The sequence below is a fragment of the Somniosus microcephalus genome, chromosome 16, assembly GCF_052327205.1.
Source record: "Somniosus microcephalus isolate GS21.2 chromosome 16, FLI_Smic_1.0, whole genome shotgun sequence".
Classification (NCBI taxonomy): Eukaryota; Metazoa; Chordata; class Chondrichthyes; order Squaliformes; family Somniosidae; genus Somniosus; species Somniosus microcephalus.
The window spans coordinates 48,115,734-48,369,825 of NC_141002.1; the positions used below are offsets into that span (position 1 = coordinate 48,115,734).

Below are 254,092 nucleotides of genomic sequence, written 5' to 3' on the forward strand. Positions count from 1 at the left end.
CTTATTGTGGGCTCTCTTTTCCTGCAAGGAGGGAATGAAGAGAAGGTTGAGTGAGAGTGGTGGAATGAGTATAAGGAATGGATGGGTTACATCTTTAGAGGGAGACTATGATGGAGTCGGGTGGCAATGCCAAGTGGCTTCCTTGTGTGTTGTTAGTTGGTATGATTGCATTAGGATGAGGGTGAATGTGAGGGGTGGTTAGTCAGATGGGGATGTGATAATGTAGATAGAGAGGGATGGGTGGACGTGCAAGGTATGTTGGTGTGAGTAAGGCTGTGCAGGAGTAGGGTTGGAAAGGCAGAGTGATGGAGATGTGATGAGTGGCACAGCAGGATGGAGTTGAGTGTGTCTTTGCACTCACCTTTCCCGATCTAATGAGATCATTGAAGCGTTTCCGGCACTGCACCCAGGTCCTCCTCACAACATCCCTACTGTTCACTTCCTCTGCTATTTGTAGCCAGGCTCATTTGGTCTGTTGGGGAGGTCTCTTGCGCCCATCAGAAGGGAAGAGGACCTCCCTGCGTGCTTTCACACCCTCCACAAGTATATGGAGGGAGGCATTGGAGAACTGAGGTGCAGCCCTCTGTCTCTGTGCAGTCATGTTTGCCACTCTTTGCAACACCCCAATGGTGCAGTGCAGTCCCTGCACTATCCTAGAGGAACCTTCAAATGCTATGTGGCCAAGGCTCCTTTAAATATCCCGGCTGAAGGCGTGTCATCGATGATGTCATCAGACCCGCACCATTTAATAGGGCCGGGTAACACGCAGGGCTGCCTTAATACGCGCCATTAACGGAAAGTCGATCTCAGGAGCGGGATGGAATGAAGAATGGGGTTGCGACCCACCATGGCAACCGCCCGCACCCGACCCGCCCCGCCCAGGTACAGAGAATTCCGGCCATGGATGCTGCAACTGGGGAAAAAAGGAGAAATAAAAAAGAGTAGAATACATTCTTAGAGCAGCCCAGTGGTGCAGCACAGTGACACACTGACCCAGAAACAGTAGGATGCACATTATCCCCAACACTGAGGTCAAGAGCTATTTAAAGAAGGAGTTTTATTCATAGTTGTAGCCTAATTCTGGCAAAAGGCTTAATTCTTCTTTCATACTAAAGTTTGACAAATAAAAGAACTTGCAATTATGTAGCACCTTTCACATCCTAAGTGCATCCCAAAGTGGCCATTTATATCACTTGCTGTTTATGGGACCTGACTGTATGCAAGTTGGACCATGGGCAGGAGGAACATCAGAGCTCAGCCCAATCCTACCCTCACCAAACATCCACACATGCAAGTTCCAGCAAGGAACATTGTCATGATCAGGAACAAGAACCATGGCTAATTGTATCCCTCTATAGCACAAGGACACTAAGCCCACTAAGACTAGAGTCCCATCACAACCTGTACACTTGGATCGGCTAAGTCACCACAGGCCAGCGATTGAACCTGGTTTACATGGCCCATTACCGTAACACGGGTTGCCAATGAGCCAGTGGCCTTTGAAAAAATTATTTTCTTGACTAGAAACTCTTTCAGACTGACCTGTCCAATTTTCAGGAGTTTAATTTCAGATTTAAGGTAGAGAAATATTTAGTACAGTGATGATCCCTGTAGATATCTATAGCAAACTTTGTAAATGGGATCTAAAATGGAGGATACACGGAGAGAGGAGAGGGGGTAACTTATGTCTCAGAGGAGATGACCTGTGAGTACCACAAGTGAGAGACATCTTGTACACATTGGGCACCTAACTGCATTTTTATTGATTTCCGATGGTAATTGTATGGCTTGCAGGCTGATGCCAGTAATGTCAAAGTGGAACTTAAAAAAAAGTTCTATGAACAGTCATTTGTGGCATTAGCTGGGATTTCCTACCGGAGTTACAGCTCCCTGGTGTAACTTGGCTGGGGAGCCCTTCCACCAGCTGTCCAGGAGCCCCTGTGACTACTGATATTTTCTGCCAGAATTGGCGCTAGTCATAGACTACATCCACTTTAATATATGTCAGTGTATTGAAAACATATGCAAATAACGGGAATGCATAATACAGTGTATATCTATCATTTGCATCACAGTGAAAGCAATGCCAGTGCATTTCTGGTGTCCAGGTTGCTGTGGAAGTGAAAGGGGGATTTAGATTTCTTTTCTCCCAGTCACAGGCCTAGAAATTCAGTTGGCTGCACCAGGCGCTAACGCCAAAAAAGGGCTATATTTCCGTCGATAAAGCCTTAGCGCCGGAATGCAGACCGATCTGCGCCGACGCCCAAATTCATTTGAGATTTAGCGCCGGTGCAAAGTGTTAGCGCCCGCTCGGGTGCGCGCGCAGCTTATGATGTCATATCCTCGCGCAACGCTGTTTTAGCGCCCCAAACCGGAAATTGAGTGGCGTCCGCCCAATGTGGGCGTGGCGCTATTAGGAATTGTAAAATGGAACGTTGCAGAGGCCCTGTGGGCCTCGGGCAGCGCAAATTAAAGGGCACCTCCACTGACCTATAAAGCCCAGCCATTTTGCTGCAATGACTTCACTGCTTTGGATTTCTACACAGAGACCAAGGGACAGAGATTCCAGATTTGGGACAAGATAGGAGAGGTCTTTTTGGCTTCTGGCCAGTGCTTTGACATTTGACTCTTGCTGATTTCACTGTTGCGACCTTGATTATGGGGGCTGCATGGGGGGCCAACATTGAGTTGCAGCATTATGTGCGGAGGGCTCGCAGACGCTGTGAGAGACGGGCAGCCATGCGTAGACACAGAAGGGCCATCAGGCGTCGCCAACGTAGGCCTTACGCACCCAGGCAATACCGGCAGCAGGTGTCCTATGTCACCATGTCTGCGGCACTTTGTGTAAAGAGGCTGCGCTTCAGAAGGGAGGTGGTTGGAGAGATCTGCCAGCTGCTTCACGCAGATTTGCAGCCACAGCTCATGTCCAGGACATCTCTCTCGGTGGAAGTGAAGGTCACGGTGGCTCTCAGCTTTTATGCAAGCGGCTCGTTCCAAGCCGCTGCTGGGGACATCGCGAATATCTCCCAGTTCGCCGCACATCGCTGCATCCGGCAGGTCACCGATGCACTGTTCGCGAGGAGACACCAGTTCATCTCCTTCCCCATGACCCAACAGAGGCAGCAGCAGCATGCAGTGGGATTTGGCAGGATCGCGGGCTTCCCCATGGTGCAGGGCGCCATTGACTGCACGCATGTGGCTATGCGGGCACCTATAGACAATCCCGAGGTTTACCGCAACCGCAAGGGCTACCATTCCCTCAATGTGCAGCTGGTGTGTGACCACAGGCAGCGCATCCTAGCTGTAAATGCCCGCTTCCCAGGAAGCAGCCACGATGCTTTTATCCTGCGCCAGACTACTGTGGCTGACATGTTCCAGGCACAGCCTCCACCAAGGGGATGGCTTATCGGGGACAAGGGCTACCCTTTGTGCACATGGCTCATGACCCCGCTCCGCGCGCCCAGGACCCCAGCAGAGGACTCATACAATGAAAGCCATCAAGCAACAAGGAACGTCATAGAGCAAACCATAGGTGTCCTCAAGCAACGCTTCCGCTGCCTGGATCGCTCCGGCGGCTCTCTACAGTATTCACCGGATAGAGTGTCCCAGTTCGTCGTCGTGTGCTGCATGCTGCACAACCTGGCTATCCGCCGGACGCAGGCACTGCCACCTGACATTGCACCACCACCTGAGGAGGACGAGCAGGAGGACCATCAGGAGGAGGAGGGGGAGGAGGAGGAGGAGCAGGCCAGGAGGGGGCCAGAAGGCCCATACGCTGGGGGCTTATTGCTCGACACTTCTAGGCCCGCTGTGAGGGAATGGCCTGTGGGAATGAGCGCACCTGAAGGCAGCCGCTCCGGAAGCCGTCAGCCGGTTAACGCAGCAAACACTTGAAACATGACACCTGGACAAGCTGAATAAATAAAAACCTTTATTTAACAAACTGAGGCCCCTTCCCACATGAAACTCAAAAACACAGAACACACCCAAAAAACAGTCACAAACATATGTCACTCCCCCAACCTGGGGAGGACTAACAAAAGTTGGCCATCCACATGGCCTTCAACATTGGCCGTAACAAAAAAAGGGCCCCCCTCGCCAACAGAAAGACCCCCATAAAAACAAAAAATGCCTTCAATTTCGGCCATCCACAAAAATCAGCCCCCAAAACACAATCCCCCCCATATATACAATGCCGCAGAGACCACACTCTAGCAGCTGTGCCGAGAGGGCGAGTCCTTAGAGAGCCTTCCCCGGCCCCTGCCCGGCCTGCTGCTCCGCCTCAACGTGGGCCCTGTGGCGGCCTCAAGGCTGGGGGAAGGCTCATGAGGGCCCCCATGCGTCGCGACAGATGCCCTTGGGGGTCGGCCAACGCGACGCACATCCCGGGAGGGGCCGGCTGCTGACTGGTTCGGCTGTGGCTGGCCAGCATCAGTGGCAGCAGCAGCTCCTCGCACCCTGGCTGGGGGAGTGGCAGTGTCGGATGCTCCAAGGGGGGCAAGCTGGCTGCTGCCAGGCGCGCGAGGCTCAGCAGACACAGTGGCAGTCGTCCGGCCTGGCAGTTCAGCTGGCGCAGCTATGTGCTGGAGGCCAGCCCGCTGTGTTGCAGCAGGGCGGCGGGTGCGGGTGCGACGCCTCTGCGTCAAAGCGAGTGTGGCAGAAGTCAGTGACCGCACTGCCCGGGTATGTGCCTCCAGCTGCTGTGACAGTGTGTCGAAGGAACCACCTCTCTGGCGACTCTCCTCCTGCAGTGCCGCGAGTAGTTCGACCCCCCTGGCGTGCGCTGCGGCCAGTTGCTCCACCCCCCTGGCCTGTGATTGCCCGAATGCTGCCACACTCTGAGCCAGGGACTCGATGGCGTGCGGCATCTGCTGCACAACCCCCATGAACTCATGGTGGCGCCGGTCATACGCCACCGAGATCTCTTGCAGGAGGCGCACCTCCTGGCCGAGGCCACTCTCCGGACTGGAGAGAGGACTCTGCAGCTGGGGAGAAGCCGGCCGAGCTGGCCGACCCCTGCCGCCTGCCTGGACCCCACTGCAAGCAGGATCTGCCCTCCCCTGCAACACCTCCCCCTGGCTCTCCTGCATGCCAGACGTCCCCCCTTCATTGCCATCCCCTGGCACGGCTGAGGGCTCGCCCGATGGGCCAGCTTCCTCCTCGTCCTGGACGTCCTCCTCCTCCAAGGGCCTGGCACCCGGCGCCTCAGGGACCACCTCCTCCTCAGCAGCTGAAAGCAGGAAGGCACAAGAGTAGCTTTAAAGTGAGGACAGGGCGTCAGCGAGGGACGCCTGAGCGGTGGCATTATGCGCATTTGTCCGTCAGTGGGAAAGGATTTAGATCGGAAGCACTAGGGCAACGAGAGAGCTGCAAGCGGTCATCTCCTTACCAGTGGCTCCCAGCACAGGGTCCGCATCCCCGATGGCTACAGGGCCAGTCACCCGGGGACGCAGGAGTCCAGCGACGCTCTCCTCCAGAGCACTTACAGCCTGGTAGTGGGGCCGTCCACCACCGGTCTCCACCCGGCTGCGCGCATTTCTTGCCAGCTTGGCCTGCAAGAGAAAGGACGGACTCTAAGTACAGTGTGGTGCCCTGTTGCTGTGTGTACTGCCTCCCATGGTGGAATAGCCTGGCCAGTGTGGTCAGTGCAGAAAGTGCTGTTGATGATCATGCCAGTGGCATTGCTGCGTGAGGAGGGCTGCCCATTATGCCTTTGAGGTCCCTTTGCCCATAGTGTGAGGCTCACATGCAAGGATGAGGAGGACAGTGGAAAGGGTACTCACCTTCACCAGCCGACAGAGGTCATTGAACTTTTTGCGGCACTGGTCCGCAGTCCTGGGCACATCTGAGTTTGAGGAGACCCTGCGTGCGATGCTCCTCCAGGCTTTCCTGAACTCTCTCCTGGGAGCCTTTCTGCCATTGTCCGGGCACAAGATGGGTCTTCTCTCCTGGACAGCATCAATCAGCACCCTCAGTGCATGGTCTGAGAAGCGCTGGGCTCTTTCACGGGCCATCTCCATCTGTCCTGGCGCTATTTTGTCCCACCAGCACTGTTGAGGCCTAGCAGCAGGGCTCCAGTGTGCAGGGCGTGGCAGCAGTCAAAGTTGACCCTTCCCCCTTTAAGAGCAGGCCGGCGTCAGGGTGTCTGCTGTCAAGCAACACATGACCGCACCTGCGCTGCGCCCGGCATCGGCGTTATCAGGCCGCAGCGCCGGTTTAGCGCCGGAACCGAGCATTGCAACGCCGGTTTCAGCGCTCGCCAAAACTCTTGGCCAAATCCACTGAATTTCGGCGCGGTTGCTTGCAGTTTCCGGCGGGCGCTAAATTTACTGAACGCCCGACTTTAGCGCCCCAAAACTGTGCAAACTGAATTTCTAGGCCACAGATACTGCCAGCCACACGGCCGGAAAATCGGTTGAAGACAGGGCACAGCCATGAAGTGACTTCAAAATCTGTCCTGCCAAGATTATACCAGGACTCACCCGGAGTGGAAAATCCCAGTCAACCTGTGCCATGAAAGCATTTAATGGGAACATCACCACCAGCATATGTGGTATGGGACTAAGATAAGACACTGACATCTAGTGGTAAAATTCAATATTGCGCCTATATTGCGCCTATGTCGATTCGGGGGAGAAATTCAGTATTGCCCCGTTTGGGGCGCTAACTTTTGAAAGCTGGGAAACTTAGCGCCAGGCGCTAATGATTCCTAGCTTTTGCAAAATTTGTTGTTTGTGCTAAATCAAGCTTTCCACTTCCTTCCTGGAGCGCTAAAGGATGAAGGTGGGGCAGTAGGGATGTAGCACTACACAATGTCCCGTGCAGCGCTGTCCTGATCCGAGGCTCCTTCCCTCCCTTAAAGGGAAGGGCCATCGCTGCAGGCTCTGCATTGGGACGTTAGCTGGTCCTCGACGGCAGCCGCGATCCAGCCCGATCGGCCCCATGCACTTCGGGAGAGTGCCGGGCGAATTGAAAAAAAAAGCAGTTTAGAAATGTTCCTACTTACCTCGACAACCTCCCCTTTAACTTCCGCCTCCGAAGCGCCCAGCCTCCCAAACAACGCCTCCTACAGCTGTCAGTGTTGTCACCCGGCGATGCTGCAGGGGCCCAACCGAAGTTCATCTGGGACGCTACCGGGGCGAGGCGCAGGACAATGACGTCACAATCTCCGGGTGCAGGAGATCCTGGCACAAAGTGTTACCGCCGCCGCAAACCTCCCGGCCAAGTTAGCGGGAGTCGTTCATCTCGCTGCGCCCGGCCGGTAAATCGTTAGCGCCGCGTATCGACCCCAGGGGCGCTAATGGGAGGCACTAACCCACTGAATTTCTCCCTGATTTGGGCTCCTTTGATTTGTACAGTGCTGTCTGATTTGAATCTGAACACAGGAAACAAGGATTCGTTACTGTTTTGACCTACCGGCCTTCCTCACAATCAGGGTCTTCTGTTTCAGTAGCTTGAGGTGCTCAACGTATTGTTCATTAAGACGCAATTCATCCAAATGTCCAATTCATAAGTGAAATACACAGCTCAAAAAATTATTTTTCTAATCATAAAACATAACTGCCCAGAAACTTAATCTCTGGTCTGGGCTGTTTGGTAATTGTTTTGTAGAAAATATTAATTTGAGCAACAAAGGATCAGACCTGGGCTAGAGTGTGCGTTATACGTACTGATACATCTACAGTGATTAAAAGCGTATTAATGCTTCATCTCTACAAGGGACCATCGGATAGGCTCAATTCCTGGATAGCCTGACGTACCATGCTCCAAACTCGGCTGCAACATCACAAGTTGACCATCATTAACAGCCGTGGGGAAACTGTTAAATCAAATAACACAGGGCTACTTTGGAAAGTTTTCAAACAGCTATCTGTACACTTGTGGTTCTAAAGATATGAAGGGGGAAATCCCGTAGGGGATCACTGAACAAATCTTAGGAGCAGGAACCAGGCTGAATTCTGCCCTTCCTGGGCCAGTGACCCTTGCTAAGAAAGGACACGGACATTGGGAAATGATGGGGCTGAGCTGTAATGCCTTCCCACGGGCAAATGCTCTACTAACTCTCATTGTCTGGGCTCACACACGAAGTATAGCCACGTGGACAAGGTACCATAAGGCAGGAGGTGCCCAAAGAACTGAAGCGAGGTAGCTTAATATGAGTGAGTAATACCTGGGCAGGTGCCACAGGAGGGCTTGTGCCCTTTTTACTGCTTCTGTCCTCGCTCTACGTGTCTCAAACCACACACCAAGAACAGCAAGCTCACACTTCTAGTTCCCATCTGCCCCAGTAGTTATATCAGTGGTGACAGATTGTTACTGTACCTCGGATATATATCAGTGTTGCTGTCCTTAAAATCACCTACCTTTTAAAATGTGCTAACATTTATCGTCCAGTTCCTTCAGTCACCAGTCTGACATTGTTGAACCGGTGTGAAGGGACTGTGCCAAGTTAAGGACTCTGCTCCCCACCCCCACCCCTACTTTTCTACTCACCGGCCTCTGACTAACAGGATGGTGCGTTATTTTCGAACATTCGAACCTTAAAGATAGATGAACTGAATTGGCCTTGTAAACTTTGAAAGTTAAAAAGTTGGTTGTGCGGTAATAGCATTTATACAGTTATATCCAGCAGGTGATTCCCAACCACGTTTAAAATGACAAACCGAGAGCAGCTTGGCTGCCTTTGTACTGAGCGGGCATCACTGCAAGGTGGAAACCGCTTTAGAGTGACAGGACTTGTCCAGTGCAACCGCACTATTACTGAGCTGAAGAGTTTCACTCTCAAAATGCTACAGGGTTATGAAATGTTATTTAAAGGGCATAAAACAAAAGAAAGTGCGAACAGTAATCTAGACCAACACTACCCATGATGGTCTGTGAACAGCCGCATTCTGAGGGACCTTTCGGAGAGGCAATACGCCCAACCCATGAATGGAAAATATGAACACGAAATTATTGCTACATCACAAAAGGAGCGAGATGGGCATGTCAAATGGGATTATGTCAAATAGGATTATGTTTAAAACATGTTGCAAAAACAATTATCTCATGATACACTCCTATGCTGAGCCCGTTAGGAATGCACGCATGCTGAGGACAGTCTGTGTGGATGTGGAAGATCCCAGGTAACACTCAGGTTGGCCTGTCAGAGGATGATTGACATGGGGAGGAGCGGGCCCTTCGCCTATATCAGGGACAGCTCCTGAACCATCGCTGCACACCTAGGCTGCAAGGGGTGCAAAAAGAAATCCTCATTTCAATTTGATTTCCCAGAAGTTTTCTTGAGATAAGAATTCTGATTCTGTTTGAAGATGAACAGCATCAAGTTGCACCCTTGCATCCTGGCGCTCATTCTGCTGCCGATCGCACTGACGCTGAGCTCGCATCTCAACCCGCCGGCTGCAGGTGACCATGAGCCGGCTCCATCGCCCCCGCCTGCCGCCCAGGAGCGGCTCGGGGTGAGCAGTGACCCGGCCAGGGGCAGACGGAACTCGACCAGGAACAGTGAGGAGTCTCATCCGGGCAGGGAGACCAGGAACCCCGAGCATCAGTCAGGACACCAGCAGAGAGTTCTCACTTACCTGAAGGGTCATGGCAGGTTCAACTCGGACACGGTAATAACCACATCCACAAGATATTCTTCCTGTTAACTTCTAAGTTTGATTGTTAATTTAACAAAGATATTTAGATTATTAGAACAGTAAAATTAATTGATATTTTCCTGCTAAAAGTGTCCTTGTACAAACTAAATTAACTTCCACTGAGATTTGTTTTTCCGTTTGAAGTGTTCTTTCTCCTCCCGACCCAGCGAAGAAGAGATGAGACTGTAGGGTTCATCTCTGACAGAGATGCCTTGTATCATTTATTGGGCTCTGGAGGTTCTGGTTTGCACCAGTTTTCGGGACCATAGAGATCTGAACTTGAGGTCCAGGAGGCGAAAAATAACAAGCTGTAATTGTCTAAAAAATATTTTTCTTCATTTTCGAGTTAATAGTTTCACTTGTTCCTGCAAGCTGGATTGTCTCTGGGTACAGATCGTCTTAGCTGTTGTAGTACAATTATACTACACATCTTGAGTAAGAATATCGGTATAACTACATCCGAACTGGTGTTAGTTCAGCATTTTGCATTTAATGCAAGGTCACCTTCAGGTGATGTAACTGCAACAGGTATGAAGCCAAGCGTGCACATCTTAACCTCCTGTCATGGCGTTTACTTTTTTTCTTTCTGTCACGGTCATATGGGTTTAAAATCAGGCTCATTGACAGAAAATGGCCTAACTTCATACACAAAGCCCAGAATACACAAATGAATAGAGAGAAAGTCATGGGCTGGGAACGCAGCTTGGGTCAGGTATCTGAAGAAGGTGTAAAGCTATTGCATTCAAATACAAGCATCTAGCTTATTTTTTGCAAGGTGAGAAACTGGATGGGATAGAGGAGCAAAGAGATTTGGGAATACAAATATATAAGTTGCTATAAGTAGCAATGCAAGTTGACACGGCCATAAAGGGTACAAACTAAGTACTGAGATTCATTTCTAGAGGAATAGAAGACAAAAACAAGGAGGTAGTGTTAAATTTATATAGAACCTTGGTTAGGCCACACTTGGCCCTATGCTTCTGTCAAACCCTATACTCCAATTCTGAAGGAAGATCCTTATGGATATCAAAACTGTTTCAGAAAATTAAGGATTCTTTTCCTTTTTTAACAAGTTATTTCTGTCATAGAATTATTCTGGTCTCCACACTGCAAAGACAATATTGAAGCACGGGAGAAAGCGCAGAAAAGATTTACAAGATTGGTACCAGAATTGCGAGGAGGTAACTATCAGGAAGGATTGAGTAGGCTGGGATTCTTTTCTCTGGAAAAGAGAAGACTAAGGAGATCTGATGGAGGTCATTAAATTATGAATGGGTTCGATAGGGTGGACATGGAGAAACTGTTTCCACATATGGTGAGTCCAAAACCAGAGAGCATAAATATAATATATCCGCCAACAGATCAAGTAAAGATTCACATGGCGTGGTTAAAGCATTGTTGCATTTAAGGAGGCTTGATGCCTACATGAGGGAGAATGGAACAGAGGGATAGGGGGCAGGGTAATTAGACTGGGAAGAGGCTGGTGTGGAGTATAAATAATTGCATTGACCAGTTGGGCCAAATGATCTCTAGGTTCTGTGTAATTGTATTTAGCTCTTTTTGATATATTTAAATTTTCTTTGTCTCAGTCAAATTTTGAAAAGTATTTCTCAGCCTGTCTTGTTCAAATTAGAGTCTGTCTGAAACCATCACAGAGACAATAAACCAGATAGACTCTGAACAATCAGCAGCAAACTGCCATGCAAAGATTATATTCGGGGACCTTGTGTTCAGTCTAGTTTACATTGCAAGTTAACACAGCAGATGTGACTGTTACTTTCTATCATCTGAGTTAACGACTGAAAATCTATATCATCGCTTCTGTCAATTTACTGTTTAATAAATCTGATTAGTGGTTCATAGCCTAAATCACAGTCTAGTAAAGTGTCTATTCTGAAGTCAGGGGCAATCACTTGCTGCGTGTGATATAACCAGTAAGCCAAAACACAGGGAAGTGGATTTTTAGTTTGAACCCTGGGCTCGCTGTAAATCAGGCGGGTCTGAGATGCTGAGCCCAAGAAAAATATCCAGACTAAGAATTCAAAACCCTAACATCCAGATAGTCCCGCTGACCACCTTTAACATTCTATAAGAAGAGAACTGATGGGGCAGCTTGTGTTTTGAAACTTTAGAAACTCCACAAGCAGTGAGAGGTTGCTGGGTGGTGCTCTGCGTGTAGTAAGTGTACAGGCATTCTCTGCTTTTTCAGAATGAGAGACAGTGGGAGCGGGTAATATAACTGAGTGCTGTGTGCTCACACCACTCCAAAAGAAGGTGCTGGTGTCAATGCTACCTGGCGTGTAACTGGAGTGTAACACTCGGATTGGCTCCTCGCAAGGACGCAGGATTCTCACGGAATAAAGGGGGGCTTCGATAATACAGCGCTATGGACCCATTCACCGGGACACTCAACCTCCCGATTTCCCAATGGCCAGTCCGCCCCTGTGTAAAAGGAATTTTGTTTATTACACAATCTAAAATATTCTTATATTCCTCAAAACTACCTATAATATTAATATCGAGATGTACAAATACTTGATTCTTTGTGTCTATCGATGTTTCTCTCTCGGGCTCTATCTGTCCCTCTCTCGGCATCCCTAGCTCTCCGGGTATTTCTTTCCCTCTCACCTGTGCGTTCTCTCTCTCTGTCATACTCTTAGCCTGACTTAGCCTTTCTGAGTATGATTCATTTCATTGATCACAGGATTAATAGTTTACACTTGCACGTCTACAATGACAGGTGTGGAAAGTCACCTAAAGGCATTAGAAGGTTCCGCTGGGAACTGTACACACAATAGGATATCTCACTAGCAATACGTGCATCAATTTGTTCTTTCACTCAAGTGAAAGACCACCATAATTCATGGGTTTGGCAAGAGTTGTAATTTAGTGCTTTGTCATACATTATAACAAACTGTCTGTGCATCTCTATAAATATCTAATCTATCTAATTCTCAATTTCTTTATCCAGCTGTCTAAACTCTAAACCTCTTTCTCCATTCCCCCTCTCCAGCTATGCTATGATCTGATCGTTCTATTTGCTCTATTGTTCCTTCTCCATCTTCCTCATGCTCTCTATATCTAATACCTAAGTTTATGGTTCGACCTTCTTCCCAGTTTGATATTTACATTTTGTCTCTATAACTTGGCTCTCTGCTTACTTAGTCTCATACTCATCCTGCTGTTCCTGCTGTATCTCATTCTCCTTTTTCCTATCTCATTGTTCTTCCTCTCTCTCTGTCCATTAATCCTCCAGCTCTGTAAATATGAAATACTTTGACTATTATCTGTTCACTAAAATAGAATATAAAACATAGTTTATTTGAACTTTCAGAAAACTTTGACAAACTTTCACATGAAAGATTTATATTAAACTAAAAAGCACAGGAACCCAGGGTAGAACATAGAACTGGATAAGAACCTGATGAAAGACTAAGAAAACAGTCTATAACCTGAATAAAACAATAACGTTGGAAGTATATTGGATTTAGTACTGTGCCTGGTATATGTCAGTAATTGCCAGAATTCGTTATTTCCATGAAAAGTTGCAATGCACGAACTAAAAACACCCAAATCATGGTCTCAGTCTCAACTAGAAAAATGTTAACCTTGTGCAGTTGCTTTAGTTGCTATTTTTATATGAAAAATAATTACATCAAAGCAGCTGAGAGAAGACTGCACCTTTAACATTTCTATTACTTTCACTCTCCCTTCTTTCCACTGACTATTTTACTTTCACTAGTTTCTGTTCTGTTTTAGTGCTCCTCAATATGAGGGATGTCAGTGTTGGAACACAACATTTTACACATTGCTTTAGCCTTTAGTTTCAGCTTCAAGCCCTGCCAGTTTAGGTACAGCATGGCTTAGAGGAAGAATGAAGCTTCCTCTACATCTTCCAATCAATGTGTCTTAACCTCGAATGTAAGAAGATCAAACATTGCTGCACCAGTGTAAATGTTCCCAATTCTCACAACAGTCATTCTCATGATGAGTGAAACTGCCAATTTATGCCTGCTTTCTGTATCTCCACTACCTCAGCCTGTAGCTCACACAACCAAGCAGTAGTTTTGAATAATCTTGAGTTAAATATGTTTTAGATCAGTCTATGGGGTCACTTTCATTGCATTCCTAGAGGTTGGCTAGCTGCTGGGTCTCCTGCGCTTTCTCCACCCACCATCTGTTCTTTAGGTCGTGAGTTTTTTGTTGGACCTTGGCCTTCAGGCTTCTGTAGAGCTGCTTTCTTGCTCTTGAGTTCTGTTGCTGTTTCCAGATCAGGAATGCCTTGCGCTTGCGGCTTATTAGCTCCTGGATCTCCTGGTCATTCTCATCGAACCAGTCTTGGTGTTTCCTGGTCGAGTGACCGAACGTCTCTTCACAGGTGCTGATTATGGAGGCCTTGAGTGCAGACCAGATGCTGTGGGCACTCTGTGTCTCTGCATCACTGGGAGTCGTCAGGTTGTTTGTGAGGTGCAGGCTGAATAGGGCTTTCTTAGCGGGGTCTTTGAGTGCTCCAGCGTTAATTTTCCTGCGGCATTGTTTCTGTTGCCGCCACTGTTTTGGGGCTACATTGATGGAGATGACAGAGCAGTGGTCTGTCCAGCATTCATGAGCTCCTGTCATGGTGTGGGTGATGCGGATGTCCTTGCGGTCCCTCGCTCAGACGATGACGTAGTCCAGCAGATGCCAGTGCTTGGAACAAGGGTGCTGCCATGAAGCCTTGTACTTGTCTCTCTAACGGAACAAGGTGTTGGTTATGACGAGGCCATGTTCTAAGCATTTCGACAGGAGGAGGGTACCGTTGGAGTTGGCTTTCCCTACCCCCTCTCTGCCGATCACACCTCCCCAGAGGTCTGTGTTCTTTCCAACACTGGCGTTAAAGTTTCCAACACTTTGGTCTCGTCTGTGGCTTCCAGTGTTGGGGCGTATGCACTGATGACCATAGCGCACAGGTTCCGGGCTAGGGTGAGTTAAAGAGTCATGAGGTGCTCATTTATACCGCTAGGGGAGTCTCTGAGATGCCCAACCAGTTCATTTTTTATGGCGAAGCCTACCCCATGGAGGTGGCATTCTTCAGGTTTGCCTTTCCAGAAGAAGGTGTAACCACCACCTTGCTCCTTGAGCTGGCCTTCCCCTGCCCGCCGGGTCTCACTTAGACATGTCAATGTCGAAGCGTCTGAGCTCCCGGGCAACGATAGCAGTACGGCGTTCCGGTCTGTCACTGTTGGGGTTGTCCATGAGGGTCCTGACATTCCAGGTCCTGAACTTCATTTTAAAGGGTGGAAGATGCCTGTGCGTGACTTCTTTTAACGTGGGGTGGCCGTTGCACACCAGCTACCACACGGGCTTGACAGAGCAAGGTCTTGGTCCAATGGCAAGGGGATCCAAGGCGATTGGAAACCAGGCTCTGCTACAACAGCCTAGCACACATACACAAACATACTGCTACTGTCCTCCTCCCTCCTTCCCGCAGGTCTCCTCTGCTTGAGTTTCATAGGATGCATTGTGGTCCTCCCGACCTCGCTGTTGGCCCATGCCGCACCTTCCCTGGGCCCCGATCCCGCTGCTGGTCAACGCTGCGCCACTCCTGGGCCTTGACCTCGCTGCTGGGCTCGTCCTCATTCCTGGGTCCCGGCCTCAGACATGAATGATGTTGTCTCTCACAGGATAAAATTAGCACTGACATTCTCGTGATCCCTGGCCCCGAGCTCCACTAATCTATTGGAATTTTTTGACGATGTAACTGGTAAAATAGATAAGGGAGAACCAGTGGATGTGGTGTATTTGGACTTTCAGAAGGCTTTCGATAAGGTCCCACATAAGAGATTAGCGTGCAAAATTAAGGCACATGGGATTGGGGGCAAGGTATTAACTTGGATAGAGAACTGGTTGGCGGACAGAAAGCAAAGAGTTGGAATAAACGGGTCGTTTTCCGAGTGGCAGGCAGTGACTAGTGGGGTACCGCAAGGATCGGTCCTAGGACCCCAGCTGTTCACAATATATATTAATGATCTGGACGAGGGAATTGGATGTAATATCTCCAAATTTGCAGACGACACAAAGCTGGGTGGGAGGGTAAGCTGTGAGGAGGATGTCGTGAAACTCCAGTACGATTTGGACAGGTTGGGTGATTGGGCAGAAACATGGCAAATGCACTATAATGTGGACAAATGTGAGGTTATCCACTTTGGTGGCAAAAACAGGAAGGCAGATTATTATTTGAATGGCAATAGATTGAGAGAAGGGGAAGTGCAAAGAGACCTGGGTGTTATTGTGCACCAGTCGCTGAAGGTAAGCATGCGGGTGCAGCAGGCGGTTAAGAAGGCAAATGGTATGTTGGCCTTCGTAGCAAGAGGGTTCGAGTACAGGAACAAGGATGTCTTGCTACAGTTGTACAGGGCCTTGGTGAGACCGCACCTTGAGTATTGTGTGCAGTTTTGGCCACCTTACCTGAGGAAGGACATTCTTGCCATGGAGGGAGTGCAGCGAAGATTCACCAGGCTGATACCTGGGATGGCAGGAACGACGTATGAGGAGAGATTGTGTCGATTGGGCTTATAATCACTGGAGTTTAGAAGATTGAGAGGGGATCTCATCGAAACCTATAAAATTCTGTCAGGTCTGGACAGACTAGATGCAGGAAGGATGTTTCTGATGGCCGGGGAGTCCAGAACCAGGGGTCATAGTCTAAGGATAAGGGATAAGCCATTTAGGACTGAAATGAGGAGGAATTTCTTCACCCAGAGAGTGGTGAACCTGTGGAATTCTCTGCCACAGAGGGCGGTGGAGGTCAGTTCATTAAATATATTCAAGAAAGAGTTGGATATATTTCTTGAGGCTAAAGGGATCAAGGGATATGGGGAGAAGGCAGAGACAGGGTACTGAAATTGGATGATCAGCCATGATCTCATTGAATGGTGGAGCAGGCTCGAAGGGCCGAATGGCCTACTCCTGCTCCTATCTTCTATGAATCTATGAATCCACTTGTCACTAGCTCACTAGTCTAGTGGAGAAGCTTAGTCTTGACGGCAGAGAGGTCTGGGAGTTTGGGATTCTTTAGCGCAGTCAAGACCATCTACGGCCCAAGCACCCAAGGCCCTTCCCCACTGTGGGCCAAGAACGGAAAGGTACTTACCAAGGACAGGGAGGCAGTCAGTGCCCGCTGGAAGGAGCACTTCGAAGATCTCCTTAACCACAACTCTGTCTTCGACACGAGTGTCCTCAATTCCATCCCACAGCATGCTACCCGCCACCATCTCAGCACAACCCCAGCCCGGCATTAGGTTGAAAAGGCCATCTGACAGCTGAAGAACAACAAGGCCTCAGGAGCAGATGGAATCCCCGCCGAGGCACTAAAGCATGGCAGAGAAGCACTACTGGCGCGAATTCATGAACTCATTTCTCTTATCTGGAAGGAGGAGAGCATGCCAGGGGATCTCAGAGACGCCGTAATTGTGACCATCTTCAAGAAATGTGACAAGTCCAATTGTGGTAATTACAGAGGAGTTTCCCTGCTGTCTGCCACAGGGAAAGTCATCGCAAGAATCCTCCTCAATCGCCTTATCCAAGTGCCCGAAGAGCTCTTCCCAGAGTCGCAATGCGGATTCCGCCCACTAAGGGGCACAATGGACATGATCTTCACTGCACGTCAATTACAAGAGAAATGCAGGGAACAGCACCAACCGCTGTACATGGCCTTCTTTGATCTCACAAAGGCCTTCGACACTGTCAACCATGAGGGATTATGGAGTGTCCTCCTCAAATTCGGCTGCCCTCAAAAGTTTGTCACTATCCTCCGCCTGCTTCACGACGACATGCAAGCCGTGATCCTGACCAATGGTTCCACCACAGACCCAATTCACGTATGAACCAGGGTCAAGCAAGGCTGTGTCATTGCACCAACGCTCTTCTCGATCTTCCTTGCTGCAATGCTCCATCTCACCCTCAGTAAGCTCCCCACTGGAGTGGAGCTAATTTACAGAACAAACGGGAAACTGTTCAACCTCCGTCGCCTCCAGTCCAGATCCAAGGTCGTCCCATCCTCTATCGTCGAATTACAGTATGCAGACGACGCTTGCGTCTGTGCTCACTCGGAGGTCGAACTCCAAACCATTGTCAACACCTTCACCGAAGCGTACGAGAGCATGGGCCTTACTCTAAACATCCGTAAGACAAAGGTCCTCTACCAACCTGCCCCCGTCACACAGTACTGCCCCCCGATTATCAAAATCCACGACAAGGCCTTGGACAACGTGGACCACTTTCCATACCTCGGGAGCCTACTGTCAACAAGGGTAGATGTCGACGACGAAGTCCAACGCCGCCTTCAGTGTGCCAGTGCAGCCTTCGGTCGCCTGAGGAAGAGAGTGTTTGAAGACCAGGACCTCAAACCCGGCACTAAGCTCATGGTCTGCAGAGCAGCAGTGATACCCGCCCTGCTGTATGCCTCAGAGACATGGACCATGTACAGCAAGCATCTCAAAGCACTGGAGAGGTACCACCAACGCTGCCTCCACAAGATCCTGCAAATCCATTGGCAGGATAGGCGCACCAACGTCAGTGTTCTTGCTCAGGCCAACATCCCCATGCTCGATCAGCTCCGATGGACGGGTCACATTGTCCGCATGCCCAATACGAGACTCCCAAAACAAGCGCTCTACTCGGAGCTCCGGCGTGGCAAGAGAGCCCCAGGTGGGCAGAGGAAACGCTTCAAGGACACCCTCAAAGCCTCCTTGAAAAAGTGTAACATCCCCACCGACACCTGAGAATCCCTGGCCCAAGACCGCACAAAGTGGAAGAGAAGCATCCGGGAAGGCGCCGACCACCTTGAGTCTCTTCGCCAGGAGCAAGCGGAAGCCAAGCACAGGCAGTGCAAGGAGCGCATGTCAACCCAAGCACCCCACCCACCCATCCCTTCAACCACTGTTTGCCCCACCTGTGACAGAGACTGTAGGTCCCACATTGGACTAATCAGTCACCTGCAAACTCATTTTTAATGTGGAAGCAAGTCATCCTCGGTTCCGAGGGACTGCCTAAGAAGAAGAAGAAGATTCCTAGAGGAAACTTACTGTGGACTCATAACCAGCTGAATCACCTATAGACCAATAATATCATTGATCTATTGGTGGGGGGAAAGTAAACCACACTCAAGGGAGTATTCTGTTTTACATTAATAAAAACTGCTTTTCTATTTGCAAGTATTTAATGCTACACAGATTTTAAAAAGCAATATCCGGTTATGAAAGGGATTAAAGATTTTCGGGTCAATATAGACAGTGATGGTCAACTGCTCTCTGGAACAATATGGTTCCAGTCTGGCCGAGACTGTGAGAGGTGACATGTAACCAGTCAGGGTTGATAATTTTGACTGTAATAGCAGCTATAGATAAGCTGAAGTTTTCACTCCATTGGATTTATAGAGGTTTTGTCTTCTTGAATGTTTTATTTCTTATTAACCTTCCTCAAGAGATTAAATGAATTGGTAGGGGGAGGGGTGGGGATGAAGTCCATGGCTGTCTGTTGTTCTTGGGCTGTTGGGAGGAGTGGGCCAGATGGGCTGAAATGCTTTTTCTTGTTCTCTACCTTTTTTGTTCTATATTTGTTGTGGTTGAAATTATGAGAAATGGCAGCACTCTTGCTGTATTTAACAGTTTTAAGAAAACAATGCATATACGTATTTTACTTGATACTTTCTTTACTAGTTCAGTGATAAGGCTTCCTGTGCTCCGTTACTGTGGTGGAAGTCTCCAAATGGCTCAGTGGTTAAATGTCACCACGTAGTGTATCACATAGACTAGGAGGGTCTCAGATTCAATCTATGATCCGTGCTGATTTAGTCAATCTAATCTGAGCCACGGAGGGAATGCTATAATTGCCATCAGTATCCTGGGCCAAGGAGGGGAGCAATGAGCAGAATGGCTGTTTCTAATCACTATCCAGAATCAACCTCAGCACTGATAGCCCTTCATTTTAATAGCCTTCTGGCATTCACTATTGAGGCTCACATATGAATTACGGTCATTTGGGCAGAGAACCAGAAGGTCACTGCTGCCCATGGAACTGCATTCATGCATGAATCAGAGCCCTCAGAACCGGAGGGCGAAGAGAGAAAAATCTGAAAAAAAGTCAAAATAGAAACAAAAATAAGCAAGATTCACGTGGTACTGTGAGAGATCAGTTGTACTAGAAACAGTAGAAACTGGGGTGCTGAAAAGCATCTCGTCATTCCAGTTAATAAAACTCCTAACCCACTGTGTGTGGTTTTGTCATGTTCCAACAGAGCATCTGTGCAAACATTGAATCCAGATCCTGCACCAGAGTCTCAGAGTGTCGAGGTTGCCTTGGACTCTACACCTGCAACATCCCATTGGCAAGGTGCGAACTCAAAGGAGTTTCAAAGAAGACAGGTAGGGTACCTTTCTAAGCAGGCTCCAGGAATTCTCCTTCCTCACAAGAGAGTCCGTTAAACAAGAGTCTTAGCTGGACATGAAGAATATAGAAAGTGTAGTGAGGAGATGAAAAAGGAGCAGAGAAGGGCTAAAAGGGAACATGAAAAAAGCTAGCAGATAATATAGTTTGTCCTTCCACCCTGTTAAGAATCTTAGAAATAAATAAAAAGCTTTCACAAATTATAAATGTCAACAGAACTCAGAGATTAGGGACTCCCAAATTGCTCAATGCGTTTATCCAATGAGAAGGTTTGATCTCCAAACAGTGCTCAGTTAGCTGATCTGAGCTGATACAGGAGTGAAGACTACAACTGGCCTCAGAGTCTCCAAATTTGAGAGTGGGAAAGAAAAAAATCAGCAAGGTATCCACTCCTAATCATGATCCCTGCTTGAAGTGCGTAAGTGTGGATGTCCGGTGAAGGTAAAATTGGGTTCGGCTGTGATGCATCCCACTGCCAAAGAGTCTGCTGACACTCACCGTCAAGGTTCACTTATAATGGCCATGTGATCAAGGTACCACACATTGCACTGCACTGTTTAATTAGACCTTTCTTCCTCTCTCCACCAGACGGATTTATTCAGAATGTCCTGGAACACTGGATGGTCGAATTGTCCGAATGAGCTTCAACAATTCACTTTTTAACTGTATTTGTTCTAGGGAAAGAGATTGAGTGGGTTGCTTGTAAAACATTTCTTAAACATTTGCACGGACAGCTTTTGGTGTAAGTTTGTAACTTTTAACACTGAGACCCCTATAATGGGAATGAATGCCAAAAACAACATTAAACTCATGTTATGGAGCTTACGTGTACTGAGTTATGTCCGAGTGAATGCTCCTGCAAAAGGACAGCTGTGTACTGTAAAATAAATTCAGCTGCTTATTTTAAAAATAGAGGGACTTAAAACTTAGTATTAAACATTTGTTTTGATTGTTTAAAATACAGTTACTCATTTAATAAAAAACGGTAAACATTTTTCTGTATCAGATTGTGGAATGCCTGCAAAAGTGATTGTACTTCAGCACAGAGAATAATGTAGAGCAGGAAGAGAACAGCAGAGAATAATGTAGGAAAGCATGGAATGAGAAAAGGCCATTGAGCCCACCAACCCTGCTCCTTCCAGAGTATGTGCAATCTGCCCCATTATGGACTCCTGCCTACTTAATTAAATAGCAAAGCCGAATTCTGCAAACTTTCTCACTGACCCTTTCTTCATAACTATAACCTCTCATTCTGGCACGGGCTCAACGGGCCGAATGGCCACCTCCTGTGCGGTAACCATTCTATGATTCTATGACCCTCAAAGATATCTGAGCAAAATACTTTTAATATCTATCTACATTTACACCTCCATTGTTCAGCCCCGACATCTTATTTCCATAGATAACATTTTCTTGATATCAGCAGCAATCCATGAAGCATTTGATCATCTCAACTCATACATATCCACGGAGCATTTAATTCCATTCTGCATTTACAGCAATAAAGAGGCCTTTCAGTCCAAGGAGACACCTCCTTTAACACAATTTCGCTTATTTTTTCTTATATATTTACATATTTTTCCCTTTTCAATACTTATCCTAATCCATTGTAAATGCTATTAGTCTTTGCCTCAATAGCCACTTGTCGTAAAGCATTCTAATAATCCTCTGTGTGAATTTTTTTTCAACCTCCCCCTTTATTCTTCCAGTGATAATTCTGTGTCTATGCTCCCGCTATTGATTTTACGACCAGTAGAAATAATCTCTCACTATTATACCCTTTCAAAACCTTTCGTGTTTTAAAGACTTCTTTTAGATACACTTTTAACCTCAATTGCAGTGAAAAAGCTCAAGTTTTTCCAGCCTTTCTTCATAACTATAACATCTCATTCCTGGTATCATTCTAGTAAGCTTTTGCTGTACCTTTTCCATGACTCTAAAATCATTTCCAATAATGGGGTGCCCAGAGCTACATTTAGTTCCTGGCCAATGTCTTGTACAAATTTAACACTGCCTCCTTGCTTTTGTATTCAAGGTCCATATGTACAAAATGTTGAAAACTTTTGCATTTTTATGCCTTTTCTATATGCATTCCCACCTTAAAAAAAATATGTATCTGCATCTTATTTATTAGTAGTAAAATCTGACTTTCCTTACCTTAGCTATTGAACTGATCCAGATCTCTGAATGTGTTTACCTCCCTGATACTTTGCACCCAGTCATACAGCTTGCCACCAGCAGCAAATGTTATAATATTACAAGGATTCTTCTCCAAAACATTTCTGAGTTTGTAAAGCAGAGATCCCAGATTGGCCCTGTGACACTCCACTACCACTGCCCCAAAGCGTACTGAATTTCCATTGATCATCTTCTGCTTCCTATTGCCAAGCTAGTTTTCAATCCAGTTACCTAAGTTGCCATTAATCACATGAGCTTTACAAGATTTGCATGTGCAACTTTATCTGATGCTTTCTGAAAATCAAGTAAACTGGAGGGTACCTTTTCATCTTTGGCACTCCTAGTATAGAGCTTTGCAAACCGCAAGTGCGTGTAATGTTGTGGCCCCAGGATTTCCATCCATTCATTTTAATCACAAGGACCATGAATCAGATACGAACGTGAATTCCCAATATGCTCCCCGATGCAGGGGGCTCCCAATATCATGGAAGTACCATGGCAAGGAAAGTAACTGGTTGAGGATGAATAATGTAGGATGTGAGACTTGATTGATATTTGGGATTTCTTGTTGCAAATTTTTCTTTAGAACACAGAACAAAATCAGAAATACATCATAAAACATCAAATGCAGAGTTACAAAGTATTACAAAGTATTTACAGCACAGAAACAGGCCATTCGGCCCAACAGGTCCATGCTGGTGTTTATGTTCCACACGAGCCTCCTCCCACCCTGCTTCATCTAACCCCATCAATATATCCTTCTATTCCTTTCTCGCTTATATGCTTATCTAGCTTCCCCTTAACTGCATCTGTACTATTCGCCTCAATTATTCCCTGTGGTAGCGAGTTCCACATTCTCACCACCCTCTGGGTAAAGAAATTTCTCCTGAATTTCCTATTGAATTTATTAGTGATTATCTTATATTTATGGCCCCTAGTTCTGGTCTCACCTGCAAATGGAAACATCTTCTCCAAATCTACCCTATCAAACCCTTTCATAATCTTAGACCTCTATCAGGTCACCCATCTTCTCATTTCTAGAGAAACGAGACCTAGCCTGTTCAACCAATAAGTTGAACAAATTTATATTCTGGGTTTTGCTCAATTTACTTTCTGGAGAGCAGAGAAAAACTTTGCAGATTCTTTCCTCAGGCTTTGAAATGGGTAACATTAAGGCCATGAAATGGCCTTTTCTCATTTTTTATTCCTTATATTCTCTTGACTATAGTAATTGATCAAAGGGACAGTAATAGAATAACAGAGACAAGAAATGTGCATGCTTACAGAGTAATAAGGGAAATGATCCTAATAGGAGGGATTTACATCAACTCAGCTTTCCAAATGTTATGTGAATGGTTTGTGCAAACTCCTTTCACTTTTAAGCAACAATACCTAATTCTAACAAGCTGTACTGTGCATGAACAGGCGTTAACACTGAGACATACAAACATGCAGTATCGGATGGGACTGAATTATTCCTTTCACCTGGTTTGACTGGTCACATACAAAAGTTGACACTGAGACACAAACAATCCATACAGTAGTAGATGTGAACAATTTGGCAGCTTTGTTAAAACCCATTGTATGCTGAACATATAGGTCATGCAGTGTGACATTTTAAAGTGGTCCTGTTGTCAAGGAATGTGCCATGTACTTGTTCGCAAACAGATTATTCACTTGGCACTATCTAAGATGGTGTAGCTTCCTGAAAATCTTTTGACCAGTGCAATTTGTGAAAGGTTCGAAGAGTATAACCGCCACATCTATTGTCATGTTCTGATTGGTGCATTGGATAGTTGCTGTTGCCAGTGGTAGCAACAGTAAACCTGGCAGGTGCTACTCCCCTCTCCATCCTCCCCAGCAACCCATAGGGGTAAAACTTGGGTAGCGCCAAGTCCCTCTTGGGGCGCTGCGAGCCAATATCACGGCGCTACATGCCACGGTACTGCAGGCCTTCCTCCCCTTATTAAAGGGGAGGGGCCTGGGGCAGCACGTCCCAGCAGGGCCACCAGGGATCGGGAGTACCGGCAAACGAGCCCAGCACTCAAGAGGAGCACTGGGCTCATGGAGAGCAGCCGGCACCCCGCGGTGGGGCTTCACGGGGGCCAGTGACAGCAACAGGGGTAGGTGCTGGCAGGCAGCCAGCAACAAAAATGGCCGCCCGCCACCTCCCCTTTAACTAGCGCTGCCCCGGCCGCAGGTAGGCCCCCCTGACCCCGGCGGACATAGCGTCCGGCAGTAAGTTTGGGGTGGGTGCCACCCAATATTACAGCCTGGGCGCGAGCGGGGTGCAGTGCATCGCCGGCGGCGCTAACGGTTAGCGCCGCCGCTAACCTCCTGCTGAATTTTGCGGGAGGCATTAGCGGCGCCGCACCCAGGCACTAGTTGATTTGCGCCCCGTTAGCGCCCTCTATGGCAAGTATATCCTTCCTTAGGTAAGGAGACCAAAACTGTACACAATACTCCAGGTGTGGTCTCACCAGGGCCCTATATAATTGCAGTAAGACGTCTTTACTCTTATACTCAAATCCTCTTGCAATACAGGCAAAAGACCCTTTTCAACAAAATTTACAAAAAGTGTAGAAAAAGTATTGCAAGACTAGAATTTATACCGGACTTAAACAGGGCAGTTTGAGCTTTGACTGGAATCTTGTACTTTATTTAAGTTGTTCATGTATAATAGAAACAGAGTGCTAACATTTCTCCAGTCTGATATGCAGCATTTAATGAAATGTCAAATTAGACATTTGCCTCAAACTCAACATCACTTTCAACAATATATGAAAAATCTCATCTAGTACCTGTAGGTCAAGCATGCACGCTGTCCTTAAACTCAATGTCTACATAGTTGCTTATCTGTGGTACTTTGTACTGTTGTATACATTTTGGCTTCTTTTAGGGTAATTGTGGCTGTCTATATCATAGGATTTCTTCTATGCATCCACCAATGCAAGGCATGTATCTTCCAAAACAGAGTTATGTGTTACAAACTTTAAAAAGGAAATATGTACATTATATCTGGATCTCTCAGGAATGCTAAACTTGTGCAAAAATCTGGGGATTACTCCCACTTTCTACAGGGTTTTAAGCTTTGTTAATCACAACAACATCTTGTATTTATATAGCGCCATTAACCTAATAAAATGTCCCAAGGCGCTTCACAGGAGCATTATAACACAGAATTGGACACCGAGCCACATAAGGTGATATTAGGGCAGGTGACCAAAGAGGTAGGTTTTCAGAAGCGTCTTAAAGGAGGAGAGAGGTTTAGGGAGGGAATTCCAGAGCTTAGGGCCTCAGCAGCTGATGGCACGGCCACCAATGGTGGAGTGATTAAAATTGAGGATGAGCAAGAGTCCAGAATTGGAGGAGCGTAGAGATCTTGGAGGGTTGTAGGGCTGGAGAAGGTTACAGAGCTAAGGAGGGGCGAGGCTATGGAGGGATTTGAAAATAAGGATGAAAATTTAAAAATTGAGGTGTTGCCAGACTGGGAACCATTGTAGGTCAGCAAGCACAAAGGTGATGGGTGAACGTGACTTGGTGTAAGTTAGGATACAGGCAGAAAAGTATCAGTGGAGGGGTCTAGAGAGGTGGTGGTGAGGTAGAGCTGGGTGTCGTCAGCGTACATGTGGACCCTGATGTGTTTTGGGCTATGTTGCCGAGGGGCTGAATGTAGATGAGAAATAGGAGGGGGCCAAGGATAGATCCTTGGGGGACACCAGAGGTAATGGTGCAGGAGCGGGAAGGGGAGCCATTGCAGGTGATTTTCTGGCTATGACTGGATAGATAAGAATGGAACCAGGTGAGTGCAGTTCCACCCAGCTGGGCAACGGAGGAGAGGCATTGGAGGAGGATGGTGTGGTTAACCATGTCAAAAGTTGCAGATAGATCGAGAAGGACAAGGAGGGATAGGTTACCATGGTCAGTCACATAGGATGTCATTTGTGTCTTTGATAAGGGCTGTTTCAGTGGTATGGCAGTGGTGGAAACCTGGAGGGATTCAAACATGGAGTTGAGAGAAAGATGGGCACAGATTTGGGAGGCGACAGAACGTTCAAGGACTTGAAAGGAAAGGAAGGTTGGAGATGGGGCGGTAGTTTGCAAAGAGAGAGGGGTCAAGGATGGGTTTTTCGAGGAGAGGGGTGATGACCAATGTTCCCACTAAGCTACACGGCTGCGCATCCTGCCGCGGTCTGGAGGTCCCGCGTAGGCCGCTCATGGGCTTTTCAATGTAAATAACCGTGCATGCACAAAAAATTGAATGGGTCGCGCAGCCAGTTAAAGGACCCGCACACCAAAAGAATTACAGGGAACACTGGTGACGATGACACATTTGAAAGGGAGGGGGACAGTACCTGAGGAGAGTGAACCATTAAAATATCAGCTAACATGGGGACTAGGAAGGGAAGTTGGGTGGTCAGCAGTTTAGTGGGAATAGGGTCAAGCCAGCAGGGTCTCATGGACAAGATGAGCTCACAGAGGTTATGAGGGGAGATAAGCAGGAAACTAGAGAAAGGAAGCGGCAGAGGCAGCTGATCGGATGGTCTCAATCGTAGCGACAAAGAAGTCCATGAGCTCCTCGCACTTCGCACAAATAATCAATATAATTATTTGTGGGTCCAATAGTAGAACAGAGACATTAGAAATTACCTTTCTTTTCCAAAGCAACTTGCCTTTTGTGTTGTATTTCCCAAAAAGCAACTTTACGGACCAGATCTACTGGATTATAAAAATGCAGGCACAATCATTTCCAGCAGGGTAATACATCAGTGATCACACATGGGGCACATTGTATACACTATACTGATTCTTATGCAAATACAATTATTGTTACAGCTGTATAACAATTAATCACATCAAAAGGTTTGAGATGAACAGCCTGCTAATTTATTTTGGTCGTATTGGTCAGTGGAGACACATTGGCCAGGATCTGCAAGATCTTCATGCACTTTCTTCAAATAATGCTCCCGGATCTTCAACATCCACCAGAACAGATAGACAGAACATTAGTCTTACATCTCATCCAAAAGATGGCACCTCCAACAATGCAGTACTTCCTCAGTACTGCACTAGGCAGTCAGCCTAGATTATGTGGTCAAACCCTGAAAGGGGACATAAACCTTTTGGTCCAGAGAGCTGAGTGCAACCAATTGAGTCAAGCTAATGCACCTCTGCTGTGTTGGTGCTCCTCCCACTTAAAAAAGGAAGTCTCCCTTTAAAATAATGATAAATGTCAATCATTTATCACAAACTCAATCCTTTGGCTATTGTTTTAGAAAGATCCCATGCTGAATTTGTACACTATTACTTTCTCTTTATTCAGCAGTGTATGCTGGCTAGCGTTCCACAGTGATGCAATGACTTCTCACAGTCTGCAATCCACAACTTTCAATAGTTTTGTTCAAGAAAGAGAACATTTATTTCAGTATTCAAAGAATCATGAATAAATTAAATAAATGGATGTAATTAGTACAGTGATTGCATATTGAATTTTGGCATGTGACATACCCTCCCTGTAAGGGTGGCAGTTGATGTGCCCTGGTGGGATTGGGTTCCATCCAATGCAACACCAATTATCCCTAAATCAAAATAGTACCCCTTTATTGTAGAAACTAATACACTCCTTTAAATATATTTTTATATTGCAATCTTACATGCAAATGTATAATTATTTTTAATGAGAAAAAGGTCATTGAATTACAGATGGTAGTAGCCTATCTAGTAAATTAATGCTCCTAGATCAATATTACTTGCGTTGAGGAGCAAGCACAGCTACTATTTAGGGCCTGGGTTCAACCCTGCCCCCACTCTCCCCCCACCCCCGGCAACAGCACATACAAGTGCGTGTGTTAGTTAAGACATAATAGTGTGACACATGTGAGAGGCATGCAGTATGTCTGAGGTGCCATACAATCCTTTAAGTGGCAATGAATCAAAAGAACATCACATTCCGTTTGTGTGATGTAACTGCTTCTGTTGTCAGGAGACGGAAGGAAACAAAGATGAGATGAACGTAAGAGCTGATCCGGCTGAGTGACAGAAGTCAAGCAGTACAAAATGTATCTTATACAACACACAATTCTGTTAGAAGATTGAAGTTTAGAAATCACTTCACCAGCACTGCAGGCCAGAATTTTAATTTGGAGGTGGGCAGGGAGCGGGGGGGGGAGGAGGGGGCTGGAAAGCGGTCGGGAAACCTGGGAGAACGGGTTTCCCACAGGATCTGCCAAATTTAATGGCAGGGGCCTGATTAGCATTTCAAAGCACTGATTCCCGCCCGCAGCCAGCCAGATAGAGAGGCTGGCTGGCTGTCGGGCAGGTATGTCTGCGGCACCAGGCTGCTAAGAGTGGGGGGGTGGGGGAATTGGGGGCAGAGGATGATTGGGGGCCAGAGGGGGGAGGTCGGAAGGGGAACGTGGGCTGGAAGGTGATTGGGGGCCGGAGGGGAGGTCAGAAGGCTGGAGGAGGATTGGGGGGATCGGGGGCTGGGGATCAGAGGCTGGCGGTGAGGGGATCAGAGATCTGAGGCCTCGTGGGGGGAGGGTGTTTTGGGAGGAGGGTACTTCAGGGGGGGGGGGGGCGGGGAAGATCGGAATGGTTGCGGGGGGGATCCGATCTCAGGGGGTTGGCGAGGCAAGGACTGGATCCAGCAGGGAAAGGCACTTACCTCCTGGATCCAGCAGTCCTCTCCTTCCTTTAGCTGGTGGGTTCCCCGAGGCTTGGGAAACCCAACCAGCCAGAGTTAAATTTAAAATGGTGGCTCACCATGAGGCACGGAGCCTCATTATAATATTTAAAGTGCCAACACGCCTCCTGGGAGCGGGTTGGAGCGGGGTTGGGGTTGGGATTCAGATTTTTAACTCTTTAACCTCCCACTCGATCCCAACCCACCCATTTTTTGAGGTTAAAATTCCCCCTGCAATCTCTGAGCTCAAGCTGCGATCAGGTGGGCTCTCCTGTGATTCCACTGAAGAATAAGAGAAAGTACATAGGAACTGTTATAAATCTCATCATCAAGAAACTACTTATGAAATAACGCTGGACGGCCAGCTGGTGGCGCCGTCCAAGGAGTATAAATACGTGGGTGTCGGCCCCAGCTTGCCAGGGAAATTTTGTAAGACAAGGAGCTAGTGAAATACAACTAGACCTCCATGTTCTGAAACAAGTTGATTAAAGCCTTGCTTTATGCTCAAACCAAGTGCGTAGTGAGTTTTATTACGTTAGGAACCCAATACACAGAGGTTAACAGATAGCCAGGATCACAATACAGAAAAGATAATAGTGGTATTAATTGTATTATGAATGATGTGTTAATTAAATGTTAGTTAATGTATATCTGCATCTAACTTTGTTTTCGATGATTTTGGCAAGAGAAAGGTTGATAATTTACTTGGTGGTGTGCCACGTACCCACTCTGATTGGTCTGGTTTGTGTCACTGTTAATATGCTTTGAACTGTTTAATGTAAGACAGTTCAAGCAAGCTGAATTTTAGACTTGTAAGGTAAATCTGCAACCTATTATCTGATGTAGAATTGAAGGGATGGGGTTAAAGGTTCCTCTGATACCCCTTGGCCTTTAAATGATTCATGGATTTGCTGCCAAGGGGTACTTACAAGTGTGTTAAGTAGGGAATAGTGGATAGACATAAGTGGGTTACACAGTGGATAGCAGATATATAGAAGCATGTTATGTAGAAAATAATAGATCGCCGTGATAAAGCTGTAGCTAAAATCAATAAAACAAGTTACATTAGTCTGGCTATGGTGCAATTTTCATACAAAATGGACAGCTAATGGCATATTCCTCAAGATCACAAACTTTAATGTAAAGAAACTGCACAAATTGAAAAAGAGATGTTAGCTATATTGTGTGCCAATAAGATTTAGCAGTATGTGTTTGGAAGATAATTCATTATGTTTATGGAAGTTATATCACAACTGAGACTGAACAATGACCTGTTATATTTTGTTATTTTATTTTGGACATTAGAAATTTCAGTTACTGAGAAGAAATGACCCATCAAAAAAGTGTTTTGTGGGGAAATGATAATATAGTGCTATCTGGTGGCCAGATTGCGCAAATACAAGGTGACAAGTTTACTTAGGTAGTTCATTATAAATGTGGATATAGGAATTTATAATGGAAAAGCAAACACAAAAGTTGAAACAAAAGTGTAAACTGGAAGTAAGCTTTTGTAGACAGAACGTGCATGCATATGTAAGGTTTTTATTAAGATATAAATAGGTATGGGTAGATAGACACGGATAAAATGCTATTACACTTTGAATACTGAGCTATTTAACAGAAAATATCTAGGGAATTTAATACATTTGGCAAAACATCACACTTACTGATCTGTGGTCATCTGAACCAAGTTCAATGATCACCACCTCAGCTTGTTTTTTGCTGAAATAATAAGCATAGGCAGGCCTGTCGTACAGGATGTCACCAAGGTTGAAAAGAGTAAGACAGAAGAGATGAGAGAAATCAGGAAGTTGTGGTGAGGTTTTAAAAGCCTGTAGATTGTAAGAGGAAGGGAAGTGTAATGGGTGGCGCACAGCTCGCATCCCCAACTTCTTCCCTCTCTGGATACAGCTGACCTCCTTGCTCATTTACTCTGGTTGAATGAAACACCAGACACAATATGGGAGGGAGGCGGTGGGGGGGGGTGTGTAAGAAAAGACATTTAATACAACAAAGTAATACGTAACACATCACAACAGGATGACTACTCTGCTTACAGAAACAGAGTAGGGCTCACCCAGAACATCAATTAAACAATTGCAATTCTACCACATTCCAGGCAAACTCCTTTTCCAAAAATACATTCCTCCAGTAATGAACAGTTATGTTCATATTAGTGCTGTTTCGTTTTGTTGCCTGTGAATCCCTTGGTGGTTTTGTTTTGACCCATAGTAGACTTTAGTAGTTAGGCTTTTATCTTCTGGAATGTCCATTATACTACCTAGGCATACCTTTTAAAACAGTTCAAATTTGCAGTGAAGGACTATGTTAAATTAAACTGGCTCCCTGTTTTTAAGCCTTTCTTGCATTTCCCCAAAGTGAAATCACACTGTGTGATATTAGTATGCGAAACATTTAACAGCCCTGATTTTAACTCGGGGTGTGAGTGCGAGGGTTGGGGCAAGCGGTAAGCCTGCATCGTGGGGGGCACGGAGAGATTTTAACCCCAGAGCCTCAGTTTCATATTCGAAGTTGGACTCCAGCCCAAACCTGGGAGGAATGGTTAGGTGGACAGCAGGCAGGAGCGGGATTTAAGGCGGCAGCAGGCCGCAGCAGGGACCCAAGTAAGCGGTTCCCAGCACAAAGTGGTGGTTGGGAGAAAGCCCGGGGCAGAAAAGGCCCAATGTTTCCTTGGGGGACTCCCACTCCTTACAATTAATCCAAACAGGTTAATACCCCCATCAAAATCATGGACAAAGCATTGTACACCAATACCATACAGCACAATTTCACTCATTGAAAGTTCTGTCTGGAAATGCGCCGCCATCTTTTTAAACTTCCTATATAATTTTAGTTTTTCTCATGGTATCTAGTCCAATATAACGGTGTAACCAGGATCATCACTGTAATCTTGTACATAACAGGAGAAACTACAACAAACACCCACTTAAGTAATCAAAGTAGACAGTTACCAGTAACAGTCATACATTCAATTTCATTATATTATATTTTTAAAGCTTAGAAAATGTAAGTGTGGCCCAGCACTTTTCCCAAAAATTTAAATATCCAAAGCAAAAATATTTGGAAAACATTATTTCTATTATTCAAATTTGACAATTTAAAAAAATCTCCACCACCCGGGTGAAGTAATCCAGCAGACATGCTGCTTGGCCTAAGACCAGCTTTGACGATCCAGCACAGCACTTGGGACTATTCACTGTTTGTAAATCTTGTGGGCAATCGCCATGCCCAGCATGACAGCCACTAAGATCCCAAACAGCCACTTCAGGTTGGCATTCTCGATGGAAAGGGCAGTGCTCTGTAAAACAAAGAGAAAAAAATCTCCAGTCACCAAACCATCTGTTATAAGCTGCAGCCTCTCCAATTCTGGGTTTCTTATGCGGCAGAGTGTAACATTTGCATATTGATTTATCATTGGCCCGCAGGCATCTGTAAGGAATACCTATTATATTCACATGTGATCACATGCTGAGTTGTCATTGGCCTGCAGGCATCTGTAAGGACTGCTATTGTTTAGAAGACCCAGTAGGGGTCTCCAAAACTCCATTTAGTCCACACGGTGCTGTATTGATTGAGAAAGCTTACAGACCTGATGCTTCATTAAAAGAGTTTAAACTGTAATACTCCGTTGTCCTGCAATTTATTATTTTTGTACAAAGTGTGTAAAACAAGACATGGTGTCAGAACAGGGATTTGAAATGGACATCGTTGGAGCTCCCTTACCTCGAATGAATTGGGAATCTTTGAACTTAGCTAGAGAATGGAGCAAGTTCAAGCAACACGTGGAGTTAATGTTCTCGGGTCCGTTGAAAAGAAAAGGGGAGGAAGAAAGATGCAGCTACCTACTCCTGTGGATCGAAGAAAAAGGGAGAGACATTTTTAACACATGGTCTCTCACTGCGGATGAAGCAAAGGTACTGAAAAGTTATTTTGACTGTTTTGAAGCATATGTGATGCCCAAGACAAATACGATATTCGCTAGGTACAAGTTTCAGAAGAAAGCACAAGGAGCTAGTGAGTCGTTTGAACAGTTCGTGACTGAGTTAAAACTGCTGGTAAAAGTCTGTGAATATGCAGATAAAGATGAGATGGTCAGAGACCGCATCGTGTTTGGAATACATTCAGCTAAAGTGAGAGAGAAACTTTTGAATGTTAGGTCCGGGCTAAAGCTGGACAAAGCTATAGACATAGTTAGATCGCACGAGATAGCCCAAGCACAGTTGAAAACTATAACCGGCGCCACGAGCAGCTCGAGTGAACAGACAGTGCATGCAGTTAATAGATACACACCAAAGAACACCACCCAGAGAGCGTGTTTCAGAACAGAAAGAACAGCGAGAGTTCTAAAAATGGGCGACACAGACATAAAACGCTTCAAAAACTGTGGATATTGCGGAAACAACTGGCATGGAGAAAAGGAGTACTGCCCTGCCAAAGGAAGGCAATGTACTAAATGTGGTAAACGGAACCACTTTGCTAAAGTTTGCAAGACTGTTTTCGGAAAAACAGTACACACAGTGAGTGACAGCCAAATGCCAGATAGAGAGCCAAATGCAGAGGAACTGTTTATTGATTCTGTGTCACAGAAAAAACAGATTTCAGAGACTGAGCAAGCTTTTGCCGATATTGAGATAGGAAAACAGGGCAAAGGGCTTAAGTTTAAACTAGACACTGGATCTCAGGTTAATGTAATTCCTCTGAGTGAGTATCACAGCTTGAAGGATGAGTGTGAGCTACAGCCCACCTCACGCAGACTGACCGGCTATGGAGGTGAGCAGCTCATTGTAAAAGGCACATGCGTGATGAAATGCAAGTACAAAGAAAGCGACATGATGTTGGACTTTTACATTATTGACACTCGAGCACCTCCAGTGCTAGGTCTAAAGGCATGTTTAGACATGGACCTCATCAAGCTAGTACTATCATTGACAGCACCAGTTGAGAAGCAGACAGTCATGGAGGAGTTTGCTGACGTTTTCAAAGGAATCGGACTATTCCCAGGTGAATGCACTATTCACCTTGACCCAGCAGCAACCCCTGTGGTTTGCCCACCGAGAAGGATACCCCTTGCTCTATGTAGTCGCCTGAAGGAGGAGCTGCAGAGCATGGAGAATACAGAAATCATCGTCCGGGAAACAGAACCGACAGAGTGGGTCAACGCGTTAGTAGTGGTTGAGAAACCACGTACAGGCAAGCTCAGAGTCTGTCTCGACCCCAGAGATTTGAACAAGGCTATCAAACGCCCTCACTACCCTCTACCAATGCTAGATGACATCACACCCAAGCTAGTGGGAGCACGTTACTTCAGTGTAATGGACGCACGATCAGGATACTGGACTATCAAGCTCACGGAAGAGTCATCTAAGCTAACAACGTTCAACACGTCATTTGGACGTTACCGATTTCTGTGTTTACCATTTGGTCTTATCTCAGCTCAGGATGAATTCCAGCGGAAGATCGACGAAAACTATGAAGGCCTCGACGGAGTAGTCGCAATCGTAGACGACATCCTCATCTATGGCAGGAATAGAGAGGAACATGACAGGAACCTCCATGCGATGCTACAAAGATCACGGGAGAAATGTATCCAGCTCAACCCCGAGAAAAGTATAATCAGATCCACCGAGATCAGTTATTTCGGGCATCGCCTCTCAACTGATGGCATTAAGCCGGATCCAGAGAAAATTGCCGCCATCAAGAAGATGGAGCCGCCGAAGAACCGCGCAGAGCTAGAGACAGTACTAGGCATGGTTAACTACTTAGCCAAGTTTGCCCCGAGTCTCTCCGAAATCAACGCACTCATGCGTCAGTTGCTCAAACAATCCAATGAGTTCCTGTGGGACAAACAACATGACACAGCATTTCAGAAAATGAAAGACCTAATCACCAGAGAACCAGGACCAGTTCTTGCCTACTTCGACCCCAACAAAGTGCTCAGACTACAAGTGGACGCGCCAAAGTACGGACTAGGCGCAGTATTACTGCAAGAAGGAAAGCCCATCGGCTACGCTTCCAGATCTCTCTCAGACAGTGAAATCAACTATGCTCAAATCGAGAAAGAGCTACATGCAATTCTGTTTGGATGTAAGCGTTTCCACCAGTACGTCTATGGCCGACAAGTCATTGTGGAATCCGACCACAGGCCCCTCAAGTCAATCATGAGGAAACCACTAGCCGCAGCCCCACCAAGGCTACAGAAAATGATCCTTCAGCTACAGAAGTATGACTTCACAATCATTCACCGTCCAAGGCAAAGACATTCCTGTCGCAGACACGTGCTCCAGAAAGTCTCTTAGCTACCAGGACAGCAGCCTCAGTGAAGGCATGGATGTGCAGGTGCACATGGTGTACAACAGCTTACCTGTGAGTGACTCAAAACTGAAGGAGATCCGAGCAGAAACCGAGAAAGATGCACAACTCACACTGCTGAGCAAAGTCATGCATGAAAGATGGCCTGAGGAAAGGAGGAAATGCCCTCAGAGCATATCTGAATTCTGGAACCACAGAGACGAACTGTCACAAATCAACAGAATCAGCTTCAAAGGGGAGAAAATCATCATTCCTACCAGTCTCAGAGAAGAGATGTTGACAAAAATTCATGCTGGACATATGGGCATGGAAAAATGCAAACAAAGAGCACGTGACATTATGTTTTGGCCCGGAATGTGCAAACACATTGAGGACATTGTCGGAAAATGTTCCATTTGTCTAGAACGCCGCCCATCAAATGTCAAAGAGCCCATGATACCTCACCGTATCCCAGACAGGCCCTGGCAGGTCGTCAGCTGCAAGCAAGTGCATGCAAAACGTGTACAGAAACAGCAACACCAAAAGAGATACTATGACAGGTCAGCTAGACTACTGCCACCGCTGCACAATGGAGAATCCGTCAGAATCCAGGAGCATGGCTACTGGAAGCCTGCAGTCGTCAGCCAGCCAGCTGACACTGAGCGATCGTATCACATCCGCACCCCAGAAGGACAGGTGTACCGCTGCAATCACAGGCACCTCCTGAACACCAAGGAACAACACTGTCATTCCGACGAGAGGTCAAGCCTAGAGTTATCCTTGACTTGTGAACTGCCAAAGGGTGTAGGCGGATCGCTGCCCTAAAAAAACTGTACATCGTTATTGAAATGTTGAGATGTTTTCAGTGCTAGTTAAATGTTGAGTTTACTTATATGTTGATGCTACTGAGAACATTATGTAGAAGAAAGGTTCAAAAGTAATGCATAACATTTTTCTTTTAAAAGAAAGGGGATGTAACATTTGCATATTGATTTATCATTGGCCTGCAGGCATCTGTAAGGAATACCTATTATATTCACATGTGATCACATGCTGAGTTGTCATTGGCCTGCAGGCATCTATAAGGACTGCTATTGTTTAGAAGACCCAGTAGGGGTCCTAACTCCATTTTGTCCACACGGTGCTGTATTGATTGAGAAAGCTTACAGACCTGATGCTTCATTAAAAGAGTTTAAACTGTAATACTCCGTTGTCCTGCAATTTATTATTTTTGTACAAAGTGTGCAAAACAAGACACAGAGATTTAATAAAACAATGGGGTGCAGTTCCTCTACTTGAATTTCAGTATGTTTTTAGTCCAACAAGGAAGGAGGCAGTGCTTGATCTAGTTCTTGTAAATGAAGCGGGGCAAGTAGGTAATGTGAGTGTTGCGGGAACATTTAGCAAAGAGTGACCACAACATAAGTTATGAACACTCAGATTCAATATAAACATTGAAAAGTAGAGGGAATAATCAAACATAAAGGAATTTGACTGGAAAAGAAAGCTGATCTCAACCAGATAAAAAGGGAACTAGCTCAGGAAAATTGCAAAGTAAAAATAGCTTTGTTAGGACATGGAATGCCCTGTATTTACTGTAAAGGTTGCAGGAATTGACTATGAAGAGAGCAGTAATTTACTGTAAAGGCAGAAGTCTTTTCTGTAAAGGCATCACTAAGAAAAGAGAGTATCTGGTCATTTATATAACTGCTGTTTGTGGGCCCTTATTGTGTACAAATAGCCTGCTGCATGTCTCTACATTACAATGGTGACTAAACTTCAAAAGTACTTCGATAGCAAAATACTGCAGATGCTGGAAATCCAAAATAACAACAGAAAATGTTGGAAAAACTCAGCAGGCCAGGCAACATCCGTGGAGAGAAAATAGAGTCAACGTTTCGGGTAAACCCTTTGTCAAGACTGAAGAAGCACAGGAAATGAAATAGATTAAAAGGCCAGTATGGGGGCTGGGAGAGAACAAAAGAGACGTGAACAGACATTAAGAGGTATTCAGAATGAGACGAGATGGTGATAGGACTAGTGGAGACAAAAGACGGCTCAGATTAGGTGTGAAATGCGCTGGCAGAATGGGAGAGAGCTGCCATGTGGGAGAGAGAAAAAAAGAGGGGGGGGGGAAAAGGGCCAAAACAAAGGTGTGGATAAAAAATATAAGTAGTGTAATGTATATACCTTTAAGGGGGGGGAACTATGTTTTACAGCTCATGTATACTGCAGTACCGGCAGTGACCACACCTGTATATAACACTGAGTAGTAATCTGTACAGATCAGTTGCAGTGTGAGCCACGTTGAGTAAACACCTGTTGTACCGTTCTCCGCAGTCTGTGTCTTATTATACACGGACGCAACATTGGCGACGAGGCAGGTTCGAACCTACCTGCAACTCTGCATCACCTCCCGGGGATTCGTTCCTGGAGATCACTGGATTGGAGGTCAAGGCCAGAGACTCGGGCGTCGACCACGCGCAACCGCCCAGTCATCCAGCAGAGGCTCGAGGATTGCGGGGGAGGCTGTCGAGAGCCAGGCTTGGCTTTCCAGTCGAGGTGGTCCAGTGAAACGGGCTGGCAACAGGTAGTGCGCAGACCCTTCCCGGACAGCGGCGGGCTAGAGCCCGACCGAGCGGCACAGCAAAGGGCCGAGCAGCGTCGACGGGGGAGAGAGAGGGCAGAGCGCACATGGCGCAGCCGGTGTTCAGGGGCCGAGCAGCGTCGGAGAGAGGGAGAGAGAGACGCGCAGAAACTCGCGAGGCACCGCCATTGCCACGAGGACCGCCGAGAGCGGCGTTGGCAGCAGCGCAGGAGAAGCGCGCGAAACCTACAGGGCACCGCCATTGCCACAAGAACCGCCGGGAGCGGCGTCGGCAGCAGCGGGGGAGGAAGGAAAGCGCGGGAGATGCCATTTTAAGCCATTGGGAGGTGCCATTTTAAACCACACCCAAAATGCCGAAGAGTGGCAGTATCACCGCATTTGACAATGAAGTCGAAGATTGGACTACATATGTCGAACGAATAGAGGTATACTGCAAGGCAAATGGGGTGTCAGATGACAAGAAAGCGTCGGTATTGTTAAATTTAATGCGTGCAAAGACGTATGGTTTATTACGAAATCTAGTAACCCCAACGAAGCCAATGGAAAAGAGTTTTGAAGACATAGTAACGATACTAAAGGAACATTTAAACCCCACACCGCTGCTGATAGCAGAAAGATTCAAGTTTCACAAACAGAACCAGCATAAAGATGAAAGCAATGCTGAATATTTAACAGAACTGCGCAAACTATCGAAACACTGCCAGTTTGGAGCGGGACTGGCAGATACCTTAAGGGACAAGTTTGTGTGTGGGCTTCAAAGTGAAGGAACCCAGAAACGGCTTTTATCTGAAAAGGACCTTACGCTGGAAAAGGCTTTCAGCATTGCGGTATCATATGAAGCAACAGCACGGGGTGCTGCAGAGATACAACAGAGACCGCAAGAATATGGCACAAACGAAATGTCATATGGAACAGAGAAGTGCTATCGCTATGGCAGAACAACACACGACCAGAATGATTGCTGGTTCAAAGACAAAGTGTGCAGACAGTGTGGAAAAGTAGGACACATAGCATGAGTCTGCAGGTCGGGAAAGAAAACCAGCAATAAGAAACCTACCAAAGGAAAGTACAAGAAGGTACATAAGATAACGGAGAATAGTTCAGACGAACAAAAGAGTGATAACGACTCCGAAAGCAGGGAACTGAGTTGTCTGAAACTACATAATGTGATCACAATGGAGGATCACTGAACCATTTGGGTCACTCTCAAGATAGCAGGAGTCCAGGTAAAGATGGAATTGGACACAGGATCAGCCCTAACAGTCATAAACCGACGGGACTACGAGCGGCTATTCTCACACATACCCTTGAGAGACACAAAAATTATTTTGAAGATGTACACGGGGCAAAAAGTCTACCCCAAAGGAAAAATAAGGGTGACCGTTATACATAACGGTAAGGAAACACCAAAACTAGACTTGTATGTATTGCAAGATGGAGGACCACCATTACTGGGATGTGAATGGATCCGGAAAATACAACTGAATTGGCATTCCATACAGGCACTGACTGTGGCTGACAAAAAGGATGACGACGTCACACCTGGGCGACTGTCAAAGATCCTAACTGACACGAAAGAAGTGTTCCAGCAAGGACTCGGAACACTAAAAGGCATGACAGCGACGATTAAAATTGAAGAAAACGCAAGCCCAAAATTTTTTACGGCCAGACCGGTACCTTATGTAATCCGCCCAGCCGTCGAAGCAGAGCTGGAGAGTCTGGAACGTTCAGGTGTACTGTCCAAGGTAGACTGGAGCGAGTGGGCTATACCCATCATCCCTGTGATGAAAAAGTCGTTGAGCAGCACGCCTGGGGAACCAAGGAAGGTTCGCATCTGTGGGGACTTTAAGGTAACAGTGAACCCGGTCCTTCACACCGTACAATATCCACTTCCGCGGATTGAAGATATTTTCGCCTCGCTATCTGGAGGAAAACACTTCACTAAGATTGATCTGGCCCAGGCGTATCTGCAAATGGAGGTAGAAGAAGCATAAAAAAAAACCTCACAATCAACACCCATAAAGGTCTCTACCAATACAACCGGCTGGTATTCGGGGTAGCATCAGCTCCGGCTATTTGGCAGAGGGCAATGGAACACAAGTCCTGCAAGGGATCCCAGGGACCCAGTGTTATTTGGACGACATCCTGGTCACGGGCGAAAATGACAATGATCACCTTGCCAACCTGGAGCAGGTGCTCACTAGATTGCAGGAATATGGGCTCCGAGCTAACCACCCCAAATGCGAGTTTTTTAGAAAACAGATCTCGTATTGTGGTCACGTTATCGATAAAGAGGGGTTACATGAGTCCCCAGAGAAGATTGAGGCAGTAGTCAAGGCTCCAGCACCGGAAAATGTGTCACAACTGAGGTCGTTCCTCGGGCTGGTAAACTACTACCATAAGTTCTTGCCAAATTTGTCTACAATACTACACCCACTGAACACCCTACTGCAAACTGCGGTGCCATGGAAGTGAAGTGACGAATGTAGACGAGCTTTCCAGAAGAGCAAAACACTAATCACATCGAAAGAGGTATTGGCCCATTACAACCCAGCATTACCAATTCGGTTGGCATGTGATGCGTCACCCTACGGCATTGGAGTGGTGCTGTCGCACAAATTCTCGGACGGCTCAGAGAGGCCAATAGCCTTCGCGTCACGATCACTAACCTCAGCCGAGCGTAACTACGCCCAGATTGACAGGGAGGCCCTCCGCCTAGTGTGGGGAGTGAAAAAGTTCAATCACTATCTGCACGGGCAGAAATTCACCTTGCTGACTGATCACCAGCCTCTTGTCTCCATTTTTAATCCGAAGAAGGGCGTTCCGGTGATGACTGCGCAACGACTACAAAGATGGTCACTTTTTCTAGGGGCGCACCACTATGAGATTGAATATAAGGGCACGAAACAGCATGGAAATGCTGATGGGCTATCACGCCTGCCACTGCCTACTGCGGAGGAAGCACCAGCAGTGGATCCTGTCGAAATATTCCATTCGACTATAGTTGAATACCTACCGGTAACTAACGCTTGTATCGAAAAGGAAACCCGAAATGACCCGACACTGTCTCGGGTATATAATTTGACGGTGAAGGGATGGCCAGCACATGGCGACTCACTGTTGCCAGCATTCTCGACAAGGAGAGAACAGCTGTCAGTGTGCCGGGGGACCTTGATGGGTGGATCCCGAGTGGTAATTCCACCCAAGTTAAGGGATAGAGTGCTCAATGAGCTTCATGAGGGTCATCTGGGAGGGGTAAAAATGAAAAGCCTAGCCAGGGCTTATGTGTGGTGGCCGGGAATCGATAAACAAATCGAGGACCTGACCAAGAGCTGCTCAGGATGCCAGAAAGTCCAAAATGCACCACCACAGGCCCCTCTACACCCATGGGAGTGGCCCTCATCTCCATGGCAACGGGTGCATATTGATTTTGCTGGTCCATTCATGGACTCAATGTTTTTAATAGCCGTGGATGCACACTCGAAATGGTCTGAGGTCATCAAAATGTCCTCCACCACCACGGAGAAAACTATTGCAGTCCTACAGACCATTTTTGCCAGGAATGGCTTGCCAGAACAGATTTGCTCCGACAACCGACCACAGTTCGTGTCCGAAGAGTTCCGGAGGTTCTTGAAAAAGAATGGGGTAAGGCATTACATATCCGCCCCGTATCATCCAGCCACAAATGGATTGGCTGAGAGGTTCGTACAAACCTTTAAGAAGGCAATAAAGGCTATGTACAATGACAACATTCCGCTGCAGCACAAGGTGGACAATTTCCTGTTCGCCTACCGGAATGCGACACATGCAGTCACCAACCAGGCCCCAGCCATGATGTTCTTTAACCGAAGGTTAAGATCTCGCCTGGATTTGCTCAGACCAAACATACGAAGAGATGTTGAGAGTAAGCAATTCCAGCACATCCATGAGAAGCCAACAAGGAGCTTCAATGTAAGGCAACCAGTCTTGGCCCGCGACTACCGAACAGAAAATTGGCAGCCAGGAACGATATGCAGATGGCAGGGGCCACTAATGTACACAGTGGACATTGGGGAGAGCATCGTGAGACGCCATGCTGACCAGATCCTAGAGTCACAGGAACAAGTCAACCCCATGCCTCGCCCATACGTCCCTGGTGATGAACCCGACGTACAGGTCGCATCTACCCCAGAAACAGTAGCATCGGAAGCTGATGAACCAACCGACGACAGGGGGCCAGAATCACCTCCGCACCAAGAGCAAGACACTCGGGAAAGGCGCTATCCAGAAAGGATCAGGAAGCCTCCCCAAAGACTGAATATATAAATAGACTATTTTCAGCTAATGTTGCATGTTAAAAGTGTTAATTGTAATTAGTTTGATATTTAATTGTTAAATGAGTGTTATGGTACTGTTAATCTAAAAGAGGAGGAATTGTAATGTATATACCTTTAAGGGGGGGGAACTATATTTTACAGCTCATGTATACTGCAGTACCGGCAGTGACCACACCTGTATATAACACTGAGTAGTAATCTGTACAGATCAGTTGCAGTGTGAGCCACGTTGAGTAAACACCTGTTGTACCGTTCTCCGCAGTCTGTGTCTTATTATACACGGACGCAACAAGTAGGGGCCGAGGTTATGATCTGAAATTGTTGAACTTGATATTGAATCCGGAAGGTTGTAAAATGCCTAATCGGAAGATGAGGTGCTGTTCCTCGAGTTTACGGTGAGCTTCTGTGGAACAATGCAAGAGGCAGAGGACGGTGAGGTCAGAGTGGGAATGGGGCGGTGAACTAAAATGACAGACGACCGGAAGCTCGGGGTCATCTTTACGGACTGAACGGAGGTGTTCCGCAAAGCGGTCACCCAATCTGCGTTTGGTCTCCCCAATGTAGAGGAGACCACATCGTGAGCAGCGAATACAGTATACTAGATTGCAAGAAGTACAAGTAAATCGCTGTTTCACCTGGAAGGGGTGTTTGGGGCCCTGGATAGTGGGAAGGGGGGAGTTATAAGGGCAGGTGTTACATCTCCTGCGCTTGCACGGGAAGGTGCCGGGCGAAGGGGAAGGAGTGCTGGGGGTGATAGAGGAGTGGACTAGGGTGTCTCGGAGGGAGCGATCCCTACGGAATGCTGAAAGTGGGGGGGAGGGGAAGATGCGTTTGGTGGTGGGATCACTTTGGAGGTGGCGGAAATGGCGGAGGATGATCCGTTGAATGTGGAGGCTGGTGGGGCCCTCGACCGTGTCCGTTCTATCTCCCGCACTTCTGCTCTCACCCCTGCCCCTCCCTCCCGGAACCACGATAGGGTTCCCCTTGTCCTCACCTTTCACCCCACTAGCCTCCACATTCAACGGATCATCCGCCGCCATTTCCGCCACCTCCAAAGTGATCCCACCACCAAACGCATCTTCCCCTCCCCTTTCAGCATTCCATAGGGACCGCTCCCTCCAAGACACCCTAGTCCAGTTCTCTATCACCCCCAGCACCCCTTCCCCTTCACCTGGCACCTTCCTGTGCAAGCGCAAGAGATGTAACACCTGCCCTTATACCTCCCCCCTTCCCACTATCAAGGGCCCCAAACACCCCTTCCAGGTGAAACAACGATTTACTTGTACTTCTTGCAATCTAGTATACTGTATTCGCTGCTCACGATGTGGTCTCCTCTACATTGGGGAGACCAAATGCAGATTGGGTGACCGCTTTGCAGAACACCTCCGTTCAGTCCGTAAGGGTGATCCCGAGCTTCCGGTCGCCTGTCACTTTAATTCACCGCTCCATTGCCACTCGGACCTCACCGTCCTCGGCCTCTTGCATTGTTCCACGGAAGCTCAGCGTAAACTCGAGGAACAGCACCTCATCTTCCGATTAGGCACTTTACAGCCTTCCGGGCTCAATATCGAGTTCAACAATTTCAGATCATAACCTCGGCCCCTATTATATTTTTTATCCACACCTTTGTTTTGGCCCTTTCCCCCCCCCCTTTTTTCTCTCTCTCCCACATGGCAGCTGTCTCCCATTCTGCGCATTTCACACCTACTCTAGAGCCGTCTTTTGTCTCCACTAGTCCTATCACCATCTCGTCTCGTTTTGAATACCTCTTAATGTCTCTTCACCTTTCTTTTGTTCTCTCCCAGCCCCCATACTGGCCTTTTAATCTATTTCATTTCCTGTGCTTCTTCAGTCTTGACAAAGGGTTTACCCGAAACGTTGACTCTATTTTCTCTCCACGGATGTTGCCTGGCCTGCTGAGTTTTTCCAGCATTTTCTGTTGTTATTTCAAAAGTACTTCATTGGCTGTGACGCGCTTTGGAATGTCCTAAGGATATGAAAGGCGTGATATAAAAGCAAGTTCTTTTTTCTTTCTTTCTGTGGTAATGGAGTGGGATATAGGTATGTGACTGGTACTTTAGTACTTTAGTAACACTGGTTTTTATTGTACGACAAGTATTCCAATTTCTTGCCTCTGTTGATTATATTGATATGGTTAAACTATAGTTAGCATCGTGGTTATTATAACTCTGTATTCAATCATCATGATGTATTTTTAGAACTACTTTAGTCACAAAGTCTGACTATATTGGATGTAGCGTGTATGGCCAAGCTGTTTACCTGGCAGGACATTTAGTGTAATTGCAGTGATTAAAGTTTAAGTAAATATAACATCATAAACACACCCATAAAATAGAAACACCAATGGAAACAAATTCAGCCTTCAGCAGCTGCCGTCCATAATTACCTCAGAGTAGCTCGGTGCTAACTATGGGAAAGCAACGGTAAAATTAATCATCGAACACGCCCACTGAATTTCAAGTATCAGTACCCGCAATATGTACAGCTAATATTACACTTATATGCAAAAATTGTTAAACAGCAGAGGCTCCTCTTTTCATGTGCTATGATTTACATGGCTCCATGTTGATTAAACAATTTCCAAAAATGTGGTATAAATTATAATTTTGTTATGAGAAAATTCGATTATTTCATATTCTCCTATGGGGCAGAATTTATTCTTCTTGCTTTTGGGTGTAAAGGATCACCTGGATACAGCACATAGAGAAAGATCAGGTGGGGAGCATCGAGCAAAATGCTGCTCACCCAACGTTCCATGCATTTAAATGACACTATGTGCCAGGTGGAAGATGCAGTTTAATGTGGAGTAGAGTGAGATAATACACACTGGAAAGAAAAGCAAGGAATGAACAATGCTGGAGTGTGTGGATAAGTAGAGAGACCATTACTCTTCTGGAGATTAACGAAGCCTTTCCAATTCTGCCGCTTCCCTTTCCAAAGCAGCTGCTCCTCTCCCCAATTACAAATATGGATACAAATATTCTGATAAGATTTGAGGCCATTACACACCCAGTAATGGTGATTAAACACTTTTGTTTGTCAGGATTTCTTCCAACCCAAACCTAATTAAACGAATATTTCCTGCACAAGTTTGCAACGCACTGGATGGACTCTGTCTCGGTTTCCTTTCTGAATTTCTCGATTTAAAAAAAAGCTGAGAAAGGCAATGAGTTGAAATATTCTGGAAGAAAACCTTTACAACATGAGGCAGAAACCCAACTCGTAATAATACATTCCCACACCACAACGTATACTTACCCAGCCTCCCTGCTCAACAATCCATTGAGCAATCTGGTTCTTTGCAATAAACTTTGCAACAGATTTTGTAACTTTGCCAAAACATTCCATAATTCCTCTCTGATAGACGTAAGTCACCATTTTGTAGCCAAAGCACAGCAGAGCAATAGTTCGGCCCCAGTTTATTCCATTGTCAAATAATCTGTGTAGTAGAAAATTGATACACTTTAACGCAACAAAACTGTTCTATTTAATCAGTTAGTATTGTATATTTAAATCAATAGTCAATACAGAAATATTAGTTAATAGTTGTATTATTTTCTAAAACAAGACCACATAATCTGCTTACAAGACTGTCACATTTACTCTGTGCAAACCGACAAAATATTCCATCTCCTTTTGTAATTTTTAAAAGTTTCCTTTTAGAAAGACTAAAGCCGGAATTTTCTGGAGTCTGTGCAGGCGCGATCGGAGCGGGTCGGGTGGGAAATTTGCAATATCTTGGAGCGGGTGGGAAACCCACCATCATCCCGCCCCCCACGTGCCTTTTCCTTGGGTGTTTTTGCCGGCGCAGCAGCGCCCCGAACAGCAGAGGCAGGCGAGCTAATTTGAATCTTTATCAGATAGTTGTCAGACTCTTAAGAGTCTTTTTAAACCTACCTTTCAAATTGCCCTGGCTGACCACAGGAATCGCACAGCTTGGGAACCATGTCTCTCAACCTGAGGCGGAAGTTGAGTGGCCATTGATCCAGCTGATTAGTGCACAGCATGGAAAGTACAATAAAAACTCCCACCTCACAGCTGATCACTTTCCTCAGGCAGAAGCTGTTGCTGACTGCATTGCCAGCACAGATTTAGCTTTCTACAGGCTGCAGGTATTTCCAGCAAAGTCACCATCCAGTCTCATCTCATTGTTGGAACATATCACATCATTGACAGATTGCTTCTGTCATCTCAACTTCACCTGCCATCTATTCCATCAGGATGGGTGCCATTTATACTGTCTCACCTTGGTCCTCAGAATCGGAGAACAATGAGCCCCAACACCAGCAGCACCAGGCATACCAGCAGCACCAACAACACCACCAACCTTCCCCTCAACCGCCTGATGCTGCACAGGACAGAGGGCATCAGTGCAGGGCTGCACTGAGCCGGAAGCGGTACCCCCAACACAGGGTATACAGGCAGAGGATGAGCTTCCTCAACATGACTGAGCAGCAGTGCCAAAGGAGGCTCAGGCTATCGTGCCAGGTTGTCACAGACATTTGCACATTGCAGAGACCTGCAGCCCTGAGGAGCGGGTGGACACGCCTTATCAGTGGCTGTCAAAGTCACCAGCACCCTCAACCTCTTCGCCTCAGGCTCTTTCCAGGGACCTGCAGCAGCCATTTGCAGCATCTCACAGTCGGCCGCCCACAGATGCATCACACAGGTCACCGATGCCCTCTTTGACAAGTCAGCCAATTATATCAACTTTGCCACTGATGAAGTCAGTGTTACTGAGCGGGCGCTGGCCGTTGCCACTCTGGCTGGCTTCCCACAGGTGCAGGACATCATCGACTGCACACATGTGGCCATCAGGGCACCCCATCATCACCCAGGATTCTTTGTCAACCGCAAAGGCTTCCACTCATCTGCAACCATAGAAATATCATCATGCATGTGTGCACCAAATTCCATGGCAGCTGCCATGACTCTTTCGTCCTGCGTCAGTCCACCCTCCCTCAGCTCTTCGCTCCTCCAAACACACGTACCGGCTGGCCGCTTGGAGACAAGGGCTATCCACTGAAGACGTGGCTCATGACACCCTTGAGGAGGCCAAGTACTGAGGCTGAGGAGAGATATAATGAAAGCCACATTTCCACCAGATATGTCATAGAGCAGACAATAGGCATGATGAAAATGCGCTTCAGATGCCTTGACAGATCTGGAGTGCCTTTCAGTAAGCACTAGCCAGGGCCCCCAGAATCGTTGTGGTCTACTGCACCCTGCACAACATAGCGCAGCAGCAAGGATTAGCACTGCATCAGGAGCAAGGCTCTAAGCGCACAGCCTCTTCGGAGGAGGAGGAGGAGCATCAGCTGGAAGACGAGGAGGAGCAGGAGCTGGAGGAACCTGCGGTCCAGATCCCACCAGCACCCGAGCACATTGCTGCCCGGGAGGCCAGGGATGGGCTCACCATGGCCAGATTTACTTAACTTTACGCAGTACACCCATATGGCTGCACATGCTGTGCCAGGATGGTACCACCCCACAGCAACACCACAAAGCATCCTTACAATGACCAAGCCATTCCTTTCACACTGACCACCATTGCTGGAGGTAATGTTATGTCTCACCATTCACTGCAACTCACTAAGTCACTTCCAAAGGTGCACACAAATGTGTCCAAGATGGGAAAGTGGTGAAAATAAAGATGTTTATGTGTAACATCACTCTAATGGAAACTTTACAGAAACATTGAATAAAACATTCAAGTGGCTACCCTTGTGAATCTATTTGTGCGTCATCTTTTTCTTACGTGTGCTTCTACGAGGTGCTACCCCTGCGGCTTCAGCAGAGGTAGAGGCAGCCTGCTCACTTCCCTGCTGCGACTGTTTAGACACTCTTGGCGGATGTCCTCTGGGTTTTGGAGCCTCTGATGGCCCTGCCAAAGTTTGCTCCTCTTGCGACTGTGCAGAGGCAGACTTGGCCATCGCTGTCCGAGGAGGCATCTGGGGTCTGACTGAGGTGGTGACAACAGGGGAGAAGGGTGAGCGCTTTGAGAGGAGCCTCCACTTCCATGTGCCCCCTCACCATCATCCCTCTCATGGGTCACCCGCACTTTCCTACTAGCAAAGAGCTGGACAGCACCTTGCTGCATATCGGTGGTGCCATGAGGACCCACGTCCACATAGACCTCCTCTCTAGGAGGGATGTCAATGAGCGTCTATCCTCTATAGATAGCCATTCTCCATAGAGACCATGTGCTCCTGTGAGTGGCTCATTAGCTGCTCCTTGTAGGTGGCCATCCTTTCCATGGAAGAGCCTAGTCGCCATCGCCTGCGACATGGTGGTGCTCATTTCGGAGATGGACTCCTCCATTCTCTGCACATTTGCAGACATCGCGCTCACAAACCCTGTCAAAGCCTCCTGCACTTCTTGCTGCACCTTCAGGAATGTCCTCTTTTTGGATGGCCCCCGGGGCTCAGCGCCTGCATGCAGCTGAGCGAAGCTGGGAGCAGAGCTGGGAGCATCCTGCGCTCTCTGGCGAGGAGTCTCCACTGCTGTCCCTGTCTCCACCATCTGCTCTTGCTCACTTGTGAGTTGTGAGACACCAGGTGACAAAACTACTCTGTCTCACGTGGGACCCACCTAGGTGTGCGTATCTGCGCTGGTGCTGGGTGCGCTTTTGTCTGGTGACGGTGCGCCCTCAGAGGCTGGAGGCTCCTCTGAGGAGTCGTCTTTCTCTTCCTCATGGACATTGGGGGTGGGGTGGGGGGCGCTCTCTGATGGACCTGTGGGAGAGTAAAGAGATGAGTTAGATATGTCATATCAAGAATAGGTACAGATACCATTATGCACATGATGACCATTCACTGGCTGCTGACATCAGTCCCCATATGAGTGACTGATGTATGCCATGTAGTTGTATGATATGTAATTATGTCATCAGGTTGCTGAAATGACCCCTCTCTCCGTCTCCCACCTCCAGCTGTTCAGCGACTCCCGAAACTTCTAAGGTAGCCTCCTCTGCTGTTGATAGGGTCACCAATGATGGCGTTCCACCTCCGGTTCTCTCCCTCTCCCTCTTATTGTGGGCTCTCTATTCCTGCAAGGAGGGAAAGAAAAGAAGGTTGAGTTAGAGTGGTGGAATGAGTGTAAGGAATGGGTGGGTGCATCTTTAGAGAGAGACAATGATGGAGTGGGATGCCAAAGCCAAGTGGCCTCCTTGTGTGTTGTTAGTTGCTATGATATTAGGATGAGGGTGAGTGTGAGAGGTGGCTAGTCAGATAAGCATGTGAGTATGTAGATAAGCGAGAGAGGGATGGGTGGAGGTGCAAGGTATGTTGTGTCAGTAAAGATGTGCAGCAGCAGGGTTGGGAAGGCAGAATGATAGGAATGTGATGAGAGGCACAGCAGGATGAAGTTGATTGTGGCTTTGTACTCACCTTTCCTAATCTAATGAGATAATTGAAACGTTTGCGGCACTGCATCCAGGTCCTCCTCACAACATCTCAACTATTTGGAGCCAGGCTCGTTTTGTCTCCTGGGGAGGTCTCTTCCGCCCATTAGAAGGGAAGAGGACCTCCCTGCATGCTCTGACTCCCTCCACAAGCATATGGAGGGAGTCATCTGACAACCTGGGTGCAGCTCTCTGTCGCTCTGCAGTCATCTCTGGAAATGTTTGCAACACTCCAATGGTGCAGTGTGCTGCCTGCACACTTCTAGATGAACCTTCAAATGCATTGTGGCCATGGCGCCTTTAAAAATCCGAGCTGAAAACGCGTCATCGTTGATGTCATCAGACCTGCACTATTTAATAGGGCCAGGTAACATAGCCCCTGTGATAATAATAATAACTTCCGGGAAGTTATGTGCACATCACTTCCTGTGAACTGTGAACTCTGTGCATACATCACTTCCTGTGCATACGTCACTTCCTGTGTTTGGACTAGTATAAATACTGAACTGCTCAGTATTGTAAAAGGGCTTCACCTAGAGGCATGGTGAAGACCGCTCTTGTATATAGTTTAATTATAAGTTGCTTAAAGCTTACTTTAAAGTTCCTTGATGTGTGAGTCTTTTTATTACATCAATTTAAGCAACTTAGTATTTACACTCTCAAATACTAGACCTTCGGACAAACTCGGAGTTAAGGATCCAGGGAACCACCCATCATGGAAAACATCCTTAAACCTACTCGTCTGGACTTGGACCCAAACGCACCAGCAGCTGGCAGGGTATGGAAGCATTGGTACCGTACTTTTGAGAATTTTCTTGATGAATGTAAAGCGGATGCTCCTACTAAACTGAGGATACTTATCAACTATGTGACCCCAACAGTGTTTGAATATGTTGATGAATGGGATAATTACGATGAGGTGATCCGGGCACTTAAAAAACTATATGCCAAGACCGCAAATGAGGTCTATGCTAAACATCTACTGGCCACAGCCCGACAAGGGCCAGGGGAATCGATTAACGAATTCCTCCAGGAACTTCGCAGGCTCAGCGTAGATTGTAACTTTCAGGCAGCCTCGGCTGAGCTGTACCACGAAGAAATGATTCGTGATGCTTTCATCTGCGGGATTGCCTCTCCATTTATACGCCAGCGTCTGCTAGAAAGTAAAACACTTGAGCTACAAAAGGTTTTTGACCTGGCTTGTTCTCTGGATTTGGCAAAGAAAAATGCAGACCTCTATCAGCTGCCCAGACCTCGATCTGCTGCTGTAACTGCAACCAGACGATTCAAGTGGCCTCAGGTGAACTCTATCATGGAGGAATCTAATCCTGATGATAATTCTGATGAAGAAGAGGAGTATGACCCCACTTTAGCAGCCTCTTGGCAATCTAGGAAGGAATGCTTCTTTTGTGGAGATTCTTTTCACCCTAGGAAATTCTGCCCTGCTCGCAATGCGATCTGCAGTCATTGCGATAAAAAGGGACACTTTGCAAAAGTTTGCCAATCAAGAGCCTCTACGAGGGCCTATCCAGCTAAGGCCTACCGAACTGCCCCAATTAGGGCCTATCAAGATGCTCCGGCTAGGACCTATCAAGCTTCCTCTCGAGCTCTCTCCTGAAGCACACCTAGAGTTTCAGCCACTCTCTGTGCAACCACATCAATTACAGCTGCTTGCCCACAGAACCTGTTTCACGCAGCTACAAAAGTTTCAATTAATGGGCATACCTTAGATGCCTTAATTGACTCAGGAAGTACTGATAGTTTCATTAGAGAACAGATTGTTGCGAAATTGAAACTACATATCTTCCCATCGGACCAGGCAATTGCGATGGCTCAGTCATCACTTAATACCAGAATCTCCAGCTTTTGTATTATTGATATGACACTTAATGGTCGCATGTATCCCTCCACCCAACTTTCGGTGCTCAAGGACTTATGTAGTGATCTCATCTTAGGGCTGGATTTTCAAAAACAGCATAAGAAACTCACCATTGAGTTCGGCGGATCCAAACCTGGACTTACTATTTCTAATATACTGTCTAAATTACCGTTTTGTGCATTATCAGCAGCTTCACTTGATGAACCCTCATTATTTGCCAGTATTCCTCCTCGATGCAAACCAATAATAATGAAATCACGGTGCTTTAGTCAGGAAGACCAATCTTTTATTGAGGCTGAAATCTCTCGACTTTTAGCAGAGGATATCATCGAACCATGTTCGTCGCCCTGGCGGGCTCAAATCGTCATCGTCAAGAACCCTCTAAAACCTCACAAACAACGACTATGCATTGATTATTCGCAAACCATCAATCAATATACTGACTTGGACGCCTACCCATTGCCACGCATTGATGATATGGTTAATAAACTGGCCGAATACAAAGTGTTCTCAACTTACGATTTGAAAAGTGCCTATCATCAGGTACCCTTGAAGGTCTCAGATAAGCAGTACACGGCCTTTGAGGCTAATGGACGGCTGTACCAATTTCGTCGCCTTCCATTCGGGGTTACTAATGGAGTGGCTGTCTTCCAACGGGCAATGGATGGCCTGGTTAAGCAGGAAAACTTAAGGGACACTTTTCCCTATCTTGATAACATTACTATTGCAGGTCACGATCAACAGGAACACGACGCCAACCTCCAAAAATTTCGGGATGCTCTCCATCACCGTAACTTAACTTTGAATGAATCTAAATCTGTTGAGTCGCAACCGACCATCAACATCCTTGGCTACTGCGCAGGCAATGGTATCATTAAGCCAGACCCAGAAAGACTTCGCCCGCTCCAAGAGCTCCCGTCACCTAAGAATCCGGCTTCTTTACGTCGGGCTCTCGGTCTGTTTGCATACTACGCTAAATGGATTCCTCATTTTTCAGACAAAATCCAACCCTTGCTGCATGCTAGATCATTTCCATTGGAAACAGCGGCTGTTGCAGCCTTTAACCTTCTCAAAAAACAGTTGGAGAAAGCGGCTCTTCACTCCATCGATGAGACTCTCCCTTTCATAGTCGAATGTGATGTCTCGGAGGTGGCGATCTCGGCTACTCTAAATCAGGAAGGTCGTCCTGTAGCATTTATGTCCAGGACCTTACAAGGTGCCGAGCTACATTATCCTCCGGTTGAGAAGGAAGCCACAGCCATCATAGAGGCGGTACGGAAGTGGAACCATTTCCTAGCTCGCCAGCACTTTACATTAATCACGGACCAGCGATCAGTCGCCTTCATGCTCGATAATCGAAAACGAACCAAAATTAAGAATAATAAAATACAGCTTTGGAGGATGGAACTGGCCTCTTTTGGTTACACCATTCACTATCGACCTGGCAAGGAGAATGTGGCCCCGGATACCCTCACACGAGCATTCTGCTCCACTATGTCGTCCTCTACTCTCATAGATGTCCATAATGGATTGTGTCATCCTGGCATTACGCACATGCTACATTTCGTACGATCACGGAATCTCCCTTTTTCTACTGGAGATGTAAAGAAAATGTGCTCAGAATGCCGGCTTTGTGCAGAATTAAAACCTCAGTTCTTCCGCCCCTCAGATGGTATGCTCATACACGCAACCCAACCGATGCAACGACTTAGCATCGATTTTAAGGGCCCAGTACCCTCTTCAACTCGGAACACATATTTGCTCACCATGATTGATGAATATTCACGTTTTCCGTTTGCCTTCCCCTGCTCCAATATGCTGGCGTCCACAGTAATCTGCTGCCTTGAGCAGGTATTTTCTCTCTGTGGCATGCCGGCTTACATTCACTCGGATCGGGGTCCATCCTTTATGTCAAGGGAACTCAAGGACTACCTCTCAGAACGGGGAATTGCTACAAGCAAAACAACGCCATATCATCCCATCGGAAATGGGCAGGTAGAGAGGTATAACGGTATCATCTGGAATTCCGTACATCTTGCTTTAAGATCTCGGGGCCTACCAAACCAGCAATGGGAAACAGTGCTTCCGGATGCATTGCACTCTATACGGTCCCTTCTTTCTACAGCCACAAATACTACACCTCATGAGCGGTTCTTTGGATTCCAGCGTCGCTCATCTTATGGGACATCCCTCCCGTCATGGCTAACTACTCCTGGACCTGTACTACTCCGAAGATACGTTCGGACATCTAAAAATTACCCTCTCGTAGACGAGGTCGAACTAACCGATGCCAACCCCACCTATGCATACATACGATATCCCGACGGCCGAGAATCTACCGTATCATTACGGGATCTTGCTCCCTGCCCACCAGGACCTAGTGGGGCATCGAGTGATGGTATTTTACCAGGAGCCTCTTGGAACCTACCAGGTACCCCTCTCCAGGATCCTGATCTGACACCAACTAGCGTGGTACCGGTAGAACCCCGTACTCAAAGTTGCGACCCTCCCAGTACCGCGCACCAAAGTACTGATCTGCCACAGGCCAGCTCTGCACCTCCCTCTGAACAGAGACAGACCGACTCTGCACCTATTGGGACTCGTACACGAAGCCATGATCTCCCCGACCCTTCACAGGGTAATCCAGGCCACACAGACTCTGACCAATGGCCAACAGCGTGTAAGCGGACCAGCGACCCTCTACGACGGGAACCCAAACGGGTGCGACTCTTCCTCGTTCGGCGGCTGCGGAACAAAAGGAAGACCACAGCCTTCTAATCTCGCAGGAGGGAAGAATGTGATAATAATAATAACTTCCGGGAAGTTATGTGCACATCACTTCCTGTGAACTGTGAACTCTGTGCATACATCACTTCCTGTGCATACGTCACTTCCTGTGTTTGGACTAGTGTGAATACTGAACTGCTCAGTATTGTAAAAGGGCTTCACCTAGAGGCATGGTGAAGACCGCTCTTGTATATAGTTTAATTATAAGTTGCTTAAAGCTTACTTTAAAGTTCCTTGATGTGTGAGTCTTTTTATTACATCAGCCCCCATTAACGCAAAGTCGATTTCAAGAGCGGGATGGAATCAACAATGGGGTCGCGACCTGCCACACAACTGCCTGCACCCGCCCCGCCCAGGTAAACAAAGTTCCAGCCTAAAAGTATATAGGACTAAATAAGCACTACTTGGCTGGCTGCATGCAGTACTTGTTGAGGTTGGTGTTGGGACTGCACTGCTGCTGACCTGGATCATACCAGACCTTATAATAATTAAACTCCACATAAACCATTGCTACTTGTTAAGATTTTTATGGCAATTATTGACTACATAATTGGAAACCTACCTTTCAGCAACTCTGCAGAAAGACTTATATCCATGTTCAGATGCGAGAGGAAGGAATGCCCGCATGCCTTGAAATTCCCTGTTCTTTTGATGATTGAGCTCATCTCCAATGATTGCCAGCTGACGTCCTAGTTCCACAGTGGAACTGTGAGGGCAACATCAAAACTCACTGTTAAAAAGTCCACGGTTTTATTTTATATACAATGTCAACTAAAATAAGAATCGTTGCATCCTAATGACCACCAAGCAAAATTTGTTGACAAATCTCTCCATTTAGTTTCCTCCATTTCTCCTCTTCCATTCATAGCTGCTAATTACTGTCCTTCTCCATCCAGGCCTCCACGACAGGTATACTTTAAGTAACTCAGAGTGTAGGCCTCTGCTGGGACTTCACCCCTGAATACCGTGGGAATAATTAATACCAGAACTAAAATACTTCTGGTACACTATGTCACCTTATAAAGCTGGATCACATGACACACATCTCAAGTTTCACATATATTCATGGGCAAAAAGTGTTCTCAGCTTCAAACATCAATCATTAGCTTTTTATCTTAGTGTTCTATAATTCCATCTCCGACACACTCAAGCTTGTGTCAGATTCAAAGCTACCAATACCTTTCAGTGGTATGTGGAATCAGGGTTGAAGTTTATGATCATTAAATATTAAACATGTTAAACCATTCACAATTATGGTGATACTTTGTCACTGGTTTTCCCTAGGATATGCTCAGATTGACATTTTATTGTCTGTAGTCTGACAATTGAATTATACAGCAGAACTTACTGTTAAGTGCAATATTTTAACTGTAAGTTCAACATTTTAAATTTTATGCTTCACAAAAGGTTACCAGAAATGGGTTTATGCAGCATTGAGAACTGGTTCTTGATAGGCTCAGGTCAGCCCATCAAGTTGGAGGTCACCATAAGATCCAGAGGCGGTGAAGAAATGGACTTCGGCCCAGAAAAATAAAATTCTGGCCAGGAACCAAACCATAACTAAAGCTGAAAAACCAGTCGGACCAGTACGACAGTCACAGGCTCAGCCCAACAGCAGCGCTGGGGGATGGGCTGTAGGCTAGACAAAGTTACTTTAAAATTTAAGCAACTGAGCAGCAGATCAGAGATACAACAGCTGAGTCTGACGGTGTAGTCCTGCGTAGAAGCGTAGTCTTGATGTCGAGAGACGTCCAGATATTTGGAAGCGAAATCTGAGCAAAGATCCAGTGCTCACTGACGAAAACAAAGAGAATGGTCGGAGGATGGGCAGTGGGCCCAGGTAACTTTAAACTAGCAGTTAACTTGTAGTTAGGGCTAAAGTGCACCCACTATTAGAGCCAGGGGAACTTAAACAGTGAACAAGAACAACAACTTGTATTTATATAGCGCCTTTAACTTAGTAAAACATTCCAAGGCGCTTCACAGGACGTTATAAAACAAAATTTGAACCGAGCCACACAAGGAAAAATCAGGGCAGAAAAGAGGTAGATTTTAAGGAGCGTCTTAAAGGAGGAAAGAGGTGGGAGAGGTTTAGGAGGGAATTCCAGAACTTAGGGCCTAGACAGCTGAAGGCGCGGCCACCAATGGTTGAGCGATTAAAATCAGGGATGCTCAAGACTGATACCTGGGATGGCAGGAATGACGTATGAGGAGAGATTGGGTCGATTGGGCTTATACTCTCTGGAGTTTAGAAGAATGAGAGGGGATCTCATTGAAACTTATAAAATTCTAACCGGACTAGACAGACTAGATGCAGGAAGGATGTTCCTGATGGTTGGGGAGTCCAGAACCAGGGGTCACAGTCTAAGGATAAGGGGTAAGCCATTTAGGACAGAGATGAGGAGGAATTTCTTCACCCAGAGTGGTGAACCTGTGGAATTCTCTACCACAGAAGGCAGTTGAGGACAATTCATTAAATATATTCAAGAAGGAGTTAGATATATTTCTTAAGGCTAAAGGGATCAAGGGTTATGGGGAGAAGGCAGGGACAGGGTACTGAGTTTGGATGATCAGCCATGATCTCATTGAGTGGCGGAGTAGACTCGAGGGACCGAATGGCCTACTCCTGCTCCTGTCTTCTATGTTTCTATGTAAGAGGCCAGAATTAGAAGAGTGCAGATATCTCAGAGGGTTTTGGGGCTGGAGGAGATTACAGAGATAAGCAGGGGCGAGGCCATGGAGGGATTTGAAAACAAGGATGAGAGTTTTAAAATTGAGACGCTGCTTAACTGGGAGCCAATGTAGGTCAGCGAGCACAGGTGTGATTGGTGAATGGGACTTGGTGCAACTTAGGACACGGGCAGCAGAGTTTTGGATGACCTCAAGTTTACATAGAGTAGAATGTGGGAGGCCAGCCAGGAGTGCGTTGGAATAGTCAAGTCTAGAGGTAACAAAGACATGGATGAGGGTTTCAGCAGCAGATGAGCTGAGGCAGGGGCGGAGACGGGCAATGTTACGCAGGTGGAAATAGGTGGTCGTAGTGATGGTGCGGATATGTGGTCGAAAGCTCATTTCAGGGTCAAATCTGACACCAAGGTTGCGAACAGTCTGGTTCAGCCTCAGAAATATTATAGGGAGAGGGATGGAGTTGGTGGCAGGGACCGAAGACACAAACGCTTCGGTCTTCCAAATATTTAGTTGGAGGAAATTTCTGCTCATCCAGTACTGAATGTCGGACAAGCAGTCTGACAATTTAGAGATGCAGAGTGGTCGAGAAAGATGGTGGTGAGGTGGAGCTGGGTGTTGTCGGCGTACAAGGGGAAACTGACGCTGTGTTTTCGGATGATGTCGCCGAGAGGCAGCATGCAGATGAGAAATAGAAGGGGGCCAAGGATAGATCCTTGGGGGACACCAGAGGCAACGATGCGGGAGCAGGAAGAGAAGCCATTGCAGGTGATTCTCTGGCTACGATTAGATAGGTAAGAATGGAACCTGGCGAGTTCAGTTGGACGACGGTGGAGAGGCGTCGGAGGAGGATGGAGTGGTCAACCATGTCAAAAGCTGTAGATAGGTCGAGAAGAATGAGGAGAGATAGTTTACCTTTGTCACAGTCACATAGGATGTCATTTGTGACTTTGATAAGAGCCGCTTCGGCAGGGGTGGAAACCTGATTGGAGGGATTCAAACATGGAGTTGTGGCAAAGATGGGCATGGATTTGGGAGGCAACGACATGTTCAAGGACTTTGGAGAGGAAAGGGAGGTTGGAGATGGGCTGGTAGTTTGCAAGGACGGCGAGGTCAAGGGTTGTTTTACTGAGGATAGCGTGATGACGGCAGATTTGAAGGAGAGGGGGACAGTACCCGAGGAGAGTGAACCATTAACATTTTTAGCTAACATGGGAGCCAGAAAAGGAAGTTGGGTGGTCAGCAGTTTGGTTGGAATAGGATCGAGCCAGCAAGAAGTGGATCTCATGGACAAGATGAGCTCGGAAAGGGCATGAGGGGAGATCGGAGACAAACTGGAGAAAGATGTGAGTTCAGGGCTAGGGCAGGGATGAACTTTAGAGGCAGTTTGGCCTGGTGGGCTAGGGAAAGGAAGGGAAGTGGCAGAGGCAGCGGCAGCTGATTGGATGGTCTCAATCTTAGAGACAAAGAAGTCTATGAGCTCCTCGCACTTGGAAGGGCAAAAGATGGCAGTGGATGGCCAAGGATAAAGGTGCACAGCAAGGAGCTACCTGTCCAGAAGCCATCTTGAATGTTATGTCTCTAAATTGTAAGACTGCTTGTCCGACATCCAATACTGGATGAGCAGAAATTACCCCCAACTAAATATTGGGAAGACCAAAGCCATTGTCTTCAGTCCATGCCACCAAATCCATCCGTCTTCCTGGCAACTGTCTGAGGCTGAATCAGACTATTCACAACCTTGGTGTTGTACTTGACCCCGAGATGAGCTTCCGACCACATATCCGCGCCATCACTAAGACTGCCTACTTCCATTTCCGTAATATCACCCGACTCTGCCCCACCTCAGCTCATCTGCTGCTGAAATCCTCATCCATGCCTTTGTTACCTCTAAACTCGACTATTCCAACGCTCTACTGGCCGGCCTCCCATCTTCCACCCTCCATAAACTTAAGCTCATCCAAAACTCTGCTGCACGTATCCTAACACACACCAAGTCCCGTTCACCAACCACCCCTGTGCTCGCTGACCCACATTGGCTCCCAGTTAAGCAACACCTCGATTTTAAAATTCTTATCCTTATTTTCAAATCCTTCCATGGCATCGCGCCTCCCTATCTCTGTAACGTCCTCCAGCCCTACAACCCTCTGAGGTAGCTGCACTCCTCCAATTCTGGCCTCTTGTGCATCTCCAATTTTAATCTCTCCACCACTGGGGGCCATGCCATCAGCTGCCGAGGCCCTAAGCTCTGGAATTCCCTCCCTAAACCTTTCCACCCTCCTTTAAGACGCTCCTTAAAACCTACCTCTTTGACCAAGCTTTTGGTCATTTGTCCTAATATCTTTTTACATGGCTCGGTGTCAAATTTTGTTTTATAACGCTCCTGTGAAGCGCTTTGGGATGTTTTACTATGTTAAAGGTGCTATATAAATACAAGTTGTTGTTGATGATGGTAAACTAGGGTAAAGTTACTGCCAGTTTGCAGATCTCTCCTCTCAACTGTACCTGTGCTGACCAGGCAGGAACTCTTCACCTGCCAATTCATTTTCCAGTTAGAGGCTACTTTTATGTTCCCTCTTTTTTATTGACCAGTTGGAGCTCTAGCCTCAGGAAAGCAGGTCTACAGCTGTGTATTCAAAAAAAAAGTGCATACAGTTGAAACACAGCCCCCGCTATCTCTTCTGATGGATTTTCATGCCTGTTCTACAAGATTGGTGAGCACAAAGAAGAAATGTCACTACAATACCTGACGATGGACATTTAAAATGTAAATATAGTGATTGTTACCAGAACACAAAAATGACTAATAATTACACAAACAAATTGGTATGCGATAGTCTACTGCATGTCAAAAGTCCAGAGATATTTCCAGGTACCATAAAAGTGCCTGAAGTAAATATAATTTTTAATATTAGAACATAAGAAATAAGAGGAGTAGGCCATACGGCGCCTCGAACCTGCTCCGCCATTCAATAAGATTATAGCTGATCATCGACCTCAACTCCACTTTCCCGCCCGATCTCCATATCCCTTGATTCCCCGAGAGTCCAAAAATCTATCTATCTCAGCCTTGAATATATTCAAAAACTCAGCATTCAAAACCCTCTGGGGCAGAGAATTCCAAAGATTCACAACCCTCTGAGTGAAGAAATTCCTCCTCATCTCAGTTTTAAATGGCCTACCCCTTATCCTGAGACTATGCCCCCTAGTTCTAGACACTCCAGCCAGGGGAAACAACCTCTCAGCATCTACCCTGTCAATCCCCTTCAGAATCTTGTATGTTTCAATGAGATCACCTCTCATTCTTCTAAACTCCAGAGAGTATAGACCCATTCTACACAATCTCTCATCATAGGACAGCCCTCTCATCCCAGGAATCAATCTAGTGAACCTTCATTGCACCGCCTCCAAGGCAAGTATATCCTTCCTTAGATAAGGAGACCAAAACTGTGCACAGTACTCCAGGTGTGGTCTCACCAAGGCCCTGTACAATTGTAGCAAGACTTCCTTACTCTTATACTCCAACCCCCTTGCAATAAAGGCCAACATGCCATTTGCCTTCCTTATTGCTTGCCGTACCTGCATGCTAGCTTTCTGTGTTTCTTGCACGAAGACACCCAAATCTCTCTGAACACCAACATTTGAAAGTTTCTCACCATTTAAAAAATATTCTGTTTTTCTATTCTTCCTACCAAAGTGAATAACCTCACATTTCCCTACATTATACTCCATCTGCCACCTTACTGCCCACTCACTTAGTCTATCTCTATCCCTTTGCAGACTCTTTGTGTTCTCCTCACAGCTTACTGTCCCACCTAGCTTTGTATCATCAGCAAACTTGGATACATTACACTCAGTCCCTTCATCTAGGTCATTAGTATAGATTGTAAATAGCTGAGGCTCCAACACTGACCCTTACGGCACCCCACTAGTTACAGACTGCCAACCTGAAAAAGATCCGTTTATCCTTACTCTCTGTATTATGTCCGTTAACCAACCCTCTATCCATATTAACCCCAACCCCATGAGCCTTAATCTTGTATAATATCCTTTTATGTGGCACCTTATCGAATGCCTTTTGGAAATCCAAATATACTACATCCACTGGTTCCCCTTTATCTACCCTGCTAGTTACATCCTCAAAAAACTCTAATAAATTTGTCAAACACGATTTCCCTTTCATAAAACCTTGTTGACTCTGCCTAATCATGTTATGATTTTCTAATTGCCCTGATACCACTTCCTTAACAATGGATTCCAGCATTTTCCCAATGACTGATGTCAGGCTAACTGGCCTGTAGTTCCCTGTTTATTCTCTCCCTCCTTTCTTGAATAGCGGTGTTATATTTGCGACCTTCCAATCCGCTGGGACCATTCTAGAATCTATGGAATTTTGGAAGATCAAAACCAATGCATCCACTACCTCTTCAGCCACCTCTTTTAGAACCCTAAGATGTAGGCCGTCAGGTCCAGGGGATTTGTCGGCTTTTAGTCCCATTAGTTTCTCTAGTACTTTTTCTCTACTTATATTAATTATGTTAAGTTCCCTACCATTTTTGGTACGCTTTTTATGCCTTCTACTGTGAAGACAGATATAAGATAATTGTTTAACGTTTCTGCCACTTCCTTATTCCCCATAATAATTTCTCCTGTCTCAGCCTCTAAGGGACCAACGTTTACTTTTGCTACTCTCTTCCTTTTTACATACTTGTAGAAGCTCTTACAATCTGCTTTTATATTTCTTGCTAGTTTTCTCTCATATCTATTTTTTCCCTTTTTTATCAATTTTTTGGTCAACCTTTGCTGGTTTCTGAAACTCTCCCAATCCTCAGGCTTACTATTACTTTTTGCAAGATTATACGCTTCTTCTTTCAATCTAATGCTATCCTTAACTTCTTTAGTTAGCCACAGTTGGATCACTTTTCCCGTTGAGATTTTGTTTCTCAATGGAATGTATTTTTGTTGAGAATTATGAAATATTTCTTTAAATGCTAGCCGCTGCTTATCTACCGCCATACCATTTAATCTATTTTTCCAATATACATTATAAAATAAAATAAATTTGTTGTAGTATGGTGCGAAGAATCATTTGTAATAATGGGAAAATACATCTTCATTAATGCTAGCTCTCATGTAACACCAAGATAAAAGTCTGTTTGTAGTACCCATTTTGGGTGCATTATAAGTTCTTAAATAGAAAGAAAGAAAGGCTTGAATTTATATAGCGCCATTCACAACCTCAGGTCATCCCAAAGTGCTTTACAACCAATTAAATACTTTTGAAGTGTAGTCACTGTTGTAATGTAGGAAACGTGGCAGTCAATTTACGCACAGCAAGCTCCAACAAACAGCAATGTGATAATGACCAGATAATGTGTTTTTGTGATGTTGATTGAGGGATAAATATTGGCCAGGACAATGGGAATAACTCCCTGCTCTTCTTCAAAATAGTGCCATGGGATCTTTTACGTCCACCTGAGAGGGCAGACGGGGCCTTGGTTTAATGTCTTGAAGTGGGGCTTTCGAGCTCTATATAATTAAAGGATTAAGAATGGGAATCGAATGAGCTAATAGGCCTTTGCAGTAGTAAGCTTTTTCTAAGTTGCTGAACTGGCAGTTGAGATAACCTAAGAATGTCATGTTGATTTTGCAGTAGTGTTAGAATGATTGATGACTGCAAGCTATGCAACTTGGAGACAATTGCAAATAGTCGAACTGGTGAGCCAGAAGTAAAGAGGCCTAGAGGGGCAGGAAAGCAGAATAATGAGCCAAAAGTAAAAAGACCTAGAGGGGCAGGAAAGCAGAACAATGAGTAGGAAGTACAATGTCGGTGAAACCCCATCTGGCATGACAAAGGTCATAGGTGCAACAACAGCTTGCGGTGATGACATATACTTTTCCCGTAATAAAGGCAGTACCTTAATGTAACGCGGCACAGGTAACCAATCAGTGAAAGTGCCCACGGGGCGAAACCCAATCAAATTGTTAAGATGGATCGTGCACGAGGTTAATTATGTACCTATATTTTGTATAAAAGACTGCTTAAAACTTTGTATCATCGGAGAGAAGCCTGGCTAGACCGATAGCAGGTTGTCCCCCCACCGCTTGAATCTTCGAATGCAGACCTGGTGTCGAGTGTTTATTTCAAATACTCCACTTCAGTCTCATCTGAAAGATGGCACCTCTGACATTGCAGCACTCCCTCTGCATTGCACTGGAGTGTCAGCCTAGATTTTTGTGCTCAAGTCTCTGGAGTGGGTCTTGAACCCACAACCTTCCGACTCAGATGCGAAAATGCTACCAACTGAGCTACGGCTGACCAACTAGGAAATCAAAATGATTGTACATTCCATTCCATTTGTAAAAACACAGATTTCACATACCAATAGTAACAGTATTTCTCAAGTACTTGATCCATAGTGTTCTCTGTACCTGATATATGAAAACATTACTGAAATATTTTGTATTTAGCAATGGAATCACATTCTATATACCTGGGATATATCTGCAACTGGTCTGCAATTGCTGGTATGGCAGGCACTATCGCTCCATTCTCTGCATTCTCTTCCACCTCATTCTGATATCGATGGTAGACACAGTTCTGAAAGATGTCCTCTGCTTCTTCCGCCTTTTCCTGCTCTGTGTGTGGAAAAAAACAAGTGCAAAGTGATCAGTTCAGGTAGGAACAATAAACAAATAAAGGCAAAGTATTTTAGTGCACATCTACTACTTTACAACAGTTATATATGCAACCTCGCCTTGAAGAATGTATTAGGGTATATTTTCTAGTCCTGGCACAGAAAGCAGAGCACTGTAAATTTTGTACTTGCATGTTTCTGAAGCGACCAAATCCACGCAATCATCTGGTGTTAGCTCATTAGTTATTCTTGGTGAACTCACTGCCTGGATTGGGCCTGATGATGGGTGCTCAGTTAATGCAGGGAATGGGACATTGAAACAACTGCAGATCTTAAAGAACTGTCATTGTATCTAAAGATAAGATTTTTTTTTTTTTGTTGGGCAGGCAGAAACTCTTGGGTCCAAAAACCTGGCTTATTATATAACCTAATGGATGTTGCCAAACACCGCCACTCGAGGTGCAACTGCACCTACAGAAAGTAGGTTAAAAGGAGGATTGCCAGGTTACCAGGACACCCACCCAATAGGAGAGTCATGGAGCAGGAGATGACATAAAGGATGAATGCAGTCTCCAACATCCAGAGGAAGTTTGCCAGCCTTAGGCAATCTGCCAAGAAGAAAGCTGGCCAACAATTCCCTACACCAAGTAGATTGGCAAAGTGCACAAAACACAAAAAGTATCCTCTCTACTGGTTGCATATTGACTGAGGCTGTATGCAAAGTACTTACTCAACATTATGCAGCTCTTTCATAGCTTCACTTGCCCATGCTGCAGCACAGCACATTTTCTAACTGTCATTTAAAACTCAAATTATTGTCACAGAAGTAACTGTAAAGATGAGCCCATTGAGCAAGCTTACTACAAAATCTAACAACATGACGCATGTCCATTAATTCACACACACATTGTGATGCAGGGTGAGCACTTGGATGCCAGTGTATAGGCTCTGCAAACGTCCAACATCTCAACACTGGTTCTCTGCTTCTGGGACAGAGAATCACACAGCATAGCGAAACAAACACGCCTGGGAGAGAGGACCTGCAATTTTAAGCTGTTAAGTGCTTTTGAAGAGACAAATGCAAATCCTGTGACTGCAGAGCAGGGTGAATCTGGAGGTCTAACTCAAGTTCAGGGCGGCAGCAAACATTTTCTTATTCTTCTTCTTCTCCTTGCTCACTTACTCACTCACACACATTCACTCCCCACCACTATGACACACCATATATAGCTATGTGAACATTATTTTGAACCGCCTGACCCTCACTATCCATTTTATACAGGCAATCTGAGTGCAATATCTATGAGAAAAAATAGGGAATCACATGAGTGTTTATTATCACTATATTAGATTCCATTATATTGAATTAATTTTGTGCAAGGATGCTTTATGCTGGCTTAAAAGGGCAGCTCTGCATGAAAGAAGGTGGTGAACTCACAAGGGATTCCCATTACACTGAAACTTGACATTCTGTAGAAAAGAACCCTGCCTTTACCAGGATATATGTCAACCTAACCAAATGGAACAACCTGCCCATATCACCCTTGGATAGGGTGAATACAATAAAGATGAATATTCTCTCCCGGCTTCTCCACCTATTTCAAATGTTGCCTGTCAAGATACCAGCTTGACTGTTCCGTGACCTGGACAGTTTCATCTCCAAGTTCCTTTGGTGCTCCAGTTGCCAAAAGAAGAGGGAGGACTTAGTCTCCCAAATTTCAGACAATGTTATTGTACAGCTCAGACTCAAGTGATTGTGGTCTACAGCTGCCTAACAAAATTTGTGGCTAGGAATGGATGCCTGAACTCCTTCCGAACCCTCTACATAGCCTACCATTCATACAACTCCAGTGGAGACAAATAGACCCAGATTGCACCTCACTGTCAATACAACTCTCAGTCTGCAGTCAGGTCCATGTCTCCCTAAAGATCCCACTGGGCTGACCTGCTCTCTCCCCAGTATGGCACAATGAGGAGCTACCAGGAGGACTTAAGTCAGTTGGATACAGAGCCTGGCACGTAAAAGGAATTCTCAGATTAGGCCAGCTCCTCCAAGAGGAGCTGAAAAATTTCACCTCGCCCAACATGATCAACGCCACTATCTCCAGATAAGGAACTACCTTCAGAACCCTACAGTGCTTTGCAATATTCAACATTGTAGGAGCATTTCCTCCACTCCCCAACCCTGTGAGCTATTCTTACCTCCCCATGAAGAATAGCCTGAAGGAAGTCTGGGAACATGACCGAGGCAGTACGTTAAGAGAGGAGGAATGGCAAAGGAGATGGGGTCAGATCCTAAACACTACCACCTGCAGCTAAATGCAAGCAGGCCAATTGAAAAATCATACATCGCACATACTGCACCCCAAACATTCTCCACAAATTTCATCTCTCCTTACCAGACAACCAGAAGCACACCCTCCTACACATATTCTGGTCATGTCCTCATATCCAAACATTCTGCCAACAGTCCAGGAGATCACCAGGAACATGCTCAGTCACATGACCCCAGAGGACCCAGTTCAGTGTTTGCTGGGTCTGCCCATTGGAGCAACAAATAAGCTAGCACGACTCTTGTTGCTAGCTGCAAGATACTTCCCCGTCTAGAATCCAGCCCACCCCCAACAAACATGTGACTGAAACATGTGGGATATCTGCAAATTGGAACACGTGATGTTTAGTCTCCACCTGAATTGGGGGAAATATCTGGAAGTCTGGGGCCCATTCTTGTAGTCCCACTCAACACAAACTACCCACTCAGCACAGCAATCCCCATACCTCCCAATAGACACCATGCAGTCAGCATCTGCAGTAAATGTATAAAATATATATGAATGAACACCCATATGCTTAATAATTCCATTAAATGCATATTCTTAATCTAGGGCTTCTCAATGCCACATCTCAAATTTCATACAGCTTTCATAATTGCCAAGTAGATTGTGATTAATACAAGTTGATTGTTTGAGGCCTCTATGGTCTTCACTGAGGAGTGCTACATCTCTTGTCTGAAATGGAACTCACATCTTTAAAGCTAAAGAGCGGTGAAGTCAGATATTTGTAGGTGGCGGTAAAAGTGTTACAGGAAGTAAGTGCAACATTTACAGGAAGCGTGCACAATATTCAAGACTTTAAATACCATAAATATCTTAGTGTCAGAGAAGTAATTTGCTGGATTACTATGTTTTTGTGGGAGGGGTTCAGAAAAATATCCCTTTATTTGCTTGCATAAAGATTATTGAAGAAATTCACTGTTTTGAATCACACCACTTGCAAAAAGAAATATTTCATAATCCATTATTTAGACAGCCTATTTTAATACTCCATATCATTTTTGTGTTTTCAAAGGCAGAATATGGCCAATTTGTTAATTTTCTCTGACATAGAACAGGGAAGGTGGCTTATGCAAAACAGATGATTGAGTGACTCCAACTGCATCTGCACTCACTCGGAGGTCAAACTCCAGACCATCGTCAACACCTTCACCGAAGTGTACGAGAGCATGGGCCTTACATTAAACATCCGTAAGACAAAGGTCCTCACCAACTTGCCCCCGCTACACAATGCTGCCCCCCCGATTACCAAAATCCACGACAAGGCCTTGGACAACGTGGACCACTTTCCATACCTCAGGAGCCTACTGTCAACAAGGGCAGACGTCGATGACGAAGTCCAACACCGCCTTCAGTGTGCCAGTGCAGCCTTCGGTCGCCTAAGGAAGAGAGTGTTTGAAGACCAGGAACTCAAACCCGGCACTAAGCTCATGGTCTACAGAGCAGCTGTGATACCTGCCCTGCTGTATGCCTCAGAGACATGGACCATGTACAGCAGGCACCTCAAAGCACTGGAGAGGTACCACCAACACTGCCTCCGAAAGATCCTGCAAATCCATTGGCAGGATAGGCGCACCAATGTCAGTGTTCTCGCTCAGGCCAATATCCCCAGCATCGAAGCTTTGACCACGCTCGATCAACTGCGATGGACGGACCACATCGTCCGCATGCCCGATACGAGACTCCCAAAACAAGCGCTCTACTCGGAGCTCCTACACGGCAAGAGAGCCCCGGGTGGGCAGAGGAAACGCTTCAAGGACACCCTCAAAGCTTCCTTGAAAAAGTGCAACATCCCCACTGACATCTGGGAATCCCTAGCCCAAGACCGCACAAAGTGGAGGAGAAGCATCCAGGAAGGCGCCGAACACCGAGTCTCTTCGCTGGGAGCAAGCGGAAGCCAAGCGCAAGCAGCGCACGTCAACCCAAGCACCCCACCCACCCGCCCCTTCAACCACCGTCTGCTCCGCGTGTGACAGAGACTGTAGGTCCCGCATTGGACTTATCAGTCACCTGAGAACTCATTTTTAGTGTGGAAGCAAGTCATCCTCGGTTCCGAGGGACTGCTTAAGAAGAGGAGTATTCATTGACCCAGATTTTGCGGCAGAAAAAACGGTGAGGCTATCAGCGCTCACCATTATTCAGGAGTAAATCGGACAGCAACTTCAAGCATCCGCATATGCGCAGTTAAAAAGTGGAAATCAGGAAGTTTCTGTCCGAGATGCCCTGCTCCTACAGAAGCTTCGCTACAACGGTACCTCACTGATGGACTCGGCATTGAAACACATGGTAGGGCGTGACGTTGTGATACTTATCCACTAGATACCCACTAAACATGCCAGAAAAAGTTAGGGCTTGTCCATTCAAGTGTAAGTGTGATAGTGTGATGAGTCTTAATTACTGGCAAACAACCTCTCTGGCATTGAAAATTAACTTTCAAAAGTGTGCTGTCTCATTCCTTCAGATTTTAATTATTGTTGGAGATTTAAAAACATTTTTTAAAATGTTATTTGACTTTTTCTTTCTGTCTCTTAGTCCCATCCTTCTTTTCCACTCTTTATTTCACTTTCTGTACATGATTTGGCATTGAACTAAATATTCTAACTTACACTTCTGGTTTAGGCTGCATGGCTCAGTAAGGGTTCTTCAATCTGATTGGTTAAGGCGACACATCATTGCTTGCCCTGTTCACACAGGTCCCAGATCCCCTGTAGAGGGCTCTCCAATTGCCACAAGTTGCAGTGCAAAAGCCAACAGAAAGTCTGTGGGCAAGTGTAAGTTAGTGCCGTTCATTCGCCGCTGATCACAAAATCCGGGCCGTTATATTGCTGTTAGAATTCCTAATAATATAGCCTCAAATGATAAAGCGAAAACAACAAGATTTACTGTGCTTGAAAATAACTTTAAACTTAGCAACTCAACTTCTGCTAACAACCTCCAGACTTGCAGACTGACTCATTTCAGTCTGGATCTAACCAGTTACCCAAGTGCATTATTGATATACTGTTGCACTTAATTGGTGTTAAAGTAATGTCTTCCAGTTTGGATGCTCATTATACATACTCCAAGAGTGTCATCCTGAACAGATTGTTGTGCATAGATCACTTATTTCACATCTTCCATTTATTTAATACATAAAGGCTGAAATTTATACCATGCATAAACATTTTAACTTAAACTTTAAAAGCTGCAGTGTGATGCATATTGTGATCTCTTGTGGCATGGTCAGGTGAATTCCTAGACATGCTGTATTGTCATTTTGAGATTGGAGCTTGAAAGGAGAAGTAATGTTGAAAGTTTCAATAAACACGGCCTTTGTTGCTTGGTGGAAGCTTGTATATTTAAATGAGTATAAAACTAATGATGATTACAGATTGTTCATCAGACAATCAACTATCACTATTTTTATGTAACAATTTTTTTTAAAACTCCCCTCTATGGAGACCTAAGCCACTGCTACAAACTCCACACAGAGACCTGGATTTTCAATTCTGCATGTGCTAAATCTCAAACTTGCAATCTGTCACGTTCCGACTTGACAGATGATCCGCACCGACATGGAAATCCTAATTACTGGCACAAAGTTGGGCTAATTGCCCACCAACTATGTATGAAAAATTTACAACTGGAGCAAACAGGCGCAGGGCCTGTTTGCACAGCGCAAAGGGTGTTCTGAAACATAGCCCCAAGTGGAACAGCAATACTGAATACTATTGCCATCTGAAATACTCTGATATCTATAGTCATGCTCTTTTCCGATTAATTTGCTGTAATAGGTTGCTTTTTTTTCCAAATTAGATAACATCTAGGAATGTATAAAGTTGTAGAACCTGAGTGTCTCATTTGGGACAGCACCCGGTGAAAATGTGGAATATTAGCGCAAATATTAATTGACAGGCATACACAGAGAATTATCTAATAACTTATAGTGAATGTTGTTATTTTGTCTCCAATTTCTGTTTCTTTAAAAGAAATGGGAATGTAGCAGATGATAATTTAACTGAATTTCACCCTGATTTTCCTGAGTGCCATTAAACTACTGCAAAGAATTGTCGTTCTGATAAAATTGGAGCACTGACCCACGTGATCCCAGGTACGCTTACGCACACGGTGCTCCCCTGGGATCCGTGGGCCACTATGCTGTGCTCAACTCTGCAGCGTCTGACAGCAACTTTTTGTTCGGGGCCTCGTAACTGAAAAGTGTGCATTCGGTTCAAATGCCGGCAGCCTAGTCCTTAATTACGCCGCCGATCACAAAATCCGAGCCTTTGTCTTTAACATCATGATGAGACACCCCCTAACCACTAGCAGCCATGTAACCATCTAAGCCCTTCTATCCATTCCTCCAGTATGACCCAAGTACATGCTAACTGTATTGACAGCATTAGCCCGTGACAGTTACTAGGCTCTAGCCCACTTATTATTAATTCAAAAAAGGTTAGTATATGAGCGGTCAATCGCAGATAAGGCCATTTCTGACCACTTCCTCGTATCGCTCTCCGCCTACATCCCCCTTCCACCCACAAACCTACTTCCTTCTGTATCCGCCCCTGCCACTTATCAGGGGTCGAGAGAAGTGGTGGTGAGGTAGAGCTGGGTGTCGTCAGCGTACATGTGGAAAAACAGACTGCTTGTCCGACATCCAGTTTTGGATGAGCAGAAATTTTCTCCAATTAAATATTGGGAAGATCAAAGCCATTGTTTTCGGTCCCCGCCACAAACTCCGTTCCCTAGCCACTGACTCCATCCCTCTCCCTAACGTCTGTCTGAGGCTGAACCACACTGTTCGCAACCTTGGGGTCATATTTGACCCTGAAATGAGCTTCTGACCACATATCCGCAGCATAACAAAGACCGCCTACTTCCACCTCCGTAACATCACCCGTCTCCACCCTTGCCTCAGCTCATCTGCTGCTGAAACCCTCATCCATGCCTTTGTTACCTCTAGACTTGACTATTCCAACGCACTCCTGGCTGGCCTCCCACATTCTACCCTACATAAAATTGAGGCGATCCAAAACTCGGCTGCCCGTGTCCTAACTCGCACCAAGTCCCGTTCACCCATCTTCTTCTTCTTCTTCTGTGCTTGCCTATGCTTGCTGACCTACACTGGCTCCCGGTTAAGCAACGCCTCAATTTCAAAATTCTCATCCTTGTTTACAAATCCCTCCAATGCCTCGCCCCTCCCTATCTCTAATCTCCTCCAACCCCACAACCTCCCCCCCCACCCCGAGATATCTGCGCTCGTCTAATTCTGCCCTCTTGAGCATCCCTGATTATAATCACTCAAACATTGGACATATGTTGTTGAGGCCCTAACCCCTGGAATTCCCTTCCTAAACCTCTCCACCTCTCTTTTCTCTTTTAAGACGCTCCTTAAAACCTACCTCTTTGACCAAGCTTTTGGTCACCTGCCCTAATTTCTCCTTATATGGCCCGGTGTCAAATTTTTTGTCTTATAATACTCCTGTGAAGCACCTTGGGACATTTTACTATGTTAGAGGCACTATATAAATACAAGTCGCTGTTGTTGTTGTTGTGGGGAATGACAGTGACTCCTGAGAGACTAGTGGACATTTTCTTCTACATTGTGCATACCTGGCAGTTGCTCTGATCTATAATTTTCTTGTGTTTTAGCCAAAATACATTATATAAAGTTTCCTTTCTTTTGCTGTAACCTCGCTTGGTCATACACCAGAAATGCACTGTGGAATATAAACAGAACAAGGTCTACTGAAGTTTACACAATGTACTTTTCCCCTCCAGGCACAAGCAAACAGCAACAGATGTGAACTCAACCGAATGCATATTTTAAGTTTCCACAAGAACGAGTACCGCCCCTATTGTTAGGCTAACTGCCATTTTTCTAATCAGTTCTTTATGATCTTTCATTTGCATTTGTAGAGCTACTTGACCTACTGAGTGTTTCCAGCATTTTCTATTTTTATTTCACATTTCCAGCATCTGCAGTATTTTGTTTTTTTTGTTTTATTATTTTAAAAAACTATCAGGTGGTGGATTGGCAGATAAAATCCTCAACCATTCAGTCTCCCGGATATTTTAAAAAAAATTCAGTCTCCCAGTTGACAGTCAATTTCAAATCCTAGTACAGTTTAAATGATGGCTTATGATCTGAGAAACTCGTACTTTAAATGATTGGTAGTTATTGGAAATGTTCTTGTTTAGTTTGTTTTAATAATAAGTGATAGTGTCACCTCCTGAAGCATCCTCAACTTTCTCAGGACATTTGGAACATTTCAGTGGTATGAATGAGGGAAAATCAAAGTCTCCCAGCAAATAGAATTCTACCTGGGATAGGGTTGAAGCCAGGACGGTGTTGTACAGGTGACAGAGTTGTAGCTGGAGCTCTACCTGGGGTATAGTTGTACCCAGGATGGAACTGCAGCTGCAGTTATACCCAGGACATTGCTGTGCCCTTGGCAGAGTTGTACCCAGGCTAGAATTGTACCTGGGATGGAACTGTACTCAGGAACTGTACAATGGGAATCGGGGGGAAAACTCTCCACTGGCTGGAGTCATACTTAGCACAAAGGAAGATGATTGTGGTGGTTGAAGGTCGATCATCAGAGCCCCAGAACATTGCTGCAGGAGTTACTCAGGGCAGTGTCCTAGGCCCAACCATCTTCAGCTGCTTCATCAATGACCTTCCCTCCACCATAAGGTCAGAAATGGGGATGTTCGCTGATGACTGCACAGTGTTCAGCGCCATTCACAACTCCTCAGATAATGAAGCAGTCCATGCCCGCATGCAACATGACCTGGACGATGTTCAGGCTTGGGCTGATAAGTGGCAGGTAACATTCGCGCCACAGAAGTGCCAGGCAATGACTATCTCCAACAAGCGAGAGTCTAACCACCTCCCCTTGACATTCAACAGTATTACCATCGCTGAATCCCCCACCATCAACATCCTGGGGGTCACCATTGACCAGAAACTTAACGGGACCAGCCACATAAATACTGTGGCAACAAGAGCAGGTCAGAGGCTGTGTATTCTGCAGCGAGTGTCTCACCTCCTGACTCCCCAAAGCCTTTCCACCATCTACAAGGCACAAGTAAGGAGTGAGATGGAATACTCTCCACTTGCCTGGATGAGTGCAGCTCCAACAACACTCAAGAAGCTCAACACCATCCAGGACAAAGCAGCCCGCTTGATTGGCACCCCATCCACCACCTTAAACATTCACTCCCTCCACCACCGGCATACCATGGCTGCAGTGTGTACCATCTACAAGATGCACTGCAGCAACTCGCCAAGGCTTCTTCAACAGCACCTCCCAAACTCGTGGCCTCTTCCACATAGAAGGACAAGGGCAGCAGGCACATGGAAACATCACCACCTCCAAGTTCCCCTCCAAGTCACACACCATCCTGACTTAGAAGTATATCGCGTGCCTTCATCGTCGCTGGGTCAAAATCCTGGAACTCCTTCCCTAACAGCACTGTGGGATTACCTTCACCACATGGACAGCAGCGGTTCAAGAAGGCGGCTCAACACCACCTTCTCAAGGGCAATTAGGGATGGGCAATAAATGCTAGCCTTGCCAGCGATGCCCACATCCCATAAATGAATTTTTTTTAAAGGATGCAACTTTTGGAAGAATTTTAAAAATGCAACCTGATGATTTAAAGAAAAGGTTAACCTAGTAAGTATTAAAACAGATCCAGTGAAGAACTGATTTTAGTTAACCGCATTAACCAGGAAGTCCATTTTCTCTGGTGTCCTAGGGAGGCTCACCACGTACATCCTAACAGCACTGTGGGAGTACCTTCACCACACGGACTGCAGCGGTTCAAGAAGGAGGCTCACCACCATCTTCTCAGGGTCAATTAGGGATGGGCAATAAATGCTGGCCATGCCAGTGACGCCCAGATCCCATGAACGAATAAACAAAAAATCCACAGCATTTACAGCTCCCTCCCCTCTCCGAAAGTGAGGGCCATGTGCACTTTTTAGCACGAGTCAATGGATACGATCAGGATCTATACTGTTCAGTTCTACTCCGAGCTGTATATTTACCAAATGAATCATCGGGAGAGTTCTAAATTTTATTTTTAAAAACTAGGATGTCAGAAAAATCAACTTAGTATAGCCTTCCTTCACATGCAAAAAAAAATGACCATTGCAAGCCCAAGCAAGATTAATGCCATTATCAAAGCTGGGAGAAGCAACTTCATCCTTATGAAGACTTCAAAAATAACGGATCCTTCTGCAAATTTCCTCACTTCCTATTTCAACCCGAGAAAGAGTTGATGTTTGCAAGTTAAGAGTTTCCATTACTTCCTGTATCATGTTTCACATGCACTCACATAATTGGTGGGAGATGTAAGGTAAACAAACTGCACAATACAAAATCAACTGCACTGTATAATGATGGGCCCGAACACTTGTTGAGTTAATCCTGCTCCGCCCCGCACCCCCCCCCCCCACCAACACCACAGACAAAAGAACAGTAGCCCTCAGTGAAAATCCTTAATAAGACTTAAATATGCAAACAAATACCAGTCACTAATGAGCAGCTGACATCGTACCAACGCAAAATGAAATCGCCACATCGAATGGCAGGCTAGTGAACCGTTTACTTTTGCCAATGATTTTCAAGAATGAAGCGCTCCCCCTGCTCTGGTACTTAATCCTGTTGCTGTAGACTTTCACTGGAAGCAGCAGAGCTCCAGTACCTTGCCCAAGTGGCTATTCTTCGTGCATCAGCCAAGATAGTGGGTGTCAGCCCATTAATCACAGCCTGGTGAACCACGGCCTGTCTTTCCCGACGTATACATCTGCACTTTCAAACATAGCTTACTAGGCAGCAGTCAGTAACAGGAACACTGCCAAATGTTTTTTGTCTCCTCCCGTAGTCTGGGCCAGAGGCCAACTGTAGTGCCCACTCCAGCGCAGATCAGAGGTCAAATCTAGCCACTTTCTGATCTGTATGGTTCTGTTACTCACTGAACAATCATAGGAAGATTTCAATAACTTTAAAAGTACGAAGCCACAGTCTCAAATGGAAGAGGCTGCATACGCAAGAGTGGCTTGACTTGCATTTCACAATCCTATTTGTACCAATTAATACATTAATACGTAAAGTAGGCTTGTATTCCCTAGAACATAGAAGGCTTAGGAGAGATTTGATTGAGGTTTTTAGGATTTTGAAAGGAATTGATAAGGTAGATAGAGAGAAACTTTTTCCGCTGGTAGGGGAGTCCTTGGATAGAAAACTGGTTGGCAGACAGAAAGCAAAGAGTTGGAATAAACATGTCTTTTTCCGAGTGGCAGGCAATGACTAGTGGGGTACCTTGGGCCCCAGCTATTCACAATATATATTAATGATCTAGACAAGGGAACTAGATGTAATATCTCCAAGTTTGCAGACGATGCAAAGCTGGGTGGCCGTGTGTGCTGTGAGGAGGATGCCGAGAAACTCCAGGATGATTTGGACAGGTTGGGTGATTGGGCAGAAGCATGGCAGATGCAATATAACGTGGATAAATGCGAGGTTATCCACTTTGGTGTCAAAATCAGGAAGGCAGCTTATTATCTGAATGGCAATAGATTGGGAAGTGCAACGAGAATTGGGTGTCCTTGTGCACCAGTCGCTGAAGGTAAGCATGCAGGTGCAGCAGGCGGTTAAGAAGGCAAATGGTATGTTGGCCTTTGTAGCGAGAGGATTTGAGTACAGGAACAAGGATGTCTTGCTGCAGTTGCACAGGGCCTTGGTGAGACTACACCTTGAGTATTGTGTGCAGTTTTGGTCGCCTTATCTGAGGAAGGATGTTCTTGCCATGGAGGGAGTACAGCGAAGATTCACCAGGCTGACACCTGGGATGGCAGGAATGACATATGAGGAGAGATTGGGTCAATTGGGCTTATACTCGCTAGAGTTTAGAAGAATGAGAGGGGATCTCATTGAAACTTATAAAATTCTGATAGGACTGGACAGACTAGATGCAGGAAGGATGTTCCCGATGGTCGGGGAGTCCAGAACCAGGGGTCACAGTCTAAGGATAAGGGGTAAGCCATTTAGGACAGAAATGAGGAGGAATTTCTTCACCCAGAGAGTGGTGAACCTGTGGAATTCTCTACCACAGAAGGCAGTAGAGGCCAATTCATTAAATATATTCAAGAAGGAGTTAGATATATTTCTTGAGGCTAAAGGGATCAAGGGATATGGGGAGAAAGCAGGGACAGGGTACTGAATTTGGATGATCAGCCATGATCGCATTGAATGGCGGAGCAGGCTCGAGGGGCCGAATGGCCTACTCCTGCTCCTATCTTCTATGTTTCTATGATTGTTCAGTGAGTAACAGAACCATACAGATCAGAAAGTGGCTAGATTTGACCTCTGATCTGTGCTGGAGTGGGCACTACAGTTGACTCCCCTACCAGCCTGTGTCCAGCGGTGTACCGCAGGGATCGGTGCTGGGTCCTTTGCTGTTTGTAGTGTACATTAATGATTTAGATACGAATGTAGGAGGTATGATCAGTAAGTTCGCAGATGACACAAAAATTGGTGGCGTGGTAAATAACGAGGAGGGAAGCCTCAGGCTACAGGACAATATAGGCGAGTTGGTCAGATGGGCAGAACAGTGGCAAATGGAATTTAACCCTGAAAAGTGTGAGGTGATGCATTTTGGGAGGACTAACAAGGCAAGGGAATACACAATGAATGGTAGGACCTTAGGAACGACAGAGGATCAGAGGGACCTTGCTGTGCATGTACATAGATCCCTGAAGGATGCAGGACAGGTAGGTAAGGTGGTTAAAAAGGCATATGGGATACTTGCCTTCATTAGCCAAGGCATAGAATATAAGAGCAGGGAGGTTATGATGGAGCTGTACAAAACGCTAGTTAGGCCACAGCTGGAATACTGTGTGCAGTTCTGGTCACCACACTATAGGAAGGATGTGATTGCATTGGAGAGGGTGCAGAGGAGATTCACCAGGATGTTACCTGGGCTGCAGTGCTTCAGCTATGAAGAGAGACTGGACAGGCTGGGGTTGTTTTCCTTAGAGCAGAGAAGGCTGAGTGGGGACCTGATTGAGGTGTACAAAATTATGAGGGACATAGATAGTGTAGATAGAAAGGAACTTTTCTCCTTAGTGGAGGGGTCAATAACCAGGGGGCATAGTTTCAAGGTAATGGGCAGGAGATTTAGAGGGGATTTGAGGAAAAACTTTTTCACCCAGAGGGTGGTTGGAATCTGGAACTCACTGCCTGAAAGGGTGGCAGAGGCAGGAACCCTCACAACATTCAAGAAGCATTTAGATGAGCACTTGAAACACCATAGCATACAAGACTACGGACCAAGTGCTGGAAAATGGGATTAGAATAGACAGGGCTTGATGGCCGGCGCAGACACGATGGGCCGAAGGGCCTCTTTCTGTGCTGTATAACTCTGTGACTCTATGACTCCAGGACAAAGGGTCATAACCTTAAAATCAGAGCCAGGCAATTCAGGAGAGAAGTTAGGAAACACTTCTTCACGCAAAGGGTGATAGAAGTGTGGAACTCTCTCCCACAAAAAGCAGAAGATGCGAGCTCAATTAATAATTTTAAATCTGAGGTCGATAGATTTTTGCTAGCCATGGGTATTAAGGGATATGGAGCCAAGGCGGGTAAATGGAGTTAGGTCACAGATCAGCTATGATCTCATTGAATGGCAGAACAGGCTCGAGGGGCTGAATGGCCTACCCATGTTCCTATGTTCCTAATATCACGGGGGACATGTAGTCTGGCTGATCCCTATTAAATAAAACAGACCTGAAACCCTTTGGTCTCACCAGGTTTAGTGTGGAATCTTGTTCTTGCCTTGGGTGCACTGTTATGTAAAATCTATGAACTTGTAAGAACAGAAAATGATTAAGAAAAAAACCTTTTGTAACTTTTCATTTGTTTCTATTATATCTATTGGACTTGAAAGGTTAAGTAACCATTGAAGGGAAGGATTTTCTATCTGGCAATGTAATGCTATGTCCTTCTACAGTAAATTTTTACAACGAATCCTCTCCATTATACAATAGTATCTGCAGGTCACCTTGAAATAGTTCAGATGCTGCCGGCCAGAAGGTCTGGCCAGAAGGTCTATACTGGGGTAATAATTATTGGTTCAAAACTTTTTTTATGCTCTGGTACTGGCTTCTGCTTATATAAATAAATGTTGTATATCATCTAAGAGTATAGTCCTCCATTGCCATTTATGCCGTAGATATAATAAAACCAAAAATATAACAATGAATAGTCAGCATGGATTTCAAAAGGGAAAGTCTTGCTTGACTAACCTCATTGAATTCTTTGAAGAGGTAACAGGGAGAGTAGACAAGGGTAATGTAGTAGACGTAGATTTCCAAAAGGCCTTTGGTAAGGTGCCAAATAGACCAATGAATAAGGTCAGAGCATATGGAGTCAGGAGACAAGTAGCAGAATGGATAACTGGCTGGATGCAAGACAGGAAGCAGAGAGTAGGGGTAAAGGGTAGCTATTCAGAGTGGCAGAAGGTGGGTAGTGGTGTTCCACAAGGATCAGTGCTGGGACCACTGTTGTTCACAATTTATATTAACGATCTAGACTTTGGAATCAAAAACACAATTTCTAAATTTGCGGATGACACCAAATTGGGGGGATATTCAATACTGAGGACTGCAAAAAATTACAAGACATTAATAAACTTACAGGAAGGACATATAATTGGCAAATGAATTTCAACACAAATAAGTGTGAGGTATTACAATTTGGTAAGAAAAACAGGGAGGTCACATATTAGTTGTTAAACAAGAATCTAAATGGGGTAGAGGAGCAAAGGGATCTCGGAGTACAAATACACAAATCACTAAAAGTAGCGATGCAGGTTAATAAGGCTATAAAAAAGCAAACCAAGAACTAGGGTTTATTTCTAGGGGGATAGAATTGAAAAGTACAGAAGTTATGCTAAACTTGTATCGAACCTTGGTTAGACCACACTTGGGATTACAGTGTACAGTTCTGGTCGCCGTATTATAAAAAGGATATAGAGGCAATGGAGAAGGCGCAAAAAAGATTTACAAGGATGATACCAGAAATGCGAGGTTATACCTATCAGGAAAGGGTGAACAGGCTGGGTCTCTGAAAAGAGGAGACTGAGGGGTGACCTAATAGAGGTCTTTAAAATTATGAAAAGTTTTGATATATTAGACACAGAGGTGTTTCCACTTGTGGGGAACAACAAAACTGGAGGCCACCAATATAAGATAGTCACCAAGAAATCAAATAGAGAATTCAGAAGACACTTCTTTACCCAGAGAGTGGTGAGAATGTAGAACTCGCTACCACAGGGAGTGGCTGAGGTGAATAGTATAGGTGCATTTAAGGGGAGGCTGGACAAACATATGAGGGAGAAGGGAATAGAGGGTTATGCTGATAGTTAGATGAGGAAGAATGGGAGGGGACTCGAGTGGAGCCTAAATGCCAGCATGGACTGGTTGGGCCGAATGGCCTGTTTCTGTGCTGTATATTCTATGTAATTCTATGATTTATGAGAACAAAATATTTTCAGTCAGTGAAGTGTTTTCACATCATGAGTAAACTATCATCACAGCATCTCATGTTTCAGTAGAGCTTAAAACGGCTTTTTCTGTATCATGCTCCTATAATGATATTTTTCGAGTGGGAGAGCCAGTGGACCTGACTTTTGGCTTCCAGGGGTAGCTTCAGAGGCTCTAAAATATGGATATTCGTGAAGCTATAGATAGATTCAAGAAAAAAAGACAATGAAAAAAATGAACATTCAACATTGGAATCTGATTCCCTTCTCCCCTCAATAGTAGATCACTGAGTAAATACACAGTCTGTGTTGTACTGACACATAGCAGGTTCGGTAACTGGTCTGTGTTGAGTTTGCTGATCTTAGCCAGGGCACTGATACGGATGCTACAACTAGCTTCAGCCCCCCTGGGCTAAGGAGAAGAATCACTACCCAATGATGCAGACAGAAAGTAAATGTGTTGCATCATCACATGGGGATAGGATCAGGCATGGCTGTGATGCTCCCGATGATAGACTAGCTGGTCAGTATTCATTCCCTTTGTTCACACATGAAGAATGGCCACTTAAATGAGGTATTGGAGGGCTGTCGGTGTCTGTGGAAGTGTACACAAGCAGGAGTCAGCAAATTTAGCAGAAAAGGGGAACACATCTCAGCTTACTATCAGCAATTCAGGGGGTGGGGGGGTAATTCGGGAGGTTAGCGTCTCCCGTTACCACCTCCAGGGGGAGCTGACAGGTTGCTAGGAACTTAGCGCCCGAGCGCGGCGATTTTAACACTGCTCGCGAAATTGACACGTCGTTTTGTGGCACTAAACACTACCACCACGATCTCCTGCACATAGAAACATAGAAGATAGGAGCAGGAGTAGGCCATTCGGCCCCTCGAGCCTGCTCTGCCATTCAATGAGATCATGGCTGATCATCCAAATTCAGTACCCTGTCCCTGCTTTCTCCCCATATCCCTTGATCCCTTTAGCCTTAAGAAATATATCCAACTCCTTCTTGAATATATTTAATGAACTGGCCTCCACCGCCCTCTGTGGCAGAGAATTCCACAGGTTCACCACTCTCTGGGTGAAGAAATTCCTCCTCATCTCAGTCCTAAATAGCTTACCCCTTATCCTTAGACTATGACCCCTGGTTCTGGACTCCCCGGCCATCGGGAACATCCTTCCTGCATCTAGTCTGTCCAGGCCTGACAGAATTTTATAGGTTTCGATGAGATCCCCTCTCAATGTTCTAAACTCCAGTGAGTATAAGCCCAATCGACACAATCTCTCCTCATACGTCATTCCTGCCATCCCAGGTTTCAGCCTGGTGAATCTTCGCTGCACTCCTTCCATGGCAAGAACATCCTTCCTCAGATAAGGCGACCAAAACTGCACACAATACTCAAGGTGCGGTCTCACCAAGGCCCTGTACAACTGCAGCAAGACAACCTTGTTCCTGTACTCGAACCGTCTTGCTACGAAGGCCAACATACCATTTGCCTTATTAACCGCCTGCTGCACCTGCATGCTTACCTTCAGCGACTGGTGCACAAGAACACCCAGGTCTCTTTGCACTTCCCCTTCTCCCAATCTATTGCCATTCAGATAATAATCTGCCTTCCTGTTTTTGCCACCAAAGTGGATAACCTCACATTTATCCACATTATAGTGCATTTGCCATGTTTCTGCCCAATCACCCAACCTGTCCAAATCATACTGGAGTTTCACGACATCCTCCTCACAGCATATCCTCCCACCCAGCTTTGTGTCATTTGCAAATGTGGAGATATTACATCCAATTCCCTCGTCCAGATCATTAATATATATTGTGAACAGCTGGGGTCCTAGCACCGATCCTTGCGGTACCCCACTAGTCACTGCCTGCCACTCGGAAAACGTCCCGTTTATTCCAACTCTTCGCTTTCTATCTGCCAACCAGTTCTCTATCCAAGTCAATACCTTGCCCCCAATCCCATGTGCTTTAATTTTGCACGCTACTCTCTTATGCGGGACCTTATCGAAAGCCTTCTGAAAGTCCAAATACACCACATCCACTGGTTCTCCCTTATCTATTTTACCAGTTACATCCTCAAAAAATTCCAGTAGATTAGTCAAGCACGATTTACCTTTTGTAAATCCATGTTGACTTTGTCCGATCCTGTCACTGCTTTCCAAGTGCTCTGCTATTACATCTTTTATAATGGACTCTAGCATTTTCCCCACTACCGATGTCAGGCTTACCGGTCTATAATTCCCCGCTTTTTCTCGACCACCTTTTTTGAATAGTGGGGTAACATTAGCCACCCTCCAATCCATGGGTACTGTTCCAGAGTCTATCGAGTTCTGGAAGATGACCAGCAATGCATCTACTATCTCCAGGGCCACTTCCTTAAGTACCCTAGGATGTAGATTATCAGGCCCTGGGGATTTATTGGCCTTCAATCCCGTCAACTTCCCCAACACCATTTCCCTACAAATACTGATTTCTTTCAGTTCCTCCCTCTCATTAGTCCCTATGTTCCCCGACATCTCTGGGAGGTTATTTGTGTCCTCCTTTGTGAAGACAGAACCAAAATATGTATTTAATTGGTCTGCCATTTCTTTGTTCCCCATTATAAATTCCCCTGATTCTGACTGCAAGGGACCTACGCTTGACTTCACCAATCTTTTTCTCTTTACATATCTATAAAAGCTTTTACAGTCAGTTTTTATGTTCCCTGCAAGCTTACTCTCATATTCTATTTTCCCCCTCTTAATTAATCCCTTTGTCCTCCTTTGCTAAATCCTAAACTGTTCCCAATCCTCAGGTTTGCTGCTTTTTTTGGCCAATTTATATGTCCTCTCTTTGGATTTTATGTTATCCCTAATTTCCCTTGTTAGCCACGGTTGAGTCACCTTTTTTGATTTATTTTTATGCCAAACTGGGATAAACAAATTCTGTAGTTCATCCATGCGGTCTTTGAATGTTTGCCATTGCCTATCCACCGTCAACCCTTTGAGTGACATTACCCAATCAATCCTACCCAACTCGCGTCTCATACCATCATAGTTCCCTTTATTTAAATTCAGGACCTTAGTCTCTGAGTCAACTACTTCATTCTCCATCTTAATGAAGAATTCTATCATATTATGATCGCTCCGACCCAAGGGCCTCGCACAACAAGATTGCTAATTAATCCTTTCTCATTGCATAATACCCAGTCTAAGATGGCCTGATCCCTAGTTGGTTCCTCGACATATTGGTCCAGGAAACCATTCCGTATACACTCCAGGAATTCCTCCTCCACAGTATTGTTACTAATTTGGTTGGCCCAATCTATATGTAGATTAAAGTCACCCATGATGACTGCTGTGCCCTTATTGCACGCTTCTCTAATTTCCCTTTTAATGCCATCCCCAACCTCTGCATTACTGTTTGGGGGTCTATACACCACTCCGACTAACGTTTTCTGCCCTTTGGTATTTCTCAGTTCTACCCATACAGATTCCACATCATCAGAGCTAATATCTTTCCTTACAATTGTGTTAATCCCCTCTTTAACCAGCAATGCTACCCCACCTCCTTTTCCTTTTTGCCTATCTTTCCTGAATATTGAATACCCCTGGATGTTGAGTTCCCAGCCTTGGTCCCCCGGAGCCATGTTTCAGTAATCCCAATCATATCATATTCATTAACCTCTATTTGCGCTGCTAATTCATCCACCTTATTACGAATGCTCCTTGCATTAAGACACAAAGCCTTCAGGCTTGTTTTTTTAACGCTCGTAGACCTTTTAGAATTATTATTTACTGTGGCCATGTTTGTTTTAAACCCTTGATTTCTCTGATTGCCACCTTTGTTTTTCTCCTTCCTGTCTTTTGCTTCTATCCTTGTTTCCCTTTCCTTTGTCTCCCTGCTCAGGTTCCCAACCCCCTGCCATTTTAGTTTACACCCTCCCCCACAGCACTAGCAAACACTCCCCCAAGGACATCGGTCCCGGTCCTGCAGATCGTGACGTCAATCAAGCGTGCAACGCCCCGGTAGCGCCCCAGACCGGATATTGAGTCGCGCCCCCTGCCTTAGCACCTGCCGCTAGGAACGACAGGTAGAGGGGAACGTTTTCAAGTCGGGAAGGGGCTGGGGGAGCGCTATTTAAAGGCGGGCGCTTCCTGCCTTTTCTTGTCGGCGGAATTTTTGGTTTTAACACTGTCCTAAGGAGTTTTGGCCCTCAGCACCACTTCTGAGGTTCCTAAGCGCCAAGCTCTTTCCCTGGGCCTATCCATTAGTGCTTCCAACAGAATTGCTTTTGAGGTCTCCCCAGGCCGAGATTCAAGGCTGCAATGAGCAGGGTGTGGCTGACCAGCAAGATGGCCCCTCCCCTTTAAGAACTGGACGGCGCCAGACTGTCTGGCTTCCATGGTAATTGGTATCGCCTCCCTGACGTTTGCGCCTTAAGAGAGGTGTGTAGCGCTTGATTTAGCGCTCAAATCACCTCCAGGGACGATAGAGGCGAATTCTGCAGTCGGAGGCGATAATTAGCGCCGGGCGCTAAACATTGTGCCCGGTCGATATTAGCGCCCCAAAACGGGCGATACCAAATTTTTTCCCCCAGGTCTCTCAAGGAGTAAACAGCTCTATTATCTTTGGATTGCTGTACCTGTAAAAATTAGGCTGCATTTTTAAAACACAAGAATTGCAGATTACCAATCATTTTCTTTGGTGATGACCTCCAGCAGGGTCGATGAGACTACATCAGAGATTTCTGGGTCAGAGCAGTCAGAGCCTTAAGTCAATAAATAGAGGCTGCAGGTAAATGTCTGTTTGGTTTGATCACAACATGTTGCTTTGGGAGGAGAATGATGTAATGTTTACCATTCACATTGAATGACTTATGTAATTTGACTACACAACATGTAACGCAGTGTACCAACACCCTCCGAACACAGTCCATTGCTTGCACCAGCAACTCTGTATTGCTTTATACCTTTTATGCCTGTTTATACCTAACAGCAGTTCTTACTTCCATCTGGCAGAAATAATTCCTCCTAAATGTACACAGGTACTGTCAAAGCCTTAAGTAATTTTCAAAACTGTGTCTTGTACCTTTTCCCATAAGCCTTCCTCCAAACCTTTAAATATTTGTAAAGAAAACTATGTTTATTTTGGCCTCATGAAATGTAGCGACCTCACAGTGACAGAATGGTCATTTTTATACTTTGAAGGTAGTTACAGCGATCAGCATGGGTAACTCAACAATGTAGGATGACCTAATTTGATGTGATAATGTAACAGCTCATTAAGATTCCATTAGAAGTGCTCTTCCCAATAAAAGATTTAGGCCTAGAAATTCAGTTGGGCGTGCCAGCCGTTAGCGCCTTAGGAGGAGTAGATCTCGAGCGCTAGGCGCTTAGCGCCCGGGCGCAGCGCGATCTGTGCCTCGCCCCAACTTCAGTACACATTTAGCGCCGGCGCAAAGTCTTAGCGCGCGCCCTGCTGCGCGCGCAGATCATGACGTCATTTCATCGTGCAACGCCCTTTGTGCGCCCCGAACCGGAACTTCACTCGCGCTGGCCCATTGTGCGCCGGGCGGCCCTAACGACTGTGAAGTGGAACGGTACACAGCCGATGCGGGCCGCGGGGAGCGCAAATTAAAGGGCCCTCCTGTACTAGAAATGGTATGGCTGGGGTGGAGGAAGAGGAAGGGGAAGAGGAAGAGGAGGAGGAGGAGGAGGAGGAGGAAGAGGAAGACGACGACGAGGAGGAGGAGGACGACGAGGACGAGGAGGACGAGGACGAGGACGAGGGCGAGGGCGAGGACGAGGACGAGGACGAGGGCGAGGACGAGGACGAGGAGGAGGACGAGGAGGACGAGGAGGACGACGACGAGGACGACGAGGGCGAGGAGGACAAGGAGGAGGAGGAGGACGACGAGGACGAGGACGAGGAGGAGGACGACGACGTAACAAACTGATGGAGAGAAACCCTCCCCAAAACCACAAATACACCAGTGTCGGCCTTTCAAAAAAACAATTCCACCCTCCCCCTTTAAGAGCTCACCGGAGCCAGAGTGTCTGCCGTCAATCAGCAGCTCGCCGCACCTGCCCTGTGCCCAGCTTCCGGTTTAGCGCCCCGGCCCGCCGGCTTAGCGCCTAAAGAGAGGCGTGCAGCGCCAGTTTTAGCGCTCGAGCAAACTCTTAGGGCGAAGCTAATGAATATCGGAGAAGTGGCCTCGATTTGGCAGCGGGCGCAAACTTTAGCGGCCGCCCGACTTTACCGCCCCAAAAGTGGCTACAATGAATTTCTAGGCCTTAATACCTGGAAATAATATAACAATGCACAAAGATTGCTTTCTTTATCATGTCATTTGTTTTCAGCTAAGGTAAACAATTCCAGTGTTACACACAGTACCTTAGCATTCAAACATGACCTCTGAACATAACATGATCCGGATGTCAATTTAATTTTCTTGTTCCTTTTGTGAATTTTGGAGCTTGTGAAGATGGGAAATATTACTATGATGATGGAAACAAACAATTTTCTAATTTGGCTCTAATTCAAAAGCAAAACACTGCAGATGCTGGAAATCTGAAATAAAAACAGAAAATGCTGGAAATACTCAGCAGGTCAGGCAGCATCTATGGAGCGAGAAACAGTGTTAAAGTTTCAGGTCGATGACCTTTTGTCAGAACTGACCTGAGTATTTCCAGCATTTTCTGTTTTTATTTCTAATTTGGCTATCAAGTGTTGAGTACTCAGGTTACACCCATCAGGAGAAGAGACTTTCATTCCATAAGTCTGACTGGATTTGAACTCAAATTGAAAAGAGAGTGTGCTAAACCACCACATTACACAGTTCCCTGGTGATTTTTGTCTACCAAACAATTTGCTTTATTGAAATTACTTATTTGTAATCTTGCTACAAAACCACTAGTGAGGTTTTTTTTGGACCCCACCAATTAAATACCAGTTCAACAAAAGCCATTCTAACAACAACATGGTAATTGAAGGTCATTCAAACTGTGTGCAGTGAGGCTTTGCCAATGGCTTTCCTGAAGAAGCTAGGGTGCAGATGAGTCATGAGCCCAGTGTCCCTGCATTAAAGTTGACTGGGATTCTTGCTCCTGGTTGCGATCCAGTGACACCTGCTATGAGTCTACATGTTGGTATCAGGTGGGAACCAGATTAGGCTTAATTGTGATTCCCCTGCTGGTCAAACACTGTCTAGGCTATGAATTAAGGACAAGGTACTGGAGAATGCCCCGAGCCCGTGTTCACCAGCAAGGAGAGAAGCTGGCAAAAGGAGAATAAATAAACAGCAACTCTTACATAAAGCATCTTTATATAATCATGTAATCGCAAGGATAATAATGATCCTTAAAAATTAAAGTTCTTTCTATTCAGTTATCTTGATCTTGAAATACTTAAATCTGATTAGGCTTTCACCTCTAAAAATAGTGAGAGGCCTTTTTTCTTTGTTACTGTCTGCATTGTAATTTTCTAAATTCTCCATGCAACTCCATGACCTTCCAGGACTACAACTAGAAAGCAAAGCAAAGCAAAGACCCACCTCATTTCAAGATGCTCAAATTAATCAACATCATGTCGGAGTGCTTGAACTCCTAACGAAAGTACTGAGACTGAAACTAGCAGTTAACCAAACGTGGTTTAATGCACTAGTAAAAGTTACAAACAAAAACGCAGGAGAAACTCTATACAGGTCTGTACACCAACTGGTTCCACGAGGACTGAGGGGGAACACCTCTCCCCTCTGACGTCATCATGTTTCCTGCCGTTGGGAACGTCATGTGACCTGCATGATGACGTCATCGCGCTGGATCGCCCTTTTACCGAACCCACGCTGTTTATACAGAGCAAACACTTAAAGGTAACAAGCCCCTGTTAAAGGCAATTATATACATTACTGCAAGAGTCTCTTGGTGGCTTTGCCACATACGCCCCCCCAGAATTGTCTTTAATAAGGAAAGTCAATCGCAGAGGAGGTTGGACAAGCCTGTTTGAACGACTCCTAAATTCCCGGAATCGCCGATCGCCATCGTGGCCGCGGGGCACGCCCCAGAGTCGCAGTTGCTTGTTCGGTGTTTTGGGCACGAAATTGCAAGGCGAATGGCAGCTTCTGGCCTTCATGCCAAACCGAGCGTGGTAGTAACAGAAACCAGTTGTTGGAGGCATCGAGGCAGGGCCCTTTGGGGCGGGGCGTCTCGCGACGGCGCAGTTTTGTTGTCGGACCGCGTATATTTTATCCGCCTCTTCGGCGAGCGCTATGCAATCCCCGGCGTCCAATCTGGCGAGGGCCGCCTGCACCTGTTCGGGCAGTTGACTGAGGAACAGTTCGCAGAACAGGAAACATTGCGGTTCAGACCCCAGGAGTGTGAGCATCTGGCTCATCAACTCCGAAGGTTTGGAGTCTCCTAACCCGGGCAGCGTGAGTAGGCGGCGTGCGCGCTCTGCCTTCGTAAGGCCGAATACCTGCATTAGCCGTGCCTTAATGGCGACATACTTGTCGGTGGCCGGGGGGTTCTCCAGTAGGCTGATGATCCTCGACGCTGTCGAGCTGTCGAGTGCGGAGACCACGTAAAGATAACGGGTCTGATCCTGCAAGACGTTACGGAGCTCGAATTGCGCCTCCGCTTGTATGAACCAGGAGGCCGCCTGTTGTTCCCAAAATTGGGGGAGCTTCAAAGCTACTGCGTTGGCTTCCATCATGACCCTGCGTTCCGTTTCCGCCGCGAAGAACGTCCGCGAGGATTCGGGGTCACCAATGTAGGAGTGCTTGAACTCCTAACGAAAGTACTGAGACTGAAACTAGCAGTTAACCAAACGTGGTTTAATGCACTAGTAAAAGTTACAAACAAAAACGCAGGAGAAACTCTATACAAGTCTGTACACCAACTGGTTCCATGAGGACTGAGGGGGAACGCCTCTCCTCTCTGACGTCATGACGTCATCACGTTTCCTGCCGTTGGGAACGTCACGTGACCTGCGTGATGACGTCATCGCGCTGGATCGCCCTTTTACCGAACCCGCACTGTTTATACAGAGCAAACACTTAAAGGTAACAAGCCCCTGTTAAAGGCAATTATATACATTACTGCAAGAGTCTCTTGGTGGCTTTGCCACAACCACCCATTTTTAAAATAAGTTTTTTTAATGGTAAGTAATTTTTAGTCTCTCTAATGAACATGTTGGATAGGCTGTCTGCAGGAATCGTTGTTGTTTTAAGTGCTCATCCAATGAGAAATAACTTTAGCCATTTAAAAAATTGTTTTAGCTTAACTTAAACCTTTATTTTTCAAAAAGTGAGCTTTTGACGTTGGAAATTCTACTGTTGCTTTTATTTGTTTTATTGTTCTTCTAAAGTAATGTCAATTCTGCTGGTGGCCATACTATGGTCAACTTCAAGAGAAGCAAAGACTTTAAGAGCAGTATTAAAAACTAAAACATTTAAAAAAAAAGACTAAATCAAAGTTTGCACATTGAGGGAGTTAATTCTTGCTGGATGAGCACTTGTTAAAGCAACAATGATTCCTTAAGACCATTTATCCAATATAACCATGAGAGAAATCAAAATGCATTTACTTTAAAATATAGCCTATGAAGAAAATTAAAAATACACTGGGCTGGTGTAATTTTTTTAACACAATCTGAAGGAAAACACACTGCAATGCAAGTGTTACCATTTTCAATTCCAGCGGGCTGGTGGCAATGGATAAGCTATAAATATTGCAATGAATGAACACTGTTCATACCTGCATTGCAGGCATGTTATCCTATTCTGAGGGTATGTGACATTTTATTATGCAAGTGATGAAAAGGTATTTGCAATATTGAGATAAGATGCAGTGATCTATATGACACTAAGGGGGAAAAATTCAGTTGGTTGCGCCACCGTTAGCGCCTTAAGAGGGCGCTAAGTGGGGCACAAACCAACTAGTGCCCGGACGCGGCACTGCCCGCGCCTCCTGCCAAATTCAACGGGAGGTTAGTGGTGGCGCTAACTGGTAGCACTGCACCGCTGGCGACAACGTCATCGGTGTGCGCAGCGCCCCGCTCACGTCCCGGCCGCAATCTTCGGGAACGCTCCCTGATTTACCGCCGGACGCTATGTCTGACAGGGTCAGGGTGGCATACCTGCGGCCGGGGAGGCGCAAATTAAAGGCGAGGTGCGGGGCGGCCATTTTTGTTGTTGGCCGCCTGCCAGCACCTGCCTGCGCTCCTGTCCCCGGCCTCCGGAACCCCCCCCCCCACGGAGCGCTGGCTGTGCTCCAAGAGCCCGGCACTTCTCTTGGGTGCCGGGCTCTTTTGCCTGCATTCCCTATCCCCAGGGGCCCAGCTGGGCCCCAGATTGCGCTGCACAAGGCCCCTCCCCTTTAAGAAGGGGAGGAAGGCCTGCAATACCACAGCGCGACGTGCTGCAGCGTGTGGCGCTGCGGCACGTAGTGCCACGATATTCACTCGCAGCGCCCCAAGAGGGAGGCGGGGCGCCTCCAGTAGCGACCCGCTTCCCTTTGGGGCGCAACCGACCAATTTCCGGCGCGGGGGTGCTAATTTTTACTTTTAGCGCCCTGGCGAAGTTAGCGCCCCAAACGGGGCTATACTGAATTTCGCCCCCTAAACATTTAGCACACGAGTGGTCAGTATCATGGAGGAGAGATGGACACAGCATCAAGTCACTCTTAGCTCATTCTCTGGTCTGAGCATCATCAAGGAGTGAAGCACTGAGTTGCCAAACAGTGAGGCTCTGAGCAGGGGGCTGCAGAATCTCTCCACTGGGAAAGGGAGAATTTAAAGAGACAGCCATGCCTGGCTGGCCACATCACCTCAAGGTGGTTCACTATTAGGACCATTGGCTATAGCCTAGGAATACAGCATGTCCCCACCTCCTAGCTGCAGAGGCATCAGGGCAGGGAACCAAAGAAAAGAGATTATATGAAAAATAAGGGAAATATACTTAAAAAATACCCCGTGAAATAAAAAGTAGTAAAATAAAAGTTTCAAGGTTCTACGTCAAAATTATGAGTAATACCCCGTAGGCTACAAATCCATGGTTCATAAGTGGACTAGACAGTGTAAACATATGTGTAACAAAGGCTAGAGGTTCAAATTCTGAGTTTGTTTGAATAGCAATGCAAATGTAGGCAGGTGCACACAGTGCCTAGGGAGGTCCAACTGACACAGGCTTATTGATCAGCAGGTCCTAGCGCCAAGGGTTTGTTTGCTCCCAGAACAGCAGTCGGCTTTCTGCAGTGCTTCCTAGAGGCTGATAGAATAATTTAAGTTCTTAAAATGCAAAACCTGTTAATATAATCCAGAATTTAGAATGCGTTTAGCAGTTATGAATGCATTCATCTATTTTTATTTTAAATCAAAGGAGTAGAATGGGTAGTTCAAGAGGAACTAAATTTGTCTCAGTACAACTGTACCTCAACATTACAGCTAGGCCTCATTACAACAGACTTAAATGTTACAAACTAAAGAGGAGTATCAAATAGGACACTGAATGACAGGCTAGTTATATTGCAAGTGTTGGTCTCAGACTTGTACCTATATAGAACAACACACAGTCCATGTAGAGTTAGATTGCTGGTTCCTCAATCACTCGCAGCCCAATGCTTGCACACATGCATCGAGCTCCAATTACTGGTTACCTAATTACCTAATACAGTTTAAATGTTACTGTTAGGAGAGAGCCATTGTGACTGCTCAATCTCTGCTAACGTCAAACACATTAGGCATTACATTTAGAGCTCCCAGGTGGTCCAATGAATCTTCTACGGTCTGAAATCTCTTGAAGGTAGTTAGAATCATACAGCACAGGAGGCCATTCAGCCCATCGTGTCTGTGCCAGTTCTTTGAAAGAGCGATCCAATTAGTCCCACTCTCCTGCTCTTTCCCCATAGCCCTGCAAATCTTTCCTTTTCAAATATATATCCAATTTCCTTTTGAAAATTCCTATTGAATCTGCTTCCATCGCCCTTTCAGTTGTCTAAATAACAGTTAAGGTATGACCACCTCAAAAGGAGAAGCAAAAGAGGAATTTGTTCAATAGTCATATTTATTGGATTACATATTGCAGGTTAAGAATGAGTTGGAAGATTATGTTGACGACAGGATGTAGATTATCTTCAGGCATGGCTCTAATTAAGAAAGGGTACATGTAATGTCTGCTGGGTTTGTGTGTGTTCTTTTATGAACAATGTGTAACCTTTACTGTTATTTCCCTGAGAACTGCAAGCACACCACTTGTATGAGCTAGACTGTTGCCCCAATGTAGTCTGCATTCTGATCACAGACCTGACTTTTGGCTTTCCATTAATGTGCATATAAAACTACTTTGCACCGACACAAACCCAGGAGAATAAATCCGCATATAAATTGAACAGAGTTCAAAGAAACCTAAATATGGTTCAAATCAAAGTGTTTTGTGTTTGGTGCCACCAATCCCTTTAAAATAAAATGATCCTGTGCACATAAACTAATCGCATCAGTTGGCATCTGATAATCAGTACCTGCTCTCACTACTGTAATGTCCTTCTATGAATTCTGTTTCAGTTTGAAACAGTTACTGGGGTAGACCTTGTGGATCAGAATGTTTAGTGATAATTCACTACAGTCAATTACCATTTATTTTTGTCTCACCGCAGTGAACTATCACAGAGCCAGGCAACAGCATCATTGACACACATTGATTAGAAATCGTAATCTCATGTGGGTACAAAACTCACAATGTGCTGAAAACTGGCTCACACCTGCAGGGGACACATTCACATTGGCTTGTGTTTGATGTATTCTGCAGACCATCTGGTGACAGACATTTTTGTAACCATTCTGTATGTTTCATTTTTAACAAAGTTTCCCGTTCCATTCCCCACTCTAGAAGATGGCCAGTCTATGTCGATGCCTTTAGAAGGTGGCCAGTCTATGTCGATGCCTTTAGAAGGTGGCCAGTCTATGTCGATGCCTTTAGAAGGTGGCCAGTCTATGTCGATGCCTTTAGAAGGTGGCCAGTCTATGTCGATGCCTTTAGAAGGTGGCCAGTCTATGTCGATGCCTTTAGAAGGTGGCCAGTCTATGTCGATGCCTTTAGAAGGTGGCCAGTCTATGTCGATGCCTTTAGAAGGTGGCCAGTCTATGTCTATGCCTTTAGAAGGTGGCCAGTCTATGTCTATGCCTTTAGAAGGTGGCCAGTCTATGTCGATGCCTTTAGAAGGTGGCCAGTCTATGTCGATGCCTTTAGAAGGTGGCCAGTCTATGTCGATGCCTTTAGAAGGTGGCCAGTCTATGTCGATGCCTTTAGAAGGTGGCCAGTCTATGTCGATGCCTTTAGAAGGTGGCCAGTCTATGTCGATGCCTTTAGAAGGTGGCCAGTCTATGTCGCTGCCTTTAGAAGGTGGCCAGCCTTTGTCGATGCCTTTAGAAGGTGGCCAGTCTATGTCGATGCCTTTAGAAGGTGGCCAGTCTATGTCGATGCCTTTAGAAGGTGGCCAGTCTATGTCGATGCCTTTAGAAGATGGCCAGCCTTTGTCGATGCCTTTATTTTGGCTGACTGTTGAAATGTACAGGAGAACATCACGAGTTGACTCACCCACTCCAACAGCCTGGCCTTATGAAACCATTAATGAAACAAAATGAACCAGGACTATATCACAGAATGTAAACAGAGTCTGTCCCAAAGAATTCATTAGCTATAAGGCTTATCAAGTTGGCATATTTTTGTTATTCATTCATGGGATGTGGGCGTCGCTGGCAAGGCCAGCATTTATTGCCCATCCCTCATTGCCCTTGAGAAGGTGATGGTGCGTCGCCTTCTTGAACCACTGCAGTCCGTGTAGTGAAGGTACTCCCACAATGTTGTTCGGTAGGGAATTCCAGGATTTTGACCCAGCGATAATGAAGGACCAGCGATATACTTCCAGGTCAGGATGGTGTGTGACTTGCAGGGGAACTTGGAGGTGGTGGTGTTCCCATGCGCCTGCTGCCCTTGTCCTTCTAGGTGGTCGAGGTCGCAGGTTTGGGAGGTGTTGCCAGAGAAGCCCTGGCGAGTTGCTGCAGTGCATCTTGTAGATGGTACACACTGCAGCCATGGTACGCCAGTGGTGGAGGGAGTGAATGTTTAAGGTGGTGGATGGGGTGCCAATCAAGCAGGCTGCTTTGTCCTGGATGGTGTTGAGCTTCTTGAGTGTTGTTGGAGCTGCACTCATCCAGGCAAGTGGAGAGTATTCCATCACACTCCTCACTTGTGCCTTGTAGATTATGGAAAGGCTTTGCGGAGTCAGGAGGTGAGACACTCGCCGCAGAATACCTAGCCTCTGACCTGCTCTTGTTGCCACAGTGTTTATATGGCTGGTCCAGTTATGTTTCTGGTCAATGGTGACCCCCAGGATGTTGATGGTGGGGGATTCGGTGATGATAATGCCATTAAATGTCATGGGGTGGTGGTTAGATTCTCGCTTGTTGGAGATAGTCATTGCCTGGCACTTGTGTGGCGCAAAAGTTACCTGCCACTTATCACAACCCCTATTTTTCTCACTGGAATCCCCAGGTTACACACCAGCTGCCATCAAGAGGGTGGGTAAATGAATTGATTCCAAACCTCTGCCAATGTCAATCCAAAATGTCTTCAAGGATCTGTTAGACATTAGCGTAGGGATGACTTTCTCCAATTTATTCCTGCATCCTTTTGGAAAAGCGACTGGCCTACACTTTTGACTTCCACAATGTCAAGGCTGAGATCAAGAATTTGGCAAAATGTGAATTTCCTTCCTTCCAATCCCAGGAGCAGCACTCCAATGGACTACACCACAACATCAACCAAAAGATAACTCGGACACTGAGCTACTGAGCTACCTACTGAAACTACAAAATTGCATAGGACTTAAAAATGTAACTCTTTATGCTATAAACTATCTGCTTGATTGCAGATAAGTACTTATAGTTTGTAAAACAGAAATTCCTGCTGACACTGTCACTAAAGATAGAAATGTGTCTGCACAAGCAACTGTGCAGCCGTGTTATTTGCATGTGTAACAATAGCTGTCTGGGTCCTGTTCACATCCCATTGATCTCCTGGGAGTTGAGGAGATTTCCTCATTGTGCTATGTGTAACAAAATTATAGAGGCTTTCAATATAATCTTCACCGCACATCAATTACAAGAGAAATGCAGAGAACAGCACCAACCACTGTACATGGCCTTCTTTGATCTCACAAAGGCCTTCGACACTGTCAACCATGAGGGATTATGGAGTGTCCTCCTCAAATTCGGCTGCCCTCAAAAGTTTGTCACTATCCTCCGCCTGCTTCATGACGACATGCAAGCCGTGATCCTGACCAACGGTTCCACCACAGACCCAATTCACGTACGAACCGGGGTCAAGCAAGGCTGTGTCATCGCACCAACGCTCTTCTCAATCTTCCTTGCTGCAATGCTCCATCTCAACCTCAGTAAGCTCCCCACTGGAGTGGAGCTAATTTACAGAACAAATGGGAAACTAGTCAACCTCCGTCGCCTCCAGTCCAGATCCAAGGTCATCCCATCCTCTGTCGTCGAATTACAGTATGCAGACAAGGCTTGCGTCTGCGCTCACTCGGAGGTCAAACTCCAAACCATCGTCAACACCTTCACTGAAGCGTACGAGAGCATAGGCCTGACACTAAACATCCGTAAGACAAAGGTCCTCTACCAACCTGCCCCCCGATTATCAAAATCCACGTCAAGGCCTTGGACAACGTGGACCACTTTCCATACCTCAGGAGCCTACTGTCAACAAGAGCAGAAGTCGACGACGAAGTCCAACACCACCTTCAGTGTGCCAGTGCAGCCTTCGGTCGCCTGAGGAAGAGAGTGTTTGAAGACCAGGACCTCAAACCCGGCACTAAGCTCATGGGCTACAGGGCAGCAGTGATACCCGCCCTTCTGTATGCCTCAGAGATAAGCAGGTTTACAATTGTGTTACACAGAGAAAATCTTCCCCCTGATGTTTTTGATGGCCTTTGAAGTGACAAAGCTATTGCTCAGATCTATCTCTGTAAATGACCGTGAAGGAAAACTACAAAGTATAATATCTGATCTTGCTTCTCACCCAAAAAGTAGTGGACTAGTCAATGCAAATAAAAAACAAATGTTAAACAAATCCTGGCACCAGCACTGGGTTTTTGCAAGTCCAAGGATCACGTGTGCTGGTTCCCTATCTAATGAAGATTACATCATCGCATAGTACACTAAACACTGCTCTTAATAAGACCTGATACCTGTAATGCTTAGTTTCCCACCAGATGACTGAATGCCTTTTGTAAATGATTTGTGTTCACATTCTGTTGGGTTGAAGAGTTGGCTAAAATTGATTTGCTTCTGGAGAAAAGTCACCTTTCCCAATGCAGATAAAAGGGCAAAACTATATGATCCTAAAAGTAAGACTGACAAAATATGATCTTTGGTTTCACACCAAGTTAATTTGTTAGAAATAATGAGATCTGCAAAATGATGCAACACTATATTACCTTCCAATCAGAGTGACAAGTTTGAGTTACAGTAATATATCTTACTGCCTACTTTACACAGGTAGGTTTCATCTGTTCTTAGCCAAGGTGTGCTAAGCAGAATTGAGATGGTCCACCTCATGCTGGGTGGAAGAGGCACTGGCTGATTCTGCCTGAATTGTGCCTCTTGGCAATAGACCATGGCCTAGACTGCCCTACACTCCTACCTAGAGCAGGATGCTTGATGGGGAGAACCATGCAAAAGAAGAAGTGGAGAAAATAGAAAGATTTATTTTCCTAAGCTCCAAAAAATGTTTGCAGTTTATGTTTTTTAATTTACAAAAAAAAGTGTAATTGCATACAGTAAAAAAGAGATACCTCGGCAGTGTATTACTACATTAGGCCTTACTATTTTCTATGTAAACAATAGCTGTAAAAAAATACCACAAGGACTGCAGTGGTTCAAGAAGGTTTCCCATTACCAGTGTCTCAGGACAACTAGAGATGGGCCATAAGTGTAACTTTGCCAGTATTGCTTGCAACCCTGAAAAATATTTTTTAAATGTGCCAAAAAAATTGTTGTCAAATCATGTGCATTGTAAGAATGAACTTAATTACTCTGCTTTATGTCAGCAAAGTGTTAGGATTTCAACAATGCAAAAACTAACCATTTTTATTATCACAAAGATCAAACCTCTTCTCAGAGTGAAAAACAATTGCTAATTTGGTTTGGAAATTTAGTAGCCTAATACTTAGGTAGTGTTGAACTACCAGGATACTGAGACTTTTAACCCCATCCAGGGGAAAGCCATGTGGTGAGACTGGGAACAAACTGAAAACATGTCTCATTCCTCACCAAGTATCCCGTAACGCAATGAACACAAATACAACTTTACATTTTAAAGTGAATATTTTACAGTACAGACCAAGGGCAGGATTTTCATTGGGCCATGGAGGCGGGATTGGAGGCGTGTGGGGGGTTAAAATCCCAAAATCGGGGGGCATGAACCCATCCCACCCCCAACCCGCTTCCATGCCAGTTTCAAAGGAGGCGGTTACCCGACCCGCGCTGGGACCCGCCTCTCCGAGGCGGGAAGGGGATTAGTGCCAATTAACTGCCTGTTAACAGATAGTTAACAGGCAGTTTTTAGCCTAATCCCTATTTTCATAGCTGAATTGTGGGATTCCCGATGGCTCCAAACCACGCCAAGTTAGCGAGGCGAGCCATCGGGCTGATGGGCTTGGAGGGGTCGAGATATCCGGTGTTCAGGTGAGTGATGGGTGCATGAGTGCAGAGGTAAGTGTGTTTGGTGTGTTTAAAGTATTTAAAGAAGTTTTACTTACCTTTACAGCCTTCCTTCCTTCAGGTCTCGGGAGTCCCTCATCTCACCGGCACAGAAAGCGATCTGTCAAAAATTGCAGCATTCAGCTTTCTGTTCCGGGGAGATCTCTAAATCATCCTGAGAGGAAGGAATTAATGTAGAGTACAGATTGTCAGTGTTTGACAGCTTCAAACAGCTGTGAAACACTGATATTTCATCTGTCAAAAGGTCTTGACAGATGAAATGTCAATCTGTGACGTCACCTGTTGCCGGATGACCCTTAATTGGCCTGCTGAGCCCGCTGGGCGGGCTCAACAAGGTCAATCAAGTCAAAATCGCGTGGATTGGCTAGAACTCGATGGAGGTGGGACTACAACCCCGAAAGTTGTAGACCCGCCTCCTACCCGCCTCCTCAATGAAAATCCAGCCCCAAGAGTTTTGAACTCTTTAGTTACAATTCCTTTTTGCTTAGTCCTCCCCAATAATTTATTTTGAGCTTAAATCTTGTACGAGGCCAAAGCCTCAATAAAGGAATTGATTATTATGCATAAACGTAAAGATTATCTGTACAACAATAACTTAGCTAACAATAGCCAGCTTGGATTCAGAGGGGGAGATGCTGCCTGACCAAACTCCTCAAATTCCATGAGGAAGTGACAACCCAAGTGGGAAGCCCTGTGTACCTCGACATCCAAAAGGCTTTTGATAAAGTTTAACATGAAAAGCGATTAATTAAACTCAAATCTGGGAATTCAGGGTAAACCCTGGGAATTAATAAGAAACTGGTTGATGGATAGGAAACAATGAGTAGTCATTAGAGGATATATGTCAGAGTGAGGAAGGAAGTAGTGAATGGGGTACCTCAGGGCTCAGTGCTCGGACCATTCCGGTTTCTAATTTACATAAATGAAGTGGATTCAGAAACTTAATGCAAAGTGATCAAATTAGTAAAAGATACCAAACTAGTAGTGGCAGTGGAATCAGAGGAGACAGCTCAGAAATTACAGAATGAGTTTGATAAAATACGTAAGTAGGCAGGATAATGGCGGATCAAATTTAATGTGGGTCACGGGTTCAAGCCCCACTCTAGAGACTTGAGCACGTAAATAATCTGACACTTCAGTGCAGTACTGAGGGAGTGCTTCACAGTCAGAGGTGCCCTCTTTTGGATGAGACATTAAACCCTCTCAGATGGGTGTAAAAGATCCCATGGCACTATTCGAAGAAGAGCAGGGAAGTTCTCCTGGTGTCCTGACCAATATTTATCCCTTACCAACATCACTAAAAAAACAGATTATCTAGTTGTTTATCTCATTGCTATTTGTGGGACCTTGCTGTGTGCAAATTGGCTGCCACATTTCCCTACATTTCAACAGTGATTACATTTCAAATAGAACTTCACTGGTTGTAAAGTGCTTTGGGACATCCTAAATTTTGAAAGGTACTATATAAATGCAAGTTCTTTCTTGCTTTAATGCAGACAAATGTAAAGTGCTAAACATAGGATGGGAAAATAGACGCAAACTTCATGAATGATGTTAAAATAGCTGAGGATGAAAGGGACTTAGTAGATTCAATGCTAATCATGTCCAACCAATGCAGAGCAGCAATGAATAAAGCCAATAGGATGTTGAACTACATAGACAAAAGAATATAATATAAATCAGAGGAGGTAATGATCAAACATTATAATGCTCCAGTCAGACCACACCGGGAAAATTGTGTCCAGTTTTGGTCACCAAGAAACAAGAGAGACATTCAAGAGCTGGAGGCAGTTCAGAGAAGAGCCACGAGGCACACCCCTAGTGTCAGGGGTTTGAGAAAAGACAGGAGAAACTTGCGCTTTTCAGTCTAGAAAGGAGGCATCTGAGAGTTGATTTTATCAAAGTGTTTAAGATTGCTAAGGATATGGAAAAGGGTATATTATTTTAAACTGTGGGAGTAAAACTAGGGGACCCGTGTTCAAACTAGTAAAAGGTACTTTTAGGACTCATATCAGAAAATTCTTCTTTACACATAGAATAATCAACATGTGGAATAAACTCTAGATATGGTGGAGGCAAAAATCCTGGAATCATTTAAGAAACATTTGAATGCTACAATGGGGGACTATTAGGATCTCTCTGGATGGATGAATTAATATTGACTTTCCTCGTCTGTCATTATCTTGTATTGTTGATGTACACTTCAAATGACTGGACTTCTAAATGCCTGCCAGCTATTCTGTTTACATTAAATGGAGACAAACCTGTATCAACCTCACTGGCCTTCTTTTCGTGTGATGAACATGACCTGCATGGATCACCACTGTTTCCAGTTGCCATGATGTTGCAGTTCTGTTAAAAAGGGGAAACAGATTGTCTCAAATAAGATGTTTAATTGGAAAACAGTGCAACTACACCTTTAAAGTAGCTCTTCATAGACACCAGGTTGCCACAGCGTTATCTGTGTGGAATTGACTCCAATTCCCATTAAAATGGTTATAAAATGCATCGTCTGCTGGCTAAACTTCCCAGAGAAGACATTCCCCGCCCTAAATCGCCACATCTCCAGCATAGTCTCGCTGGAAGAAAACACTTAGGGGCTGAAAATCCACAGGTCACAATCCCAGTGGCCTCCAGTACTGACCCTGCCAGTGGAAGGGCAGCCAATTACCATGGAGCAAGTAGAACACTGGATGTATTTCTGGTGCCTGCCTAACAATGATTGCTGGAAATTCCATGTTGCTTGTGGGGCAGGATTTGTCCAGGCCCTCCCCACCCCTAACCATGGTCCTCTTCGCCCCCTGAGCTAGGAAGCTGATCTGGAAAAACATTTTTAACTGCCTCTCTTCAAGGGTCCAGGAAATCTGCCTGGCCTGAACACACATGCACCGTCATGGAGGCCAATATGTCTCCACTCACTCAATGTAGCGGCCTCCACTTATACGTCAGATCCCTGTCCAGCTGAAGGAGTGGGAATTCACAGTGTAGGGAGTCCCCATCCCAGCTCCACCCCCTAGCCATTATTTACCTTGGATGCAGGTTCCACTCTTTAAAAGATAACCAGGAAACTGCTGGAAACGACAGAGCCCCAGTTACATTAGGAGACCAGTAGAAGACCTCTTCCTGAGGAATTTCAGGGTCTTAATGTTCAAGGTTGTAGATTTAAGCTCCATTCTGAACTTGAACACAATGGCTGGGAATTTGCGGTCGGGATGACAGTGAACTGGCAGCGTTCACCGTCATTCCGCCTTTGAAACTGACAACTTTGGGATTTGGAGCATGCGCAGGCTTCTCTGCTGACCGCAAATTCTGGGCCATAATCTAGGTTAATGCGTTGGTGCAATACTGCATGAACCCTCATTATCAGGGGTGCTGTTTTTGGCCCCATCTGCTTGTTTCAGTGGTTCAAAGAATGTAAGAGATTCCACTGTAATATGCAAAGGAGAGCAGGGAATTCTTCCAGTGTCTTGACCAACATTCCTCCTTTAATCAACAGTGCCAAAAATGATTAATTGGTAATTCTTCTCATTTCCGGTTTATGAAACTTTGATGTACACAAATTTACCCACATAGCAAAAGTAACTGCACTTCAAAAGCAATTTATTGAATGTGAATAATGTTGTAATATCCTGAGAATGCAATAAGGCAAATGCAATAAATGCAAGTACTTTTGTTCACATGATGCCCTTGTTTTACCAGGATTTTCATGCACATGTACACTGAGCCACAATATCAATAGCAACTCTTAAAACATCAACTCCACTGAACTCACTCAATGGTCTGGTTTAGTAGTGAAATATAAATGTATGTTGGCTCCAGCCGAACAATACAACATCCAGTAACCAATGACATGATGTGACGATGACACAGTGAGTCTGTACCAGCAGAGAGTGGTGTTCCAAGTTTTGGTATGGTGCCCAAATAAAGCTGGCTAGCATAACAGGAGTTAAATATTTAATTCAGTATAAGGGCTGCAGCAGCAGTGAGTTATAATTAGCCTCCTTGTCCTCAGTAAGGAAACATCATTCCTGATTACAATCCAGGGACTTCACCTCCAAAATGTGGGTGTGTCAACGTTGGAGGAGGACAGGATCAGGCTTTGCTGAGGTGCCCTCCACAGTCAAATAGTCAGCTGATACTGTCTAGGTTCACACATAAAGAATGGCCACTTGGGTGGGGTTCTGGTGATGGCTAACATACTTTGAGACCTCAGTAATAGCCAATGCCTTCAGGACATGAGGGCAGATATTACTGAGGACAGTTTACTATGTTAAAGATGCTATATAAATGCAAGTAATTGTTGTCGAAGTAGCTGCTTATCACCAAAAGACAGAACTGCCTCGCCTTCCCCATCCACTCTGACTAATTTTGGAAAGTATCCGAGCGTTTATATTTAAAAGTTTAAAACGAAAGAAAGGAGTTGTGTGGCACTGGGTACAGCAACTCCTACATCTGCCACAGTGACAGGATGGAGGTCTATAAACATATGGTTAAGTCTGTAAGTCTGGATCTCAACTGACACCAGGGACAAACTCAGCACTTCTCCCCAAGAAGGGAAGGAGACACTGGAGAAAGGGTTACACTCAAAACAGCTCCACCTGGCTGGCCGCCCAGTGACACAGGTTCCCAGTGTATCCTCTCAGGTGGGTAGATTATGTGGAAACGAGAGGGAAAATAAATTAACCAAAGAAGAAATTTAAAAAAAAATTCATACTGTAATTTTAGAAGACAACAAAGAGAAAACGAAAACTAACCACCCACACCAAGGCATTATATTTTTTCAACGAAGTTCTTTGCTCCGGGGTGCGCACGAATTCCCTCCCCCCAACTTGTTGATTTGAACCTTTGTATTGCCGTTGGTATAAAACCGCGCGAAATCATCAGTGCAATCGGGAGGAAATTTCAAAGTTAAGTATTTTTCCTTTTGTTTCGGAAGTGCAGCTGTGGGTGTAAAATAAAGGGGTGATAACGCAATGTTTGTAAAAGAACATTCATTGATCTCCAGTGTCATCAAAGCACCGGGCGACGAGAGGCTGCCTGAAGACTCCTGGGGTTCTCCCACCCCCGGAGTGAGTGAGTGGGGGAGAGAAGCACTCGATCCCCGCCTGGGGCGGGAGGGCTCCGACTACAGAGCAGAGAGGAGGCGCCCGTGTGGCCTCAAGCTGAGGGGCGAATGTAAAAAGCCCATGGCCAGCCGGCGCCTCACTCCATCTTTGGGAACATCGCCCTTTCCTTCACCCGCCATCAATCCCACCTCACCGCCTGAAAGCATCGACCCAACTTGGTGTAACTTTCCTTTGTCCGCGCACTGTTCCCAGTGCGGAAACAACAGGGCACCGGAGCGCGACGCGAACCTTTCCCCAATCAGCAGCTCATACTGTAAAACGTGTTGGCTCTTACCCTTTCAAAATCGGGATAGCGACAGCCGCCCTATAGGAACAATAAAAAAGTAGCAAATTAGATTGTAATCGGTGATTATCGAGCGATTTGTTATTTTCCGTGTAGAAAGCTGGCGGTACTCACAGCAGCGTCACTCTCACCCAGCCGGTTTGATGTTCTCACTGTCTCACCTGTACCTGCTGCACCTGAGCAAACAGTGATGTCACCTCCCATCCCCTCCACACAGCCTTTCAGCAAGGTTAACTGCAGCAGCCAGTGCTGACTGATACCGTGTCTCTCCTGCTTGCCACAATACTCCATTCGGTCAAGAGCTTTCCTCAACTCTTTCAGGCAGGTCCCACCAAAACATTCTCATACCCTCTGGTGGCTCACTACCCGTGAATATCTATTTTATAAAGTCTGCCGAGCTTTATACGGGTAGGGGGTGGGAAAGTGGAGTTGATCAGCCATGATCTTATTGAATGGCGGAGCAGGCTCGAGGGGCCGTATGGCCTACTCCTGCTTCTATTTCTTATGTTCTTAAACTGTCACCATTCTCGCTTCTGTTTCTCTCTTTCTTTGTCTCCTGTTTTTCTCTCTGCTTCACTTCTGACAGCCTGGTTGGAATAAAGGCGGCACTGAGGACTGGCGCAGGATGAACGAATCATGACTGCTTCCAGGAAACCGAGCACAAACCTGCATGATGCGCTGCCTGTGGTCGCAGACTAACTGGACATTGAGGGAGTGGAATCTCTTAGAATCATAGAATGGTTACAACACTCTCAGCTAGTCCCACTCCCCTGCCCTTTCCCCGTAGCCCTGCAACATTTTTCCCTTCAGATACTTATCCAACTCCCTTTTGAAAGATAAGATTGAGTCTGCCTCCATCACCCTTTCAGGCAGTGCATTAGAGATCTTAACCACTCGCTGCATAAAAAAGTTTTTTCTTACATCGCCTTTGGTTCTTTTGCCAATTACCTTAAATCTGTGTCCTTTGGTTCTCGACCCTTCTGCCAATGGGAACAGTTTTTCTCTATCTACTCTGTCCAGACCCCTCATGATTTTGAACACCTCTATCAAATCTCCTCCTAATCTTCTCTGCTCCAAGGAGAACAACCCCAGCCTCTCCAGTCTATCAACGTAACTGAAGTCCCTCATTCCTGGAATCATTCTCATAAATCTTTTTTGCACCTTCTCTAAGGTCTTCACATCCTTCCTAAAGTGTGGTGCCCAGAATTGGACACAGTACTCCAGTTGGGGCCGAACCAGTGTTTTATACAGGTTCATCATAATTTCCACACTTTTGCACTCTATGGGCTGGATTTTGTCAATGGGGAGCTTTTGGAGGCGGGACTCCCACTTGTTGGGTTTTAGTCCCGCCTCCATCGACTTGTGGCCAACCCACGCTATTTTCCCTTGATTGACCTTGTTAAGCCCGCCCAGCGGGCTTAGCAGGCCAATTAAGGGAAAGCCGGTTACAGGTGACGTCAGAGAGTGCCGTTTCATCTGTCAAGAGCTTTTGCCAGATGAAATGTCATCGTTTGACAGCTCTGTGAAGCTGTCAAACACTGACAATCTGTCTTCTAAGTTGTGTCTTTACTCAAGACTCAATTAGAAAGCCTTCCTGACCAGAAAGCAGAAGGCTGCAGCTTTTGACAGTTCAACGGCCATTCTGCTTTCTGTGCCGGTGAGCTGAGGGACTCCCGAGACCCGAAGGGAGGAAGCCTGCAGGAAGAAGTAAAGGTAAGTAAAACTTATTAAAACACTTTACACACACCTCACACACTTACCTCTGCACACATGCATCCATTACTCACCTGCACACCGGACATCTCAGCCCCTCCAACCCCCGCAGACCGACGGCCTGCCTTGCTGACCCTGGCGAGGTTCGGAGCTGTCGGGAAGCCCACACTTCAGGCCTCAAGGAGGCGGGACCCAGCGCGGGTCGGCTACTCACCTCCTGGCAAGATGGCATGGAGGCGGGTTGGGCACCCACCCCCAAATTCTGCCATTTTCCCGGCAGTCCCGCCTCCCCAGGGCTGGCAAAATCCAGCCCATAACCTCTATGAGCCTTTTTAACTGCTTTCTCAACCTGTCCTGCCACCATCAACAATTTGTGCACACATACCCCGAGGTCTCTCTGTTCGTGCACCCCCTTTAGGATTGTACCATTTAGTTTATATGTCCTCTCCTCATTCTTCTACCAAAATGTATCACTTCACACTTTTCTGCGCTAAATTTCATCTGCCACGTGTCTGCCCATTTCACCAGCCTGTCTATGTCTTCCTGAAGTCTATCACTATCCTCCTCACTGTTCACTATACTTCCAAGTTTTGTGTCATCTGCAAATTTTGAAATTATGCCCTGCACACCCACGTCCAAGTCATTAATATATATCAATAAAAGCAGTTGTCCTAGAACCAACCCCTGGGGAACACCACTGTATACCTTCCTCCAGTCCGAAAAACAACTGTTCACCACTACTCTCTGTTTCCTGTCACTTAGCCAATTTCGTATCCATGCTGCCACTGTCTCTTTTATTCCATGGGTTTCAACTTTGCTGGCAAGCCTATTATGTGGCACTTTGTCGAACGCCTTTTGGAAATCCATGTACGCTACGTCAACCGCATTACCCTCATCAACCCTCTCTGCTACCTCATCAAAAACTCGGATCAATTTGGTTAAAAACAATTTGCCTTTAACAAATCCATGCTGGCTTTCCTTAATTAATCCACACCTATCCAAGTGACTTAATTTTGTCCCTGATTACTGTTTCTAAAAGCTTCCCCACTACCGAGGTTAAACTGACTGGTCTGTAGTTGATGGGTTTATCTTTACACCCTTTTTTGAACAATGGTGTAACATTTGCAATTCTCCAGTCCTCTGGCACCACCCCCGTATCTATGGAGGATTGCAATATTATGGCCAGTACCTCCGCGATCTCCGCCCTAAATTCCCTCAGCATCCTAGGATACATCCCATCCACTCCTGGTGATTTATCTACTTTAGGTACAGCCAGCCTTTCTAATACCTCTTCTTCCTATCAAGTGTCTCCACTACCTCCTCCTTCACTATGTCTATGGCAGCATCCTCTTCCTTGGTGAAGACAAATGAAAAGTACTCGTTTAGTACCTCAGCCATACCCTCTGCCTCCGTGCATAGGTTTCCTTTTTGGTCCCTAATCGGCCCCACCCCTCCTCTTACTACCCTTTTACTATTTATTTGCCTATAGAAGACTTTTGGATTACCTTTTATGTTGGCTGCAATTCTATTCTCATACCCTCTCTTTGCCCCTCTTATTTTCTTTTTCACTTCTCCTGTGACCTTTCTATGTATAGCCTGATTCTCAGATGTATTTGCAACCTGACATCTGTCATACACGCTCTTTTTCTGCTTCATCATATTCTCTCTCTCTTTCATCATCCAGGGAGCCCTGACTTTAGTTGCCCTACCTTTCCCCCTAATGGGAATGTACCTCGACTGTACCTGAACTATTTCCTCTTTAAAGGCAGCCCATTGTTCCATTACAGTTTTGCCTGCCAATCTTTGATTCCAGTTTACCCAGGCCAGATCCATTCTCATCCCACTGAAATTGGCTTTCCCCCAGTTAAAATTGTTTACTCGTCGGGCCGGAAACATACTGATCAAGAAAGTTCTCCTGAACACACTTCAGAAATTCTTCCCCTTCTCTGCCCTTTACATTATTGCGATCCCAGTCTATATTAGGATAGTTGAAGTCCCCCATTATTACTAATCTATAGTTCTTGTACCTCTCTGTAATTTCTCTGCAAATTTGCTCCTCCATATCTTTCCCACTATTTGGTGGTCTATAGAATACACCTAATAGTGTAATGGCACCTCTATTATTTCTTAACTCTAGCCATATAGATTCTGTCCTTGACCCCTCCAGGACATCCTCCCTTTCCAGCACTGTAACATTCTCCTTAACCAATACTGCCACACCACCTCCTATCTTTCCTTCCCTATCTTTCCTGAACACCTTATAACCAGGAATATTTAATACCCAATCCTACCCTTTTTTGAGGCAGGTCTCAGTTATTGCCACAACATCATATTCCCATGTGGCTATTTGTGCCTGTGCTCACTTACCTTGTTTACTATGCTTCGTGTGTTCACATACATACACTGTAAACCCATCTTAGACCATCCTGTATTCTCTTAGTTTGACCCCACCTAATACCTTACTATTTCTTACTTTAGTGCTCTCTGCCTCTCCCAATCCTTTGAGCACTTTATTTCCCCTTTCTAATGTTACATCCTGGTGCCCACCCCCCTGCCAAATTAGTTTAAACCCTCCCCAACAGCACTAGTAAAGCTCCCCGTGAGGATATTGGTTCCGGCCCTGTTGAGGTGAACCCGTCCGGCCTGTACAGCTGAGAAAGATGCCAGGCTGATAATGGGCAAGGCAATCTGAGTGCAGTCTGTGGCATCTTTGACCCTGGAGAAGCCTACAATGCGGATGAAGCTTGGTGCTCTTTTGTTCAGCTTTGCTCTCCATTGGGAATGTGATTTAGGTGTTTCTCCTAGTGTAGGGAGCCTTGATGATCGCCCTGATTCAGCGGTGCACAGTAAACTGCGATATGTCGCTTATTTCACCTGCTGCAACCTAGAACAAGCTCATGGCGTAAAGGTTAAGGGCCACGGTGATTTTGACATCCACATGCAGTACTGCCTAAGCCCTGGTTGGGGCTCCAGCAGGTGACAGCTCCGTGACAGCTACCTTGGTGAAGTACAGGGGCCTCACACATTTCTCCTCGGAAAAGTTGAGGTATAAGAAGTGTTCCCTGAAGATCCGCTATGGGTATCGTGTACTGCGCAATGCCCTCCTCCTCCCTCTTCTCCCAGCTGCTGCTGGCTCTCTCCTGTCTTCGTTGTTTATCCTCGTCCTCCAGCCCCAAAGGCAGGCCGACCAGACCAGCCAGTTTTAAATGTTAAAACAATAAAGACTGACAGCTTAACATTACTATTATTTAGTGCATACAATATTTAAAAAAAAGTTAATCTAAGTATTTATAGGCTAGTTAGCTTAACATCTATGGTAAGGAAAGTTTTAGAGTCTTTAAATAAGGATGAACTTAACAGAGTGGTTGGAAGTGGGTAGTGATGTCCCACATATGGGAATAGGTGGATAAATTCAAACTATTTGATCGCATGAAGGATAAATACTGACGTGGACTAGTTGGGCCGAATGGCTTGTTCTATGTTGTAATTTCTATGTACTACTAAATTGTAACTTGTGTGCATTTTCTTCAGGCTGTTCTGGTAGTTTATACATATTTACCTATGTTTCTTATGATTTGTATTTTTGTATACAGTACACTGTTTTTATAGTCCCTGTGAAGGGCAGGATTTTTTTTCCCAAGAGGAGAGGGTTGGCAGAGCTGTCAGTCTTTCTGGTTTCAGTTGAAAGCCTTCATGCTTCCCTTAGCAATGACAGCTTCAGGTTTCTTCCATTCACTTTCGTTCATGAAATACTTCAATTCCTTACCATTCAGGTTGATTTATGAAAGTCCTCTTTCACACTAAAAAGATGCAGAAGTTCTAGTCGCTGATCAATGGCCTAAGTATGATCTCACTGTACTTCAATGCTGAAGGTGAAAGACATAAATCAATATGCTGGCATGTTCCATTATTCATGTTACCACACATATTTCTGGTAAACACTGGGTGTTGGCTGAATTGGAATAAATCCAAGTAAACAATAACACACAGTTTCACCAATACAATTAGTAGAGCGAAACTTTCATGACAGGTGAGTTTTAAACACCTGACCAAATAACTTAAACAGTGCTTATGTAATGCCTTGTGCATGCAACAATAGATCCACTTCACAGTCAAGCATTATGTAAAACAAGGTTTAATCTTGTTGTTTCTAAATTGTATTTCATCTGTAATTATTGCAATAAATGTGTATATTCAGATTTTATAGCTTTGTTTTGTAGTAATTTCTTCATTGTTGAATGTGTTTATCCTTAAATTAAAAAAAACATAAGAAAGCAGGGAACAAGAAACCTTTGGTCCGCCAAGCCCCTTCTTTTCACTAACCATCATGTACCTTCCCAATTTATTTAATCTGCTTCTGCAAATTGACTCCCTCCCTCTCCTTTCAGTAATCTAGCAAAGCTCCAGAAAACCTATCAAAATTACATCCGACATTATACATTCTTGACTGATTGATTTCCATGGTGTGGCTTTTTCACAGTGCCAATAATTCAGGTCACATTGTTCCAGACCGCATTGAGCATCCCTATATGTATTTATTCATCTGCCACTCTTGAGCCATCTAATTGGTCCATTTCCCTTTGAATGCTATCAATCTCCATTACACTAATCACTTGGGCTGTTAGTGCCACAAGACATTTAATAATACTGCAATAAGGTACTCACCTTCCACATTGTTTCTGTCTAGGGTAAATGGCAGGGGGTCCAATACTGCAATAAGGTACTCACCTTCCACATTGTTTCTGTCTCGGGTAAATGGCAGGGGGTCCAATACTGCAATAAGGTACTCACCTTCCACATTGTTTCTGTCTCGGGTAAATGGCAGGGGGTCCAATACTGCAATAAGGTACTCACCTTCCACATTGTTTCTGTCTAGGGTAAATGGCAGGGGGTCCAGAACATACCCTGAGGACATCCACTTGTCCCCAAACTAAGCTTTTCAAATTATCATCACTTTCTGCTTTCTACTGCCAACCTGCTAACTAGCTCATTTACAATTACTTCCATATGCCTAAATCATCTCTGGAACACTATCAAATCCCTTCTGAAAATCAAATTATATTGGACAATCCTCATTTACTAATTTAACTACTTACTCAAAGATTTCATGTAGATTTGTGAGGTTTTTAGATTTAGAGGCTAACTGTTCTTTGTTTACCCTGTGCTCACTTATTTCCCTAAAATGCTCTTGAGCAATTGTCGAACTAGAGCTCAGGTAAGTGATCTATAATTTCCTGGATTTATGTCACATTCCTTTTTTGAAAATCAAGGTAGTATCTGTTGTCATCCAATACCCAGGTACAATTTCTGGATTTAAGTAGCTTCCAAAAATTTTAACCAGTCCCTTGCCAATTCCCAATTTCCTTGCAGATTCTAGTGTGTATCCTTTCTGCTCAAGATACCATATGGAGATTTATTTTCTGATGTTTTTTCATAACACACACACACTTTACCTTCCTATACATGTAACATAGAATTACAAAGAAAACATGGAAACAGCCACTTGGCCAAACCAATCCTTGTTGTTGGTGTTTGTCCTCCACACGAGAAGTTGTCTTAATCCCATGTGCTCGTCCTGTTCCCATATCCCTTTATCCCCCTTTCCTTCAACCACTTAGCTAAAGAAATAAAAACTTACATTCATATAGCGCCTTTCACAACTTTAGGATGCCCCAAAGTGCTTTACAGCCAGTAAAATACTTTTTGAAGTGCAGTAACTATTGTAATGTAGGGAAACCCGGCAGCCAATGTGCTCACATTTAGATCATACAAACAGCAATGAGATAGATGACTGGATAATCTTTTTTTTAGCAATGTTGGTTGAGGGATAAATATTGGCCAGGACACCGGGAGAACTGCACTGCACTTCTTCGAATAGCGCCATGGGATCTTTTACATCACTCAAAAGAACAAAGAGGATCTTTGGTTAACTTCTCATCCAAAAGACAGCACCTTCATCAGTACAGCACTCGCTCAGTACTACATTGAAGTGACAGACTAGATTATGTGCTCAGGTCCTGGAGTAGGGCTTGAACCTATGACCTTCTGACGCAGTGCTACTATTCTTAAATGTTGACATGGTCTCTACTTCAATCACTAACCAATTTCACAGCCTCATGACCCATTGTGGAAAGAAGCTGTAGAGAGGGCTTTAAACTAACTAGTGGGGGGGAGGTTCCTAGAGAGCAAATAATAAAAATGACAACAGAGAAGGTCATAGACTTAGGTAGCAGTGGGGAAATTAAAAACCAGAGCGTGTCAGGAAGGGGCAGAAGGTATGGAGTAAAAGGTAAAGTAATAAAAAGGGCAAAAGCAGGAACTAAGTGTCACAAAACATATTTGAAAGTTCTCTATCTGAATGCACGTAGCATTCGTAACAAAATAGACGAGTTAATGGCACAAATAACTACATATGGATATGATCTTGTGGCCATTACAGAAACATGGCTGCAGGGTGACAATGCCTGGGAATTAAACATACCAGGTTATTTAACGATCAGGAAGGACAGGCAGGAAGGAAGGGGAGGTGGGGTGGCTATGTTAATAAAGGAAGGAATCACTGTAATACAGAGAAATGATATTGGGTCAAAAGATCAGGATAATGAAACAGTTTGGGTGGAGATAAGGAATAATAAGGGGAAAAAAACACTAGTGGGCGTAGTCTATAGGCCTCCGAACAGTTAACATAAGAACATAAGAAATAGGAGCAGGAGGATAAAGGGGAACCAGTGGACGTAGTGTATTTAGACTTCCAAAAGGCATTTGACAAGGTGCCACACAAAAGATTATTGCTTAAGATAAAAAATCACGGGATTGGGGGTAATATTCTGGCATGGATAGAGGATTGGCTATCTAACAGAAGGCAGAGAGTTGGGATAAATGGTTCATTCTCAGAATGGCAATCAGTAACTAGTGGTGTTCCGCAGGGGTCGGTGCTGGGTCCCCAACTCTTTACAATCTATATTAACGATTTGGAGGAGGGGACCGAGTGTAACATATCAAAGTTTGCAGATGATACTAAGATGGGAGGGAAAGTAGTGAGTGAGGAGGACATAAAAAACCTGCAAGGGGACATAGACAGGCTAAGTAAGTGGGCAGAGATTTGGCAGATGGAATACAATACTGGAAAGTGTGAGGTTATGCACTTTGGCAGGAAAAATCGTAGAGCAAGCTATTATCATCTCTATCAAATTACCTTTTATCAAATATAGATTTCTGAGCAACATGACGGGGTCTGGAATTTGTCAATAATCTTAATTTTTGAAGGTTTATCGGAACAATAACATGTCTGCCATCTTGTGATTATTTGCATCACACATATGTAAATCCCACTAAAAGACTTAGCCAACAACTTTTCAGCAGTATGACACTTCAAACTCTTAGTTGTTAGCTTGAGGATGGGTGGCTACGTGGTGCAGTGAATGTGGATTGGGCTGAATAATAGAAAATGACAGACTCTTGAACTGTTCGTGATTAAATGGAACCAGGTTTGGCACACGACAGAAAGCAGGATCAACATGGTCAGAGCCACTGTTTTATGATGGCTAAATCAGATTTTATTGCAGGGGGTTATGGAGTTTTTAAAGCCATGTTTTGGGAATTGTACCCTGCAATGTTGTCCAACTTTTTGTGAAAATTACCGGAGCTGGTCCTGTAGTAAAATAAACAATGAAGCAGCTAGATGGCAATAAGTGGTGCAATTAGAGAGTTTCAGGTTTGGAAAAGTCCCTTATTTCCAGTGACAGCCACAGTTGTTTTGGGAAGAAATGTAACCTCCTTTTGTGTATTTCACTAGAAAAATGTGTATGTGTGTGCGTATATATATATATCCCTCAGGCTATTCTGACGGTCATAATGTTTCTACATATTCAGCCATAACTATAATATGAGCAGCATTCTAGATACAAAAAGAATAAAAAATATTGGAGCAAAATTTTAGATTGTAGGTCCAAAACAATAAAACATTGCAACGAGGTTAAGAATGATGACAATTAATAGACAAAATAACACAAATGCAACAGGTAAATAACCTGCACCTAATCCATCTGAATGGCTTCGCAAATCAAATCTTGGCAATCCTGCAGCTCATGCTCTCAACCTCTCCCCGGCTCAGCGTTACCGGTTGCTAAGGAACAGCCTAACATGCAAAAATACCAGAGCGACTCCGATAAACTGCTGGTTGGAAAGTTTTTAAAGCTGCAGCTTTTCCGGTGCTCTCGCCCAGGTAAGGTTTGGCCCGAGCGGGCACAGTGAAAGCCGGCGCTGGGTGCTGGCGAATTATCAGTGACATACATGTATGCTCAGAACCAGAGGTTGTGCAGAAAGCAACTCTTTCCTTTCAAAAAGTAATACACAGTGGAGTTTTTTTTTACGGGGGAGAAAAGGGAAAGACAAGACAAATCAAAGGACGTGATTACAAAAAAAAACCTGTTTACAGTATATATTGGTGTGACTTTTCTTCGGTATCTGTCGAACTGGTGCAGTAGAATACACAGAACTACGTCTGGAAATGCACTTACTGCCTGAATTAAAACTACTGATGGGTCTGAGCAACAGACTGTGCAATTGTATGAATCATTGATATGGTGCATGGGTCACAGGGCCACGGCAAGGTGGGAATCAATGAAACTGGCAGTGGCAGGTTCAGTTCTGTTGCAGCTACTTGAGAAGCTGGAAAATCCGGGCCAATCTGTTTTATTGATGTTGATTGAGGGATAGATTTTGCCAGGCCACTTGGGAGAACTCTCTTGCTCTTATTTGAAATAGTGCCATGGAATCTTTTACATCCATTTGGCAAACTTGGTTTAACATCTCATCCAAAAGACAACACAGCACTCCCTCCGTACTGCACTGGAGTGTCAGCCTAGATTATGGCCGAGATTTTCCGTGAGGTTAGCGTGCGGGATCGGTGGCAGGCCGGTTGGAAAGTTTTTTTTGACAGCGGGTCAGAAACCCACTGTCAACCCGCTGCAACGCACCTTTCCCACTGCCGGGTCTGTCAACGTTGAGCAGACCCGACTGACAGCGACGGGGGACCCAATTGAAATTATTAGCATCTAGTTGACAGATTGTTAACAGGTTTTGTCAACTTACTTTTTAACTTTAACTGCATGGTCACAGGAACTACGCTGTTCGGGGACCACATCTGTCAACCTGAGGCGGGAGTTCAGTGGCCATTGTTCCAGCTGATTACTTGACAGCATCAAATGTACAGTAAAAGCTCCCACCTGACAGATGATCACTTTCCTCAGCCACAAGGTGTTGCTCAGTCCATTTCCAGCACAGACTCTGCAGGCTGCAGTCTTTCCACTGTCCATCCAGTGTTACTCCATTGGAAAAACTCTCATCGTTGACAGAATGCTTTTGTCATCTCTACTTTACATGCCATCTATTCCATCAATACGGGTGCCCTTTATGCACCTTGCTCCTCAGAATCTGACCATGATCAGCCCCAACACCAGCAGCACCTAGCACTCCAGCAGCACCAACAACAACACTAACCTTCTCTGCAATCACCTGATGCTGCACAGGACAGAGGGCATCAGCACCTGAGCACATTGTTGCCAGGGATGGCCTCACCATGGTCAGATTTATTTCACTTGACGCTGTACACCCTGGCTGCCACATGATGCGCCAGGTTGGCACCACTCCACACCAACACCATAAAGCATCCCTACAATGTCCAAGCCATTCCTTTCACACTCACCACCATTGTGGGGGGTACCGTTATGTCTAACCATTCACTACAACTCACTAAACCACTTCCAAAGGCGCACACAAATCTGTCCAAGAACGCAGAGTGTTGAAAATAAAGGTTTCAATGTTTGACAGCACATTAACAGAAACTTTACATGAACATTGGATAAAGCACCCAAGTGGCTACCCTTGTGTGTTGTTAGTTGGTATGATAGCACTAGGATGAGAGTGAGTGTGAGGGGTGGCTCGTGAGATGGGGATGTGATAATGTAGATAGAGAGGGATGGGTGGAGGTGCAAGGTATGTTGGTGTGATTAAGGATATGCAGGAGCAGGGTAGGGAAGGCAGAGTGATGGGGATGTGATGAGAGGCACAGCAGGATGAAGGTGAGTGTGGCTTTGTACTAACGTTTCCTAATCTAATGAGATAATTTAAACATTTGCGCCACTGCACCCAGGTCCTCCTGACCACATCCCTGCTTGTGACCTCCTCTGCAATGTGCAACCAGGCTGTCTTGGTCTCCTGGGGAGGTCTCTTCCCCCCATGGGAATGGAAGAGGACCTCCCCGAGTGCTGTGACTCCCTCCATAAGCATATGGAGGGAGTCATTGGAGAACCTGGGTGCAGCCCTGCACCTCTGTGCAGTGATAATCAGTGTGCGCAGCACTTCAATGCTGTAGAACACTGACAGCACAAACGTCAAAAGAAATGTGGCTATGGTCCATTTAAGGATACCGGCTCAAGATGCGTCATGAATGATGTCACCAGACCCGCTCCATCTAATTGGGCCGGGAAATGCGCTGGGCGGGCTTAATAGGGCCCATTGAGATAAATTTGTTTTGGGCAGCGGGATGGAGCTAGCAGCGGGGCCGCAACCCGTCACTGACACCGGCCGCACCGGACCTGTCGAGGTCAGTAAAATCTGGGCCTATGTGCTCAAGTTCCTGGAGTGGGACTTCAACACACGACCTTCTGACTCCGAGGTGAGAGTGCTACTACTGAGCTACAGCTGGCACCTGGTTGTCATAAAATGGATGAATGTACGATTACTAAAGTTACATGGGCAGTCCAATTTGCTAGTGACGAGTCAAATTAATTTCTATCACTGGTTGGAATAAATGGGTCGTTTTCCGAGTGGCAGGCAGTGACTAGTGGGGTACCGCAAGGATCAGTCCTAGGACCCCAGCTGTTCACAATATATATTAATGATCTGGACGAGGGAATTGGATGTAATATCTCCAAATTTGCAGACGACACAAAGCTGGGTGGGAGGGTATGCTGTGAGGAGGATGTCATGAAACTCCAGTACGACTTGGACAGGTTGGGTGATTGGGCAGAAACATGGCAAATGCACTATAATGTGGATAAATGTGAGGTTATCCACTTTGGTGGCAAAAACAGGAAGGCAGATTATTATTTGAATGGCAATAGATTGGGAGAAGGGGAAGTGCAAAGAGACCTGGGTGTTCTTGTGCACCAGTCGCTGAAGGTAAGCATACAGGTGCAGCAGGCGGTTAAGAAGGCAAATGGTATGTTGGCCTTCGTAGCAAGAGGGTTCGAGTACAAGAACAAGGATGTCTTGCTGCAGTTGTACAGGGACTTGGTGAGACCGCAGCTTGAGTATTGTGTGCAGTTTTGGTCGCCTTACCTGAGGAAGGACATTCTTGCCATGGAAGGAGTGCAGCGAAGATTCACCAGGCTGATACCTGGGATGGCAGGAATGACGTATGAGGAGAGATTGTGTCGATTGGGCTTATACTCACTGGAGTTTAGAAGATTGAGAGGGGATCTCATTGAAACCTATAAAATTCTGTCAGGCCTGGACAGACTAGATGCTGGAAGGATGTTCCCGATGGTCGGGGAGTCTAGAACCAGGGGTCATAGTCTAAGGATAAGGGGTAGGACATTTAGGACTGAAATGAGGAGGAATTTCTTCACCCAGAGAGTGGTGAACCTGTGGAATTCTCTGCCACAGAGGGCAGTGGAGGCCATTTCATTAAATATATTCAAGAAAGAGTTGGATATATTTCTTAAGGCTAAAGGGATCAAGGGATATGGGGAGAAGGCAGGGACAGGGTACTGAATTTGGATGATCAGCCATGATCTCATTGAATGGCGGAGCGGGCTCGAAGGGCTGAATGGCCTACTCCTGCTCCTATCTTCTATGTTTCTATGTTTCAATGATTAATTCTCAGGATATGGGCGTCACTGGCAAGACTGGCATTTATTGCCTATCCCTAGTTGCCCTTGAGAAGGTGGTGGTGGGTCTTTGCCTTGAGCAGTTTAATATAACTGAGTGGCTTGCTAGGCCACTTCAGAGGGCAGTTAAGAGTCAACCATGTTGGCTTAGGACTGGAGTCATATATAGTCCAGACTGGTTTTATGTCCAGATTTTTAAAACTGAATTCAAATTCACAAACTGCCAGGGTGGGATTTGAACTCATGTTCATATCATTGATTTAAACTGAAAGAAAAATACCAGTACAACAACAAAAAGCGCCGTTAACATAGTAAAACGTCCCAAGGCACTTCACAGGAGTGTTATAAGACAAAAAATTGACATCGAGCTGCATAAGAGATGAAGGCAAATGACCAAAAGCTTGGTCAAAGAGGTAGATTTTAAGGAGCATCTTAAAGGAGGAAAGAGAGGTAGAGAGGCGGAGAAGTTTCGGGAGGGAGTTCCAGAGCTTAGGGCCTAGGCAGCTGAAGGCACGGCCACCGATGGTTGAGCGATTATAATCAGGGATGCTCAAGGGGGCAGAATTTGAGGAGCGCGGATATCTCGGGGGCTTGTGGGGCTGAAGGAGATTACAGAGATAGGGAGGGGCGAGGCCATGGAGGGATTTGAAAACAAGGATGTGAATTTTAAAATCAAGGCGTTGCTTAACTGGGAGCCAATGTAGGTCAGCGAGCACAGGGGTGATGGGTGAACGGGACTTGGTGCGAGTTAAGACACAGGCAGCCGAGCTTTGGATGACCTCAAGTTTACATAGGGTAGAATGTGGCAGGCCAGCCAGGAAGGAGTGCATTGGAATAGTCAAGTCCAGAGGTAACAAGGCATGGTTGAGGGTTTCAGCAGCAGATGAGTTGAGACAGGGGCGGAGACGGGCAATATTACGGAGGTGGAAATAGGCAGTCTTAGTTATGCCACGGGTATGTGGTTGGAAGCTCATTTCAGGATCAAATATGACTCCAAAGTTGCGAACAGCCTGGTTCTGCCTCAGACAGATGCCAAGGAGAGGGTTGGAGTCCATGGCTAGGGAACGGAGTTTGTGGCATGGCCCAAAGACAATTGCTTTGGTCGTCCCAATATTTATTGTGTGCAGTTTTGGTCGCCTTATCTGAGGAAGGATGTTCTTGCCATGGAAGGAGTTCAGCGAAGATTCACCAGGCTGATACCTGGGATGGCAGGAATGACGTATGAGGAGAGATTGGGTCGATTGGGCTTATACTCACTGGAGTTTAGAAGAATGAGAGGGGATCTCATTGAAACTTATAAAATTCTTACAGGACTGGACAGACTAGATGCAGGAAGGATGTTCCCAATGGTCGGGGAGTCCAGAACCAGGGGTCACAGTCTAAGGATAAGGGGTAAGCCATTTAGGACAGAAATGAGGAGAAATTTCTTCACCCAGAGAGTGGTGAACCTTTGGAATTCTTTACCACAGAAGGCAGTAGAGGCCAATTCATTAAATATATTCAAGAAGGAGTTGGATATATTTCTTAAGGCTAAAGGGATCAAGGGGTATGGGGAGAAAGCAGGGACAGGGTACTGAATTTGGATGATCAGCCATGATCGCATTGAATGGCGGAGCAGGCTCGAGGGGCCGAATGGCCTACTCCTGCTCCTATCTTCTATGTTTAATTGGAGAACATTTCTGCTCATCCAGTACTGGATGTCAGACAAACAGTGTGTCAATTTAGAGGCCATGGAGGGGTCGAAAGAAGTGGTGCTGAGGTAGAGCTGGGTGTTGTCAGCATACATGTGGAAACTGATGCTGTTTTTTCGGATGATGTCGCCAAGGGGCAGCATGTAGATTAGAAATAGGAGGGGGCCAAGGATAGATCCTTGGGGGACCCCAGAGGTAACGATGCAGGAGTGAGAAGAGAAGCCATTGCAGCTGATTTTCTGACTACGATTAGATAGATAAGAATGGAACCAGGCGAGTGCAGTCCCACCTCGCTGGACAATGGTGGAGAGGCGTTGGAGGAGGATGGAGTGGTCAACTGTGTCAAAGGCTGCAGACAGGTTGAGAAGGATGAGGAGGGATAGTTTACCTTTGTCACAGTCACAAAGTATGTCATTTGTGACTTTGATGTGTGCCGTTTCGGTACTGTGGCGGGGCGGAAACTGGATTGGCGGGATTTAAATTGGAGTTCCGGGAAAGATGGGCACGGATTTGGGAGGCGACAACACATTCAAGGACTTTGGAGAGGAAAGGGAGGTTGGAGATGGGGCAGTAGTTTGCAAGGACGGAGGGGTCAAGGGTTGCTTTTTTGAGGAGGGGTGATGACGGCAGATTTGAAGGAGGGTAGCTAATGTTACCCCACTATTCAAAAAAGGTGGTAGAGAGAAAACGGGGAATTATAGACCAGTAAGCCTGGCATCGGTAGTGGGGAAAATGCTAGCGTCCATTATAAAAGATGTAATAGCAGAGCACTTGGAAAACAGTGACAGGATCGGACAAAGTCAACATGGATTTACAAAAGGTAAATCATGCTTGACTAATCTACTGGAATTTTTTGAGGATGTAACTGGTAGAATAGATAAGGGAGAACCAGTGGATGTGGTGTATTTCGACTTTCAAAAGGCCTTCGATAAGGTCCCGCATAAGAGATTAGCATGTAAAGTTAAGGCACATGGGCTTGGGGGCAAGGTACTGACTTGGATAGAGAACTGGTTGGCAGACAGGAAGCAAAGAGTTGGAATAAACGAGTCTTTTTCCGAGTGGCAGGTAGTGACTAGTGGGGTACCGCAGGGATCGGTCATGGGACCTCAGCTATTCACAATATATATTAATGATCTAGACGAGGGAACTAGATGTAATGGCCTAGAAATTCAGTGGCCTGCGCCACCAGTTTGCGCCCAAAGAGGGCTTTTGCGCCACTGTCCAAACCTACCGCGATATTTAGCAGGGCGCTAATGGCGGCGTTAGCCTGTAACGCTGCGCCACCACCGATGACATCATCGGTGTGCGCAGCGCCCCGCTATCGCCCCGCTGGCCATATTGGGTCGCTGCCGCCTCCTCCGCGCCGGCCGCAAACAGCGACCGGTACACAGGGGCCTACCTGTGCCGGTAGTGGGGCGAGTTAAGGTGGAGGTGCGGCCGGCCACACTCCCAAACACTCTCAGCCGGCCGGTGAGAGGAAGGCCTGCAGTACCGCAGGCTGCCGTGCCGCAGCGGGTGGCGCTGCGGCACTTTGCACGCCGATATTCAGTTTCAGCGCCCCAAGCGGGGCGCCGAAACCCTTGTTTAGCGGCCGGCTTCCACTTGGGGCGCTGAAACTGAATATCCCGCTGGCGCAAGTGGCTCCGCGCGCAGCGGTAATTCCGGCGCCCAGGCGAGCTGGGTGCCCCAAACTGAATTTCTAGGCCAATATCTCCAAGTTTGCAGATGACACAAAGCTGGGTGGGCGTGTGTGCTGTGAGGAGGATGCCGAGAAACTCCAGTATGATTTGGACAGGTTGGGTGATTGGGCAGAAGCATGGCAGATGCAGTATAATGTGGATAAATGCGAGGTTATCTAATTTGGTGGCAAAAACGGCAATAGATTGGGAAAAGGGGAAGTGCAACGAGACCTGGGTGTCCTTGTGCACCAGTCACTGAAGGTAAGCATGCAGGTGCAGCAGGCGGTTATGAAGGCAAATGGTATGTTGGCCTTCGTAGCGAGAGGGTTCGAGTACAGGAACAAGGATGTCTTGCTGCAGTTGTACAGGGCCTTGGTGAGACCGCATCTTGAGTATTGTGTGCAATTTTGGTCGCCTTATCTGAGGAAGGATGTTCTTGCCATGGAGGGAGTGCAGCGAAGATTCACCAGACTGATACCTGGGATGGCAGGAATGACGTATGAGGAGAGATTGGGTCGATTGGGCTTATACTCGCTGGAGTTTAGAAGAATGAGAGGGGATCTCATTGAAACTTATAAAATTCTAACAGGACTAGACAGACTAGATGCAGGAAGGATGTTCCCGATGGCCAGGGAGTCCAGAACCAGGGGTCACAGTCTAAGGATAAGGGGTAAGCCATTTAAGACAGAGATGAGGAGGAATTTCTTCACCCAGAGAGTGGTGAACCTGTGGAATTCTCTACCACAGAAGGCAGTGGAAGCTAGTTCATTAAATATATTCAAGAAGGAGTTAGATATATTTCTTGAGGCTAAAGGGATCAAGGGATATGGGGAGAAGGCAGGGACAGGGTACTGAATTTGGATGATCAGCCATGCTCTCATTGAATGGCCGAATGGCCTACTGCTGCTCCTATCTTCTATGTTTCTATGTAAGGAGAGGGGGACAGTACCCAAGGAGAGAGAACCGTTAACAATGTCAGCTAACATGGGAGCCAGAAAAGGAAGTTGGGTGGTCAGCAGTTTAGTGGGAATAGGGTCGAGGGAGCAGGAAGTGGGTCTCATGGACAAGATGAGCATGGAGAGGTCAAGAGGGGAGATCAGACAGAAACTGGAGAAAGATGCGAGTTCAGGGCTAGGGTGGGGGGAACCTTAGAGGAAGTTAGGCCTGGTGGGTTAGGGGAAGGAAGGGAAGTGGTAGAGGCAGCTGAACGGATGGTCGCAATCTTAGATAGGTCATGTTAAGGGTTTTCATTCAAGGAATAACAAAAATCCATGAAATTAAGATTGCAATTTCACCAAGAGTATTTAAGGTTTGTACCTCAGATGTACTTTTATTAAAATCATTGGAGAAACATCAATTCCTACAGATCTTTGTTTTGTCCTGTAAGTACAATATTGTGTTTTTCTTTGACAGTGTTAACTGAATCTGCGGCAGTTCACATGCTTCAGAAAGATCATGGCAGGAATAGTGAAATGGGTAACGGACATTGACAAGTCTGTGCTTATAAATAACTTTGAAAAAAGAGGCTGGATCCCGGTATCAGAAAACGAAGACTGGAATTTTTATTGGTGAGTAAATTGCTTAACAGTAAGTGCACAGATGCTGACCTGATTACTGTGGATGGCGTCTTTGGAGTAGTAGTTATTAGAGTCATTAGTACCGGAATTTATTGAAAACAACACTGCAATGCAGTGATGTTATATAGTATCCATCCCTGCAGGGTTTCTCATGCCAGATGGTGAAGCAGTGTAACTAGAGCAAACTGAGCTTTATACTTGGTGACATTCGTCCAGCTTTTCAGGATGTTCCAAAATCTGCCCTAATTAGCCATAAATTGTAAGGCCATATGTTTCCTGGCACTGGGGCTCCACAAAGTTTGGAGATGGGAGGAAATTGTGCACACAAGCAGTCTGTAAAGACAAAACTTATTTCAACTTTCCTAAAGGCTGCAGGTAGTTTAAAAGAGTGCTCAGGCTTCCACAGGCTGCATCAGGAGGAGGAAGAAGAGTCATAGGCCTAGAAATTCGGTGGGCTGCGCCACCAGTTAGCGCCTAAAGAGGGCACTCAGTGGCTTTAGCGCCACTGGCCACGCCTCCTGCGATATTTAGCGGGGCGCTAATGGCGGCGTTAGCCTGTAGCGCTGCGCCGCCACCGATGACGTCATCGGTGTGCGCAACGCCCCGCTACCGCCCCGACCGCAATATTTGGTCGCGCCCGCCTCTGTAACGCCGGTCGCAAATCGCACCCAGTTCACGGGGCCTACCTGTGGCAGTAGTGGCGCAAATTAAGGTGGAGGTGCGGGGCGGCCATTTTTTTCAGTGGCCGCCTGCCAGCACCTCCGTCCCCGGCCTCCTGATCCCCCCGCCCCCCGCCGGGCAGTGCCGGCTGTGTCCCGAGAGCCCGGCACTTCTCCTCGGTGCCGGGCTCTTTTGCCGGCACTCGTAATCGGTCATCGCGCTGGTGCAGGCCCCTCCCCCTTAAGAAGGGGAGGAAGGCCTGCAGTACCGCAGCGCACCGTGCCGCAGCGTGTGGCGCTGCGGCACGTTGCGCTGCGATATTCAGTTTCAGCGCCCCAAGAGGGACGTGGGGTGCCTCGAGCAGCGCCCCGCGTCCCTCTTGGGGCGCTCAAACGGAATTTCCGGCGGGCGCAACAGCTCCGTTCGCAGCGGTAATTCCAGCGCCCAGGCGAGCTTGGCGCCCCGTTTGGGGCTCCACCGAATTTCTAGGCCATAGAGTCATAACAGCACAGAAGGAGGCCATTCGGCCCATCAAGTCCGTGCCGGCTCTCTGTAGAGCAATTCAGTCAGTTCCATTCCCCCGCTCTATCCCCGTAGCCCTGCAAGTTTATTTCTCTCAAGTGCCTATCCAGTCTCCTCTTCAAAACATTGAGTGTCTCCGCTTCCACCATTTCTGTCGGCAGCGAGTTCCAGGTCATCACCACTAACTGCATAAAAAGGTTTTTCCTCACATCCCCCCTGTATCTCTTGCCCAAAACTTTTAATGTGTCCCCTAGTCCATCAACTAGTGGGAACAGCCTTTCCCCGTCCAGCCTATCCAAACCCGTCATAATCTTGTACACCTCTATCAAGTCACCCCGCAACCTCCTTTGCTCTAATGAAAACAAATCCAGCTTCTCCAACCTGTTCTTGTAACTAAGATCCCCCATCCCCAGAACCATTCTGGTAAATCTCCTCTGCACCCTCTCAAGGGCCTTCACATCCAGTTCTGGTTACCACGTGTGGTGACCAGAACTGGACGCAATACTCCAGTTGTGGCCTAACCAGTGCTTTATACAGGTTCAGCATAACTTCTCTACTTTTGTACTTAATACCTCTATTTATGAAGCCCAAGATCCCATATGCTTTGCTAACCACTCTCTCAATATGTCCCGCCACCTTCAGGGACCTATGCACATTAACTCCCAGGTCCCTCTGTCCCTGCACACTCTTTAAAACTGTGCCATTGAGTGTATATTGCCTCTCCCTGTTCCTTCTGCCAAAATGCATCACCTCACACTACTCTGTATTAAATACCATCTGCCACTTGTCTGCCCATTCTGCTATCCTTTCTATGTCCTGTTGCAGTCGATTGGTATCATCATCACTGTTTGCCACACCCTCAAGTTTGGTGTCATTGGCAAATTTAGAAATTCTACTCTGTATTCCAATATCCAGGTCATTTATATATATCAAAAAAAGCAGTGGCCCCAGCACAGACCCTTGGGGAACACCACTGTCTACCATCTTCCAGTCTGAAAAACAGCCATTTACCACACTCGCTGTTTTCTGTCCTTAAGCCAATTCTGTATCCAAGCTGCCACTGACCCACCTATTCCATGAGCCTCAATTTTGTTAACCAGCCTTCTCACAGAATCACACAGAATCACAGAATCTACAGTGCAGATAGAGGCCATTTTGGCCCATCGAGCCTGCACCGACACATATCCCACCCTATCCCCGTAACCCCACGTATTTAATCCCCTAACACTAAGGGTCAATTTATCATAGCCAAATCAACCTAACCCGCACATCTTTGGACTGTGGGAGGAAACCGGAGCACCCGGAGGAAACCCACGCAAACACGGGGAGAATGTGCAAACTCCACACAGACAGTCGCCCGAGGCCGAATTCGAACCCGGGTCCCTGGCGCTGTGAGGCAACAGTGCTAACCACTATGCCACCTTCTATGTGGTACTTTGTTAAATGCCTTCCTAAAATCCATGTAGACAACATCCATTGCATTCCCTTCATCAATCCTCCCTGTTACTTCATCAAAAAATTTAATTAGATTAGTAAAACACGATCTGCCTTTTACAATTCTGTGTTGGCTCTCCTTAATTAGCTTAAACCTCTCCAAGTGCCTGTTTTTTCCCCCGTTGATTATTGTTTCTAAAACTTTACCTACCACTGATGTTAAACTGACCGGCCTGTAGTTACTAGGATTGTCCTTACACCCTTTCTTGAACAATGGTGTCACATTTGCCATTTTCCAATCCTCAGGCACCTCCCCTGCAGCTAAGGAAGATTGGAAAATTATGGCAAGCCCTTCCGCTATCTCCTCCCCCAATTCCTTTAGCAACCTGGGATGCAAGCCATCTGGACCAGGCGACTTATCCACTCTAAGCATACCCAGCCTTTCTAGTACATCCTGTCTATCAATTTTCACCCCTTCCATTGCTTCTACCTTTTCCATTTGTCAGCATCCACCTCCTTAGTAAACACTGATACAAAGTACTCGTTGAGTATTCTAGCCTTGCCCTGCGCCTCTAAGCATATATCACCTTCTTTGTCCCTAATAGGTCCCACCCAGCCTCTTACCACCCACTTACCCTTTACATGTCGTTAGAAGATTTTTGGGATCCCTTTTATGTTAACCGCCATTCTACTCTCATACTCTTTGCCAATCTTATTTTCATCTTCCCTTCCCCTCTCAACTTGTTGTATTTGGTCTGGTTTTCCCTTGAAGAATTCACCTGACATGCATCATACACCCTCGTTTTTTGTTTCATCGTCTTCCCTATCTCCCTTGTCATCCAAGGAGCCCTTGCTTTGGTTCCCTTACCCTTCCCTCTTGTTGGAATGTACCTAGCCTGTACTTAAAGATCATCCATTGTTCCGTTACAGTTGTTCCTGTCAGTCTTTGTTTCCATTTTACCCTGGCTAGATCCTTTCGCATCCTATTGAAGTTAGCCCTATTCCAATTTAGAAGTTCCACTCTAGATTGTTCCTTGCTCCTCTCCATTGCTAATCTAAATCTTATGATATGATGATCACGTGTACCCAAGTGTACTCCCACTTGGTTCACCTGGCCCACCTCATTCCCCAGCACCAGATCCAGCAATGCCTCCTTCCTAGTTGGACCAAGAACATATTGGTCAAGGACATTCTCCGGAACACATTTCAGAAATTTCCCTTTACCCTAGCATTATACCAATTGATATTTGGGTAATTAAAGTCCCCCAATATCACCACTCTATAGCTTTTGCATATCTCTGCGATTTCCCTGAAGATTTGCTCCTCTACCTCCCTCTCACTATTTGGAGGCATGTAGAATACCCCCAATAGCATGATCATACCCTTTTTGCTCCTCATCTTTAACCAAATGGATTCTGTCCTTGTCCCCTCAAGAACATTCTCCCTTTCTAACACTACAATGTCTTCCTTAATCAGCACTGCTATCCCACCTCCCTTTGTTCTTTCCCTATCTTTTCTGAACACCTTGTACCCTTGAATATTAAGTGCCCAGTCCTCACTGTTTTTAAGCCATGTTTCCGCAGCCTAACATCTGTGGTAGGTAAAATTTTGGAGTCCATTATTAAGGAGACAGTAACAGGACATTTGGATAATCATAATTTAATAGGACAAAGTCAGCATGGTTTTATGACGGGGAAGTCATGTTTGACAAATTTGCTGGAGTTCTTTGAGGAAGTAACATATAGGGTGGATAAAGGGGAACCAGTGGACGTAGTGTATTTAGACTTCCAAAAGGCATTTGACAAGGTGCCACACAAAAGGTTATTGTTTAAGGTAAAAAATCACGGGATTGGGGGTAATATTCTGGCATGGATAGAGGATTGGCTATCTAACAGAAGGCAGAGAGTTGGGATAAATGGTTCATTCTCAGACTGACAATCAGTAACTAGTGGTGTTCCGCAGGGGTCAGTGCTGGGTCCCCAACTCTTTACAATCTATATTAACAATTTGGAGGAGGGGACCGAGTGTAACATATCAAAGTTTGCAGATGATACTAAGATGGGAGGGAAAGTAGTGAGTGAGGAGGACATAAAAAATCTGCAAGGTGACATAGCCAGGCTAAGTAAGTGGGCAGAGATTTGGCAGATGGAATACAATACTGGAAAGTGTGAGGTTATGCACTTTGGCAGGAAAAATCGTAGAGCAAGTTATTATCTTAATGGCAAGAAACTGGAAAGTACTGAAGTACAAAGGGATCTGGGGGTCCTGGTGCACGAAACTCAAAAGGCTAGTATGCAGGTGCAGCAAGTGATTAAGAAAGCCAATGGAATGTTGGCTTTCATTGCTAGGGGGATAGAATATAAAAATAGGGAGGTATTGCTTCAGTTGTACAAGGTATTGGTGAGACCGCACCTGGAATACTGCGTACAGTTTTGGTGTCCATACTTAAGAAAAGACATACTTGCTCTCGAGTCAGTACAAAGAAGGTTCACTCGGTTAATCCCGGGGATGAGGGGATGGACATATGAGGAGAGGTTGAGTAGATTGGGACTCTACTCATTGGAGTTCAGAAGAATGAGAGGCGATCTTATTGAAACATATAAGATTGTGAAGGGGTTGGATCGGGTGGATGCGGGGAGGATGTTCCCGATGATGGGTGAAACTAGAACTAGGGGGCATAGTCTTAGAATAAGGGGCTGCTCTTTCAAAACTGAGATGAGGAGGAACTACTTCACTCAGAGGGTGGTAGGTCCATGGAATATGCTGCCCCAAAAAGCTGTAGAAGCTACATCATTACATAAATTTAAAACAGAAATAGACAGTTTCCTAGAAGTAAAGGGAATTAAGGGTTACGGGGAGCGGGCAGGAATTTGGACATGAGTCTAGGTTCGGATCGGACATGGCCCTGTGGGCAGTGGAGCGGGCCCAGGGGCCATGTAGCCTGATCCTGCTCCTATTTCGTGTGTCTAATTCTGTTAGATTCAGGAGATGGTTCTGTGATAGTAGATTGGCGGTTAGGATCAGATCAGCCATGATCTTATTGAATGGCGGAGCAGGCTCGAGGGGCCGATTGGCCTACTCCTGCTCCTATTTCTTATGTTCTTATGTTATTGCCACATCATATTGCCACATGGCTAACTGTGCTTGTAGCTCACCAACCTTATTCACCACACTTTGTGCATTTACATACATGCATTCTAACCCCATTTTCGAATTTTTCGTAATCCTTCTTAGCTTGCTCCTATCTAATATGGTACTACATCCGCCTCTAGTACTACTTTCTTCTCTAGTACTATCCAACACACACTCTTTTATGCACCTTATTCCTCTTTTCTACTCCTATATGCTGGTGCTCATCCCCCTGCCAAGCTAGTTTAAACCCTCCCCAACAGCACTAGCAAACCTCCCCGCGAGAATATTGGTCCCGGCTCTGTTGAGGTGTAACCCATCCGGCTTGTACAGGTCACACCTTCCCCAGAAACGGTCCCAATGTCTCAGGAATCTAAAGCCCTCCCTCCTGCACCATCTCTCCAGCCACGCATTCATCTGTTCTATCCTCCTATTCCTGTACTCACTAGCACGTGGCACCGGGAGTAATCCGGAGATTACTACCTTTGAGGTCCTGCTTATTAATCTCTCCTAGCTCCCTAAACTCTGCCTGAAGGTCCTCATCCCTCTTTCTGCCTATGTCGTTGGTACCGATATGGACCATGACCTCTGGCTGTTCACCCTCTCCCCCCAGAATGCCCTGCAGCTGCTCAGTGACATCCTTGACCCTGGCACTAGGGAGGTAACATACCATCCTGGAGTCACGTCTATAGCCGCAGAAACGCCTGTCTGCTCCCCTATCGAATCCCCTACCACTATTGCTCTTCCATTCTTCTTCCTCCCGCCTTGTACAGCTGAGCCACCCATGGTGCCATGGACTTGGCTCTGGCTGTACTCCCTAGAGGAACCATCGCCCCCATCAGTACTCAGAACAAAATACTGGTTGGCGAGCGTGATGCACTACGGGGACTCCTGCACTACCTGTCTGGTCCTCCTCTTCTGTCTGGCGGTCACCCATTCCCTCTTTGCCTGCACACTCTTAAGCTGCGGGGTGGCCAGCTCTAGAAACGTGCTATCCACGAAGTTCTCAGCCTCACGGATGCACCGCAGTGACTCCAGCTGCCGCTCAAGCTCCGAAACCCAGAGTTTGACAAAAGGAAAAAGTGTGAAGGCAGCAAACCAAGTTTGTGGGTAAGTGATGGTGTGGCACAACCCCAAAGCCTCTGGTGGTTGGTGAAATGAAAATGTTGTTGCTTGAGGTGAATGCATGAAGGAAAGCCTGTCTGGGATTCCAGAGCAACAGCCTCAAAAGAACAGCAGTGCAGCATTTCTGACAGGAGGTGGCAGTAATGCTCAGCATGACTGCCAAGACTACCTTACAATAGATGCCAAAAGTATGTATGGCACAAAGTGTTGCCTTTCAGTCTGTCCCACATTTACTGCTCACACAACCTTACAGCTCTTTCATTGCTTGTCATACATAGACTTACACCAGTACGACACTTATTCAAGCTGCAACTTACAATTGAAAATCTTGGCACATTCATCTTTTCAAAGGTTTTCACAAATAAAATTATTGTAAAATAACTGGCCAATGAACTTCATAGACTTTTCCAGCACGTTGCTATGTAACCTAGCTGCATGACACATGATGAGTTGTAGGTTGGGCATGTATCTTTTACTGTATTTGTGCTCCTTCAACTGACAACAACGGAAGTCTACTGCTCTGCTTTGATGACAAAACAAACAATACAAGGGAGCAGATTTGAACTGGAGGGGGGAGGGGCTAATAACTTACAAGCCTTGTTCTACTCCCTTGGAAGAAGCCACCCTGGACATTCCTTACACATAAGATGAAGGAAGTAGGGGAGGGTGAATCTAGAGATCTTCCCCAAGCTCAGGGTTAGTACCATCCACTTGTTACGTCTTATTCCCTTCTCACTCACAGCCACTTAGGCATACAGGAAACCACACAAATATCATGTAGAGTTAATATTTCTAATGCAAACTTTGAAGATGTGTGTTGGAGGCAGCGTTCTAACATCAATCTACTTTTTGTCATTTTATGTATGGACAATCTGCTTGACAGCACTCTCAGTGACCAAGAGCTAGACACCAATGATAGAAAGAATAACCACAGTGACACACAAAATCACAAGATAATTAAGGATGATGAAGTTATCCGCCCATATTAAATCATCCATCCAGAGAGATCCTAATGTCCTCCCATTGTAGCATCCAACTGTAGCATCTTAAATGATTCTCGGGTTCTTAACTTCACTGGTCCAACCAGAAGTTTATTCCAGACATTGATCATTCTTTGTGTAAAGAAGAATTTCCTGATATCTGTCCTTAAATTACCTTTTACTAGTTTGAACCTGTGTCCCCCCAATTCTATTCCCGAGTTCAATTTAAAGTAATATTGCGAGTTAACTCTAGACACAAAAGGCATCATCTGGACACAAAAGGCATCAAGGGGTATGGGGAGAGAGCAGGAATATGGTATTGAGATAGATCAGCCATGCTCATATTGAATGGCGGAGCAGGCTCGAAGTGCCGAATGGCCTACTCCTGCTCCTGTTTTTCTATATTTCTAACTTTGTCTATACGTTTAACAATCTTCGATACCTCTGTAAGATCATCTCTCAGACACCACTTTTCTGGTCTGGAAATCCCAAGTCTCTTTAGTCTTTTCTTGTAATTCAGACCTTTGACAATAACATCAGCCAGTACACTATTCAGCTTGGTCATATTTCTTCTGACTTATATTCTATTATTTTGACTATGTAGTTCAACATCCTATTAGCTTTGTTGATTGTTGCTCTGCATTGGTTGGACATGTTTAGTGATGAGTCTATTAAGACTCCTAGATTTCTTTCAGCTTCATCTTAGCTATTTCAATACAATTCATTGTGCATTGTAACTGTGTAATTTGTTCTTTAATCTTTTAGGATCATGTTTGCTTAGTCTGATCTTGTTGGTTTTGGTAATTTATCCTGCATGCTCAACATTATACCTTTAACAGTAGCCTCCACTGAAGTGTTGTTGAACTATCTCCAAGATATTTGTTTTAGTTGTTCCATTATTGCATTAAATTTAGTCCTTTTAAAGTTATGTACTTGGCATCTGGTCTTGAGGTATTTCTGACTCCCAGGTCACGATAACTTTATCAGTCTGTAGTCGCTGTTCCCAGAGGTGTGATGATTTCCATTTCTTGTACATTTCCTGGGTCATTAATGAATCCAGATCAAGATAAGCATTTTCTTTCAAGGCTTCCTTGAAGCATGCATCAAGAAGTATTCATGCACTACATCTATTAACTCTGATTCTACACTACTTAGGTTTTTCTAGTTTATATTAGGTTGCTTGAAGTCTCCCATTAAAATAATTTTCTATTCTCACACATCCTTCCTTCATAGAGATAATTGACCTCCTTCTTATTCTGACTTGGTGGTCTATAGAATACCCCGACTGGCTTGAATTTTTTTTTAGCTTTAGAGATGTCTAAACAGAATACAGTAGTTCATTTTGTAGAATTCTACTTCCCTTCTTTTACTTTCGAGGTGTTCCTGACATATAGGACTACACCACCTCCATTTTTTTTTAATCACATCTGTCTTTTCTAAATAATCTATACCCCTGAATGTTCAACTCACCTCCATCTTCTGAGTTTAGCCATGTTTCTGATATTGGCACCAAATTGTAGTTCCCTACTTCCACAACAGCATTCAGTTCCAGCATCTTATTTCTAATGTTTCTTGTGTTCATGGACATACATCTTATTACGAATTTCCTCCACTCATGTGCGCCAGTGTCTGCTTATCTCTGATCTCCAGTTCACAAGTCTCTCTGCATTTCTGTCTGTATCTGCCTGTTGACTACCTCATAACCAACAATTTCCATCTGCAATCCTGTTACATTTGGCATTCTCCCTCTTCCTGACCTAATTTAAATGATTTTTATTGCTGCCTTGATGTTCCTCACAAGTCTTTTTGTTCCTACTTGGTTTCAGTATAGCCTGTGTTTCCTCTACTGGTCAGTTTTATTCTGGAAGGGTTCCCAGTTATTTACGAAGATAACTTTGTTGTGCTCACATCATGCTGCCAGTCACTCGTTTACCTCCTCAATTCTTATTCCCCTCCTTTCACAAATACTGGAAGTATACCAGAGAACATTACTTTGTATCTTTTTGTCTGGGAGAATACAGGTAGTGAGTTTGAGGAGATAGCATTGACTGAGTCACAGTGCACAAGTGAGGAGAAGCAGTGTGGTGACAGAGGAGGAACAGGAACCTACTGTCTGTTTGGCCACATGGCTGCTATCAATGGCATCTCTACTTTGAAAAATGCAGAACTGTCAGATCATCCTGCTGAGATACTCAGTGTGTATGGAGATGAAAATGCTGAACGATGCATCTGTTTGATGACACATTTTCAGATACTACAGTTGATCCCTATGCTAGCCTGGAAAAAGGCAAAGTCAGAAAAGTAGAGCGAGAAGGGGACCTTGACTGCCAATCGCAATGCTGCCCATGATGCAGGTTGGTTGCAGGTATCCATACAGCAGATGTCGCAACTCTGCTAATGCCTGCTGACTCAAGTAGGCCACTCCCCTCAGTAATTGCCAGGCAGATATGCCAGGGTCAATAGATATGGTTTGTGGCATAATGGCAGGTGTGAGCAGTCCAGCTTTGGTGCCTGCTGATCTTCTTGGCATGTTTTCTTTGTGTCAGTATAACCTGTATTTAGGGTGCTTTAAAATCAATTTTAACTTGACTTGCCAACCACCGTGAGACTTTGCGACTTGCTTGTCTTGTTGTTCACGTGTGTTAGCCATGACTCAGTGGTTGCACTCTTGCCTCTGAGTCAGAGAGTTGTGGGTTCCAGTCCCACTTCAGAGCACTGAAAACAAAATTTAGACTGACACTCCAGAGTAGTGCTGACTCTGCGGAGGGAGTGCTGCACTGTCAGAGGTACCATCTATCAGATGAGCTGTTAAACCGAGGTCACATCTGCCAACTCAGGTGGATGTAAAAGATCCCATTGCACTATTTTGAGTTCTCCCCGGTGTCCTGGCCAATATTTATCCCACAACCAATATCACTAGAACAAATTATCTGGGGTCATTATCATATTGCTGTTTGTGGGAGCTTGCTGTGCACACATTGGCTGCTATATTTTTTACATTACAATAGTGACTACAATTCAAAAGTACTTCATTGACTGTAAAGCGCTTTGGGGCATCCCGAGGTTGTGAAAGGCGCTATATAAATGCAAGTCTTTCTTTTCTTCATTCAGTGAGTTCCTATGAAAGTTTGTATTGTAAAAGCTCCTTTTTCATGCCTCATTTTTCAGATCCTTCTGTTCCACCCTTCTTGGAATTGCTTCAATTACAGTTAGGCTTCAGATGAATTAGCAGACAATATTCAGCTATCTTCGATTCCACATAACTATTATGTGCTGCTGTGACAAAAAATAAGATGAAAATATCTTGGCATAAACTGCCCAAAAAATTGGCAAACTCCAGTATTAAAAATTTATTGTAAAACTGGACAATTAAAATAAATGGCGAAAAGACTTCAGCCCCCGAAAAGGTCCATCACACATGGAACTTTCTTTTGGCCCAGCCCAGATGGTGAACAGAGCACAAAGTGCAAGCACATTGTAAACAGATTGCACTGTGCTTAATCTAAATGCACTATATATTTCAATGAAGCCCATGCCTATTTTGGGTGAACGCACTTTAGGCCAGTTTAAAAGCTTGGCCGGAAGATTGTGCTCAATGCAAATGCGGCACAGATACAGCAATATGGATCTGCCGCTGATTATCCAGCCCCCCAATTACTCACTCCATTCCTGTGACACAGGCCATGGCAGCCAGAAAACATACCTTGATGCTTCTTTATTTACCCTCAGCTCTACTGAAAGAGGGGACTTGGCTGGGCGGGGCAGAAGAATCACGTTTCAGCGCATAGTTTCAGAAGCATGTCAGTGAAGTTTCTCTTTTGGTTCTGCATATTTTATCCCCTGAAACTCAATATAAAACACAATGGCCACAAATGTCAAAATGGCAAAGATCAAGATTCAAAATCTGGCGAATAAATGGGAATATATATAAAAGGTGAGGAAGCAAAAAAAAAGGTTGGAAGACACAGACAAGCTGTGAAGGTTACTGAGGTTTGCTGCGTTTGCACTTTGTTTCCCCCAATAGTTTTGTAAATACATTTCATTGTATCAGATGACCTTGGGCGCCGTCGTGCCCATAATGCTTTGTGGAGTTGTTATTGCGCAGGAAAGACATTAGGACAGTGCAGATCCAGCAGGAGCAAAATATACTGAAGTAACCTAGATCCAACCACATGATGCAACATGAAGGTTCCTGTTTCAGTGTAATTTTTAAGCAACTTCCCAGGATTCTATATAGGTAGCAATTTAAAAAACTACAGGGTAATTTACCACCTTAGCTCTTCCCCCACCTCAGTTAAATAGCCTGCTAGTTCTCCAGGCTCAGTCATGAAGAATGTTCACTTGGGCGAACTTTTGCGGAACCATAGCCCAACAAGAATCCCTGTTTTCAAAAAGAGAGACATGGAAAAAAAGAGTATGGGCCTGATAATGCAATGGCTGGTGCCCACTGAGCTGATGCCTATTGTAGATCAACTCCCAGGACAATTAAACACAGATGCCTGAGGCCTACTATGCACCTGGTGCACCCTGATGTGCCAGCATGCAGTGCACTATGTGTGCGAGGCTCATTAAGGCCCCATTTGTTATTGTATTTGGGCCTGCTCTCCATAAAGCAGCTGGAGCATTTGAACAGTGCTTACAAACAGGTGTTGCAAGACAGGGCTTGTAGAAAATCTTTTAAATCTTTTACCTGAGTGTTTTTTGTTGTATTCGTGTGTTCATAGAGACACGGAAGGCAGGAGTTGGTTTCACAGGTGTTTACTGAACAAAGTCTGGAGGTGAACTAACTGATACAACACAATATACAGGCTTATATAGCCCGAGTGGCCATTACCGGCATTACAGTACACAGGGGGCTCTTAAAGGCACATACACTACAATTCCTCCCCTTTTAGCCAACCAGTACATAATATTTTAAGTAAGCATTAATTACATGTTACAAAAACAATAATCTACACATTGCTGCAGTTAATCAATTATAAGTCAGTCTCTCTGGAGGCTTCCTGACTCGGTCCGGATAACGCCTCGGTGGTGTAGTAGTTTCTGGTGGTGTAGTAGGTTCTTTTGGCAAGGCTGATTCGGCTTGAATGCCAGTGTCGGGTTCATCTGGTTCCAATACCACCGGATCGGAGGTAGATACTATGGATATCTCTACTTCATCATTAGGCGTATAGAGTTGTGGTGTAGGTTGTCCCTTTTCGGATGACTCTATGATCTGGTCAGCATGGCGCCTTATTATGCTTTCTCCAATGTCCACGGTATACATCAGCGGTCCTAGTCGTGTGCAAATAGTTCCAGGCTGCCATTTCTCGGTACGGTAGTCCCAGGCCAAAACTTGTTGACCTATCTGGAAGGTTCTAGTTGGCCTTTCATTCATGCCTTGAAATTGCCGGTTCTCCACGTCCCTTCTGATGTTTGGCTTGCTCAAATCCAGCCGGCATCTTAGGCTTCTATTGAAGAACATCATGGCGGGAGTTTGGTTTGTAACCATATGTGTTGCATTCCTGTATGCAAACAAGAAGTTATCTACCTTATGCTGAAGTTTTATGTCTTCATTACCCATGGCCTTTATGGCCTTCTTGAAGGTCTGGACAAACCTTTCAGCCAATCCATTGGTGGCGGGATGGTATGGGGCGGACGTGTAGTGCTTAACCCCATTGTTTTTTAAGAACTTCCTGAATTCTTCGGACACAAATTGCGGTCCATTATCAGAACAGATCTGTTCAGGCAGCCCATTCCTGGCAAATATGGTCCTTAATACTGTGATGGTTTTTTCCGTGGTGGTGGAAGACATCTTTATTACCTCCGGCCACTTGGAGTGTGCATCAACCGCGATTAAGAACATTGAGTCCATAAATGGACCAGCAAAGTCGATGTGTACCCTTTGCCATGGAGATGAGGGCTTGTGGTGGAGCGTTTTGGACCTTCTGGCATCCTAGGCAGCTCTTGGTCATTTCTTCGATGTCTCCATCGATACCTGGCCACCATACAAACGCCCTGGCTAGGTTCTTCATTTTCACTCCACCCAGATGCCCCTCGTGAAGCTCCTTTAGCACTTTATCCTGGAGTTTGGGTGGAATCACCACTCTGGATCCACACATCAAGGTTCCTCGGCACACTGACAGCTGTTCTCTTCTTTGCGAGAATGCTGGCAACAGTGGTTCGCCATGTGCTGGCCATCCCTTCACTGTTAAATCGTAGACTCGTGAGAGAGTCGGGTCATTTCTCGTTTCCTTTTCAATGGCAGAATTTGTTACTGGTAGACATTCCACTATGGTAGAGTGGAACATCTCCACTGGGTCTACTGTAGGTGCCTCTTCTACCATTGGCAACGGTAGGCGCGATAAACCGTCAGCATTCCCATGCTGTTTTGATCCTTTGTATTCTATGTCATATTGGTGTGCCCCTAGAAAAAGGGACCACCTCTGTAGCCTTTGCGCTGTCATAATGGGAACACCCTTTTTAGGGTTGAATATGGAGACGAGGGGTTGATGGTCAGTCAACAAGGTAAATTTTTGTCCGTGTAGGTAATGGTTGAATTTCTTCACTCCCCATACTAGGCTGAGTGCTTCCCTGTCTATCTGGGCATAGTTACGCTCAGCTGAGTTCAATGAGCGTGACGCAAAAGCTATCGGCCGCTCCGAGCCATCAGGGAATCTATGCGATAATACCACTCCTACGCCGTAAGGGGATGCATCGCACGCCAGTCTGATTGGCAGTGATGGGTTGTAATGAGCCAAAACTTCCTTGGACGTGATTAAGTCTTTGCATTTATGGAAGGCACGTTTACAGTCTTCGCTCCATTTCCAAATTACTCCTGTTTGTAGCAGTTCATTAAGAGGGTGCAGAAGAGTTGATAAGTTCGGTAAAAATTTATGATAGTAATTTATCAATCCCAGGAACGACCTTAATTGTGAGACATTTTCAGGTGCTGGGACTTTTATGACCGCTTCAATTTTTTCAGGTGACTTATGCAACCCTTCCTTGTTAATTATGTGGCCACAATATGATATTTGTTTCTGGAAAAATTCGCACTTGGGGCGATTTGCTCGTAGACCCCGTTCTCTCAGCCTAGTGAGCACCTGCTCCAAATTGGCAAGGTGCTCGTTGTCGTTTTCTCCTGTTACAAGGATGTCGTCTAGGTAGCATTGAGTCCCCGGAATCCCTTGGAGGATTTGCTCCATAGCTCTTTGCCAGATAGCTGGAGCTGATGCTACTCCGAAAACCAGTCGATTGTACTGGTACAGGCCTTTGTGTGTATTTATCGTGAAGATACTTTTTAGAGGCCTCTTCAACCTCCATCTGTAGATATGCCTGTGCCAAGTCAATTTTGGTGAAACGTTTCCCTCCGGATAGTGAGGTGAAAATATCTTCTATCCTCGGAAGAGGATACTGTACCGTGTGAAGGACCGGGTTTACAGTCACCTTGAAGTCTCCACAGATGCGAATTTTTCTCTGTTCTTCAGATTTATCATTATTCAACGTTTTCTTCATGACCGGGACGATGGGTGTTGCCCACTCGCTCCAATCTATCTTGGATAATACGCCTGCCTTTTCCAAATTCTCCAGCTCTGCCTCGACTGCTGGACGTATTGCGTATGGCACCGGCCTTGCCTTAAAAAACTTGGGAATTGCCGCATCTTCCACTTTTATTGAGGCGGTGATGCCTTTCAAGGTTCCTAGTTTCTCTTGAAACACTTCCTTGGTGTTGGCCAAGATGTCTTTTAATCGTTCAGGTATGACGTCATCATTTTTTTTCTTACTGGTCACCGTCAGTGCCTGAATGGAGTGCCAGCCTAAACGTATCTTCCTGATCCATTCACGTCCCAACAGCGGTGGACCACCATCTTGTGGAACGTATAAATACAACTTCTGTATTTCCTTGCCGTTGTATACAACAGGCACCCTTATTTTTCCTTTGGGGTATACTTTCTGCCCCGTGTATGTTTTCAAGATAATGGATGTGTCTTTTAAAGGTATATGTGGAAATAGCCGCTCGTAATCCCGTCGATTTATGACCGTCAGAGCTGATCCTGTATCTAGCTCCATTTTAACTGGGGACCCGCTATCGCGAGGGTAACCCAAATGGTCTGGTAATCTTATTTGGCAATTACATTATGTAATTTGAGACAGCTTAGTCTCTTGTTTCCGGAGTCGCTATCGCTCTTCTGGTCTTCGGAGCTACTGTCCGTCATCATTTGTACCTTTCTGTACTTTTCCTTATTGATTTTTTTTCCTGTCCGTGGATTTTTTTTGTCCAGATCGGCATACACGTGCAATGTGTCCAATCTTTCCGCATTGCCTGCATGCTTTGTCCTTGAACCAGCAGTCCCTCTGGTCATGGTTGGATCTGCCGCAGCGATAACATCTCTCGAAACCCTGTGTCATTTCATTGGTGCCGAAGTCCTGTGTCTTTTGCTGTATCTCTGCAGCTCCTCTTGCGGCTGCTTCGTATGATACAGCCATACTGAAAGCCTTGTCCAGTGTCACATCTTTCTCAGAAAGCAGCCTTTTCTGTGTTCCTTCACTTAGGAGACCGCAAACGAATTTGTCTCGAAGAGAATCTGCCAGTCCTGCCCCGAATTGGCAGTGCTTTGATAGCTTTCTTAATTCGGTGAGGTAATCAGCGTTACTTTCATTCTTGTGCTGATTCCTCTTGAAGAATTTGAATCGTTCCGCTATCAGCAGCGGTGTTGGGTTTAAGTGCTCCTGTAGGGTATCAACAATTTCCTTAAAATTCTTGTCCTTTGGTTTGGCTGGAGTGATTAAGTTTTGTAACAGCCCGTATGTCTTTGCACCCATTAGATTTAGAAGTACTGATGCCTTTTTATCATTTTCTATTACATTTGCTGTGCAATATACCTCCACTCTTTCCACATATGTGGTCCAATCCTCTATATCGTTATCGAAAGCATCAATATTGCCAGCCTTAGGCATCCTGGAAAAAAAATGGCGCTTCCTGCGCTTTCCTTTCTTCCCTGCAGAAAAAAATGGCGCTTCCCGCGCTTTCCCGCCGCTGCTGACAACGCTGTTTTCCGCGGTTTTTTTATTTACAGGTGGAGACTCGTTCCCGCCGGACTCTCTGGGACTTTTCCCCCCCTCTGCTTGGTCCGAACGCCGACCTGCTTTGCAGCGCCGGCCGTCTCCCGAGTGCTCCCCCCCTCTGTTTCTGTTTGCCTCCGCCTTCGCTGCTCGGCCCCGCTGCAGAGCCAGCCGATGGAGCCCCAGCCCGCCACCCAGGAAGGATTATTGCAGTACCTGCCACCAGCTCGGCTAGCTGGTGAAACCACAGTTTTTTTTGGTTTTTTTTCTTGCTTTTCTTCGACTTTGGACGTCTGAGGAATCGATGTCCTTGAGGTGCTGGCGAATTGCAGGTAAGTCCGTTTCCAATTCATCGCCACTGTTGTATCCGTGTGTTCATAGAGACACGGAAGGCAGGATTGGTTTCACAGGTGTTTACTGAACAAAGTCTGGAGGTGAACTAACTGATACAACACAATATACAGGCTTATATAGCCCGAGTGGCCATTACCGGCATTACAGTACACAGGGGGCTCTTAAAGGCACATGCACTACATTTTTGACCTTACACTAGGGTCACCCAATTTACCTCCTGTTCAAATTTTTGGCCTCAACTAGTGATGTTTCTCCAGCACCGCGCTCTTTTCTCTGGGAGTGGAAAGTCCGTAAATGAGAAACTTTGGGCTGAAACCCAAGAACTACCACTCCAGTCCAAAGGACTGTACTACAGTGCCACAATGACACACTGTGTAAAAATGTACCACAACCACTATAAATGTATTACTTTACCTATCATAATGGCAGTCTTCAATCCATTATTATCCATACAAGTAGAGTACTCAAGATTTTATAAAAATAATCCCTGTTATGATTCCAAAAAATGCAATCTAATTTCCTTTTGTTCATTGGGGTTAGGGATGTCAAGATTTTTATCCACTCTGTGAGAGTGTCAAGCACTTCAAGGTTAAAACCAGATGCAGTGCTCTGTTCCAACAATGTATCTTAACTCCAACATCCTATGGGTATGGTAGTGTAGTGGTTATGTAATCCAGAGGCCTGGACTAATATTCCAGAGAACGTGAGTTCAAATCCCACCCTGGAAGTTTGAGAATTAGAATTCAGTTTAAAACATATGAAAAAAAGGCTTGTATCAGCTGTTGGATTGTCGTAAAAACCCAAGTGCTTCACTAATGTCTTTTCGGGAACACGTGGACTGCAGTGGTTCAAGAAGAAAACCCACTACCACCTTCTCAGGGCAACTAGGGAGGGGCAATAAATACCGGCCTTGCCAGTGTCGCACACATCCTGAGAATGAAAAAAACCTTCTGTGCCAGTGTGAATTTTCCCATTTCTCACAGCAGCTAATCTAATGGCCTTGGAGTGTACTAAATTTGGGGAATTTTATGTTGCCTGTTATCATATTTGTATTTCCTATGGGGAAATGAGATTACGTCAATCATTTTTCTGGTCTTACTTTTACCATGCAGGATGAGTGTACAGACCATCCGGAATGCCTTCAGTGTTGAGAATGGCTACCGTCTTTCAGATGATCAGATTGTAAACCACTTCCCCAACCATTATGAGCTGACCAGGAAGGACTTGATGATTAAGAACATAAAGCGTTATCGCAAAGAGCTCGATAAAGAGGGAAGTCCTCTAGCAGAAAAGGATGAAAATGGCAAATATGTTCACTTAGGTACCCATGTTGTACATCTTATAGTTGTTTGAGATCAAAGTGGCAAAATACTATAATTGAATTAACAGCATATATAAAATAATATACTGTGTTACAGATTATCAAAACTGAAATAAACATAGGATAAATTTTCAATGCGTATATTGCAATTGCTAATCTTGCAGTGTAGATATCATTAAGCATTAACTATGTGGAAAGCATTGGCCAAAACACCTGCCACCAACAGAAATAAATTTACCACAATATAATAAAATCACTCCCACAAACTCTACACTATCCACCTTTCTACCAAATACAAAGAAAAGCAAAATACTGCGGATGCTGGAAATCGGAAATAAAAACAGAAAATGCTGGAAAACACTCGGCAGGTCAGGCAGCATCTGTGGAGAGAGAAACAGAGTTAACGTTTCAGGTTGATGACCCTATTTTATACTAAATTAAGAGTTTTGTCTTTGTGCTGAATGTCTATCAAATTTCCTCTTGAACATGTCAATATTCTCCTTCCTTGTTGATTAAGTGTGCGTAGCCTCTGTGTTTTTCTGTTTTCTAATTGGTTATCTTCTATGTTCATTATCTCACCAATAATAGTAACAATACACAAACCTTACTCCCTCCCGAAAAATGATCTCCCCAAATCACACTGCAGCACCAATAAAATGACTCTATCATACAGCCAGCATAGCAGTTCCCTGCCCACCCAAATATATACCCCATAAAATTAAAATGTGTAATAAACTCTTGAAAGTTAATAACAGAAGTCACTAACTTACCCATTCCATATTCCAATCACTCAAACAGCTTTCCCCACAACCCAACCATCACAGCTAATTGAGCCCTGACCAGCAATGCGTACAAAAGAAGTGCATTTAACTGTGTGATTAACATGTGAGCCAGTGCTTGCAGGCTCCACACCCGCCTTGACTGCTTCAAGGTCTCATGCACTCCCTATGTAATACCCCCAGTACTTTCCCCAGTTACCAGAAATGACATGAAAATCTTAAGTACAACAGACAGGCCTGAATGTTTAACGTTGAATAGAACAAGTGACTGTGTGGAGGAACCACTAATAAGAGCATTGGAAGAATCAGTACGGCTGTCCAGTGCACAGGTATTGTTGGTTGGTTGTGCAGCTATTTCTCTCCAGCTTGGTTCCATTTAGCTCAATTCAGTCTCCAGAAAAGCCAGAGAAAGTAGTTAATCTGTTTCATGCCACTCACTTACCACCATTGTTTCTTCTCAAACATGTATTTCCAGGAAAATCACTTGTAAATCACCTGAGCCTAAAGCCTAGTCTTACCAGCTCCTGTATATATTAATATAATTAAAGATGTTTATAATTCCAATTATACTCCACATAATATTATGTGAAGTTTCTCCCTACAGGATATATTCAGAACTCGGGAGCAAGAGCAAAACACACAGGGCCAGGCTGTGGAGTTGGCAGTAATTGTCTAACAACATAGAACATGTGAAAGGCTTAAAGTTCCCAGTTTAAAAGGAAAGTGAAAAGCTTGCATTTCTTCCACCTGGTGTCAATGTACCATTCTTGTGAACTAGCCTGAATAGTTTCCTGGATTAACTAAAGGAGTAGAAATATTGCAAGTTACCTCAACTAAATAGCATAGACAGAGGGAAAGAACTTACACAGTGTAATGGAATAGTCTTTGAGAAAATAATGGTTCTGTCAAAAACCTTTTCTCCACAAATTTTCTCCCCTTCTTTCCTGAAGGTGTGAGTTTTGGCAGCGAGTGGCAGCAGGCAATTGGATTGTGGAGAGCATCACAATCCTGTCCTCACTTGCTATCCGTACATGTGCACTTCCCAGCAGGAGGCACTACACGCTGATTCTGATACTGGTTGATGTTTCCCAATTGTTAGCTCAGCACAAACTGAAGGTCGAACCTGGCTCAGTTCCACACTAGGCAGTACATTTTTCTGAAATGAGCCATCATTGAATGACTGTTACAATTCTACCAATCTTGGAACCACCCTAGCTGGCTTTGATCAAATGAATAGTTCATGAGGGAGCTTCATGGAATGGATTTGTTGGACAGTGATCAGTTAAATGCAGTTTGCATAATCATTATTGTACTGCTTCTGCTAGTTTGTGGAATTGCACTTTGTTGAAAAAAATGCAGTGCTTTTTAGTAGTATTCCAGAAAACCGCTACAGTACAAATACACCTGTCAGTCTTTGTGGTAAATCATTAAATTGGGGAGAGCTAACAAGGCAAAGGAATACATAATAAATGGTAGGATACTGAGAAGTGTTTAGGAACAGAGATACCTTGGAGTGCATGTCCACAAATCCCTGAAAGTAGCAGGACAGGTACATAAGGTAGTTAAGAAGGCATAAGGGATACTTTCCATTATTAGCCGAGGCATAGAATATAAGAGCAGGGAGGTTATGGTTGAATTGTATAAAACACTAGTTAGGCCACAGCTAGAATACTGCGTGCAATTCCGGTCACCACATAGGAAATATGTGATTGCACTAGAAAGGGTACAGAGGAGATTTATGAGGATGTTGCCAGGACTGGAGAATTTTAACTATATGGAAAGATAAGATAGGCTGGGGTTGTTTTCTTTGGAACAGAGGAGGCTGAGGGGAGATTTAATTGAGGTGTATAAAATTATGAGGGGCCTAGATAGTGTGGATAAGAAGGATCTATTTCCCTTAGCAGAGAGGTCAATAACCAGGGAGCATAGATTTAAAATAATTGGTAGAAGGATTAATGGGGAGTTGAGGAGAACTTTTTTTCACCCAGAGGGTGGTGGGGATCTGGAACTCACTGCCTGAAAGGGTGGTAGAGGCAGAAACCCTCACCACATTTAAAAAGTAATTGGATATGCACTTGAAGTACCATAAACTACAAGGCTACAGACCAAGAGCTGGAAAGTGGGATTAGGCTAGATAGCTCTTTTTCAGCCAGCACAGACACGATGGGCAAATGGCTTCCTTCTGTGCCGTAAATTTCTATGATTCTATGAAATATTTGCGACAAGAACATTTCAACTTCTGCTCTCCTTAAAGTGAAGCTCTCCATCTACTGGCATCATTATGAACTGACTGAACTTACCCAAAGCCAATGGCCTAGAAATTGGGCTGCGTAGCGCCCATTTTTCAGATGTTAGGCGGCCTATTAAGCCCCCAATATGGCGGGCCGGAAGTGTGACATTTGCCATATTGGTATAGGAGGAGCGAGGTTGGGAGCCAGGAGCGAGGACGAGGCCCAGGAGCGAGGACGAGCCCAGCAGTGAGGTTGAGGCCCAGGAATGGCGCAGCATGGACCAGCAGCGGGGTCGGGAGGATCACACTGCAGCCTATGAAACCCAGGCAGAGAGCACCTGCGGGAAGGAGGGAGGAGGACAGTAGGAGTATGTTTGTGTGTGTGTGCTAGGCCGATGTAGCAGAGCCTGGTCTCCAATCATCTTGGATCCCCTTGTCATTGGACCAAAACCTTGCTCTGTCAAGCCCGTGTGGTAGCTGGTGTGCAATGGTCACCCCACGTTAAAAGAATTCACGCACAGGCATCTTCCACCCTTTAAAATGAAGTTCGGGACCTGGAACGTCAGGGCCCTCATGGACAACCCCAATGGCGACAGACCGGAACGCCGTACTGCTATCGTTGCCCGGGAACTCAGACGTTTTGACATAGACATCGCCGCCCTAAGCGAGACCCGGCGGGCAGGGGAAGGTCAGCTCAAGGAGCAAGGTGGTGGTTACACCTTCTTCGAGACAGGCAAACCTGAAGAAGAACGCCGCCTCCATGGGGTAGGCTTCGCCATAAAAAATGAGCTAGTTGAACGTCTCAGAGACTCCCTTTGTGGAATAAACAAACGCCTCATGACTCTACGGCTCACCCTAGCCTGGAACCAGTGCGCTACGGTCATCAGTGCGTACGCCCCAACACTGGAAGCCACAGACGAGACCAAAGAGGAATTCTACTCCAGCCTCGAACAATCCCTGTCCCGAGTCCCAATGGGCGACAAGCTGATCCTCCTTGGCGACTTCAATGCCAGAGTTGGAAAGGACACAGACCTCTGGGGAGGTGTGATCGGCAGAGAGGGGGTAGGGAAAGCCAACGCCACCGCTACCCTCCTCCTGACAAAATGCTTAGAACATGACCTTGTCATAACCAACACCGTGTTCTGTCAGAGAAACAAGTACAAGGCTTCATGGCAACACCCTCGCTCCAAGCACTGGCATCTGCTGGACTACGTCATCGTCCGAGCGAGGGACCACAAGGACGTCCGCATCACCCGCGTTATGACAGGAGCTGACGACTGCTGGACAGACCACTGCCTAATCCGCTCTGTCATCTCCATTAAAGTAGCCCCAAAACAGCGGTGGCAAAAGAAGCAATGCCACAGGAAAACCAATGCTGGAGCACTCAAAGACCCTGCTAAGAAAGCTCTATTCAGCCTGCGCCTCACAACCAATCTGACAACTCCCCGTGATTCAGAGACACAGAGTGTCCACAGCGCCTGGTCTGCACTCAAGGCCTCCATAATCAGCACCTGTGAAGAGACGCTTGGTCACTTGACCAGGAAACACCAAGATTGGTTCGACGAGAATGACCAGGAGATCCAGGAGCTAATAAGCCGCAAGCGCAAGGCATTCCTGATCTGGAAACAGCAACAGAACTCAAGAGCAAGAAAGCAGCTCTACATACAAAAAACTCGCGACCTAAAGAACAGATGGTGGGTGGAGAAAGCGCAGGAGATCCAGCAGCTAGCCGACAACCACGACGTGTGTGGATTTTTTAACGCAGTCAAGACCACCTACGGCCCAAGTACCCAAGGTCCTACCCCACCGCGGACCAAGAACGGAGAGGTACTCATCAAGGACAGAGAGGCAGTCAGTGCCCACTGGAAGGAGCACTTCGAAGATCTCCTTAACCGAGACGCTCTCTTCGACGGGAGTGTCCTCAACTCCATCCCGCAGCATGCTACCCGCCACTACCTCAGCACAACCCCAGCCCGGCATGAGGTTGAAAAGGCCATCCGACAACTGAAGAACAACAAGGCCTCAGGGGCAGATGGAATCTACGCCGAGGCTCTAAAACATGACGGAGAAGCACTATTGGCACGAATACATGAACTCATTTCTCTTATTTGGAAGGAGGAGAGCATGCCAGGGGATCTCAGAGATGCCGTAATCGTGACCATCTTCAAGAAAGGTGACAAGTCCGATTGCAGTAATTACAGAGGAGTTTCCCTGTTATCTGCCACAGGGAGAGTCATCGCAAGAATCCTCCTCAATCGCCTTCTCCCAGTGGTTGAAGAACGCCTCCCAGAGTCGCAATGCGGATTCCGCCCACTAAGGGGCGCAATGGACATGATCTTCACCGTGCGTCAACTACAAGAGAAATGCAGGGAACAGCACCAACCACTGTACATGGCCTTCTTTGACCTCACAAAGGCCTTCGACACCGTCAACCGTGAGGGATTATGGAGTGTCCTCCTCAAATTCGGCTGCCCTCAAAAGTTTGTCACCATCCTCCGCCTGCTTCACAACGACATGCAAGCCGTGATCCTGACCAACAGATCCACCACAGACCCAATTCACGTACAGACCGGGGTCAAGCAAGGCTGTGTCATCGCACCAACGCTCTTCTCGATCTTCCTGGCTGCAATGCTCCATCTCACCCTCAATAAGCTCCCCGCTGGAGTGGAGCTAATCTACAAAACAAACGGGAAACTGTTCAACCTCCGTCGCCTCCAGTCCAGATCCAAGGTCGTCCCATCCTCTGTCATTGAATTACAGTATGCAGACGACGCTTGCATCTGCGCATACTCTGAGGCCGAACTCCAAACCATCCTCAACACCTTCACCGAAGCATACGAGAGCATGGGCCTTACACTAAACATCCGTAAGACAAAGGTCCTCTACCAACCTGTCCCCGCCACACAGTACTGCTCCTCGATTACCAAAATCCATGACGAGGCCTTGGACAACGTGGACCACTTTCCATACCTCGGGAGTCTATTGTCAACAAGGGCAGACGTCGATGACGAAGTCCAACACCGTCTTCAGTGTGCCAGTGCAGCCTTTGGTTACCTGAGGAAGAGAGTGTTTGAAGACCAGGAACTCAAACCCAGCACCAAGCTCATGGTCTATAGAGCAGTAGTGATACCCGCCCTGCTGTATGCCTCAGAGACATGGACCATGTACAGCAGGTACCTCAAAGCACTGGAGAGGTACTACCAATGCTGTCTCTGCAAGATCCTGCAAATCCATTGGCAGGATAGGCACACCAACGTCAGTGTTCTCGCTCAGGCCAACATCCCCAGCATCGAAGCTTTGACCACGCTCGATCAGCTCCGATGGATGGGCCACATTGTCCGCATGCCCGATACGAGACTCCCAAAACAAGCGTTCTACTCGGAGCTCCGACACAGCAAGAGAGCCCCAGGTGGGCAGAGGAAACACTTCAAGGACACCCTCAAAGCCTCCTTGAAAAAATGCAATATCCCCATCGACACCTGGGAATCCCTGGTCCAAGACCACACAAAGTGGAGGAGAAGCATCCGGGAAGGCGCCGAACACCTCAAGCCTGTGTCAGGATCCCACGCTTTCAAAATTAAAATAATGCATGCAGATGAGGGTCCATTTTCCATTTTGGGACCGCCCCAGCGTTTCACTCTCCATGTGCTGACCTCGTTCAGCACAGCGTGAAGCTAACCAGCATGAAGGCCCTCACACCAGCGCTATTTAAAGAGATCATGCAGTACTTACAGGTTAGTTGCGGGTTTAGTATTTCTGGCTATTGTTTGACTTCTAGCCATTTTCTGCTGTGTTCTATCACTCCTTAAACTTCACATTGTCTGCACAGAGAGAGAGGTTTTGCTGCTTTTGCACTGCTGTTCCTCTTTGCCTCACAAATAGTCTGGCTCCAGAAATGGGTGGTTAGGTAGGGTCACCTTTGGAAATAGAGGACAAGGAGGAGCAACTTGGAGCACAGAGCAGGATAAACTGCCAGAGGGAGGATGAGGAGGAGGAGGGCACTGAAAAGGAGGCCATATCCACAGAGGGTCTCCAGGGAGCATTTCTCAGCTTCCACGGCAGCAGTATTTTCTGCCATAGTAGCCATCTGAGCTTCAATGGCAGCAGTTTGTACTGCCATGGAAGCTGTCAGAGTTGCCATCAGATGCTCCATCATGGTGGGTTCCACCATGTGCACCAAGCATTTCCCGGTCTATGTCCATGAGCCTTTTTCGTTAGCATGGGCCATCAAAGTCAGCATTTGATTCTTCTGCAGCGGAACTGGTATGCAACCTTGCATTCCGGTGAGCTGGCACTTGTGGTGTACTATCCCCCTACCCTAACTCCTGCACACTTGTGCCCAGTGAGTCACCACGTGCTGATCCCTCCTCTAACTTAGGTGCTTGCAAGAGCCAGTTCAAGAGATGGTGCATCTTCTGCAACACTGCACTCCTCTTCCTCCACTGGCTGAGGGGTGTTGACATTCTCAGCAGCTGAAATGAAAGAGAGGAACAAGGGTTAGTTTGTTGTGTAAGGGAGAGCAGAGTGAAATAAGTGGGTGTTTAAAGTACATGCAGCTTGTAATGCAGAGTGTGTGGGATGAGGGAGAAACCAGAAGAAACAAAGAGGATTAGGTGCAAAGAAACTGCGCGGCGTCTCCTTTAGCATCACCAATGTCCATGACCTCCACTGTCCTTTCGATGATCGTCACGATGTCTCTTCAAGGGGGAAGAGGATGTGCAGACGTCTCTTCCTCCTCTGGCTCCAGACTGTTGCCTGCTGTCGTATGTGACCTTCACCTGCAAGAAAAAAAGGAGTGTGTTAGTGAGAGTCTTTGAGGTATGTAGCTGTCATTGTGGATTAGCTGATAGTCTGCATGTGAGATATGAGTTGTAGATAAGAGAGTTTTAATAGCAGTGTGAGTATGAGGAGCAGGAGGTGTAGTGAAGTGTGGTGCAGTGATTGTAGAAGATTGAAGGGTAGTGGGGGAGGGCAGTCTTGTGACTGCTGTCAGTGTTGTAATTAATGAGGTTGTAAGTGGTGTAGCTGTAAGCATTAAGTAATTTTTAAAAATTCGTTTATGGGATCAGGGCGTCGCTGGCAATGCCAGCATTTATTGCCCATCCCTAGTTGCCCTTGAGAAGGTGGTGGTGAGCCGCCTTCTTGAACCGTTGCAGTCTGTGTGGTGATGGTACTCCCACAGTGCTGTTAGGGAGGGAGTTCCAGGATTTTGACCCAGCGACGATGAAGGATCAGCGATATACTTCTAAGTCAGGATGGTGTGTAACTTGGAGGGGAACTTGCAGGTGGTGGTGTTCCCATGCACCTGCTGCCCTTGTCCTTCTAGGTGGAAGAGGTCGTGGGTTTGGGAGGTGCTGTCGAAGAAGCCTTGGTGAGTTGCTGCAGTGCATCTTGTAGTTGGTACACACTGCAGCCACGGTACGCCGGTGGTGGAGGGCGTGAATGTTTAAGATGGTGGATGGGGTGCCAATCAAGCAGGCTGCTTTGTCCTGGATGGTGTCGAGCTTCTTGAGTGTTGTTGGAGCTGCACTCGTCCAGGCAAGTGGAGAGTATTCCATCACACTCCTTACTTGTGCCTTGGAGATGGTGGAAAGGCTTTGGGGTGTCAGGAGGTGAGACACTCGCCGCAGAATACCTAGCCTCTGACCTGCTCTTGTTGTCACAGTATTTATGTGGCTGGTCCAGTTAAGTTTCTGGTTAATGGTGACCCCCCAGGATGTTGATAGTGGGGGATTCGGCGATGGTAATGCCATCTTCTTACCTTGAGAATTCTAGATAGATTATTGAATTTTTTACAATATTGCAGCCATGTCTTTGGTGCAATGCTCCTGGCATTGACGTACTCGCCGATTTCTTTCCAATTCTGGGTGTGATCGGATTTCTAGAACATAAGAACATAAGAAATAGGAGCAGGAGTAGGCCAATCGGCCCCTCAAACCTGCTCCGCCATTTAATAAGATCATGGCTGATCTGATCCTAACCGCCAATCTACTATCACAGAACCATCTCCTGAATCTAACAGAATTAGACACACGAAATAGGAGCAGGATCAGGCTACACGGCCCCTGGGCCCGCTCCGCTACCCACAGGGCCATGTCCGATCCGAACCTAGACTCATGTCCAAATTCCTGCCCGCTCCCCGTAACCCTTAATTCCCTTTACTTCTAGGAAACTGTCTATTTCTGTTTTAAATTTATGTAATGATGTAGCTTCTACAGCTTTTTGGGGCAGCATATTCCATGGACCTACCACCCTCTGAGTGAAGTAGTTCCTCCTCATCTCAGTTTTGAAAGAGCAGCCCCTTATTCTAAGACTATGCCCCCTAGTTCTAGTTTCACCCATCATTGGGAACATCCTCCCCGCATCCACCCGATCCAACCCCTTCACAATCTTATATGTTTCAATAAGATCGCCTCTCATTCTTCTGAACTCCAATGAGTAGAGTCCCAATCTACTCAACCTCTCCTCATATGTCCATCCCCTCATCCCCGGGATTAACCGAGTGAACCTTCTTTGTACTGACTCTAGGCCGTGCAAAAAAAATCCATTAACCACAATTCTGTTATTTGTCCTTTTATGTCCTTATATTGTCCTGTTACCTCCTCAAAGAATACTACCTGTACTAAATTTGTCAGACATGACTAGCCTTTTACAAATCCATGCTGGCTGTCTTAATTAATTCATGTCTTTCTAAGTCAGTATTAATTTTATCCTGTATTATTTGGCCTCTAAAAACTTACCCACTACTGATATTAGGATGACTGGACAATAGTTACCCAGACAATAGCTGATTAGCTGGACAATAGTTTTTCCCTTTTTAAACAGATGTGCCCTATCAGCAATGTTCCAGTGCTTTGTCATAACTTTCATATCCTAGCATGTTTGAAAGATTGTAGCCAGAGCCTCTCCGACTTCCTTCAGCATTCAGGGTCTTTTCCACTCGTTGCCGGAATTTTGCAGGGGGTCAGCGGGCGCAATCGGTGGCGGGTCAGGTGGGAAAGTGTTTTTTTCCCGAGCGGGTCGGGACTCCTCTGTGAACCCGCCACCACACGCCTTTCCCGATGTCAGGTCTGTCAGCACTGAGCAGACCCGACACGCAGCGGCGGGTTCACAGCAGGGGACACAATTCAGGTAATTAATGGCTTGTTTAGAGCCACTTAAGGATGAATTTCAGCTCAACTTTTGCATTTGGCAGCTCGTCCACGGGGTCCACGCTGGTCGTGCACCACGTCTGCCAAGCTGAGGTGGGAGTTCAGTGGACACTGAATTAGCTGATGAGTTGACAGCTTCACATGTAAAGTAAAAGCTCCTACCTTATAGAGCTATCTTCCCTCAGCCATAAACTCTTCCTCACTGCATTTCCACAACAGATTCACCATGCTGCAAGTCTTTACACAAGTCTCCATCCAGTCTGACCTCATTACCTCTAGAATCATAGAAAGTTACAGCACAGAAGGAGGCCATTTCGGCCCATCATGTCCGCGCCGGCCAACAAAGAGCTATCCAGCCTAATCCCACTTCCCAGCTCTTGGTCTGTAGCCCTGCAGGTTCGAGCATCCCAAGTGCACATCCAAGTACTTTTTAAATGTGGTTAGGGTTCCTGCCTCTACCACCCTTTCAGGCAGTGAGTTCCAGACCCCCACAACCCTCTGGGTGAAGAAATTTCCCCTCAAATCGCCTCTAAACCTTCCCCCAATTACTTTAAATCTGTGCTCCCTGGTTTTTGACCCCTCTGCCAAGGGAAATAGGTCCTTTCTATCCACTTTATCTATGCCCCTCATAATTTTATACACCTCAATAAGGTCTCCCCTCAGCCTCCTCTGTTCCAAGGGAAAGAGACCCAGCCTATCCAGTCTTTCCTCCTAGCTAAGATTCTCTACTCCCGGCAACATCCTTGTAAATCTCCTCTGTACCCTCTCTGGTGCAATCACATCTTTCCTGTAATGTGGTGACCAGAACTGCACGCAATACTCTAGCTGAGGCCTAACTAGTGTTTTATACACATTGACAGATTGCTTCTGTCATCTCTACTTCACCTGCCATCTATTCAATCAGCATGGTGCCCTTTATACTCTCTGACCTTGGTCCTCAGAATTCCACCACGATCAGCCCCAACACCAGCAGCACCAGGCACACCAGCAGCACCAACAACAACACCACCAACCTTCTCTGCAATTAACTGATGCTGCACAGGACAGAGGGCATCAGCACCTGACCAGATTGCTGCCTGGGAGGCCAGGGATGGCCTAAGCATGGCCAGATTTACTTCACTTGATGCTGTACACCCTGGCTGCCACATGATGCACCAGGTTGGCAGAACCCCACAACAACACCATAAAGCATCCCTACAATGACCAAGCCATTCCTTTCACACTCATCAGCATTGCGGAGGTTACCGTTATGTCTCACCATTCACTGCAACTCACTAAGCCACTTCCAAAAGTGCACACAAATCTGTCCAAGAGCACAACGTGTTGAAAATAAAGGTTTCAATGTTTGACACTACATTAACAGAAACTTTACATAAACATTGCATAAAACACCCAAGTGCCTACCCTTGTGTGCTGTTAGTTGGTATGATTGCACTAGGATGAGGGTGAGTGTGAGGGGTGGCTAGTGAGATGGGGATGTGATAATATAGATAGAGAGGGATGGGTGGAGGTGCAAGGTAAGTTGGTGTGAGTAAGGATGTGCAGGAGTAGGGTAGGGAAGGCAGAGTGATGGGGATGTGATGAGAGGCACAGCAGGATGAGGTTGAGTGTGGCTTTGTACTCACCTTTCCTGATCTAATGAGATATTGAAACATTTGCAACACTCCACCCAGGTCCGCCTGGCCACATCCCTGCTTGTGCCCTTCTCTGCAATGAACAACCAGGCTGTGTTGATCTCCTGGGGAGGTCTCTTCCGCCCATGGGAAGAGAAGAGGACCTCCCTGTGTGCTGTGACTCCCTCCATAAGCATATGGAAGGAGTCATGGGAGAGCTTGGGTGCAGCCCTGTGCCTTTGTGCAGTGCTTGTCAGTGTTTGCAGCACCTCAATGCTGTAGAACACTGACAGCACAAATGTCAAAATAAATTTGGCCATGGTCCCTTTAAGGAAAACGGCTGATGACGTGTCATCAAATGACGTCACCAGACCCGCTTCCTCTAATTGGCTGGGAAACGTGCTGGACGGGCTTAACAAGCCCAATCAACGGGAATTCACTCTACACAGCGGGATGGAGCCAGCAGCAGAGTCGGGACCCGCCACCGACATCGCCAGCGATGGACCTGCCAAGGTTTGTAAAATCTCAGCCTTTGTGTCTACCAATAGTGTTATATATTAATACAAAGGAAAGGTGAGTACAAAGCCACACTCAACCTCATCCTGCTGTGCCTCTCATCACATCCCCATCACTCTGCCTTCCCTACCCTACTCCTACACATCCTTACTCACACCAACTTACTTTGCACCTCCACCCATCCCTCTCTATCTATATTCCTGCCTTCCTTTCTTTCTTTCCTTCCTTCTTTTGCTTTTTTCATTTTCTTCTTTTAATTTAACAGAACTGGATCCAGCACTGACAGACCCGACATTTGGTAAAGGCATGTGGCGGCGGGTTCACAGCGGTGAACTTTCCCACCCGACCCACCACCGATCACGCCCGCTGACCACCCCCCACCCCACCCTCACAAAATCCAGCCCATAGTGATCCAGAAAAAAGTCGAAGATACAGTGTAGAAACCCTCCCCTTCTTTGCCACTTACAATACTTTTACACCCATCTGTCTCTGGATAATTCAAGTAATCCTATTCTTTTTTTCGCATATCTCTCATTTCTCCACAAATTTTGCACATTTGATCTTTAGATAAGAATTAACATCATTGATAAAGTATTTCAAGAGAAAGAAAACTTAATCCATATACTCTTAACAATACAGTTTTTGAAAAGAGGATTTTTTTTAGTGAGTGCAAATTTAAACAGATAAAACTCAACTGATAAAAATGTTATTTGCATTGCATTTTATAGCTACCTTTGGGGCTATCTTTTCCAAATTCACGCAGCTGTCACATAACCTTCCTCCAACATCAAATTTGCCTAACTGCTAAGGTTTACCATTGCTGATTGCACATACTGCAGTAAGGTTGGATTTACTTAGGATTTTCATATCTTTCAGTTAGAGCACTTGGCTAGTCAAATTCCAACTTGTAGTCTACATTGTACTAGCTGGGAGTTACCACTATTAGACAGACTGAAGGTTGTGGAAAGTTTACACATTTTGTTAAACTAATGTTTTTATTGCACTTATGCGCATTCAAAAGCTTAAATGTTTTTAACCACAGTTTATAATGTAATTATTTGCTCTGTCATCTGGAAGGAGACATAGGGGGGAAAATTTGGTTGCTTTGCGCCTCCCGTTAGCACCCTAAGAGGGCGTTAACGGGGCACAAAGCAACTAGCACCCGGGCGCGGCGCCGCCAACGCCTCCCGCGAAATTCAGCGGGAGGTTAGTGGCGGTGGTAACCATTAGTGCCCCGCGGCGCTGCGCCACCGGCAATGACATCATCACTGTGCGCAGCGCCCCAGCCGCGTACTTCGGTAGTGCCCCCTGACTTACCGCCGGACGCTATGTCCGACAGGGTCAGGGGGGTCTACCTGCGGCCGGGGCGGCGCTAATTAAAGGTGAGGTGCCGGGCGGCCATTTTTGTTGCTGGCCGCCTGCCAGCACCTGCCCCCATTGCCGTCCCTGGCCTCCTCTTCAGCCCCCCCCGCGGAGTGCCGGCAGTCCGATCCCTGGTGGCCCAGCTGGGCCCTGGGTCGCGCTGCGCAAGGCCCCTCCCCTTTAAGAAGGGGAGGAAGGCCTGCAGTACTGCGGCGTGACATGCCAAGAGGGAGGCGGGGCGCTACTTCCCTCTTGGGGCGCTACCGATGAATTTTGGCTGCGGGGGCGTTAATTTTTTTGAGGTACTAAAAGTAGCGCCCCGGCGAAGTTAGCGCCCCAAAGGGGGCGCAACTCAATTTTTCCCCCATAAGGTTTTAAAAACACATTGTTACAGAATCATTAAAACAAACAACTTGTATGTCATTCGAGCAAACACCATAACTAGATTCTAGAATACTTTTTTTGTATATAGTTTTATTTCCTGCAAAATAAACCCAGAAAATGCTGGAAATATTCATGTCAACCAGCAGATATAAAGCAAAAACACAAATTATGAGTTTCAGATGAGTATCCTTCATCAGATCTGATGTAGGATATCAATTTCTCCTGCTCTCCCTCCTCATTCTTTTAGTGACAATGTTAAATTGATGCCCCCTCATCACTATCTCTCCAACCAAAGGAAATGGTCTTTCTCAATTCACCCTATCAAAACGTTTCATAATTTAAAAAAAAATCTAAAATCTCCTCCTAGACTTCTCTGCTTAAGTGCAATTAGTCACAGTATCACAAGTCTGTCCTCATAACTGTAGTTTACCATCCCTGACATCATCCTGATGAACCTGCGCTATATGCGCTCTATCTTGTATAATGGGGCACCCAAAACTACACACTGTACGCCAACTGCGGCCTAATTATGGTGTTAAAAATTACTAAACAAATCAATAATTCACATAATGACTCCAAACTGCCATTGTACCCACATTACAAACACCACAGAAAATAGCAATATGAACTGTAGAAAATTTCAATCAAAAACCACAAAATAAACAAATGTATAACATAAAGATCCCTGGGAATATAATTCACATATTTCAGATAGGTCGCAGCATACTTTTTATAGTAATCCCCTCTCTACATTATGTTTTTTTCCAAAATGCATTAAATTACTGGAATTTTAAAAATGTAAAATTTTACTTGTCAATGAGCTAACATCATAGACAGTTTTGTTTTTCATTGAGTGAAAACAGGAAACTGAAAATAATAGCATGTCTCAAGCATATCCAATCCTACTCTGCCTAATCTGCATTTGCAGTTTCAAATCAATTGTGCTGCAATCTGTTTGATTTTTCCATCCAAATTTCTTAAATATTTTTCATTTTCTTTCCCTCAACAATTTTCTTGTGCTCCACTAATTCCAAAGAGGCAGTGTATAATGAATCTCCATAAGCAGTACACTGAAGGAGGATGTAATATAACAATTTAGAAATTTGGGCCTAGGAAGGAATCTCTAAAGAGATTTTTAAAATATACTCACATTTAAATCAAAATGTCTGAAAACACGACTTTTTGAAGTGTGGTGACTGTTGCTATGTCGACAAAGTATATGCATGAGCGTAAGTAGAGGTGGAAAATTGTTAAGTAGGGGACTAATCCGATCTGACTGTTAAAAACATTACACCTTCAGTTGTTCTAAAGTGGTTCCATAATGGCCCTGAAATTAGGATCGGGGGCTTGCCGCGCGTGCAAGCCCCCGATGTGCACTCACCCTGCGCGCCGACATCTGAAGCCCGGGCCTGCTCGCATTTCCTGTCACTGGCCCGGTTCAGATGTCGGCGCGATGTACTTACCTGATCCAGCGGCGTAGTTAGTGCGATGTGCCGGCTGGGATCAGGTGAGCACTGTGCAGCCAATCAGGGGAGGGGAAACTCATTCATGAGTTTGACAGTAAGAGCTGTCAAACTCATGAAAAGTATGGGCTGCCAAAACACTACTTTAACTTTAAATAAAATTTTAAAAAACATCCCACTGATTATATTAACTATAAATAAGTTTTTAAAAATGTTTTAAACAATTAATCAATTTTTTGAAAAAAATAAATTTTTAAAAAATAGGGTCTAAAACTAAACTTACCTTACTGTAAATTCTTTAAAAATAACAAACCTGTGGAAAAAAAATTTCTACATTGTACTAAAAGCCCACTTACCTGAAAAACTAAATACTTACGTCTGGTTTTTCCACGCGTAAAGACCGGAGGCCTTTACACGCGCGCAACGCTGGAAAAAAAAAGGAATTTCACTGCGCACGCGCTGCCTGTGCAGTCGCGCGCGCTCTGCCTCTTAACCCCTTGGGTCAGAGGACAGGAAATGCCGGTTTTCAGCGCATGCGCTGTGCATGCTGAAAACCGGCAATTCCTCCGGGCACACGTGTGAGTACCCCGTCCGTACTCACGCGTTGTGCCCGGAATTACTGGGCCAATGTAATGTTTTTGCCAGAGGAGCCCCAGTGAACTATGTCATTATTAGAGCTCCTTCTAGTGGCAACAAATGGTACCACAGGATTTTAATTTTCTTGATATTGCATCCAAATTTGGCAGGTCCTGACACTCCTCCAAAAAATAGCAGTTCTCAGATCTTGTACCTTGTGCTTTTCAGCCCGTAACCAGGACAATAAAAATAGAGATCCGAATGTAATAAAGAGTTTTGAATCTGTTTAGTAAATACATTGGTAGAAATATTTGAATTTCGAGGGATGGAAATTAAAGGCCACAGCAGAAATCTGCCGCTCTGGATTATAATGGGATTTACATGCATCAAACAACCTTTCCTTGGTGCTAATTTAAAAATGTTTATTTTAAACTGTTTTTAAGTTTCCCATTGTATAAGCACCTAGTTGGTTACAGACAGGATTTTTTTCTTTGTAATCAGGAAATGTCTGGCCACTCAAGGGGTTTAAAGTATTTATGGAACAGCAGGTGTTAGTTTGGTTTTCTGTTTATAGAAGGACACACAGCTGTTCAATATTGTTTGCTGCCAAGACAAAAAAAGTTATCAAATCTAAATATAGCTCAACGCTGTCCCAGAGGTATTTTGTTAAGATGTAGTGTGTTATTTTTATTTCACTCCTTCCAGTTTTTAATTCCTTTAATCCTTCCCCAGAAGGTAGAGTTTGATTCCATAGATGCTGGGAGCCTTCTACCCCCTTGGACATGTGGCTACATTTCATGTGTGCGCTATTCAATCATGGGACTTTCACCCAGCATCCAAACAAGCTCACTTCCAGCAGAGATCACTGGATAGTGATCACGAACAAGAGCTCAAGCTCATATTTTCTCCCTCTTCCTAGTGCAGTAACACTTAAGACAATTGTAGCTTCTCACTGCTACCTTGGCTGGTGTCAACTAACTCAGCAACCAGCAGAGACAATGGATTGAACCTGAGGTTTTCCTGATCTGCATGACACAGTGGGGTCGATTTTCAGTGTGCCGTGAGGCGGGCTTTTAGGCGTGCGGGGGGTTAAAATCCCGAATTCGGGGGTCCCGACACCATCCCGCCCAAAACCCACCTCCATGTAAGTTTCAAAGGAGGCAGGTACCCGTCCCACACTGGGACCCGCCGACCTGAGGCGGGAAGGGATTAGTGCCAATTAACTGCCTGTTAACAGGTAGTTAACAGGCAGTTTTTAGCCTAATCCCTATTTTGAAAGTTGTCGTGTGGGATTCCCGACGGCTCCAAACCACGCCAAGTTAGAGGAGTCGGGCCGTCGGGTTGAAGGACTTGGAGGGGTCGAGATGTCGGTGTTCAGGTGAGTGATGGGTGCATGAGTGCAAAGGTAAGTGTGTTTGGTGTGTCTAAAGTGTTTAAAGAAGTTTAAATTACCTGTACTTACCTTTACAGCCTTTCTTCCTCTAGGTTTCGGGAGTCCATCATTCAGCCGGCACAGAAAGCAGAATGGCTGCGAGCTGTCAAAAGTGACAGCCTGCAGCTTTCAGTGCCGGCGAGATTTCTAACTGAGTCTGCGTAGAAGGACTCAGATTAGAAGTAAGACTGTCAGTGTTTGACAGCTTCAAACAGCTGTGAAACACTGATATTTCATCTGTCAACACGTCTTGACAGATGAAATTTCAGTCTGTGACTTCACCTGTTGCCGGGTGGCCCTTAATTGGCCTGCTGAGCCCGCTGGGCGGGCTCAACAAGGCCAATCAAGTGAAAATCGCGTGGATTGGCCGCATCTCGATGGAGGCGGGACTACAACCCGAAAGTTGTAGTCCCGCCTCCTTCCCGACTTCTGAATGAAAATCCAGCCCAGTGTATTTACCCACTGAACTACTGTAGCTTCATGCCAAGCATTTGCCCTAACACTGAGTCAATACTTTAAGGCAGGTTTCTATAACCCTTAAGCCTAGGAGTTACAAATTTTGCACCAATGTGATTAACATTGTTCTACCCAGTTGTTTGGCATAAGTTACAGGTGGTATTTTTACATTGACACAGTCAGATTGTGATGCACCTGGTTTTACTGTTATATAAGTTACACATTCTTCAAGGATCCATTTTTTGTTTTTAAAGATTTTGTTCCAGTTACATTTATGCTACCAGCAGACTATAATATGTTTGTGGAAGAATTTAGGAGGAATCCATCCAGCACCTGGATCATGAAACCCTGTGGAAAGGCTCAGGGAAAAGGAATATTCCTTATCAACAAGCTCTCGCAAATCAAGAAATGGTCTCGTGACAACAAGGCCTCTAAGTGAGTAGAAACATAGAACTCCAACTCCATTGCATCTTATTTTAGTATATTTAAATAAATTCCATGGGGACTGGGGGGGGGCATCCATGGAGCTTATTTAAATATACTAAAATAAGATGCAGTGGAGTTGGTGCGATGACATTTCAGGAGTTATGCTCATAACTTAGAATTATTACTTTTTTAGGAAATACCTGTTGCCAGTAACAGCTGAGACTGGTGGAAGTGAGGAAAATTTGAGCTTGGAGTGCTGACACTTTGTCTACCAATTACCAGAGCTGGGAAATAATTTTTCGAGCATTTGTTTTTGCTTTTTTTTCCATAATGTTGGACTTACCCCAGGCAGCATGTGGGACTTTGAGACCCCTGGGATATTTTTCCCCACCCAAGGTGAGATGAACAATGGACCAGGTATGGGATTCCCAATGGATACACCTTTGTTTGCCACTGTAGTGGAGGAGGAACAAGAACAGGAGAGGATAAGGGAAAGAGGAGTAAGATAGCATATGAAGAGGATGTGCCCTTCAATATATTACCCCCCAAGACTACACAGGTCCTAAGAAGGCTTTAGTGAGGAGCTCTGTGTTAGAAGAGTGCACATCACCAAAGACACAATAGGGAAATTGAACCTGCTACTACATGAAGCCCTGTGTCCAGTTTTCCGACTGTACTGGGAAGACTGAAATCATCTTCATTGTGCAATTCTTATTACATTTTCCCTGCAATTCCCACCACAAATGCTGTTTGCAGCTGTTGATGGCTTTTTCCCCGCCACATCACACTATTCATGCACCCAACAGGAAATAAGAAAAGAAAACGACAGAGGAACAGAAAAGGACAGAGCATTCGTAACAAAATAGACGAGTTAATGGCACAAATAACTACATATGGGTATGATCTTGTGGCCATTACAGAAACATGGCTGCAGGGTGACAATGCCTGGGAATTAAACATACCAGGTTATTTAACGATCAGGAAGGACAGGCAGGAAGGAAGGGGAGGTGGGGTGGCTATGTTAATAAAGGAAGGAATCACTGTAATACAGAGAAATGATATTGGGTCAAAAGATTAGGATAATGAAACAGTTTGGATGGAGGTAAGGAATAATAAGGGGAAAAAAACACTAGTGGGCGTAGTCTATAGGCCTCCGAACAGTGGCAATTCTGTTGGACGGAGTATCAATCAGGAAATAGTTGAGGCTTGTAATAAGGGAACATCTATAATTATGGGGGATTTTAACTATCATATTAATTGGACAAATCAAATTGGGCAGGGCTGCCTTGAGGATGAGTTCATTGAGTGTATTAAGGATGGGTTTCTTGAGCAGTATGTAACTGAACCGACCAGGGGGCAAGCAACCTTAGATCTGGTCCTGTGTAACGAGACAGGATTAATTAAAAATGTCCTAGTAAAGGATCCCCTTGGAATGAGTGACCATAACATGGTTGAATTCCATATTCAATTAGAGGGTGAGAAGGTTGGATCTCAAACAAGCGTGCTAAGCTTGAATAAAGGAGACTATGAAGGTATGAGAGTGGAATTGAGTAGAGTGGATTGGGAAAATAGATTAAAGGGTAAGACGATACATGATCAGTGGTGTACATTTAAGGAGTTATTTTACAACTTCCAAAAAATATATATTCCACTGAGAAGAAAAGGGTGTAAAAGAAAAGACAGCCATCCGTGGCTAAGTAAAGAAATTAAGGATAGTATTCGACTAAAAACAAGGGCATATAAGGTAGCCAAATCTAGTGGGAGGATAGAGGATTGGGAAAACGTTAAAAGACAGCAAAAAATAACAAAAAGATTGATTAAGAAAGGGAAGATAGATTATGAAAGTAAATTAGCAAAAAATATAAAAACATAGTAAGAGTTTTTATAGTTATATAAAAAGAAAAAGGGTGGCTAAAGTAAATGTTGGTCCCTTAGAGGATGAGACTGGGAAATTAATGGTGGGAAATATGGAGATGGCAAAAACACTGAATGAATATTTTGTATCAGTCTTTACAGTAGAAGACACTAAGAATATCCCAACACTGGACAAACAGGGGGCTATTGGGGGGGAGGACCTAAACACAATCAAAATCACTAAGGAAGTGGTACTCGGTAAAATAATGGGACTCAAGGCGGATAAATCACCTGGACCTGATGGCTTACATCCTAGGGTCTTGAGGGAAGTGGCGGTAGGGATTGTGGATGCATTGGTAATAATTTTCCAAAACTCCCTGGACTCAGCAAAGGTCCCGGCAGACTGGACAACTGCTAATGTAACACCCTTATTTAAAAAGGGCAGTAGACAGAAGGCTGGAAACTATAGACCGGTTAGCCTAACATCTGTGGTAGGTAAAATATTGGAGTCCATTATTAAGGAGACAGTAACAGGACATTTGGATAATCATAATTTAATAGGACAAAGTCAGCATGGTTTTATGAAGGGGAAGTCATGTTTGACAAATTTGCTGGAGTTCTTTGAGGAAGTAACATATAGGGTGGAAAAAGGGGAACCAGTGGACGTAGTGTATTTAGACTTCCAAAAGGCATTTGACAAGGTGCCACACAAAAGATTATTGCTCAAGATAAAAAATCATGGGATTGGGGGTAATATTCTGGCATGGCTAGAGGATTGGCTATCTAAAAGAAGGCAGAGAGTTGGGATAAATGGTTCATTCTCAGACTGGCAATCAGTAACTAGTGGTGTTCCGCAGGGGTCAGTGCTGGGTCCCCAACTCTTTACAATCTATATTAACGATTTGGAGGAGGGGACCGAGTGTAACATATCAAAGTTTGCAGATGATACTAAGATGGGAGGGAAAGTAGTGAGTGAGGAGGACATAAAAAATCTGCAAGGGGACATAGACAGGCTAAGTAAGTGGGCAGAGATTTGGCAGATGGAATACAATACTGGAAAGTGTGAGGTTATGCACTTTGGCAGGAAAAATCGTAGAGCAAGTTATTATCTTAATGGCAAGAAACTGGAAAGTACTGAAGTACAAAGGGATCTGGGGGTCCTGGTGCACGAAACTCAAAAGATTAGTATGCAGGTGCAGCAAGTGATTAAGGCCAATGGAATGTTGGCTTTCATTGCTAGGGGGATAGAATATAAAAATAGGGAGGTATTGCTTCAGTTGTACAAGGTATTGGTGAGACCGCACCTGGAATACTGCATACAGTTTTGGTGTCCATACTTAAGAAAAGACATACTTGCTCTCGAGTCAGTACAAAGAAGATTCACTCGGTTAATCCCGGGGATGAGGGGATGGACATATGAGGGGAGGTTGAGTAGATTGGGACTCTACTCATTGGAGTTCAGAAGAATGAGAGGCGATCTTATTGAAACATATAAGATTGTGAAGGGGTTGGATTGGGTGGATGCGGGGAGGATGTTCCCGATGATGGGTGAAACTAGAACTAGGGGGCATAGTCTTAGAATAAGGGGCTGCTCTTTCAAAACTGAGATGAGGAGGAGCTACTTCACTCAGAGGGTGGTAGGTCCATGGAATATGCTGCCCCAAAAAGCTGTAGAAGCTACATCATTACATAAATTTAAAACAGAAATAGACAGTTTCCTAGAAGTAAAGGGTTATGGGGAGCGGGCAGGAATTTGGACATGAGTCTAGGTTCGGATCGGACATGGCCCTGTGGGTAGCGGAGCGGGCCCAGGGGCCATGTAGCCTGATCCTGCTCCTATTTCGTGTGTCTAATTCTGTTAGATTCAGGAGATGGTTCTGTGATAGTAGATTGGCGGTTAGGATCAGATCAGCCATGATCTTATTGAATGGCGGAGCAGGCTCGAGGGGCCGATTGGCCTACTCCTGCTCCTATTTCTTATGTTCTTATGTAAAGAGACTCACTGACCAGTGGAAATTGTTTCTCCCTATTTACCTTATCAAAAAACACTAACAGCTTTGAACACCTCTATCAGATCGCCTCTTATCCTTCTTTGTTCTAATGAATAAAGGCCCATTTTTTCCAATATCTCCCCATAACTAAAACCTCTCATCCCTGATATCAGTTTAGTGAATCTTTTTTGGACCCTCTCCATGGCTTTGACACCCTTCCTCAAGTAAGGCGCCCAAAATGGGGCTCAATGGCCCTGATCAATGTTCTCTCTAATTTTTTTTCTCCGCGCAGGCCCTTTAAATTTGCTCGGTATCTCTTCCAGCGGTAGCAGCTGGTGAGCGGCCTGCACGGGACCTCGCAATGGGTCCTGATATTGCCCCCTTTCCTTTGCCCAGGCACTAGACAGGCGGAATGCCCATTTAGTAGGCGGGGCCATTAGTATGGCTCAGTCACATCCCATTACATGTCTTTGCACCTGGAAACAGTGGCAGGATCACAAGTACTTTAAAGGCCTGCAGTTGGAGAAAAGCAGCTAGAAAGCCCAAAGGTTCATTCAATCCCTGTAAAAAAAAATGTCAAACTTATCTTTTGGGCCCTCTTCACCTTGCTGCATGGCCCCCTCAAACCCTCCAATCTGAGGGGACCCCAGATACAAGACCCACTAACAGCTTCTTGGGGTGCCACTATTGATTTTCATTTCTTTTACAGTTTTGTGACTACCCCTTCCAAGGAAGTTTATGTAATCTCCCTCTACATCGACAGTCCATTACTAATTGGTGGGAAGAAATTTGACCTCCGTTTCTATGTGCTGGTGACTTCAATTCGTCCATTAAAATGTTACATGTAAGTGCAATTGATTTCAAGCCTCAACCACTTTATTTTCAGGTAACGATACTGCATGTTATTAACTTGGATCCATGGATGCATCTACAGTGGATGCACCTTTCGAACACAGACATCCATTGGAAACTTAAAAGCATATAAATCTGTTGCTAATGCTGAGCTTCAGATATCTGACAATGCAAAGACAGAAGTAGTCTTGGGTACAGAAACTGTGGGGTCAATTTTAACCCTCTTTCCCACCAGGTGGGAATGGTGAGTGGGAGGGCCAACCCTAACAGCTCTACCTTGGCAGGAGTCCATGGAGTGGCGAGCAGAGGCTTAAAAATGTTACTTTTATGTGGAATCCTTGTGAACCAGAAGGGGCAGGAGTGCTCCCCGGGCCCCACAAGGAGTCCTTGGGTCATTGCAGCCATTGGGGCAAGATGACAATATCAAGAATGTAACTTTATCTTTGCACTTGTAAACTGTAACGGGGTATTGTTTTCATGTTGTCTAAGTTATAGATACAACAACAACTTGCATTTATATAGCGCCTTTAACGTAGTAAACCGTCCCAAGGCACTGTACAGGAGTACTATAAGACAAGAAATTTGACACTGAGCCACATAAGGAGAAATTAGGGCAGGTGACCAAAAGCTTGGTCAAAGAGGTAGGTTTTAAGGAGCCTCTTAAAGTCTAGGCAACAGAAGGTATGGCCACCAATGGTTGAGTGATTATAATCAGGGATGCTCAAGAGGGCAGAATTTGAGGAGCGCAGATATCTCGGGGGGTTGAAGGAGATTACAGATAGGGAGGGGCGAGGCCATGGAGGGATTTGAAAACAAGGATGAGAATTTTTAAATCGAGACCCTGCTTAACCGGGAGCCAATGTAGGTCAGCGAGCACAGGGATGATGGACGAACGGGACTTGGTGCAAGTTAGGACACGGGCAGCCAAGTTTTGGATGATCTCAAGTTTACGTAGGGTAGAATGTGGGAGGCCAGCCAGGAGTGCGTTGGAATAGTCAAGTCTAGAGGTAACAAGGCATGAATGAGGGTTTCAGCAGCGGATGAGCTGAGGCAAGGGCGGAGATGGGTGATGTTACGGAGGTTGAAATAAGCGGTCTTTGTTATGCTGCGGATATGTGGTCGGAATCTCATTTCAGGGTCAAATACGCCACCAAGGTTGCAAACAGTGTGGTTCAGCCTCAGACAGATGTTAGGGAGAGGGATGGAGTCAGTGGCTAGGGAACGGAGTTTGTGGCGGGGACCGAAAACAATGGCTTCGGTCTTCCCAATATTTAATTGGAGAAAATTTCTGCTCATCCAGAACTGGATGTCGGACAAGCAGTCTGACAATTTAGAGACCGTGGAGGGGTTGAGAGAAGAGGTAGTGAAGTAGAGCTGGGTGTTGTCAGCGTACATGTGAAAACTGACGCTGTGTTTTCGGATGATGTCGCCAAAGAGCAACATGTAGATGAGAAATAGGAGGGGGCCAAGGATAGATCCTTGGGGGACACCAGAGGTAACAATGCGGGAGTGGGAAGAGAAGCCGTTGAAGGTGATTCTCTGGATACGATTAGATAGATAAGAATGGAACCAGGCGTGTGCAGTCCCACCCAGCTGGGCGACAGTAGAGAGGCGTTGGAGAAGGATGGAGTGATCAAACGTGTCAAAGGCTGCAGGCAAGTCAAGAAAGACAAGGAGGGATAGTTGACCTTTGTCACAGTCACAAAGGATGTCATTTGTGACTTTGAGGAGAGCCGTTTCGGTACAGTGGCAAGGGCGGAAACCTGATTGGACAGATTCAAACATGGAATTACGGGAAAGATGGGCACGGATTTGGGAGGCGACAACACGTTCAAGGACTTTGGAGAGGAAAGGAAGGTTGGAGATGGGGCGGCCGTCTGCAAGGACGGAGGGGTCAAGGATTGTTTTTTTGAGGAGAGCGGTGATGTCAGCAGATTTGAGGGAGAGGGGGACAGTACCTGAGGAGAGAGAACCGTTAACAACGTCAGCTAACATGGGAGCCAGAGAAGGAAGCTGGGTGGTCAGCAGTTTGGTGGGAATAGGATCGAGGGAGCAGGAAGTGGGTCTCATGGACAAGATGAGCGCAGAGGTCATGAGGGGAGATCACAGAGAAACTGGAGAAAGATGTGAGTTCAGGGCTAGAGCAGGGGGGAACCTTAGAGGAAGTTTGGCCTGGTGGGCAAGGGGAAGGAAGAGAAGTGGCAGAGGCAGCTGAACGGATGGTCTCAATCTTGGAGACAAAGAAGTCCATGAGCTCCTCACACTTGTTATCGGAGGTGAGGGTGGAGGAGACAGGGGAGGGGGGTTTAAGAAGACGGTTAGCAGTAGAGAATAGGACCTGGGATTTATCTTTGCATTCCAGAATGATTCTGGAGTAGCGAGCAATTTTGGCAGACGAGAGCAGGACCCGATAATGCTTTATGTGGTCCAGCCAGATCTGGCGGTGAATGGCTAAACCAGTTGTCCGCCATATCCGTTCAAGTCTGCGTCCCTTGGACTTAAGGAAGCAAAGATGAAAGCCGTACCGGGGGAACAGCCAGGCTGAGAGAGGGTAATTGTTTTAATAGGGACTAGGGCATCAAAGGTGGTGGTGAGGGTCTGGTTGAGCAGATCGGTAGCTGCAGAAATGTCACGGTGAATGGAGGGCCAAAGGCTGGACAGTTGGGATTTCATAAGTGCAGTTGTAAGAGAGTTGGGAGAGAGTTTTTTCCAGGGTCGGATACAGAAGAAAGTAGGGTTGGGGGTTGTGGGTGGAAGGGGGAGGTGGGTGGAGAGCGATACGAGGAAGTGGTCAGGGATGGCCTTGTCTGCAATTGACATGATAGGAGTAGCGAGGCCACGAGAGATGGCAAGGTCAAGGGGGTGGTCGTGAATATGGGTTGGGGAGTTTACATGGAGGGAGAGATTAAGGGAGGATAGGAGGCTAGTGAACTCAGAGGAGAGAGAGCATGATGAATTGAGATGGAGGTTGAAATCACCGAGAATGAGAAGTCGTTCGGTGTAGAGGCTGAGGGAGGAAAACAGTGAAGATAGCTCAGTAACAAAATTTTTTTATTATCAGTACCTGTAATACCTAAGATCATAAGGATGAATTCACCCTTTGGGTAATAAGCTTGAGTTTTTTTTATGTGGTACCAAAGTCTTTATTTGTTCTCTGTTTTTTGCATTGAAAATAATTTTTTTAAATAATTTTTTCTAGGTACAAACTGGGCTTTTGCCGCTTCTGCACCGTCAAATACACTCCAAATACCAATGAACTGGACAACATGTTTGTGCATCTTACAAATGTTGCTATACAGAAACATGGGGTGAGGCCTGGTTAAAAAATCAAAAAATCACAGTGCTCGTCATCCGGGAGGATTCTGGGTCACCGGTGCCAACTTCCTCCCCAACTCTCAGTGGTGCAGAAAAATCTCTCAACGGTAGTTTTGATACAGGCCAATGTCAGGAGCTGTTATACAAGTGATGTGGATTTTCCCAGGGAAGTCAGGAGACTTGTACGGTATACCATTCCTTTTATGTATAGCTACAAGACTGTAGTGCCAGTGAGTGGACAGCAAAACATAACTATATGCCTGTGATTCCCCACATCGTGAGTTCTTGAGCTAGCAAACAGAGCCCAAAAGATTCTCCACAGGGAAGGAGAGAAATTTGCATAGTCTCAATTGACTGGAGTGTGGGTTGCAGATAGGTTATTGAACTTTAATGGGCCAATTTTGTAAACCCTGCCCTGATGAGCAAGGCTCTACCCTGGGAGAACTGCCTGTCACAAATAATGTTTTCCTTCTTTCTATATTTTAGTTTATGGAACCAGCCAGCCATGCATAAGGAGAACTTGTGAGACCCCAACCAGCAGCACAAACTCAGAAAACTGGCTCCTAAGTTTCTTCTACCCACTCTCCTTATGTCGTCTTCTTGAAACACACCCCTTCTCCTAGCTGAGAAAACTGTTCCAAACCTCTGCCAATATTAATTTAGTCATCCTAGCAAATAGTAGCCTGGGACAACTCCCTCCAATTACCACTCCTCCCACTGGAATAGGCAAGATTTTACTGCTCTAGGCATGCATCAGATCACATGCTTGAAATTCCAGTATGCTGCCTACAATTCTTTGGAAAAGATGTTCAAATCAATGTTTGTTTCTGCTGAACTTTGTGCTGATGAAAGTGAGGAACACACATAACAGAGAACAACATCAGTTTTCCATTTTTTGCCCTGATGTAAGATGCAGCATGGATGAGATGGAACAAAAAGTTCTCTTACACTGTGCTTTAACCCAACTTCAGAAGACTATCCCTGCTTCACAGTGAGCATTCCTTTTCCCATACCACCATCATTGGCTTCTCTGAATGCAACTACTAATTTGGTGTCAAGTAGTGGCAAATTATGGCTAATTTTGTGACAGAGATTCATTTTCATTGGGAGCTATTTTGAACTCTTACTGTGAGCACCGACAGAAAACTTTTAAATTATGTTCCTCTTCTATTTTTTAAAGGATGACTACAATCCCATTCATGGTGGGAAGTGGACTGTGGAAAATTTGAAACTCTACCTGGAGAGCACACGGGGAAAGAAGGTCACTGATAGACTGTTTGATGAAATTCACTGGATGATTGTACAATCACTCAAAGCTGTAGCTGTGAGTATAACTTTGACATTTAGTGACTATTCAGAGCAGGAAACAGGTAGCTGTGAAAGCTGTGAAATGACGGCCGGGATTTTCCTTAACTCAGCGGGTCCGTGGCGGGCGATGTCGACCCCACTGCTGGCTCCATCCCACTCTGTGAAATGGCCAGCGACCTCGCCCGCCACAGACCCGCCCAGGTAGGGGAAATTGTGGCCTATGTTTTTAGTCTAACATGGAAGGAGGCAGTGCTGGATCCAGTTCTGTTAAATTAAAAGAAGAAAATGAAAGATGCAAAAGAAGGAAGGAAAGAAAGGAAGGAAGGCAGGAAGGACTGACTTGTATTAATATAACACTATTGGTAGACTCAAAGGCCGGGATTTTACTAACCTTGGCGGGTCCATGACAGGCGATGTCGGTGGCGGGTCCTGACACCGCTGCTGGCTCCATCCCGCTGTGTAGAATGACTTCCCATTGATTGGACTTGTTAAGCCCGCCCGGCACGTTTCCCAGACAATTAGAGGAAGTGAGTCTGGTGACGTCATTTGATGACGCGTCATCAGCTGGTTTCCTTAAAGGGACCATGGCCAAATTAATTTTGACATTTGTGCTGTCGGTGTTCTACAGCATTGAGGTGCTGCAAACACTGATAAGCACTGCACAAAGGCACAGGGCTGTACTCAAGCTCTCCCATGACTCCCTCCATATGCTTATGGAGGGAGTCACAGAACGCAGGGAGGTCCTCTTCTCTTCCCATGGGCAGAAGAGATCTCCCCAGGAGATCAACACAGCCTGGCTGCACATTGTAGAGGAAGGCACAAGCAGGGATGTGGTCAGGAGGACCTGGGCGCAGTGCCACAAATGTTTCAATTATCTCAGAAGATCATGAAACATTAGTACAAAGCCACACTCAACCTCATCCTGCTGTGCCTCTCATCACATCCCCATCACTCTGCCTTCCCTACCCTACTCCTGCACATCCTTACTCACACCAACTTACCTTGCACCTCCACCCATCCCTCTCTATCTATCTATATTATCACATCCCCATCTCACTAGCCACCCCTCACACTCACCCTCATCCTAGTGCAATCATACCAACTAACAACACACAAGGGTAGGCACTTGGGTGTCTTATGCAATGTTCATGTAAAGTTTCTGTTAATGTGATATCAAACATTGAAACCTTTATTTTCAACACTTTGCATTCTTGGACAGATTTGTGTGGCTTAGTGAGTGGCAATGAATGGTGAGACATAACGGTACCCCTGCAATGGTCATGAGTGTGAAAGGAATGGCTTGGGCATTGTAGGGATGCTTTATGGTGTTGGTGTGGGGTTGTGCCAACCTGGCGCATCATGTGGCAGCCAGGGTGTACAGCATCAAGTGAAGTAAATCTGGCCATGGTGAGGTCATCCCTGGCCTCCCGGGCAGCAATGTGCTCGGGTGCTGATGCCCCCTGTCCTGTGCAGCATCAGTTGATTGCGGAGAAGGTTGGTGTTGTTGTTGATGTTGCTGGTGTGGTTGGTGCTGCTGGTGTTGGGGCTGATCGTGGTGGGATTCTGAGGACCAAGGTGAGAGAGTATAAAGGGCACCATGCTGATGGAATAGATGGCAGGTGAAGTAGAGATGACAGAAGCGATCTATCAATGGTGAGAGAGGTAATTAGGTCAGAATGGGATGGAGACTTGTGTAAAGATTTGCAGCATGGTAAATTTGTTGTGGAAATGCAGTGAGGAAGAGCTTGTGGCTGAGGGAAGATTTCTCTGTAAGGTGGGAGCTTTTACTTTACATGTGAAGCTGTCAAGGAATCAGCTGGAGCAATGGCCACGGAACTCCCACTTCAGCTTGACTGGCGTCGTCCAGGACCAGCGTGGACCCCATGGGCAAGCTGTCAAATGAAAAAGATAAGCTGAAAATCATTCTTAAGTGGCTCTAAACAAGCCACTAATTAGTTGAATTGGGTCGCTCGTCGCTGTCTGTCAGGTCTGCTCAGCGCTGACAGTCCCGACATCAGGAAGGGTGTGTGGCGGCGGGTTCACAGCGGGGTCCCGACCCGCTGAGGAAAAAAAAACACTTTCCCACCCTACCCGCCACCGATCGCGCCCACTGACCCGCAAAATTCCGGCCGAAAACATTAAAAAGGACACTTAGTACATAACCAACTCTGTGGGAGGATTTTAACCCCCAAAAATGGGTGGGTTTTGTGGTGTATGTGCCTTTAAGAGCAATTATGGTGTATGTGCCTTTAAGAGCCCCAGGTGTGCGTAATGCCGGTAATTGCCACTTGGCTATATAAGCCTGTGTATTGTGTATATCCTTTAGAAACCCCCCCCAGACTTGCTTAGTAAATACCTATGAACCAACTCCTGTCTTCAGTGTCTTTACCTACACGGACACTACAGTGGCGACGAAGTGGAAACGGACTTACCTGCAATTCGGCAGCACCTCAAGGACATCGATTCCTCCAGCGTCCAGAAGACTCAAGGAAGTAAGAGAAACTGTGGTTTCACCAGCTGGCCAAGCTGGTGACAGGTACTGCGCTAATCCTTCCTGGGCGTCAGGCTGGAGCTCCAGCGGCGGGCTCTACAGCTGAGACAGGCAGCGAAATCGGAGGCAAGCAATAACGGACTGGGAGGGTGCACTCGAGAGACGGCCGGCGCGGCAAGCAGGTCAGCGTTTAGACCTCCGTCGGGAACGAGTCTCCAACAGTGAATAAACGGAAACCACAGTAAAACAGCGTTGTTATCGGTAGCAGCGGCGGGAAAGCGCGGGAAGCGCCATATCGTTGCTACAGAGAGAAGGAAAAAAAAAGCGCGGGAAGCGCCATATCTTTTCTGAAATGCCTAAATCTGGTAATATTGAGGCTTTTGATGGCGAAATAGAAGATTGGACCACATACGTGGAAAGAGTAGAGGTTTATTGCACTGCAAATGGAATAACCGATGAAAAAAAAGCTTCAGTACTTCTGAACTTAATGGGCGCGAAGACATACGGGCTGTTACGAAATTTAATCACTCCAGCCAAACCAAAGGACAAGACTTTTAAAGAAATTGTTGATACCCTGCAGGAGCATTTAAACCCAACACCGCTGCTGATAGCGGAACGATTCAAGTTCTTCAAGAGAAACTAGGAACCTTGAAAGGCATCACCGCCTCAATAAAAGTGGAAGATACAGCAATTCCAAAAATTTTTAAGGCAAGACCGGTGCCATACGCAATATGTCCGGCAGTCGAGGCAGAGCTGAAGAATTTGGAAAAGGCAGGCGTATTATCCAAAATAGATTGGAGCGAATGGGCAACACCCATCGTTCCAGTCATGAAAAAAACATTGAAAAATAACTCTGAGGAACAGAAAAAAATTCGCATCTGTGGGGACTTTAAGGTGACTGTAAACCCGGTCCTTCACACGGTACAGTATCCTCTTCCGAGGATAGAAGATATTTTCGCCTCACTATCCGGAGGGAAACGTTTCACAAAAATTGACTTGGCACAGGCATATCTACAGATGGAGGTTGAGGAGACCTCTAAAAAGTATCTCACAATAAACACACACAAAGGCCTGTACCAGTACAATCGACTGGTTTTTGGAATAGCATCAGCTCCAGCTATCTGGCAAAGAGCTATGGAGCAAGTCCTGCAAGGGATTCCGGGGACTCAATGCTACCTAGACGACATCCTTATAACAGGAGAAAACGACAACGAGCACCTTACCAATTTGGAGCAGGTGCTCACTAGGCTGAAAGAACGGGGCCTACGAGCAAATCGCCCCAAGTGCGAATTTTTCCAAAATCAGATATCATATTGTGGCCACATAATTAATAAGGAAGGGTTGCATAAGTCACCTGAAAAAATTGAAGCAGTTATAAAAGCCCCAGCACCTGAAAATGTTTCACAATTAAGGTCATTCCTGGGATTAATAAATTACTATCATAAATTTTTACCAAACTTATCAACTATTCTACACCCTCTTAATGATCTTCTACAGACAGGAGTGATTTGGAAATGGAACGAAGACTGTAAACGTGCCTTCCATAAATGTAAAGACTTAATCACATCCGAGAAAATTTTGGCTCATTACAACCCATCACTACCAATCAGACTGGCGTGCGATGCATCCCCTTACGGCATAGGAGCGGTATTGTCCCATAGATTCCCTGATGGCTCGGAACGGCCGATACCTTTTGCGTCACGCTCATTGAACTCAGCTGAGCGTAACTATGCCCAGATAGACAGGGAAGCACTCAGCCTGGTATGGGGAGTGAAGAAATTCAACCATTACCTACACGGACAAAAATTTACCTTGCTGACTGACCATCAACCCCTCATCTCCATATTCAACCCTAAAAAAGGTGTCCCCATTATGACGGCACAAAGACTACAGAGGTGGTCCCTTTTTCTAGGGGCACACCAATACAACATTGAATACAAAGGGTCAAAACAGCATGGGAATGCTGACGGTTTATCACGCCTACCGTTGCCAACGATAGAAGAGGCACCTACAGTAGACCCAGTAGAGATATTCCACTCTACCATAGTGGAATGTCTACCGGTGACAAATTCTGCCATTGAAAGGGAGACAAGAAATGACCCTACTCTCTCACGGGTCTACGATTTAACAGTGAAGGGATGGCCAGCACATGGCGAACCACTGTTGCCAGCATTCTCGCAAAGAAGAGAACAGCTGTCAGTGTGCCGAGGAACCTTGATGTGTGGATCCAGAGTGGTGATTCCACCCAAACTCCAGGATAAAGTGCTAAAGGAGCTTCACGAGGGGCATCTGGGTGGAGTGAAAATGAAGAACCTAGCTAGGGCGTTTGTATGGTGGCCAGGTATCGATGGAGACATCGAAGACATGACCAAGAGCTGCCTAGGATGCCAGAAGGTCCAAAATGCTCTGCCACAGGCCCCTCTACATCCATGGGAGTGGCCCTCATCTCCCTGGCAAAGGGTGCACATCGACTTTGCTGGTCCATTTATGGACGCAATGTTCTTAATCGCAGTTGATGCACACTCCAAGTGGCCGGAGGTAATAAAGATGTCCTCCACCACCACGGAAAAAACCATCATAGTATTAAGGACCATATTTGCCAGGAATGGGCTGCCGGAGCAGATATGTTCTGATAATGGACCGCAATTTGTGTCCGAAGAATTCAGAAAGTTCTTAAAAGAACAATGGGGTAAAGCACTACACATCCGCCCCATACCATCCCGCCACCAATGGATTGGCTGAAAGGTTTGTCCAGACCTTCAAGAAGGCCATCAAGGCCATGGGTAATGAAGACATAAAACTTCAGCACAAGGTGGATAACTTCTTATTTGCGTATAGGAATGCAACACATATGGTTACTAACCAAACTCCCGCCATGATGTTCTACAATAGAAACCTAAGATGCCGGCTGGATTTGGTCAAGCCCAACATCCGAAGGGACGTGGAGAACCGGCAGTTTCAGGGCATGAATGAAAGGCCAACTAGGGCCTTCCAGATAGGCCAACCGGTTTTGGCCCGGGACTACCGTACCGAGAAATGGCAGCCTGGAACTATCTGCACACGATTAGGACCACTGATGTATACCGTGGACATCGGAGACAGCATAATAAGGCGCCATGCTGACCAAATCATCAAGTCATCCGAAAAGGGACAACCTACACCACCACTCTATACATCTAACGATGAAGTAGAGATACCCATATCTACCTCCGATCCGGTGATACTGGAGACCCGATGAACCCGACACTGGCCTTCAAGCCGAATCAGCCTTGCCAGAAGAACCTACTACACCACCAGAAACTACTACACCCCCGAGGCGTTATCCGGACCGAGTCAGGAAGCCTCCTGAGAGACTAACTTATAATTAATTAATTAATACAGCAATGTATATTATTTTGCATATAACATGTAATTAATAATTACTTAAAATATGATGTACTAGTTAGCTAGAAGGGGAGGAATTGTGGTGGTGTGCGTAATGCCGGTAATTGCACTTGGCTATATAAGCCTGTGTATTGTGTATATCCTTTAGAAACCCCCCCCAGACTTGCTTAGTAAATACCTATGAACCAACTCCTGTCTTCAGTGTCTTTACCTACACGGACACTACAGGTTTGGATCAGGTGGGATGTGAAAATTTTAAAACTCGCCCAAGCCACCTCAAACCTGCCAACTTTCAGTTTTAACGGAGGCGGGACCCGGCATGGGGGGCAGGCAACCAACCCGCTCCCAGGAGGTGGGTTGGTCATTTAAATATTACAATAAGGCTGCGTGCCTCAGATTTTATCTGTCTTCCAGGTTTAACCCTGGCGGCTGGGTTTCCCGGGCCCTGCAACTAAAGGGAGGCGAAGACTGCTGCATGGAAGAGGTAAGTATCCCCTCCACTTTCCAGGATCGCCGCCCCCCCTCCCTTTCCAGAATCGCCGACTCCTCCCCAGAATTGTTGACCACCCCCCTCCAGGATCACCTCCCCCCTCCCACCCAGGATCGGACCCCCGTGCTATCACTACCCAAGCCGCAGGCTCCCTACCTGCTCCACTGGAGCATTCCCCGCTTAACAGGGAGCCAAGCCTGTCATTCAGGCTGGCTTCCGGGCAGGGCACCTGCTGGAAAAAAAAGACACAGGAGTTAAAACTCCACAGTGTGCGGGCCCGACCACAAATCCTGCACACCTCCCGCTCGGAAAACTTGTCCCAGTCAAGATCAGGGCCACATGTTTCTCTTCTTAAATTGTAATTTTCTGGATTATTTATAAACTTGCAATAAATATTACATTTAGATTTATCTTCCCAAATTGTTTTGTTGTTCTAATCAATTGATACTCATTTTTATATCAATATGTAAAAAAATCTTCCAATATTTCCCCCAAAATTGAATAGCTTATCTTATCAAGTTTATTTTAAATACCTGTACTTTATTTTAAGAGTGAAATTGAGATTCTAATTGGATCATGCTTCTTTCCCAAAATAGATTGGATCCTCAGAAGGTTTATCTAGAAATGGCTGGAATTAGGTTATTTGTGGTTCTGATTGCAGAGCAATTACTCCTGCTGCAAAGTGCTTCTGTGTTGATACTGAGCTCAGCTGTAGTCCTCCCTCCCACCCACCAAGAAATGGAATAGATGATTTATACTCGCTGTCTTGGCTTACAATTAAAGAAAGGCCACTTGGACAAGGTACCCAGAAGTCTGGTGTTACCTGTGGAAATGTATCCCAACAGGACAAAAGGAGAGAAAAAAGGGGGAGGTGGTGGGGGTAATAAAGAAAAAGTGAATTTTCAGCAGCCCACTTTGGATTCCCAGTTATGACACTCAAATTTAAAACTCATTCACACTTCATCTCTACTCACATCACTGAAGAGTAATTCCAAGTCAGTAAACCAAGAAGGAGCATTGATGAGATTAAGACTAATGAAGTTATTGTGGATGGCATGAGGAAACAGCTAAAAGACTTCTATGGGTTGAAAAGGCAACCTATAGAGTCATGGGAGGTAACCATGTGGGAGATAAATGCTACACTTAAAAGGGATGTAAGAAAGAATGTGACGATTTGAAGAAAAGAGCCACAGTTAGGATCACTCTCAATTATCTAACAGTGCTATATATGGGTATTGCTGATAATTACCTTACATTGGTACCAATTGCTATCCAAGGAGTTTGCAGATGTTAGCCATATTTGGCAGAATAGTTTCACAGAGGAGTACTGTTCATCTGAATTTATTCAATAACTTCCTGGAAGTGGAGCACAAAAGAGAGGTTATGAGGAAATTCCGGGATACAAAACACAGACATAGCCTGTCCTATTACAATTGTGGAGCCCTGCAAGCATTGGGATAATTTTTCTGTCTCTTGCCCAAAGCCATGAGCTAACAAGGAACTGGGTGCAACTTAAGAAGCACGGTCCTGTTCCTCTGTTTCTATATGCCACTGTTGGAAGCTGAATCTATTGCATTGCTAGAACATCTCTGAATCTCACCTCATGGTCATCCTAATTGTTTTTGCAAGTGTGTTGAAACCAGACTTTTTTCCACCTTGAAATGTAGACCTCAATTCCTTTGCATCAACAGTGTGATTATTTTCTATTATATTTTTGTCTTCTGAATGCAAATTGTGGTAGTCTTCGGGGATAAGGGAGTTGTCATCATTTCGCCTGGTAACCCATGTCTATCAGGAGCCAACCTAGTATTCTGTTTTCTCGACCGTACTGACACTGTATTGGGCAATAACAAGTCCTAATGGTCAGCTTCTTATGCCCTCAAATCTCCCAAGCTGCAGTCTCCTGTTAACTCTGCTCGTTCTTTACCAACACTTGACACTTCACCCATTCTGCTGTGCTTGTGGAAAGATTCTGCTTTGACACTTTTGTTAAACTTTGCTGTGTAACAAGTGCTTAAAGAGCAAAAAAAAACAATTAACACTGGGTTAGACTTGTATACTCCCAGAGCAAATTTGTAGATTTTGTGTCTGCTCCCATAACATCAGCTCACAAAATTGCTGCACTTTCATGTACAATTACCACTTGTACACACAGCAAATGAAACCCCAATGTTTTAGCTACGAGGGAAAAGAAAAATAAGGATAGTTGGAGAAAAAATGGAAAAATAAAGCAAAAAGGAACTAAATTTTACCAGAGAAAGAAAACTGAATGTGATATCACAGATTTGTTGTTATATTAGGTTCAACTATTTTTTTCTAGTTGAATAAGCATTCATTTAGCTCTATATAACAAAACCATGCCAAGTCAGGAGCTGAAGCTTATCCATCCATAATCATTAAATTACAGAAAATTGTTTGAAGCAAAGAATCATTTGCATTAATGATTATATGTCACCTTGAAATGTACTTTTTTGTTATCTTTTTACATTTGTGGTATTTAATGAAGTGATTAAAATATATTATGGTCTCATTGTGAGGGATTAACTCAAAGGCTTTCAAATGTCAGTGTTTCTGAAGAGGAATGTTTGAGTGTTTTAATCATTTTGCACAAAAGCATTGTGATATCTCCAGTACAGTACTTGTTATCGTCTTGTATTAAATAGTCATTGTATTGCACATAGAAGCAATGTCCATTTAATAATAAGCATTGCACAAGGGACAAAAATTATCTTCTGTTTGAATCGTCATCCATTTAAAAGTCCTTGCTTCATTTTAACATTCATGCAGATTGTGACATTTCATCTGTACATTTTATCCTTCTTGTTTTTGCAGCCAGTGATGACCAATGACAAACACTGCTTTGAATGTTATGGTTATGACATTATCATTGATAGTACATTGAAGCCTTGGCTCATTGAGGTAAACGGCATTGAATAACTGAAGATTGACATTTATGTAATTCAGTGATTTATAACTGCTGTTGTTAACTGCTTAATTCAGTTTTAGAAAAAAGATAATAATATTGAATAATAAGTGTATATAATGGAGTCAAAAAATCTTGGCCCCGCTCCACCATTGGAACCACAGTGGAGCAGGCCTTTGCTCCTGACCCCACTTGAACATCCAGCTCATCTAATTACCAGGCCAATGGTGGATACCCACATTACTGTGGGTGCATATTGGGCACTCACTGAGGAAAAACATGTGAAAAGTGGTGCTGGCAAGCCACTTTTTAGGTTGGCGGTGTCATCAGCCATTTGATTGCCCCGATTGGCCCTCTTTACAAAGGGTTTGAAAAGCATACTGCTGCCAGGATTTTAAAGGAGATCCAGGACAAGACACAGGCCTAGACCTCATGTGGGCCCTACGTCTGCTGCTGTATACTGGCTTCATTCTGACCTCCAGGTTGCTCAGCGTTAGAGAGGCCAGGGAATTCTCTCCCTTGGCCCCATCTACTTCGATATCATGAGCCATGTTTGGGGCGGGCGGAGGTTCTTTCCCAAACAGGTCTCAATGGAAAGCTGTGCCCTGGATTGGGACTCAACATATCCAGATCCCAGCTGATTTCCCACCCTCTCTGCTGCACTCCTGGACGACTTATGCCGGGAGTGTACCACTGGGGCCGTGGAAATTCGGGGCCATAATCTAGGCTGACACTTCCATGGAGTACTAATGAAGTGCTGCATTGTCAGAAGTGACATTTATCAATGAAATGTTAAACTGAGACTCTATCTGTTCAGATGGATCTCGTCGCCATTTTGAAGAAGGACGGGGCATCATTACTCATAAAGAATAGTAACCAAAATAGGGGATGTATCTTATTGCCCATGTAACTGTGCTCTTACATGAGTCATTAGCTTCAAAAGAGGGATGAAAGAAGATCCCCTTGTAAGCATGAGGGAAGGGGGGAGGACTGTTATCAACAATCAGTAGTTTCATGCAGATTAAGTTTATATGTTCCAAATATTTCCATTCTTGTAAAATCAATTCTCCCCGATGTAGGTTAATGCTTCTCCTTCACTGGCATCCAGCACAGCTAATGACCGAATCATGAAATACAATCTCATCAATGACACGTTGAATATTGTTGCGCCTAATGGTGACATCCCAGATTGCAAGTTCAACAAAAATCCTTCCAAAGAGGCTCTTGGAAATTATGTCATCCTGTAAGTTATTCATAAATTATAATCTAAACCTTACGGTTTCTTAAATAAAAAAGTTAATGAAATCATAATTGTCACAAAATTTTTCCAGAGAAAATACAGAATAGTCCAGTTTTATACCCCTTGAGATATACCATGAAAATAAATTCAAGCCAATTGCTATTTCTTCTTTATTTTGCATCCACTATACACAATAAGAGTATTGCCCAGCTTGATAGGTTCTGGGGAAAGCAGTCACATGAAAAAGCTGTCTTGATGCTGCAAATAGGTGATGCAACATGTGATCGCCTCTTCCTAAATCATATAAAGCCCCAGGACCTACGCCAAATGCACTAGTTCATTTTCTCCTAGCTAAAGCTTACTTGCTCCTAGCTAAAGCTTATTTGCTCCATTAATCAACAAAAGCTTGGGACAAGGTCTAATCATGATACTGTGACTTGCCAAATTTGCCTTGAGTTCATGAACAGCTGAATTATACTTCCTGTATTATTTCAAACAAGATATGCAATGACAGTAAGACTACAAAATATATCCATGTCCAGTTAGGACTTGCACACATTAATGTCAGACAACATTGAAATAGATCCACCACTGACCAGTGCTGAAGATGCTTTTAAACCCCTGCGTATTAGGAATTCATTGATACCAACTGGCATTGAGAGAACATCAACATTTGATTGGCACTGAAGGAATGGCAGCACTGACAGGCACTGAGTTTAATCTAAAACCAGAGGCAAATTACATCTGATCCTTCCAAGGAGGAAGCTGCCACAACTTGTATTTATATAGCACCTTTAACATAGTAAAATATACAAAGTACTTCACAGAGGAGAAAATGAATCCCAAGTAGGGGAAAAGGGTTAGGAAGAGTGACCAGAGACATGGTCAAAGAGGTGAGTTTTGAGGATGCCTTTGAAGGATGGGAGAGAGGTAGCGTTTAGTGAGAACATGCCAGAATATGAGGCCAAAATAGCCAAAGATGGAAAGATGGGAGGGGGAATGCAAAGGAGTCCAGAATCAGAGGAGCAGACGACACGTGCTGACATGTAGGGCTGTTGAAGGTTGCACAGATAGGGAGGGGGTGAGATCATAAAGGAATTTATAAATCAGGACAAATACTTTGAATTTAATGGGGAGAAATTCAGTATAGCCCCGTTTGGTGCGCTAACTTTGCCGCCCGGAAAAATTAGTGCCCCCGCGCCAGAAATTGGTTGGTTGCGCCCCAAAGGGAAGCGGGGGGCTACTGGAGGCGCCCCGCCTCCCTCTTGGGGCGCTGCGAGTGAATATCGTGGCGCTACGTGCCGCAGCGCAGCGGCATGTCGCTCTGCGGTATTGCAGGCCTTCCTCCCCGTCTTAAAGGGGAGGGGCCTTGTGCAGCGTGATCTGGGGCCCAGCTGGGCCCCCGGGGATCGGGAGTGCAGGCAAAAGAGCCCGGCACTCAAGAGAAGTGCCGGGCTCTTGGAGAGCAGCCGGCACTCCGCGGGGGGGTGTGGGGGGGTTCCGGAGGCCGGGGACGGGAGCGCAGGTAGGTGCTGGCAGGCGGCCAACAACAAAAATGGCCGCCCCGCACCTCGCCTTTAATTTGCACCTCCCCGGCTGCAGGTACGCCACCCTGACCCTGTCGGACATAGCGTCCGGTGGTAAATCAGGGGGCGCTCCCGAAGATCACGGCCAGGGCGTGAGTGGGGCGCTATGCACACCGATGATGTCATCGCCAGCGGCGCAGCACTAACGGTTAGCGCCACCACTAACCTCCCGCTGAATTTGGCGGGAGGCATGGGCAGTGCCGCGCCCGGGCGCCAGTTGGTTTGCGTCCCACTTAGCGCCCTCTTAAGGTGCTAACGGGTGGCGCAACCAACTGAATTTTTCCCCCAATGAGTTTGGGGAAGGAAGCCAGTGCAAAGGGGCGAAAGTGGAGCTAGTGTGGGCAGCAGAGTTTTGAATGAATTATAGTTTATGTAGGATGGAACTTGGGAGGTTGCTAGGAAGAGTACTTGGGAGTTGATGTGATGAAGGCATGGCTGAAAGTATCAGTGGCAGTAGGTGTGTGGTAAAGGTAGAGATCAGCAATGTTATGGAGGTGGAAACAGACAGTCTTGGTATGGATAACATGTGGGATTTGAAGCACTGCTCAGAGTAAAACAGGGCACTGAGGTTGCACACAGTTGAGCTCAGCCTGAGCCAGAGAAGCGGCAGAATTTGGGGCTAGGGTGTGGCGTTTTTGGTGGGAGCCAATCAGGATGGCTTCTGGTTGGCCAATATTAGGTGGTGGCCATGTAATCAAAGGTAGTGGTGAGAAATAGAGCTGCATGTTGTAGACAGACATATGGGGCTCGATTTTGCCATTGGGGCGGGCTGGGGGCATGTCAGCCGCTTTTCTTGTTAGCCACCCGACTCCAATTTGATGTGGGAAAAATGTGCGATTTTTCACCTAATTGGGCAATTGATTTCCAGCGTGTGGGAACCCCTGGCCCACTTAGTCTTTCCATCCTGAAAGTCGCCTCCGATGATGTCATCAGTGCTGGTGGATTTAAGGCCTGCAAGCAGCCTTGCTTCTTCTGCAGACTGCAAACCCTTTGCTGTGATAGATTCCTCCAGCCAATATGTCCTGCAGTAGGCCAAAGTCTGCACCCAGGTTCGATGACGCCGCCCTGCAAGCTCTGGTGGAGGGAGCAAGAGGAAATAAGGAGGTGCTCCTCCCTTCCTCAGGGAGGAAGAAGCCTCCCCAGCAGACAAAAGCTGTGTGGATGCAAGTGGCCCAGGAGGTCAGCTCTTTGTCTATGTGCCGCAGAACCTGGCTGCAGTGCAGGAAGAGGTTTCATGACCTTCTGCACACTGGAAAAGTGAGTATGACTTTCCCATCACCCTCAATCTGATCCCCATTGCCTCTCCTCACCAGCACTCAGCTTTGACAACCTCTTCCTCCACATCCCACTTGACACTGACATCCCTGCACCCTTACCCATTCCCTCTCTCTATGGTCACATTCACCTAACTATTTGACTATGCAGCCCTCACACTCTGTGATGCTATGAAAACAACTTACAACACACAGGGAGGGCCCTTGGTCTTGCCACCTCACTCCATCTTTGTCTCCTTCTAACCATCAATGATATGGATTCTCTACACTCACTCCTTCATTCTCACTCAAACTCCACTTGTCTCCCTCATTGCAGGAAAAGAGAGCTCACAATAAGAGGGAAAGAGCGAGGACAGGAGGAGGGCCACCCTCAGTAGCCCAGCTCACACCTTGGGAGGAGTCGTCCCTGGAGATCGTGGGAGTGGAGGAGGATGCGCAAGTGGGGGACGGACAGACGGGTACATCAGAGCAAGCTGGTGACAGAGTAGTTTATCATCTCTCTCATTGACATTGCATGAGTCACTGATAATGATTCTGATGCTCTAACAAATTGACTTTTGATCATCTGCAATATGCAATGTGCACGTAACCTTGGCCTCACATCTCTGACTCTTTCCTTTACTCCCCCACAGGACCATCGCAAGCACCCGTCCCCACTATCCAGGAGGTACAGCCTGAGCCTCCAGACTCCTCAGAGGAAGCTGCAACCTCTGAGGGCGCAGCGTCAGCAGAATTCAGCGCACCCAGCACCAGCGCAGACACTCACACCTCGGTGGGACCTTCGCAAGATAGTGCAGTGTTGTCACCTGGTGTATCACAGCTCACAAGTGAGCATCAGCAGATGGTGGAGACAGGGACAGCAGTGGAGAGTCCCAGTCGGAGGGCGCAGGACTCTGCCAGCTCGGCTCAGCTGCATGTCGACCCTCTGCCTCCGGGTCCATCCAGAAGAGCAGTGCTGGAACTCCAGGAAGAGGTGCAGGAGTCTCTGGCAGGTTTTGTCTCCAGGGTCGCTGAGAGTGTGGAGCGAATGGAGGAGTCCATCGCTAACATGAGCAGAGCCTTTGTGGAGGTGTCGGTGCATGAACGCATCACTACAGAAAGGATGGCAACCTCCGTGGAAAGGATGGCTACCGTAGAGGACAGGATGGCTACGACCATGGAGGAGCTTAGTCGCCAGGGTCGTGAAAACATGGTCATAGTTCAGAATAGACTGACATCTCTTGAGGAGCGATGGTCAGCTATTGAGCAAACAAACCAGACCTTCAGGCAAGTCCTCGGGAGTAGGACTTCCAGTACAGAAACGGGTCCTCATGGCCCCCCTGAATTGCAGCAAGGTGCTGTCAAGCCACTTACTAGCTCTGAAGTGGGGCTGACCCATGAGAGGGATGTTGGTGGCGTACAACAAGGAAGTGGGGGCTCCTCTCCAAGCGCTCACACGACCATGCCACTGCAGAGCCCTCGGTCAGAGCCCCACCAGAGTCCCCACCCAACTGAGATCTGCATCTCAGCCCCTGCACAACCGCAGGAGCAGAAGACTGTTACCGATCCCTCACAGGTTCACAACCCCAGAGGAAGCCCGCCAAAGGTGTCGAGACAGGAGCAGCAAGAAAGTGAGCAAGGGGACTCCACATCTGCTGAAGCCACAGGGGAAGCACCACGTAGGAGCATGTGTAAGAGGAAGATAATGCACAAGTAGTCACAAGGGTAGTCTTGGGTGTAATGTTGTGTTTATTTTTAAAATGCCATCACTTGCTTATTGTCATAAAAAATTCTGATGGCAAACTGTTGCAGCTGTGGCGTGTGTCATTTCGCAAATGGGACTTCCACATTGAGGGCAATCGCATTGCGTTTAAGCAGACTTTGCTAAGTGGCAGAAAAAGTCTTTTAAGTGCATTTACTGAATTTTAGTGAGTAAAAAAGTGAATTATTTGAAGTAAGTTGAATTTTTTAGAGTAAATTAAGCTGTTGGGGAGTTGAAACCGGAAGTAGAATCCGGGTATAAAAAGGGGCGGGCTTAGTGCGGTAGCGCTGAGTGCGGTCGCATTGAGTGTAAGTAGAGTTTGGTAAGTGGCAGAGTTCGGGTAAGTTGGAGGTGAGGGGGTGCTTGTTGCTCTGTTTTGCTTCCCCCTCTCAGGCTAATCCAACACTGCGGACGTGGAGCAGTGAGACAATTCAACCGGATAGGTCCCCCAGACAGCTTCCACGAGGGAGGTTGGTGATCAACTGGTTGGTAGGTTCTCTTCCTTCTCTTCTATACCTTTAAGTTGGTAAGTCCTATTAAATAGTGGTGTAATATTATCATCTATATCGGGGCAGAGGGTCTTCATAACTAATAATAAGAAATTTAATTAATTACACAGATATGGGTGAACAGGTGATGTGTCACTGTTGCGAAATGTGGGAGCTGGTGGACCCCATTGAGGCTCACGGTGATTACATTTGCGATAAGTGTTTGCTGCTAGAGGAACTCAAGCTCCATGTTAAAGAGCTTGAGACCGAGCTTCAGACACTGCGACACATCAGGGAGGGGGAGAAGTTCCTGGACTCTATGTTTCAGGAGGTGGTCACACCTATGAAATTAATTACTGCAGATGTAGTCCGTGGTCAGAGACAGGACGGTGTGACTACGAGTGAGGAAGGTACAGGGATCCAGGATGTAGTGTTGAAGGAGCCGCAGCCCTTGCTCTTGTCAAGCAGGATTGAGGTTCTTACTCCCTGTGAGGGCAGGAGCGGGGACTGCAGGGAGGATGAGCAACCTGGCCACAGCACCGTGGTGCAGGGGGCCATTCAAGTGGAGGGAGTAAAAAGAAATGTTGTAGTGGTAGGGGATAGTATCATTAGGGGGATACATAGGGTTCTCTGCAGTCAAGAGCGGGAGTCCCGAAGGCTGTGTTGCCTGCCAGGGTTAAGGACATCTCTTCTGGGCTGGAAAGAAACTTGGAGTGGGAGGGGGAGGGGGAGGGGAGGATCCAGTTGTCGTGGTCCATGTTGGTACAAACGACGTAGATAGGACAAGGAAGAAGGTTCTGTTAAAGGAGTATGAGCAGCTAGGGGTCAAATTAAAAAACAGAACCTCAAGGGTAATAATCTCTGGGTTATTACCTGAGCCACGAGCGAATTTGGCTAGGATAAATAAAATTAAAGAGTTAAATGCGTGGCTCAAAGACTGGTGTGGGAGAAATGGGTTTTGCTTCTAGGGACACTGGCACCAGTACTGGGACAGGAGGGAGCTGTTCCGCTGGGACGGACTCCACTTGGCCAGTGCTGGGACTAGAGTCCTGGCGAATCATATAACTAGGGCTGTAGAGAGGGCTTTAAACTAATTAGTTGGGGGGAGGTTTCTAGAGAGCAAATAACAGAAATGACAACGGAGAAGGTCATAGACTTAGGTAGCAGTGGGGAAATTAAAAAACAGAACGTGTCAGGAAGGGACAGAAGGTATGGAGTAAAAGGTAAAGTAGTAAAAGGGGAAAAAACAGGAACTAAGTGTCACAAAACATATTTGAAAGTTCTTTATCTGAATGCACGTAGCATTCGTAACAAAATGAATGAGTTAACGGCACAAATAACTACATATGGGTATGATCTTGTGGCCATTACAGAAACATGGCTGCAGGGTCACCATGACTGGGAATTAAACATACCAGGTTATTTAACAATCAGGAAGGACAGGCAGGAAGGGAGGGGAGGTGGGGTGGCTATGTTAATAAAGGAAGGAATCACTATAATGCAGAGAAATGATATTGGGTCAAAGGAGCAGGATAGTGAAACAGTTTGGGTAGAGATAAGGAATAATAAGGGGAAAAAAACACTAGTGGGCGTAGTCTATAGGCCTCCGAACAGTTGCAACTCTGTTGGACGGAGTATTAATCAGGAAATAGTTGAGGCTTGTAATAAGGGAACATCTATAATTATGGGGGATTTTAACTATCATATTAACTGGACAAATCAAACTGGGCAGAGCAGCCTTGAGGATGAGTTCATTGAGTGTATTAGGGATGGGTTTCTTGAGCAGTATGTAACTGAACCGACCAGGGGGCAAGCAACCTTAGATCTGGTCCTGTGTAACGAGACATGATTAATTAAAAATGTCCTAGTAAAGGATCCCCTTGGAATGAGTGACCATAACATGGTTGAATTCCATATTCAAGTAGAGGGTGAGAAGGTTGGATCTCAAACAAGCGTGCTGAGCTTGAATAAAGGAGGCTATGAAGGTATGAGAGCGGAATTGATTAGAGTGGACTGGGAAAATAGATTAAAGGGTAAGACGGTACATGATCAGTGGTGTACATTTAAGGAGTTATTTTACAACTTCCAAAAAATATATATTCCACTGAGGAAAAAAGGGTGTAAAAGAAAAGATAGCCATCCGTGGCTAAGTAAAGTAATTAAGGATAGTATCCGACTAAAAACAAGGGCATATAAGGTAGCCAAATCTAGTGGGAGGATAGAAGATTGGGAAGTCTTTAAAAGACAGCAAAAAATAACTAAAAGATTGATTAAGAAAGGGAAGATAGATTATGAAAGTAAATTAGCAAAAAATATAAAAACGGATAGCAAAAGTTTCTATAGTTATATAAAAAGAAAAAGGGTGGCTAAAGTAAATGTTGGTCCCTTAGAGGATGAGACTGGGAAATTAATGGTGGGAAACATGGAGATGGCAATAACGCTGAACAAATATTTTGTATCAGTCTTTACGGTAGAGGACACTAAGAATATTCCAACACTGGACAAACAGGGGGCGAGGAGCTAAATACGATTAAAATCACTAAGGAAGTGGTACTTGGTAAAATAATGGGACTTAAGCCGGATAAATCCCCTGGACCTGATAGCTTACATCCTAGGGTCTTGAGGGAAGTGGCGGTAGGGATTGTGGATGCATTGGTAATAATTTTCCAAAACTCCCTGGACTCAGCAAAGGTCCCGGCAGATTGGAAAACTGCTAATGTAACACCCTTATTTAAAAAGGGTAGTGGGCAGAAGGCTGGAAACTATAGACCTGTTAGCCTAACATCTGTGGTTGGTAAAATGTTAGAGTCCATTATTAAGGAGACAGTAACGGGACATTTGGATAAACATAATTTAATAGGACAAACTCAGCATGGTTTCATGAAGGGGAAGTCATGTTTGACAAATTTGCTCGAGTTCTTTGAGGAAGTAACATACAGGGTGGATAAAGGAGAACCAGTGGACGTAGTGTATTTAGACTTCCAAAAAAGGCATTTGACAAGGTGCCACACAAAAGATTATTGCTCAAGATAAAAAATCACGGGATTGGGGGTAATATTCTGGCATGGGTGGAGAATTGGCTCTCTAACAGAAAGCAGAGAGTTGGGATAAATGGTTCATTCTCAGACTGGCAATCAGTAACTAGTGGTGGTCCGCAGGGGTCAGTGCTGGGTTCCCAACTCTTTACAATCTATATTAACGATTTGGAGGAGGGGACCGAGTGTAACATATCAAAGTTTGCAGATGATACAAAGATGGGAGGGAAAGTAGTGAGTGAGGAGGACATAAAAAACCTGCAAAGTGACATAGACAGGCTAAGTAAGTGGGCAGAGATTTGGCAGATGGAATACAATACTGGAAAGTGTGAGGTTATGCACTTTGGCAGGAAAAATCATAGAGCAAGTTATTATCTTAATGGCAAGAAACTGGAAAGTACTGTAGCACAAAGGGATCTGGGGGTCCTGGTGCACGAAACTCAAAAAGTTAGTATGCAGGTGCAGCAAGTGATCAAGAAGGCCAATGGAATGTTGGCTTTTATTGCTAGGGGGATAGAATATAAAAACAGGGAGGTATTGCTGCAGTTATACAAGGTATTGGTGAGACCGCACCTGGAATACTGCATACAGTTTTGGTGTCCATACTTAAGAAAAGACATACTTGCTCTCAAGTCAGTACAAAGAAGGTTCACTCGGTTAATCCCGGGGATGAGGGGGTGGTCATATGAGGAGAGGTTGAGTAGATTGGGACTCTACTCATTGGAGTTCAGAAGAATGAGAGGCGATCTTATTGAAACATATAAGATTGTGAAGGGGCTTGATCGGGTGGATGCGGTGAGGATGTTCCCAATGATGGGTGAAACTAGAACTAGGGGGCATAATCTTAAAATAAGGGGCTGCTCTTTCAAAACTGAGATGAGGAGAAACTTCTTCACTCAGAGGGTGGTAGGTTTGTGGAATTTGCTGCCCCAGAAAGCTGTGGAAGCTACATCATTAAATAAATTTAAAACAGAAATAGATAGTTTCCTAGAAGTAACGGGAATTAAGGGTTACGGGGAGCAGGCAGGAAATTGGACATGAGTCTAGGTTCGGAATGGTCATGGCTCTGTGGGTAGTGGAGCGGGCCCAGGGGCCATGTAGCCTGGTTCTGCTCCTACTTCTTGTGTTCTAATTCTGTGTTAGATTTCAGGAGATGGTTTTATTCCTGTTCCTGGCTGGGGTGGAGATCGCCTTTACAGAAGGTAAGTACTGTAGAAAATATAGGGACAGAGTGATCTCCTGGAAGAGTTTCGATCGCCTAGATGGGTCGGAGAGGAATTTCCCAGATTTTTTCTCCCAAATTGGCCATTGGGTTTTTTATCTGGTTTTTCGCCTCTCCCGGGAGATCACATGGGTTCGGGTGGGATGGAGAGTGATAGAAGATTTGAGGTTAGGATCAGATCAGCCATGATCTTATTGAATGGTGGAGCAGGCTCCAGGGGCCGATTGGCCTACTCCTGCTCCTATTTCTTATGTTCTTATGTTCTTATGAGGGCTTAGGGCAACTTGCAATTGTCAGTATGGTGGTCAGAGTGATAGGAATCCGCAGGTTCTTGGCCATTGTCGATGGTCTGATAAGAATGTGTGAGGCAGAAGTGTTTGATTGTGCAGGCTAAGCAAATCTGGCCAAGATGAGTGCGTCCCTTGCACCCCGGGCAGCAATGTGGTCGCGCGATGGCGCCTTCTGGCCTGTGCAGCTTCAGGTGGGTGAGCAGCAGCTTGGAGCTCCTGTTGTTGCTCCTGCAGTTGGTGCTGCTGTTGTTCAGGGTTCTGCTGCTGCCGTGGCTGGTCTTCGTCTGAATCTGATGTCCAGGAGGAAAGGAAATAAATGGATCCCATTCTTCTGGTATATACCTCAGTTGAGGAAGTGCTCATTCAAGGTGGGGAGAGGGGTTTCCCACTGGAGATGGGCCGTCAGGCTCCAAACTTCCACAACAATGAGTAGGCCTGTTAAAAGTTCCCCCAGACCTGAGACAACAACGTTCTGCCATCTGCAAATGATGATTGGTGAAAACTCCTTTTTAATGGTGGAGCTGCAGCTGTTAGTAAGCAATCCACTTGTGCTGCCGCCAGGTTTCACTGGCGTGTTTCAGAGGAGGCGTGCAGCACGTGGGAAAACTGTTAAAATCAGAAAGGCCTCTCAAAATGGGATTATAGAGGCACTTAACTGGTTGTTAAGGGCCTATCCCACCTCTTGGAGGCAGGATGGAGACGGGGTCAGAAAATTCGCATGTGGGAAAATTGCTTGGAGGTGGGATCGGGCCTGCCCGCCAGTTTTAGCGATGTTAACACCTCACACACCTCCAATCCCGCCTCCTCGGGCCTGGCAAAATCGAGCCCATGGAATCTGATTCCATTCCTACAAACAATATTACTGAGGGGAAATATCTCATAACACAAGACTCCCCTCAGAAAGGGAAACTTTTGCTCAGAGCATTTGGCAATGATTTTGGATAATACTACTGAAGCAACCCTGTTGTCAGTTGGCACTGGGTACCATTCAAACTACACTCCCTCATGAACAGTCAAAACAAAGTGTAATTGTTCCTTTGAGAGATATAGGGAGGCCTCCCAAACCATAACCCAAGAAAGTGATTTGAAATGAACCCAGTTTTGAATTCCACACCCTCCACGAGGAGATAACTTGCATGGGTGTGGGCACCAACTTCTCCATTTTCATGGTAGGGGTCTCCTCCTTCAGACATTCACAGACTCCCTCTGGGGAGAAAGATTTGACGAAAGTGATGACAATATGTCAGGAAACCGCAAAGTACTCCGCTTGGCCAATTCATCCCCCTGCACAAGACCACCATTGACTTGGTGAAATTAATAAGAATCATGTTCCAAAGAGAGCAGTCTACACTCCCACAGACACAGCAGGTCCTTAAGCATTCTTTAGAATATTCCCATCTACCCAGAGGTGCCTGGAAATAGGACTCTCCAATATGTTTAGTTAAAGACTGTAGCCCTACAAATTATTCAATAATACCTGAGGATCCAAAGGGAAATATTCATGGCCTAATATCATTTCAAAGGTTTCCCTGATTTAATTCGTTTATCTTTTAGTAAATTTACCTGGTTCTGATAACTCATACATAGCAGCTAATAATGGAATGTATTGCTTACGATCACATCATACCCAAAGCACAATGCACATTAGAAAAATACAAAATCACTGATGAATCCTCAGCTAAACAAATATAGGGTGACCATATTTTCTAAACCGAATCCGGGGACACACAGGGTGGGAGCACAGCAAAGCAGCCAGGATGGAAAATGTAGGTTGTGCTGCGTAGCGTGGCATAAATGTTGTTATTTTGATGCAAACTGAATCTGCAAAAAGCAGCGCCAGAACTTTCTGCCTGAATAATGCGGCCGCTGTTCTTTCAAAACTGAGATGAGGAGGAACTACTTCACTCAGAGGGTGGTAGGTCCATGGAATATGCTGCCCCAAAAAGCTGTAGAAGCTACATCATTACATAAATTTAAAACAGAAATAGACAGGTTCCTAGAAGTAAAGGGAATTAAGGGTTACGGGGAGCGGGCAGAAATTTGGACATGAGTCTAGGTTCGGATTGGTCATGACCCTGTGGGTAGCGGAGCAGGCCCAGGGGCCGTGTAGCCTGATCCTGCTCCTATTTCGTGTGTCTAATTCTGTTAGATTCAGGAGATGGTTCTGTGATAGTAGATTGGCGGTTAGGATCAGATCAGCCATGATCTTATTGAATGGCGGAGCAGGCTCGAGGGGCCGATTGGCCTACTCCTGCTCCTATTTCTTATGTTCTTATGTTCTTAACATCTGCCGGATGCAATCACCGGCTCCTCTCCCTCCTCACAGTCCGACACTCACCCGCACCATCCGAGGCCCCAATCACCGGCTCCACCCCCTCCTCACAGTCCGACACTCACCCGCACCATCCGAGGCCCCAATCACTGGCTCCTCCCCCTCCTCACAGTCCGACACTCACCCACACCATCCGAGGCCCCAATCACTGGCTCCTCTCCCTCCTCACAGTCCGACACTCACCCACACCATCCGAGGCCCCAATCACTGGCTCCTCTCCCTCCTCACAGTCCGACACTCACCCACACCATCCGAGGCCCCAATCACTGGCTCCTCTCCCTCCTCACAGTCCGACACTCACCCACACCATCCGAGGCCCCAATCACCAGCTCCTCACAGTCCGACACTCACCCACACCAATATAATAGCAAAATACTGCGGATGCCAGAAATCTGAAATAACAACAGAAAACGCTGGAAAAACTCAGCAGGCCAGGCAGCATCCGTGGAGAGAGAAACAGAGTTAACGTTTCAGGTCTGGGACCCTTCATCAGAACTGGAAAAAGTTGGATATGTAACCGATATTAAGCAGGTGCAGAGACAGGAGGGCATTGAAGGAACATACTGTGCTTTTGAAAGAGGCAGGAAAGATAAAATGTTGCAAATGGGAATGGCAAAATCGTACAGCATACAAAATGGGGGCAGGGGTTATAGTTTGAAATTGTTTAACTCAATGTTGAGGCCAGAAGGCTTTAAAGTGCCTAATCGAAAGATGAGGTGCTGTTCCTTGAGCTTACATCGATGACTGTATCAGTGCCGTCTCCTGCTCTCGCCCTTAACTTGATAAGTTCATTCACTTTACTTCCAATTTCCACCCTTCCCTCACCTACACATGGTCCATCTCCGACTCTTCTCTTCCCTTCCTTGACTTCTCCGTCTCCATTTCTGGCGATCGGCTTTCAACAAACATCCACTACAAGCCCACTGACTCCCGCAGCTACCTGGACTACACTTCCTCCCACCCCACTTCCTGTAAGGACTCTCCCAGTTTCTCCATCTCCGCCGTGTCTGTTCTGATGATGCCACCTTCCATACCAGTGCTTCCAACATGTCTTCCTTTTTCCTCAACCGAGGATTCCCCTCTACTGTGGTTGACACAGCCCTTGACAGTGTCCGTTCCATTTCCCGCACTTCTGCTCTCACCCCTTCCTCTCCCTCCCAGAACCATGATAGGGTTCCCCTTGTCTTCACCTTTCACCCCACCAGCCAGCCTCCACATTTAACGGATCATCCTCTGCCATTTCCGCCACCTCCAACGTGATCCCACCACCAAACGCATCTTTCCCTTACCTCCCCTTTCAGCATTCCGAAGGGACTGCTCCCTCTGCGACACCCTGGTCCACTCCTCAATCACCCCTAACAGCTCTTCCCCTTCGCCTGGCACCTTCCCGTGCAAGCGCAGGAGATGCAACACATGCCCTTTTATCTCCTCCCTTCCCACTGTCCAGGGCCCCAAACACCCTTTCCAGGTGAAACAGCGATTTACTTGTACTTCTTGCAATTTAGTATACTGTATTCGCTGCTCACGATTCAGTCTCCTCTACATTGGGGAGACCAAACGCAGATTGGGCGACCGCTTTGCGGAACATCTCCGTTCAGTCCATAAGGGTGACCCTGAGCTTCCGGTCTGTCACTTTAATTCACCGCTTCACTCCCACTCTGATCTCTCTGTCCTTGGCCTATTACATTGTTCCAATGTAGCTCAACGTAATCTCGAGGAACAGCACCTCATCTTTCGATTAGGCACTTTAAAGCCTTCTGGCCTCAACATTGAGTTCAACAATTTCAAACTATAACCCCTGCCCCCATTTTTCATGCTGTGATTTTGCCATTCCCATTTGCAACATTTTATCTTTCCTGCCTTTCAAAAGCACAGTATATTCCTTCAATGCCCTCCTGTCTCTGCATTGGTTGGAATCATACCTAGCACAAAGGAAGTTGGCTGTGGTTGCTGGAGGTCATTCATCTCAATCACATGACATCACTGCAGGAGTTCCTCAGGGCAGTGTCCTAGGCCCAACCATCTTCAGCTGTTTCATCAATGACCTTCCTTCCATCATAAGGTCAGAAGTGGGGATGTTCGCTGATGATAGCACACTGTTCAGCACCATTCGAGACTCGTCAGATACTGACGCAGTCCGTGTCCATATGCAGCAAGACCTGGACAACATTCAGACTTGGGCTGACAAGTGGCAAGTAACATTCGCACCACACAAGTGCCAGGCAATGACCATCTCCAACAAGCGAGACTCTAACCATCTCCCCTTGACATTCAATGGCATTACCATCGCTGAATCCCCCACTATCAACATCCTGGGGGTTACCAGTGATCAGAAACTGAACTGGACCAGCCATATAAATACTGTGGCTACAAGAGCAGGCCAGAGGCTGGGAATTCTGCGGCAAGTGTCTCACCTCCTGACTCCCCAAAGCCTTTCCACCATCTACAAGGCACAAGTCAGGAGTGTGATGGAATACTCTCCACTTGCCTGGATGAGTGCAGCTCCAACAAGACTCAAGAAGCTCGACACCATTCAGGATAAAGCAGCCCGCTTGATTGGCACTCCATCCACCACCTTCAACATTCACTCCCTCCACCACCGGCGCACTGTGGCTGCAGTATGTACCATCTACAAGATGCACTGCAGCAACTCGCCAAAGCTCCTTCAACAGCACCTTCCAAACCCGCGACCTCTACCACTTAGAAGGACAAGGGCAGCAGACGCATGGGAACATCACCACATACAAGTTCCCCTCCAAGCCACACACCATCCTGACTTGGACCTGTATCGCCGTTCCTTCACTGTCGCTGGGCCAAAATCCTGGAACTCCCTTCCTAACAGCATTGTGGGTGTACCTACACCATATGGACTGCAGCGGTTCAAGAAGGCGGCTCACCACCATCTTCTCAAGAGCAATTAGGGATGGGCACTAAATGCAGGCCTAGCCAGCGACGCCCACATCCCATCAATGAATAAAAAAAAAACCTGTTACATATCCAACTTTTTCCAGTTCTGATGAAGGGTCCCAGACCTGAAACGTTAACTCTGTTTCTCTCTCCACGGATGCTGCCTGGCCTGCTGAGTTTTTCCAGCGTTTTCTGTTGTTAACTCACCCACACCATCCGAGGTCCCAATCACTGGCTCCTCACAGTCCGACACTCACCCACACCATCCGAGGCCCCAATCACTGGCTCCTCCCCTTCCTCACAGTCCGACACTCACCCACACCATCCAAGGCCCCAATCACCGGCTCCTCACAGTCCGACACTCACCCACACCATCCGAGGCCCCAATCACCGGCTCCTCACAGTCCGACACTCACCCACACCATCCGAGGCCCCAATCACCGGCTCCTCACAGTCCGACACTCACCCACACCATCCGAGGGCCCAATCACTGGCTCCTCCCCCTCCTCACAGTCCGACACTCACCCACACCATCCGAGGCCCCAATCACTGGCTCCTCACAGTCCGACACTCACCCGCACCATCCGAGGCCCCAATCACTGGCTCCTCCCCTTCCTCACAGTCCGACATTCACCCACACCATCCGAGGCCCCAATCACCGGCTCCTCACAGTCCGACACTCACCCACACCATCCGAGGCCCCAATCACCGGCTCCTCACAGTCCGACACTCACCCACACCATCCGAGGGCCCAATCACTGGCTCCTCCCCCTCCTCACAGTCCGACACTCACCCACACCATCCGAGGCCCCAATCACCGGCTCCTCACAGTCCGACACTCACCCGCACCATCCGAGGCCCCAATCACCAACTCCTCCCCCTCCTCACAGTCCGACACTCACCCACACCATCCAAGGTCCCAATCACCAACTCCTCCCCCTCCTCACAGTCCGACACTCACCCACACCATCCGAGGCCCCAATCACCGGCTCCTCACAGTCCGACATTCACCCACACCATCCGAGGCCCCAATCACCGGCTCCTCTCCCTCCTCACAGTCCGACACTCACCCACACCATCCGAGGCCCCAATCACCAGCTCCTCACAGTCCGACACACACCCACACCATCCGAGGCCACCGAGCCCGCTCTGTTCCAGCTCCCGGGACATCCAAACGGCCCGGCTCCAGCCGCTGCTCATTAGTCCAGTTACCAGCAGCCCCCATTACTCTGGGGTCGATTTCTCTTCAACTGAATTTCACAGGACTATCTGGGAATTCGGTGGGGTGGGGGATTTGGGTGTTGGGGGGTGGAAGGGGCCGGAGAATGCGTACTGCGGCCACAGAGCGCGATTTTGCATAAATTAAATTCCCTCAGTGAGTCCCACCCCTTCTGCTACTGCTCCTGGGCCTGGCCAAAGTGGCCATTAATAGGTCCAGGCAGCGAGCGATCGAGGGGGTCATCCGGCCCGATTGCCTGCCTCTCTTCCGCGGCTATGTTCGCACCCAGGTGGCGCTGGAGATGGAGCACGTGGTGTCCGCCGGCACACTTGAGGCCTTCCGAGACCAGTGGGCGCCGCAGGGACTGGAGTGCATCGTCACCCCGGGCAATGTAATTTTAATTTGATTTGATAAGTTTTATTTAAAGTTCTATTTAATTTACAATTAATTTGGTTCAATAAAAAAGAGGACCCCTTCTGCTGGTTGAAAACAGGAGATTGACATCCCTCCCACCAATCGGAACCTGGCCCACCATACAGCCCTGCCCATTTTATTGACCAACCGCAGGGCAGCTCGGGGTCACATGGCTCCTGATTTGAACCCACGCTAATTCAGGAACGAGTTTCCTGAACCGGGGACTCTTCCCTCATTGTTCGCCCGGGGACACAGTTCCTCATCCAGGGACTGAACCCAGAAAATGGGGACGTATGGTCACCCTAAACAAATAGCTATTTTAAACTGTAAAGACATTCTTTTCAGATTCCTTGTTTTTTATGCTTCTTTGTCAGTTGTGATGAAGAGTTAGCAGTGATTGAAGGAGCTGACCGTGACCTGAAAAATCGCCTGGGTCAGTCCTTTGGTTCAAAAGGTGGCAGAGCAAAAGATTTTGGACGACCTACCGCCACGACTTGGAAATGATGTCAAAATAATGAAGAAACTGTTTGATGGCAGCAGCTGAACTAAAACAAGACTGTCTGTCTTGTTTTACACACTTTGTATAAAACTAATAAATTGCAGGACAACGGAGTATTATAGTTTAACTCTTTTATTAAGCATTAGGTCTGTGATCTTACTCATAACAGAACCAGTGGGGAAAAAGCCTGGCATTAGGACCCCTAGCCTGGGTCTTCAAAACAATAGTAGTCCTTACAAATGCCTGCAGGCCAATGACAACTCAGCATGTGATCACATGTGAATATAATAGGTATTCCTTACAGATGCCTGCGGGCCAATGATAATTCAATATGCAAATGTTACATTGTCCACGTACTTCATGAACACAGCTGTCTTAACTGTCGAAAATGAATGATGAAAAGTAGTTTGCTGTTTGCAATTTGATTCTTGTTACTGTTTTCATGCTTAGCTCGGTGTTGTGGAGAAAATAGGACAAACATTATGAGGGTGTAATTTCTTTCAGTGTATAGACCATTCAAATTATTTTTTTGTGCACTTTCCCCTGTGGAGAGCTCAGCATGAAGCCCGGTGCTAAGCCATTTTAAATCCCGGGCCTTATTTGAATAATCCATCACAATCTCCCTCCCAGAACCTATGGGAGTGACATTAGGACCGGCGGGCAGGAGCTGAAATTGTATTGGAAGCACTTGGCCTCTCATATGACTCCTGCCATGATGTAGCTGTCGGGGTTGGCCTTGTGCATGCTTCCCGATTTTAGCAGTTAAAAGTGTGTTGCGGTGCCGATGAATGTAAAGTACGTCCTCACATCCCATGCCTGTTTTGTTGTAAGTTACGGGGGGTCAGGCACATGGAGGGAATGCAGTGTAAGCTCCCGATCCATCTTAAGCCCCCACCTGCACTGTTCCTGCCAGGGTGGGGCTCAAAATCAACCTCTTAATATGTTCCAAAGATAGTTGATGTGAAAAGTATTAACTTTCTTCTCTGTAGCCTTTGTCATCAGCCAGGTGTTAGAACCATATAGTATAGCAGACAAGGAATTGCTATTATACAGTCAGACCTTTGTTGTAAAATACGGCCAGTTATGGAAACTAACACAGCTATATTGTCAGCAGTCAAAAAATATGACTGATATTCAAAATTTCCTTAACAATCAGAATATCAACATATGTGATTTGGGCCATTATTTTCCAAAATAAATGCCAACTGGCTTAATTCATACGCTTCCTAATTCATTCTTTAGATCTACACCAAGTGAAGAAGAAATAATGGATCTCCAATTAGCTGTCAACTTTGGCAATATTTAAGGAGTTATATTTATAATTAGTAGGAATGACACAGATTGAAAATCAATTCAAAGTTATAGAGCCGTGTTTATTTTTGTGAATGAGAAAATAGGTTAGGTTTTTAAACCAAATGATTGCTTGACACCTCCAATAGACTTGATTTTGATGCATCTCACTCTCAGCTCCATGGATTTAATTATGTCACTCTTACTGATCACAAATGTCATTCCCAGCAATTCCATAATATTGGCATTTTACTCAAAAGTAAGGTTGCCTGCTTTTCCAAGTCAAAAAACATATAAAAGCAATATAGGGATAGATAGTGGTGGGATTATTGCTCGAGTTCTGATGTTTCCAGTCTTTTGGGTGTTTTCTTTATTAAAGAAACTTCAATTTGGTCAGCTCATAAACCAGACTGTCTAGTTCAAAGCAGAACAGACCATCCAACTCACCCTAACTTCTGAACAATGATTTTTTAAATAAAATATATTTATCTCATTACTTAAGTCTGCTGATATACAACAGCAGCAACAACAACTTGTATTTATATAGCGCCCTTAACGTAGTAAAACGTCCCAAGGCACTTCACAGGAGTATTAAAGACAAAAAAATTTGACACTGAGCCACATATAGAGAAATTAGGACAGGTGACCAAAAACTTGGTCAAAGGTAGGTTTTAAGTTGCATCTTAAAGGAGGAAAGAGAAGTAGAGACGCGGAAAGGTTTAGGCAGGGAATTCCAGAGCTTAGGGCCTAGGCAACAGAAAGCATGGCCACCGATGGTTGAGGGATTATAATCAGGGATGCTCAAGAGGGCAGAATTGGAGGAGCGCAGATATCTCAGGGGGGGATATATTTTATATCCAACAGAATAAAGAAAAACAGAAAATGCTGTAAATATATATCACTTCAGTCAGCACCTGTAGAAAGGCCGCAGGAAATGGAGTGTGTAGTGAATGTGGGAAATAATATTGTTATTTAATTTGTTATCACAGAATCACAGAAACCCCACAGTGCAGATAGAGGCCATTTCGGCCCATCGAGCCTGCACCGACACATATCCCACCCGATCCCTGTAACCCCTACACCAACACCAACACATATCCCACCCAATCCCCGTAACCCCTACACCAACACCAACACATATCCCACCCTATCTCCGTAACCCCACATATTTTAATCCCCCTAACACTAAGGGTCAATTTATCATAGCCAATCAACCTAACCCGCACATCTTTGGACTGTGGGAGGAAACCGGAGCACCCGGAGGAAACCCACGCAAACACGGGGAGAATGTGCAAACTTTTGTTGCCTTTCTTTTTATGATTTGGGTTTCATTAGTTATGCCCCTCTAAAAATGGGGCACGTTAGTTAGATTTTTTGAGTTGATGACACTGGAGCAACCCTTATCGGTTAGCCAAAAGCACCATCTGTAGAAAGGGCAAATTAATGTTCTTGGTGTTGTATTTGACCATGAGATGAGCTTCCGACCACATACCTGTGCCATCACTGCCTACTTCCACCTCCGTAACATCACCCGTCTCTGCCCCTGCCTCAGCTCATCAGCTGCTGAAACCCTCATCCATGCCCGTTACCTATAGACTTGACTATTCCAAAGCACTCCTGGCCAGCCTCCCAACTTCCACCCTCCATTAACTTGAGCTCAGCCAAAGCTCTGCTGCCCGTATCCTAACTCACACCAAGTCCCGTTCACCTTTCACCCCTGTGCTCGCTGACCTACACTGGCTCCCGGTTGAGCAATGCCTCGATTTAAAAATCCTCATCCTTGTTTTTAAATCCCTCCATGGCCTCGCCCCTCACTAACTCTGTAACCTCCTCCAGCCCCACAACCCTCCAAGTTATCTGCGTTCCTCCAATTCTGGCCTCTTGCACATGCCCGATTTTAATCGCTCCACCACTGGCAACCGTGCCTTCAGCTGCCTAGGCCCTAAGCTCTGGAATTCCCCCCCTAAATGTCTCCACCTCTCTTTCCTCCTTTAAGATGCTCCTTAAAACCTACCTCTTTGACCAAGCTTCTGCCCTAATATCACCTTATGTGGCTCGGTGTCAAATTTGGTTTGATAACGCTCCTGTGAAGCACCTTGGGATATTTTACTACATTAAAGGTGCTGTATGAATGTAAGTTGTTGTTGTTGAAGTAAGAAAGCACTCACGAGCAAATAACATTCGCACACTCTGCTTTTTGGCTTATCATTTTACCAACAAAAGATTAAAGCACGTATGCATACGCCGTGCGAATATGAGTACTGAGACCACGTTCCCAGTGAAGGTGTCTATTACTCATTTTTTATTTACTAATCAGAAAAGCAATTATCGACATCTGGATTCCCAATTAGCCACGTGTGACCAGCGGCCAACCTATTGGGCAACACGGGTCTAGCACAAATGGCAGCGAGTCACTGCAAACAGGTGACACTTGGAAGATATTAGGAGGGATGTAAAAATGACTGACAATGGAGTTTTACCTTTAGGATTGTGGGGATAACAGTTACATAGGATTATAGGCACAGAAACAGGCCATTCGGCCCAACCAGTCCATGCCCGCGTTTATGCTCCACACAAGCCTCCTCCCGTCTTTCTTCATCTAAATCTATCAGCATAACCCTCTGTTTCCTTTTCCCTCATATGCTTGTCTAGCCTCCCCTTAAATGCATCTATACTATTCGCTTCAACCACTCCCTGTGGTAGCGAGTTCCACATTCTCACCACTCTTTGGGTAAAGAAGTTTCTTCTGAATTCCCTATTGAATTTCTTGATGACTATCTTATATTGATGGCCTCTAGCTATGCTCTTCCCCACAAGTGGAAACATTCTCTCTGTATCCACTCTATCAAAATCTTTCATAATTTTAAAGACTTCTAGTAGGTCACCCCTCAACCTTCTTTTTCAAGAGAAAAGAGACCCAGCCTGTTCATCCTTTCCTGATATGTATACCCACGCATTTCTGGTATCATCCTTGTAAATCTTATCTGTACCCTCTCCAGTGCCTCTATATCCTTTTTATAATATGGCGACCAGAACTGTACGCAGTACTCTTGGTCTAACCAAGGTTCGATACAGGTTTAGCATAACTTCCCTACTTTTCAATTCTATCCCTCTCGAAATAAACCCTAGTGCTTGGTTTGCTTTTTTTATGGCCTTGCTAACCTGTGGCATAACTTTTAGTTATTTGTGTATTTGTACTCCTAGATCCCTTTGTTCCTCTACCCCACCTAGACTCGCACCCTCCAAGTGATAAGTGACCTCCCTATTCTTCCTACCAAAATGTAATACCTCACATTTATCTGTGTTGAACTTCATTTGCCAATTATATGCCCATTCTGCAAGTTTATTAATGTCCTCCTGTAATTTGTTGAAGTCCTCCTCAGTATTGACTATCCACTCCAATTTGGTCCTCTTTTGTTGAACCAATTAACTGTAAATTAATAGAACTTTAAATAAAACTTATCAAATTAAATTAAAATTACATTGGCTGGGGTGATGATGCACTCCAGTCCCCGCTGCGCCCACCGGTCTCGGAAGGCCTCAAGTGTGCCAGCGGACACCGCATGCTCCATCTCCAGGGCCACCTGGGCGCGAACATAGCCGCAGAAGCGAGGAAGGCAATCGGGCCGAACGACCCCCTCGACCGCCCGCTGCCTGGACCTGTTAATAGCCACATTGGCCAGGCCCAGGAGCAGTCCTATGAGGAGGTCCTCCGACCTGCCTGCTCCCCTCCGCACCGAGTGACTGAAGATCAGGGGCGTGGGACTGAAGTGCAGCCAAAAATCAAGGAGCAGCCCCTTCAAGTAATGGAACAGGGGCTGCAACCTCTCACATTCAATATAGACATGGAACACGGACTCCTCCAGGCCGCAAAAAAGGCAAGAGGCCTGGGAGTCTGTAAACCAATGAAAAGCTTATTGCACGGGACTGCTCCATGCAACACCCTCCAGGCCAAGTCCCCAATAGAAAAGGGGAGGACTCCCGCGTAGAGAGCCCTCCATGCCACCCCAATTTGGTCTCATCTGCAAATTTAGAAATTGTGTTTTTGATTCCAAAGTCTAAATCGTTAATGTAAATTGTGAACAGCAGTGGTCCCAGCACTGATCCTTGTGGAACACCACTACCCACCTTCTGCCACTGTGAATAGCTACCCTTTACTCCTACTCTCTGCTTTCTGTCCTGAAGCCAGCCAGCAATCCATTCTGATACTTGTCATCTCACTCTACATTCTCTGACCTTGTTCATCAATCTGTTATGGGGTACCTTATCGAAGCCCCTTTTTTATTTTAAATGCACTTATCTCATTACTAATCTCATTATCCAATGTCATGTCCACCTGTTCTATCTCCCTGGTAAATACTAAAGCAAAATAATTCTTTAATATTTCTGCCATCTCTCTCTCGTTACCTGTGGTATTATCCTGACTATCCCTGTTCCCTATTCCCATCCCAACCTTACTTTTTATTGATGTCCCTATTCCCATCCCAACCTTACTTTTTATTGATGTGCCTATAAAATATTTTACTATTTTGTTTTATGTTCCTTGATAATTTAATTTCATACGATAGCAAAATACTGCAGATGCTGGAAATCCAAAATAACAACAGAAAATGCTGGAAAAACTCAGCAGGCCAGGCAACATCCGTGGAGAGAAATCATAGTCAACGTTTCGGGTCAAAACCCTTTATCAAGACTAAAGAGGCACAGGGAATGAAATAGATTAAGAGGCCAGGCTGGGAGAGAACAAAAGAGAAGAGACATTAAGAGGTATTCAAAACAAGACGAGATGGTGATAGGACTAGTGGAGACAAAAGACGGCTCTAGATTAGGTGTGAAATGTGCTGGCAGAATGGGAGACAGCTGCCATGTGGGAGAGAGAAAAAAAGGGAAAGGGTGGGGGGGAAACCAAAACAAAGGTGTGGATAAAAAATATAAGTAAAAATATAATAGGGGCCGAGGTTATGATCTGAAATTGTTGAACTCGATATTGAGTCCGGAAGGCTGTAAAGTGCCTAATCGGAAGATGAGGTGCTGTTCCTCGAGTTTACGTTGAGCTTCCGTGGAACAATGCAAGAGGCCAAGGACGGTGAGGTCCGAGTGGGAATGGGGCGGTGATTTAAAATGACAGGCGACCGGAAGCTCGGGGTCACCCTTACGGACTGAACGGAGGTGATGAAATTTAATTTCATAGTTCCTCTTTACCTCCCTAATTTTTTTTAAAATTCCCTCCTAATCTTTTCGTATTCTCCCTTATCATGCACTCCCCTGTTGTCTGTGCACTTAATGTATGCATCTTTCCTTACCCTCAATTGTTCCCTTATGGCTTTATTCATCCATGGAGACGCATTAGTGTTTAGCTTGTTCTCTTTTAGCGGAATAAAGTTGAGTGCATTGGCTGGCTTGGTGTTGTGAGCAGGCCTGGCCGGGGCTGAGCAAGCTGATGATGTCATAAGCGCGCGCCGCTGGCTAGTGGATGCACAAGCCGGAGAGAGCGAGCTGGGAAAGTGCGAGAAGCAGCGGGGTGACGGGACGGTGAGTGGAGTGGAGTAGGGAGCCCGAGCCCGGCCCCGGTCGCCGTGTTTAGAGGCGCCTTTTCCGCGGTGGCAGTCGGACGGGTTCTGTTTTACTCGCGCACGTGAGCCGGATTCGGGACAAGGCCCAGGAAGTCGGGAGTGTCGGAGAACGGCATTCCCTGCACAGGAGGCGCGGCTTCAGCGCGCAGTCAGACCGGCCAACAGCTTGGGCTGCCTGACGGTGTGGATGAAGCCAGGGCGGTCTCTGTGGCGCTGGTCAAGCTCGGGTTCCAGATCTCTGGCTGTGTTTGAGCCTCTCCAGAAGCGGGTGGAGGGGAGTTCTGGGCTAGAGGATGTCAGAGATGGAGAAAGGCAAGGCTATGAAGGGATTTAAACACAATAGAGAATTTTAAATTGGAGTTGTTAGTGCTCTGGGCACCAATGTAGTAACAAGGGCAGAATGATGGGTGAGCAGGACTTGGTACACGATAGGATACAGGGAGCATAGTTTTGGATAAGCTCGAGTTTGTGTGGCGGTTGACCAGGAGAGCATTGGAATAGTTGATGATAGAGTTTTTTGAAGAAGGGTTTCAACCCGAAACGTCAACTCAAATTTCTCTCCACGGATGTTGCCTGACCTGCTGAGTTTTTCCAGCATTCGCTGTTGTTATATTGGAATAGTTGAGTTTGGTGTGGACAAGGATTTCAACGGTAGGTGGGCAAGGATTTCAGTGGTAGATGGACAGAGGGGGACACTCATAGGTGGAGGTAGACATTATTTGTGATGGAGATGGTGTCAACCTTTACAGTTTAACTGGAAGAAATTGTGGTGCAACCATGACTGATTCAAACAAGCAACTTGACATGCAGTGGAAGGGTCAAAAGAAGTAATGGAGAGGTAGAGCTGGGTGTTGTCAGCATACATGTGGCAGCTAGCCCCATATCTGAGGGTGATGTCACCTGGGGGCAGCATGTAAATGAGAGGGGAAAGACACTGAGGTTGCTACGTGGGTGACTGCAGAGGTAACGATGTGAAGGTGAGAAACCATTTGTGGAGATGCTCATGTATGTCAGATTGGTCAAGAGTGGAATCTCATTAAGATGGATAGTGGAGGAGTGGCACTGGAGGAGATGGTGTGGTCGACTGTCAAAGGCTGCAGGGAGGACAAGGAGACATAGTGCACCAGGGTCACAGTAAGCGAGGGTATCATTTGTGATTTTGGTTAGGGTCGCTTCAGTGCTAAGGCAGGACTGGAAACCTGATTGGGGAGATTTAAACATGGAGTTGCTGGAAAGATGGGCATGCATTTGGGAAGAGAAAGCATGTTCAAGGACTTTGGAGAAGAAAGGAAGGTAGGTTGGAGATGGGGCAGTAGAGAGCTTGAGGGTGGATTTTTTTTTGAGGAGGGGTGATGTTTGTGTTTTTTAAGGGAGGGGAAGGTACCTGAGGAGAGAGAACCACTTTCAATATCAGCTAGCATTGGGACCAGGAAGGGAAGTTGAGTTGTTGATGGGAAAGAAACTAGAGAATAATGTGGGTTCAGGACTAGGGCAGGTTGAGCCTGGGGAAGTTTGGCTTGAGGGGTTGGAGGAGGAGGGGCGAGGCTGATACAGCTAAATGGATATTTTCTGTTGTGATTAATCAGTTGACATTGTAGTTTCTTTTTAATTTTAAAATTTTCTTTTTAAACTTAAGCATTGGATTAACTTGAAGACACCAGCAATGGACATCCGACCTAATCAGACAATTTACATTAACAACATCAATGATAAAGTTAAAAAGGATGGTAAGTGGTTCTAAAGCTTTCTTCACAGTCCAACATACTGATCTGTTGATCTCTTTATTGCATGTGCATTATTTGTAGGGCAAGTGATATGGCACAACAAACATGACTGAAAATCATGGGGCAGTTACCGTGGATGCTTTGTTACAGTCCATTTGTTTCTCTCCCCCCCCCCCCCCCCCCCCGGACAGGAGCCCATCTTTGCTCGCCATCACTACCGTTCAATCTCAAATTTTACACAGTGAAGCTGAGTGAGTGCCAACTGTACGATCAGCTGCTACAGTAGCCATCTAACAACTTCCTTCACTCTGGGATGTGCTGCAAAAGGCAGCACATCCCAGAGTGTGTTGGTGAAAGAAAATAGTGCTAGAGTCAACTATGGGATTTGTCATGAGATGTTGTGTCCCAACAAATCATTTACCTTACTCCTTGGTTAGAAGTAAAATTTTCTGTCGAATGAAAATGGAAGCTGGAACAAAATGATGAGAACAGACTTTCTCTTCAATCTCTGAGAAATATTCAAGTTCTGATAACGCTTTGATAAAATCATGGTTTTCTGTGCTATATATTCCATGGTTGTGGTCACAGGAATGGAGGTGAAAAATGGGGATTAAAGTCTCTCAACACACGCCAATCAGTTGGTAAATGGTTAGTGGTATTCGTAAAGGATAGAAGAGACCTTTTTTATTAAACAATTTATATTATAAAAAAAAACCTTGAGTTTGGAATAGTAACTGATGCTGCATTAAACATTTGCAGCTTAAATTGTTTGGTTGGGGATGAAGTGGTTGAGCAGCCAAATGCATAGATGTAAATCTGGATAACATAAATAAAGAAAAAGTAAATACTCCAGGGTGAGTTTTGAACTTTGAAAACAGTAAATATGACACATGTGGGTTACAAGGCAGTAAACCAGTTTGGAGTTTTGTTGACCTAATAAAGTGTGGGCAGTTTGTGAATAACATCTCAACCCTGAAATTGATACCAACCCACATTTTGTATAATTGATGCTTATTTTGTAGTGGATTGAGGGTGATGGTGGCTACAGGGTAACAGAGATCATTCTGTGGGCCAGCTACCACGTCCAGTGAAGACCGTGTAATGTAGCAGTGGAAATTTTAAGAATTCCCAAAATGGGTATTCCATGTTGCCAATTAAGTACGATTTGGTTTGCTAGTGTGGTAGTAATAAAAATTATAAAACTTTGCCCTTTATATTTCTATAACCTCCAGCCATAAACCTTGCCCCCTTCCATTCCTCTGACTCCAGTCTCTTGTACAACTCTCGCTCTCGCTCCATCAGCCACCTAGGCAGCACACTAGAATTCTCTCCCTAAACCCTTTACCACCTCCTTCTTAAAAATCCACCTCTTTGCTCAGGATTTTTCTCACTCCTCCTAATCTTTCCTTCTTTGACTCGGTATCAATTTCTCCTCATGCCTCTGAGAAGTGCTTTGGGACATTTTTCTGCATTAATGATACTGTATAAACATAAGTTGTCGAGTGTACGCTAGGTTCTGTGTAGCATTCTTTGAGTAAGAAGGTCATGGGTAAAAGACACACGCCAGGGACTTGAGCACATAATCAGAAGGTCAGAAGTGGGGATGTTCACTGATGATTGCACCGTGTTCAGTGCCATTCGCAACTCCTCAGATAATGAAGCAGTCTGTGCCCGCATGCAGCAAGACTTGAACAACATTCAGGCTTGGGCTGATGAGTGGCAAGTAACATTCGTGCCACACAAGTGCCAGGCAATGACCATCTCCAACAAGAGAGAGTCTAACCACTGCCCCTTGACATTCAGTGGAATTATCATTGCTGAATCCCCCACCATCAACATCCTGGGGGGTCACAATTGAAACTTAACTGGACCAGCCACATAAATACTGTGGCGATAAGAGCAGGTCAGAGGCTGGGTATTCTGCGGCGAGTGATGCACGTCCTGACCAGCATTCCCTGCTCCAGGGAACCCCCGCAGCTGGCTTGTCGGCATTTCAATGTTTTAAAAAAAAAATGCGTATGCGTGGTATTTTGAATGGGCCGCGCTGGGCCAAATAAGATTACAGGAACATAGCTCCTGATTCCCAAAGCCTTTCCACCATCTACAAGGCACAAGTCAGGAGTATGATGGAATACTCTTCAATTACCTGGATGAGTGCTGCTCCAGCAACACTCAAGAAGCTTGACACCATCCAGGACAAAGCAGCCCGCTTGATTGGCACCCCATCCACCACCTTAAACATTCACTCCCTCCACCACCGACGCACCTTGGCTCAGCGTGTACCATCTACAAGATGCACTCCAGCAACTCTCTAAGGCTTCTTCGACAGCACCTCCCAAATCTGCAACCGCTACCACCTAGAAGGACAAAGGCAGCAAGCGCATGGGAACACCGCCACCTCCAGGTTCTGCTCAGTCATCCTGACTTGGAAATATATCGCTATTCCTTGATTGTCGCTGGGGGTCAAAATCCTGGAACTTCCAACCTAACAGCGCTATGGGAGTACCTTTACCACACGGACTGCAATGGTTTAAGGAGGCAGCTCCCCACCACCTTCTCGGGGACAGTTAGGGATGTGCAATAAATGCAGGCTTTGCCAGCGATGCCCACAGCCCATGAATGAATAAAAAAAAATCTAGGCCACCAATTTGTTCTGGTACTGAGGTGTTGCATTGTCTTTTGGAAGAGATGATAAACTGAGACCTTGCCTGCTTATTCCAAGTGTACATTAAAAAAAATCTTGACTAACATTTATCCCTCAACCAATACCAGCAAAAGAGATGAACTGGCCATTTATCTCTTTGCTGTTTGTGGGATCCTGCTGTGTGCAAGGTGGCTGCCGCATTTGCCTACATAAAACTTCAACAGTAATTCATTGGCTGTGAAGCACTTTAGGATGTCCTGAGGACATGAAAGGTGCTATATAAATGCAAGTTTGTTCTTCTGGTCCTGGTCTTTGTCCTTGTCATCCATATTGTTAAGAAGGAAAGATTTACTCCTGAGTCTACAGTGCTCTTATCTTCAGTATGTTTTATTGCTGCTCATTCCAATGAAACCTGCTTGGAAAGTTACTAAAATCTTGGTGATTCATGTGTGCATGCGTGAGAGAGAGAACTCCAGTAGACAGTTTTTGACAGTAACTAGTAATTGAAACATAAGTCTGAGTCTTTTTTCAACTTTTCCGATAGGACATTTGTTGATGTGCATCAATTAGACAATTCATTTCCAATGGTGCTCTTCATGCAGAAAAACAAAAATGTTATTGGTTTGAAGTATATTTCCTGAAAATCTAGTGGTAGAAAAAGAACAACTATGCTAATGACTTACAACCCTATACTAATTTTGGGAAGATAATATTTTGGTGATGAAGCAACTTAAAAATTAATGAAAAATGTATCTAAAAGGAGCGTGCTGGTACAGTACATGGATATATCAGTAAAATGATAGGATGTAGGATGTCTACTATTTTTATAAATTAGTGAGCTGGTTGTATAACCATTGTCTAATTTTGGTTATGGAATGGTTATATATTCCAATATAAGGAATGTTAATTTTCTGCCTTAAGTACTAAAAGAGGTGAATGTAGCAAATTAACAATGTGTTTTTGTTTTTCTCTAGAGTTGAAGAGAGCATTATATGCACTGTTTTCTCAGTTTGGTCAAATAATTGATATTGTAGCTTTGAAGACTATGAAAATGAGAGGACAAGCATTTGTAATTTTTAAAGAGATAACGTGTGCTACAAGTGCTTTACGGCAGTTACAAGGATTTCCATTTTATAGCAAACCTATGGTAAGTAAATCGTCACAGAAAATTGATACTGCATAGAAACATAGAAGATAGGAGCAGGAGTAGGCCATTCAGCCCCTCGAGCCTGCTCCGCCATTCAATGCGATCATGGCTGATCATCCAAATTCAGTACTCTGTCCCTGCTTTCTCCCCATATCCCTTGATCACTTTAGCCTTAAGAAATATATCCAACTCCTTCTTGAATATATTTAATGAATTGGCCTCAACTGCCTTCTGTGGTAGAGAATTCCACAGGTTCACCACTCTCTGGGTGAAGAAATTCCTCCATCTCAGTCCTAAATGGCTTACCCCTTATCCTTAGACTATGACCCCTAGTTCTGGACTCACCCCGCCATCGGGAACATCCTTCCTGCATCTAGTCTGTTTAGTCCTGTTAGAATTTTATAAGTTACAATGAGATCCCCTCTCATTCTTCCAAACTCGAGCGAATATAAGCCTAATCGACCCAATCTCTCTCCATACATCATTCCTGCCATCCCAGGTATCAGTCTGGTGAATCTTCGCTGCACTCCCTCCATGGCAAGAACATCCTTCCTCAGATAAGGCGACCAAAACTGCACACACTATTCAAGATGTGGTCTCACCAAGGCCCTGTACAACTGCAGCAAGACATCCTTGCTCCTGTACTCGAATCCTCTCGCTATGAAGGCCAACATACCATTTGCCTTCTTAACCGCCTGCTGCACCTGCATGCTTACCTTTAGCGACTGGTGCACAAGGACACCCAGGTCTCATTGCACTTCCCCTTTTCCCAATCTATTGCTGTTCAGATAATAATCTGCCTTCCTGTTTTTGCCACCAAAGTGGATAACCTCACATTTATCTACATTCTACTGCATCTGCCATGCATCTACCCAATCGCCCAACCTGTCCAAATCATATTGGAGTTTCTCTGCATCCTCCTCACAGCACATGCGTCCACCCAGCTTTGTGTCATCTGCAAACTTGGAGATATTACATCTAGTTCCCTCGTCTAGATCATTAATATATATATTGTGAATAACTGGGGTCCTAGCACCGATCCCTGCGGTACCCCACTAGTCACTGCCTTCCACTCCGAAAAAGACCAGTTTATTCCAACTCTTTGCTTTCTGTCTGCCAACCAGTTTTCTATCCAAGTCAGTACCTTACCCCCAATCCCATGTGCTTTAACTTTGCACGCTAGTCTCTTATGCGGGACCTTATCGAAAGCCTTCTGAAAATCCAAATACACTACATCCTCTGGTTCTCCCTTATCTATTCTACCAGTTACATCCTCCAAAAAATTCCAGTAGATTAGTCAAGCACGATTTACCTTTTGTAAATCCATGTTGACTTTGTCCGATCCTGTCACTGTTTTCCAAGTGCTCTGCTATTACATCTTTTATAATGGACTCTAGCATTTTCCCCACTACCCATGTCAGGCTTATCGATCTATAATTCCCTGTTTTCTCTCTACCACCTTTTTTAAATAGTGGGGTTACATTAGCTACCCTCCAATCCATGGGAACTGTTCCAGAGTCTATAGAATTTTGGAAGATGACCAGCAATGCATCTACTATTTCTAGGGCCACTTCCTTAAGTTACTTAGGATGTAGATTATCAGGCCCTGGGGATTTATCGGTCTTCAATCCCGTCAATTTCCCTAACCCCATTTCCCTACAAATACTGATTTCATTCAGTTCCTCCCTCTCATTAGACCCTATGTTCCCCGACATCTCTGGGAAACATAGAAGATAGGAGCAGGAGTAGGCCATTCAATGAGATCATGGCTGATCATCCAAATTCAGTACCCTGTCCCTGCCTTCTCTCCCTATCCCTTTAGCCTTAAGAAATATATCTAACTCCTTCTTGAATATATTTAATGAATTGGCCTCTACTGTCTTCTGTGGTAGAGAATTCCACAGGTTCACCACTCTCTGGGTGAAGAAATTCCTCCTCATTGTGTCCTAAATGGCTTACCCCTTATCCTTTGACTCCTTGGTCTCCCTGGCCATCGGGAACATCCTTCCTACATCTAGTCTGTCCAGTCCTGTTAGAATTTTATAAGTTTCAATGAGATCCCCTCTCATTCTTCTAAACTCCAGCGAGTATAAGCCCAATCGACCCAATCTCCTCATACGTCATTCCTGCCATCCCAGGTATCAGCCTGGTGAAACTTCGCTGCACTCCCTCCATGGCAAGAACATCCTTCCTCAGATAAGGCGACCAAAACTGCACACAATACTCAAGATGTAGTTTATTTGTGTCCTCCTTTGTGAAGACAGAACCAAAGTATGTATTTAGTTGGCCTGCCATGTCTTTGTTCCCCATTATAAATTCCCCTGATTCTGAGTGCAAGGGACCTACGCTTGACTTTACCAATCTTTTTCTCTTCACATATCTATAGAAGCTTTAGCAATAAAGACCTAGAAATAAAGAACATGTATACCAGAGTAAGCCACATTGTTGTTCATTACTATTGAAAAGCTTAAAGCTAGCATTCTTTTGGATCAGGATTTTGTGTTGCTTGAGAAATCTGTCAACGTTGGACCATATTATCTTGTTTATGAATTGAGAATAAGAAAATGCTATAAGGCCTATAGGTGTTTGCACCCATCCTTGGCTGATTTCATCCCCATATGCCAACTTCCCTATCCCCCACCTTGTGGGAGAGGCAAAGAACCAGAGACCTGTAGCAAGTTCAGGTGTTCTGTCAAAAATTCCTTCCTGACCACTCGCAGGCGATCAGACAGGCAGAAGGCCCCAAACCCATTATTTTATTATCAAGAATGATCTTTGTTGGATAACCTCCTTTCTTCAAATTTAATTAACCATACACATTCTAAAAATGTAATCTTCTTGTAATCTCTCATTAACTAAGGGTCCCTTTGTAATCTAGCTATGTCACAGAATTGGAGTCTTCGTGCAGTGGTGATGTACTTCCAGCTGTAGATAATTGCCTTTGCAAATGAACAACTTTAAAACATAACTTTAAAAATTTAGTTTAATCCAATTTTGTAAGATTTCATTAGTTCAGTTGGAGCAGCTGATTTGTATAACTGGCCTTAATTGCTGGAAAAAATTATTAAAGGTTCTACATGATTGTAATAAACAGAGGAAATAAATAATTTTCTGCTGCAGAACATTAATGCTTTCATTGGTGAGTTCATTGTAAAGTAGTGCTGCTGCTAAATTTGGAGTGAGATACAGCCTGGGCCGGGGAGTCATAGAGTTATACAGCACGGATAGAGGCCCTTCGGCCCATCGTGTCCGCGCCGGCCATCAAGCCCTGTCTAATCTAATCCCATATTCCAGCATTTGGTCCGTAGCCTTGTATGCTGTGGCATTCCAAGTGCTCATCCAAATGCTTCTTAAATGTTGTGAGGGTTTCTGCCTCCACAACCCTTTCAGGCAGTGAGTTCCAGACTCCAACCACCCTCTGGGTGAAAAAGTTCTTTCTCAAATCCCCTCTAAACCTCCCGCCCTTTACCTTGAATCTATGCCCCCTAGTTATTGACCCCTCTACTAAGGGAAAAAGCTCCTCAGCATCCATCCTATCTATGCCCCTCATAATTTTGTACACCTCAATCATGTCCCCCCTCAGCCTCCTCTGCTCCAAGGAAAACAAACCCAATCTGCCCAGTCTCTCTTCATAGCTGAAGCGCTCCAGCCCTGGTAACATCCTGGTGAACCTCCTCTGCACCCTCTCCAACGCGATCACATCCTTCCTGTAGTGTGGCGACCAGAACTGCACACAGTATTCCAGCTGTGGCCTAACCAGTGTTTTATACAGCTCCATCATAACCTCCTTGCTCTTATATTCAATGCCTCGGCTAATGAAGGCAAGTATCCCATATGCCTTTTTTTACCACCTTATCCACCTGTTCCGCCGCCTTCAGGGATCTGTGTACTTGCACACCCAGATCCCTCTGACCCTCCGTCTTGCCTAGGGTCTTACCATTCATTGTGTATTCCCTTGCCTTGTTAGTCCCCCCAAAGTGCATCACCTCGCACTTTTCCGGGTTAAATTCCATTTGCCACTGTTCCGCCCATCTGACCAACCCATCTATATCGTCCTGCAGACTGAGGCTACCCTCCTCGCTATTTACCACCCTACCAATTTTTGTATCATCCGCGAACTTACTGATCATACCTTTTACATTCATATCCAAGTCATTAATGTAGACCACAAACAGCAAGGGACCCAGCACCGATCCCTGTGGTACCCCACTGGCCACAGGCTTCCAGTCACAAAAACAACCTTCAACCATCACCCTCTGCCTTCTGCCACTAAGCCAGTTTTGTATCCAATGTGCCAAGGCACCCTGGATTCCATGGGCTCTTACCTTCTTGACCAGTCTCCTGTGCGGGACTTTATCGAAGGCCTTACTGAAATCCATGTATACCACATCCACTGCGTTACCCTCATCCACACACCTAGTCACCCCCTCAAAAAATTCAATCAAATTAGTCAGACATGATCTTCCCTTGACAAAGTCATGTTGACTATCCCTGATTAATCCTTGCCTCTCCAAGTGGAGACAACTTTTGTCCCTCAGAATTTTTTCCAATAATTTTCCTACCACTGATGTTAGGCTCACTGGCCTGTAGTTCCCCGGTTTTTCCCTACTTCCCTTCTTGAATAATGGTACTACATTAGCGGTTCTCCAGTCCTCTGGCACATCCCCTGTGGCCAGAGAGGTCCTGAATATATGTGTTAGAGCCCCCGCAATCTCTTCCTTTGCCTCACACAGCAGCCTGGGATACATTTCATCCGGGCCTGGGGATTTATCCATTTTTAGGCCAGCTAAAACCGGCAATACCTCCTCCCTCTCGATGTTAATATGTTCGAGCATATCACAGTCCCCCCGCCCTATTTCTATGTCTACATTGTCCTTCTCCATAGTGAAAACAGATGCAAAAAATTCATTTAGAACCCCTCCTACATCTTCCGGCTCCACACACAGATTGCCACTTTTGTCCCTAATGGGCCCTATTTTTTCCCTAGTTATCCTCTTACCCTTAATATACTTATAAAACATCTTAGGATTTTCCTTTATTTTGCTCGCCAGTGTTATTTCATGGCCCCTCCTTGATCTCCTAATTTCTTTTTTAAGTATCCCCCTGCACTTTTTGTACTCCTCTAGGGCTTCCTCCGTCTTTAGCCTTTTGTATCTGCCAAAAGCCCTCCTTTTTTTCCTAATCCATTCTCGTATATCCCCTGACATCCAAGGTTCCCTGTGGTTTTTGGAACCACCCTTGACCTTTACGGGAACATGTTGCCATTGTATGATCTCAATCTCCCTTCTGAAAGCCTCCCATTGCTCCGATGCGGATTTTCCTACAAGTAGCTGATCCCAGTCCATTTTGGCCAGATCCTGCCTTATCCTATTAAAATCGGCCTTCCCCCAATTTAGAACCTTTATTTCCGGCCCATCCCTGTCCTTTTCCATGACCACCTTAAACCTCACCGTATTATGGTCACTGTCACCAAAGTGCTCCCCTACTAGCACTTTTTCCACTTGGCCAGCCACATTCCCTAGAATTAGGTCCAGTACCGCCCCCTCTCTTGTAGGACTTTCTACATGCTGGCTCAAAAAGCTCTCCTGGATGCACTTTAAGAATTCTACACCCTCTGAGCCTTTCACACTCTGACTATCCCAGTTAATATTGGGGAAGTTGAAATCCCCCATTATTATTACCCTATTATTTGCACATTTCTCTGAGATTTGCCTACATATCTGTTCCTCTATCTCCCCCTGACTGTTTGGAGGCCTATAGTACACTCCCAGCAAAGTGCTTGCCCCCTTTTTGTTTTTAAGCTCCACCCATATGGCCTCATTAGAGGACCCTGCTAATATATCATCCCTCCTTACTGCAGTAATTGACTCCTTAATTAATATTGCGACACCCCCTCTTATACCTCCCCCTCTGTCTCGCCTGAAGATTCTGTACCCTGGAATATTGAGCTGCCAGTCTTGCCCCTCCCTCAACCATGTCGCCGTGATAGCAACAATATCATACTCCCATGTGTTTATCAACACCTTCAGTTCATCCACCTTATTTGCAAGACTCCTTGCATTAAAATAGATGCCATCCAGCCTTGCCCTTATATGTTTGCCCTGTCTACCAAGCTGACTTGTTTTTTTCTCTATAATTGGCAGCACATCACCCCCTATTTCAGCTCCCCTCTGTATCCCATCCCCCTGCCAAGTTAGTTTAAACCCCCCCCCCCCCCCCCCCCCAACAGTGCTAAGCAAACCTTAAGGGTAGTAAAAGCTGTACCCTTCTAATAATTGTATAAATCAGTTTGCCTGGGAATGTCGTGATTTGGATCATGGGCCTAGAAATTAGGTATAGCCCCGCCAGGTCTTTAGCGCCCGAAATTTAGCGCTCGGCCGGATTCCCGTAGCGCCCGCCTGAAATTCAGTTGCGCCGCCCCAACACGGAGGCGGGCGCTATTGGAGGGTTTGGCCGCCTCGTTTGGGGTGAAGAATGTCAGTTTCAGGCGTCCAGCTGCCGCTGCGGCACCCGATGCGGTGCGGCAGGCTGGGGTACTGCAGGCCTCCTCCTTCTCTTAAGGAGGAGCTGCCTGCAGCCGTGAGATCGCTGCTGGATTCCCCCGGCAAATGAGCCCGGCACCACGGAGAAGTGCCGGGCTCGCGGGAGTGACACACCAATGCCGCGGGGGGGTGGTGCAGGAGTCCGGGGAGGGAGGTGCGGCCAGGCGGCCGCCGGGAAAGCGGCCGGCCGCCCCTCCACCTTTATGCGCCGGCCTCTCGGAGCTGCAAGGCACCGTTTTGTGGCGGCCGCAACTGAATTTGGCGGTCGGACCGGAATTGCATTGGAACCGGGGCGCTGCGCACACCGATGACGTCATCGGTGCCGGCGCAGCGCTACCGGCTAACGTCGATGTTACGGACCAACTGAATTTCGGGCGCGAAAAAACTTCCGGTGCAAACCACTCTATAGCCCATAAGTGGGCGCAAACGCGACTGAATTTCTAGGCCATGGTTTCTACAGTACAGAGAAAATGTCATTGTGCAAAAGTGTTTTAAACAGGGACCACTGAACAAAAATTTTAATGTATAGATATCTTGAGGTGAACTTTGACACCACAGTGGTCATATTTTGTGTACGAGGACAGTATAGGTGAACATTTTGTGTTTTTGATTTCTATTTTGTGCTCATCTCCTGTTTGGGTCAGGTATGCTGCACAATGAGAGCTTGGTATATTGGAATGAGGCAAAGGTTTTAATCTTCATCACTGAAAGATAAATAAGCGTATTAATAGAATCAGAAAAAGGAGAGCGAGGGGCAGGAAAAACACCAGATACTGCAAACACAGATAGGAAGTTAATAGGTTGAATGACCTTGCAACCTGCTTAAATGAAAAGTGGGAGATTCTTAAATGATACAGAGGATCGTCTTGGGAAATAGAAACACATTAAAGAAACAAAAGAATATGCAAAAAGCTAAAAGTGAGATGCCCACTCCAAGAAAATGGGAGAATAGAGAAAAGATAAAATGGGCGTATCAGCAGGGGTGCATACACTGCCACCCCAACTATGTTTTAGCAAACGGTCTACACACACAACACCAAGCTGCCTCCACACCACCCCCGCCCCCCCAAAGGATATCCTGACATGCTCTTCCTCCCTGTCTTTACAAGAAACAGTAGAAAGAAACATGCTGCAGAAGTCAGTGGGCTTTAAATAGTTGTCTTTGGCAAGCCCATCAACAACATAGATAGAGAAGTCTAGGAAAGGAATGTTTAAGCAATGGTATAGTCACTGTGTAATTTTAACTGAGTTACTCATCTAGAAGTATTATCCTTTCCACTCTGGCCCCAAGTGAAATAATGATGTAGTTCTAACCCAGTTGTCCTCAGTGCAGAACTCCATAATGGAACTTAATTGGAAAGGATAGCTGATGTAGGAAAGGGAAAGGCTGCTCAGTGCTGCAGGAAGGTGCACAGATTAAAGAATATTAGGCAAAGATTTCCTCCATTTGCTAGGTGTGATGAAATTGTAAATATGCTCTGTACAAATGTGTTTATGATTTTGCTGCACCTAGCGCGTAAAGGAGATTTTTTTTGGCTGGAAATATTTAAATCTGGTTTTGTTTCCTGGTCAGAATCTTGAGTCTGTGTAGCACTCTCGCCTATGAGTCAGAAGGTTGTAGGCTCATGTCCCACTCCAGAGATATGAAGACAAAATCTAGGCTGTCACTTCATTGCAATACTGAGGGATGGCTGACCTGTCGAAGGTCCTGTCTTTCGGATGTGACATTAAACAGAGGCCCCTTCTGCCCTCTCGGGTGGATGTAAAGGACCCCATGGCACTATTTGAAGAAGAGCAGGAGAGTACTCCTGGTGTCCTGGCCAATATTTATTACTCCACCGACATCTAAAAACAGATTATCTGGCCATTATATCATTGCTTCTTTGTGGGCCCTTACTGTGTGCAAATTGTCTGATGCATTACCCTACATTACAACAGTGACTCTACACTAAAAGTACCTGATTGCCTTTAAAGCATGCTGGGTTGTCCAGAGATCGTAAAATGTGCTATATAAATGCAAGTTCATTAGTTATTTCTTTGGCCTGTGAACTTTGAAGAAATATCTTCTGTTTCTAGATTCAAAATAGTTTCTGGCCCTCCGCTCTGAATTGAAGGTTAACCAAAGTAGCTCTTTTTCCAAGGCATACAGCTGAAGCACTGAATTGTGTTAGGACATTGAAACATAGAAACATAGAAGATAGGAGCAGGAGTAGGCCATTCGGCCCCTCGAGCCTGCTCTGCCATTCAATGCGATCATGGCTGATCATCCAAATTCAGTACCGGTCACTGCTTTGTCCCCATACCCCTTGATCCCTTTAGCCTTAAGAAATATATCCAACTCCTTCTTGAATATATTTAATGAACTGGCCTCCACCGCCTTCTGTGGTAGAGAGTTCCACAGGTTCACCACTCTCTGGGTGAAGAAATTCCTCCTCATTTCTGTCCTAAATGGCCTACCCTTTATCCTTAGACTGTGTCCCCTGGTTCTGGACTCCCCGACCATCGGGAACATTCTTCCTGCATCTAGTCTGTCCAGTCCTGTCAGAATTTTATAAGTTTCAATGAGATCACCTCTCGTTCTTCTAAACTCCAGCGAGTACAAGTCCAATCGACCCAAGCTCTCCTCATACGTCATTCCTGCCATTCCAGGTATCAGCCTGGTGAATCTTCGCTGAACTCCTTCCATGGCAAGAACATCCTTCCTCAGATAAGGCAACCAAAACTGCACACAATACTAAAGATGTGGTCTCACCAAGGCCCTGTACAACTGCAGCAAGACATCCTTGTTCCTGTACTCAAACCCTCTCGCTATGAAGGCCAACATCATTTGCCGCCTTAACCGCCTGCTGCACCCGCATGCTTACCTTCAGCGACTTGCGCACAAGGACACCCAGGTCTCGTTGCACTTCCTCTTCTCCCAATCTATTGCCATTTAGATAATCTGCCTTCCTGTTTTTGCCACCAAACTGGATAACCTCACATTTATCCACGTTATATTGCATCTGCCATGTTTCTGCCCAATCACCCAACATGTCCAAATCATCCTGGAGTTTCTTGACATCCTCCTCACAGCACACATGCCCACCCAGCTTTGTGTTGTCTGCAAATTTGGAGATATTACATCTAGTTCCCTTGTCCAGATCATTTATATATATATATATTGTGAATAGCTGGGGTCCAAGGATCGATCCCGGCGGTACCCCACTAGTCACTGCCCGCCATTCGGAAAAAGACCAGTTTATTCCAACTCTTTGCTTTCTGTCTGCTCACCAGTTCTCTATCCAAGTCAATACCTTGCCCCCAATCCCATGTGCCTTAACTTTACACGCTAATCTCTTATGCGGGACCTTATCGAAGGCCTTCTGAAAGTCCAGATACACCACATCCACTGGTTCTCCCTTCTCTATTTTACCAGTTACATCCTCAAAAAATTCCAGTAGATTAGTCGAGCACGATTTACCTTTTGTGAATCCATGTTGACTTTGTCCAATCCTGTCACTGTTTTCCAAGTGCTCTGCTATTACATCTTTTATAATGGACTCTAGCATTTTCCCCACTACCGATGTCAGGCTTACCGGCCTGTAATTCCCCGTTTTCTCACTACCACCTTTTTTGAATAGTGGGGTAACATTAGCTACCCTCCAATCCATGGGTACTGTTCCAGATTCCATCGAATGTTGGAAGATGATCAGCAATGCATCTACTATTTCTAGGGCCACTTCCTTAAGTACCCTAGGATGTAGATTATCAGGCCCTGGGGATTTATCGGCCTTCAGTCCCATCAATTTCCCTAACACCATTTCCCTACAAATACTGATTTCTTTCAGTTCCACCCTTTCATCAGACCCTATGTTCCCCGGCATCTCTGGGAGGTTATTTGTGTCCTCCTTTGTGAAGACAGAACCAATATATATATTTAGTTGGTCTGCCATTTCTTTGTTCCCCATTATAAATTCCCCTGATTCTGACTGCAAGGGACCTACGCTTGACTTCACCAATCTTTTTCTCTTCACATATCTATAAAAGCTTTTACAGTCAGTTTTTATGTTCCCTGAAAGCTTACTCTCATATTCTATTTTCCCCTTCTTAATTAATCCCTTTGTCCTCCTTTGTTGAATTCTAAACTGCTCCCAATCCTCAGGGTTATTGCTTTTTCTGGCCAATTTATATGTCCTCTCCTTGGATCTTATGCTATCCCTAATTTCCCTTGTTAGCCACGATTGAGTCACCTTTTTTGTTTTATTTTTATGCCAAACTGGGATGAACAAATTCTGTAGTTCATCCATGCGATCTTTGAATGTTTGCCATTGCCTCTCCACCGTCAACCCTTTGAGTGACATTCCCCAATCAATCCTACCCAACTCGCGCCTCAGACCATCGTAGTTTCCTTTATTTATTTAAATTTAGGACCCTAGTCTCTGAGTCAACTACTTCATTCTCCATCTTAATTAAGAATTCGATCATATTATGATCGCTCCGACCCAAGGGGCCTCGTACAACAAGATTGCTAATTAATACTTTCCCGTTACATAATACCCAGTCTAAGAAAGCCTGATCTCTGGTTGGTTCCTCGACATATTGGTCCAGGAAACCATCCCGTAACCACTCCAGGAATTCCTCCTCCACAGTATTGTTACTAATTTGGTTAGCCCAATCTATATGTAGATTAAAGTCACCCGTGATAACTGCTGTGCCCTTATTGCACGCTTCTTTAATTTGCCTATTAATACCATCCCCAACCTCCGCCTTGCTCTTTGGAGGTCTATATACCACTCCCACTAACGTTTTCTGCCCCTTGGTATTTCTCAATTCTACCCATACAGATTCCACATCATCAGAGCTAATGTCCTTCCTTACAATTGTGTTAATTCCTTCTTTAACCAGTAATGCTACCCCACCTCCCTTTCCTTTTTGCCTATCTTCCCTGAATATCAAATACCCCTGGATGTTGAGTTCCCAGCCTTGGCCATCCTTGAGCCACGTTTCCGTAATCCCGACTTGTCATTTTGGGGATGTTGAAACCAATGTTGGAAACTAAATTCTGAGCCTCATTTAGTGTTCCAAACAGATATTAGATTTCTATGCTAATTCTGCATCATCTTGGAAACGGGCCATTACAAATTCCAATTTGCCTCAGATCAGAAACAGTCCAAAATTTCCAATCCTGAATCCTAGGTGTCTTTTATTAATCTGGTTGTTCCCACTACCCGCTTGCATTCCTCTGCAATATTTTTCTCCCTACCTATTCTGGTCGGTATTCTAGGGAACAAGTTACGAAATTGGAAATAGAGAGGCTGAAAATGGGGTGCATGTATGTGCAAAGGCAGTGTAATCATCTGTATGACTTAATTATTCTCTTTAACCTATGTGTGAACAACAAGTGCCAATTTTCTGTACTTGTTTGTGAAACCACCCAACTAATGAAGGAGGCGATTTTGTCAGTTGGCACAAATATATATGTCTGATTTCTCATGCCTAGACCATTACAAAGCAGTTTTTTAAAACTTTGTTGCATTGTCAAGTGTCAGCTTTATTTACTGATTCCTGAAAAGTGTGTTAGTTTATGCGATTAGCTAGTTCCTTCTCCCAAAAAAGTGTATTCTTGATTTAAATCCTATTTACCAGAGTAGATGTTAAAATTAATTTATGTCTGGCACATTTTCTTTCACTTCCATTAAGTTTGATGAAAGAAACTACGCTCTTAACTAAGTTTTTTTGTGGGGTTTTTTCCTGCTTTTTAAAAAATCCTGTTTTTTTTTAAACTTTGTTAGAAAAAAGCAAGGGATATGGCAGGTTCACTCTTGCCATATCCCTTGGCCTGTTGTAAAGTGCTGAGAGATCCTCGTACACAAAAAGAGGAGTGCTATATAAATGCAAGTTGTTCTTGCACATTGATGTGCCTTCAATAACCACAAAACTAGAAGTTATAAACTTTAACAAGTTGGCTTTTAATCACTAAGATCAGAGCTAACATCTCAACACACTGGCTCGCAGGAATGAGTCATAAATATCCTGGGATCTTTATGTAAGAGAAGTCCGGGGTGGAGCCAAGAGCCAAGACCTGGAACATTCCAGGTTAGTCAGGAAAGAGGAAGTGAAACTATACACCGTGTGGGGGAGGGTAATATACATGAGTGCAAAATGAATACAGGCAAGCCAAACACATTTCATTACACACAGGAAAGGTTGAAACCTGCCACTTTTTTTAAAAAGGCTCTGCCAGGGGTGCTGAGACCAGTTGTTGTCCCTGTACTATTACGCTGGCTGAGATCAGTGCAGAGCAGGGAACCTTCCTGGTGGCTATTGTGCACGGGATAAAGTCACTGAACCATAGCAAGAGCTTGACTAATCTGAATGCTCTAAAAATGCTCTTCATCTGATTTATGTAGAGCTCTTAATCAGTTTTGTTTGTGTTGGAATCGTAATTCCTTTCCTCATTTTGACAGGGATACAACAACAGTGTAAAATTTATCACTGATAAAATATTAGTTACTTTGACAGTTAAGCCCAAAGAAAAATTTTCTTGTTAACATTTAATTATATCAGTACTGTGGTGAAATGCACACATTTTTGAATGATAGAGTCTTAGAGTTATACAGCACAGAAAGAGGCCCATCGCGTCCGCGCCGGCCATCAAGCCCTATCTAATCTAATCCCATTTTCCAGCATTTGGTCCGTAGCCTTGTATGCTATGGCATTTCAAGTGCTCATCCAAATGCTTCTTGAATGTTGTGAGGGTTCCTGCCTCTACCACCCTTTCAGGCAATGAGTTCCAGATTCCAACCACCCTCTGGGTGAAAAAGTTTTTCCTCAAATCCCCTCTAAACCTCCTGCCCCTTACCTCGAATCTATGCCCCCTTGTTATTGACCCCTCTACTAAGGGGAAAAGTTCCTTTCTATCCACCCTATCTATGCCCCTCATAATTTTGTATACCTCAATCAGGTCCCCCCTCAGCCTTCTCTGCTCCAAGGAAAACAACCCCAGCCTGTCCAGTCTTTCTTCATAGCTGAAGCGCTCCAGCCCAGGTAACATCCTGGTAAATCTCCTCTGCACCCTCTCCAAAGCAATCACATCCTTCCTATAGTGTGGCAACCAGAACTGCACACAGTACTCCAGCTGTGGCCTTACCAGCGTTTTGTACAGCTCCATCATAACCTCCCTGCTCTTATATTCTATGCCTCAGCTAATGAAGGCAAGTATCCCATATGCCTTTTTAACCACCTTATCCACCTGTTCTGCTGCCTTCAGGGATCTATGTACATGCACACCAAGGTCCCTCTGATCCTCTGTCTTTCCTAGGGTCTTACCATTCATTGTGTATTCCCTTGCCTTGTTAGTCCGTCTAAAATGCATCACCTCACACTTTTCAGGGTTAAATTCCATTTGCCATTGTTCCGCCCATCTGACCAACCCATCTATATCGTCCCGCCTCGCTATTTACCACCCCACCAATTTTCGTGTCATCTGCGAACTTACTGATCATACCTTTTACATTCACATCCAAATCATTAATGTAGACCACAAACAGCAAGGGACCCAGCACCGATCCCTGCGGTACCCCACTGGACACAGGCGTCCAGTCACAAAAACAACCTTCCACCATCACCCTCTGCCACTAAGCCAGTTTTGGATCCAATGTGCCAAGGCACCCTGGATCCCATGGGCTCTTACCTTCCTGACCAGTCTCCAATGCAGGACTTTATCAAAAGCCTTACTGAAATCCATGTAAACCACATCTACTGCACTACCCTCATCTACACACCTAGTCACCCCCTCTCAAAATTCAATCAAATTGGTCAGACATGATCTTCCCTTGATAAAACCAAGGGAACTAAATATTCAGTTGTGGTTTGTTCAGATTTTTGTCATTTTACAGAGACAGTTTTTGTTTTATGAAGGAATTACTTTTTTTTGCATCTCAACACAGCAAAGTGCATTGCACATTTTTAAATCTGTCTCACTGTGTTCCTAAGTCTAATGGAAAACCTAAAGGTTAAATCTGACTTTTTTCTTTTCTCCATCTTTATGTACATTAAATTGTTAATTCCCAGATTTCTGCAGAGCCATTGAAGTTTTAGTTGGGTGGGAGGAGGAGAATATAATTCGTTTATAAAAAAAAAAAGGTAAGGTACTATGTTATTCATTGAATTTAATTGGAATAACAACTTTTCATCAAGGTGTGCACAACAAATGCAGAGCCCAACCTATACTCCAAATGTTTTCATGTTACTTTTTAACTTGATGCATTCACTGTGACGTGCATATGGAATTGCTTGGCTCACAAGGGCAGGAGGATGGTGTATACTATAAAAATGTAATGGTAATTTGTATTTCCCTCAGCGCATTCAATATGCAAAAACTGACTCTGATCTCGTTTCAAAAATGAGGGGCACCTTTGCTGATAAAGAAAAGAAAAAAGAAAAGAAAAAGGCCAAAACCCAAGAACAAGCTGCTGCAAATAAAAAAGCTAATCAAGTAAAGACTTTTACACCCTTTCTTGGTTAAACTGATTTTCTGCTTCTTTGTGACTTCCAGCTCATAGGATAGAGTGGTTTGGCAGTGGTTGTCTTCATGGCTGCCCACAGTTGTCTTTGTAGCTTATGATTTTTAGAATGTCCAGGGATTGCCCCTGCCCCAAAAAAACTCGTAACTGTAAAAGGCAGGTTGATGTGATGAGCAGTTAATGTTTGGGAAGAAGCCAGTAGTACCACTGCAAGGCTGCTGTTTAAATTTAAACCCTTAAGGATTTCATAATTGTGGCTTAAAATGTTTTCCAGCAGCTCAAGAAACAATGTTTGACACTGAATAGATGGAAATATGAAAATTAAAGGCCCTTTTATTGCACGCATTTATCTGAAAGGTAGAGTGGGGAGATGGAATTGTACAGATTAAGCAGCTACTGACTTTTCCTGATGAGAACCAGGAGTTGAAGGAGCTGCTGGTTCCTTCTGGAGCCATTCGCCAACAAATCGTATAACTGATATTGGCTAAGGAGCTCACGTTGCAGGGTGGGGGGAAATAGCATTTTTAAACAGCCATCAATTGGGAGTGTTTAAGCGTTTGAGCTGAACTGATTTAGTTATGTCTTTGTATTAAATGTATTTCCCCTACACTTCACCTCAAAATTTAAAACTCTTTGAAATGTTACCATATTGGTCGCAATCTTGAAAGTGCTATCTTACTGATATAAGACACAAAAAGGTCCAACCAGTTCAAGTGAGGCTCATTTTGATTTTAAAATGTAATTGTTTCAAAGTACATTGATGGTAAAAGTATTCATCTCTATGTTCAAGGGGGCTTGCACTGTCTTGCTATTTTAGATAAATCTCATTCCTGGCAAGACCCTGCCCTTGACATCTACTTAATGTCTTATTAAAATATTTCAAAATATGGTGCAGGTTTTGTTTTGAAATGGAAAATCTGTAAGTAATAAACGGATTGTCTTACCACAATATATCATGCCAATACATTGTTTTGGGGATTATATTAAAAAGACCATTTTGCTTTATACTGAGAGACAATAGTTTGATACAAATGGTTTGGTCAGTTGTTTGGTTGCTCCACTTTGTTAAAATAGCTTACATTGAAATGAGAAGCAAATTCAATTTCTTGGTGGTCTGAAAGCTCTGCACATTTTTTTTGTACATTCTGGAACTCAAAATGGCTTCTTAATTTTTAGGGAACAGCACAGACGGCAACTGCAAACTCTAACCAGACTACCTCCTCGGCAAATCAGCAGGTATGCTTTAAGATTTCTCTGTTAGGCTTTGGTCAGTGTAATGATTTCAACTCCAGGAGATATTGAACAATAAGATCTTGGCTCCTGATCTTGCATACTGCGCATTTTCTGGAGGTGAGATTAAAGAAGCAATTACCAAGGACTGGAAATATGTCAACCAGCTTCTTGGCCACTAGTAGCCTGGGGAAGCTAGGGTGTGGGAAAAATATGGTAAATTTCCCCCAGTGTTTGTTTTTGTATCTTTTATCATAAGATGCATGATGCCATTCTCTGAAGAATTCACAGATTTTAAATAATACATCCTGATTGTATCAAGTACTTAGGTTTCAAATTGTCTTCTGGTTAAATTGGATCTGTATATTAAAATCTCCATAGTGTACATTTAAGTTACATTTTCATCTGTAATGTAATAAAAGGGGTTGATTTGCATTTACCAACAGTTTTAGATATCCTGATTGACCAATCTATTTTGATGTACAGTTGATTTTATTTTTCTCCATAGTGTTCCCATTCCTAGTGGAAAAAGTAGCCTTTAGCATTCATTCTATCTTTCTCTATTAAAGGTACCAGACAATCCACCCAACTATATTCTATTCCTCACTAATTTGCCCGAAGAGACCAATGAGATGATGTTGTCTATGCTGTTTAATCAGTAAGTAGAAATCGTGAAAAATTTGTATAAATGTTAACTGGATGATTTTTTTTGTTATTGCAGCAAAAGGACATGGCTTTTTTTTTCAAAGCGCTGTTCCTTTCTATTGAAGAAAATGATAAATTTATGTCCATTACATGGAGCATTTTGGAGCAAATCCATTGCAAATGGGATGCAACTTAACATCTGCCTTAGGACTGCTGTGAAGCTTGCCAACACTGGAAAACTATGCTGCAGGCTGGGGATGCAAATTCCATACCTGTAGGATGGTTTACCAGGCTTGGGCATTTTCAGAGCAGTTTGACTGGTAGTGGAGTGGGCCCAGGGGCCGTGTAGCCTGGTTCTGCTCCTACTGTGTTCTAATTCTGTGTTAGATTTCAGGAGATGGTTTTATTCCTGTTCCTGGCTAGGGTGGAGATCGCCTTTACAGAAGGTAAGTACTGTAGAAAATATAGGGATAGAGTGATCTCCTGGACGAGTTTCGATCACCTAGATGGGTCGGAGAGGAATTTCCCAGATTTTTTTCTCCCAAATTGGCCATTGGGTTTTTTATCTGGTTTTTCGCCTCTCCCGGGAGATCACATGGGTTCAGGTGGATGGCGAGTGATAGAAGATTTGAGGTTAGGATCAGATCAGCCATGATCTTATTGAATGGTGGAGCAGGCTCGAGGGGCCGATTGGCCTACTCCTGCTCCTATTTCTTATGTTCTTATGTTTGAACTTGTGCCTTGCTGCTGATTGCAATGGAGCTGCTCTGGGATGCACACAAGTACTCCTCTGTAGTTAGTCTTGGAAGCAGCCTAGCAGTGACAGAAGAAAAATTAAAATTTTCAAATAGCTTACTTGAAAATTTGACTATCTTACAAAAATAAAAAGTGCTTTCAATAAACTATACTCCCCTTATACCTTCCTTTTTAACTGATCATTAATTGCCTTACACATATTAAGTAAAATGGCTTTATTTCAGATTACACTGAAAAATGTCGTTGTCTAATGAAACTATCAAATGTAACTCTCCTAATGGCTGAGTAGGAAAATGCACTGTGCGATGTGGTACTGAGTCACAGACCAAGAAGGTTCCAATTTTAATCTCTGGTCTGTGCTGAGTTAGCTGATCTTAACTAGAGCAATGTTAGGACATTGCAATTGGCCTCCATGTTCTTGGGCTAGGGAGGGGTAAATTCAGGAAGATTCTCTTTACTGTTGGTTATCAAGTGATTCCCACTGGAAAGTGCATGATGTGGGGAAGATGAGGCTTGGCGTGTGATGCTCCCAGGATAAAATAGCCTGCTGATACTGCTAGCTCGCACTTAGTAAATGAACACTTGGATGAAGTGCCAGAGGGCTTCCTCTGCCTTTACCTATGCAAGCATACTCCAGGACAAGTGACTGGCCTTGAGAGGAATAAACTTAGAAGGAGGACAACCTTGGGTTTGAGGAGAAATGTTTTAAAACAAATGCTTGTACTGCATTTATCATTTCATTCCTGAAGCTGACATTCACCCGTTAGGTTGCATTGTCTGAAACTCCTCTTATTTTAACAGCGGTGGTAACGTATCTATCCATAATTTTATTAATAGATTGAGTGTTGTGTTTAGTGCACTTTCTGCCCTTGTCTCCCTTTTCTGCTTTGTTGATTGGCTCAAAGTAAAACTGCAGGAAATCAAACTGGAAAAAATAGGCAGTGTACCAATTAAGTGAGGAGCAGAGCTGGAAAACTACCAGTACGAAACTTGCATTGTTTCTCAGTCAACAGTGGTGCTCCTGGTAACTAACCAAGAACTGTGCTTCAGTAGTATGTTGGAATGGAATCTTTGAGCACCTTTTGATTCCTCAGAGAACGTCCCAGCAAAGATTAGTGAAACTCCCTTGAGGAGCAGCCAGCGTGCAAATGTCTCTACAGTTTGTACCAAAAATATTCAGTACTATGGCTACCAGGTCATCTATTTGTACTTTTTAAGTAAGTTCCAAATGAATACTGTTAACCAACAGTTGCAGTGGATTGTTTTTGTCTTTTGGAATATTGGTCACTTCCTGTGTCCCTGACGACCATGTATATCCAGCTGCAGCTATTGGCAGACCACATTGCAGCGCTGGAGCTGCGAATGGATACATACTGGAGCATTCGCAATGCTGAGGACATCTTGGATAGCATGTTTAATGAGTTGGTCACACCGCAGGTAAAGGCTGCACAGGCAGGAAGGGAATGGGTGACCGCCAGGCAGAGTAGTAGGCGCAGGCAGGTAGTGTAGGGGTCCCCTGTGGCCATCCCCCTCTCAAACAGATATACCACTTTGGATATTGTTGAGGGAGATGGCTTATCGGGGGAAGGCAGCAGCAGCCAACTTCCTGCCACCATAGGTGGTCCTGCTGCACAGGACTGGAGGAAAAAGAGCGGGAGAGCTATAGTGATAGGGGATTCTATTGTAAGGGGAATACATAGACGTTTCTGCAGCTGCAAACAAGACTCCAGGATGGTATGTTGCCTCCTTGGTGCAAGGGTCAAGAATGTCTTGGGGCGGCTGCAGGGCATTCTGGAGGGGGAGGGTGAACAGCCAGTTGTCGTGGTGCATATAGGTACCAACGATATAGGTAAAAAACGGGATGAGGTTCTAAAAGCTGAATATAGGAAGTTAGGAGGTAAATTTGAAAAATAGAACCTCAAAGGTTGTAATCTCAGGATTGCTACCAGTGCCACGTGCTAGTCAGAGTAGAAATAGAAGGATATTTCAGATGAATACGTGGCTAGAGGAATGGTGCAAGGGGGAGGGATTCAAATTCCTGGGACATTGGAATCGGTTCTGGGGGAGGTGGGACCAGTACAAACTGGACGGGACCGGGACCGATGTCCTAGGGGGAGTGTTTGCTAGTGCTGTTGGGGAGGGTTTAAACCAAAATGGCAGGGGGTTGGGAGACAGAGGAAAGGGAAGCAAGGATAGCAACAAAAGCCAGGAAGGAGAAAAGCAAAAGTGGAAGGCAGAGAAATCAAGGGTGTAAATCAAAGGACAAACAGTGTTTAAAAAAAAAAAAAAACAAGCCTGAAGGCTTTTAGTCATAATGCGAGGAGAATTCATACTAAGCTGGGTGAATTAGCAAGTAGATGTAAACGGATATGATATAATTGGGATTACGGAGACATGGCTCCAGGGTGACCAAGGCTGGGAATTCAACATCCAGGGGTATTCAATATTCAGGAAGGGCAGGCAAAAAGGAAAAGGAGGTGGGGTAGCATTGCTGGTTAAAGAGGAGATTAACACAATAGTAAGGAAGGATATCCGCTCTGATGATGTGGAATCTGTATGGTTAGAGCTGAGAATGTAGAATCTGTATGGATAAAGCTGAGGAATACCATGGGGCAGAAAACGTTAGTGGGAGTTATATACAGACCCCCAAACAGTAATGCTGAGGTTGGGGATGGCATTAAATGGGAAATTAGAGACGCGTGCAATAAGGGCACAGCAGTTATCATGGGTGACTTTAATCTACATATAGATTGGGCTAATCAAATTAGTAACAATACTGTGGAGGAGGAATTCCTGGAGTGTATACGGAATGGTTTCCTGGACCAATATGTCGAGGAACCAACTAGAGATCAGGCCATATTATGTAATGAGAGGATTAATTAGCAATCTTGTTGTGCGAGGCCCCTTGGGGAGGAACAATCATAATATGATAGAATTCTTCATTTAAGATGGAGAGTGAAGTAATTGACTCCGAGACTAGGGTCCTGAATTTAAATAAAGGAAACTACAATGGTACAGGAAACTTTCGATTTACCGGCACCTAAATACAGGAAACTTTGTGCTATCCGGCACCGACGGGACCGAGCTGCTGCTGTTGCCTAAAAAGTGCCGTACACTCCAGAGTTAATGTTGAAAGATACGGAGATTCTTATCTCCATATCTGACAACAATCACTGTTGCTTAGCAACAGCTTCTAAACACTCGTGTGTGTGTGTGTGTGTGTGTGTGGCTGCAAGGGTCTGTAGCTAAAGCTGTTGCTATAGCTACAGACCTTGCATTGCTTGACTGTAGGGGGGGCGGGGGGGGGGGGAAAAGCAAAGAAAACAAACAAGAAGAATAAAAAACGGCACCTGATTTCTGCCGGTGGCTCCAGTTTGCCGGATAGCTCACCTCTGGATAGCACAAAGTTTCCTGTAACCAGAAATCTCGGTTAACCGGCAAAATTCAGGAGTAGGTTCAGGTAAGTTTTACTTCATATTGTACTTGCCTTCCTCCATCTGTTGCTGTGCAAGGGTGTGGCTGCAGCTGTTGCTAAGCTACAGAGACGCTTGGAACTTGTGGCCATTGTTCGGAACCTGTTGCTAAGCAACAGGGTTTGTTGCTTTATACGGAGCTCTCATCTCTCCGTATCTTTTACTATAGCGTTCGGTTATCTGGAATTTTTGATGAACCGGCACCACGTTGGTCCCGTCGGTGCCGGATAAGAAAAAGTTTCCTGTATAAGGCACAAGTTGGCTAGGATGGATTGGGGAATGTTACTTAAACATAGAAACATAGAAGATAGGAGTAGGCCATTCGGCCCCTCTAGCCTGCTCCGCCATTCAATGAGATCATGGCTCATCATCCAAACTCAGTACCCTGTCCCTGCCTTCTCCCCATAGCCCTTGATCCCTTTAGCCTTAAGAAATATATCTAACTCCTTCTTGAATATATTTAATGAATTGGCCTCAACTGCCTTCTGTGGTAGAGAATTCCACAGGTTCACCACCCTCTGGGTGAAGAAATTTCTCCATCTCTGTCCTAAATGGCTTACCACTTATCTTTAGACTGTGACCCCTGGTTCTGGACTTCCCTGCCATCGGGAACATCCTTCTTGCATCTAGTCCTGTTAGAATTTTATAAGTTTCAATGAGATCCCCTCTCATTCTTCTAAACTCCAGCGAGTATAAGCCCAATCGACCCAATCTCTCCTCATACGTCATTCCTGCCATCCCAGGTATCACTCTGTTGAATCTTCGCTGCATTCCCTCCATGGCAAGAACATCCTTCCTCAGATAAGGCGACCAAAACTGCACACAATACTCAAGGTGTGGTCTCACCAAGGCCCTGTACAACTGCAGCAAGACATCCTTGTTCCTGTACTCAAACCCCCTCGCTACGAAGGCCAACATACCATTTACCTTCTTAACTGCCTGCTGCACCTGCATGCTTACCTTCAGCGACTGGTGCACAAGGACACCCAGGTCTCGTTGCACGTCCCCTTCTCCCAATCTATTCCTGTTCAGATAATAATCTGCCTTCCTGTTTTTGCCACCAAAGTGGATAACCTCGCATTTATCCACATTATACTGCATGTGCCATGCTTCTGCCCAATCACCCATCCTGTCCAAATCATCCTGGAGTTTCTTGGCATCCTCCTCGCAGCACACACGCCCACCCAGCTTTGTGTCATCTGCAAACTTGGAGATATTACATCTAGTTCCCTCGTCTAGATCATGAATATATATTGTGAATAGCTGAGGTCCTAGCACTGATCCCTGCGGTACCCTAATAGTCACTGCCTGCCACTTGGAAAAAGACCCGTTTATTCCAACTCTTTGTTTCCTGTTTGCCAACCAGTTCTCTATCCAAGTCAGTACCTTGCCCCTAATCCCATGTGCCTTAACTTTACACGCTAATCTCTTATACAGGACCTTATCGAAAGCCTTCTGAAAGTCCAAATGCATCACATCCACTGGTTCTCCCTTATCTATTCTACCAGTTACATCCTCAAAAAATTCCAGTAGGTTAGTCAAGCACGATTAACCTTTTGTAAATCCATGTTGACTTTGTCCGATCCTGTCACTGCTTTCCAAGTGCTCTGCTATTACATCTTTTATAATGGACTCTAGCATTTTCCCCACTACCGATGTCAGGCTTACCGATCTATAATTCCCCGTTTTCCCTCTACCACCTTTTTTGAACAGTGCGGCAACATTAGCGACCCTACAATCCATAGGAACTGTTCCAGAGTCTATAGAATTCTGGAAGATGACCAGCAATGCATCTACTATTTCTAGGGCCACTTCCTTAAGTACCCTAGGATGTAGATTATCAGGCCCTGGGGATTTATCGGCCTTCAATCCCGTCAATTTCCCTAACACCATTTCCCTACAAATACTGATTTCATTCAGTTCCTCCCTCTCATTAGACCCTATGTTCCCCGACATCTCTGGGAGGTTATTTGTGTCCTTCTTTGTGAAGACTGAACCAAAGTATGTATTTAATTTCTTTGTTCCCCATTATAAATTCCCCTGATTCTGACTGCAAGGGACCTACGCTTGACTTCACCAATCTTTTTCTCTTCACAATATCTATAAAAAGCTTTTACAGTCAGTTTTTATGTTCCTGAAAGCTTACTCTCGTACTCTATTTTCCCCCTCTTAATTAATCCCTTTGTCCTCCTTTGCTGAATCCTAAACTGCTCCCAATCCTCAGGTTTACTGCTTTTTCTGGCCAATTTATATGTCCTATCCTTGGATCTTATGCTATCCCTAATTTCCCTTGTTAGCCACGGTTGAGTCACCCTTTTTTGTTTTATTTTTATGCCAAACAGGGATGAACAAATTCTCTAGTTCATCCATGCGATCTTTGAATGTTTGCCATTGCCTATCCACTGTCAACCCTTTGAATAACATTCCCCAATCAATCCTACCCAACTCGTGCCTCATACCATCATAGTTTCCTTTATTTAAGTTCAGGACCCTAGTCTCTGAGTCAACTACTTCACTCTCCATCTTAATGAAGAATTTGATCATATTATGATCGCTCTGCCCCAAGGGGCCTCGCACAACAAGATTGCTAATTAATCTTTTCTCATTACATAATACCCAGTCTAAGTCTGAGTGCTGTGAGTTTGGGTAAGTGTGAGAGTTCTTTAATTGTTATTTCTCTTTAAATCATTCTTAATAAGATTACTTAAGCAGTTTAAGTAAAGGGGAAAAGTTAAATATTTGGGATTCTGTTGGTTGAAGAAGAGTAAAACAAGGTTACACTGCAGTAGGAGTAAATTGGCACAGCAGGCAGTGGAAACCAGTTTTCTACCCAATCAGCAGGGGAGACTCATTTGGCTGTAAACAAACAAACAGTATAAAAAGACCAGTCCTAGCGTGAGCAAGCACTGACTGCGTGTCATCAAAGAGTGCTGTGAGTTTGGGTAAGTGTGAGTTAGGGTAAGTGGGGTGTTAGATGCTCTTTTCAAACTTTAACTCTGGGTTGTAGTTAATAAGGCCTTTCTGGTGCAGAGTGACTGTTGGTAAACCATTTAACTGGTGTAACTAGAGGGATTGATTTAATTTAAATCCAATTAATTAAAGGGGATACTAGCATCTAAAATTGGGCAGAGGGTGTCCATAACTCACAATAAAAAATTTAATTAATTACATAGAATGGAGCAGGTGATGTGTTACTGTTGCGAGATGTGGGAGCCGGTGAACCCCATTGAGGCTCACGGTGATTACGTCTGTGACAAGTGTCTGCTGCTACAGGAACTCCAGCTCTGTGTTGATGAGCTGGAGTCTGAGCTTCAGACACTGCGACACATCAGAGAGGGGGAGAAGTACCTGGACTCTGTGTATCGGGAGCTGGTCACACCTATGAACTTAATTAATTCAGATGTAGCCCATGGTCAGGGACAGGACGGTGTGACTACGAGTGAGGCAGGTACGGGGATCCAGCAGGTAGAGCTGGAGGAGCCGCAGCCCTTGCTCTTGACCAGCAGGTTTGAGGTTCTTACTCCCTGTGGGGACAGGAGCAGGGACTGCAGGGAGGATGAGCAACCTGGCCACAGCACCGTGGAACGGGGGGCCATTCAAGAGGGGGGGAGTAAATAGAAATGTTGTAGTGGTAGGGGATAGTATTAGGGGGCTAGATAGAGTTCTCTGCAGCCGAGAGCGAGAGTCCCGAAGGCTGTGTTGCCTACCCAGTGCCAGGGTTAAGGACATCTCCTCTGGGCTGGAAAGAAACTTGCAGTGGGAGGGGGTGGATCCAGTTGTCGTGGTCCATGTTGGTACAAACGACGTAGATAGGACTAGGAAGCCGGTTCTGTTAAAGGAGTATGAGCAGCTAGAGGTCAAATTAAAAAACAGAACCTCAAGGGTAATAATCTACCTGAGCCACGAGCGAATTTGGCTAGGACAAATAAAATTAGAGTTAAATGCGTGGCTCAAAGACTGGTGTGGGAGAATTGGGTTTTGCTTCCTGGGACACTGGCACCAGTACTGGGGCAGGAGGGAGCTGTTCCGTTGGGACGGGCTTCACTTGGCCAGAGCTGGGACTAGAGTCCTGGCGGATCATATAACTAGGGCTGTAGAGAGGGCTTTAAACTAACTAGTGAGGGGGAGGTTCCTAGAGAGCAAATAATAAAAATGACAACAGAGAAGGTCATAGACTTAGGTAGCAGTGGGGAAATTAAAAACCAGACCGTGTCGGGAAGTGGCAGAAGGTATGGAGTAAAAGGTAAAGTAATAAAAAGGGCAAAAGCAGGAACTAAGTGTCACAAAACATATTTGAAAGTTCTCTATCTGCACGTAGCATTCGTAACAAAATAGACGAGTTAATGGCACAAATAACTACATATGGGTATGACCTTGTGGCCATTACAGAAACATGGCTGCAGGGTGACAATGCCTGGGAATTAAACATACCAGGTTATTTAACGATCAGGAAGGACAGGCAGGCAGGAAGGAAGGGGAGGTGGGGTGGCTATGTTAATAAAGGAAGGAATCACTGTAATACAGAGAAATGATATTGGGTCAAAAGATCAGGATAATGAAACAGTTTGGGTGGAGGTAAGGAATAATAAGGGGAAAAAAACACTAGTGGGTGTAGTCTATAGGCCTCCGAACAGTTGCAACTCTGTTGGACTGAGTATCAATCAGGAAATAGTTGAGGCTTCTAATAAGGGAACATCTATAATTATGGGGGATTTTAACTATCATATTAATTGGACAAATCAAATTGGGCAGGGCTGCCTTGAGGATGAGTTCATTGAGTGTATTAGGGATGGGTTTCTTGAGCAGTATGTAACTGAACCAACCAGGGGGCAAGCAACCTTAGATCTGGTCCAGTGTAACGAGACAGGATTAATTAAAAATGTTCTAGTAAAGGATCCCCTTGGAATGAGTGACCATAACATGGTTGAATTCCATATTCAATTAGAGGGTGAGAAGGTTGGATCTCAAACAAGCGTGCTAAGCTTGAATAAAGGAGACTATGAAGGTATGAGAGCGGAATTGAGTAGAGTGGATTGGGAAAATAGATTAAAGGGTAAGACAATACATGATCAGTGGTGTACATTTAAGGAGTTATTTTACAACTTCCAAAAAAAAAGTATTCCACTGAGAAGAAAAGGGTGTAAAAGAAAAGACAGCCATCCGTGGCTAAATAAAGAAATTAAGGATAGTATTCGACTAAAAACAAGGGCATATAAGGTAGCCAAATCTAGTGGGAGGATAGAGGATTGGGAAAACTTTAAAAGACAGCAAAAAATAACAAAAAGATTGATTAAGAAAGGGAAGATAGATTATGAAAGTAAATTAGCAAAAAATATAAAAACAGATAGTAAGAGTTTTTATAGTTATATAAAAAGAAAAAGGGTGGCTAAAGTAAATGTTGGTCCCTTAGAGGATGAGACCGGGAAATTAATGGTGGGAAATATGGAGATGGCAAAAACACTGAATATTTTGTATCAGCCTTTACAGTAGAGGACACTAAGAATATCCCAACACTGGACAAACAGGGGGCTATAGGGGGGCAGGAGCTAAATACGATCAAAATCACTAAGGAAGTGGTACTCGGTAAAATAATGGGACTCAAGGCGGATAAATCACCTGGATCTGATGGCTTACATCCTAGGGTCTTGAGGGAAGTGGCGGTAGGGATTGTGGATGCATTGGTAATAATTTTCCAAAACTCCCTGGACTCAGCAAAGGACCCGGCAGACTGGAAAACTGCTAATGTAACACCCTTATTTAAAAAGGGCAGTAGACAGAAGGCTGGAAACTATAGACCGGTTAGCCTAACATCTGTGGTAGGTAAAATTTTGGAGTCCATTATTAAGGAGACAGTAACGGGACATTTGGATAATCATAATTTAATAGGACAAAGTCAGCATGGTTTTATGAAGGGGAAGTCATGTTTGACAAATTTGCTGGAGTTCTTTGAGGAAGTAACATATAGGGTGGATAAAGGGGAACCAGTGGACGTAGTGTATTTAGACTTCCAAAAGGCATTTGACAAGGTGCCACACAAAAGATTATTGCTTAAGATAAAAAATCACGGGATTGGAGGTAATATTCTGGCATGGATAGAGGATTGGCTATCTAAAAGAAGGCAGAGAGTTGGGATAAATGGTTCATTCTCAGACTGGTAATCAGTAACTAGTGGTGTTCCGCAGGGGTCGGTGCTGGGTCCCCAACTCTTTACAATCTATATTAACGATTTGGAGGAGGGAACCGAGTGTAGCATATCAAAGTTTGCAGATGATACTAAGATGGGAGGGAAAGTAGTGAGTGAGGAGGACATAAAAAACCTGCAAGGGGACATAGACAGGCTAAGTAAGTGGGCAGAGATTTGGCAGATGGAATACAATACTGGAAAGTGTGAGGTTATGCACTTTGGCAGGAAAAATCGTAGAGCAAGTTATTACCTTAATGGCAAGAAACTGGAAAGTACTGAAGTACAAAGGGATCTGGGGGTCCTGGTGCACGAAACTCAAAAGGTTAGTATGCAGGTGCAGCAAGTGATTAAGAAGGCCAATGGAATGTTGGCTTTCATTGCTAGGGGGATAGAATATAAAAATAGGGAGGTATTGCTTCAGTTGTACAAGGTATTGGTGAGACCGCACCTGGAATACTGCATACAGTTTTGGTGTCCATACTTAAGAAAAGACATACTTGCTCTCGAATCAGTACAAAGAAGGTTCACTCGGTTAATCCCGGGGATGAGGGGATGGACATATGAGGAGAGGTTGAGTAGATTGGGACTCTACTCATTGGAGTTCAGAAGAATGAGAGGCGATCTTATTGAAACATATAAGATTGTGAAGGGGTTGGATCGGGTGGATGCGGGGAGGATGTTCCCGATGATGGGTGAAACTAGAACTAGGGGGCATAGTCTTAGAATAGGGGCTGCTCTTTCAAAACTGAGATGAGGAGGAACTACTTCACTCAGGGTGGTAGGTCCATGGAATATGCTGCCCCAAAAAGCTGTAGAAGCTACATCATTACATAAATTTAAAACAGAAATAGACAGTTTCCTAGAAGTAAAGGGAATTAAGGGTTACGGGGAGCGGGCAGGAATTTGGACATGAGTCTAGGTTCGGATCGGACATGGCCCTGTGGGTAGCGGAGCGGGCCCAGGGGCCGTGTAGCCTGATCCTGCTCCTATTTTGTGTGTCTAATTCTGTTAGATTCAGGAGATGGTTCTGTGATAGTAGATTGGCGGTTAGGATCAGATCAGCCATGATCTTATTGAATGGCGGAGCAGGCTCAAGGGGCCGATTGGCCTACTCCTCCTATTTCTTATGTTCTTAAGATGGCCTGGTCTCTAGTTGGTTCCTCGACATACTGGTCCAGGAAACCATCCTGTATACAGTCCAGGAATTCCTCCTCCACAGTATTGTTACTAATTTGGTTAGCTCAATCTATATGTTTGGCATAAAAATAAAACAAAAAAGGTGACTCAACCGTGGCTAACAAGGGAAATTAGGGATAGCATAAGATCCAAGGAGAGGACATATAATTTGGCCAGTAAAAGCAGCAAACCTGAGGATTGGGAGCAGTTTAGGATTCAGCAAATGAGGACAAAGGGATTAATTAAGAGGGGGGAAATAGAGTACGAGAGTAAGCTTTCAGGAACATAAAAACTGACTGTAAAAGCTTCTATAGATATGTGAAGAGAAAAAGATTGGTGAAATCAAGCGTAGGTCCCTTGCAGTCAGAATCAAGGGAATTTATAATGGGGAACAAAGAAATGGCAGACCAATTAAATACACACTTTGGTTCTGTCTTCACAAAGGAGGACACAAATAACCTCCCAGAGATGTTGGGGAACATAGGGTCTAATGAGAGGGAGAAACTGAATGAAATCAGTATTTGTAGGGAAATTGACGGGATTGAAGGTTGATAAATTCCCCAGGGCCTGATAATCTACATCCTAGGGTACTTAAGGAAGTGGCCCCAGAAATAGTAGATGCATTGCTGGTCATCTTCCAAAATTCTGTAGACTCTGGAACAGTTCCCATGGATTGGAGGATAGCTAATGTAACCCCACTATTTAAAAAAGGGGGTCGAGAGAAAACAGGGAATTATAGACCAGTAAGCCTGACGTCGGTAGTGGGGGAAATGCTAGAGTCCATTATAAAAGATGTAATAACAGAGCACTTGGAAAACAGTGACAGGATCGGACAAAGTCAACATGGATTTACAAAAGGTAAATCGTGCTTGACTAAGCTGCTGGGATTTTTTGAGGATGTAACTGGTAGAATAGATAAGGGAGAACCAGTGGATGTGTATATGGACTTTCAGAAGGCTTTCGATAAGGTCCCGCATAAGAGATTAGCATGCAAAGTTAAAGCACATGGGATTGGGGGCTGACTAGGATAGAGAACTGGTTGCAGACAGGAAGCAAAGAGTTGGAATAAACGAGTCTTTTTCGGAGTGGAAGGCAGTGACTAGTGGGGTACCGCAGGGATCGGTGCTAGGACCCCAGCTATTCACAATATATATTCATGATCTAGACGAGGCAACTAGATGTAATATCTCCAAGTTTGCAGATGACACAAAGCTGGGTGGGCGTATGTGCTGTGAGGAGGATGCAGAGAAACTCCAGTATGATTTGGACAGGTTGGGTGATTGGGCAGATGCAGTATAATGTGGATCAATGTGAGGTTATCCACTTTGGTGGCAAAAACAGGAAGGCAGATTATTATCTGAACGGCAATAGATTGGGAAAAGGGGAAGTGCAACGAGACCTGGGTGTCCTTGTGCACCAGTCGCTGAAGGTAAGCATGCAGGTTCAGCAGGCGGTTAAGAAGGCAAATGGTATGTTGGCCTTCATAGTGAGAGGATTCGAGTACAGGAGAAAGGATGTCTTGCTGCAGTTGTACAGGGCCTTGGTGAGACCATACCTAGAGTATTGTGTGCAGTTTTGGTCGCCTTGTCTGAGGAAGGATGTTCTTGCCATGGAGGGAGTGCAGCAAAGATTCACCAGACTGATACCTGGGATGGCAGGAATGACGTATGAGGAGGGAATGGGTCAATTCGGCTTGTATTCGCTAGAGTTTAGAAGAATGAGGGGGATCTCATTGAAACTTATAAAATTCTAACAGCACTAGACAGACTAGATGCAGGAAGGATGTTCCCGATGGCAGGGGAGTCTAGAACCAGAGGTCACAGTCTAAGGATAAGGGGTAAGCCATTTAACATAGAAGATAGGAGCAGGAGTAGGCCATTCGGCCCCTCGAGCCTGCTCCGCCATTCAATGAGATCATGGCTGATCATCCAAATTCAGTACCCTGTCCCTGCCTTCTCCCCATATCCCTTGATCCCTTTAGCCTTAAGAAATATATCCAACTCTTTCTTGAATATATTTAATGAACTGGCCTCCACCGTCCTCTGGCAGAGAATTCCACAGGGTGAAAAAATTTCTCCTCATTTCAGTCCTAAATGGCTTATCCCTTATCCTTAGACTATGACCCCTGGTTCTGGACTCCCCGGCCATCAGAAACATCCTTCCTGCATCTAGTCTGTCCAGGCCTGACAGAATTTTATAGGTTTTGATGAGATCCCCTCTGAATCTTCTAAACTGCAGTGAGTATAAGCCCAATCGACACAATCTCTCCTCATACGTCATTCCTGCCATCCCAGGTATCAGCCTGGTGAATCTTCGCTGCACTCCTTCCATGGCAAGAACGTCCTTCCTCAGATAAGGCGACCAAAACTGCACACAATACTCAAGGTGCGGTCTCACCAAGGCCCTGTACAACTGTAGCAAGACATCCTTGTTCCTGTACTCGAACCCTCTTGCTACGAAGGCCAACATACCATTTGCCGCCTTAACCGCCTGCTGCACCTGCATGCTTACCTTCAGCGACTGGTGCACAAGAACACCCAGGTCTCTTTGCACTTCCCCTTCTCCCAATCTATTGCCATTCAAATAATCTGCCTTCCTGTTTTTGCCACCAAAATGGATAACCTCACATTTATCCACATTATAGTGCATTTGCCATGTTTCTGCCCAATCACCCAACCTGTCCAAATCGTACTGGAGTTTCACAACATCCTCCTCACAGCTTACCCTCCCACCTGGGGTCCTAGGACCGATCCTTGCGGTACCCCACTAGTCACTGCCTGCCACTCGGAAAACAACCCGTTTATTCCAACTCTTTGCTTTCTGTCTGCCAACCAATTCTCTGTCCAAGTCAATACCTTGCCCCCAATCCCATGTGCCTTAATTTTACACGCTAATCTCTCATGTGGGACCTTATCGAAAGCCTTCTGGAAGTCCAAATACACCACATCCACTGGTTCTCCCTTATCTATTTTACCAGTTACATCCTCAAAAAATTCCAGTAGATTAGTCGAGCATGATTTACCTTTTGTAAATCCATGTTGACTTTGTCTGATCCTGTCACTGCTTTCCAAGTGCTCTGCTATTGCATCTTTTATAATAGACTCTAGCATTTTCCCCACTACCGATGTCAGGCTTACCGGTCTATAATTCCCTGCTTTTTCTCTACCACCTTTTTTGAATAGTGGGGTAACATTAGCTACCCTCCAATCCATGGGTACTGTTCCAGAGTCTATCGAGTTCTGGAAGATGACCAGCAATGCATCTACTATTTCTAGGGCCACTTCCTTACGTACCCTAGGATGTAGATTATCAGGGCCTGGGGATTTATCGGCCTTCAGTCCCATCAATTTTCCTAACACCATTTCCCTACAAATACTGATTTCTTTCAGTTCCACCCTTTCATCAGACCCTATGTTCTCTGGCATCTCTGGGAGGCTATTTGTGTCCTCCTTTGTGAAGACAGAACCAAAGTATGTATTTAGTTGGTCTGCCATTTCTTCGTTTCCCATTATAAATTCCCCTGATTCTGACTGCAAGGGACCTACGCTTGACTTCACCAACCTTTTTCTCTTCATATATCTATAAAAGCTTTTACAGTCAGTTTTTATGTTCCCTGCTAGCTTACTCTCATATATTCTATTTTCCCTTTCTTAATTAATCCCTTTGTCCTCCTTTGTTGAATCCTAAACTGCTCCCAATCCTCAGGATTATTGCTTTTTCTGGCCAATTTATATGTCCTCTCCTTGGATCTTATGCTATCCCTAATTTCCCTTGTAGCCACGGTTGAGTCACCTTTTTTGTTTTACTTTTATGCCAAACTGGGATGAACAAATTCTGTAGCTCATCCATTCGGTCTTTGAATGTTTGCCATTGCCAATCCACCGTCAACCCTTTGAGTGCCATTCCCCAATCAATCCTACCCAACTCACTCCTCAGACCATCGTAGTTTCCTTTATTTAAATTGAGGACCCTAGTCTCTGAGTCAACTACTTCATTCTCCATCTTAATGAAGAATTCGATCATATTATGATCGCTCCGACCCAAGGGGCCTCGTACAACAAGATTGCTAATTAATCCTTTCTCGTTACATAATACCCAGTCTAAGATGGCCTGATCTCTGGTTGGTTCCTCGACATATTGGTCCAGGAAACCATCCCATAAACACTCCAGGAATTCCTCCTCCACAGTATTGCTACTAATTTGGTTGGCCCAATCTATATGTAGATTAAAGTCACCCATGATGACTGCTGTGCCCTTATTGCACGCTTCTTTGATTTCCCTTTTAATGCCATCCCCAACCTCCGCCTTACTGTTTGGAGGCCTATATACCACTCCCACTAATGTTTTTTTCCCCTTGGTATTTCTCAATTCTACCCATACAGATTCCACATCATCAGAGCTAATATCCTTCATTACAATTGTATTAATCCCTTCTTTAACCAGTAATGCTACCCCACCTGCCTTTCCTTTTTGTCTATCTTTCCTGAATAGCACGGTGGCATAGTGGTTAGCACTGTTGCCTCACCGCCAGAGACCCGGGTTCAAATCCGGCCTCGGGTGACTGTCTGTCTGTGTGGAGTTTGCACATTCTCCCCGTGTTTGCGTGGGTTTCCTCCGGGTGCTCCGGTTTCCTCCCACAGTCCAAAGATGTGCGGGTTAGGTTGATTGGCCATGATAAAAATTGACCCTTAGTGTTAGGGGGGATTAAATACGTGGGGTTACGGGAATAGGGCTTGGGTGGGATGGCTGTCGGTGTAGGGACCGGGTGCTAGGGTTTGGATGATTAGCCATGATCTCGTTGAATGGCGGAGCAGGCTTGAAGGGCCGAATCTCCTGCTCCTATCTTCTATGTTTCTATGAATATCGAATACCCCTGGATGTTGAGTTCCCAGTCTTGGCCATCCTTGAGCCACGTTTCCGTAATCCCAACCAAATCATATTCGTTTACCTCTATTTGCGCAGCCAATTCGTCCACCTTATTACAAATGCTCCTCGCATTAAGACACAAAGCTTTCAGGCTTGTTTTTTTAACGCTCTTAGACCTATTAGAATTATTATTTACTGTGGCCACGTTTGATTTAAACCGTTGATTTCTCTGACTGCCACTTTTGTTTTTCTCCTTCCTATCTTTTGCTTTTATCCCTGTTTCCCTTTCCTCTGTCTCCCTGCTCAGGTTCCCAACCCCCTGCCATTTTAGTTTAAACCCCCCCCCCCCCCCGAACAGTGCTAGCAAACCTCCCCGCAAGGATATTTGTCCCACTCTGGTTCAGGTGCAACCCGTCCGACTTGTACAAGTCCCACCTTCCCCAGAAGCAGGCCCAGTGATCCAGGAAACTAAAGCCCTCCCTCCTGCACCAACTCTTTAGCCACGCATTCATCTGCTCTATCCTCCTATTCCTATACTCACTAGCACGTGGCACCGGGAGTAATCCAGAGATTACAACCTTTGAGGTCCTGCTCTTTAATCTGCTACCTAGCTCCCTAAATTCTTGCTGCAGGACCTCATCCATCTTCCTACCCATGTCATTGGTCCCAATGTGAACCACGACCTCTGACTGTTCACCCTCCCCCTTCAGAATGCCCTGCAGCCGTTCAGTGACATCCTTGACCCTGGCACCAGGGAGGCAACAAACCATCCTGGAGTCACGTCTACGGCCACAGAAATGCCTATCTGTTCCCCTTACGATAGAATCCCCTACCACTGGATGAGGAGGAATTTCTTCACCCAGAGAGTGGTGAACCTGTGGAATTCTCTACCACAGAAGGCAGTTGAGGCCAATTCATTAAATATATTCAAGAAAGAGTTAGATATATTTTTTGAGGCTAAAGGGATGTAATTTGGATGATCAGCCATGATCTCATTAAATGGTGGAACAGGCTTGAGGGGCCGAATGGCCTACTCCTGCTCCTATCTTCTATGTTTCAGACGAAATTACATTTGTTTGTTCTTTTGACTTGAATGCTTTTTATATCTCTTGCATATATTTTTCCATCCCTTTCAGATTCTTGGTCGTCTTGTTATCTGCAAGTGGGCAAACTGTTCACTGGCTTCAGTCAATGTTGCTGGGGGGTATACAACAGTGCCCCGAGATCAGTTTATTGTTTTTATTGTCGAGCATCCTGTAGGAAGTCAAATTTTCTGCTTGGCGCTTCCCTTTAACAGCAGGACTGAGATCAGGAATCCAGCAGACTGGGGGATTGCAGGCATAAACTTGTCGCTTCACACTTGTCCCTCCAGTGTCTAATACTGCAGTGCCACTCTTACCACAGTTTTCAAGTTGGTGAATTTGAGTTGTTTCAAAGCAAACTTTGCAAGACAAAGCTTGTTCAGAATTTTCTCACTGACACCAGATTTCTTAAAATAGAGGATTATTTAAACATAGATAGAAATTGTAATTGTATGATAACATGAATTGACGTTTAATATTATGTACATTAAATTAATAAATCAGATTTTGAGGCAAAAGGCATAGAGTTCTTAAGATTAGTACTATTTTTATAATGTTCCACTGTTTCAGATGTTCTTGTCATTTGTAGGACTAATTTCCAGTTCCCAACAAAGACCTGTTGCTCGTCAATGGTCATTTAAAAGCCTTTCATATCAGCTTGTTTTATCCTGCAGGAGCTGCCATCTCATACCTGCTGTATGCCCTGTTGGATTTTTTTACCTCTGCTTGTAAAGCATACAATGTTTTGTACATGTGAACAGCTGGGATTTCTCTCCTTTTTTTAACAGTTTTTGTTTAGTACATTTTTACCAGTTTTTGTTTAATACATTTTAAGTCAATAATGGGACTATCTGAATTAGCTTTGCAAATCAACTTGAAAAATTTTACAAATCAAATAGTTTGTTTTTTTGCTGTTTGAAACAATTGGAGTACGTAAACACTAAATTTATTTTATTTTTATAACCTAGGTTCCCTGGTTTCAAAGAGGTGCGTTTGGTGCCTGTCCGACATGACATAGCTTTTGTGGAATTCGAGAATGAAGGACAGGCTGGGGCTGCACGTGATGCGTTACAGGGATTCAGAATTACACCATCTCATGCCATGAAGATCACTTATGCCAAGAAGTAATTTTGAGGTCATCGGGAGAAAAACTGTTCCAACTAGCTTAATTTGACCTTGATTGCAGTTTACTTATTGAAAATAAACCAACAAAACTTCTGAAGCAATTGATCAGCTTTGTGGACTTCAACGATTGCAATGTACCAAAAATTGAAATGTAGCTTACAAATGGAAAATAGTTACATTTTCTGCATATGATATTGGCTGCAGACATCTGAAAATGCAGAGACTGTCCTGATTGTTTTATACAATAAATGTAGAGTTTTCAGTAACTTTTTCAGAATGATAGCATGTAATTTTATATTGAAATTTGGAATCAAGTTCCTGGGCTCCAGACTGTTTCTTTGAAACTCATAATGAATCCTGTAAACTTTGACTAAAATTGTAGAGGAGTTATAGAAAATATATATCCCATTTGCACAGGTGCTTAAATTTATCTGTCAATCCTGCCCAGGTACTCTGCTCTGACACCTCTAATAGTACTGCTCTACATTACAAGGCGACCACATAATAAAGTTTGACATGATCTGTAATTTATATATAATGAAGACCAGGAGCCAGTGTATAATTTTAAATTGGTTAGCTTGGGGGAGGAAAATATGGGGAGCTGCATAAGCAAATTGAAGGTGTGGTTTGCTCAACAAATGTTATTGGGGACAGATGGAACACCTTTATAGACATCAGCTGAGCATGCAGTATCAATACATGAGAAGCAGCAAGTGTAGACTAAACATGCTCGACTATTAATGAATTAATCAGTAGCTAAATCAGGAGGAAGAATGATCTCTACAGGAAGAACGGTGGGGGTATTCACTGGATGAATATAGGAAGATCCAGAAGGAAAAAGTCAGTGGGGTAGAGACAGATGTGGGGGCAAAGAAACAGCTGGAGCTGTAAAACATAAATTCTAACAATACAATAACAGTAGGAGGCAGTCAGAAAAGTGGTGAAAACCATAACACATGCAATTGGGGCTGAAATGAAGGATGAGCACATGGTAGTTAATATTAAATTATTTCTTCCTTCAGATAGTCACTAGCGAAGACATGAACAACATGCCCTTAGACAGGCTAAAAAGGCTCTGAACAAATAATTCCCAGGAATACGTAGTATTTTCAGTACTAAGATCAGGGATGAGTGCGAGACCTGAACAGTCATTGAGGGTCAATAAACAGTGGGAAGGAACGAGTAGATTGTAAACCGGCTAATATGTTTATTTTCAGAGGGTGACAAAGATACAGGCATTTACAGACCTATTATTCTTCAATACAAGGTAAAATAATGGAATTTAATCATCAATGACTACTTGTAGGATAATTACCTAGCAAGCAAAATATAAAACTTTCAGAAGGAGCAGAATCTTGTCTGACTAGTCATCTTGACTTTCTTGAAGTAACACCCCAAGTGCACTGTGGAAGGCCTTGCAATGTGAGGTATCTAGACTTCCAAAAGCCATTTGATAAAGTTCTGCACAAAAGGCAACTAATTAAACTCTGTGGTGGGAATTCAGATCAAATATTGGGAATGGAAAAGAGATTAAACTGAAGGATAGAAAGGATCAGGTACTAGTTGGAGAAGTTAAGTTAGAGTTTGGGGGGGGGGAAGATTGCTGAGTGGGATGCCCCCAATGATTCGTATTTGGATCCCTGCCGATTCTAATTTAAATCTTTGACTTCGATCCAGAAATTATGTAATTAATCAAATTGGCAGATAATATCAATCTGTGCAGGTGGAATCTGAGGAGGTATCACAGGAACGAGATGAGGTGGACAAACAACTAAGCGGGCAAATCAATGGCAGATGAAACCCTCCCTAAATTGTGTTGAAATATTTACGGGTGAGGTAGAAAGAGATTATGGGGTTTTAGTAGATTTTCTGCTTGACGTGTCCAACCACTGCAGAGCAGCATTCGACAAAGAAATAGAATGGCAAACTTTACAGCCATTTCCTGTAGAGTACAAATTGGAGGCGGACATGCTCAAACTGTCATGCTGTGGTCTGGACCACATCTTGACTCTTGTGCCCAGCTCTGGTCACCAAAACACAAGGTAGACATTAAGAGTCCTGGAGACAGTTCAGAGAAGAGTCCCTAGATCCCTAGTCTCAAAAGGCAGGTGTCAGGAAAGACGAGAGAAATTTGGGCTTTTCAACCTTGAGAGGAAGCAACTGAGAGATGACCCGAGAGGAATAAAAGATACTAAATGGTATGGAATAGATAAACCCAGAAAATTAATTCAAACCAAACCATGGGAGTCAGGCAAGCATACACAAGTTCAAACTAATGAATGGCAAATTTAAACTGATCTCCAGGTTCTTCACACACAATGATCAACACATGAAATGGATTTCTGAGTAGAGTAATAGGATAAAAACCGCGGAACCATTTGGATATACTGCAATGGGAGGAGTGTAGAGTCTGATGGAGGAACTAAGATGGACTAAATGGCCTTCCTCATTCACGTTTATCTTGTGAATCAAGTAGTATGCTATGTACATGAATTGAAAATGGTTGAATTGGAGTTCTAAATCCAGAATTATTTATTATAAGGAAAGAACCTGTATACACTGCCTTTTACAATCTCAGGATGTCAAAAGTACTTCATTGGCTGTGAAGTACTTTGGGAAGTGTAGTTACTGTTGCAATGTAACAGAACGCGGCACCAAATTGCACATAGCAAGCTCCTACAAATCGCAATGAGATAAATTACCAGTTAATCTGTTTTTGTGTTGGTTGAGGGATAAATATTGGCCTGGACACCAGGAGAATTCCCTTCTTGTTCTTCGAATAGTATCATGGGATCTGTTATGTCCACCTTAGAGGATAAATCGGGCTTTAGTGTAAAATCTCATCAAAAAGGCAGCACCCGTAACAGTGCAGTATTACACTGAAGTGAAAAAGTGAATTATGTGCTTGTGTCTTGAACCCACAAACTTTCCATTTGGAATGAAAATCAGATGGGCTCTATAAAGGGCAAGCGATCCACTCCACCAGATTACCACTCAGGCAGTGAAGATGAAAATCTATCCCAAAGTCTTCAAGTACCAATATGGAAATAAGGTAAAGGAGGAGCCAAAAATGTAACCTTGAAGTACTCTAGAAGCAATTTTATGGGGGCAAGAAGAGAAACTATTATTGTGCCAGCTCCTTTGGGACAAGTAGGAATGGAACCAAGCATAAAACCTGGACAGGGCAGTGCATAAACAAGGTTGTAGGGATTTGAATAATGAGCAGAGCTGGGTGACAACAACCTGTTCAAGGGCCTTGGAGGGAAATGGAAAATAGATATGCAATAGGAGTTGGAAATAATAAAAGGGGTTGAAGGTGTTTTTATTGAGCAGGAGGTGATGATGGCAGTTTTGAAAAGGAGGGAAATGGTTCCTGAGCAAAGGTAGTCATTTATGCAAGATTACAGTCTGGCAATGAGATCTGTGAGCAGCTAAATTTTAAAATTCAAATTAAAGCTTTTGAAAGAGGCAGGAGATGCTTCAAACGGAGGAGGCTGGGAGAAAAGTGGTAGAAATTATCATGGTTGGCCACAGATGGCGCTTAAGAGAAAGAATCTGACAGGATGATTCAGTAGCAAAATACTGCGGATGCTGGAAATCTGAAATAACAGAAAATGCTGGAAACACTCAGCAGGTCAGGCAATATCCGTCGAGAGAGAGAAACAGTTATTGGGGCAGTAATTCCTCCCCAAACGCGTGAGTACGGAAGGGGTACTCACGCGTCTGGCCGGAGGAAATGCCGGTTTTCAGCATGCACAGCCCTCCCCTGATTGGCTGAACAGTGCTCACCTGATCCCAGCCGGCACATCGCACTGGGTCAGGTTAGCACAGCGTGCCGACATCAGAACCTGGCCACTGAAAGGAAATCCACTGCGGGCCAGGTTTCAGATGTCTGCGCGCAGGGTGAGTGCACATCGGGGGCTTGCACGTGCGGCAAGCCCCCGACACCAAGTTCTGGGCCAATGTTTCAGGTCTGCGACCCAACCTGAAATGTTAACTCTGTTTCTCTCTCCACGGATGCTGCCTGACCTGCTGAGTGTTTCCAGCATTTTCTGTTGTTATTTCTGGCAGGATGATGCCTCAGGAAGAATCTTGAGACCGGCGATTAAATTTTGACAGTTGAGGTCAATATAGCTCAGTGCTGCACTTAGCCACTGGGGGACTTTGTCAGAGTAATTTACTAACCCAATAATAGCCGTGTGACCATACTTTGTAATATAATGAAGTTTTGTAATTTTAATAAGTTACTAACTTTACAAAGTGTAATTAATGTTGCATAATTATTTGTACATCCTGTTCAAAAGACATGCATCATTGAGCCAAACATGTTCTCAATGTATCAAGCTACTTCAGTACAGGCTATACAGTTCACAGCAGTCTTATATTTTATACAATATCTTCTGCATTGCTCAGTCTCATGTGCCACTCTCTGTTCGCCATGTTTTCTTTTTTTCCTGCTATTCAGTTTATGTCCTTCAGCACTTTACTGCTCTTTTGATTATCTTTCCCAGCTATCCTTATCTGTCCTGTGTTGCCACCACAACCAATGGCCTTTGACCCATTATGCTCATCTATTTACAAAATCATTTCGTTTTAAGGCCCATAATTGTTTTCAGAAACGTCAATGGTGAAATATCTCACTGCTTTTTTGATGGTTGTTGTGTTGGTTCCACAAAACTGTGGCAGTATTGCAACTACATTATTAAATATTAAGTGTTAAATATCCAAATAGAAATTCACATTGAACTTCCAAGCCTTCTCCATTTAGCTGAAGCTGTTGCTGATTTTTACAATTCAATTATTACTCTCTTGTAGTGCTTACACCTTCCAGGCATGAAGGACTTCTATTGTTCCTCTGTATTGGAGTGTGATATAATGGTACCCTATGGAACATGACTTAAAACTCTCATTAGTTTAATTTACATATACTACAATCTGATTTAAAATGTGTTAATTTAATTCAAATAAAGACATTAATAAACTTGGAGAATGAGTGTGTAATTGGCTAATGAATTTCAATATAGACAAGTGTGAGGTGTTACATTTTGGTTGAAAGAGTAAAGAGGCCACATATTGCTTGGATAATAAGTCTAAAAGTGGTAGAGGAGGAAAGGAATCGAGGGGTACAGATGCACAAATCACTAAAAGTAGTGATGCAGGTTAATTATGCCATTTAAAAAAGCAAACCAAGCACGAGTTCATTTCTAGAGGGATAGTATTGAAAAGCAGAGAAGTTATGTTAAACTTTTATTGAACCTTGGTTAGATCACACTTGGAGTACTGTGCACAGTTCTGGTCTCTATTATAAAAAGGATATAGAGGCAGTGAAGAAGGTGAAAAAAGGATTCACAAGGATGATACGAGAACTGAGAGGATATACTTATCAGGAAAGGCTGAACAGGCTGGGGTTCTGTGTTCTAGAAAAGAGAAGGCTGAAAGTTTACCTAATAGAGGTCTTTAAAATTATGAAGGGGTATAATAGGGTACATGCAGACATGGGGGGAAAAATTCAGTTGTTTGCGCCTCCCGTTAGCGCCTTAAGAGGGCACTAATGGGGCACAAAGCAACTAGCGCCCGGGCGCGGCGATGTTTGCGTCACGCGCAAAATTAACTAGACATTTTGCGGCGGCACTAAACACTGCCACCACGATCTCTTGCGCCGGCAGATCGTGACGTCAGTCGAGTGCGCAACGCCCCGGTAGCGCCCCGGACCGGATATTGAGTGGCGCCCCCTGCCTTACCGCCTGCCGCTAGCAACGACAGGTTGAGGAGAGCGTTTTGCAGTCAGAAAGGGACTGGGAGAGCGCTATTTAAAGGCGACCGCTTCCTGCCTTTTTTTGTTGGTGACATTTGTGCACCACGCATTCTGAGAGAGAGAGAGAGACTTCTGGAGAGATTCAACGCTGTGTGAAGGAGTTTTGCATACTGAGCAGCACTTTGTAGGTTCATTTTGATTTGCCCTTGTATCTATTTAGAAGAGACTGTGGGGGCTGCACTCTGAGCTCTTTCCCTGGGGGGTCTCCATTGTTCTTTCCAGCAGATTTGATGTACAGGTCTCTCCAGGCCGAGATTCAAGGCTGCAATGAGCAGGATGTGGATGAAAAGCAAGAACAACCCTCCCCTTTAAGATAAAAACAGAAAATGCTGGAGAAACTCAGCAGGTCAAGCAGCATCTGTGAAGAGATAAACAGAGTTAACGTTTCAGGTCAATGACCATTTGTCAGAACTCCCCTTTAAGAATTGGCCAGTGCCAGTGTGTCTGTGTTCCATTGCTGACTGACATCACATGAGCTTCACCAGCGCTGTGAGGTAGCGCCTCGCTCCTTGGCCTTTGTGCCTTAAGACAGATGTGAAGCGCCTGATTTAACACTCGAATCACTCCAGGGGTGATAAAAGCCAAGTTTGCTGTCAGAGGCGATAATTAGCGCCAGGCGCTAAACTGCGCACGGGCGATAATGGTGCCCCAAACAGGGCGATACCGAATTTTTCCCCCATGATGTTTCCATTTGTGGGGGAAACCAAAACCAGGGGCCATAAATATAAGATAGTGTGGCGGAGCCACCAAGGCTCTCAGAACAATTGGTAATAATCCCTTTAACTACAGTGTAGTGCAATCGCGGACTGCACCTTTAAACTGCCTGTTAACTGTACTGTATTGTGTTTTCCTGCACTCCACGTGACGATGTCATGACGCCGATCACGTGACCACCAGTGGCGCGAAGAACGTCATGACGTCAGCTTCCAGAATCTTCCAGTAGTCGTCGAGTGCCCAGCAAGCTGTATAGATCTGTGTACCGTTTCTCCTGTAGTTTCCCTGTTAACTTCGTTGTTCATTAAAACCTGTTGATTTGATTCATCGAGTCGAATACCTTATTCAGATAGGAACCTCCGTTCCTACAATAGTTATCAATAAATCCAATAAGGAATTCAGGAAAAGCTAGGTAACAATGTGAAAGTCACTACCACAAGGAGTAGTTGAGGCAAACAGCATAGATGCATTTAGGGAAAGCTAGACAAACACATTGTTGGTAAAATCCCCAACTGTATGCCTCAATAATGCTGCCAAGATGTACAAATATTTGATTGAATTATGTTTTGAGTTGCTATGCTTCACAACTATGCTTCCAGATATGTGAAGCAATTGTTTTGCTTTAATACATCTTACTGTACTGTAATTATATTGTCTCTGTGTGATTCTGTGCCATCCTAAAATATCAACCATACATTCCATTTTTTCCAAAAGAAATTCAATGATTTAGATTTTTTTTTGTTTTTGCTAAAACCAACGGGGACTTTGTTCAAGTATTTTAGAAGTCACACTGTTGATCTACCTAGGTGAAAACAGCGATCTGATATTGAAGCTGATGCTTGAATCCATCATAAACAAATGATATGTATGAGTTTTATTTCTTCTCCGCTATAATGGTTGATTGTACAAACACTGGGAATAAAATGAGCAACCATCTACTGTGACTCATGAGCCAAGAGGAGAACATTTGGGGAAAAATATTTTTCAACTTCTAATTTATTATGCTTTTAAACTCAGTCCTTTAAATCTATATAAATATTTTATATTACTTCCATCCTTTGGGTGAGATGCTAAACTGAGGTCTTGTCTGCCTGTTCCAGAAGTACAGGTGAATATTAAAGATCCCATGGACTACTCAGAGAGCACCAAATTCTCCTGATGCCCTGGTCAACAATCCTCCCTTAACCAGTACTGTCATTAAAAAAAACATTAACTGGCCATTCATCTCATTGCTGTGGGATTTTTGCTGTCTGTTTACAGTCCATTTATTTCAAAAATAATTCATTGTAAGGCACTATGTAAATTTAGTAATTTCCTTAAGTATGGAGATTCAGTGGTGCAGTAGATGAGATGCTCCCCATTTTATTTTGGAGGCTGGATTCAAATTCAGAATAATTTGATAGGATGAAAGTCTCTTGGGTGTAAACATCATATGTGAAATGAGTTTAGGTGGTCTTAATCCAATTGTGGGTCTGGGTCCACAGCACAAAACTGCTCCTAAATTGGCAATCACACTCAAGGAGGCCACAGGATGGCTGGAGTGGAGAAATAAAAAAAGGTTACACTGATGCAGTTGTGTGTTATTTTGAGATCTACTCTGCATGTTGCTGTTACATTTGACCTGACAGTATTAATGCTTACATTGAATGCTCAAAATCCTAAACGTTCTATTGCCCAACAGGAGCATGCCTCACGTTCATGAGCTTAATAATATTGCATCTCCATGCTTGTGTTTTCTTGTGTGCAAGGAAAGCTCATAAAATAGCAAGTAAGACCTTATTTTTACTGCCATGCAGGATAAAGTGTCAGCTCTAACGTATTGATTTTTTTCCAATTTGCTGAAATGCAATTTATGAGTTTTGTGCTGTCAGCTACTTTACAGGTAAACTCTGAATTAGATTGCCATTGTATTTTCATTTTAATAAAATTAAATTCATACTGAGATATTTATTTCCTTACAGGCAAGAAATACACTGTCACTCTTCCTATCTATCAGAATTTTGAGGAGGAAAAAGATCAGTAAATTATGCATTACACTGATTAGGTTATGAAAATACAAGTTGTTGTTGAAATGTCATAAAAGTGTTAGAATGTTTGCAATGAGAATGTAACTGTGAGTTCCCAGATTTGGGCTGAGTTGGCTGACCTCAACTGAGGCAGAAGTAGGTGCACTGCAATTGACCTTGGATTAACAAAGTCAGCTTTGGCTCAGTGGTAGCATTCTCACCGGAGTCAGAAGATCATGGGCCTGAGTCCCACTCCAGAGACTTGAGCACATAATCTAGGCTGATACCTCAGAGGTGAGATGTTAAACCGAGGCCCTGTCTGCCCTCTGAGGTGGATGTAAAAGATCCCATGTCAGTATTTGAAGAAAAGCAGTGGAATTCTGCCTGTCCTGAGAGCTGGTGTGCCGGGAACAATTGAGAGTCGGGGGAGAGAGAAGAGTTGCAGAGGCCTGAAGAGACAGGGAAGAGAGAGACTGTGGAATGGGGGTCGGGGTAGAGAGCACTGGCACCAGCACAGGCACTGGGGGCCGACTGACTTCCTCCTGTGCTGTAATTTCTATCATTCTATGAAAACTCTCCTTTATTAAGTCCGAGCCCATAAAGTGGTTTAAAAATGTTGGGGCTGAGTTGAATTTAGGATGATGTGCCCTGTGAGATGTGCTCCAAACACCAAGCCCACTGCTCTTTGTACTGGCAGGTCCAAGTTCAGATCGGCCCTCCCAGTTCAGCATTGTCACCTTCACACAGAACCTGAGTCCAAAGAGATAGGGAGAGAGCTGCAATAAAATTTGCAGATGTCACGTGATCAGATGCCAGGCAGTTGGATGTCGTGTGGTCAGATATCACATGGTTTGAATGTCAGGTTATTATACCTCCAACTAGAGTTGGTAACGCTAGAGTGGAGAAGCGAGCTTGCTGTTCCATCCAGAATTTAGTGCTTTGTGAGGGAGAGTCAGTTTTACTGTAATAACAGCAGAAAGTGCTGGAAACACTCAGCAGGTCAGGCAGCATCGAGGAGAGAGAAACAGAGTCAACGTTTTGGGTCGAACCCTTTGTCAGAACTGGAAAAGGTTAGAGAGGAGAGATTTTTAAACAGGGGCAGGGAGGAGGGGAGGAAAGAATAAAGGGAAGGTCTGTGATAGGGTGGAAGGCAGGAAAGCTTGAATGACAAAAGGGATGATAGTGCAAGGCAAAAGGAGAGGTAATGGGACAAGTTAAGAAACAAAAGATGACTCTAGATGATGTGTGAATGATGATGGCAGCAACATTAACAGCTACCATGTGAGGAAACAAGAGAGAAAAAAATATATGAAGAAATACAGGGGTCAATTTATAGTCTGAAATTGTTGAACTTGATGTTAAATCCAGAAGGCTGTAAAGTGCCTAATAGAAAGATGAGGTGCTGTTCCTTGAGTTTACGTTGAGCTTTGTTGGAACAATATAAGAGGCCGAGGATGGAGAGATCAGAGTGGGAGTGGAGGGGAGAATTAAAGTGACAGGCGACCGGAAGCTCGAGGTCACGCTTGCGGACTGAATGGAGGTGTTCCGCAAGGTGGTCACCCAATCTGCGTTTGGTCTCCCCAATGTAAAGGAGACTGCATCGTGAGCAGTATGCTAAATTGTGAGAAGTACAAGTAAATCGCTGTTTCACCTGGAAGGAGTGTTTGGGGCCCTGGATGGTGGAAAGGGAGGAGGTAAAAGGGTAGGTGTTGCATCTCCTGCGCTTGCATGGGAAGGTGCCGGACGAAGGGGAAGGAGTGTTGGGGGCGATAGAGGAGTGGACCAGGGTGTCGCGGAGGGAGCGGTCCCTTCGGAATGCTGGAGGGGGGGGAGGCGTGTTTGGTGGTGGGATCATGCTGGAGGTGGCGGAAGTGGCGCAGGATGATCCGTTGAATGTGGAGGCTGGTGGGGTGAAAGGTGAGGACATGGGGAACCCTATCGTGGTTCTGGGAGGGAGGGAGGGGAAGGGGTGAGAGCAGAAGTGCAGGAAATGGAACGGACACGGTCGAGGGCCGTGTCAACCACGGTAGAGGGGAATCCTCGGTTGAGGAAAAAGGAAGACATACTGGAAGCACTATTATGGAAGGTGGCATTGTCAGAATAGATGCGGCGGAGACGGAGAAACTGGGAGAATGGAATAGAGTCCTTACAGGAAGCAGGGTGGGAGGAAGTTTGGTCCAGGTAGCTGTGGGAGTCAGTGGGCTTATAGTGGATGTTGGCCTGCCTGGGGATATCAGGTGCAGTAGGCTTTAAAACCCCTCCCCCCTGCCCCTGCTTAAAAATCTCTCCTCTCTAACCTTTTCCAGTTCTGACGAAGGGTTCGACCTGAAATGTTGACTCTTGTTTCTCTCCTCGATACTGCCTGACCTGCTGAGTGTTTCCAGCACTTTCTGTTGTTATTTCAGATTTCCAGCATCTGCAGTATTTTGCTATTGTATTGGGTTTTACTGTGGCGGGCTCTGCTTTTTGATCTGGGGTTGTTGGACACTCAGATGAAGGGAGATGTCGTCAGTCCTGATTTCCTTTCCGCAGAGGGGGTGATGGTGTCTCACTTTGTATTGCTTTGGTGGTGGAGTTGCATCAGATGTTCGCTGGTTCCTGCTGCC

The 254,092-nt window shown here is 45.3% G+C and overlaps 3 protein-coding genes across 5 annotated transcripts; 2 read left to right on the top strand and 1 right to left on the bottom strand.

Annotated features, from left to right (window-relative positions):
• Nucleotides 1–30,045: 30,045 nt before the first annotated feature.
• Nucleotides 30,046–102,971, bottom strand: LOC147106134 (bcl-2 homologous antagonist/killer-like). Its single transcript, XM_086008948.1, has 7 exons — nucleotides 102,741–102,971; nucleotides 102,618–102,647; nucleotides 99,482–99,569; nucleotides 63,431–63,575; nucleotides 54,814–54,957; nucleotides 45,442–45,622; nucleotides 30,046–32,248 (listed from the first exon to the last, which is right to left on the bottom strand). The coding sequence occupies exons 1-7, from the start codon at nucleotides 102,915–102,917 to the stop codon at nucleotides 32,144–32,146; spliced, it is 870 nt and encodes a 289-aa protein (XP_085865074.1). The 5' UTR covers nucleotides 102,918–102,971; the 3' UTR covers nucleotides 30,046–32,143.
• On the top strand, nucleotides 102,049–203,579 carry LOC147106135 (polyglutamylase complex subunit TTLL1). Of its 3 annotated transcripts, none has more exons than XM_086008946.1 (10): nucleotides 102,049–102,124; nucleotides 121,017–121,171; nucleotides 139,539–139,747; nucleotides 157,964–158,144; nucleotides 162,690–162,824; nucleotides 166,032–166,140; nucleotides 167,328–167,471; nucleotides 176,653–176,739; nucleotides 177,823–177,986; nucleotides 194,866–195,104. In XM_086008946.1, exons 2-10 carry the CDS (start codon nucleotides 121,059–121,061, stop codon nucleotides 194,993–194,995), a joined length of 1,272 nt encoding a protein of 423 aa, XP_085865072.1. In that variant the 5' UTR covers nucleotides 102,049–102,124; nucleotides 121,017–121,058; the 3' UTR covers nucleotides 194,996–195,104. The 3 variants fall into 3 exon arrangements, with proteins under 3 accessions (XP_085865072.1, XP_085865073.1, XP_085865071.1); XM_086008947.1 differs by lacking the exons at nucleotides 102,049–102,124; nucleotides 194,866–195,104 and adding exons at nucleotides 112,396–112,563; nucleotides 203,490–203,579; XM_086008945.1 differs by lacking the exon at nucleotides 102,049–102,124 and adding an exon at nucleotides 112,399–112,563.
• Nucleotides 203,497–243,217, top strand: snrpb2 (small nuclear ribonucleoprotein polypeptide B2). The gene is made up of 6 exons (XM_086008949.1): nucleotides 203,497–203,580; nucleotides 207,196–207,368; nucleotides 222,252–222,386; nucleotides 223,591–223,650; nucleotides 224,214–224,302; nucleotides 242,795–243,217. The coding sequence occupies exons 1-6, from the start codon at nucleotides 203,517–203,519 to the stop codon at nucleotides 242,952–242,954; spliced, it is 681 nt and encodes a 226-aa protein (XP_085865075.1). The 5' UTR covers nucleotides 203,497–203,516; the 3' UTR covers nucleotides 242,955–243,217.
• The last annotated feature ends 10,875 nt before the right edge of the window (nucleotides 243,218–254,092 follow it).

Bases quoted from the DNA above. Each gene is read 5' to 3' on its own strand.
- LOC147106134 (XM_086008948.1), bottom strand. From the start codon at position 102,917: ATGGAGTATTGTGGCAAGCAGGAGAGACACGGTATCAGTCAGCACTGG. The intron at 45,623-54,813 runs GTAGGTTTCCAA...TCTACTACACAG, and splicing joins TTCTGCAGAGTTGCTGAAAG to ATTATTTGACAATGGAATAA. The intron at 32,249-45,441 runs GTAAGTATACGT...TTTGTTTTACAG, and splicing joins TTGTTGAGCAGGGAGGCTGG to AGCACTGCCCTTTCCATCGA.
- LOC147106135 (XM_086008946.1), top strand. From the start codon at position 121,059: ATGGCAGGAATAGTGAAATGGGTAACGGACATTGACAAGTCTGTGCTT. The intron at 121,172-139,538 runs GTGAGTAAATTG...TTTACCATGCAG, and splicing joins GAAGACTGGAATTTTTATTG to GATGAGTGTACAGACCATCC. The intron at 176,740-177,822 runs GTAAACGGCATT...TCCCCGATGTAG, and splicing joins TGAAGCCTTGGCTCATTGAG to GTTAATGCTTCTCCTTCACT.
- snrpb2 (XM_086008949.1), top strand. From the start codon at position 203,517: ATGGACATCCGACCTAATCAGACAATTTACATTAACAACATCAATGAT. The intron at 222,387-223,590 runs GTAAAGACTTTT...CTTAATTTTTAG, and splicing joins CAAATAAAAAAGCTAATCAA to GGAACAGCACAGACGGCAAC. The intron at 224,303-242,794 runs GTAAGTAGAAAT...TTTATAACCTAG, and splicing joins TTGTCTATGCTGTTTAATCA to GTTCCCTGGTTTCAAAGAGG.